General features: G+C 32.3%; 4 protein-coding genes across 4 annotated transcripts in view; 3 read left to right on the top strand and 1 right to left on the bottom strand.

The window, feature by feature from the left end:
• LOC115880978 (neuropeptide F receptor) overlaps nucleotides 1–53,545 on the top strand; it is a 107,353-nt gene extending 53,808 nt beyond the window's left edge. The window contains exons 4-5 of the mRNA XM_030898323.1: nucleotides 4,789–5,028; nucleotides 52,570–53,545. Of these exons, the coding sequence (XP_030754183.1) occupies nucleotides 4,789–5,028; nucleotides 52,570–52,842 (513 nt within the window). The 3' untranslated portion in view covers nucleotides 52,843–53,545. The remainder of the gene's footprint in view (nucleotides 1–4,788; nucleotides 5,029–52,569) is intronic.
• A 16,449-nt stretch (nucleotides 53,546–69,994) lies between these two features.
• On the bottom strand, nucleotides 69,995–70,966 carry LOC115880977. Its single transcript, XM_030898322.1, has one exon. It carries the CDS (start codon nucleotides 70,964–70,966, stop codon nucleotides 69,995–69,997), a length of 972 nt encoding a protein of 323 aa, XP_030754182.1.
• Nucleotides 70,967–89,727: 18,761 nt separating this feature from the next.
• Nucleotides 89,728–168,658, top strand: LOC115880981. The gene is made up of 6 exons (XM_030898326.1): nucleotides 89,728–90,009; nucleotides 118,890–119,333; nucleotides 145,341–145,550; nucleotides 150,622–150,781; nucleotides 164,804–165,115; nucleotides 167,310–168,658. Exons 2-6 carry the CDS (start codon nucleotides 118,937–118,939, stop codon nucleotides 167,518–167,520), a joined length of 1,290 nt encoding a protein of 429 aa, XP_030754186.1. The 5' UTR covers nucleotides 89,728–90,009; nucleotides 118,890–118,936; the 3' UTR covers nucleotides 167,521–168,658.
• A 22,026-nt stretch (nucleotides 168,659–190,684) lies between these two features.
• LOC115880982 lies at nucleotides 190,685–234,424 on the top strand. Its single transcript, XM_030898327.1, has 7 exons — nucleotides 190,685–191,047; nucleotides 198,549–198,697; nucleotides 204,773–204,922; nucleotides 212,507–212,648; nucleotides 221,298–221,441; nucleotides 229,912–230,026; nucleotides 233,753–234,424. Exons 1-7 carry the CDS (start codon nucleotides 190,936–190,938, stop codon nucleotides 233,949–233,951), a joined length of 1,011 nt encoding a protein of 336 aa, XP_030754187.1. The 5' UTR covers nucleotides 190,685–190,935; the 3' UTR covers nucleotides 233,952–234,424.
• Nucleotides 234,425–288,358: the final 53,934 nt, after the last annotated feature.

The following is a 288,358-nucleotide window of genomic DNA, read 5'->3' as shown; positions in this document are numbered from 1 at the left end:
ATTTTCAATTATTTTTTTTCGTAGAAAAAGTGGTTCATCCAACAATTTTTTTCTTTTAAACCATTCCATTAACTATGGGATCCACATTAAAAATTAAAAAAACCACGATTTCGTGGGGACCTGTTCTGCACAAGACCCTTTTAGAAAACAAAATTTGCATAGAAATTCCCGATACAAAAACTTATAAGAGCAGAACATTTATGATAACTAACACAAGTTGGATAGAAATTGTGAAAGAATTTATACAGTTACGAAAAGTTATTGAAAATGAGAGATTTTTTGTTCAATATCGATTAGGAAAAGCTCGAAATCAACCCTTTGGATACAATTCTATATCGAAATTTCCGTACAAAATTGCTAGTTTTTTAAAACTTCCCAATGTGAAAACCTACTCAGGTCGTGCTCTTAGACGAACAGCGGCTACGTTGCTGGTAAATAGCGGAGCTGATATTTTACCGCTGAAGCGTCTAGGGGACTGGAAATCCAGTGCTGTGGCTGAGGGTTATGTGGATGCATCTGTAGCTAACCAAACTAAAACCGCAAATATGATATCTTCAACGACATCATTGCCATCGTCTTCCTGTGGCAATTCAAACTCTTTACCTTCTTTCGTTGACATTAAAAGACCTGGCTCAACTCAGGAGTTAAGCAGTTTGCAGCAGTGAAACCTGAATGAGTGAAACACATCATCAGGGCGGCCCCTTAACAATATCGATTAACGCGTACAATAAGTCAAATTTGACCATTAATTTCAAAAAACAAATGTATTAAAATCTTCAATTATTATTGTTAATCTTCTTGTTTATTTTTGTTGATGTTAGATAAGTCTTTAATAAAGATATTACAAGAATATTTTGCTTAATTAAATGAGGCGAGAAATAAGAAAACCGAGTGAGGGAAATGGAAGAGGGAAGAAATGTAGATCATAACTTTTTATAAGTCAGTAATGTCAGTATTACATATGTGGTTGTAAATAAAAGATCTTTGACAAAGAAATTTGGTAGTATAAAACTGGTTCAGTTGAATTAATATAAGTTTATATCATCTAGGTTACTCTAAACATAAATAGAGTCATAACTCTCTTGGGATGTTAGTAATATAGTGCCATAATTCCCCCTACCTTTTATAGGTACAACCATGATAATACAACAGAGCTTTCGAGAAATAATATATAATGAAAATGGACACCTCGATAGACACACATCTATCTACTCTAATAATTTACCTATGTACCTCATTGATGACACATATATTTAATTTACAAGAGGACAGTTTAATCGACATCCCCTGCTACAAAATTTTTCTGTCCCAGCCACTGATTTTATATTCCTTTTGGTAAAAGGATTGACTTTTATGTGGAAGTACCGCTGGAAACGTATTCAGACGTGTATGTTTCATGGGAATTATTTAGAATTAAGTTTTAGACATCCTGTATAAAATAATAATATTTTTATCATTGCAGCACAATATCTGATCAATGAATAAACTTCAGTAAATATTTAGTATTAAAAACTTTGATACCCTTGGAGAAATGAAATTAGTCTTAAATTTTTAACTGCAATTTCACAAAATTGAAAATATTTCAAAAACAGTAAGGTCTAAGTGTAATAAACCTTAATCAAATTTACGTTTATTTCATTCGTAGAATTTTAAAATAGAATAATATACAGGGTGTTCCATTAAAAAATACAACTATAATATTTTTTACTTATTTGGAACACTCTACAGGGTTGTTCACCACATACGACACGGAGTATTGTAGCTAAACGATTAGATTTTTGCAAATTGTAAGTTTTGGGTTCGTTGGAGGACTATTAGAGCTACAATATAAAATTATTTTTACAAGATACAGAGTGTCCACAATAAATAAAAAATATCAAAGTTGTATTTTTTTAAATGGAACACCCCGTATATTATTGCATTTTTAGTTTCTACGATTAAAATAAAGGTAATTTTGATTAAGGTTTATTACACTTAAACCTTGCCGTTTTTGAAATATTTTCAATTTTGTGAAATTGCAGTATAAATTTTAAGGCTTCATTTCTCCGAGGGTATCAAAGTTTTTAATACTAAATATTTACTGAAGTTTATATATTGATCAGTTATTGTGTTGCAATAATAAAAATTATACTACCGTATACAGAGTGTCTAAAAATTTATTTTAAATTATTACTAGCTTTAAACGGCAATAACTTGTTTAATTTAAATGGAACACCCTGTATATTTTATGAGAATCAGATGCACAATTTAATTGTCTATCAAATTGTATTATACCACTTTTTAGCTATCCCTTTAAGTTTTCGTAGAAAATGCATTTTCTTATAATTTAGACCTCATTTATCAATATACCCATGGAATATTGACATTTTAGATTGTTTTTAAAACAACAAATGTACAAAATGTACATGCTAGTAATATTATCGTTTTTAGTAAAATGATAATATTACTAGCTCATTTGTATGCAAAAAGAAAACTATTTAAATCTTTATAAAAGAGTATACCAATGAAATATACCACCAGTATTTCCGCCCAAATACTAATTAATTCCATACTTAATTGTGTTCGTTAATAAATTATTCTAAGTAAATGTGGATTTGAATCAGAAATCAATATAATAATGAGTTATGAAAATGAAAGTCTCTGTTGTTATAAATAAGCATTTGTCAAAAAATAAAATATAATTTTTTAGGTGTTAGTTTTTTTACCACAATGTCTAATACACATACATAATTCAGTTTTTTAGTATTTGGAGCAATTATTATTAATCAACGCAAACAGTAAATTAATGTAGTTTGAATACTGGAATCATATTAATTGGTCCTCTTTAACAAATATTTAAATAGTTTTTTTTATTTTTTAATGAAATAAGCAAACTATATCGACAATATTAGTATCTGTACTCTTTAAAAATTTGGTACATCTTTAAAAATAATCTAAAATGTCAGCATTCGATGGGTATATTGATAAACGTTTATTTTAATCGTAGAAACTAAAAATGTAATAATATACAGGGTCTTCCATTTAAAAAAATACAACTTTGATATTTTTTATTTATTTGGGACATTGTGTATCTTGTAAAAATATTTTTAAATTGTAGCTCTAATAGTCCTTCAACGAACCCAAAACTTACAATTTGTAAAAATCTAATTGTTTAGCTACAATATTCCGTGTCGTATGTGGTGAACAACCCTGTATATTTTAAAAATATTTTTAAATTGTAGCTCTAATAGTCCTTAAACGAACCCAAAACTTACAATTATTTGTAAAAATCTAATCGTTTAGCTACAATACTCCGTGTCGTATATGGCGAACAACCCTGTAGATATGTTACAGCTAAAATGGATAATTGGCTAGTTTTAAAACTAGCCAGCTATTTTGCAAACTAACTAGAAGCGCTGTTATTTTGAAGGAATCCGCCCATTCTTACAAAATAGCAGGCAGCCAAAACGGCTAGTTTACAAACTAGTTGGTTAGTTTGCAAACTATATATTCGTATTGGATAATGTCATAATTTTATATTTATGATTTCATATTAACCAGTTATTTTAGTTAGTTCGTATAATAATCATTTATAATTTTGGCTAATATGATAACTCCATTAGTTTTAGTCACCCAAACTAGTTTATGAACTAAAATCAAAAAATCTTCAATTTAAGAGTTAGATTGTGCCTATAAATTCATCAAATTGAAGAGCTTACTTTTGTTTCTGTATTTGTACGCCTATTTGTGTGATTCTGTCAATTTAATGTGGTTTAAGTTGCAAAATAAAAAAATTAAAAAAAAAATTAAAAAAAGAAGAAATAATAGTTTTAATATGGATGCTTTCAAACAGCCAAATAAACAATAAATATACATTTGCAAATGAGCAATAAGTTAAAATTGGATAAAAATTTAGTTTTCAGTTTAGTAATTATTTATAATAATTTTAGTATTGCAATGTACTTATTTATACTTATTTATTCAACGGCGAGGTACTTGTCCATTCATATTGTAATTATACAATAAAATAAAGCCAAATCCTAAGTATTTATTAGGTTAAAAGCTCTTATTATTATACACTCTCACTTATTTTCTTTTATCTGTATAAACCCAACTACCATGTTCGATGTAACCAACTTATCTTTTATATTATAGTTGCTACTATTCTCATTTTATCTTATTTTATTTTTTTGATTGTTTGAACCTACCTTTTCAGTAGTTATGTACTATACGGCTTTCCGCTATATTTATATTTAGTTAAGTACTGTACAGTTTGTGTTTAAAATATGTTAAAATTTATTTTTAATAAATACATTTAAAAAAAAATATTATTTTATCATATTATCCTATCCATCCTAACTCCGTACCTTAACAAACAAAAACAATTAAAATAAATTTTGTAAACTATCTGGTAAGTATGTAAACTAGCAGCTATTTTAGTAAACTGAGGTAAAATCCCCATCCAAACCAGATTTTATAAATAATTTACATACTAACCAGTTAAATTATCAACCAGCTGTGGTTGTTTGCTATTTTGCAAGAATAGGCGGATTCTTACAAAATAACAGCGCTTTTAGTTAGTTTGCAAAATAGATGGCCAGTTTTAAAACTAGCCAAGTATCCATTTTAGCCGTAACAGATACATTATTACAAATTATTCGGAGAGTCTATTTTTAAACAGCTTGATATTTTTTTTACATATCTTCATATTTTGTGACATTTTTTAATATAATATTATTTCTGGTACTATCGACTAGTATTTGCACCATTTACATATAGATAACTCATATTTTATCCGTTTTGTTACAGTGTTCGTACTGGAGTATATCCCACAAACTAAAACGAAGATTCCAAGGAGTTCTAGTAAGCACAGATGAAAACTTTCAAAGAAACAGGAGACAGCTTCGAGGAAGAAGATTACAAAGGACGAATATTCTGCTGGGGTCCATAGCAATCATATTCTGCATTAGTTGGTTACCTCTAAATTTGTTCAACCTCATAGCGGATCTATCGACTGATTCGAATAAGTTTACTAGTCAACCCATGATGGTAAGTGGTAAATAATATTAGTTTTGCTATGAGTTAAATTCAGTAAGAAGATAATTGTCAGATTTATTTACACTTCAACCTCTTTAATCGGAATATCTCAATTGCGATGTTACATAATGAACGCTACGATAAAAGACTGATCAATTACTAAGATTGCTAAAAATGTTGTTATTGTTTGTAATAAAAACGGCTTTAAATTTACGCTTTTTTCAGCGAGGTTTCCTGTGGACAACGCGAGCTTCTGATCACTTTATATTGTGCTATTTTGACCAAACATGATGCGCAATAAATGACTTCATTATTTCATCCCTTTATACATATTTTTTTGTGCTCGCTAAGTCGTACATTTAGAGGATGTTTAGTCTCTCCAATATGCGACTCACTGCATTCACAAGGTACCTGGTAGATATATTCTTTCTCTTGTTTCAATGACTCCGTTCTTGTTTTTGTTAGGAAATTGTATATTATGGTAACATAAATCTTCGTCTTCTTTATACAGGGTGGCGCACCTCATTCGTCTCGGTCGCTTATCTATTTTATCAAGAAAAATAAAGCAGTTCTGCTAGAGGAACGAATGTTTCCTACTAGTCATTTTATTTTGTGAGAAAAATTGCGTCTTGGCCTCAAGGGCTTATACCCTTGTATATATATATTTAAAGTAGATCAACCTAAGACGTTTATGGACTAAGACTACTAGATGGCAGGACCGGTTTCCCTACATAAAAATATTTTTTGTTACTCTGAATTTTGAAGCTACCAATAAAAACAGAGAAAATAAAAATCGATAATTTTCGGACTGTGCCAATTAGTTACTAATCGACCAGATACTTTTTGTCTATTAGATATGCTATAAAAGCTGGCAATTATACAATTCGACCATTGTAAATACCCGACAAATTCTTCAAGGCCGACAAGGCTGATGCTTCTCACTGATAAGAAATAAAAATGTTGTTTGTTTAGATAATTTTCGAGGTATTTTTTCTTTCTGAATGCACATTTTAAAGTATTTTATATTTTTTGGCCCCTTGACCTATTATTCTGGTCGCACGTATGGAAGTTCTGTTTCTTCTAGTTTTAGAAAATGTTCATATTTCTTTTTTCTTTGTAGGTGTAGTGTAAAATTAGATTAATTTATTATGTTTAATTATAGTGTTTAGTGTAGCATGTTAGTGTAGTCTACCAAAAATAGTTTAGTAGTGTTTTTATAGTTTATTTTGTAGTTAAGTAGTAGGTGAAGAGATAATTTTGTTATTTTTTCTTTTTGTTTGATAAATTAGTAAGTTTGATAATTTGTTCAGTGTAGAATACAAGAATAAGTAGTTGTGTAGTGTTTTTAAGAGATTATATTCGTTTATTTTGTAGTTGAGTAGTCGGTGAAGGGGTATTTGGGTATTTCTTCTTTTTGTTTTTCTTGTAATAATTGTAGTAGTTCTATTAAATATTGTGATAGATACACTATATCTTCCTTCAACTTCGTTGAAAAGTGCGTTATCATATAATCTTGGTTTTCTGGTAGCAGAATATACGAAAAAAAAGCTGATCAAATTTATTTGAAATTAAATTAATCTAGCCTTATTAATCGAATTAAACTAGTTAAATAATAATAATAGTTAGTTGCAAAATACTATACAGGGTGAGTTTCCCACGATGTTCTCTATGGGCATCTTGGAAACTACTGGAGATAGAGAGTCGGTTAATGGGGAAAGAATTGCAGTTTTGTGGGGTCACAAATATGCGCCTTTCGGATTTTTCGGAGAAGTTCAAGGCTTATTAGATATTCCGAAAAAAACAAATTTTGGCTATTTTAAAACTTGTCTCTAATTCCATTTTAATCTACTGTATGATTGTATGATCGAATAAAAACGGCGTCAACGATGGCTATGAAGTGAAGATCGCTGTCATTTTATATATAAAATTATATGGGAAATATCATTGATCGTCATTTCATAGCAATCGCTGACGCCGTTTTTATTCGATCATACGGTATTTTAGACAAAAAGTTTTCAGATAAAAGTTGTAGATAATCACATACCTAATGAGTTTGTGTTTTGTGTTTTTTTTTCTAAAATCTGTCATTTTTGACATATGACACAAACATATGTTTTTTTAGTAAACCATAGTTGGCCATGACTTCATAAAAAGCGCCATTTTTTAAGCTTTTCAGCGATACGTATAATATGTTTTTTTTCGAAAAATTACAAGTTATAGCCAATTCTTTTCTTTCTTGGCTAATTTCCATACCAATAATACCTTAGAATAATAATACCATGCCAATTAGTTAGCATCAAAAATGTTTGAAAAAAGTTTTGTTTTCAAAAAAAAATATCGTAAAATTCGTAAAGCACTCAATTTAGAATAAAATAATCTAAGAATGAAATGATTCTTTTATAAACCTACATTATTATATATTATAATTAAAATAGGTATGTAATTTTTTTTAAATATTAATTAACAGCCAATTAGCATTATCATAAATTGTAAATAATGTACCAACATATCGAAATAATAATTTCTTTGTTAATACGGTTTAGAATTCTTAAAATAACAGTCAAAAATAATCCACAATTTACAATAAAATAAAAGTTTCGTTTAAATTTCTTAATCAGCTGATCACTATTAAAGTTCGCAGAAACCCGGGCTATATTATTACATTACTCTGAGGAAAATAACGAAAATAATCGATATTTTTGCCTCCGCCCCGAAAGGTTCACGATTTGTCCTCCAGTTAGCAGCACATTTTGTCTAGTCGGTTGAACAACTTTAAGAATATATAAACAAGGCTTATACCTATGCTCACAGATATCCAAATAGGAATCTTCCTGATAAGCGTTCCTTTTAAAAACTACTTGTCCTATATTTCGCAGAGCTGGTAGTGTGGTTTATAAAAAACCTACTAGGCAGAAACCTATCGTTAGAAGTGAAGAAAATGAATTTGCTGTAATTTTTTTTTGCTTTATAGAAAATCCATATATCTACAAGTCATCGTAAAATAAATCAAAGAACTACTTCTTCGTTTTACTTGATAGAATAATAATTACATATTTAATAAATATTATTATTAAACTATTGTAAAATAGTATTTTTATAATTGTAATAATTAAAGTAAGCTGAAATAAATATAAATAAAGTCCATAAACTAATTTCGATTCTGAAAATAGCTACTGTCACTAGAAACTTGCCATGACGCTTATATTATTAGCCCTCTTGATTGTCATTTTATTGAAACTTCTCTCTTTATTCAAAATCTAAGCTAGATCGGTATAGGAGACCCTAATATACTTCGAAAGAGCATTCAATTGAATCTGCTTCGATTTATTTAAAAAAATACAAAGTCTTGTATTTGAAATAATAAAGTTTTTATGTAAAATAAATATATAAAATATACCAGCAATTTTTGATACCCCTGTATACATTAAACGAAGTAATCAAATTTTTCAGTAAAGTTTATTTCTTTGGCTTAAAAGTCAGCACAAGAATTAATTTTGAAAGTCAATGTACAGGGTGTTGACAATATTTTTTATTATGGCATGCAAATTTAAATATCTCTAAATATCTCAAAAACCAAAGCCTATAAACATATTTGACCGTTATAATAAATGCCTTATTTTATGTCGACGGATCCAAATATGAAATAAAATACCGGGCGTTCCATACGAAAAAATATAACTTTGGTGTGGATCTTAGTTCTGACATAACCTGTACATTTCAAAATAATTTTAAATTATGCACATTGCCTTCCCACATATACCCATAAAATATTTTGTTTCTACATCTTTCCGTTTTCGGATAAATTAACCGAGGATAATGATGTGCACCACCCTGTATACCTAACGGTAATTCTACCTAGAATAGATATAAGCTTTCTTTTTTATTATTTATTAACATAGAGTGCTCCAAACACATTATCATTAGAATCCAGAGGTGTTTTATGCCAGAGTATCATTAAATAAAATACATTTATCTAAACCGTTAAAGGCATGTAAACTACTTGGTTGTCGTAAAAAGACATAACAATAGAAAAGCCATTAAAAAATAATGGCGCTTGGCTTAAAACCTCTAAACTGGAAATAAAAATTGTTTAGTCAGGTTTTAATTCCTGATACGGTTCCTTCCGTTTCTCTTTTGTTTTGAAACAGTATACTTTAATTCTTTCGCAAACTACTTCAGTTTCCGATACTGAACTGAGGGTGCTGTAAAATGGAAAGGAATGGAATTTCAATTATTTTATTTTTATTGGAAGCAGTGGCGTATTTTTCAAGGTTTATATTGGCGAAATAAAACACTAATTCACCACAATACACCAAAACACTATTCGATTTGCACTGAACGCACATTTTGCTAACCATTTTAATGTACAGGGTGACCCAATATTTCGTGGACGTATTTTGGGAATCAAAATAAGTTCATTGGACAAAATTTACTTTTATAAAAAAGTGCTTCGTTGTTTTTTTATATACCTATTATACAGAGTGGTCCGAACTGTATTCCGGAAATTCTGCAGTAAAATATAAGTAAAAAAGTTCGTATAAATGTTTGTCTTAAAGTGCTTACTTTCAGAGATACAGGGTGCAGAAGTTTCATTTTTATTTCAATTTTTTCTAAATAATTTCTGAAGTAACGTCAATATTTGGATGAAAATAGGTGTCTGGAAGTTTTTTGACATGAGAAATTTGATTTAGATGTCAATATGACTCCTACTAGTAGGGAGCGCCACCTACATGTGTTTCAACTGTTTTGAAGCGTAATAACTTTTTGTCCGTACCTGTATAATACAGAGCCAAAAAATGTACATCTCTGGGACTTTTCACTTAAAAAATATTTCTTTGTAAAAATCGCTACGAGCAACCGTTCTTAAAATATTTAGAATGGAAATAGACAATACATGTCATTATTGACGAAAAATAAAGACGTTGAGTAGGTAGTTTCACTGAAATAATAAATTTAGAAAATTTTAATTTCTTTAAATTAATCATAAATTTTTCTGCAAAAAATTATGATAAAACAGTTTCTGTTGAACTTTTGGCACAAAATCATTTCAAATTTATGATTTCAGTCTAATAACTATTTAGTCAACATGTTAATTTATCTCAGTGATGACCGGTATTTATAATTTCGATTCCAAATATTATGTCGAAAACCGTTACTCGTAGCGATTTTTACCAAGAGACCTTTTTCACGTAAAAAACGTCGTAAATGTATATTTTTTACTCAGTAGTTTTATACAGGTACGGACGAAAAGTTATTACTCTTCAAACCAGTTAAAAAATATGTAGGTGGCACCCTCTACTAGTAGGAGTCATTTTGACATCAAAATCAAATTTATCATGTCAAAAAACTACCAGATACCAATTTTCATCCAAATATACTCCAGAAATTATTTGGAAAAAATCGAAATAAAAATGAAACTTCCACACCCTCTATCTCCGAAACTAAGCATTTTAGGACATACATTTATGCGAACTTTTTTAATTATATTTATCTGCAGAATATGGTACCTATCGAAGTTTCCGGAATACAGTTCGGACCACCCTGTATATAACGTTTGCCCGGGAGAAGGCATCAAGCTTTAAAAAATAAATAAATTTTTTCAGACATTTTAAAACCCGTTATTCCGACTTGAATGAGACTTTGGGTGTCTTTGTTTTGCGAAGTAATATCTTACTTTCAAAAAAATCAAGAAATAGTACGGGAAGGGTAGAAACTACCCCCACTCCTATATAAATTTCAGTATAAATATTTTCCAACCCCACCAACATCAGAATTTCTTTTCGTAAAATGATCCGTCCAGTATTTACTAAAAGTTTTGTGTCGTGTAAAAAAACGCCGCATAGTTTTTGTGAAAACAATTTTTAAAGAATTTAGTTTTCCAAAGCAGACCTACAAAATATACAAGGTGTTCCAATATTTCGTAGACAACTACGTATTTTTTGGGTCAAAATAAGTTAATTGAAAATCATTTACCTTTACACAAAAGTGTCTCGTTTGCTCGTTAGAGGGCATCAATAAAAGATAAAGCCGAATGTTAATTAATTTAAACATTACTATTTTTAAGCTTTTAATGAAGCTTATCGTCAAATAAAATTTTTGTTACATTATAAAATTCATAATCATCAGCATAATAGATTTTATGCGCCTCCATAACTTGATGCGACAAAAAACATTTTTTGGAAGCAAGCTTTGTAAAAATATTTTTTTCCTCAGGAAGTATGCCTGGTAGCTTTTTTTACAAGGGACAAAAAATGCAGTAAATACTAGAGGGACAATTATTTTACGAAAATAAAATCGTTTGTTGTCCTCTAGCGGACAAACGAAGCACTTTTATATAGAGGTAAATTGTGTCCAATAAACTTACTTTGATTCCAAAAATACGTAGTAGTTCTATGTCCACGGAATATTTGGACACCCTATATAACTGTTTAATCATCAGCGAATGATTAAAACTGAACTAATATCTACAAATTAAGCGTTCAGTTGGCACCGAGTAGGCGCGACAAAAACTAGCTAAGCTAATCAAAACCAACCGAGCGTAACAATTAAGTACCGAAACTAGAGCAATAGGAACAGAGAACTTGAAGGAATTGGACCATTGTCTTTGTTGTATCTTTGTTTTATCTTAACATTTATTAATTTTGGCGATCTCATATGCATATAATTGTGTGTAATTTGAGACTTGTTTAATTAATTTTAAATTATTAATGCTATTAATATTCTGGAATTCATCTGCACGGCTTTTATTTGCTTCAAAGATTTTTAAAATTTTTGTTATTTTTTTAAATATTTTTTGACTATTTTTCAAAATAAATCTGTTAGCTACGCTACTGATCGAAAGCTTCTGTTTCTAATTAAATATTTATTTTATTAATTCGCAAAGTGGTTTCCACTTAAAAGAGTCTGAAGTAATTCCGGTAAGTTTAAAACTCTCGGCACCCATAAAACTGAAAGATTTAATTGAATAACGTCTAATAACGTCTCTCTATTTTAACATGATTTTTTAATGTCCCAGTTGATCCGAGAAAATTAAAAAGATTTGATTTATGTATTAGTCATGATTTTTTTAAAAAAGCAATTTAAATTTATCTATCGTATTTTCTATTTCAACATATTTCTATGACTGAAAATTCCGATACGTGATGTTATCTCTTTTCTGCACCCCGGACATTCAAAAGTCTCATTGCTTTGTTGCCTCTTTAATTTTTGGTTGTCGCTGTTAACTGAGTTCACAATTCTTCTCCATTGCGTTCTATTGTGCGCTACTTCTTTCCACTCATTCTGCACGTTTATCCCCTTTAAGTTTTCGTGAAAAATATCTTTATACCTTTTGAGTTGCCCACCAGGTTTCCTCTTACCGTCTATAATCGCTCACAGTAAAGCAGAGATTTTGGTAGGCGGTTTTCTTGCATTCTGCATACGTGACCAGCCCTTAATATCTTAAATGGAATTTTGTAATCATGACTTCAATCATCTCGCAGCTAGCTTTTCAATGACCGATACGTTTGGGACATGGTGGAACCATTTTATTCTTATAAGAGTTGTCTAAGGTATCTCTGTTGTAACTTATATTGCAAAAAATATTTGTACGAAGCGGCACTTTGTCGGATGTTCAATTTCCAGAGTTGACGTAAGTACGTCCAAAGTTAGCATACTGTGGGCCAAATTAAATTGGAACCTTTTTTAATACCTAATAATAATTTTTTAATTTTTTAATGTTTTTTTTTTTAATTTTTTGGATACTACGATATTAGAAGGTATCTCTGTTGCAACTTGTTTAATGCGTTCATGTGCCGGTGGTACAGCACCCATGTTTCGCTTCCATTTAATATGGTGGGGATTATTATAGCTCGGTACACTGCGAGTTTCGTTTTTGTGCTCAAGTCATGAGTGCAGAAAACCCTCTCTCTTAATTTCCAGAATACTCGATATTGATATTTGGGCTAAAGTTTCAAACACACTGTGGAATGGTTTAACAAAGTTAGGAATTCGATAATCTGATTTCGATTCAATTTTATAGCTTTACTTTTTTTGAGATATTGGCTTTTAAAGATGAGAGTAATTATTTAAAGCAATTATAATATTTGAAGCATGCAATTGCTTTTGGTCTTCATTTTCTTCTTCTTGTAGTGCAGATCTATTAATGGATGTTTGCGATAACATTTTCCATTGCTTCTCTGTTCCGGGCAGTGTATATTAACGACTGTACATCGTGTAGTCCTGTCCACTGTCTAATATTCTTCAGCCAAGACATTTTCTTCCTTCCGATACCCCTCCTGCCTTCCAGTTTGCCTTCGATCAACAGATGTAAGAATTGATATTTGTGGTTTCGCATTATGTGCCCCAGGTATGCGGTTTCTTCTTAATCAATTCAAACAATTTACGGTCTCTGTCAACCCGTCTGAGGACCTCTTCATTTGTCAACCTAGCCGTCCAAGGTATCTTCAGGATTTGCGATATAGCCACATCTCGAAAGCTTCCCATTTGTTGATGGTAGCTGCTTTCAATGTCCAACCTTCCATACCATAAAGGAGTACCGACCAGACATAAAACTTTACGGATCTTAGTCTAAGGTTAAGGTCAAAATCAGAACCGACAAGTACTTTTCGAAACCTCAAGAATGCATGTCGAGCTTGTTTAGGGGTCGTCATTTTCTTGACAACTTTTTGATCTTGTCTTGATTTCACGACAAGATCAAGACAAGAAATGATTTTTGGTTTTCAAGACAAGACAAGAAATTACTTCTCAAGGTCAAGATTTCTTGACAAGAAATCAAGAAAATCTTGAAATTTCTTGAAAATATGAAACAAAAAAGAAATACTCATTTACTTAGGTATTTGTATATTATATGAATATCCATTAATTGATGGATAAAAAAATTATTAAGCAAAAAATATTTGTACGCGACTTTTAAACAAGGGGTTCCCCTTTAATAAATGAATTTTAAACAGGGATTCCCCTTTTGTCGAGATATCAAGAAATTTCAAGATTTCTTGAATCAAGACAAGAAATCAACTCTCAAGAAATGGTCAAGATAAAATTTTTTTTTTAATTCTTGAAAATATTTCACGACAAGACAAGAAATTGCTTGTCAAGACAAGATTTCTTGTCTTGCCGATTCCTAAGCTTGTTCGATGCGACATTTAATTTTCTTGTCTGATGTCCAATCTTCGCAGAGCCAGATGCCCAAATACTTAAATTTATCTACTCTTTCTATGGGCCCTGTGTTAAATGTTAGGATGGAGTTTCTAAAGAAATCTGGATTTCTGGATATTATCATAAATTTGGTTTTCTTGATGTTTAAGTTTAAACCCATTGCTTTGCTCTGTTCTTCTACCTTGTTGACCAGTTGTTGTAGGTCGTGTATATTGTCTGCAATTAAGACCATATCATCGGCGTAGCGGATAATGGTATTAATTCACATTCCACTAACTTTCACTCCCATTTCCACGTCCACCAGAGCCTCTTGGAAAATAGCTTCTGAGTGTAAACTAAATAGGAGTGGAGACAGCACACAACCCTGTTGCACCCTAACTAAGTTGTATGGGATTGGACATGTAGAATGTAGAATATAGAATGAGAAAGAGGGGGGGTTAATCACTGCGACCTTAAAGGTCTATTGTGGCCCCCTTCCTTGAGTCATCACAAAATCTATAATCTATCATACCCCTGTTGTAGAGGGGTAACTTGGTCTCTCCTTAGACCTGATACCGGTGTTATCCCGTAATAGAGAATATGTCCCCCTTTCTCTATTGCCTCCTTGGATTTGAGGTTAATTCCTATCGTGATGAACTGACCATGACCCTTCTTCCTCGACTTGATGAATCGCCAATTCAATGTCCTTACATTGCAGTTCTGACCTTGGATAAGGCTCAGCAGGTAGGTGGTGTTTTTCCCATTGCTCCTCGGCAGAAAGACCGTTATGGCCGCCCCTTTAGGGATGTTTTCTCCCTTCACTGCAACTAGTTCCGGCCCTTGTCAATTTTTAAGCTTAGGTGCGATTTCCACCAACCAATTCTTGAGGTACTCAATCTATGAGGATCATAGCCACCCGAAAGTGTATCCCGCAAAACGCAGCTGACCCACATTTTGTAGATCGTTGTGTTGCGATCCGATCGCCACTATTTCGTCCAGTATAGCCTCTTCTAGAGACGTTTGCTGGTTGGTGGTCATATCAACCTCTGGGGATTGGACAATTTTATTTGTGGGGTTTGGTTCCAGTATTAGTATGTAGTTCCACTATGGTCTTCATCGACAGACTTAAAGATAGTGGCTATGGTTTTTGTAAAGTCAATACCATTGAAATCGCATATGTATTATTATTATTTTTTGTTGTTACTCTAGCAGAGACGGTTTTAAGTACTCTACCTGAAATTCACAATGAAGAAGAGCACGGTAGAGAAAACCATGATCACTATTCTAGAGAATTCAACTATGCTGTTCTAAACTTATTAAAAAATAATAATAATATAAATACTGTCCTCATACCGAAGATTATAGTTTAATACATTCAAAACATGCCACATTAATTACATTCAAAGCTGAATTTAGATTTTTTTTAGTTTTGTATGTTTTCATTTTTTGTTAAAAAGTGCAAAGAAAAAAAAGTACTTTAACTTATTCATAATTTTCTAATAGTTAATTTAGTAACTAATTTATTATAATATACATACAAACAAACAAACAAATACGCTTTATTGTACAAAAAGCCAAAATAGCTTCATCGACAAAGCATTTACAAAACAAACAAAAGCACAAATATACAAATAATAAAAAATATTACAATAAAAATCATACAATTCAAAAAAAATTAAGTCATTTTTACAAATAGAACATACATGGACAATTGCAGAACACAAAAAAGGCGTATCAATAAAATTTTACAATAAGCAGATTGTAAATAGATATAATTTCAAGAGTTATAACATATTAAATACTTGACTTTTGACCAGTGTGTGAGATGATCAAAATTTTAAAATTCAAAATTGTTCATCAACAAAAATATCGTTTACCGCATATAGGGCTCTATCCAGTAAGTATGATTTCAGAGCTCTGCGAAATGCGGGAAAGAATGAAAGCGACTTGATATTCAAAGGATTGTACATTTTTTTGGCATTGTACAGTATTGAACCTTTGACTAGTTCTGAGCTCGGGGTTGGCAGATAAAGATCGTGCTCTGCATTCCTAAGTGGATAGTTATGAGATGGCCTTTCGGGAATAGCAGATATCTGCTTGCAGATTAAGCAAACGGATTCAAAAATAAATAAAGAAAGAAGAGTCAGTATTTTGAAATTTTTAAAGAAATTCTGGCAATGAGTTCTACTGTTCAGTCCCAATAAATATCGGACTGCTCTCTTTTGAAGTTTGAAAATACAATCAAATTTTGTTGCGCAGCAAGTACCCCAGAATGGAAGGGCAAAACAAAGATGTGACTCAAAAAGGGCATAATAGGCTATTCTAGAGGTTGATAAGTTAAGTTCCTTAGAAACTGATCTTAGCGCAAAGCAGGCAGCGCTTAGTTTCTTTGATAGAGCTTCGATGTGAAAGTCCCATTTTAACGAGGTGTCTACAACAAGTCCTAAGAATTTCCACTATTGACGTCCACGACGTCAATAGTGGTGTTATTAAGTACAAAAGGTTGTATAGTACTTTTATATGACAAAACTTTAGTTTTTCATAGGTGGAGGCATAGGAGATTAGAATCGCACCAAGATTTAATGGTAGTTAACGTAAGTCACTGGATATAGTATTATATAGTGCCGTAACATCTGGGCCGCTCCAAGTGAAACTAGTATCGTCCGCAAAGAGGCAGATTTTACCGCTTATATCTAGATTTGCAATGTCGTTGATAAACACCAGAAACAAAATAGGGCAAAGTACTGAACCCTGAGGGACACCACATTCTATAGGCTTACAAGAAGACATAGACTTATCAATCCTCACAAGCTGCCTTCTGTTGCCAAGATATGACTTAAGCCATTCGAGCGACACTCCCCTGAATCCATAGTATTGCAATTTGTTAATTAAGATATTATGATTTACACAGTCGAAAGCCTTAGAGAAATCACACGTACATTATTAAAAAGTCGAACATAGCATCATTTGTGCAACTGTTACTCAGAAATCCAAATTGATGGGTAGTAAGTATTTTATATTTAAGGAGAAAAGATAGAAACCTTTTTTTAACCAATCTTGCAATGATCTTGGATAATGTGGGCAGGACCTAATAGGTCTGCTCATTCAGCCAAAAGTGTTCACCAGGTGTCCACCGCTTTATGACGTCATTGTAGGTTCATGGTTATTAGTCCTTATGCGGCAACCAATAATACACACACGTGCATTATTGGTTGCCGAATGCAAAACGTTCATTATTTAGTTTATTTATTTTAACACCTTATATGTATGCAGTATAGAAAATTGACTGTATAAATCGTATTAAATACTCGGATAATGCATTTTTAAGAACAGCAGTTCCCAGCATCACCTTTTGCAAGCATTCTTTTTAGAGTACTTCCATATTTTGCTTTAAAATAATTAATAACCAAACCAAACCAAACAAAATCGTGGGCACTTAGTAAGCACTTTGTCACAATCCACAATACAAAATGAACGTATTTATACACTCTATAGCTCTAAAAACTTTAAAGACACCTTTTCACATTTAAAATTGACAAAATAATTAACTCAAAATTTCTCAGCTGTTATTTTTATAAGTTTACCATAGGCAACTAATAATACACACTATCATGACAAGGACTACAATGACGTCACAACTGTCAGCTGAAGCGCGGGAAGAGGCGAACGTACGTCTTATGAGCAATCCTATTAGTTTGCCATTCTTGGGCAGGACCTACTGTGCAGTATGTTTCTTCAGTTCTTATTTTGTATATTATACGTTTAAAAATATACATATTTATTAAAAATAATAATGTAGAATTTTGTTTTTGAAAGATATCTAATATATTATTTTGATATTTTTCAACCAAAAAAAATTAAAAAAAAGCAGTACTGTGCACGCAATCGTTTTTTCAATTTCCTTTCATAGAGCAAATTTTGCTGAAATAAACTGATTTTCTAACCAAAACCGATGCCAGTCAATATTTAAACAATTTAGCTTGCGGTGATGAAACGCTATATCAAAAAATATTTGTATACAGTCTGTTAAACATTTTTTTATTTGCTTTTTTATTTGGCTATTTGGTCATGAAACGAATCGATGCAATTCTGCCTAAGTCGTTAAAAAACGATTTGGTTCGAGGCCAATCCCGAGCCTTCCACAATATAAAATGTATTTTCATAGCATCTAGTTGGGAGAGTACCGTAATCCATCAATTATTTTTGCAATATCGCTTTGTTTTGAAAATATTTTTAAAAAAATATATTTTTTTAGTTTTTGTATGCTATTAATTATTATCTACGAAATATTTAATATTTTTTGTAATTATTAATCTTTAGTAAAATTTAATGTATTCTTATTAAAATTTAATGTAGTTTATTTGCAGATGAAGTTATAATAATTACTTATATAATACCGAGTATAATACATAGAAGGGGATGGCGTCTCTCATACGACGCGGAGGCTCGACAGTTTGTAGTGAAATTAAATTTTGTGAGCACATTATGTAGGTTAATTCCGAGCACTTTCTAAAAATATAGAGAGCTCTACAGGGTTTCCCCCAAAGAAATTACATATCAAAGTTGTGTTTTTTTTTTGTAATGGAACTATATATTAGTTGATTTTCGGATTCTAGCAGAAAAATAATGGTGAGTTTCGCTAGAAAAGTATATATCTATAATGTAAGGTTTCTGACATATTTAACGTTTTTTAAAAATGAAGAACAATTATTTTGAAATTTCAATAAAAGCTTCCTAAATTGGAATTTACCCGGTATAGTTACATGTAGTTGTAGAATGTAGAATGAGTAAGAGGAGGGAGGTTAATTACTGCGACCTTGAAGATCTATTGTGCCCCCCCTTGAGTCATCACACAATCTACATAACCCATCATACCCCTGTTGTAGAGGGGATAGGGTATGTCTTATCCTCCTCTGACAACAGTTCTTCCTCCGAGGGTACACACCCTTCCACGGTTGGAGTTTGGCATTCCGTGCCACTCTTCACAGTCGAGGAGCTTGCCTCTCTTGTCTGAAAAACCCGTGAGGTGGAGGCTGGAGGATCTGTCTCCATTTTCTCCACCTCTTTAACCTTGGTCTCTCCTTAGACCTGATACCGGCGTTGTCCCGTATCTATAATAGAGGATATGTCCCTCTTTCGCTATTGCCTCCTTGGATTTGAAGTCAATTCCTATTTTGAGGACCTGACCATGACCCACCTCCCTCGAGTTGATGACTCGCCAACTCGATGTCCTTACATTCAAGTTCTGACCTTGGATAAGGCTCAGCAGGTAGGTGGTGTCTTTCCCCTTGCTCCTCGACAGAAAGACCGTTATGGCCACCCCCTTAGGGCCTTTTTTTCCCTTCACTGCAACCAGTTACGGCTCTTGCAAATTTTTAAGCTTAGGTGCGATTTCTACCAATGAATTCGCCGATTCTTGAGATACACAATCTATGAGGATCATGCCCACCTGAAAGTGTATCCCCGCAAAACGCAGCTGACCCACATTTTGTAGATTGTTGTGTTGCGATTCGATCGCCACTACTTCGTCCAATTAGCCTCTTCTAGAGACCTTTGCTGGTCGGTGGTCAGAGCAACCTGTGGGAAATCCTTTGGCAGCACCGCCATGTTCACTTGTCCAGCAATAGCGGCAAAGCTGGTGATACGTCCCTGCTTACCTCCCGGTGTAGGACGGCTTTCCATCCTGGCTTTTTTCTCTCCCTGCCAGAGAAGAGGTGAGAGGTTCTCGCTCCCTCTCTTGCCCTTTGATGGATATGAGTCAGGTTGTTTCTTGGTTTCTTTACTCTCCCCTTTTCGGAGGAGTGTTTTCGCTTTTGATTCCTCTGGAGCAAGTCCTTCATGGAGCAGTCGGAGGTATCTCCGTGCTTCTGCTCCGCTAAGACCTACTCTCAGAGGATCGTCTAGCCCGCCTAATTGACCCAGGCCAGGTAGACGAAATGGTAGCTTATGTCGCTTATTGGGTCTAGAGGTAGGCTCCCGACGCTTGCTGGAGAATGTGGTAGCTTGTGTGCCACTTGTGGAGGATGATCCCAAGCAAGTGTCAGCCACCCCTCCTGTAGTTTCCTTTGGATTTGATCCCTTGGGTTTTTCATTGGTAATGTTCCCAGTGTCGCTAGTGGGCTTCCCCACAGCTTCACCGGTGGTGTTTTTAATACTAGATCTCAGAGTGTTCATACGAGTCGGATAGTCGGTCCACTTCTACAGAGCCCCGGATGCAGAAGTAAGGGGTAAATACAATGGGGTGCCCCCTGATGCCCCAATGTTGAGGCCAGTAATGGCTAGTTCTCTATCTAGCCACGCATCCCTTTGACCTGGTCCCACCATCGTAGGATTTAGGTTTTTGGTGAGGTTGTCTCCTCTGGGTCCAGGTGGTTAAGCCAATACCCCCCACACCCCCTACCGCGAGACATGACCACAGTCAGTAGAGGGTGCCAGGTATGACGGACAGGGGTAGCCCCGTCCGGCATCGTTATGTGCATTGTATATTGTACATGTAGATATGTGCATGCATTGTTATGTGCATGTGCAATTCCCTAGCCACGACACTACAGCCAGGGACAAGACAATGAGATGCTTCTTAGACTGAACCAAAGTTCTAGAGGAGATTCCTCCAGCACCTGGCATGGAGCTTCCCCACCAACGACATGGTCTTGCATCTCTTAGGGAAAGTAATATGTAGTTAAAATAATTAATAATTGTACTTTAAATGAAATTAAAACTTGTCCCAAAAAGTTATACAGGATGAGACAAAATTAATATTGAACATTGGTCTAAAAACAAGTTACTCTTTTATTTTAAATGGAACACCCAGTATATTATTACGATACTCAATAGGGAATTCATGTCTCTTCAAAATACTATTTAGGTTGGTTAGGTACAGCCTCGCCACAAAAAGAGTCATTTTTACTGCTAATAAAACAATATGCTATTATTGAGTTTAACCAAAAAAAAATAAATTATCAAAAAAAGATAAAAATTGACGAAACTGCTTTTTTAAATTCGTTCCTTTGGTAAACTATTCCATAGGGTTTCCAAACTTTCGCCAAACTTTCGCTGAAACAACATTTAGTTTTTCCTCCTATAAAATGCAGATGTGGGCTTTTTAACTAAAAAAGAGTCTAAAACAAAGAATAAAATAGACAAGGGAATACAATAACCACTAGAACAAAATATATTAAACTTTTTAACGAAAACAGACACCTTAGATAAACGGAACGTTCTACAAAAATAAATTCTCGAGCATTTTATAACAATTGTTGGTATTTAGGTTCTAGTGGACGTAATTCAGAACTAAGATCTGTCCAAAACATATTTACAAACATTTTCTTTTAAGGTTTATTTTGAAAGGGTTCAAAAAAGCCTACAGCAGAATAATTAAAATTAATGCAAACTTACTGGAAAAAGCAAAAGTCAGTATTTTAAAACATCCTTTAAAAATGCATTTACCAATTACTTATTATTTAATTACAATTAAGAAAAAAATTGTGCACGTGACGATGGTAAAAACACTTTATTTTGTTTTTTATGTTTATTAATTTTAATTGTGGCATTGATAAAATCTAGAAAGCATTGAATTAACTAAATATAACAAAACTTTCAGAAAAAAAACTGCTTGTGCACTATGTGTGCTTATTTGAAGTGAAACTTCCTGCTAACAGCTGGAGGATTTGAAGGATATGTGTGAAAAAGTAACATATAATGCTGTTTTAAAATAACTGTTATTCTCAATTTATTTCTGTAATCTGAGCATTTTCTGTTTCCTCAATGGCTTGCAAATTTTGGGGAATACCACCCAAAATACACACTTTTATGCAAATACCTGATAATGTTAACGCTTAAATTTATTTAAGAAGAGAAAACGTTTTGGACCCAATCCAATTCGTATTTATAGTGGTTTACAGTGGTTTTGTTAAATTATAAGAATATTCTCGTTGATTATTGGTTTGAAATAAAAAATATGACGATGCCCTCCAATGAAAATGCGGGTTGTTTAGCTCTAATACTCGTAATTCCAATTGTGAGCTAGCAAATGAGCTAAATGCTTTACCTAGACCGTTATTCAGTAGCTACAAACCTATTGATGAAAATATGCATGAAAATTTACTTCCTACCACACAACCAGAGGATATTGATACCCAGGTAGGGTATCAATTTTATTATAATGATTTTCTTAACTTTAAATCAAATGTTTTTTTGGTTTTTGTGCTATTCTTACCACTTTTTTTCTCGTGCGTCAATAAAGACATGGTCAAGGTCATGTCGTGTCAATTTTTACTCTCGCATCACGCGTAAAAAGTTTTACTTCAAAATTGTCATTTCTTAAACAGATATTATAAGTTGTGTAACATCTTGCAGTGTTTTTAAATTTGTTCTGCGGAGCCACGATTAAAAGGCGATTCTTGAAATCGCAGAATGTTAATTAGAAATGAAATGGCGAATGTGCCGTATTTTTTAATAGAATTTTTTGGAAGCTCCAAATTTTGGTAGTGGGCACACCCATTAGGCGCGATTCTCAATGTAACGTACCGTCACCATCACGTTGAAGGTCCGTCTCGACAGAAAACATGAAGTAAATCGGAGATGGACGTTGCCACGATGCGACTGTGACGTTACGGGTAGTGCGAATATGTTCATTGTTGGGCATTTAAGAATATTTATCGTGGTGGCCACCAGCATGCCTTCAGCTCGATGTGACGATGGCGGTATAGTGAATATTTCAATCATGTACAAAAAATCCCATATTAAGCGGGTAATTTTCGGCGAAAATTGCCCGCTAAAATCGAAAATTACCCGGCGAAAATTTCCCGCAGAATGTCTAAGTGACAATAACACATTTGTCACTTAGACGTAAATTATTTTTAATAGGTATTCTAAAAATGTCTCTATTTGGAAACGATTCTTTAAGTGGAATTGAAGAAATAGTTGCCGAAAGTAAGCCGAAAACACTATAATTATTAATTACCAGTATGAATAGAAATAGTTTATGGACTTTATAAAAGATAGAAACTACATTTTGGATGCGAACATCTCAATCTCGGCACTGGCCAATATTTTGACCGATTGGACCTTTAATATGAAAAGGAAAAACGGCCAAGACTATAAGGATTTTACGGTAAAAACTATTTGGAATGTAACAGCCAAGCTATTAATGAAAAAATACCAAAAAGAACATAATACTAAATTTAATCCTTTTTTTTAACATAACATATTTTTTTAAAAGGAAGGAATTGCAGATGGACACTCTAAATAGATGAAAAAGCGCAGTGAAGCTCTAAGGCACTCAAATACGAAGAATTCAAATTGATGGTACGAAATTGTAATGAATATTATATATATATATATATATATATATATATATATATATATATATATATATATATATATATATATATATATATATATATATATATATATATATATATATATATATATATATATATATATATATATATATATATATATATATATATATATATATATATATTTTTTTTTTTTTTTTTTTTAAAGCGGGGATTAGGAATCTGCTTATCAGACGAATGGGCTGCTTGCGCGCTCTTGTGTGCCCAGACAGTGTCGGATTGGTACTACCTGACCGACTAAACCCTTCCCCTCTGTTCCACAGCAAATCGATATATATATATATATATATATATATATATATATATATATATATATATATATATATATATATATATATATATATATATATATATATATATATATATATATATATATATATATATATATATATATATATATATATATATATATATATATATATAAAATATATATAAGAGTTTCTTGCCTTGAACTGCTAATATAGAAATTAATTCCACGCTGTGTTCGACATAATGTGAATCAACCTGCTCTCACTACCGGTTTCTGGGGCCCTACCCCATCATCAGGTGAGCTTGGGTATTTCCACAATATGTCGAGCACAGCGCAGAGTATATAAACACGACTTGTCGTAAAGTAGCGGTAAGATATTAAGTCCCGCATCGTGAGATAGCGGCCTGCGTGCAATGGTAGTACTTTCGTACCACCGAGGCACAACTATCGATAGTAAATAAAGGCTTTTTTCGGCTAGCCCAAATTATATAATGGAAAATAAATTTCTTGCAGTTTTTAGGTATATAATAAAATTATATAAGAGTTTCTTGCCTTGAACTGCTAATATAGAAATTAATTCCACGCTGTGTTCGACGATGTGGGACTTAATATCTTACCGCTACTTTACGACAAGTCGTGTTTATATACTCTGCGCTGTGCTCGACATATTGTGGAAATACCCAAGCTCACCTGATGATGGGGTAGGGCCCCGAAACCGGTAGTGAGAGCAGGTTGATCCACATTATGTCGAACACAGCGTGGAATTAATTTCTATATTAGCAGTTCAAGGCAAGAAACTCTTATATAATTTTTATTATATACCTAAAAACTGCAAGAAATTTATTTTCCATTATATATATATATATATATATATATATATATATATATATATATATATATATATATATATTCATTATATATATATATATATATATATATATATATATATATATATATATATATATATATATATAGATTTATTAATACTATATATACGAGCCCAAAACTATATATATATTCATTATATATCAGACCCGATTTATATATTTCAGTATATGGGTCGGGTCTGATGTACGATTTATATATTATCGTATAGAACTGGTTCCCCACTTCCTGACCAATATTTATAGCTGGGCCTGAAAAAAATGGTTTTATATATTTTTATATATATATTGGGGGGTATATATATTGTCACGGGCGGCGTATATATTATATATATATATAGTATAAGTGTATGCTAAGCGATTTATATTGAATCGATGTATTCAGACCCAAGAACCGGCAACACGGTAAAGCAAACTATTAAAGGAAACGAAGATATAGCCGTGTTATATTTGGTAGAAAACAAAATGCTCATACTCTTAATTAGAATATTAAGAAATTCAGACGAAAAAATGAAAATAAGTATTCTTTTAAAATTATTCCTTACTAGTTTCATTTAAAAAATATCAATAATATATATATATATATATATATATAATGAATGAATCCATTATAATATATATATATATATATATATATAGATTTATTAAACCGCTTATACGGAGCTCCAAAACTACGTTGCTTTATTGGGCTCAGACCTTTTTCGAATTTCAGTCGTCACCGGATTTGTCTGAGTACGACTAAACTTTTATTGTCGAAACCGGTCGTTCCCCTAATAAATACTAGAAACAAAATTATTTCAGATCGGCGGGTCAAAAAATTGTTTTACGAGTACCTACACTGGTATTTTCACTTCGATGCTAAGTGTATAAGCCGATTTACGTTGTAGAAGTACGATGTTTTCAGACTAAATCGATCAGCAATCACGTTGTAAAGCAAAGAATTGTAGGAGTAACTACGAAAATATATTTCGATGCTGTGATTTCGCTGTAGAAGTACCTCAAACTTTAATTCGTCTAAATCGATCGTCAGTGTCAAAAAAATGTACGAGGCTAATAACTAGAAACAAATTTATTTCGATACTATGGTCATCGTTGTAGAAGTACCCTAAAAATTTATTTCGATTTAAATCGATCGTCGTATACCGGGTGCGTCTCAAAAGTAGCTCACCCCTACAACTTTTTTTATTTTGTCAGATAAAAAAACGAGTTTTGGTATGTTAGTATATAACATAAATTAGGATTGATTAACGTATTCAATTTTTTTTGGTCACTTTCTGTTTCACCGGAAATTACTACAACTTTTGATTTTTAAATGGCACCCCCGGTATATTTTTACATTATTCGATAGAAAATCACACTGAATAGAATGGCATATCATAAATTTGTCAATTTTTGACATTTTCACATATGATTTATTTGTAACATGCGGTTCATAATGACAATTTCTGACTTGAGTACCTAATTGTGGTACCAAATTATTCTCGTAGAAAAACACCTTTGTTCCGTTTGAAAAATTGAGATATGATTAAAAATTCAATTTTGATATCTTATAACGGGCCCGGACAAGACACGAAAATCATTAGACTATCAAATCTATTTTTTTCCAAGGCTCCTTGTAGAAGTAACTAAATTTTTTTCATCTAAATCGATCAGCACGTCGTGTCAAAATTGATAGAAATAACTACAAATTTATTTCGATGCTGTGATTTCTGTAGAAGTACCAAATGATTTTTTATTCTAAATCGATCGTCATTTTCATCGAATAATGTTACCTAGAAATTTATTTCGATACTATCATTTCGTTGTAGAAGTAATTTAAAAAATTATTTTCATTTAAATCGATCGTGAAACTGGGTGCGACCTCAAACAATTGCTTACCCCTACAACTTTTTTATTTTGTCAGATAAAACATACCAGTTTTGGTATGTTTTTGTCCATTAAAATGATAACATAAATTAGCGGTTGATTGACTTATTCAAACGCATTTGGTCACTTCCTGTTTTACTGGAAATGACTGCAACTTTATGATTTTAAATGACACCCCCGGTATGTTTTAGGATATTATTCGATGAAAATCACACTCTGAATAGAATGGCATATCATCATATGTCATTTTTGACATTTTCACATATGGTTGATTTATTTGTAACATGCGGTTCATAATGACAATTTGACTCGAGTACCAAATTGTGGTACCAAATTATTCGTAGAAAATGCTTTTTCCAAATATGCTATCGAGCCACCTTTTGTTCCGTTTTGAAAAAATTGAGATATGATTAAAAATTCGATTTTGATATCTTATAACGAACGGGCCCGGACAAGACACGAAAATCATTAGACTATCAAATCTATTTTTCCAAGGCTCCTTGATTAAAAATTAGTGTTTTTAACACATCCATGGCACTCTATAATAGATAGAAATTTAAAATAGATTTTTAAGCAAAAATGTCAAAAGTTGACATATTATGATATATTATTCGATTCAGAGTATCATTTTCTATCGAATAATGTAAAACATACCGGGGTGTCATTTAATAATCAAAGTTGTAGTCCTTTCCTGTGAAACTGGAAGTGACCAAAACAATCGAATACGTCAATCAATTCCTAATTTATGTCATATACTAACATACCAAATCTCGTTTTTTTATCTAAAAAAATTAAAAGTTATAGCGGTGAGAGCCACTTTGAGACGCACCTCGGTATAAAATGACAGCAATCTTCATTTCATGCCACCGCTGACGCTGTTTTTTTTTCGATTATATGGTAGTTAATCAGTACAATAATTAATTTTTATTTTTATCCAAAAAAAATAAATAAAAAGTTATAGCGGTGGACCACTTTTGAGACGCACCCAGTATAAAAATGACAGCAACCTTCACTTCATAGCCATCGCTGACGCTGATTTTTTTTCGATTATACGGTAGCTAATCAGTACAATAATTAATTTTATTAGATTACTACGTTCACTAAGATCTAAAATAGTAATTTTAGTGTAACAAAATGTTGATTGCTACAAGTAATAACGTTGTATATTCAGTTTACAGTTGGATGCTATCTACCAACACCATATAAATATGACAAACACGTTCTATGGTTGCATCTCTATAATATGACAGTTATTATTACTCTAATTTCCATGTATTCTAAAACTGAATTTTTGTAACAGATGAATTTGACAGATAAAATTTCTGATAGATGAATCGCAATCAGCCAATAGAATTACTGGAAATATATCACAAAGTCGTTACGCCGTTACGCCGATACGCCGTTTGTAGGATAGTGTGGTTACCTAGATCTATACAAATAGGGAATTCTGGTGAAGTTCATGCTTTTAAACCTACACTTTTTTTACTACTTTACTGCTATACGAATTTTATTTAAATGATTACATTACACTTTAAACATTTTGTTTACAGTTTCATCCAAACTCAACTCGCCAGATTAGACTTTAAATTATTTATATTTTGTGACGGGGATCTGTTACAATTATTTTGTTGGGTGTCGAACCATAAACTTTATGATAAAACTCGAAGAATTTCAACAAAACACTTTTATTAAACTTTACGTTTCCGTGATAAACCAAATCATGTTTTTTCTACCTACTGTCCCTCGATCTTTTTATAATGGACTCCGTCCAAGGGTCCGAGAGGGGCCCCATAATAATAATAGTTCTCTCTCGTTACAATTTTTAAATATAACTTGTAGAAACAATCTTAAAGAATACTTACTACCTATTTTGATTTTTTTCTGTCTGAATCTCTTAATATTCTAAAATGAATACACTTTACTTTATTAGATAAGTATACACATGGCATATATATGATTCCAAAAAAACGGCGTCAAATTACCTTTGAAATGACAATCGTCAGAATCGATCGTCGTGTCAAAAAATTGTACGAGTATCTAAAGTTTTTTCATCTACAAAAAATTGTACGAGTAGGTAAATTCTAAAAATTTATTTTCGTGCTATGATTTCTGCAAGTATAGAAGTACCTAAAGATTTTTTTCATCTAAATCGATTGATGGGTCAAAATTACCTAGAAATTTACGTAAAAGTACCTAAAAAACGTTTTCGTCCTCAGAAAAACAGATCGTCGTATCAAAGAATTGTACGTAGAAATACCTAGAAATTTATTTCGGTACTATGGATTTCGTTGTAGTAGTAGTAAAATTTTTTCGTTTCTCTAGTCGTCGTATTTGTGCGAAAATGTTGACATTATTCCACATATTATATGTCATTCTATGAGTGCATCCACATCTATCTTAAAACGGCGTATCGGCGTATACGTACGATTTGAATCGATTTCCAATAATTCTATTGGCTGAAATTTTGACAGCTCAATTTGATAGATAAAATTTGTGACAGATGAATTTTTCAGCCAATAGAATTACTGGAAATCTATACAAGGTCGTTACGTTGTTACGCCGATACGCCGTTTTTAGGATAGTGTGGATGCACCCTCAATAGAATGACATATAATATGTCAATTTTTTGACATTTTCGCATATGGTTATACATATAGAGAAGTACCTAAAGTTTTTTTCATCTAAATCGATCATCGTGTCGAAAAATTGTACGAGTACCTAAAAATTTATTTCGGTACTATGATTTCATTGTAGTAGTACCTAAATTTTTTTTTCGTCTAAATCTATCGTCGTTTCAAAGAATTGTACGAGTACCTAAAAATTTATTTCGTGCTATGATTACGTTATAGAAGTGCCTAAAGATTTTTTTCATCTAAATCGATCGACGGGTCAAAGAATTGTACGAGTACCTAAAGATTTATTTCGGTGGTATGATTTCATTGTCGAAATAATTACATCAAAGTAATTACGATCATCGTATATATGATAGTGACTGTAATGATAAGGCCGTTTTGTATGATATTTCTCCCCACAGGAAAAAGTTTAAACAAAAAGGTACCGTATGATCGAAAAAAAGCGGCGTCCAGTTGGCTTGGAAATGACGATCGATGACATTCCCCATATAATTTTACATATAAAATGACAGCAATTTTCATTTCATTGCCATCGTTGACGCCGTTTTTTTTTCGATCATAAATATGATAGTAATTCAGTTATTTCACAATAATTAATTTTATTGCATTATTTCGTTCAGTGAGATCTAAAATAGTAATTTCAGTGAAACAAAAATTTTGACGGCTACCGTATTCTTTAAACTGTGACTACACACTACAGTAATAGGTACGTTGTATATTCAGTTTACGGCTGGATGCGCATCTACCAACACCACCATGTGGGGAAATATGACAAACACGTTTTATGGTTGCATCTCTATAATATGTTCTATCTTCTTATACTTTGTATTCGAAAATTTAATTAGAGTAATATTTGATAATATAATATTCTTATTATTCATTGATTGCAATATTAATGAAAATAGTGATTTGTTTTAATCACAGTTCTAATAATTTAAACTTGAAAGTATGGGGTTCCCAGAAAAGTAGGTGGTTCCCAGCCTCTACAAATATGGAATTCCCAGAAATTGATGCTTTTAAACCTACACTTTTTCCTTCTACTTTACCAAGCGCTACATGAATTTTATCAGACGCAGAAAAATTTAAATTATTACATTTATATTCTTTTAAACTGTTTACACACTCACTGTAATACGTATATTCAGTTTAGACCTTAACTTTTTTCTTTTTAAAGTATAAAGATAATATAGGGGATTCCATCAATGCTTAGCACCATTATCACTTAATAAAAAATAAGTTAAATAATTTTTTCTAACAAAATAGAAAAAAGTGCAAATGATAAATACACACATACATATCTGATTCCAAATAAAAATTACCTTAGAAATGACAGTCGTCTGAATCGATCGTCGTGTCAAAAAGGTTAATGATACCTACCTAAATATTTATATCGATGCTACGATATCATTGTAGAATAACTAAATTTTTTTTGTCGGAATCGATCGTCGTGTCAAAAAATTGTACGGAGTATCTAAAAAATTTATATTGATGCTATGATTTCGTTGTAGAAGTAGCTAAACTTTTTTTTTTTAAAGTATAAAGATAATAAACGGGGTTCCATCATCACTTAGTAAACACTTACAAAATCTACTAAATGAAATTGATAATGCATTGTAACTTGATTATGCTTATTACAAAGAAATTTCAGATAAAAACACTTTCGTACAGATGCATTTATTAGACAGAATATATCTAATACTAACAATAAGTACAATAATATTCACTATAGCAGAAATGCACCGTTTTTACTTCTGTACTGTGATCAATTACCGCGTCAAAAGGTCCGTTCGTCTAATTCTAATATAAATATTTGAGAATTAAAAGCGGCAACGTCGTGGGTCTGGCGAAAACGAATAAACCTCTATTTTTTATATAAATGGGACAAATTAAACGGTCCAGCATCAGGGCCTGAAGGCATCGCTTGAACATTTTTCGTCCGATATACCCCGGGTCTGACGGCCTATCTTCAACGTACCGGGTCTGACTTCGTCGATTTAATAAATATATATATATATATATATATAATGGAAAATAAATTTCTTGCAGTTTTTAGGTATATAATAAAATTATATAAGAGTTTCTTGCCTTGAACTGCTAATATAGAATGAGTGCAGATATTTTAAGAGGTGGTAGATCTGGTCAAAATAAACATATTTTCTCTTTACCATTTTTAAAATAAATTGAAAAACATGTTCGACATAATGTGGATCAACCTGCTCTCACTACCGGTTTCGGGGCCCTACCCCATCATCAAAAAGCTTGGGTATTTCCAATGAATGTCGATGCACAATAGAACACGACTTGTCGTAAAATTAGCAAATTATATTAAGTCCCACATCGTCGAACACAGCGTGGAATTAATTTCTATATTAGCAGTTCAAGGCCGAAGAAACTCTTATATAATTTTATTATATACCTAAAAACTGCAAGAAATTTATTTTCCATTATATAATTTGGGCTAGCCGAAAAAACACCTTTAGTTTACTATCGATAGTTGTGCCTCGGTTGGTACGAAATTACTACCATTGCACGCAGGCCGCTATCTCACGATGCGGGACTTAATATCTACCGCTACTTTACGACAAGTCGTGGTTATATACTGTGCAGTTGTGCTCGACATATTGTGGAAATACCCAAGCTCACCTGATGATGGGGTAGGGCCCCGAAACCGGTAGTGTGAGAGCAGGTTGATCCACATTATGTCGAACACAGTGGAATTAATTTCTATATTAGCAGTTCAAGGCAAAGAAACTCTTATATAAAACATTATTATATATATATATATATATATATATATATATATATATATATATATATATATATATATATATATATATATATATATATATATATATATATATATATATATATATATATATATATATATATATATATATATATATATATATATATATATATATATATATATATATATATATATATATATATATATATCGATTTGCTGGGAACAGAGGGGGAAGGGTTTTAGTCGGTCGGTAGTACCAATCCGACACTGTCTGGGCACACAAGAGCGCAAGCATGCATTCGTCTGATAAGCAGATTCCTAATCCCCGCTTTAAAAAAAAAAAAAAAATTCTGTGTAGAGATGCATTACATTTTTAAGATTGTGATATTATTACATAAAATAAATTAAAAAGTTAAATGTTTAAAAGTTAAATTAAAACAAACTTACCCAACATTAAAAAGATACTTATGACAGATCGATGTAACTGCGACAGTTCTCTTTTTTCGATAACACTTAACTAAATTACCTTCATTAATGCTGCTTTACTTGTACGTGCTATTATAAAAAAAAATGCTAAAATAACAGTCCCCATTTCAATCAACACATTATTTTCGTATAGGCTTCATCACAATTTAGAATTCAATATGATTTACAAAACACCTTTCTCTGTTTTATTTGATTACACATTACTTTGAATATCTTTCTGAATGAATAAATGTTGAAATTATTGTCTCTTACCGCCACTTTACGAACTACTTTCAATCTAAGAAAATACATGTTTCACTCAACAATTTTAAATACGTATTTTGCTTTTTCGCTATTTTTTCGATGTATTTCGACAACCCGACCGTCAACAGCTCCAACCATCTGTCGGCCAAGACGGCCACGTGTCACTGGTTGGTAAGCCGCTCCGTCTGCTTTGTTGCGTCCGGCGTGTCGAGCTTGCGTCATGCGAGGTTGCCGTAGTTTCAACAATTTCAAATTCAAGAGATCTGAAGCAATCAAATTTGTATTAAATTTTAAAATAAAACAGAGAAACATGAAAGGAAACAAACAAAACGAAAATGAATTGATTATTCGTCGGGCTGTTTTCGATATATTGAATTCTGAATTACGATAAACAATTTAGAAATTTCTTTTTTGTGACCTTATCACGCTTATAAGACACTTGAAGCAATCAAATTCTTATTAAATTTTAAAAATAAAACAGAAAAACATGAAAGGAAACAAACAAAACACAAATGAATTGATTATTGATAAGGTCACAAAAAAGAAATTTCTAAATTGTTTATCGTAATTCAGAATTCAATATATCGAAAACAGCCCGACGAATAATCAATTCATTTTCGTTTTGTTTGTTTCCTTTCATGTTCTCTGTTTTATTTTTAAAATTTAATACAAATTTGATTGCTTCGAATCTCTTGAATTTGAAATTGTTGTAACTACGGCAACGTTGCTTAACATCGTCGTCTGACGCAAGCCTGCCACGACGGCGCGGCTCAAAGGACCAGTTCACACGTGGCACTCTTGGCCAACGCGCGACGGTCGGGCTGTCAAAATACATCGAAAAAATAGCGAAAAAACAAAATACGTATTTAAAATTGTTGAGTGAAACATGTCTTAAATTGAAAGTAGTTCGTAAAGTAGCGATAAGAGAGGTATTCAAAGTAATGTGCGCTTTTCAAGGTGTTTTGTAAATCAGTGGTTCAAATAAAACAGAGAAACATGAAAGAAAACAAATATTGAATTCTAAATTACGATAAACATTTTAGGAATTTCTTTTTTGTGACCTGGTTGTGAATAATATAATGAATCATTTTCGTAAACGTCATAAACGTAATGTTTTAGTTAATTTTCGGTGGTTTTTGTTAAGTTTTCATTGAAAGGGTAAGTACTAAAAATAATTAATGTGTTTTTTTTCTATAATAATTATTAATAATGAGCACTGATGAAAATTTAACATTCTTAATTTTTGAGTAGAAATTTTTCTATGAATTTATAAATGTAGAACTATGTAGAATGTGGATAACATAGGAGGTTACAACACTGCATGGTTTAGATACACCGTAGAGAAATCTCAGGTGAATAAACAAGTGGCACTAAAAAGTTTTTTCAAATTTCCCGGAAAATGTCAAGAAAAATTTTAAATTTTCAACATTTTTTTTTCGCAAAAAATACCTCATAGGCGTGTTTCTGGGGTTGAACTATACTACCAGTTAAAATATCTGCACTTATTTCTGGGACACCCTGTATATATGAAATATGAAAATATTTTTTGTATTATCCTACGAATTGGCATGGCGAGGAGGAGAGGGAGGAAAATGTTTTGTTTCCTATTTTAAAGATGATAATGATAATATAGGACAACCCACCGGTCGCACTGGATACAACCCGATATTCTATAAAACCACTCAAGGAAGAGATAAACCTTGTGCTCCGTCAAAATGGCTGGTCATAAATAGAGGTCAACCGGACATATGTCCAGTAAGGCTATTCAAAAAAAGTATGGAAAAAAGAAGATTAATTAATGTTCCAAGATTGTTTTAAACTGCAAATCTTTCCTGGAAAATGGGTAAATGGTTCAAGAACCTTCCTGTTGGGAAAATACGATTGCTAAATGGGTGTCTATCGAAGTGAAAAAATCAGGTTTGGCTACGGAGAAAGTAAAAATTACTAATCATTCGCTATGTTCAACAGCTGTGTCGACACTAGCAAAAAAGGGGGTTGAGGAAAACACAATGGCCAAAATAACTGGACAGACAAACCCGAAGTCAATTAAACCTTACCTTCAACTCGATGATGAACATGATGTAAATTTGGTAGAAAAAATGAGAGACAATGAAACTGCTACAAGTTCTAATAATAATACTAATGTGTGTTTTTGTACGTACCATAGGTTCATTTAATTTCAATTCAAAAATTCAGCATCTTTAAATTCAGCATCTTCAAGTACCGCAACGGAATCTAAACATAATAATTTTTATAACTGTGTTTTTCACTGCAATTCTTCATGTAATTTTTAATTTCTAATATTATAAGTTCTGTTTCATATTATTGCTTCATTTTTAAATAGCTTTTTTTAATATGTTCAAATAAATGGTTTTAAAAAATCTATGTATTTTCACTTGCATTTTCATGTTTTTTATTCGGGAAATATTATACCGAATTACACTCGTGCATTAAAATTAACGTGATAATTTTTCATTTGAACATGCTGTCAATAAAAAACAGCATTCGTTTATATTCATATTTTGGAAGAACCCTCCTCCTTCTGAGTCGAGCTCTTATGGCAAAATATGAATATAAACTCATGCAGTTTTTAGACAACATGCTTTCATGAAAAATTATCGGTAATTTTTATGCACTTGGGTAATTACTTCCGAGAATCGCGCATTATGATCACAAGCTACTGCAATTTCTGCATGTTTTTATCCCATTTTTTTTAAATAAAAAAATTATATTAAGAAATTAAGTGAAGAAACTCCAGTGGTGCAATAATAGCGTATGATCGAAAAAAAGCGACAAAGAAGGCTGGGAAATGACAATCAATAATAATTTTGGAGTTGTCATTCTCTAGAGGTCATTTACAAAAAACTGACATAAACTTTGTCAAAAATTATAACTAATTATAGAAAGATTAAAAAAGAACAGAACGTTTTCAAACACAAAAATCTATTTCCAAAAAAATATCTTCTCTCGAATTTTAAACTTACCCTATTTAAAAATAATTTGTAGGTACTCAAATAAATTACAGTCCTCTTAAGGCCAACTGGCAGTAAGCGCCATTAAAAAATAAGGAAGAGTACGGGCTAAATAAATGACGTCTAGGGCTTGACCTCGCCAAAATTACTATCCATCGTCATATGTTATTTTTTCTCTAAAAATGCCATCAATTTTGTCCCATATATGAATAAACAAGAAATCCCAATACGACGCGTTAATATATTTAACTGTTTAATAAACAATCAGTATAATTTTCAATTACACGATGTTGTTTATTTTGCGATATTACTAACATAAACACCGGCTGAATTTGCTCCAGTAACTTTAGCACTGTAAATTTAAACTTTAAATTACAATTTACCTTCAAATTTGTGGAGAACAATAAATATTCATTATATCTAACCACATAACTGCGGATATCTTGTTAAACCATAGTGGCTTCGAATTTTCATGCTGGTCTGAAAATAATACAAACAACAGGCGCACCCTTATGCATATTCCCAGTTACATCTGTGGTTACATCCTGGGACCAGACTATTTATATAGATAAACAGAGTCGGCGCGCGATACAATAATTTAAGGGTGCATTGCATAATCTTAGAAAAAAAATATCACGCAACCAAGCCCAAAGAAGACTCTTGAAATAAGTAAAAAAGCTGGTTTAACCTTTCGGCGGTCGATCTTTATTTTTTGCATTAAAGGTTGCGCGCGGACTCTGAGTCCGCAATTTCAAGAGGTTGTAAGCGTTGCTAGTGGTGTAAAGACATACAATACTATGATATACAAAATAAAAAACTATTTATTGACTTGCTTCATTACAAATAGCAAACGTAAACATAAAATACTAACATAAAACACGCAAAACACAAACTAAAATATTATTATTCAAAACCAAAAATAAATAATAGTAATGAAAAAATCAATCCATATAACAGTGATTACAGAACATTTGTGTGCTCAAAATATACGAAATTGTAACACTGTACACAAAAGTAACCAGTTGGCCTCAAATTACAATTCTGAAGTGCAGACCCTCTGGTAATACTATATTCAGTACTTTAGAATCTGAAATGTATTATTCTGTATCAGAATTTATTTCGGGCCCTTGCCTTTCTATAATATCCACTTCTTCTTCCATGTCATCGTCATCGTCATGTAACGATTTACCAAGAGACATTTTTTACGTAAAATGTTACGGAAATGTATATTTTTTTACTCAGCAGTTTTATAAAGTTACGGACGAAAAATTATTACTCTTCAAAACACTTGAAACACATGTAGGTGGCGCCTCCTACAAATAGGAGTCATATTGACATCAAAATTAAATTTCTCATGTCAAAAAAGTCCCAGACACCAATTTTCATACAAATATTGACTTTACTTCAGAAATTATTTGGAAAAAATCGAAATAAAAATTATACTTCTATTATATTTAGGACATACATTTATAAAGTTTTTTACTTGTTTTGGCTTGCAGAATATGCTGCCGAAGTTTCCGGAATACAGTTCGGACCACCCTGTATATGTTGATATGGATGTTAACAATCGAAAGGTCATATGGAAATTCTAATATCACTTTGTAGGGCAGGAAAAGTAAAAAAGGGGACGTAAAGTTTGTATTGTCATATATAATAGAGGCAAAAAATTAAAAACTAAAATTCACAAGTAACAAAAAATCGAGGGGTTCAGCAAAGCATAATTTTTCTCTAACTAAATCATTGTGTTTCTACTAGTTTAAGAAATCCCTGTGGTAGGCTTTCTTATATGGGACACCGTGTATACATATAGCTTTGTAGTTTAAGTTTTCTTGATTATTTTTAGATTCTGTGGAAGCGACTATAATAGCAGTCTAGTAAAATATAAAGCAGTTTTGCAATTTTATGTCCATTACAATAATGTTAGAAAAATTAAAAAGTTTGTTTAAAAAAAACTCAAAACAAGACGTCGCAAAAAGTGATAATATCTCTGAGAATATTGAAGTGGCATCAATTTTAAAATATCTCTTCAAATAAACCGATGAAGAATTAAAAACATTTTTACAATATGTATTTAGTTTTTTTTCATAGCATCTGTTAAAGTTGCCTAATATCTATCAAAAATAGTAGATAAAAGAGTACTTTAACCGCAAGGGTAGGTTAACAGCGAGGATAGTTAGGATAGTTAGGTAACAGCGAGGATAGGTTAAAAACTTTATTTCTTCTCGCACGTTTTTTAATCGCTTCCATTCTTGAAAATGTTTGTATTCCTTTTCATAAGTTATTCGGGATTTAAATGGAAGTAGTTTGGATATGGCGTTTTTTATATTCTTATTTTTTATTAGTTATATTTTTTCTACTCGTAATAAATTTCTTGAAATAATAATTTCTGAATATTTTTTAAAACGTAAGTTGCTATGGAAAAAAAATATTGTTCTATACACGATAAAATTGCATTATCGTCTTCCGAAATTAATTCATGACATGACATGACATTCATTAATCTTTTCGGTCGACGATAAAATACCATTTTATCGTCTTGTGTAAAAAATAACTATTTACGAATATCTTTGAAAGTCTTTGAATATTTTTAATTTGTAAAGCGGCATTTTATTGGCCACAAAAATGCGAAACTTTGCCATAATTTGACCTCTTTCGTATTTTTTATAGTCTTATAGTCTCTGAGATCACAATCGTCGCGCTCGAATTTGGGACACTCTATATATAAAAAATGATAAGTTTGTGTTATTCTTTATTTAAATTTATATTAAATTAGTTTATATTATTATGCAAATTCTATTTTTATTCCAGAAAAACACATGAAATAATTTTGTCCGGGATTTTATACGCAAATTTTATAAAAAAAACTTAAATTTTAATACACAAAGCAGTTTTACTTCAAATATGCGCATATAGTGCACAAACAATTTTTTTGTCAAAAAGACCTAAATATGGGTGTTTACGTGGAGCCACTGTTCTCAGTTACTCTAGGTCTAGACTATTTATATAAATAAAGGACAAAAGCTTTTCTGTTTCCCAAAAACAAACGAAATACTGAAAAAAAAATCGAAATGTTTCTACATAGAAAAGTATATTTATGTATCCAAACAGAAAACTGAATAATAACATTTCCATATAAAGTGCATTATTGTAAAAATCCTTTGTTGGATAGAATCTAAGGCACAAAGAAAATTTCCGATCATTTTCTGTTGTTTGAGGGACATTATTGAAAGTCAATATAGTATAAATATGTTTCATTGCAAATAGGTTCGGGTTTTGAAAACGTTATTTCAATACATTGTTTGAAAAGCGAAGCATATACTGAATATTTTATAAATTATTCTCTGTTTTATATATTAAAATTTCCAATAAGTGTTGAAAAATATTTTACAAAGATCCAGTAAAAATGTAGGTGTACCTTTTTTCGATAGTTTGTTTTTTGATTCATCTTAATAGCTTTTTTGAGATATTCGCTTTTGAAAAAAGACAGTTTTATCGTATTTTTTACATTAAAACAATGCCTTTGCTTTTGGTCCTAGTCAACAGACCTATAAAATAGTTTGTGATTTATGTAACGTTACTGTTTTTGAAAAATCATATTATTATTGCCTGTTGTGACGTTACTCTAGCTAATATGGTTTTAAGTCCAAAAGTTGATATCTACCATGATCAATTAAAGCAGCAATAGCCGATACTTCAGGACTTAAAATTATCTCTACGAGAATAATATGACTCTTCAATGACAGTGACATTACAAAAACAATAATAGTTATTTATGGTACTAGTGTGTTATCTTAAGGCCCCTACAGACGGACGTTTTTGTACGCGTTTATGTACGTGCGTTCAAAAACGTGCATACAAAAACGTCAATGTGTATGCACAGAAACGTCACGTTTTTGAGTGCACGTTCGTTTTGAACGACGCTCATGATTTCGACGACAGAAATTTTGTACGTGCACGCAGGATTTTCTTGCAAGTCTCAACGTGTGGATGTGAACTGTGCGTCGCACAACAGTAGCGTCGATTGGTCCCACAAGCTGCAGCGTTCTGTTGATTTGACTTTGCTAATAATTTCTTAGTAGAAATGTCTGTGAATTCCTGCGGGAATTTATTGAATTGTACAGAGAAATTCCCTGTCTTTGGCAAGTAAAATCCAAACAATGTTTACATAAAACTATAAAAAAAACGAGGCTTACGCAAATCTGGTTAGGAAGCTACAAGTTGTTCAGCCAAACGCGACTAAGGCTTCAGTTATAACTAAATTTAACAGTCTTCGGAGAGGATTTGGGAGGACTTGGAGGAAGGGAACATAAAAAGGTTGTTGACTCCAAGAGATCTGGTTCGGGAGCGGATGAAGTGTATGTTCCTTCAATTTGGTACTAATGACCGAACCTTCGGCGTTGAAGAAGCCACTCTTTACACCACATACGGCGCGGTTAGGAAGTTTATTTATTTTGATTAGGTTAGTTTTTTTTAACTTTCGTTTGAAGCACAGCAGTGCACGCCACTGCTGCCAATGCTAACTCAACCACTTCCCTGGAAATCGCTCTAAAACACTGTGTATTTTCAGATTTTGTATGTGCATCTGTATGCAGTGCTAGTGCACGATTTTGTGTGCAGGTTTTTGAACGCGCGTACATAAACGCGTACAAAAACGTCGGTCTGTAGAGGCCTTTACATATGAGTCACGCTGGGAAATGTTTAGCCTTCGAGGCCGCAGGCCGAGAGGGCTAATTTTCTTTAATCTCTGAATTATATGTTATGACACGCGACATGCGAGCAAAATTGTTTCATGTCCAATCTCTAAAGAATAATTGATTTAAAAGGATCTACCAGTTCTACTTTCATTGTTTACTATCTACTATTACTATCTATTATAACTATAACTGTTTTGTTACTATCTAATATAGATGTGCGTTTTCTGTTATTTTGTAAATAATAAATAGCACTGACATTAAGACGTCATTTAGATAAATCGCGATTTTTTAACAATGAAATAGTGAATTATCAACCAGCAAGTCAGATTTTAAAGAAAAATGGTTCAGGAGGATCTTCCGCAAGAAATTGTTAACCAGTCAGAGGCAGCTACAGCACAAATACTGCCAGAAAAATCTCGTAGGTATATGATAGGGAATTCATAACATACTAGTTTGTGATAACGTAGTGGCTGTTGGATCAACTACTATTTTTTTATTAGTGTGTTTATGTATATGTTTATGTAAGTGTGTTTATCTATGTGTTTTACCCAAAAGTAATGCTAAAATTGCTGTAAATCGTTAATGTCTTATTCAAAAGCGAATATATCCAACAAAATTAAAGCTATTCAAATGAATCAAAAAACCGAGGGGTAAACCGCAGAGGGAAAAGTGTACACCGTAATTCCTTTTGCTCAAATAATTCCTCAGAATTCGTAGACCTTGAAGACCAAGGAATTCCTCGTAATTCCTTCGGAATTCTTTGGAATTCCTTGGTCTTCAAGGTCAAGGTCAATCATTCAAGGTTTTCCTTGGAATTCCTTGGTACGAACCGCAATGAATTTTGTCGTGATTTTTATATGTCCTAGATCTAACAATAAAAAGTACTATTACAAGATTTACGTTTTTTTAGTTAAATTTTAGGACTAATAGGGTATCATGAGGTGAAAATACTAGAAATATGTCGGCACTTACTTATTAAAATTAATTTTTCTCGGGATTTTTTTGAAAATTATAGGTCCTAGTTATATCTATAGGAAAGGAAATTAATAAAACTTCAGTTGAACGTCATAATACGATCACCAGTAAATTCCACAAGATTACGCATGGTGTCATTGATGAAGTGCACCTAAAGTTGTATTAATTTTCCTATTGTATATACCTCGGTATTATTCCGAGGAAATGAAAAACAACTTTACACTTTCTGAGTATTGAATAAAAAATCTTATGAGCGTTTCTTTAAAATGGCGAAATCAAGGAACGTTATAAGTAGATCTCTCGGGGGTGGTTCGGCCGTACTATTGGAATATATTTTAGATATATAATCGAGGGTACAATATTAAATTAAAAGAATATCTAACCTGTAGATATTTGATGTTGGGAAATTTTGGAAGCGATTCGAAAACGAAAAACGGATACTAAAAAAATCGCCTGCAAAACGTTTTTCGTTAAATTCGGTCCTACCTATTATAGTATTCATGGTCTACTTATGTTCGTTAATTTTGTATAAAGTTGCTTGTAATTCCTCTTAATTCCTGTGGAATTCCTCTAAATTCCTAAGGAATTCCTTGGTATTCATCGGAATTCTTCCGGAAATCATTGGAATTCCTAGTAATTCCTTGGAATTCCTCGTAATTCCTTGGAATTCCTGTAGAATTCCTTCATAGTGTACACCATAATTCCTCTGCGGTTTACCCCTCGCAAAAAACAAACTATCGAGAAAACCCATACCTAGAAGATAAGATAAGATTTTTAAATACCTTGCTTTGTTAGCATATTTCACATGGTGTTTCAAACTTTCACCAACATATCAACATTTTGTTCGTATAATTGACAGATGGAAACTTTCATTTTTAATTTAGAAAAAGATACTAAAATGTAAAATAATTTAGCTACAGATTGATTATAAAATCACCAAAATCGGTCTAGGCAAAACCCAGTGAGCAAAGTTTTGTTACATTTAGGGAACAGTTACGTATCTGCGTTTTATTGCTTCATATCAGGCACAAGAAGGGTCTGGTAACGTAACAACGACGTCACCTAGAACCTAGAACACATAAAATGCCCACTGGCAATATATTACTCTTTAAAATCCCCCCCAAGTCAACTTTCAAAAAATAACTTAAATTTAAATGACTTAAGCCATTAAAATGATTTACACATAAAAATACTTAGGTATTAGTATTTTTTTTAATAATGTTTTTGTGCTGTTTCTTGATGTGGAACCTTTGATCACCCTCTATTATACTCAATTTGTCTAAGGTAGACCTTATCTATTGACGTACTAAACTGCTAACCAAAAAATAAAATTTCTTTAACAAATTATTTAGTTTTTTTTTTCTCAAAACATTTTACAAAGAAGCAGTAAAAGCTTGGCTATTATTTCACGTATATTACAAAAGTAAAAAAGAAAAAAGCAATTTAAGCTATGGAATAGAGGAATTATTTTAATGAATAGAAGGAGAAGGAAAATTGAAGACACAAATTTTATTCCTATATAAATGACTAGGTTTAGTTCAATTATTACGGTTTCCACGAGACAATTTGTAATGTCAAATTTAAAGCTGGCGTATTACTTAATATAAATAGACACCATAATGGTCATTTTAGGATATTTCAGATGGCATTATATCACGAAAATGGTAAATTCGACTTGATAGTCGTTCATGTCAGGATTTATATTACGGATCACACAAGCAATTATCATCAATTTTAAGCACAAAGAATATTAAATATAATTAATATTTACTCAAGTAGTCACGGCATAAAAGTAAATTTGACAAATAAGAAATATATAGGCAAGGTAAACAGTAGACTATTTATAACTATAGTTCATACCAAATAAACTTTTAGTCAGGTGATTAAACTTGACCGGCACAGCGGTGCCCACTTTCATATATTTTCTTTTCATCAAAATATTTTAGGAAACCAAAATAAATTAATTATACATATATAAACAGTTATTATTTACATCAGCAAAACTCACCTCCTTAACAGCACGTAAGGGACATAAAGGGCCATTACTACCGCATTCCCGTTCAAAATATTCTAATAAGGTTGCGATGAATTTTTACATTATTACTAAGAAAAATGATTAGCATACAACAATAGTATATTACTTACCGAGGAGGGATGGTTCATTACTGTCCAGAGATTAACTAAATCTCGAGACAGTAATGAAAACTTTCCTCCGGGGTTTGTATACTATTTTATTTACAACCACATCATTAATTAAAAAATAGGGACAATATTTTATTTTGAAAAAAAATAAATATGCGAAAATTTGTCGTTTTCTGTTTTGGCATTTCCATATCTATAGTTACCGGTACCAGTAGTTGTTATGGCGCAAACCTTCAACAGCAAAACGAACTACTAAGTGACAGTTTTGAATTTCTTGTTCGATTTTTCGAATTCATATAACATAGAAAGCCAGAATGTTGTAGGAAAGTTCTGATAATGAAGACTACTATAATATTGGTACTCCACCATTTTACGACGTCAATGGTGGTGTTGTTAAATACAAAAAGCTGCAACGAGTTTTTATACGAAAAAGCTTTAGTTTTAGAAATGTTGAGACTCAGGAGGTTCGAATCGCACCAAGATGTAATGGTGATTAAGTCATTTGATATAATCCTATGAAGTGCGTGATGTCCTTGTTGCTCCAAGTGAAGCTAGTGTCGTCCACAAAAAGACATATTTTGCCACTGATGTTTATGTTAGTAATGTCGTTAATAAAAAGAAGAAATAAAATAGGGCCTAGTACTGAGCCTTGTGGTACTCCACATTCTATTGGCTTGCTAGAAGACAACGTGGTATCCACCCTCACAAGTTGACTTCTGTTGCTCAGATACGACTTAAACCATTCGAGAGATGATCCCCTGAACTCATAGTGCTGCAGTTTATTAATTAGGATCTTATGATTTACACAATCGAACGCCTTAGAAAAATCACAGAAAATTGTTGCTGTAGAATGATGGTTGTTTAGGCTGGAGTAAACTTTATTAAGGAGGGAAAACATAGCGTCATTTGTGGACTTGTTGCTTAGAAATCCAAATTGATATTCACTAAGTATTTTGTACTTAAACAGAAAAGATACCAGCCTTTTTTTAACCAACCTTTCTATGATCTTAGATAGCGTTGGAAGGAGTGCAATTGGGCGATAGTTAGAAGCTTCATCTTTGTCTCCTCCTTTACGCAGAGGAATGATTATGGCCGTCTTAAGACATTTTGGAAAAATACCATTTTGGAACGATATGTTTATTAAAGTTGTTAGGTGATTCAGAGTGCTTTCTGGCAGATTCGAAAACATTTTTAAAGTTAGCCCGTCGGTCCCAGAAGAGGATTTATTTTTGATGGTATTAATTATACTGCGAAGCTCTTCTAAAACTACGGGCGAAAAAAAGAAACTGTGTAAGTTTACATTATCATTAGAGAGATAAGAAAGTGGATCATGAGGAGGACATATGGTATTAGTTAAGTTTTTCGCTACATTTACAAAGTAATCTTTAAGGTTCTCAGGTGAGGTAGAGATATTGCTAGACGAAGAAAAGCTTTGTTTCTCAATTCATTCACAATAGACCATGTTTCTTTAGCAACATTACCATAATTGACTATTCTCCTATTATAATAAAGGTCCTTAGCGGCACTTATAGTCTTATGATAAATTTTTCTGTATAGTTTTACGTATTTGTGGAAGAAGAGACTGTCTGAGAATTTTTTAAGTGAGATAATGAACGCATGTTTTTAGAAGATATGCGTAGACCTTTAGTGATCCAAGGTTTATTATGCTTATTTTTTATAGGCCTAAGAGGAAAGGATTTAAACGCTAGACTGGTTAATGTTTTTACGAAAATAGAAAATTCGGTGTCGGCATCATAAGAGCTAGTATCCCAGTTGGTTATTTTACATAAGTGTCTGAACTTTTGAGTATTCTTTTCAGAAAAAATACGGCATGATTTACGAGGGGCATTTTTGATTTTGGACTTTATCGAAAATTCAGTTAAAACTGCTTCATGATTAGAGAGACCCGAGCTAAAGACGTTGCAGGTGATGGAGTTAGGATCAAAAGATGACACAACATAGTCTATAGTACTAGAACTGGTATTGGATATTCTGGTAGGTGAGCCTACATGCATGGCTATTCCAAAAGAATCAAAAATGGACTGAAGAAACTCCTGAGCAGCACATACACTGAGAAAGTCAATATTAAGATCACCACACAAAATTAATTTGCTTTTTAAGGGCAGGGACTCAAGCAAGCTTAGTAGATTATGACAGAATAATTGCACGTCAGAGTCAGGTGTTCTATAAATACAAATAATGTAAAGGTGATAAGCATTATGGTGGACAATGGAAAATTCGAATACTTTTTCAGATAACAAATCATTGTACCTAGTTACCCCGGAAAAGTCGTTGTTTAAAGACATTATCATAGTACCTCCATGAGAAAAATTTGTTCTATTAAATCTAGCCACTGTGGTATAATTTTTAACAAAATAGCTTTGAAAGTATACGAAAAATGGTATGCCGAAAGAAATGCTAAGAATATTGCTTCGGAGACAGTCTTGATGGCATATTTTAGCGACATGGCAAGGCAGAAAAAGCCATTTTTTTCTCTTTAGGCTACGTACAGCATGATACGGACAATGCTGTAATTAAGGGAACAGACTGACATATCAAAATATCACAAACTCGTCGCTTTTTTAAAATGCCAGAATGTAGGTTTTAAGCCAAAGTCTAGCATTTTTACCAGGCAAAACTTGAAGGATTTTTTCACGAAAAAGCACTTCAAGAATTCCTTCCTATTAAAGTAAGGCTTTTTTTAAATGTTTCCTTTTTCTTTTTTTAAATATTTTTTTCAATTGTTTTAGGTTGCGCTTATAGTTGGTTTGTCTGGGGCATGTCGAAGTGAAAACTACGCATATTGACATTTTAGAAAACAAAATTTGCATAGAAATTACCGATACAAAAACTTATAAGAGCAGATCATTTATGATAACTAACACAAGTTGTATAGAAATTGTAAAAGAATATTTTGCTGAATTAAATGAGGCGAGAAATAAAAAAAACCGAGTGAGGGAAATGGATGAAGAAAATGGGTGAGGGAAATGGAAGAGGGAAGAAATGTAGATAATTTGACACTTTCAAATTTTTTAAAAGTCAGTAATGTCAGTATTACATATATGTGGTTGTAAATAAAATGTTATATTATGTGGCTTTAGCACAGAATAGTACAGGAAAATAAATATGCTTTAGCTAATACTAGTTAAATAACGAGGAAACCTTTACCTTACTTTTAATAACATTCTTTGTCACAATAACCAAAACTTAAATACCAAAACAATGCGTCTCGAAAGGTAGTCTAAAAGTTATTATAGCTATCATCTCTGTTCGTCGTCTGATTTCCGACTCCCTAGTTTGCGAATAATATTTTAAAAATCACTAATTTGATTTATGTATACAGAGTGTCTTAAAGCTGAATGTATTGAATTTAAAGAAATATGTTTATTTTTAAATAGGCGGATCATCTCAAACTAATTGAACTTGTCGGATCAACTACACACAATTAAATCGAACATTCTCGTATAAACTAATTGATATGATGAGCAAAATAGTCGAAATAAATTTTCGAGATTCATTAATTTTAAAAAAATAATTAACAAACAATAACAATTAGAGTGAAAAACTGAAACATGTCGCTTAACAAAAACTCTGTTGTTAGGTCCAAAAGATAAATATAATTCTGCATTGTTTTTTGTGAAAAATGTGCGTCATTCCATTGCTGCAAATTTTAATTGGAACTGTAAATTTGAAGTATTTTCTATATCGGATTCAGATTTAAATTTTATATAAATTTACCGGACTTTCACAGTAATATACAAGGTGTCCCAATATTTCGTGAACATAGAACTACTAATTTTTGGAATTAAAATATGTTCATTGGACACAATATACCTCTGCCACAGCTTAAGTAAAAAACAGCTCGGACAGTGTAGCGTGTCGCTTTGATCTTTTTACGCTCGGATTTGCGATTCGAAAGAGGGAGAACACTAGAGCGGCGAGCTCTCTCGCCACAACCAATAGCCGCGTAAGCGGCAGTCAGCCCAGAGATTAAAGAGTATTAAAAATTTAGAGTATTAAAAAAAATTTTACACGTGACGTAAAAAATTATTCGACTGGTGCTACAACATAATTTAGATACACGTTTTTTAAATTGTTAACTTTACATAAATATGCATTCTCAAAGAAAAACATTTAAAAAACAAATTAATTAATTTATTTCTAGAAATAACAGCAAAATGAAATAGGTACATTGATTACTTATAGTTATTTACGAATGTTTCCAAATTAGGAGCTTTCGGTTTTTGTTTGCTACATTTAAGTTCTTATTAATATTCTTTAAGGTTGCGTTTCTTATTAATATTCTTTAAAAGTTAATAAATTAACTTTTGCGTATAATTTTAACAAAATATACATTATAGGAAAATTTTGACAAGGATGGTTGAATTTAATTGTCTGAAATAATTTAACGAATTTACGTAATATATTTTCATTTAAGAAAAGTTCTTCAAAATTGTTCTAATAAATTTTATAAAAAAACTTTTTTAAAAACAAGTTTTTATTTAAATACACTAAAAATAATAAAATAAACTTTTTCTTTAAAACTTTTATTATGAACTTATAACGTCATTACACAATTTTAATATTAATATATAAAAGCTTGCCGCGAGATTTGAGTGTACAGTTGCACTCATAAAAATCTGGTACGACAACTTTATCTTGTAATTCCTGGTCTAGTGGTCTATCATAACACAAACTTTGAAAATGAGACAGGGTAGACACAGGTTTTAGTTAATTTACTTGTTTATCGGTGTAGAGAAATCTCGCGACAAGCTTTTATATAATATTAAAATTGTGTAATGGCGTTATAAGTTCATAATAAAAGCTTTAAAAAAAAAGTTTATTTTATTCTTTTTAGTGTATTTAAATTTAAATAAAAGTTTGTTTTAAAAAATGTTTTTTTGTAAAATTTATTTTCTACTTTTTAGTTATGCTGGTTTCTCAGTGCCACACATTTAAACTCAATTTTTTTCTTAAATAACTTTCTATGGGCATCCTAATAATATGTATATCGATTTTCATTAAAAAAGGTGAACTTCAAAAAAACGACAGCTGTCAAATTTGACAGTTCAAATGTGAGACAAATAAAATGAAAACCGACTATGGGGTAGGAGGCATCCAATATATCGATTTTTATCAAAATCAGACAAATTTGAATTTTTTTGACAGCTGTCAAGTTTGACAGCTCAAATTTTTTTTCTTTCATTTTAGCCCATGGCTATCATCGATTTTTATCCAAATCGGACAACTTTGAAATTTTTTTGACAGCTGTCAAATTTGACAGCTCAACATTTTTTTCTTTCATTTTCGCCCATGGCCGTCCTATATATCAATTTTTATCAAAATTGGACAACTTTGAAATTTTTTTGACAGCTGTCAAATTTGACAGCTCAAAATTTTCTTCTTTCATTTTAGCCCATGGCCATCCTATATATCAATTTTTATGAAAATCGGTTGACTTTGAAATCTTGACATGTCATTAAACTGTCATTTTTTCAAGATGGCCGTCCATATATTTTTTTCATATGTATATATCCACAATATACCTATATATATATATATATATATATATATATATATATATATATATATATATATATATATATATATATATATATATATATATATATATATATATATATATATATATATATATATATATATATATATATATATATATATATATATATATATATATATATATATAATTTTAGCCCGACCCATTCATAAATAGAATTTTAAAAAATCAAAAACCTCAAAAATGCCGCCATTTTGACAGCTGTCAAAAATTCGGGTCATGCCTTGCAAAAAATGTATTGTCATCGGGTCTGAACCTACATGCCAAATTTCAATCTCCTACAATAAAAGGAAGTGGTTCTAATTTAGCTTACAAGATTTGCTCCGCAAAAACATACATACATACATAGATAGTTACATACAAAGCTTATAAAAATAGCCTCCAATGAGGACACTAAATAAAAAAATGGTCACTTGGCATTAGCAAGCCTCCAAATAAGTGGTCTTTATCGTTTTGAACAGCTCTAAAGTGTGAATACTTTTGAATTGAACATTAATTTTGAATTGAATTGAAAATTAAACAGACTATATTTTGAATTATTTCCATAATTATTTGTGTAACCAGCAGCCGCACATCCCGGAAAACCTTTTCCCATTCCAACAATAAAAATAAAATTGAAATAAAAGCACAAATACCTATGGTTAAATATAAGAAAAAATCGAATTAAAATCTTCCGTAATACGGCCCTACTCGTCATCGGTAGAGGTTATGCATCGACTGAATGAGGCTGACTGTCGCTCGCTTAATTCAGTTAAGCATCGTCGGTGTGGGGCGTTTTAAATTCGAGCGTGGGAAAAATTGGAGTGTCCAAGCTATATTATTCTGTAAGCTGTGCCTCTGCACAAAAGTGCTTCGTTTGTAAGTTTAACTTACAAACGAAGGATTCTACTAAAATTTATGTAAAGGTGGGGGTAGTTATTATCCTTCCCTTTTCATGCTTAAGATATCTTAAAAATTGTGTTTATTTTTTTAAAGTTTGAAGCCCTCTAACGGACAAACGAAGCACTTTTGTATGGAAGTAGATTATGTCTAAAGAACTTATTTTGATTAAAATATTCGCAGTAGTTCTATGTCCACAGAATATTGCGACAACCTGTATACAACAAAATAAAATACTAAATCACCACAATACACCAAAACACTTTTACTTTTACACTGGACGCGCGTTTCGCTAACCATGTTAGCGTCATCAGCAGATGATTAAGACTACATTAGTCTTAATCCCAATATGATTCCCAAACTTCATTAATTGACTGTTTGCGTTGATTAATAATAATTGCTCCAAATACTAAAAAATTGAATTTTGTATGTATATTAGACAGTGTGGTAAAAAGAAACACCTTAAAAATTTTATTTCATTTTTTGATGAATGCTTATTTATAACAACAGAGGTGTTCATTTTCATAACTTATTATTATATTGATTTCTGATTCAAATCCACATTTATTTAGAATAATTTTTTAAGTAACACAATTAAGTATGTAATTAATTAATATTTGGGCGGAAATAATGGTGGTATATTTAATTAATGATATACTCTTTTATAAAGATATAAATAGTTTTCTTTTTGTATACAAATGGGCTAGTAATATTATCGTTTTTCGCACCTGTACATTTTGTACATTTGTTGCTCTAAAAACAATATAAAATGTCAATATTCCATGGGTATATTGATAAATGAGGTCTAAATTATAAGAAAATGCATTTTCTACGAAAACTTGAAGAGATAGGTAAACATGGTATAATGTTTTAGTAGACAATTAAATTGTGCATCTGACTCTTGTAAAATATACAGGGTGTTACATTTAAATTTTACGTAAAAACTTTAGCTTAACATCCCCATCTTTTGGAGAACATTTCAAAAGTGTATTCATAATTTATTAGTGTATGATACGTTGTTCCTTAAAATAAATATTAAAATAATCAATTTTTCATGTAATTTTTAAATCAAAATCTTTTTCATTTAGATTTTAAAACGAATAAGAGGTCTACAAGATATCAACAGTCTACGAGGAAACTAACATACTATATGTATATTTTTGTTTTGTCTTGATTTTTTTCCAGACTCGTACCACTGTTCGCCGGCCACTGTATTATTGACCGTCCGACATTTCGAAATATATTTCGAAAATATTCGGTCCGCAATTCTAGATATAATACAAGACCACGACGATAGACCCGGCTGTGGCCAGCTTAATTACCACAAAAGATTGTCGTGGATTCTGATTTTAATTTTTAGTTTGTCCTTTGAATAGTTTATGGGAATGTTTCACTTTAGACCCCTCAAATTAAGAAACATCTTATAAAACAAAGTTAGATTTTCTGACTTTTTAGACAAAAATAAAAAGTTTGAAGTGAGGAAATGCATTTTTTCACTAAATAAAAGAGAAAGCTTTACTAAGATATAGTTTTTTAAACTCGGATTTCAGTTTCTTTCATAATTTATATATGTCCTATATGTTTTTAATATACGCATACATGTACAGTACAGGGTGTCCCACTAAGAATAGCTCTCGGCTGTATCTCGGAAAGTATTAGTCGAGCTTGCGGAAAAAAATATGTATAACTAAGTTTGTAGGACGGCCACTAGATGGCGGAACTGCTATGGAAAATAACAAAATGGAATTTTTAAGAAATTTTGCCTAGATACGATGTACTATAAATAATAGCTTTAGAATTTTCAATAAATTTTGGATCTTTTTTGATAGAACTATTTTCCCCTATCTGCTAAAATAAAGTGGTCGGGGAAGGTAAGATTTGTTTTTATTTAAATGTTAATAACTACGGACTGGATGATCGTAATCGAACAAATGTGAGCTCGTTTAAAAGAGCGTTTCTTACTCTATATTATACCACATAAACAATAAAAATAACCTTTTGAATGTAGACGCTAGGGGCGATGTCTTACAATTTAACAAACATTACGCGTTTTTTTAAAAAAAAATAAATGCGATAGTACATTATGTAGTTTTAGCTCATACTAAAGAGTTATAAAAGCTTAAGAAGTCAGCAAAAACCGCATCTTGATATCTTTTTTCAAACCAAAGTTATTAGCAAAATTATAATAAATACCAAAATATAAGCCCTTAATTACCTTATTTTTCTAACGCGGTATCACCAGCCCTCTTGATTATGACCTTTATAATAAAAAGTAAGATAAAAAAGTTTATTTTATTCAAAAAATCGGCAATGATCGTTTTTCTAAAAATGCCTTTCTACAGTTCACAGAATGAAGCTTTTATTTATAGTACCGGTTATCTAGGCAAAATTGTATAAAAACACCTTTCCCTTAATTTTTATAGCAGTTGAGTCCTCTAGCGGCCGTTCTACAAACAAGAAAATAATTTCCAGCAATTTCTCATGACCTCTTTAGTTATAAATATTTTTTTTCCGCAGACTCTACGGCTAATACTTTCCGAGATACAGCCGAAAGCTGTTCTTAGTGGGACCCCCTGTACATATCTTGTAATATATCCTACATAATAAAAATTATACAGATCATAATGAAAATAATGAAGGAACTAGAACTCCCACCTATTTGTTCCTTTTTAAAGTTGAACAATATTTACTAAGAACTATTTCTCTTTCAGGTATGCTACGCCATTTGCCACATGATGGGCATGTCCTCCGCCTGCTCCAACCCCATCCTCTACGGCTGCCTCAACGAGAACTTCTGGAAAGAGTTCAAGGACATCCTGTGCATCGAGAAACGTATAGACGAGGTTGCCGGAACTTCACAAAAACTCTCCATCCGCCGGAAGTCTCAAAAAAACCGCTCAAAGCCGGACCTAGTGACCGGCGCTACGGATTATCAACAGTGTAACACGGTGAGCACCGACATGACCATGTTGACTAAGTGTTAGCGATTAATGAACTTCGCGTCGCGCAAGAACGGCAACGCCGCCGTCAAGCGCAACGACGTGATCAACTCGATCTTGTGAAGTGAACGTGTGATGCGGGTATGGGACTGATACGGAACGAAGTGATTTTGTGGTGCTATCCAGTAAGGATGTTGTATAATGAATATTTTTGTAGCGGTAAACAGCTTTAAGACTTATGAAGTAGATATATATTATTGTACGTTATTTCTATTTAAGTATCTAAGTCAGTTATTTTGATGAGTATTATTGTTGATTGAAGTTTTTTCATTAGCATTTAACTAAATGCATAACCAATAAAAAACACTTAATGTTTCGAAGAATACATTCATTTGAAGAGTTAAAAAAATTATAAAACTTAAATATACAGGATGTTTCCTACGAACGCTAAAACATTTACTTACACTCATTCTTTATCTTATTTTGTGTTGGTACATTTCATTACATTCATTCTTTATCTTACTGTGTGTGAATGCTAATTAGTTCGAAGAAGTCCAACAGCAAAGTTAATAAAGATGCATATTTTATTATTTTGTTTTATACAGGAAGACGCAAAAAAAAGGAATAAACTTGTATTTTATTATAACCCTCAATTTTTAGTACCGTAGTAAGGGCAACATGGACAATATATTTGATTATACATGGTATTTTTGGCCGAAAGCACAATATTTAGAATATTACATCCCAATTTCTTAATTAACACACCCTGTATATTAGTTCTCTTTTATGCAAATAATTAAAAAATGAAAATTCTTGTGCAGATAAAAAAATCGTGGGTGTTTGGGAAGGCTTGAAAGGAAGCAATGTTTTTGCGACGTTTCGCGACTTTATTGTCGCTTCTTCAGGCACCAAAACATATATTAATCCACATTATGCCTACAAACATTCATGGCGACTCCAACCGCCAACACAGACACATACAGGCGAATCTCGGTTTGTGACGACACTAACCGAGCATCGGTGTATATCGGGCCAAAGAATATCTGTCAAGTTTCTGTTCGACTCGTCTGTATGTGTCTTAGTGTTGGCGGTTGGAGTCGCCATGAATGTTAGTAGGCATAATGTGGATTAATATATGTTTTGGTGCCTGAAGAAGCGACAATAAAGTCGCGAAACGTCGCAAAAACATTGTTTCCTTTCAAGCCCTCCCAAACACCCACGATTTTTTTATCTGCATATTAACTGCTGGGAACTAACAATAATCATAATGAAAATTCTTGAATTTGTAAGTGTTTTAAATTTTTAACGGTTTTGTAAGTATCAGTGGTATACCTACACATACATATCCTTCAGATGAAAATAAGTAAAATAGTTCTTTTAAATTTATGTCCAAAAATGGCTCCGTTTCGGAAATACAGGGTCTCGAAGTTTTACTATTATTTCAGGTTTTTTCAAGTAATTTCTTAACTAACGGCGATCATTGGATAAAAATTGGGGTCTGGGTGTTTTTTGACATGGGAAAGTTGGATTGCGATGTAACTCCTACTTGTAGGGGGCGGTACCTATATATTTTTTTCACTGGTTTAAAGATTTATAACTTTCCGTCTGGGGGATCTAGCTGGAGGATCTAGCCGAAGACAAGCTCTTCGAGTGTGAAGGGCACGGGGGGCTAAACCCCAATCGTGGAAGGGTGTATAGCCATAGTAGAAGGAAAAGAGTAGTAGCACTCTCCCAAATATTATCTGACAGTTTTTACAATCTATCGAATATCGACAGATTGCAGAGCGTTTCAGTCGAATTCCGTCCGTCGAGCTGCGAGATTCGAGTGTTGCGTCCCAGCACAGAGACGGATTGACAAAAGATGATAACAAAAATACTTTTTGTTACATGCGAAAGTCCACTGATACTTTCTAGCGGTCAAAATCAAACTCTTCTAAATAAGAAGTGATCACTTATTGATCTTGCTTCTGAAGTTCTTTTGAAGTTCCTATAATGTTTATTAGTAATAATTATTACTGAAGTTTAAAAATTATAATTACTGGCCAAACTTGACGTTTAGAAGAAGCTTATTCCAGATCTGGAAATGTTATTCCCTGATCATCTATAGAAACAATTCTGTAGAAATATCTGCTTTCTATAGTAATGTTTTTATGTAAAAATATGAGCTACCGTGTTTAATCGTTTAATTTCTGTGTTTAATATACCAACATTGCAAGATGTATAAAGAAATAAATCGTTCCAGATTTTTATGCACAGCGAAGTAGACATTTTTATCAGGTAATTTAGTATAATGGTACTCAATGTATCAGTTATATTTTATGTTATGTTTTTATAAGTATTTGCATTTTTAATTCAATTTAATTTAATTCATTTCTTTTCTTTATTTGTAATCATGTTTGTGTTCAGGTTAATTTTCTCATGACTGATTACTGCTTAATAATTTGATATTATTTTCATTTAAACCTCAATTTTTTATCGATTTTACTTTTGACAGCCATCCCTTGCTTGCTGTTTAACCAACTGCACCATCATTGAACAAAAATTTGCTGGTACCGAAAGTACCGAAAAAAAACTGGAAATCCCGGTTCCTTAGAGGCACGATACCGAAACTACCGGTTCCGAAAAACAGCTCCGGTTGCGGAAACGCTATAACGTACCATAACCGTGAAACACCTTATACAGGGTGAGTCTTAAATAAGTGCAAATATTTTTAGGTGTAGTATATCTTGGCCCCAGAAATAAGACGATTTTTTTGCGCATTTTTTTTTCTGAAAAAAATCTGCAAATTGTTTTAGTTTTTGGTTAAAAAACATAATTTCTTGATAACATGGTAACTAGGGTTCAGAACCGAAAATTCCCGGTTCTCTCAGACTCGAAATTATTAATTCCCGGTTCTTTCGGTGCCGTCTTCGGTACGACTCAGTAACAATAATTAAAATTATTCTTTTATTATGTGAGCAAGTAGTGATGCTATTTCTCATTGTTCCTTGCTTCTTTTCTGTTTTGAAATTTCTGTAATGCTTATTAGTAATTATTGAAGTTTAAATATGTTATTTTATTATTTAGTACAATGTGTTGTTCAATATATTAGTTATCCAATGAAAATCACCTAACCGATCTATTACTACAAAACAAACACATTAATGTTAAAATTAAACTTGTTATTAATTAAAAAAAAGTTGTAGAAAATCTCTGAAATAGATTATAATATAAAAATATGTCATTATATATTTTTCCACATTTCTTCCCATCAGAAGATTTTCAGATACAGAAGAATTGTTACTTACACGAAAAGTGAAACTATTCTGTTTTCAAGCAAATATTTACTCGATTATCAATTTTTTATTTATTTTTTATTGTGAGCTCATATTTTCCCAAATATATCTCTGTGAAACTATGGCGAGTGCTACGACTATACTTTGCCTAGTTATAGACCACGACTATACAGCTATGTCAGTGGTCACGGGACGCGAAAACAGGGTCATATAAAGTGGCAGAAAAAGAACAAAGGATTTGACAAGGAGTAAAGCTACTAGTTTATATGCTACTAGTCCTTATACTATGGTATAGCCTCATAGGAGGTAGATGTCCACTCCTCGGAAGATGAGCTGAAAATCACTGTTTTAACTTTTCGTCCGCATCTGTATTACACTACTGAGTGAAAAAATATACATCTCCGCGGTATTTTATGTAAAAAAATGAGTTTTTTTGGTAAAAGTCGCTAGAAGTAATATATAATATATAGTTCTTCACATATTTGGAATCGAATTAGTCAATACATGTAATTGACAAAAATTTAACACGTTGACTAGATAGTTATTAGATTGAAATAATAAATTTGAAATGTTTTTAGGCTAAAGGTATAAAAAAACAATTTTACCATAATTTCTTCTAGAAAAATTTATGATTAATTAAAAAAAAAGTTTTCTACCTATTTATTTTTTGTCAATAATAACATGTATTGACTATTTCTATACTAAATATCTTGAGAACGGTTGCTCGTGGCGATTTTTACCAATAGACCTTTTTTACGTCAAAAATGATGGAAATGTGTATTTCTTCACTCGGTAGTTTTATACAGGTACGGACGAAAATTTATTACTCTTCCAAAGAGTTAAAAAATATATAGGTGGCGCCCCTACAAGTAGGAGTAAATACTGACATCGGAATCAAATTTCTCATGTCGAAAAACACCCAACCACTCCCAATGAAACTTCTCAGCAGCACCCTGTGTCTCCTTTATCTCCGAAACGAAGCATTTTAGGAAATACATTTATACGGACTTGTTTACTTATTTTCATCTGCAGAATATATGCTGTGGAAGTTTTCGGAATACAATTCAGGCCACCCTGTATATGGCACTTTCAATAGTATATTACAGAGCAAAAAATCACTAGGTTGCTTTGATAAAAATTTACTGTTGAAAGTGCCTAGTGCCATTAATATAATACAGCGAACACAACTTACCAACAACTGACTTAGATGTTTTAACTAAAATATTATGTCACCCGAATATTCGGATAATTTATTCTGGCTGTGTAACATAATAAAATCATAGATTAAATATCTAGTTTAACATTATTATTATTGTCGAATGGAATTTGGAAATTAGAGAAACAAGTTCTGAATAAGAATAGTTGTATTCTTAGTGCAGATAAAAAAAGTTAAATTATTTATGTCAAATTGTGGTGTAAATCCTGTATATAATGTACGATGTATGTGTATAACGATTGTGTGTATGATACAGTATTATATTATATTAATGTTTAGAGCTTTTTTTTGAAAATGCTAAAAAATATTTAAATTTTCTAATGAACAGAGCTCTAATAAAATTTCATAATTTTCTTTACCTAATCAACGTCCTTTAGCGCAAATTTATGACCAAAAAGGCTTAATGATTGTTTCACAAAGACCGAAAACATTAGCCAAGCTAATTTATTACGCAATAAACTAAACTCTACAAAAGCGAAGAAAAATTAAAGTTTATAATTAGCTACTAAAACACCTTCCTTAGTTAGCTTCAAAATTAATTTAATTTTAATAATTAGTAAAACAATCATTACCAGTTTATTTATAGGTTGAAATAATATGCCTTAAAATAGTCACTAATTAGCAATAACAATTTCTTTGATCTTTTCCATTAAAACATTTATCAGAGTATTGCCAAACAGATCAATATACAGGGTGTTAACATGGTTAAATTGGTGCAAAGTTGCGCTTTCGGATGTTCACGAAGATGGCATCAAAAGAGTTTTAAAAATTTCAAGGATTGCTGAGTTTTTTGGAAAAAAACGTTTTTGAAGATGGAGAGCTCAGAGCTGAGAGCGCTATACAAGAGCAGCAAATACCAACTAAAAATTTCTTAAACATAATAGCCAAAAAGGACTTTCCTAATGACAGATACCGACTATGCAATACCGTTCCGGAAACAATTCAACACATCTGCTCTGGATGTACCTATCGTGCACCGCGGCATTATCTGGACAGGCACAACCGGGTGGCTGGTATTCTACACCAAGAAATCTGCAAAAAAGAAAATATTCTAAATGAAATTACACCGTACTACCAATACTTACCTGAAAAAATAGTAGAAAACGAAAACGTAAAAGTGTACTGGGATACTGACATCATCACAGATCGTACTGTGCAGCATAATAGACCTGATATAGTAGTCTTCTATAAAAAAAAACAAAAACATGCTAACCTGCTGGACATCACAATACCACTAGACGAGAGGCAGTAGTATAATGGCCAGGTAGAGCAGTATAATAGCCAGCGAGGTTCCTGGACCTGTCGCATTACTTGACGTCATTTGGAAAAGTGAAATCAATACATTTCAACGTTAAGAGTACAAAACATTTAACGAGCAATTAAAAAGTACTATATGCATTGGGACATGTAAGACGATTTGTTCAAAGAGCTATAAATAAGATTAAACAAAAAATAAATTTGTGCATTATGAAGGTAATTTTGCAATCCCCCACCAACTTAAGGCACAAAGCAACTCGCCAAGTGAGCCACTTGAGGACCAGTCGTGTTCGATATTTTCAGCCAGGCGTAAAGTAGTTTTGATCTAAAAATGGAAGAAAAATTAATTGCTGCTGTTTTTAAACGAAAAGCTATACGGAACCCAGCAGACGAGTTAAGAAAAAACTCAAAAATATTGAAAACATTGTGGACAGAAGTTGCCAAGGAAGTAAAAAATAATTAATGATTAATTAAGTAGAAAATCAAACGATTTTACACTCATACGTGCATAATTAAATAATTTGTCAAGGTAATTTCGCATTTTCTTGTAAACTGGCAAACATTCTCCAGCATGGTCTCTATGCAAGTTATACTCATGCATCCACATCTTCTTATTTTCCATATTTACAAAGTTCACATAAGAATTGTCACAGAGCAGAAGCCTTCTGGCAAATTTTGAAAGGGGCATGATACTAAAGACACTCACGGGAGCTACAATTTGCAACTGAACTTGATTAGATTGGTTATTGTTTTAATAATTTTCCGTCCACTACTGCGTACAAGATATATTTACCCTCTACCCATTAACCTTCACACTCTATCCGACAAGCTTCCCTCCACCCGTCAATAGCGCGGGCTTGGCTTTAGTGATTCTAAATCTCCTAATTAATTGTAAAGCTACTGGAAAACATAACAACTTTTGTCATTAATTGTTTGACTAAAAAAAAAAATACTAATTACAATACTAATACAATTATTACTAATTCGGTAAACATGAATATTGGAACATCGTCCAAAATTATTAATAAAATTAATATAAAAATTCCGTTAGTATAAAAAATACAGAAAAAAAACAAAACGATTTTCTGAAATATATTTCTTTTTCTATTACGTATTTTTAAATTGTCTGTAAGCATAACATTAAAACTACATTTGCATGTTTTATAATAATATTTCTTTGTAGCTGGAATTCTAAAATACTTTAATTAAATTACTTTAATTAAAAATTAAATACCCAGAAGACCTACGTGCTGTATGGTGTCTATAATCTTTACTAATGTAAAGGCAAATGTTTAACCGTCTGTAACTAAGGGAAAATCAGAATTTTAATTTAAAATTTTATAAAAAAGACTAATATTTACTTTGTGCTTTTAGATTTTGAACTATCAAAGTGATAAAAATAATTATGAAGTCAAAGGCCAACACAAGCCCAGCTAAAATTAAAGTTAATTTAACTCTTTTCTAGAAAATGCATTTTAATTTTTCCTGCTGCGAACAACCAGTTTTTTAAAATGAGTTCAAATGTAATAAAAATATAAAAAATACTTATACAGGGTTGTTCACCACATACGACACGGAGTATTGTAGCTAAACAATGAGATTTTTACAAATTGTAAGTTTTGGGTTTGATGAAGGACTATTAGAGGTACAATTTAAAAATAATTTTACAAGATACAGAGTGTCCCAAATAAGTAAAAAATATCAAAGTTGTATTTTTTTAAATGGAACACCCTGTATATTATTACATTTTTAGTTTCTACGATTAAAATAAATGTAAATTTGATTAAGATTTATTATACTTAAACCTTACCGTTTTTGAAATATTTTCAATTTTGTGAAATTGCAGTAAAAATTTTAAGGCTTCATTTCTCCAAGGGTATCAAAGTTTTCAATACTAAATATTTACTGAAGTTTATTTACTGATCAGTTATTGTGTTGCAATAATAAAAATAATACTACCTTATACAGAGTGTCTAAAAATTTATTTTAAATAATTATTAGCTTCAAACGGCAATAACTTGTTTAATTTAAATGGAACACCCTGTATATTTTACGAGAATCAGATGCACAATTTAATTGTCTATCAAATTACATTATACCATTTTTTACCTATCTCTTTAAGTTTCCGTAGAAAATGCATTTTCTTGTAATTTAGAACTTATTTATCAATATACCCATGGACTATTGACATTTTAGATTATTTTTAAAGATGTCCCAAATTTTTAAAGAGTACAGATACTAATATTGTCGATATAATTCGTTTATTTCATTAAAAAATAAAAAAAAACTGTTTAAATATTTGTTAAAGAGGATCAATTAATATGATTCCAGTATTCAAACTACATTAACTGACTGCGTTGATTAATAATAATTGCTCCAAATACTAAAGAACTGAATTTTGTATGGGCATTAGACAGTGTGATAAAAAGTAACACCTTAAAAATGATATTTCGTTTTTTAATAAATGCTTATTTATAACAACAGAGACTTTAATTTGATAACTTATTATTATATTGATTTCTGACTCAAATCCACATTTATTTATAATTTATTAATGAACACAATTAAGTATGTAATTAATTAGTATATGGGCGGAAATAATGGTGTTATATTTAATTAATGGTATACTCTTTTATAAAGATTTAAATAGTTTCCTTTTTGCATACAAATGGGCTAGTAATATTATCGTTTTGCTAAAAACGATAATATTACTAGTCTGTACATTTTGTACATTTGTTGCTTTAAAAACAATCTAAAATGTCAATATTCCATGGATATGTTGATAAATGAGGTCTAAATTATAAGAAAATGCATTTTCTAGAAAACTTGAAGGGATAGGTAAAACATGGTATAATACAATTTGATAGACAATTTAATTGTGCATCTGATTCTCCTAAAATATACAGGGCATTAAATTAAAGAAGTTATTGCCGTTTGAAGCTAATAATTATTTAAAATAAATTTTTGGACACTCTGTATAAGGTAGTATTATTTTTATTATTGCAACACAATAACTGATCAATACAAATTACACATTACAAATCAAATTTACCTTTATTTTAATCGTAGAAACTAAAAATGTAATAATATACAGGGTGTTTCATTTAAAAAAATACAACTTTGATATTTTTTATTTATTTGGGACACTCTGTATCTTGTAAAAATATTTTTAAATTGTAGATCTAATAGTCCTTCAACGAAAACCAAACTTAGAATTTGTAAAAATCTCATCGTTTAGCTACAATACTCCGTGTCATATGTGGTGAACAACCCTGTATATGTATATAGGGTGACGCTATATTATGACTTTCTGAAAAAGCCATATATCAGTTCTCTCGTTTGAAATTTTCTACGATTTTTACAAAATATGTTTGTAAATCGAATTACCTTGGTAAAAAACGTGTTTTAACCAAATAAGATCAAATTTAAAATTAATATCGTATTATTGTGAACCACATCACAAATGTCTGCTGCATATGTGTTTTTCCACAGTGATCTAACCCAAACAAACCAGTTTAGAGCAATATAATAGTTATTCTTTATACAAGACGATAAAATGGTATTTTATCGTTGACCGAAAAGATTAGTATACAAGCGATGAAATTGCGAGTGAATTAATTTCGGGAGACGATAATGCAATTTTATCGTCGTGTATAAAACAATATTTTTTCCCTAGCGAGTTACGTTTTAAAGAATATTCAAAAATTATTATTTCAAGGAATTTATTACGAGTAGAAAAAATATTGTGCTGGGTTGGCGTTGGTTTCTATGTAATTTGACAAATAAATAAAGCTGTCTCTTTAGTTGTCAGTTTTGAGTCAATATTTTTTAATTCTCTTTCGTGTCGTTTAATTCTCTTTCGTGACGTGCGAGAAGAAATAAAGTTTTTAACCTATCCTCGCTGTTAAAGTATCATTTAATCTACCCTTACGGTTAATGTACTATTTTATCGACTATTTTTGATAATGCAATTTTAACAGTTGCTATGGAAAAAACATATTTTTTAGCATTTTCCTGGAAAATAACATTGAAGAGCCACAATGCTATATTCCACACTTCACAAATATATGAATTTCCTCTGTAAATAAATGTATCTATAGAATACGTAAGATAAAAATGGCATTTATTATTGTTAGTAGAGAGGTACGTAATTTTAATATTTTCCATATGTAAGGTTAGTTAATAATATTATATAATATAAATGTACAGAAAAGGTATATATTATGGTTTATATGTTAGATCAGATAATTTTTGTATAACACTGTTTTCTAACTGTGGACAAACTGACCGTACGAACTTTTAAATAATGTTAAAGAAAAATCTGTAAATAAGTCATATATTATGGTAACTGTAAATATAGGAATTCTTCTAAAAAAGGACTTGTAAGAAGACTAGATTATACGTATTTCTCCGTAAACCATTTAGATATATGTAGGTATTTACACATTAAAAATATGTATTGTGGTAATGTATTCGTATTAAACAATTTTGAATAAAAAAGGTCTAAAAATGCAATAATTGCTGTTTTATTCATCCAAATGTACTAAATTAAAAAAATCCAAACTTTATTTATAAGAAACTAGGTCCTGCTACAGGGCTAAATAATAAGTGTTGCAGTCACTATAACAAAAATGATATTTCTAGAGATTCCACTAGAGTTAATATCCAATCTAAAACAGCTTCTCAATAGGTCTTCCTTTACTAGTAAATAAATCCACTTAACAAAAACATACTTACTTACTTAAAGCGAAATTGGAGAAGCTCCTATAAAGGATAAATTAAGGGAGATAGCTCCTCAAAAGACAGACTTTAAAATATTCATATGTTTGCAATCTTTTATATATAAAGATTATATTAGATTTTTTTTAAGTGGCGTACCACTGAGGCACAGCTTACAGAATAACATAGCTTTGACACTCGCCAATTTTTCCCACGCTCGAATTTAAAACGCCCCACTCCGACGATGCGCTAACTGAATTAAGCGACCGACAGTCAGCCTCATTCAGTCGATGCATAGCCTCCACCGGTGGCGCGTAGGGCCCTATTACGGAAGATTTTAATTCGATTTTTTTTCTTATATTTAACCATAGGTATTTGTGCTTTTATTTCAATTTTATTTTTATTGATGGAATGGGAAAAGGTTTTCCAGGATGTGCGGCTGCTGGTTGTACAAATAATTATGGAAATAATTCAAAATATAGTCTGTTTAATTTTCAATTCAATTCAAAATTAATGTTCAATTCAAAAGTATATTCACACTTTAGAGCTTTTCAAAACTATGAAGACTACTTATTTGGAGGCTTGCTAATGCCAAGTGACCATTTTTTTTATTTAGTTTCCTCATTGGAGGCTATTTTTATAAGCTTTTATTTAACTTGCTTTGTATGTAACTATGTATGTATGTATGTTTGTTCGGGGCAAATCTTGTAAGCTAAATTAAAACCACTTCCTTTTATTGTAGGAGATTGAAATTTGGCATGTAGGTTCAATCCCGATGACAATACATTTTTTTGCAAGGCATGACCCGAATTTTTGACAGCTGTCAAAATGGCGGAATTTTTGAGGTTTTCGATTTTTTAAAATTCTATTTATGAATGGGTCGGCTAAAATTATATATAGCATATATATATATATATGGATGTTGCTGTTATATATATATATATATATATATATATATATATATATATATATATATATATATATAGCAGCAGAAGAGCAGTTATATATATATATATATATATATATATATATATATATATATATATATATATATATATAGCAGGTTATATATATATATATATATATATATATATATATATATATAGTATATTGTGGATATATACATATGAAAAAATATATGGACGGCCATCTTGAAAAAATGACAGTTTAATGACATGTCAAGATTTCAAAGTCAACCGATTTTCGAGAAAAATTATAGGATGGCCATGGGCTAAAATGAAAGAAGAAAATTTTTGAGCTGTCAAATTTGGACAGCTGTCAAAAAAATTTCAAAGTTGTCCAATTTTGATAAAAATTGATATATAGGACGGCCAAGGGCGAAAATGAAAGAAAAATGTTGAGCTGTCAAATTTGACAGCTGTCAAAAAATTTCAAAGTTGTCCGATTTGATAAAAATCGATGATAGCCATGGGCTAAAATGAAAGAAAAAATTTGAGCTGTCAAACTGATGCTGTCAAAAATTCAAATTTGTCTGATTTGATAAAATCGATATATTGATGCCTCCTACCCCATAGTCGGTTTTCATTTTATTTGTCTCACATTTGAACTGTCAAATTTGGACAGCTGTCGTTTTTTTTGAAGTTCACCTTTTTAATGAAAATCATATACATATTATTAGGGATGCCCATAGAAAGTTATGCGTTAAGAAAAATTGAGTTTAAATGTGTGGCACTGAGAAACCAGCATAATTGTAAGTAGAAATAATTTTATTAAAAAACATTTAAACAACTTTTATTTAGCTTTTAAATATTGTGCATAAAATAACTTTTTAAAGTTTTATTATGAATTTATAGCCATTACAATACTCTTAATATTATATAAAAGCTTGTCGCGAGATTTCTACAAGCACCGATAAACAAGTAATTAACTAAAACCTGTGTCTACCCTGTCTCATTTCAAAGTTTGTGTTATGATAGACCACTAGACCAGGAATTATAAGATAGGCTGAATGCCTGATTCTTATGGAGTGCAACCCTGTACACTCAAATTCATGCAAGCTTGTATATATATTAATATTAAAAATTGTGTAATGACGTTATAAGTTCATAATAAAAGTTTTAAAGAAAAAAGTTTATTTTATTATTTTTAGTGTATTTAAATAAAAACTTGTTTTTAAAAGTTTTTTTTATAAAATTTATTCAGAACAATTTTGAAGAACTTTCCTTAAATGAAAATATATTATGTAAATTCGTTAAATTATTTCAGACAATTAAATTCAACCATCAATCAAAATTTTCCTATAATGTATTTTTTGTTAAAATTATACGCAAAAGTTAGAATTTATTATACCTTAAAGAATATTAATAAGAACTTAAATGTAGCGAACAAAAACCGAAAGCTCCTAATTTAGAAACATTCGTAAATAACTATAAGTAATCAATGTACCTATTTCATTTTGCTGTTATTTCTAGAAATAAATTAATTAATTTGTTTTTTAAATGTTTTTCTTTGAGAATGCATATTTATTTAAAGTCAACAATTTAAAAAACCTGTATCTAAATTATGTTGTAGCACCAGTCGAATAATTTTTTACGTCACGTGTAAAATTTTTTTGAATACATCTCTGGGCTGACTGGCGCTTACGCGGCTATTGGTTTTGGCGAGAAAGCTCGCCGCTCTAGTGTTCCTCCTCTTTCGAATCGCAAATCCGAGCGTAAAAAGATCAAAGCGGCACGCTACACTGTCCGAGCTGGTTTTTACTTAAGCTGTGACTGAGGCCTTTTTAAATCTCTTTGGACTTCTTTTAAATTATCCATTCCTATACCTTTCAGAATGAATAATCCTTGAACGTTGAACCTTCCATAGCTCTTTGCAGTGGTTTATTATTGCTATATACAGGGTGAGTTTCCTACGATGTTCTCTATGGGTATCTCGGAAAGTACTGGAGATAGAGAGTCGGTTAAACGGGTTAAAAGTTGTAGATAATCAAATCCCTAACGAGTCTATGTTCTCTGATTTTTTGTAAAGTCTGTCATTTCTGACATATGACACAAACATATATTTTTTTTAAATGGAAACCATACTTTGCCATGACTTTATAAAAGGCATTTTTTAAGCTTTTCAACGATATAAACTATAATGTGTTTTTTTTTTCGAAAAATTAATGAGTTACAGCCAATTCTTATCATTATTAAACAATTTCACTTAGTTAGCCATGGAAACAATTCAATCGTCGCTGCTCTCAGAAATGTGAAACTGTCACATCGAAACTTTTTAAATTAAAATAAACAAAATTTGTAAATATGAACTTATTTTAAAAAATGTTCAAAAATCCGCCATTGTTTTGAGCACATAAATGCATCTTTTTAAAACTGAATTACTAGCTATTCTCACAGAATAACCGGTCGACTTAAACTTCTACCGTATCATTCCGTACTGCGTCCGCATAATTATGATATAAATAATTTTTAACATTTCTTTCATTATAGGGGAGTATGTCATAATGAAGTCATGTTGGAATCACTCTATTGATGCGCGAGTATCTAAATTTAACTTTTCTAACATGTCTTAAAACCGTTATTTATAAAAACATAACTAACGTTCACCGCTCAACATAGCTTCGAATATGTATGGCCAAGAAGAGTTGAACCAAAAATCCTACTAAAAATTCATATTTGCAATTTTTGTTTATTTTAATTTACAAAGTTTAGATGTAACAGTTTCAAATTTCTGAGAGCAACAAAGATTGAACCTGTTTCCATGGCTAACTAAGTGAAATTGTTTAAAAAATGATAATAATTGGCTATAACATAGTAATTTTTCAAAAAAAAAAACATATTATATCTTATATCGCCGAAAAGCTGAAAAATGGCGCTTTTTGAGGTTTCCATTTAATAAAACATTTATGTTTGTGTCATATGTCAAAGATGACAGGCTTAAGAAAAAAAAGGAGGACACAATCTCATTAAGGATGAGATATCTATAACTTTTATCTGAAAACTTTTTGTCTAAAATAATGTATAATGGAATTAGGGACAATTTTTAAAATAGCCGAAATTAGCTTTTTTCGAAATATCCAGTAATCCATGAACTTTTTCAAAAATCTGAAAGGCGCATACTTATGACCCCACAAAACTGCAATTCTTTCCCCATCTCAAACTGACTCTCCATATCCGGTAGTTTCCGAGATACCCATAGAGAACATCGCAGAAAACTCACTTTGTATGTAAACAGAACAGCACATTTGCCAGGCCATCGTATTGACATAACATGTGTTATACTATTTATTCCTTTGATTAATACATGGATTTGTCCGTCAGACCTATCAGCGTTAGATGCCTATTGAGCTTGCGATGATCTATTAGTAGAACTACTTGGTACATTTTTGTCAAACTTCCTATCTTTGCTTGTGGGGGCTGCAAATTTTGGCGAATATTCTTCTATACGCTCTTTTACACAGTGATCTAACTAGAAAAGGAACGAATACTCTACTAACTGGAACAGAACAGTTCTGCTTCTCAAGTGGACTCCATCCGTAACCTGGAATGGGAATCTTCGAACCATCTAGGTCACTCATATAAATTTCTCAGAACTTATAACCGAGAAAAATCAAAGAGTTTCCTGGTAAGAAATTTTTTTGGATTGCCCCGAGGTTTTTAACGGAACATTGACTCCTCAGTTAACACTTCAGATTGAAAAAACAAGGACCAATGCAAATTCTGTGATAAAAATGGAGAAACACCAGAACACCTCATCACTGAGTGCGCGGAGACGACAACCATTCGTGTTATGAACGTTGGTACGACTGATATTGAAGATGAAGAACTAATGTCTGTAAAACCGTCTCCTAACTATTAATAAAACTTTATTTCAAAAGGACAATCACTGGCGACAAGACCTATCTTACTATGTAAGTACTAATAGAGTGTCCGTTATTTACCAAGTTGATCATTTCTCTCACGACGGCCTCTAAATTTTTAGTTTATTGTCTAAAAAAATAACAGACCATTGTAAACCCTTAATATTTACATTAAACCTTGCCCCAAAGACGATCCATTTCCCATTTAAATTACATGGGAATTTGCCACTTTTTGCAAATAATTTTTTTCTCTCGATCATGTTCTCTCACAGCCATTACTGATATATATTCTTAAAGATCTTACAAAAAAGGCCTCTTACAATTTTTTGACAAACCTACTCCTTCAAAAGTTATTCACGGTTAAAGTTAACCACTCGGTAAATTCCTAGTTTTCAACTTTTTTGAAAAAATGATTATTTTTGAAAAATTTAATCTATTATTTGAAAAAAAAGCAATTCTCATGATACCATGATAAACAATTTTGAATCATGGAAAACAATTGAATGCATGACAGGTTGTTAATTCTAACACTTATTATTTTTGAGCTTGTATTCTTTTGCAGTACTTAATTAACTAATTTTAAGTAAGTTCACACAGTAAATCTCTGTTATTTTCCTCACATTTTTTTTTCTATTGACGATTTGAATTTATTTTTACAAACATTCTTGACAATTAAAAAAAAATATATCAAAATCCAACTAATCCAACTTTTAAAAACCTAACTAAGAATGTTTATTAAAATAAATCAGCTATACTTAAATGGTCTAAACTTTATTAGACTTGAAGATTTCTTAGTTCCCAGCCTCAGTACCACCGTAATTGTATATTTTTACAGTAGATTAAATTTTTCAAAAATAATCATAATTTTGTTAAAAAAGTTGAAAACTTTAGGAATTTGCCGAGTGGTTAAATTTAACCGTGAATGACTTTTGAAGGAGTAGGTTCATCGAAAAATTGCAAGAGACTTTTTTTGTAGAGCGTTCAATTCTGTATAAGAATATGTAATGGTCATGGCTAAAGAAATTACTAACTAAAAAAAAATATAAAAAAAAAGCTTCTCTATAAGTTTAAGGATGGCGATTAGCCGTTTACATATAGACAAAAAAAAATGTCTTTTAATACTGGCACTAACGTGAACTGCACAATACCTATATAGTTTTTAAGTTTCAATACTTTGCACTGACTTCGTTCATAAAACATCCACCCACAAATCTCGTCGGCTGCTCACGGAGGCTGAAACGGCGCCTCCACCACATATGTCACGGCCCATTTTGTGGGTTATGACTAGGGGCATAGCAAATAATAAATACTTCAATTTAACTTAATAATCAATTTAATTAATCTACGAATAATAAAATAATTATAAAACTAAATGTGTACTTACATATTATATTTATGGACGAACATCATCACTGGCTCGGGGGTAGTGTCAGGGTAGTGTAACGCCAATGCCGGAATCTCGACCGCGACCTTATCGAACTTACTATCGACTATCGACTATCCACTCAACAGGTGACATTTTTGTATTTATTGGTTCGTTACGTCGAATCATCGAATCAGCATTATTGGTCTATCGGTGCGATGACCGGTGCGATGACCGCGTTAGTGCTGATTTGATGATTTTATAAATTCGTAGTATTGAAAGGAAATATTTTCGCAATTGCCAATTATGCTTATAACTTTGATTTTAAAACTTTACTTTTGTTGCGTAAATGCCAATGAACTTTAATTATTTTATACTTCCTTTCAATCGAATTATTAATTTACGAAATATATTAATATTAAATATGTTATTTTATATATCGAATAATTCCATAATATATACATAAATCTTCCTTATTATTTTAATCAAATCACAGTCAGTTTTTTATCATAGTTTAGTTCTTTATCACAGACAATAATATCATAGTATCACCAATTTTTGGGTTTAATCTCATCGTCTACTTTATGTTTCATAATGGTATGCAGCATTGATATAATGGCTCGGCACTTTCCTTCATCCTCACTAATGGTGATACCAACTGTGTTTTCCTCCGGCTTCCTTTGGCATATTTCTTCTGTTTCTTCCCTTATCGTTTGCCACCTAGGGCAGAGAAATATTGTATGACCCGGGCTGTCCACAGTATTACAGTAAGTGCAAGTGTCGCTGTCCCTTTTACCGATTCTTTTTAGGTAGGTGCCAAAAACCCCGTTTCCGGTAATGGCTTGTGTCACAAAATGGTCTATATTAATTGCCTTGCAGTTTACCCAGAACCTTACATCTAAAATAAACGTTTTAGCCCATCCTTGATATTGCGACCACGCATCCTGCCATTTGTCCAGTATAATATTTCTGGCCTCAAATCTGAATTGGTCTCCATGTTTATACACTAGACTTCTTTGTTCTGTTTGGAGCTTTATCGGTGGGATACCGGCTAGGACCAGGATGGCCTTAGTTGGAGATGTTCTATATGCCGATGTTACTCTCAGCGCTATTTTACGATTTATGGAGTCTAAGATATTTTCGTAGAGTTTGTATTTTAGGGCTCTCTCCCATATGGGAGACGCATACAGAATCGTGGAAGACACCACCGAGGCCAATGTCCTCCTCTTTTCTGCCACCGGTCCCTTCAGATTGGGCATAACTCTGGATAACTGCTTTATGATTGCCTCTGTTTTTTCCTGAAGTTTTCGAATATGGGTGGTCATCCGAGCGTCTTTATCTAGCCAAACTCCCATGTATTTTACCGCCCTTGTGCTTTTAATGTTGGTATTGCACCAGCTAAATTCTACCTCCTCCATCTTCTGTCTTCCCGCCAAAATGACCATTTCAGTCTTATTGGTAGCTAACTCTATGCCCATCTCATCCAGCTTATTTTTAATAGTGTATGCTGCAGCAGTCATTCTTTCTATAAGCATGCTTTTGCACTTGTCACTAGGACTAGATCGTCTGCATATCCAATAAGACTGCACCCCGGTCCGTAGTCCTCTCTAAGCACTTGGTCATAGAAAACGTTCCACAGTGTCGGTCCAAGTATAGATCCTTGCGGGACGCCACATACCATTCTGAAACGTTCTCCATGTTCCGTAACAATGTACCTTTTATGGAGGTATTGTTGGAGCATTCTAATTAGGTACCCACTGATTCCCTTGTTTTCAAGTTGTCTTATTATTTCTTGCCATTGGGCCGAGTTAAATGCATTTTTTATATCTAATGTCAGGAGTGTTGCGACTCCTCTGGATTTGTAACTCTTGGCGTTTATATTGTTCACTATGTTTAGGATTTTATTTAGTGCATCTATTGTGGATTTGCCCTTTCTGAATCCATATTGGTTTTCATGGATGGCACCTTTCTCTGTAAGCTCCTTTTCTAGTCTATTTTTTAAAAGGGTCTCCAACTTTTTTTAAATTTAGCTCCAGAATTTAGCAAACATATCGGTCTGTACGACTTTGATGTACTATCTTGGGTTTTCTTTTCTATTAGTACCAGTTTCGCGGTTTTCCATTCCATTGGAATATGTCCTACCCTGAGACAGAAGTTCATGACATCCATGACCCATTTACAATCGTGTGTGGCGGCAGCTTTGACAACATCAATAGGAATACCATCACAGCCCGGAGCTTTTCCCACTTTTAGACTCTGAGTCGCCTCTATTATCTCCTCTACTGAGAAATATGGAATTTTATCTCTCTCAATGGTAATAGTCTTTACGGTCGGGAATAGTAATCGTATCTGTTCTCTAGTTGTTTCTTCTGATATACTTTTTTTATTTCCAGTACTCCACTTTCTGGTGACTATTTCGTACGCTTTGCCCCATATATCCTTGTTCAGGTCATTTAAGAGATTTTCCCAGGCATGTTTTTTGGCGCTTTTAATAGCAGGTTTCAGATTGATTTTTGCCTCTTTGTAGTTGGATATTGCTGTGTCTACATCCGTTGATTCTCCTGCCCCCTTTCTGCCTCTAGTGATCTTCCGACGCAGACTGTTGCACGTCTGTCCGCTATATGGGAACTCCACCAATAAGTCATTTTTTGCCGTTTTCTATTTCTGGGTAAAAGATAGAGATTGCATAAACTCTTTAGGGATTTACTTAGACTCTGCGGATTAGCCGCCTTCATACGCAAACCCTCACTCTCGCAGTGAAACCTAATTCGTTCCATACCCGATTGTGTGACCCTCCATTTGTACGTAATTGGTTTTGGTTTATCCACAGTTGTATCATTCGTGATCTCAAAGTAGATATTTCTATGGAGGCTCATATTTTCCTCGCTTTCAGCCACTTTCCAGTTCTTAATTTTGAGGCTTATACTTGCTGTGGCCAATGTTATATCAATCATCGACTCACCATTCATATTTTTGAAAGTGGGGATATTGCCCTGGTTTATTACAACCAGGTCATTAGCCTCTATCCACTCTTCCACTATCTTGCCCTTTTCGTTTATTATGGTGGAGCCCCACAATCTAGACTTAGCGTTTAGGTCGCCGCCTATAATGGCTTCTTTTTTTTCCTTTTATGATAGTTTCTATCTCTGCCAGCACGCCCTCTAGCAACTGGCTAGGTTTGCTAGGGGAGAAATAACATGAAAAGAATAACGCATCACGAGTTTCAGCACAAACAAAACTTTCACAACATATATAATCTATCACAGACAACTTATTTCCAGTGTAAATAAACGCATCACAGTTTGTATCACATATTTCTTTGCTTTTAGCAATCACATTTGGTTCTTGTCCTAGTAATATATCGATATTTTTTTCGATTATGTTTTGTAGCGCGAGGTCATACGCTGCTCCTCGTCTGTCGATATTTATTTGGATCGGATCCGGACCTAGAGGAACTAAACCAAACTAAACTAAATAGACTAGTTTACGTACGAACGGATCGGGCCAGCGCGATCCATGCTAGGCAGGAGTGGGGAGTGCCAGCCGTATGCCGTATGTTATCGGGTCCGGACCTAAAGGAACTATTAAAAAACTAGTTCACGGGAATCTATTAAGTCGGCAGATCCGAGATATAATACAAGGCGACGATGATGGATTCGGTCTTGTCTATTGCCACAGCCGGCGCGGCGTAATTACCACAGAAAATTGTCGTGTATACTGTTTTTGATTTTTAGTTTGTTTTTTAAATATTTTATGAGAATGTTTCAATTTAGGTCCCTAAAATTAAGAAATATCTTATAAAACAAAGTAGATATTCTGAATTTGTAGACAAAAACAAAAGCTTGAAGTGAGGAAAAATGCAATTTTTCGTAAAATTTTTGTAATATTTGCTCCAATTAATTTATGATATAGTTTTTTAAATTCTTATTTGAGTTTTTTTATTTGTTTATCTGCAATAATACTTACACGTCTCGTTATATCTCCGTACACTAGAAAAATTATACAGATCATAGTGTGAATAGTTCTGACTGACAACGAAACACATTAGCAAGCAAGGGGGATGTCAATGTTAGTCGGGAACTATTGTGAACTAAAGATCTAGTTCAAGGAACTATTGCTCTTGAGGAACTAGAACTAAGGAACTAGTTCCTCCGAAGGAATTAGAATTCCCACCTCTACTTCTGGCGACCATCATCCACTTAATTTTTTTAAATACGGACCTGATTTTTTTTCAATTTAATTAAATCCTTTCATCGCTCTTAAAACACTATATATAGTCACTTTGATATTTGCCGACGTTTCGTACAGAAAATTCCATCAGCAGAATTGTTTATGCAAAAAAAGGGAAAAAATGCAATACGGCATTTTATTGAGCATTCAATTGCTCAAATTTGCCTCCATTTAACCGATCCTGTATCTCTTACGGTTTCCGAAATCTCAATCGTCGAATTCGAGCCACCCTGTACATTATTAAGTCATTTATTTTCCTTTTATATTGAAGTTAATTTTCTTCTCCATAAAACGTATTTTTATTCAATTTACTCAATTTTTCCATCTTGTTTACGACAATTGAAAAGGATTTTCCAATTTTTATCCTCGTCCACGTACCAACAAAGACGACCTTACAAAGAAATAAAGAGGAAAATTTAATTCTGAAGGGTCGCTGGAAAATGGATATAAAACGTAGTAGGTGCAACATAACCCTAATAAAAAAGGTACCCTTATCCTTCTTGTCAAGCCATTGATTGATGGAGGTGTATACAAATAAAGAAATTCTACGGTTCTCTGTCATATGAAGATATTCGTTGTTTGATATTGAGATGTAAAATTTGGCATATAAGAAATAGGCAAAAATATCCCTTATTTCTTTTTACAAATATTTTTAATATTCATGTTAAAATCGTGTACACTCCACTGGTTAAATTGAGGCAGTTGCGCTTTCGGATGTTCATCAAGATGCCATCAAAAAAGTTTAAAAATGTCAAGGAGTTTTTTTTTGGAAAAAGTTTTTTTTGAAAATCAATTTTATTTTTTCCTGTCGTTACTTTTTAGAAAATCAAAAAAATTATTGCACATTCTCATAGCCTCTTTATTAGGACCATCTGATGGTTGGTTTTCAAATTAGCGGATAATTTGTGAGATAGAGTCCAACTTATTTTTTTTAAATACGGATCTGCATTTACTCTTTCAGGTTTTGAAAGAACTCGGTCTCCTGAGTACAATGATATGCCACACTAAATATTTTTTTTGGACAGTTGAACACGATTTATTTAAACTAATTTCAAGTCCGGCTCTGTTTTTTTTTAAATATTTAATCTATTCATCGTTACAATATTGATTAGCTTTCAAACCTAACAATGATGTGGGGTAAAACATTGAATATGGAAAATCACATGAAATAAAATAGTATAAATATAATATAATATAAACAAACAAATAATTTCACCGGAAGATGAATTGGAAATGGTAGAGGGTAGAGCAGGATAATGGCCAGCGAGGCTCCTGGACTTGTCGCCAACGGGCCGAGGGGGGGGGGAGGCATTACTTGAAGACATTTGTAAAAGTGAAATTAATACATCTCGACATTTACAATAAAGAGTACAAAATGCATTCGAAAGTATAAGAAGAAGATCTGTTCAAAGAGCTATAAATAAAATTGAACGAAAAATAAATTTATACAATAGGGAGGGTGGAAACTCTTTCGAACATGTAGAGCATTAGAAACTAGTTTGTAGAAGTTGATTTATTTATAATAACTACAATTAATATGATGTATATTATTAAATCGTTCACTAATATTTCAAATTCGCAATAAAAAAATAAAAATACCTAATATCTTTAAATTGCTGACCTGGATATTATTTATTTGAACCTTTCAATTGGCTCGATTTTCCTAATTTAATGTTAATTGGCGCTGATCAATGTTGTTGCGATGAATATAATCAGATTAAATAATTTAAAAAACCAGAGTCGAGCTTGAAGTTATTTTAAATAATAATTAAATAGTTATGGTTGTACTCAAACAAAAAAAAAAGTGTGGCACATCATTGCACTCAGGAGACAGATTTCTTTCAATACCTAAAATAAAAAATGCAGGTTCGTATTTAAAAAAAATATGTTGGCCTCTGTATTTCACAAATTATCAGCTAATTTGAAAAACTAAAAATACTATCAAATAGCCCTAATAAAGTGGCTATGAGGATATGCAATTAGTTTTTTGATTTTCTGAAAAGTAAAGACAGGAAAAAATAAAATTCATTTTCAAAAAAAAAACGTTTTTTTTTTCAGAAAACTCAACAATCCTTGAATTTTTTAAAACTTTTTTGATGGCATCTTGGTGAACATCCCAAGGCGGCAACTTTGCCCCGATTTAACCATCTTCGTATATGTTACGGTTTCTGAGATACCAATGCTCGTACCTCGAATTTGTAGCACCCTGTAGATAAATAATTAAATTTTTCTTTAGTCATTTATAAGTATTAAATACATTCATTTTAAATAGGCATCGCAAACGATTTATTGTTATCGAGAAGCTTCCTACTCGATATATCAATGCAGACTAGCGTCCTGTTTATCAGCAAATTTGAGAAGCTCTTCCTTTACTGGGAGGTATGTTTCAACCTCTCTGCTCGAATTCCGTACATCTTATAATGAATTCATGACATTGCGATATTGCCTAGCAGTCAAGTTTGTATAGTGGTTAACTCAAACACACTCAACTATTTTATACAATGGCAGAAAGATAGTTCTAATAGTTTATATAAGATCTGTTACTAGCAGTTATTATAATCAGTTTTGTAGTTAATAAAATTGAATCTCTTTTAATAAATAAAAGTGTCAAAAGTCACAGTGTTAAAGTACACACTTGGTCAAAATTATTGCATATATCGTTTAAAAATATACGGAAACGGATTTAAAGAATCTTTTTATACATAGCTTTGATAATATGTAATAATTTTTTTTTGTTAAAATGGATATGGTAAACAATGTTTATCGTTCAGACCCAGTATTACTACAAATTCTTACACATTTCGATTTGTGGTCTCTTGGGTTTCAGAAGAAATTTGACCATTGTTTTGGCCTTGAAATGCCTAGAAACATTATTTCATAGTTTAATGAGAGTCAGAATAGTAACACTGTCTCAACAGGGCTACCGGCAAGTTGCAATTCAGGGAGACAAACGAGATTACAAACCGGACTGGAAGAGGTAGAAAGAGAGTTACTCCTGGAGCTACTACTGCTGTGCAAGACCGTCAAATATCCCTAATTGCACGACGCAATTCCCTGCTTTCTAGTACTACTGCTATTAAAAATGAGTTAGCTCGCCTTGAAGGAGTAAATGTTTCGAGGCATTATAGCAAGAAGACTCCATGACAGAGGATTACATTTAAGGAGGCCTCTACGTGTTACGAAGCTTAATTTACAGCACAAAATTACGCGACTACACTGGGCTGAGGAGATGAGAGCAAATGGACCTAATTGGAATTACGTCATGTTTAGTGATGAAACTAGAATAGACAAGTGATGAATCAAGATATGACTTAAGCCATTCGAGCGGCACTCCCCTGATTCCATAGTATTGCAATTTGTTAATTAAGATATTATGATTTACACAGCCTTAGAAAAATCACAGAAAATTGTCGCTGTAGAGTGATGGTTATTCAGGCTAGAGTATGATATTCTAGCCTAAATAACCATAATAATAATGTAATTTATGTTATTGAAATGGTGGAACATAGCATCATTTGTGCAACTGTTACTTAGAAATCCAAATTGATGGATAGCACGTATTTTATATTTAAGGAGAAAAGATAGAAACCTTTTTTTAACCAATCTTTTAATGATCTTAGATAATGTGGGCAAGAGTACAATTGGGCGGTAGTTCGAAGCTTCATCTTTATCTCCCCCTTTATGCAGAGGAATAATTATTGCTGTCTTAAAAAAAACAGCGCTTTATTGTACAAAAAGCCAAAACAGTTTCATCGACAAAGCATTCACAAAACAGAAAAAGCACAAAAACAAATATACAAATAATAAAAAAAATAAAAATGTCATACAATACAAATCAATTCAAAAAAAATTACGTCATAAAAAAAAACAAATAAAACATATGGACATTGCAGAACACAGGCGTATCTAAAAAATTTTACAAAAAGAAAACTGTAAATGAATAAAATCATGTTATATATCATAAAATCAAGAGTTATAAAATATTAAATACTAGACCTTTAACCAGTGTGTGAGATGGTCAAAATTTTAAAATTCAAAATTGTTCATGATTAAGCATCAACAAAAAGTCGTTTACCGCATATAGGGCTCTCTCCAGTAAGTATTATTTCAGAGCTTTGCGAAATCCGGGAAAGAATGAAAGTGACTTGATATTCGAAGGAAAATGATTGTACATTTTCTTGGCAGAAACAAAGTCTTAAGTCAGTTTGAGTCCCTCTGAGGCCAAAATAATTTGATGCTGCTGTTGGTGTACCCTTCAAAACACACACGTGAGAGTTGATAATGGAGACAAGCGAGGAATAGCCGAATAGGTTTTAATATGGAAGGGTCCCTCAGCCTAGCTAGCAAATAACGCCCATTTGCCTCATCCGAAATCTACGTCATCCGAACCACAGGCGGAGTCAACGGGTCCATATGTAGCCCACCATCTTCCCTCGCACTCTTTTCCACATCAATTTCCACATTTTTCAGCTCAAGAGACTTACAGGCAGCAATAGCCTCCTTGTCAGAACAAATCTTAGCAGATTTGACCTCCCCCGGTATATTTACGGATGTCGAGTCAGAGCAAGGTGGTAGATTTCGAATGTCAACAGTGTTTGATAAAATGTGTTTAGAACCTGTGGACGAAGTACCTGGTGCTGGCGAGGATAACTTTAAAGGTCTTGTAAAAGAATTGGAGAAACTTCTCGACAGAGGACTGTAAGAATACTTATATATATTTAGTGTCTGTCGACGACGAAAAACGGTCTAAGCCGACTAATATAATAATAATTAGGAAAGTGTAATGAATAATAAGTATCAGACAGATTGATCAAAAAAATTAGAACGAATTGTATTAGTTTGTTTCAAACTATCTCTACCAGAACCGTTAGGAAACTACATCAGCCATATATATTTTACTTCTCAACCGTAATAGCTCCCCGGCACGTTCCAAAAATGGTCGATTCGCCTGATTATATGCCCGAGAACGGCTAAAGGCCGTGTGTAAATGGGAGCTCGCAGACCCCGTTCGAATAAGTGATAGTTGTAGCGGCCACTTTGCGACCGACTGTCCGTTCCGGTTGAGGGGAGCGAGCACGATCGCGACAAAGGACGTTGCTGTTTCGTTTATTGGACATTTGTATTGGGCACGTCCAATAATTGTCATACGTAATACCGTGTTTCTAGAGATACTAGAGAGGCTTTATTCGCTATTGAGTTTATATATTGTAACCTCTACCCGATAAACTAAAAGATAGATCAAAAATTACTCGACAATGTCTGACAGGACAAAATGATTGAGGTTCTGAAAACAATAGGCATTGTCGAGAAAGATTTACGCTTTATACCAAATTTGAGGCGTAAAGTTGTAAAACCCGTCTTAATAGTCTAAGAAAAACCCGTCTTAATAGCTTAAGAGCTGGCTACAAAAAAACCTTATCATTGTTACATGGCTAATTTTTTGTATGAACTATCCTTTTGTGTAGCCATTATGAAATAGTCATGTCTGCCAGCGCGATCCCGGGGCTTAAAGCGGGGGCGGCCAATCGAAAGGGTGAAATTTGGACACTAAAAATATTATAAGGTACACGAGTTATAATTGCGTAAATAGCTTTTATTTATTATTAAGAAACATGGAAAATTGTTGGCAGACATTTTTCTGGTCGCTAAAATGCCGACAGACCACGCGATAGAGGCATGAAATTTTAAAAATTATCTCGAAAATTATTATAAAATGAAATTTAAAGAATGAAAAAAAATATGGCATACATGCATACCGATTGATGGAATGTCATATTTATTTATTTTAAAAGCCGTATGCAAAAGGGCAGATAAACATATCGTGGCTAAATCAGCTGCAGACAGTTATCAAAAGCGCAATATTACTCTAGCGCTTTCAGGGAACGCTCGCCGCCCGCCTCATCCATTTAAGTATAGATAAATAATGTATACGATTATATTACAAATATATTTTTATTATTTCAAAACAGATATCATACATTTACTATTCTGTCTCACTATTTGTATCTGACTCATCGTACTGCAGGAGTTATCTCCGCTCTCACAAACGAGTCTTCCTCTGAATCGATATCTGCACCGTAAAATTTTTATGGACTTACAGGTATTATGTTTCAATTGACAACGCGGCCAGCGTTTTCTGAAAACGCTTATACAGGGTGAGTTTAAATAAGTGAAAATACTTTTAAGGGTGATATTTTCGACCCCAGGAACACGTCTATGAGCTTTTTTTGCAAAAAATATGTAGAAAATCGTGCATTATTTTTAAATTTTCCTGTATATTTTAGAAAACTCTTTCTAAAACCGCCTGTTCACCACAAATTTACCAACGGTATAATTATTTCTTAACCTATCATGCTTACGGCTTTACTCTATGGCTACGACACTAAAATAATGGATGCAAGTACAGAAAAAAACAGGTGTCACAAAATTATTTAAAAATTTATTAAAAATAAATAAATTATTTAAAAATATTTTTTTTTGTTATTTTGGACTTATTTGGAAAAAGGTAAAAAGAAAATATGTTTCTTTTATCGAGATCTACCAGCTCTGAAAATATTTGCACTTATTCAAGATTTACCCTGTAGAGTAATATCGCGTTTTTTATAACTGTCTACCGCTGATAGAGCCACGATTTTTTTGTTTGTCCTTTTGCATACGGCTCTTTAAATAAATAAACATGACATTCCACCAATCGACATGCATGTATGCGATGATTTTTTTTGTCAAATTCCATGCCTCTTTCGTGTTGTCTGCCGGCATTTTAGCCACGAGAAAAATGTCTGTCAACAGTTTTACACGTTTCTTATTAATAAATAAAAGCTATTTTTGCAATTATAACACGTGTACCTTAAAATATTTTTAGTGTCAAAATTTCACCCTTTCGATTGGCCGCCCCCGCTATAAGCCCCGGGATCGCCCTGGTAGACATGACTATTTCATAATGGCTACATAAAAGGATTTATTATATTATAAAGGACTATTTCATAATGGCTACAAAAATCGGACATGAGCTGTTGGAATATTTAGCGGAATTCAATTACCTCAGCAGTTTGATTTCGGAAAAGACCAATATCGACTCTGAAATTCAGCACAGGATTAGCAGCGCCTCAAGAACATTCTGGAAATTAAAAGACAGGGTTTTCTACAGTCATGACTTGAGCACAAAAACGAAACTTGCGGTTTACCGAGCGATAATAATTCCCACCATTTTAAATGGAAGCGAAACCTGGGTGCCGTACTGCCGACACATGAACGAATTAAACAAGTTGCAACATAGACATCTTAGAACAATTCTTAAGAATAAAATGGTTCCATCATGTCTCAAACGTATTGGTCCTTGAAAAAGCTAACTGCAAGAGTATTGAAGTCATGATTGCAAAGTCCCGCTTAAGATGGGCTGGTCACGTATGCAGAATGCAAGAAAACCGCATACCAAAATCTCTGCTTTACGGTGAGCTTGTAGACGGTAAGAGGAGGCCGGGTGGACAACGCAAAAGGTTCAAGGATATTCTCCACGAAAACTGAAAGGGAATTAACAATGGAACAAGCAGAATGACTGGGAAGAGGCAGCTCACAATAGAACGGAATGGAGAAGAATTGTAAAGTCAGTTAAGAGCGACAACCAAAAAGTAAAGAGGCAACAAAGCAATGAGATTTTTGAATGTCTGGAGTGCGGTAGACAGATAACATCACCTATCGGGCTTTTCAGTCACAGAAAAGCTCATGAAAGAAAACGCCTTGCGTGACCATCTTCTGAGATGACCATCAATCAGAGCGCCGCACAGTGGTTCCCCTTAATTAGCTGCGCGGTCATAACTGTTAGATATCTAGATATACCTTGACTGCTCCTTTTTTAATAGAAATTGATAACAAATGCTAAACTTAATGTAATATGTATTAAAAAAATTGGGCCCAGTTCGTGTGATTTGCATTTTAAGTTCTAACTTTTCGGAAAGGTATACAGATTATGTTTGCACATATGTACATATTTTTTCATATTGAAGAGGTCAAATTTATTTTAAATGTTGAAAAAATAAAAGAGACAGTTGTTTCATTTTATAAATACAATTTTATTGTCAATTGATATACAGTGTGTCCACGAAATAAGTTGACAAGAAGAGGAAAAAATAAGTTAATTTTATTTTAAGACAAAAAGTCAATCTTTAACCACCCGGTATAAGATCCGGCGGTAATTCGCAATGCAATATAACTTAAGCAACAAGTATTATCATGCCGTTTAAGAGGATTTGAAAGGAAAAGTAGTTAAAAGTCTTAAAGAGTGACAAGCAAAAATGTAAAATTACTATTTTTGTTGCCTTCAAATAAATTGCCATAAAATAATATTACTTAGGTTTAATTAAGTGCAAAAAAGAAAAAACAGTTCTTTTTACCTTCTTTTCGAACATCCATTATAGAGAAGGCAACAGCTTTTATCAATTTTAATAAAATAAGTAATTAATTGGCGTTATCTGAAAACTGTTTATGTCAGCTTCATACCAGTAGTAAAAATGTGACATTTTTAATAAAAAAGCGCTACACTATGCTTACTTCATTTTGTTATTTATTATGTATCGTTTACAGGGGAATATAAGAAAAGTATTAGCAACAGTTTCATGCAAACATTTTGAAATTACTATTTCTAAGTAATGACCTATCTGGGAACCACTGTGCGCCGGCGTCAGATAGATGACAGATTGTTCAGGCACAGATAGATTTATTATAAAATTGAGTAGTGTCGAGCCACTATCCAATTTTGTTTGACTGAATTTTGTTTGACACTGAATGCAACAAACATTTGCAAAAAATATATCTAAAATACAAAACAAAGATACGTTTAAAAAGGTGTATTTTTTTACCTTTTGTAGAAATATTAAAGATTATTTTAAATGCTTTTTAATAGATACATACCTCTCCTCAATCTTTTACCGTATCTAAAAATTGAAGTCATATGTAATTTAGTCCATCTTTTGAAGCAAACATGACTGTCAATTTTGCTTCTTCACTTCCTCGTAACGGGATATTTAAAATTTCTCATTGAATAAACGGAAAAATTGACACCGTCAGAGCGATCTTAATACCAATATACTTTCTTCGAAGATCGACATTAATCGTGATGGCGGTCAATGTCACTGTCCCACTTACTACAGCAGACGCAAATATGTAAATTAAACAGTCTCTCTCTAACAGTCACTATTTCCGAACAGCGCATTCTCCTAAATATTCGTAATTTTACGTCCTTTTAACAGGCTATTTTGCTAATGCAATTTTCCGTTTCTGTAATAAATGTTCTTGTTACGCGTATACATGTCATCATGGCGTGTTACGCAGTGATAATAATGCAAAAATCAGATATTTGATCGATTTTAATGCGAATACAGGAAATATGTTGAATATTGTCCGTCGTCGGTATTTATTTTGTTTTGTTTTATATTTATTTAAATATTTTCCAATCGAGTTGCACTCCTATTTTATTTTTTTTCAAAATAAATATAATAAATATAGTGTTTCGGAATTATTATATTTTTCATTGTCCGGATTAATTTTGATTGGGCGAATTTATTTGCAAGCACTGAAAATTATTATGTTATATTAATGCACGTGAACGAGTATTTAATAACAAATATGAAATATATTAATTTAGTATGGTATAATAACAGATGGTTATATTTGTTTTAGCAAATAATACTGCCTTGCATTAAAAGTATTAATGATTAGTAATGATATTTTTGAAGCATCAAAATATATATTTCAATATTATTTTAGTCATTTGTAAATATATACAGGGTGGTCCGAACCAGTGGCGGCTCGTGACCCGTGTGACTGGGTAGGCGACAAAATTTTAGTTGCGTCTATCTGCCCCTCCCCCCTAATTTACATAATACCCTAATATAGGTTATCTCTGGGTTAAAAACATTGCTCAAAAATATTTAGGACAAAACTAAGGCAAAAATAACACCATTCAACGTAATGACATAATGATTGACATAATGTATAAGTATAGTTTTTATTAATCTAGTTTATCTACTATTTTTTATCTATTACTATGGAGTCACTATGGAGTACATCATACTACTTAAAAATTGGTAGTATTGAGAGAAAGAATAATTATGTTTTATATATTAAATTCATGAATCGGTCTCTTAATAAAGGAAAATTATTTATTATTATATCAGTAATATCATCAGATTGTTGAAGAGCTGTGAACAGATTTTTTTAGATTGAAAGTACGGCAAGTGGCGTTAAACGTTTATTTTTCATGGAATCTCTACTATAAATTATAATGCATTTCAAACATGAAAAATGTCTCTCAACCCAAGTACTTGTAAATGGTGTAGTAACAAACAAATCAAACAATTTGAAAGCCTCTAGAAATATATTTCCAGGATTATTTTCCTTAAATTATTTTATAATCGAAATTATTATATCTAGGTATTAATAACCTGTAATTCATTCATTAATTTATGTTGGTAAATAACATTTTTTGTTTGTTAAATCACTTAAATGCGTTGGTAGTTGGAAACGTATCAATATAACAACTGCAAACCTTATTTCTAAATGTATAACAATGTTATCTAATATGTCATAAAAATAAAATTCGCAAACATATTTGATTTAGCCGCTTTTATTAACATATCGAATTGAAATAGCACAGAGACTTTTCTGTAATATCTGTTGTATCGTCTTCTTGCACCGAATAAAATAACGCGCTTTTTTTCTTTCGGATTCTTTTATTTCTGTGGCGTGTTCTGAAATACAACGGGTTATATCATTTTTAATAATCTCGGGCGAGCCCGAAAAATGTTTCCAATTTGCTTTAAACGTTTTTTGAATTTTCATAAAAAGTTTCAAATGCTACGTATAATGAATCATATGAAATATCCCCTTAACGAAATGTGAGATATCTCCTTATGAAATATTGGGAATATCCCCTTAACTTCTCAGCCTACCGAGCCTCCACGAATTCATGAGAATGTGGCTGGAGATTTCGCCTAAGCCCCGCCTTAATACGATACAAGTCCGTCTTACGTCGCGTCGCTACGGCACGATGAGTTAGACAGAGACAGAAGACTACCGTACGTCGTGCATCGACTCTGATAGTAGGCGATGTAGAAATCGCCGAGCAAAGGCACTCCAACGGTCAAAATTATTTTGTACACAGCGGCACAGTCAGCGATCAGCGTACGCTAGCGGTAGTGAATATGTTAATATACAAGACCACAAATATTAAAATAATATTGATGACTGACACACTTCCGTGTATTAACAGTATTTTTATGTATTGGTAACATTAATAGTAAATAATGTAATGATGTAATAAATTGTTAAAATTCTGCCAAAATCTTAAGGTAGGCGCCGCCTACCTTGCCTACCCTGACGAGCCGCCACTGGTCCGAACTGTATTCCGGAAACATTGACATTACTTCAGAAATTATTTGGACAAAATCGAAATAAAAATGAAACTTCTACACCCTGTATCTCCGAAACTAATCATTTTAGGACATGCATTTATACAAACTTTTTTACTTATTTTGATCTGCAGAATATACAGCCGAAGTTTCCGGAATACAGTTCGGACCACCCTGTATACGTTTCAAAAAAGATTGGATGGAGAGATTCCTCATGTAATAATAGATTTATTTATTCACAACATAGGTCCTATTCTGCTTTGATTCGTAGCTACAGGGTGTTAAAATCTTAATAATCTTTCGATTTATTATAATTATTTTCTTTCAAATCCTTTTAGCGATTCAAATGAAGTGTTGAGGGTAAAAGTGACCATAAGTGCTGCATATTTTAATGCTAAAAAAAATGTCGATAAATTCATAAGGGTTATGACTAGCGATGGGAACTATCGAATGAATTAGACTATCGAATGGTTACTGAATGAATGATTTCAACTATCAAATGGTTTTATTCGAATAAAATCATTCATTCATTTGTATACTAAAGCATATGTGACAACCTCGCCGTGCGACTAAATGGTTATCGTTGAGCCACAACTATCGAATGCTTTTGATAAATGAAATTTAGTATTTTAGTATTCGTTTGATTTTTGTGTGCGTGAGTGCATTATTAGTTCTTCCAAATTTTTATAACTTCGCCTTATAAATACTGTACTATTTTTGCGTTTATTAAAATATTTAAAATACTAAAATAGTATTTTTTTAATTGACGATTGTATGCGTCTGCAGGTGGTCAAAATTTTTCCGAAAATTTGTGTGATTTTCCGTAGCCCGATCTTTCAATTATTTTATTTTATATGGTATATGGTCTATTTTTTAATGGGAAATTTTGAGAAGTAGCAATTTTTAAGAGAGATGAGATGAACTTATGAAATGATGAAAAATACATATTTGTATTTTAGATGTTTTAATAATATGAATTAGTTGAACTTAATAATCATATTTAAGTAATGTGGTTAAGTAAATGATTATCGAACTCAAACTATGGGATGAGAAAATCAAATTGAAAGTTTTACACGTACCAATTTAAAAAAAAGTTAACGGTGTTTGTATTTTGTTTATGCTAATTCTCTTACATGTAGTTTTTTGCGAAGAAATATTTCATTTATTTTTTAAAGTAAATGACAGTAAAAGTAAATATTATTTTTAAATAGTAATATATACCTAATATGAATAATTTTGATTTCTAATTTTTTATTTATATTTTCCTTCCATTACACTGCATGCTTAGAAAATTAATAAATGTTTGTATTTCATGATTTTAAAGTGTGTTGTTAATATAACAAATTAATTCTGTAATTATTTAATAAACCAACGTTGCCACACACAAAAATTTAAAGACTATATTATTTTTAAATAGGATCTAATATAAATAATTTTGACATCTAATTTGTTGTTTATATTTTGCTACTACGTAAAAAAATGTTTATATTAAATTATTTTAAATTTTGTTGTTAATAGGTATAGCAAGTTATTACTGTTATTATTATTTTTTATTAAACCAGTCTTTGCTTAAAAACATTAAAAATAATTTTCCTACATCCAAAATAACAAGTATTATTGCAGTGCAACAACAGAATATTAATAAAAAAAATGCAAAATATATAGATATACTATCCCTAACTAACTAAAGCCAAACAATAATATTCTTTGCTAATATCAACTAATACCAATATATGTCAACAGCGCCCTTCATAATGTATTTTCTGTGTAAATACTAGCACCTCAATAAAAAAATAACGTGTCCTTATCTCTATATATGACTCCGCAAAAAATCAAAGATGCCGGCTTCTTTCATAGCATTGCCACCGACCGCTGTCGGGTTTCTCGGAAAGAAACCTACGTCGCCGGGCGACAACTAAAATCCAGTTAATATTTTATTATAATCGATTCTGACGAATAAATGAATTTCATAAATGAATGAATTTTATAAATTAATGGTTTTTGCTGCCGAATTACTAGAACACAATATTTCAAAGCAGATGACGCATCTATTCGATAATTTTTATTTGAATAGTTTTCAACGAATGTTTTCTTACTAGCTATCGAATTATTCGAATGAATTGCAACTATCGAATGTTTCGATAGTATTCATTCGATAGTTCCCACTACTAGTTATGACTGGAATCTTTTTCAAAAAAAATGTGCGTCACTGATTCTTTTCTTTTGATATCAAAAATAAGATAAACTCTTTAATGCCAATTAAAAGTTATCTCTTGATATTTTGTAGAATTTGGCTTCCTTGATGAGATAAACGAAATTTTATTAATCATAATTAACAAAATTAAAATAAAAATAAAATTAATAAATTATACATTTTACCTAATTTATTATTAAATGTTATTACTATTAATCTAACCTACAGCAATTTGAAATAAAAAAAAAATAGTGGGAGGTATTTAAGATAAAAAATAAAGGTTTTAACATAACTTTAAAACTATGCATTTCCATACCCATGTTTATAGGAACTTTTTTTCATATTTGTCGATGAAAAATTAATGAGTACTTATTTAAAACTTTCGCAAGTGAATGACATTAAAATTTTTTAAAGGTTGCTATTAAGACTTGGATCAAGGAAAATTATTAACAAAATTGCATCTCTTGTCAATCAATTTCATCAATTAGGCCGAAATAGACAAAATATCAAGAGACAACTTATAATCGGCATTAAACTGCTTACACTATTTCGCTAACAAGAGAAAAAAGTCAGTGGTGTACATGCTTTTAAAAAGTGAAAAACACTTTTTTGACTTTAAAATATGTCGCATTTATTATTAGTAACTTTTACCCTCAAAATTTAATTCAAAACGCTAAAAGTAGTTGGAAGAATATTATAATAAACCAAAAAAATATTTAGACTTCAACACCCTGTAGTTACGAAACAAAGCAGAATCGGACTTATGTTGATATATGAAATAAACCTTACATGAGAAACTTCCCCACGAGAGATGGCACATGTTTTTTGAAACACCCTGTATAATTCTTGGTTATAAAAATAAATATTTAAAATAGACCAGCAATTTTTGATACCCCTGTATACATTTAATGAAGCAATAAATTTTTTTAGTAAAAATTATTTCTCTGGCATCAAAATCAGCACAAGAATTAATTAACTCTGAAAAGTAATCTACAACCGAAGTAATCTACAAGTTGAGAAACTTTTTTATTATAGCATGCTTATTTAAATATCTTTAAATATCTCAGAAACTAAAGCATTTAAGCATATTAAACCCTTATAATAAATGCCTTATTTTATACCCAAGAATCCAAAAATTTAATAAAATACCGACGATCGCCATAAAAAATTGTTTCTACATCTTTCCGTTTTCGTATAATCAACCGAGGCGAATTGGAACCAAAAAGTTGAAATTCGTATACATAGCGTGGGAGTAACCCAAGATTTTGAAATAAAAAGGGGGTAAGGCAAGGGTGTATTCTGTCTCCAGTGTTGTTCAATTTATATGTGGAAAGAGCATTCACTGAGTCAATCTCCGATAGTCCCATTGCATTGGTTTGAAAATAAATAGCATTTCAATTAATAATATCCGATATGAGGATGACAGAGTGATATTGGCAGACAATGCAAATGATCTCCCAATCCTTCTAAATAAGGTTAACAATGAAAGCCAAAGACTGGGTTTAAACATAAATACTACAAAAATTAAATTTATGGCTGGTAGCAGAAACAATATTACGAACACCAGAATTTACTTAAATTGAGAGGTCATCAAGCAGGTCACACAATTTAAATATTTCGGATACATAGTTAATAAAACGTGGGATCCAGATCAGGAGATCAAATGCAGGATCGAACAAGCAAGATCTACTTTTGCGAGACTGCGAATATTTCTCACAGATAGGAACTTGAACTTCGGCCTTAGATACATAATGGTGAAGTGCTATATCTAGTCCGTTTTGTTATATGGTGTGGAAGCATGGACACCGAAGGTAGCAACTATAAACCGAATTGAAGCCTTCGAAATGTGGACCCTACGACAAATGCTAAGAGTGCCCTGGGTCGACCGTGTGAGGAATGAAGACATTCTCAGAAGAGCTAGGGTCTAGAAGAACGTGAACTCTTCGTAATCATCAAGAAGAGGAAAATAGCCTATTTGGGACACATACTACGTGGAGAACGCTATCACTTTCAGCGTCTGATTCTCCAGGGTAGAGGGGGGCAAAAGGGAAATAGGCCGAAGGAAGCTATCCTGGCTGAGAAATATTCGTCATTGGACAGGCATACAGGACTTTCAAGCACTCCAAGTCGCTGCAGTTAATAGAACCATCTGATGAGGAAGAAAAAGATGACCACCTACGTAGGAATCTACACGACACCTTAAGAAGAAGAACCGAGGCGAATAAGGTGCGCCACCCTGTATAGGGGACAAAAATTACAATGTACCTAAATTTCAATCTCATGCTCTTCTGAAATCGTATTATGCTTTAACGTACATCTCTACTTATTTAAAACCGCTATAACTTTTCCTCAAGTGAGAATAATAACTGAAGGCCATCATCATCATCGCCACCTGAACGCGAATTATTTATAATATTTGTCAAACAGCCAACGCGTCGCTTGTATCAACCGTCATCAGGAGGATCGTCGTCTTTCGCCCATCGGCTTCGGCCAAAGTCACGGACGGTTAACCCAATGACCTGGATTGTGCCCGCCGTATACGAACGAACGTACCGAAATTGCAGTACGATCGACTTGTTCAGCGATCAGACGACGCGAAGACAAGCGATTGTGTTTTAAGAAAAACAGTACTATAGTGGTTCAGTCGGTGATTTCGGTGTTTTTGGACTATTTTGTTAACGAAACCGGTGATGTGAGAGATGATTAGGTGATAATGCCGAACAGATAATAGAAGGTATGTTGTTCATTTATCACAGGCTGTATTTGTGGGTCATTGCAGATATAACCGGGTTCCTGAAGATTAGAAATATATCTTAACGAGTTATTATTCTCAATCCTGTAAATTCAGCGTTCTTCACAGCAAGAAAAATAATGGAATTAAAATCTTATTTATTTAACCTGCTTATGTAAATTGAGATTGAAATGTATATTTATATTTTGGTCGGACCTTTTGGGATACCTATTTGGGGGTATAAAAATGGGGTACCCATGGATACCAACTTTTCAGGCTATTTTGTCGAGGCTAGATGTATGAAAATTTTGTGTTTGTGAATAAAACTCAGTCCTTACTAATGACTTTTAATGAAAAGAAATCCATATAGCAAATGGTACCCTCGGAATTTTTTTACTTTATTCGATAGAAAATGACACTTTGAATCGAATAATATATCATATGTCAACTTTTGACATATTCTCTCAAAAACAAATTGTATTTTAAATTTCAATCTAGAGTGCCATCCATGGCTGTGTTAAAAACACTACTTTTTAATCAAGGAGCCTTGGAAAAATAGATTTGATCTTCTAATGTTTTTAGTGGCTAATCCTTGCGGGTTAAAAGATGCCCAAATTGTATTTTTAATCATACCTGATTTTTTTCAAATGGAACGAGGGTGGCTCATTAGCATATTTGGAAAAAGCATTTTTTTACGAATAATTTGATACCACACACTTGGTATTTCGAGTCAAATTGTCGCATGTTACAATTTCAAATAAACCTATGCGAAAATGTCAAAAGTGACATATTATATGTTATATTATTATATACTATTCAGAGTGTCGTTTTCTAGTAAAGTAAAATACTATTTCGAATAAAGTAAAAAAATACCAAGGATGGCATTTAAAAATCGTTATTTTATCTGAAAAAAATAAAAAAGTTATAGGGATGACCCCCTTTTAAGACGCACCCGGTATATTCGGATTTATTTTGCTCTTGGTGGTTAATTTTCGCTTATAACGATGAACATTTCTAAACTGGAACAGAATGTGGAAGTGCGAACATAGAAAAGCCAAACAAAATTTACATACCTAGGTATGTAGAAAGTTTCTCAATTTGTAGTAATAATGTACGAAAAATGGCAAGTAATTTGAATAAGTATAAAATCTAAAAATAGTATATTGTTTTATTAGGGGCAAAAATGATACTTTTGTGGCGAAGCTGTACGTTTGGCAATACAGGTGAGGCACAAAAAGTCATTTATAATCAGAATATAACATGCTATTTTGTTTTCAAACGTGACAAATAATTTTTTAAACAATTTCAAACGTTGCAAATATAAAAAAATAAAAACTAACACCTTGTAAATAAATATATACTATATATCGAGAAACTATGGTTACACACTATGAATTTGATACTTCATGTCAGTTTAATAATATACCGTATGATCGAAAAAAAAAACGGCGACCAGTTGGCTTAGAAATGACGATCTATGACATTTCCCATATAATTTTACATATAAAATGACAGCGATCTTCATTTCATAGCCATCGCTGACGCCGTTTTTATTCGATAAAACTGCATTTACGTAATTTTGGGCTTAGGCTTAAAAGTGCTTTTCTTTTATGTTTAGGCGGTAAAATGGCTTTTTTATATTGTTGATCACCTCGCAAAAATTAACAACAAAAATTAATAATTGTAACGTTTAAAAAAAACCTAACCTAACAACTAAACGAAAAAAACCATAAAAGTTCTATAACATCATAACATTTTATCAAAATAAAACAGTTTAACCTATAAGAAATCGTTAAAAAATATTTCAGGTTTTAATGGATATTGAGATGTCCTCTTTGCAGTAATTTTTTGGCATTTAGGTATTTATGTGCACGTATAACACTTAGTTAACATTACTTTTACCGGTGAAAGCCATAAACTTTGGCAATTAGACTGCACTTTTTATCTTCACACAATCTAAATCCTGCTACAATGAGGCAGAAAGTAAGAAAATATCAATAAAAAGAAGTTTTGCGAGTTTGCGAACGTTTACGACCGAATTGAACTTTCTACGCTGTTTTTACATAGTATAATTGTTAAACGGTGAGTCAACCATAGTACGTAATGATAAAAATAGTTACTTTAGTTCTACTAATTATTAAAATCACTATTTCTAAGAATTAAGACAAATTTTTAATTCAACTTGAGGAAATAAAACTGCTGCATTCAGATATAATTATTCATATCAAATAAATTTTTAGTCGCGTGACTAAGCTTGACCGGCACAGCGTTGCCCACTTTTACATGTTTTCTTTAATCAAAATATTCTAGGAAACAAAAATAAATTAATTATAAACATATAAACAGTAGTTATTATTTACATCAACAAAACTCGCCTCCTTAACAGCACTTAAAGAACATGAAGGACCATTACTACAACTTTCCCGTTCAAAATATTCTAATAAGGTTGCGATGAGTTTTTTATAGCTTTTAAGCTAAAAAAATAATGTTCGATTTCAAAGTCTGCTAGTAAACATTTTGAAGCTTAAATTATCATGATACCATTCATTTAATCCCAAAAACTAGAGTGTCAAAATAAATGATAATGCCACGAAATAGATAAATAAATGTGGTAACCTGACATTTTTTGCAGCAGAGCTACCGCCTGAATTCCGAGCGGAAAATTGAAATTCCAGTTAGTCAGCCCGGCGCCGAATATGTCCATGGTAGGCAACAATGAATATAAAATCGCGCCCTCGATTACGTAACTAAAAGTTTATTTGGTATCGCTTATACAGGGTGAGTTTTCTACGATATTCTCTATGGGTATCTCGGAAACTACTGGAGATAGAGAGTCGGTTATATGGGGAAAGAATTGCAGCTTTGTGGGGTCATAAATATGCGTCTTTCAAATTTTTGAAAAAGTTCATAGCTTACTAGATATTAAAAAAAAAACGAATTTCGGCTATTTTAAAAATTGTCCCTAATCCAATTATAAGCTATTTTAGACAAAAAAAGTTTTCAGACAAAAGTTGCAGATAATCACATCCTTAATGCGAGCTTGTGTCCTCCGTTTTTTTCTAAAGCCTGTCATTTTGGACATATGATACAAACATATATTTTTTATATAGAAACCATAGCTGGCCATGACTTCATAAAAAACGCCATTTTTTAAGGTTTTTAGCAATATAAGCTATAATATGTTTTTTTCGAAAAATTACTGAGTTATATATATAACCAATTCTTGTTATAACCAATTCTTATTATTTTTAAATATATCCTATTATTTTTAAACATAGATGGTGAACGCTTATTAACAACATGCGCAGAGTATAATCTTTGCATCACCAATACGCGGTTCATGTTGAAGGACAAGTTTAAAGGTACCTGGAAACATCCTAGATCAGGCCACTGGCATCAATTGGACCACATAATCCGATTCGAAGGACGCATCTAAAAGATGTTAGGCTCACAAAAGCCAGAATAGATGCCGAATGCGGCACTGACCACCGACTTTTAATTTCAAAAATGAAAATCCAGTTAAAACCCAAACACCCACACTGTAAAAAGCAAAACAACATGACTAGATTGAACGTACGGGGTCTAGAGAACAACAATACCGCCGACGCCTTCCGGGAAGCCATCAAAGAATCACTTCCACCGATAACTTCAATCTCAATATTGGAAGCTGAACAAGGCTGGACACAATTAAGGGATGCGATTCATAAAACCAGCGAAGCAGTACTGGGAAAGTCGAAGAAAAAGAAACAACCAGACTGGTTTAACGAAAATCAGCCGCATATACAGGCTTTGTTGGAACAAAAGCATAGAGCACATCAAGTAGTCACTGCAAATCCACATAATCCAAGACTGGTAGACAACTTTAAAGCAGCCAACAACACGCTTCGAAGAGAACTAAGAAGGTGAGCTGCCCAATCCTGGCACAAAATTGCAAACTTCTAAAAGAGGAATAACAAATCAGAAATCGCAGGAACATTACAGCCATATCCTTAACCAAGAAAACAACCACAATATGGAAGCACTAAATACAATACCTCAGTATAACAGCCTCGATGAATTAGACATCCCAATAACAGAACAGGAAATAAAGACCTCTATAAAACAGCTTAACCATAACAAATGAGCTGGCTGTGACGCGATTCCGGCGGAAATCTATAAATGTGCAAGTAAAGAACTTATTGGTCATCTTAAGGCTCTCTTCGATGTCGTATGGGAAAGAGGAGAGGTACCTCAGGATTTCCGCAACGCGAATATAGTGAATATATTTAAGAACAAAGGATGTGCATCAGATTGCGGAAATTACCGGGGAATTTCGCTATTGGCTATCGGCGGAAAAATTCTTGCAAAAATAATGTCAAACCGCTGCACCCATATATAGAAAAAATCCTTCCAGAATCGCAAACGGGTTTTCGTAACAACCGCGGCACCGTCGATTCCATATTTTCCATCCGTCAACTACAGGAAAAAGTAAAAGAGCAGCAGTCTAAACTTTATGTTGCATTCATCGACCTAACAAAAGTCTTCGATTCTGTGAACAGAGATGCGCTTTTGGCAATTATGAAAAAGTTCGGAGTACCCAACAAATTTCTTAGTGTGTAAATGCCCCCATAACAACAACAAGTCAAGAGAGTCACATCATGAATCGCTGAGCGACCCATTCCTAACAAATACAGGAGTTAGGCAGGGATGTGTCTTAGCGCCTCTCCTATTCAACATATTCATGGCAGCGCTCTCCATTATAGTGGACAGCAAACTGCAGGAGAGAGGATTGGGCATTAGATACCGATATGACGGCGGTCTGTTCAACATAAAAAGACTCAGGGCAAAAACACGTACAAAATTTATCACAGAACTTCAATACGCTGACGACTGCGCTCTAGTTGCAAACACGGTACAGCAATTACAAGAAATGTTGAACACATACAATGCATACAAGGATTTGGGCCTTAAGCTAAACATCGACAAAACTAAAATCATGTGCACTCCCCCGGAAGATCACAACAATGCTATAAAAATCGGAGAAGAACTATTGGAATATGTGGCTGAATTCAATTACCTTGGCAGTTTGATTTCGGAAAAGGCCAATATTGACTCTGAAATTCAGCACAGGATTAGTAGCGCCTCAAGAGCATTCTGGAAATTAAGACAGAGTTTTCTACAATCACGACTTGAGTACAAAAACAAAACTTGCAGTGTACCGAGCAATTATAATCCCCACCATGTTATATGGGAGCGAAACCTGGGTGCCGTACCGCCGACACATAAACGCATTAAACAAGTTGCAACAGAGACACCTTAGACAACTCTTAAGAGTCCGGTGGTTCCATCATGTCTCAAACATATCGGTCCTTGAAAAAGCTAACTGCGAGAGTATTAGTTTTTATTATTATTTAAACCCGCTTAAGATGGGCTGGTCACGTATGCAGAATGCAAGAAAACCGGATACCAAAATCTCTGCTTTACGGTGAGCTTGTAGACGGTAAGAGGAGGCCGTGCGGACAACAAAAAGGTACAAGGACATTTTCCTCGAAAACTTAAAGGGAATTAACATGCAGAATGAGTGGGAAAAAGCAGCTCATAATAGAACTCAATGGAGAAGAGTTGTAAACTCAGTTAACAGCGGCAACCAAAAAGTAAAGAGGCAACAAAGCAATGAGATTTTTGAATGTCCGGAGTGCGGTAGGCAGATAACATCACGTATCCGGCTTTTCAGTCATAGAAAAGCTCATGAAAGAAAACGCCTTGCGTGACCATTTTCTTTATGTGTGTTGAATACTCGTCAGCGAGTAACGGCTGTATGTATGTATGTATTTTTAAACAACTTCACTTAGTTAGCCATGGAAACAAGTTCAATCACCGTTGCTCTTAGAAATGTGAAGCTGTCAAATCCAAACTTTGTAAATTAAAATAAACAAAAATTGCAAATATGAATTTTTCAAATGAAGAAAAACGTGTTAACATACGCGCATCTATAGAGTGGTTCCTACATGACTTTCATTATAACCCCCCCCCCCCATGCAAACTCAGGGATAGGAAGAAGTGGACCAATTGCATGGGCCTCCTCGATTACCTGACATATCCATTTTAGATTTTTTTTATGCGGTATGGTTAACAATAAGGTTTACAAAAAAAACTTATGATCTAAGAGAGGCACTCGAAGTGGCGGTACGAGAGAAGTTTAATTAAGTCGACCTGTGAAAGTAGGTAGTAATTAAGTTTTAAAAAGATGCAACTCAAAACAATACGAATAATTTGAACATTTTCTAAAAAATTGTATGTAGTGGTATTAGTTTTAGTTTGTGTAATGTAAATTGTAAAGAACCGTTTAATAATATATTCTGACTTTCTATAATTATTTATAAATCATGTGAATTTAGTCAAGAAAGATAAAAATTGATGGCTATAACTAAATTTAACTTTTCTAACATGTCTTGAAACCCGTTCTCTCAAAAACGTAACATTCACCGGTCAACGTATCCTCGAAAATGTATGGTTAAGAAAAGTTGAACCAATAATACTGCACGCTTTTCTTCATTTGAAAAATTCATATTTACAATTTTTGTTTATTTTAACTTACAAAGTTTGGATGTGACAGCTTTACATTTCTGAGAGTAAAGACAATTAAACTTGTTTTCATCGCTAACTACTGAAATTGTTTAAAAATAAGAATTGGCTATAACTCTATAACTTTTCGAAGAAAGCATATTATAGCTTATATCGCTGAAAAGCTTAAAAAATGGCGCATTTTATGAAATCATGGCTAACTATGGTTTCCATTAAAAAAAACATATGTTTGTGTCATATGTCAAAAATGACAGGCTTTAGAAAGAAGCGGAGGACACAATCTCATTAAGGATGTGATTATCTACAACTTTTATTTGAAAACTTTTTGTCTAAAATAGCTTATAATTGAATTAGGGACAATTTTTAAAATAGCCGAAATTTTTTTTTTCGAGATATCTAGTAAGCCATGAACTTTTTCAAAAATCTGAAAGGCGCATATTTATGACCCCACGAAACTGTTCTTTTCCCATTTAACCGACTTTCTATCTCCAGCGTTTACGGGATACCCATAGAGAACATCGTAGGACACTCCCTGTATATATATAGCTACATAATCATGGTATTATGTTTTTAACTTAAAATTAAAAAAATAAAATTTTCATTTTTTCAAGATAACCTCCATAAACCTGCTCCTGCAATCGAAATATACCACCCCTAAATTCACTAGACATAGAAGTTCATTGCATAGAGTGATTTTTAAATAAATGCACGTGTTTTCTTATTTAAGACTAACATTGTATGATTTCTATATCTAGAGAATTTTTTTTAGAATTTAGAATGAGTGGGAGGGGGTCAATCACTGCGACCTTACAGATCTATTGTGTCCCCCTTTCTTGAGTTATAACTGATCATACAGTCCCAGGACTTTGACAAAACCCAGTATCTTGGAGGGTTTTATAGAGAGTAGTTCTCAGTCTCCAATATCAGTCGTACCAAAGTTCATGGCACGAATGTTTGTCGTCTCGGCGCACTCAGTCATGAGGTGTACTGGTGTTTCCCCATTTTCCCAACAGAATCTGCATTCGCCGTTTCTTCTTAGCTTCAATCTACTGAGGTGTTCATTGAGGAGACAGTGTCCTGTTAAAAAGTCCGTGACGATCCGAAGATTGTTCTTACTTAAATCCAGGAAGATATTTGATTTTCCTTGGTCGTTCCCTACTCAGAAACTTCTTCGAGTGTCTTAGATATGTGTCTTCTATATCTAGTTAAAACTTAAAAAAAGTCGTATGAAAATTATATTATAATAAAATTTTAATATAAAACGCTTATAACAAGCACTTGCTGTTTCTTGATTAAAACTATTCCCGCTAAACTATTGTTGGAGTATCTAAAATGCTAGAAATTTTGTTCAATATGTGAAAACTTTGAACCACTTTAAACTTTTATAGCGAGAAAGCAAAGATGTTATGCAAATATTATTCAGCTGGAATAAGAAAGTTAAATGCAACAGCTAGAACAATATGCAACGGCAATTTTTGGTGAGAAGTTATGTATGCTAATACATAAATGGAAATAAGTATATATTTTTATGTTTCTAATTGGCCAGATGTAATTTGAGAGATGTAATATGGTTTTTATTGCTGAAGAATGTTGGTATATTAAATTTTAATGATGTTTGCTTATGATGATATTTAAAGCAAAAGCACTTTTTGATAGGTTAGATTTTTGTCGAAAACCGATGATAGATTTTTTTTGGAAATTCAGATTTTTACATAAAGGTACCTGTCTAAATTATTTTCAGCGTTACAGTGTTGCCGCTTCATACTAAAAGTGGTACAGTTTTTGCTACTTTAAATGGAATACCCGGTATATACGGTACTCATTACGGTCTCAATTACACTTTCTACTTTTTAGTTTAGAATCATTCATAATTTTAAAAAAACACAATTAAAATTAATAGAATATCCACTACTTTATTCCACTAATTGCGAGGTTCCGAATGAGGCTTTTACGTGCTAAATTTAAAAAATTGTCATTGTAAAGAAATTCTTGAAATAAGGCTATAATAATAGAATTATTAATTTATAATTAGATCTAGGTAAGAAACCGGAATATAATATATTATTCAAGACCAATTTTATTAGTCTTTTGATTTTCTGCATGATATACATGAGTTGAATTTAAAATAAAAAGGTTCGAGCAATTTTATAACAAACGGAAATAACTATTTTTTTTGCTCTTCCTGTATAATATTCAATTTAGACAGATTGAATATATCGACTTTTGTTAACTTATAACCCAAATTTTAACTTTTAAAATGATAAATTTAAGATTTTACCAATACTTTTTTAAGATCATCTTTATAAGAACTCTATTTTTCTATGCTACGTTTTCTTTATCTGACGTAAACAAAAACAAGCCCAAAATTCATGGTACCTGCACTTTACAAAAAGGTTGCAAATAACACGCAATACATTATCATCGTCTAAAACAGTATTAGACAGCATCAGAGAAGGACGTGGTACGCGCTTATTAAATTAAAATCATTAAAGTTTCTCAGATTTAGTGAAGGTTTTGTGGTGGTTCTGAGTTCCATTGCCGTGCCGAATAAGAAGTTTAATTAAGGTGAGTTTATTTTTATCTCACTGAGCAACTGGTTGGTTACTGTTTATTGTTTTTATTGTGATATATTATATTTCTGAATCTCAGATAAATTTTAAGATATTTGATTGAATATAAAGAAAAGGTGATTTGCAGATGAAGATATTGAAGTATTTCATTATACTGATTTATTTATATTTGTCTATGTGACTTTATTTAAACTTATGTGTAACTTATGTGTCTTTAACAGAAGACAAGAATATATTTGTGTATCGATATTATCAAATTGATCTTGATTGAATTGTGTTTAGCTTTATTACTTTCTGCAGTTAGCCTTTGTGGCGCATATGCCTGTTTGGCGCATTTAGAATATGTGGCGCAGTTACCCTGTGTAGCGTGTATTAGTCTTGAGAAGTAGTTTGGTTATGTTAGGTTCCGTAGTCCTGTAGCGTAGTTTGCCTTGAAGAGTAGTTATCTCCGTAGCGTAGTTTGTCCTATTACCTTGAGCATTATATTTAGCCTGTGTGGCGTAGTTTGCCTGTGTGGCACTTTCTCTGTGCGAGAACAGTCTTTGTGACTACCCTGTGAAGCGTATAGTTAGCCTTGAAGAGTAGTTATCTCCGTAGCGTAGTTTGGCCTATTAACTTGTGCATTATATTCTCTGTGTGAGAACAGTCTGTGTGACTACATGCCTTTGTGGCATATTATTATAGTTTTTCAACATGTATATTTTGTGTTGGAATATTAAGAAAGGTGCCCGGTGGCGTAGAGGTACAGGCTCTCGTCTACCAATCTCAAGGTGTGGGTTTGATTCCGACACCCGGCATTTCATCAGCCGACTATTTTTGTTAAAATAAAAATAGTTTGGGTACCTAGGTCGACTCAGCCTTAAAATGAGTACTTGGGATTCACAATCCTGAGGTAATAATAGGCGGTTGAAGCGTAGTGCTAGCCACATTACCTTCCTTGTATACCGAACGGCTCTAGTATAGCAAGCTGTACCTTGCTACTCCCAAGGCGTTAAACGCTATATACGGGAGCTATTATTATTATTATATTAAGAAATTATTCAAGAACCTGTTTAATTTTAAATTCACCTCATTTTACTAATAACTGGTAACATTGTTGCTCACACTATTTTTCTCTTTAATTGCAGGTAGGTCATCTCGGTAGCCAGGTCATACAAGACTTTTGTTGCTATACAATATTTGTCCATTTGAAGAGCCCAGATCAAAGTTCGCTATTACCATTAGTAACGTACCATCTATTAGTATTGTTTTTATTTTATATTATTAGTTGTATTTTATTATACAACAGTTACGCCCTTTAAATTTGTTTTATGGTTTTTATTTTTAAGTTTGAGTTGACCGCTTGAAAAAAAAAAATTTGGCCCTTACATCTTTTTGTCAATTTTACACTTGTTTTATTTTTATCCCCAAAACTATGAGAGGATAGTGAAAATGGAAGTTGGTTTAGTAAAATCGCAAGTCTCAAAAATATCCTATTTTCGGTTATCTATAAAGGTCTAATATACCATGGCCGTGAATCGCTTTGTATAAATTTAAGAGTCTATTACCCTGTACTTTCGGGTCTCTCTCAGGGGTCGGGTAAAGCGGGTGTGTGGCGGAAGGATATATATATTATATTTCAGAAATCTGCCTAAGGCTTAGCCCGATCTTGTTGTGTTAAGCCACACCCAAAATTCCAAAGTGCTTTGATTAAGATTTGATTAAGGTTTGCAGAGCTTCAGCATTTGCCATAAAATAGAGAGCAATTTGTTACAAAACCATATAAATTATATATCACTGTAATCACAAAACTTCAATCTATTTCCGTATTGTAACGGAATTTTAAATTATGTCATTATTTTCGACAAAATTTAATCTAAACAAGAAATATTTTGTTGATGTTTGACCAACAAAATCTTAAAAATAATGAAGTTGTCTAAAAATGTGCTACAATACGGATATAGTATAATCCTTTATCTCTAATTTCCTTCTTCATTTGTGTAAAAATACCTAGCAAGTTTTACATAAAACGTTAAATGCCGAAGGCTTATTTTGCTACTTTTTCGGACTAGTGAAATGGACTCTTAAGAACTTATTAAAGGTGTTATTTTTTTACGGACCACACATACCACTTCTTTAATTTATTAAATTTTTTACATTATTTCTATAGATTTTGAGTCCGGGATTCAACAAATATTGGTAAGTATCAAATATTAAATATCTTTTGTCCGTTAGTTCAGGACTTAAGACCTAGATATTTAGCCAATATAAAGACAAAAAATACAGAATTTCTTTTTCCCATGACACATCGGAAACTATTATGCAAATGAGATCGATCCGAAAAAGGAAGTCAAACAACAGACCACACATCTAATTTTGTTTACGCTTTTTCCTCCTTTTATCTATTCTTCCTCCGCACATACACACACACACATTCGCAGCCACGACGTCTACTTAAAATTCTAGTGATAAACGTATTTAATTTCTCTGTTCCTACTAACACCAATAACTACTCCGATCGTCATAACTGGAATAAGTTCGGTCTCATTTCGTCAGAGAAGGAATATATTCACCGAATTTGAATAAAACGGTTATCTGGTATTTCATTTGAACTGTTTGGTTTTTGGTATATTGGTCTGTAAGGTAATTATAACTTCAGTTTCGAGTTTTTGTGATATGTACTCGATAATTTGTGTGTTTTTTGCCATATTTGATAAGCTCTGTGACAAATAATATTAAGACTTTAAACATTACAGCTTTAATATTTGGTGTAGAACTTTCTACCCTAGTATACAGGGTGAGTCTTATACGTATGTATATATGTATGTCCTTCCATTCTGGGGTAATTGCTGCGCAACAAAATTTAATAAGAGTGGGACTGAACAGTAGAACTCACTGCCAGAATTTCTTTAAAAATTTCAAAATACTGACTCTTCCTTCTTTATTCATTTTTGAATCCGTTTGCTTAATCCGCAAGCACATATCTGCTATTCCCGAAAGGCCATCTCACAACTATCCACTTATGAATGCGGAACACGATCTTTATCTGCCAACCCCGAATTCAGAACTAGTTAAAGGCTCAATACTGTACAATGCCAAAAAATGTCCAATCATCTGCCTTTGAATATCAAGTCGTTTTCATTCTTTCCCGCATTTCGCAAAGCTCTGAAATCATACTTCTGGAGAGAGTTTTGGAGAGTGGAGAGACTTTGTTGATGTTTAATCATGAACAATTTTAAATTTTAAAATTTTGATCATCTCACACACTGGTTAAAAGTCTAGTATTTAATATTTTATAACTCTTAAAATTATATCCATTTACAATTTTCCTATTATAAATTTTATTTTTACGCCTTTTTTGTGTTCTGAAATGTCCATGTATGGTCTATTTGTAATTTTAATGAGGTAATTTTTTTTGAATTGTATGATTTCTATTGTATGATATTTTTTATTATTTGTATATTTTTTGTGCTTTTGTTTGTTTTGTAAATGCTTTGCCGATGAATCTATTTTGGCTTTTTGTACAATAAGGCGTTATATATTTATTTATTTATTATGTATTATCATGGATAGTATATTTCGACTCTAAAAACACGTCTATGAGGGTTTTTTTTTGCGAAAAAAAAATTATGTATTTTTTGAAAAAATCTGGGAACTTAATCACAGCGACTTTATAGATCCATTGTGTTCCCCTTTCTTGAGTTATAACTGATCATACAATCTCAGAGCTTTGACAAAAGCCAGTATCTGAGACGGTTTTACACAGTTTAGTTCTCCATCTTCGATATCAGTCGTCCAATGAGGTGTTCTGGTATGCTGGTGGGAAAATGAACCTCACACAGAATCTGCATTCGCTGTTGTTTCTTATGCCGCAACCGCACATGCGGTATTCGGCGATCTCCGATCGGGGCTTCGCCGATTTCCTATGTGTGTGGATGAGGAAGTCGGAGTTCGGCGACGAGAACGAGCGCTCGTCTCTATGTTGTTGCTATCAGAGCCCGCATGTGTGGATGGAAAGGCGAAGTCCGATCACGATCATTCGGTAGTTGACGAGCGCTCGGAGTTTGCTAAATGCCGCATGTAAGGTTGCGGCATTGATTCAATCTACTAAGTTGTTCAATGAGAATAGAGTGTCTTGTTAAAAACCCCGTAACAATTCCAAGATTCATAAAATTCAATTATTTTAATTGTTAGATATTAGAGATAATAAAAGGTACAACTTGGAACAATGTGATTTTTATTTAACCGAAATAATTAATTAATACATGGAGAAAAATAAAATCTGTACGTTTTGTACGTGATACTCTTTCAGACTAACACAAAAATTCCACTGCGATAATATAATATTAAAAGCAACTGCTAGGTATGCATTCTTGTAGTAATTCTCCAAACCGAGAGCTGATGAAATATAAATCAAATAAACGTTTATTTTTAGACGCCGCACAAAAACTGTTTATTATTAACTTAAATTATTATTGTTAAATATAAGATTTCCAACATTAATGTTTCAATTCTTTGCTCTAGTCAATTCTTTGCTCTAGTCATCAACCTTCAATGAACTGGTTTTATTTATTTTTTTTTGAGTACTCATTGTTGATTCACATTAACATTGTTCTACATAGACATATATAATTCAAGACTAAACCAGTTGGATTTTTCGTTGACTTTTCTTAAAGAATATATAAAAATTGCAAGAAAAATCAGTGGCGTTCTCAATAATTTTCAATTAGGTATCAAGGTGCTGTGTGCCGTACTGCCGACACTGGCATTAAACAAGTTGCAACAGAGACACCTTAGACAACTCTTAAGAATCCGGTTGTTCCATCATGTCTCAAACGTATCGGTCCTTGAAAAAGCTAACTGCGAGAGTATTGAAGTCATGGTTACAAAATCCCGCTTAAGATGGGCTGGTCACATATGCAGAATGCAAGAAAACCGCATACCAAAATCTCTGCTTTACGGTGAGCTTGTAGACAGTAAGAGGAGGCAGGGTGGAAAACTCAAAAGGTACAAGGACATTTATTTCCACGAAAACTTAAAGGGGATTAACATTCAGAATCATTGGGAAGAAGCAGTTCACAATAGAACTCAATGGAGAAGAATTGTAAACTCAGTTAACAGCGACAACCAAAAAATAAAGAGGCAACAAAGCAATGAGATTTTTGAATGTGCGGAGTGCGGTAGGCAAATAACATCACGTATCGGGCTTTTCAGTCACAGAAAAGCTCATGAAAGAAAACGCCTTGCGTGACAATCTTTTGATGCGTGTCGAATACTCGTCAGCGAGTAATGGCAGTATGTATGTATGCAATTAGGTATCCCCTTGGACGCCATAGAAGTGAATAATTTTAATTGAATTAGATCTAACTTAGGACATTATTACTAGAAGTAACAATAACAAATTTCAAGAAAGCCGACCTCCTATTTAAAGTTTATACGAACTTTTCTCCTATTCTTTGATACCCTTTGAAATATGGTAGTTATGGCTAGATAATTCACTCTCTCGTGAAATGCTTGTTGAAAAAACGTTCATCAAATGTAATAATTTTTTTAAACTTACGATTGATATTTCCGCTAATTAGACATTGCGGATTTTTAAGATTGGAATATTGTCTAAAATAAATAAAAATTATAAACAATATAATTTCCAAGAAGGTCTAAATACGACTTCTTGGAAGTAAAAATCCTACTAAATTTTATATCAATGTGAAACTTCTTTGGGTTGTAAAAGAAGTCTACAAGTTTAAGTAAGTTTCTACAGTGATATAGATGACTAAAATATTTTCAACGTAGTTTTTCGAAACTGTGTAACTTTAAAACACTCATTTTATTGCGAAGAGGTATTTTGCAGTAAAACTATTTTTCCTACGAATACTTATATAGTTTATGTTGATTTTTGTTTTTAAGTTATCGTACGTTTTCTTTCATCTGTTTTTTATTTAATCTTTTCAACATTTGAAAGAAAGATTTATTTATCTAAATCTTATTTCCAGTTCTTGAAATAAGATTTAGATAAATAAATCCTTCTTTCAAATGTTCTTTCAACTTTAAAACCCTCATTTTATTGTGGAGGGGTATTTTGCAGTAAAACTATTTTTCTCGACGAAGTTTATAACTTACTATATAGTTTATAAAAAAATGTCTATACCTATGTGGCGGATTCATCTCTCCAAAAAAATCCTATGTGGATATTTCGCCACGGCACTGCAAGAATATCTACAAAATAAAATAGTTATTTTTTGTAAACACTTCTGGCGTTAAACGCAAACGGACACTACTTGTCAGAAGTTATGCTTACAGTTATACAAATTTGCCTAACAAAGAAAAACATGCTTAACGTTTCGGAAAGTTTATCTCTTTCCGTTGTCGGAAGCAAAAAAAAAACAAAGAATAAAGACACAAAACTATTTAAAATATTTAAATTCAACTATTCGAGAACACTTTACTTTTTTAAAACAGATACGTCTACAAGAAACCAATACTTAATAAGGTAAAACCAAAAAGCCCCAAACTTTCTGTATGACTATTTTTAAATTTTACGTATGTTATGTTTGCTTATGTTATGTTCTTTAAAATCAAAGAAGCGATTGCTGTACATTACTAACATCTACAGATGCATGAGCAATACATTTATTTTTATTAGATTGAATTAAAAAGCCACTTTTATTCTTCTTTTAGAGGCTATCGCTTCTTTCATTATAATTTCAACGTTATTAACATTAATTCTGTGCCCTGTATCCAATGAATGCTGACAAATCTTAGATTTGTGAAAACCTCCCTTTCTTAAATAATCTTTATGGTCTTTAAATCTAACATTTAAGGGTCTAGATGTTTCATCAATGTAAAATTTATCGCATTCACGTGTTATTTGGTATATTACATTTTTTGTTTGTTGTTCTGTATTCATTGGTTTGGTATGTGATAAAATGGATCTAAGTGTATTTTGTGTTTGAAAGATATTCGTATGTTATATTGTTTTCCTATCCTTTTCATTTTTTTCCAAAACGCCTCGTATGCATGGAATTGTAAGTTGTATATATTGTGTATTGTTATCATGGTGTCTATGATTTGGGCTTTGTATTTTGTTTAATGTTTTGTCAATAAAATATGGTGGATATTCGTTTTTTATTAATGTATTTTTTATGTGGTTTATATCTCTGTTTAGTGAAATGTCGTCTGTACATATTATTTTTGCCCTATCGTATAAACTTTTTATAACACCTTTTTTACACTTATACTGTGATTAGATGTGAAATTTAAGTATCTATCTGTGTTTGCGGGTTTTCTGTAAACATCTAAAATTACCAACGATTACCTCTCTCTATTTTTAAAGTAAATTTTATGGTAGGTTCGCGAGAATTTATATAATCCAAAAAAATGTCTATTTCAGAAACGTTATGTTGCCATGTTGCAAAAATATCATCAACATAACGCAGCCATATTACAGGCTTTTTTGAAAAACTATTTGTTGTATTATTTTCAAAATCTTCCATAAAAATATTACTTAACAAAGGAGAGAGAGGTGATCCAATTGTCATACCGAATTTTTGTTTTTAAGTTATCTTACTTTTCTTTCATCTGTTTTTTTATTTAATCTTTTCAACATTTGAAATAAGGATTCATTTACCTAAATTTTATTTTGGTTTGTATTTTGCAAATTTAAAATACAACTTCTAACCTACCAAGAATTACCGATGAAATTGAAAAACTTTGTTGTGACGATACTGTTACGAAAATAAACTCACCACCTTCCCAAGCTATTACGTCAAAGATCAATCCCAAATTATCCTCGGAACTCGTATCCCTTACTCCACATACATCCACTCGTTTGATATGCAAACCCTCGCCAGATTAAGTTTCTTTATAATGCCCTTGTGCCCAGCCTAATTAGCTAATCCCTTAAGTAGAATGATGTGGGAGGGTTAATGTCGTCTTCGACAATGGCTAATTCGGTTCAGAACTAACTCTTACCGGTTATATTGCGGCTTTGTTTGATTACGTGGCGGAGATAGGGCGAGATAGGAACGAATGTGCTTTTCTTCCTACAGGATGGGTATTTAGTGTTGAGTTTCCTAAACAAGTTCCTTTATACATACCGTATGTTTTTCAAAAGTGTCTCAAATTTATAACTTTTTTATTTTTTTTCAAAGAGAAAAACGAAAGTTGGTATGTCAGTATGTGACATATAGTCTGTCCAACGACAAGATCCTTGACAGTGATAGATGTGTCTGCCATTTTAATTTCAATGTAGTTTGTTTAATTTTACAAAGAAATAAGTTGGTACCATGATACAAAGAATACAAGGTATGATATTACGCGGGTTAGTCACTATGTCACAGGTGATAAACGGCACCATTGGTCGGCAAGCTCCGCGCGCCAATTTCAAATTGTCAAACAGATGACACAATAAACGTGAAAATAATTTTTCAAATGTCAAGCTCGATGATTTGACATAACTTTTGGGGTTATGTCCTAATTCTTCCCTATTTTAGGTCTTTTTTTATTAGTGGCAATTGAACAATATGGATATTTTTTGTATGGCATATGACGTCATAGGTGGTATGTGCAAACTTAACGAAATTGGAGCCGCTATCGAACATACCTTGTTTTCTTTGTACCAAGAGTTGGTACAACTGGAAACCATAGCAGGAAATTAATATATTTAAAATTTGACTGATAAGTGATTACCTCAAAATATTGTGAAAAAAAACTGAATAAAACTGAAAAAAATTAATGTGTTAATACAAAACAAACAAGAACAAAACATCACATATCAAAAAAATGTAAAAAAGAACTATTTCGCATTTATTAATATATTTATCAATATAACTTATGTACAAATACAAATTTGTAATATTCCACAGGAAAAAATAAAACAACATAAATAAAACAAACTATTTTATTAATAATAACACTTAGCAAATTTTATACCTTAAAGGTTGATTAATTAACTTTAATCTTAATTTTTTAAACCAGTACTTTTCCATTATTTACCTATCGTGTGATGTCGATATTTTACAGCTGCTCCAGTTTTTAGTATATGTTTAGTACGATTCTTGTACTATACGAGTTGCATTTATTTACGACGAAATGGTATACAAACGTTTATTGATGGTAACTTTATTGATATATAAGACTTTCTGCATGGGCAGCGAGTATTAACTATAAACTGTGTTCTGGGTCTACAGTTAATTTTCATTCGATTTTTCCTCCACTTTCAAAAGACACAATAATAAAAACACATGTAATAACACGAATCAAAATGCATCATCTTTCAAAACGCAGATATTTGACATAAGTTGACACAAAATTATATTATATAATTTGGCAAAACTTTGACAAGCCCAAAAATCTAAAGACGGGTTCATACGCATTGGCGTCCGTTTGTCGTTCATCGTTCCGTCAAACCAATAAAATTGAAATATGATCTGTCATTTTTGAAATAAACCAATAAAACTGGTTAAAAATAACAAGAGACGACGCATGACGAATTTATATTTAAACCCATTCATAGTTTGGCCAAGAAAAGTTGAACCAATAATCCTACACGCGTTTCTTCATTTGAAAAATGCATATTTACAATTTTTGTTTATTTTAATTGACAAAGTTTGGATGTGATAGTTTCACATTACCGAGAGGAACGACGATTGAACTTGTTCCCATGGCGAAGTCGTCTAAAAATGATAAGAATTTGCTATAACTCAGTAATTTTTCGAAAGAAACATATTATAGCTTATATTGCTGAAAAGCTTAAAAATGGCGCTTTTTATGAAGTCATGGCCAACTATCTTTTCCATTTGAAAAAAAAACATATGTTTGTGACTTATGTCAAAAATTACAGGCTTTAGAAAAAAACGGAGGACACAATCTCATTATTATGATTATTTACAACTTTTATCTGAAAACTTTTTGTCTAAAATAGATTATGATGGAATTAGGAACAATTTTTGAAATAGTCGTAATTTTTTTTTTGAAATATCTAGTAAGCCATGAACTTTTTAAAATATCCGAAAGGTGCATGTTTATGATCCCACAAAACTGCAATTCTTTCCCCATTTAAACCACTCTCTATCTCCAGTAGTTTCCGAGATACCCATAGAGAACATCGTAGGAAACTCACCCTGTATACGACATTGTTTCAGAAAAAAATATTTGCTCCATAAATGAATTTGGCCCAGTAGCATTTTCAATATTCGATAATACTGAACAATCAAGTTCCTGAAAAAAATAATGGATTTAAATAAATTTTCATCCAAACAAGCAATATTCCTCGTTACAAAATAAATGTCATACGACAGATACCGACAGATAATGAAATATAAAATATATAGTTTATTTGTTTTTTATTTGTATTTTATACATCTCGCTCACTATGGTTTTGATTTGTGTATATACAAAATATTTTCTACCAATAAACATTGAAATATTTTATACAATATGCAATCTGTTTCTATACATCGTCCGACGTATAAATAATATACATACATAGCCAAAATTATTGCATATAACGGTATTTTTATTTTATTTTGGACCTAATATGATTCTTTTTATATTTTTGGACATATTAGCTACACGATTAACTAATATAAAATTAAAAATCTAAGTGCAACTAGGCTGTTATTATAATTATATTTCATAATGAGTGAAAATCAACAAAAACAAATTTCATTTTAAACAGAAAATATTGGAAACAATTTTAATTATTTCTCACAACTAATAGTCTGTATTGCCTCCGCGAGCCCCAATGCAAGCTGTGAGACGACGTGGCATGCTCTCAATTAAGTTGTCCAGAAGATGTTCAGGAATGGCTCCCCATGTTTCGCGCGCAGCAATTTTCAATTCATTTAAGGTACGGAGAGGGGATCATTCCTTTTGGCAATATGGCGTTTTAGTAAAAGCATAAACCAAGCATGCTCGATCACATTCATATCTGGAGACATCGGTGGCCACCACAGTTTTCTTATACTCCTCACAAAATTCGCGAACCGCTGAAGTGCGATGGGAAGGAGTATTATCGTCCATGTATACAAATTCATCCCCCACTGCCCCTCGAAATGGACGTACAATAGGCTCTAAAACGTCTCTAAGATATGAGGCACCTGTCATTGGGTCATCAGTAAAAACAAGAGGAGTTCGAGCTCCGTGCATGATACCTGCCCATACTATAATGCCCTTGATACGGGACACTTAATAGATGCTCTCCAGACCAAAGTTCGTCCCGAGTCTGATACTAGGCCTATTCTTGTTTCATCACTAAACATGATGAAATTCCAGTTAGGTCCATTTGCTCTCATCTCCTGAGCCCATTGTAGTCGCGTAAGTTTGTGAGGTAAATTAAGCTTCGGGACACGTAGAGACCTCATTAAATGTAATCCTCTGTCATGGAGTCTTCTTGCTATGGTCTTCTTTGAAACATTTACTCCTTCAAGGAGAGCTAACTCATTTTTAATAGCAGTACTAGAAAGCGTAGGGGATTGCGTCGTGCAATTGGGATATTTGACGGTCTTGCACAGCAGTAGTAACTCTCTTTCTACCTCTTCCAGGCTGGTCTGTAACCTCGTTTGTCTTCCTGATTTTTTTTTAATATTCGCGAAACATCGCTTTGGTTAACTCCTACAATTTCAACTATTGCAACTTGCCGGTAGCCCTGTTGAGACAGTGTTACTATTCTGACTCTATTAAACTGTAAAATAATGTTTCTAGGCATTTTAAGACCAAAACAATGGTCAAATTTCTTCTGAAACCTAAGAGCCCACAAATCGAAATGTGCAAGAATTTGTAATAATATTGGGTCTGAACGATAAACATTGTTTATCATATCCATTTTAACAAAAAAAAATGTTTATTACAGATTATCAAAGATATATGTATAAAAAAAGATTCTTTAAATTCCTTTCCGTATATTTTTAAACGATATATACAATAATTTTGGCCATGGGTGTATGTTTTCAATACAAATTTATTAATTGAACTAAAAATTATATACCGAATGCGTCTTAAATGTGGCTTACCTATATAACTTTTTTATTTTTTCAGATAAAAAAACGAAATTTGTTATGTTAGTATATGACATAAATTAGGGTTGATTGACGTATTCAATTGTTTTTGGTCACTTCCTGTTCCTGTCCCGGAAATGACTACAACTTTTGATTTTTAATTATCACCTTCAGTATATTTTTACTTCATACGATTGAAAATGACACTCGGATCTAAATACATATAATATGTTAACTCTTTACATTTTGGCACATGGTTTATTTGAAATTGTTGATGATGTTCATAACGACAATTTGACTCGAAATACCAAGTGTGTGGTATCAAATTATTCGTAAAAAATGCCTTTTCCAAATATGCTAATGAGCCACACTTGTGCCATTTAAAAAAATTGAGATATGATTAAAAATATGATTTGGGCATCTCTTATGATTATGATTTTATAATTATCTTTTACGATTATGAATTTGGCATCTTTTAACCGACCAGGAAAAGACACGAAGAATATTAGACGATCAAAGCCATTTTTCCAAGGCTCCTTAATTAAAGATTAGTGTTTAAAACAAACTTTTTAAAAGGTGACATATAATATGTCATTCTTTCTAGAGACTGTCATTTTCTGTCGAATGAAATAAAAATATACCGAGGGTGCCATTTAAAAGTCAAAAGTTGTAGTCATTTCCGGTGAAACGGGAAGTGACCAAAAACACAATGTCAATCAGTCCAAATTTATGTCATATACTAACATAACAAATCCCGTTTTTTAATCTTAAAAAAATAAAAAAGTTATAGGTGTGAGCCACTTTTGAGACGCACCCGGTATATTACACAACTAATAATAAGATTTTAAAACACATTTTCAGACGGATTCAAAAATATAATAGTTTTGAAGCAAAATAAATAAGCAAAAATAAATTGCAAACTATACAAATCCCCCCTGCTTTTTTAAAAAAATAAATTTTTGAAATTATCAGATATACGGGGTGTTTCAAAACAAATGCGAAAAACTTTAGAGGGTGATTCCTTGTTCAAAATAAAGGGTAGTTTGCTTCATAAACGTTGGGTCAAAAGTCAACCATTAGGGAGATATTGCGGTACAAAGATGGCGGAAAAATAATGTTTTTATTTTTTATCTTGAAAACGAAAAGAGAGAGACTAATGAAATTTTATGGAAGCATTACTGTTATGAAAACACACTTTCAGGTAATTTTTTTTACTTTTTTAAAATGAGTGGAAGGGGTTGAAATAAACTACCCCTATCATTCTTGTTAACGAAATTTAAAGAAAAATCTTATCAAACACATGTAAATGCTTTAATTTGGATAGTTTAGTTTGTTTAGAAACTTTTTTACTTCTTGTGTTTTTTTGATAAAACTCACCGATTGGAAATTAAAAAATAAAATGTAAGGCATTACATGTCAGGACAAAAAACATTTTTAGATTAAGAATCTAGTGATAATAACGATAATAATAATCATCTAGATAATAACGTATTGCAGTAAAGTAATGTCAAATAAAATAATATTAGGAACATCCTAAAAGTAACAGCGGCCGACTAGATTTTTTCCTAAAAAATTACAGCAGCCCACTAGATTCTTTATCAGAAAATGTGTTTTGTCCTGACATGTAATGCTTTACATTTTATTTTTTAATTTCAAATCGGTGAGTTTTATCAAAAAAATACAAGAGATAAAAAAGTTTCTAAACAAACTAAACTATCCAAATTAATTTTTGCATGTGTTTGATAAGATTTTTCTTTAAATTTCGTTAACAAGAATGATAGGGGTAGTTTATTTCAACCCCTTCCGCTCATTTTAAAAAAGTGAAAAAATTACCAGAAAGTGTGTTTTCATAACAGTAATGCTTCCATAAAGTTTTATTAGTCTATCTCTTTTCGTTTTCAAGATAAAAAATAAAAACATTATTTTTCCGCCATCTTTGTACCGCAATATCTCCCTAATGGTTGACTTTTGACCCAACGTCTATGAAGCAAACTACCCTTTATTTTGAACAAGGAATCACCCCCTGAAGTTTTTCGCATTTGTTTTGAAACACCCTATATATGATTTCGACATTATTTGGCCATTCTCCGAAACAAAGCCTCCCGTACTGACTTACAGTTTGCTATTTTAAGGACTTTATGGAACTAATTAGTGATAGTTTGAAAACTATCAAAACAATACACCGTCTTCCTTCGAAATTGAGATACACGTGTCTATTTATATATGCGGGTTTTGACAGAACGCAAGAATCAGAATAGGAAAATATTTCCCAGGCACTACTCGTATATGATTAAACAAAGAACGGCGTCATAACGACATCAACAACCAAACGACTTGTTTCGATCAGACGAATTATGCAGTACTTATAAAAGAATTTTTATTTTTGTCGTTTATTCTATGTTTAACACGAATAAATTTTCAATACATAAACGCGGATTTTTTATCCAAAGATATTTTCGTCAAACGCATTGCAGATATTACTTATTTTAATATGGCAACACTGTCGCCTTCAGTTGCACACCGCCTTCGATATGCCTTCGCAAAGCCGAATTAGAGAAAATGGGTGTTTTATGCGTTGGTCGCAGAACGAGTAGAGGCCCCACCGTACATCACTTGAGATGTAAGAGCTCGAACACACTGACGATAAGGTCGCGCTGGCCATGCCGCTGCTACCTCTAAAACTAGGGGTCGTCATTTTCTTGACAACTCCTTGATCTTGTCTTGATTTCAAGACAAGATCAAGACAAGAAATGATTTTTGGGTTTCAAGACAAGACAAGAAATTACTTCTCAAGATCAAGATTTCTTGACAAGAAATCAAGAAAATCTTGAAATTTCTTGAAAATATATAAAAAAAGAAATACTCATTTGCTTAGGTATTTGTATATTATATGAATATCCATTAAATGATGGATAAAAAAATTATTAAGCAAAAAATATTTGTACGAAGCGGCACTTTGTCGGATGTCCAATGTCCAAAGTTGACATAAGTAGGTACGTCCAAAATTGGATGTCAAAAGTTGGCATACTGTGGGTCAAATTAAATTGGAACCTTTTTTAATACCTAAGATTTTTTTTAATTGTTAAATGTTTTTTTATAATTTTTTGGATATTTTATGGCCTTCGATATTAGAATAAATAAAAACTTTGCAAAGCGAGTCTACTTCAGTGGCATACAGACTTTTTGAATTAACGTAAAACTTTTAAAAGAAAAAAAAATAATATATTTTAATGTACGCCACTGAAGTAGAGTAGCTTTTATCATTGCTGTTTTGACTGTTTTTATCTGTAGTAATATTATCACCGTCACTACTGTCAAAGTCACTAATTAAACTTCTACGTCCAGGTGTCTAAGGTGGTAGGTATTCTGAACCAGATTCAATTACGAATTTGCTGCTCAACGAACCATCACAATCACTCATTTTAATGTCAGATAATAATAATAATAATTAACAAAATTATGTAAATCCGATGATTTTGGCTACAGTAGTATAATATGAGCCCAAAGTTTTTGAATTTTTTCAAAATTAGATGCCTGACCCTCGATTTTAGGCATAAAACACAAACATCACATTAACCAATCTCACCGCGACTTTTAAACAGGGGGTTCCCATTTAATAAACGAATTTTAAACGGGGGTTCCCCTTTTGTCCAGATATCAAGAAATTTCAAGATTTCTTGAATCAAGACAAGAAATCAACTCTCAAGAAATGGTCAAAACAAGATTTTTTTAATTCTTGAAAATATTTCAAGACAAGACAAGAAATTGCTTGTCAAGACAAGATTTCTTGTCTTGCCGATCCGTATCTAAAACCATTAAATCAAATGATACAGCGCACACTAACATCCTGGCCGTCCGTTGGTCGTTGCGACAAGTAGACTGCACTAAAATATTATTTTCTGCCGCTTGTTGCCGGTTTTCTTCAAAATTAATAATTTTTCAGATGAAATCCCACAAATTCAACGCACAATTTTTTATTTTCTATAACATATAGTGTTTTAGTGTAGTTTTTGCACACGTGCAGAAAATCCAAAGAAATAGTATACAGACTGGATCAAAGGGAAACTTTTTTCATCAAGGGTCGATTCTAGTAAAAATTCAAAACATTTTTATATGACATACTCTATTTATGGTTGGTATGGTACCTGTTTTATACCTTCGAGTTTTGATATTAAAAAATAAAAAAAAATCATATTTAAAGTTTTTCTACAACCACTTGTTTTTTTATTAAATTAGTTTTTTTAGTTGTATTGTAGTCATGTAGGTACAAGGAGGACAACTGTATTTTAAATATTATATTTAATTTAACGTTTTTCAAACAGGGTCGATTAGACTATATTTCTACTAGGTACATTATTTTTTAAAAAAATTAAGAGTAAAAGTAACTTAAACATTCATAAAAATAGAAGCATTTATTGTTGTAGATTCTCAGTAACAATAAAAAGAGGAATTTAAATTGTAAACATTGATATAACTGGAAGCTAAACTTTCTACCTGCTTCTATTTAGAGCCAGTGTCTGACGACCTTTTTTTACGATGGCCCTAATATGTTTACTTCTAAAGTCGATAAGAGCCATAAGTAGAAGTACATATCAGTAGAAAAAAGAAACAGAATATCTCCCTTTTTGTCGGTCGCGCGTACACAATGCTTTTCATTCGGCCTATTTATTCTACTTATTCGTGCGCGCTCGGTTCGTTCGGGCTAAAATGCTCAAGTCTGGACGAACCTTTAGGAACAATACTGTTTCTGTCCTTTATTGATATAATGCTGAAAATCTCACGTGTTACATGTCTCACTCTACACATATTAAGTTATAAGACGTAGGATGTAGAATATTCTGATATGAAACGATTGATGGAATACCAGGCATCGCGGATTTGAAAAACATAGAAATAACGACGTTATCGTGTAGTCGGGGTTGGAGATTTTATTTACTCCATTTACCACACCAGTATTTATTAACGAAAAATCCAAGAATATTTTAAATAAATTATTTAATATTAGAACATTTAATAAGCTCATGAATAGCAACTTCGCTTTTTAGTTAACTCGGATATTTTAACATTTCAGAAACTTAATTCTTTCTGAAACAATATTTTCTCATCGGTAAAACGTAAAAAATCGTTAGATCTGACAACTCTGTTGACACTGGCCGTTCATCTGGCCGCAGCTATAAACGCAATACATCCGGCCAGCCGACGCGCCACGGCCATGTTGTTGCGACCTGGTCGTCAGTGAGTTCGAGCTCTAAGAATAAATCAAACTAGCCTTGTCACGAATTTACCCATTAGGTTACGTATCTTCCCAATTCTTTCAATAAACGATTTCAGTCTGAAAAGAAGAATGCCGACTTTACTACTAGGTTAAAAATACACCTACAATTCCAAGTAAATTAGGTAAACTAAATATAAAAGCAAACTAAAACGGTTATGCATTATTCGCTGAGCTAATTAACTTTGCTGTTCAAGCTATGCCATTTTCTCGGCATTTAATGAGATATTTCCAGCGAAATACGGAAAATTAATTTCTAGGCCAATCTCATGCTACTCAAGTTATCTTAAAGAGAAGAATTTGTTATTACACTCTCGGTGACTTTCTTTTTCATACAATAAGATTATAATGAAATGTCTAGCATTAAAAGGCAAGTCTTGGTATTAAAATCGTTAAGAATTTAATCTTATTTTTATAACTTTCCATATTTTTATTACTTAAAATATTTTAAAAATGTCTATACCTATGTGGCGGATTCATCTCTCCAAAAAAATCCTTTAAGGGTATTTCGCCACTGCACTCCAAGAAAATCTACAAAATAAAATAGTTATTTTTTGTAAACACTTCTGCGTTAAACCTAACCGGACACTGCTTGTCAGAAGTTATGTTTACAGTTATACAAATTTGCGTAACAAAGAAAAAAATGCTTAACGTTTCGGAAAAACATGCATAATTGTAAGTCGGTAGGCTGGTTACGAGCCCTAACGTTATATGTTAGGACAAGGTCTTTTTTTGCAATAAAATAGTAATTTATTAAAACGACTCAATTTATTTTGTCTATTATTCTAAATTCAAACATTACAATATGATCTAGACAATTTTACTATATTTTTATAACTTTGCAAACAAATTACTTTTGACAATAGCTTATTTTGCCAAAATCGAGCCAAATTTGCTGACAACTATACCTATATATTGGCACAGCACAACAAGAAATTTGTTTAATACGGAGTTACATCACCTTTCGCCTTAACTATACTGCCTGAACTCTTAATGGCATTGTATTTACCAAAGAGTGGCACATTTGAGGAGAAAAATTATCCCAAATTCCCTGCTGTTTTGTCCGCAAATCAAAAATTGTTCGTTGAGGGTCGTTTCTTAAATATTGCTTCATTTTATGCCACACAGTTTCTATAACATTGAGGTCCGGACTACTTGCAGGATGGGATAGAACTTTTATATTATTATTACCGAACCAATTTTTAGTTGATTTTGCTGAATGATAGGATGCTCCATCTTGTTGGAAAATATAGTCTTCGTTTAGAAACAATTCTTGAGCACTAGGCAAAAGTGAGGCTCAAGTATATGTTGATATTTTTGGGCGTTAACAGTGCCATCTATAAAATTTAATTTGCCCAAACCTCTTGCTGACATGCAGCCCCAAACCAGAATCCCCTTAAGAAATTTAACAACCCTCTTTAAGCAATCTTTATGAAAGGCTTCTGCTTTATTTCGTATTATTCGTTTTCGATGATCTCCAACGCAAAACATCAAATTTAGACTCATCGCTAAATATGACCTTATTCCAATCATTTGGTGTCCACGATAATTTAGATTTTGTCCAATTGTAGCGATTTTTCTTTAGCCTAAATAAGAATTTGTATCAATAATCTTCAGGTAACTAATTGATTATCCACACAAAACAAAGTTTACCTTGTAAAACCCCAGACCGCATTTATGGATATATTTTCGGCAACATTCTCTTGATATATTTAAACCTGTTACAGTATTCCATTTAACTGCTACTTCGCGAAGAGTACTTCTTCTCGCAAATTTTTACTAAATTTTGTAAATCCCTCTGAGATGCAACTTTTGACCTTTCAGAACTTTTACCCCTAACGTCTACATTGGCAGATTCGCCGTATTTTTTTTTATTATATTAAAGACCGTGGTTTTTGGAATACTTAAATCATCAGAAATTTTTCGAATTGTTTTTCCCGTACTGTATTGACGAATGATAATTTCGCGTAGTTTTTGATTTGTAGCTTTTCACGGACCATTACTTGAATTAAATTAAAAAAAATGAAAATTAAAAAAATTAAAATTACTTACAGTAAATCTCACTACTCAAAGTATCGAGTCACTTGCAAGCTGTCAATGCTGAAGTAAACAGTTTGCGACATTTGTGACGTCAGAGCAAAGCCGCCTATGATGATATTAATTATTTAAAAATACTTGTCCCAACATTTAATTGTCAGCAAATTTGTCCTTTTATGAGCAAAATCCGCTACTGTAAATATGGATTGATTTACAAATTCATAAAAATATTGTCAAGTTGTTTAGGGTATATTTAAAAACTTAAACATAATATATTTTTCAGTCATTTTGAAAAACCAGGGCAATAATTCCAAAATATATCCTTGTCCCAACATATAGTTGTTTTAGGGCTCGTATTAATTATTTCTCATAATACCTTCCCCGTGTACAAATTTACAGATGTAAAACAACATCGTATGTATCCCATACATACATTTTTATTTATATATTTTTTATTTATTTCAGATTTGACATCGGAATGACCCGCACCAATCACCAACCAAACCGGAAAAATGGAAAAGTTGGATAAAAATCACATTAGAATTAACTTTATTTTAAAGTTAATATTCTTATATTTGGCTTATACATCGTCAGTTGAGGCTTGCGCTGATCCAAACACAAACTCCAGTGACATAGATGCGGAACTAAAAACTTACGTAGATAGTGTTTTAAAAACTGAAAATTTTAACATAATACCCGGTGTGTACTTAGAAAGTTTAAAAAATGTGACTTTAAATAACAGCAGTTGTGATACTGGGAGAAGTTCAGATTCTCTGGAAAGTTTTTTTAGTAGAAGACTGGGAGATTTTTTCGAAAATCATGTGGTGGCTGTAAATTTAGAACAAACTGCGAGGTTTCTCAGCTCGAATCCTTCTGATCCATCAGCGGCAGCATCCACTGCGGCAACAGGTGAGACAAAAATATATTTGTTTTATAACTTAGGCTAGTCAAATAAGATCTATTATAGTGGTCACTTGGAAAAAAGTGTTGGAAAGCTAATTATGGATTTAATTTGTTCAGTTGACATGAAAGATAAGTATCCTAGTTTTGCACGGTTCCTCGACCGCCGCTCGACCCAGGAGGACCAAAAGATGGTAAAATTCTTGCACTTTTTTCAGATTTTTTCCTACAATTCCGAAATTTCACTATTAATCCACTATTAAATTCTGCATATAATGAGTATCAATTCGTTCAATTTGGTCCAGTAGTATGGCAGAAATCGTAAGATGAAGAATGGTGATATTTACCTATTTCGCTGATAAACGCATTAAACTGACATTCAAACGTTCGTCACACGGAAATGATCATTCTAAATATTAAACCATACAATGAAAGTTGCAAAGCATCAAATTACAATTTTACATCAACTGATACATGCTGAGGTAATTGAAAATTTTCGCGTTCCGTCTAACTCTCCACGAAATTACTTAAAAAGAGGTATTCTGAACTAAAATAATACACATGTTCATTTAGTTAACATTAAAATTATTGTATACTAAAATTTGCAAGCCGTATTTTGTTGTTTTCCATCCCCACTGGGATAGGGGGAAGGGTTGCTATCTTCATGTTTGTCTTGACTACTACTTTGGCGAACATATCGTACATAACGGCTAATAAGGTATGTTTCAAGGATCACCATAAATGGCTACAAGGTATTTTATAGCATTTGTCTCATCAGCACAAGCCTTATTATTTTTGAAGATGAACGCAGCATCTTGTAAGTCTATGTTCATTTCGAAAGTTTTGACAAACTTAATTTTCCCCTGCTGATACAATAATGACATGGAATGCCATCCACTGAAACCATGCAGGAACAGAAATTTTGATTTTAAATTCTCCGAGTATTTGAGGTGTCTGGGAGAGTACAAATTATTTTCCTTCGCACACTTCCCAGGCTTCAATTAGTGGAATCTTTGAGGTGGTAGGTGCTAATTTTAAGTAGGATCAACAGATCTGTGTTCTCTCCAACAATTATTACTGATGGATAACAATGGATAAGTCAATTGCAGTCGTAACAATGAGTCTATCAGCATCTTCCTCTGCTACTTTCACAATAAATCCTTCATCACCTACCTTTTTATGGAGTTTGCTAATTAGACGTTTCTTATTACGGTCGTTGGATAAGAAATGCTCTTTTGAAGTGGCAAAACTGGTAAATATAACTATTTTTAAGCATCTATTATGTTACTTCGTTCAATTCGGTTCAGTAGTATAGTTTATAGTAGTCTATAAGTTATATTACTGAACCGAATTAAACGAATTGATAACTCATTCTACGCAGAATTGTTGGACGACGGAATGCCAAAATTTTTATTTTCTCGGCATGTATTACTTGATGTAAAATGCTAATTTGATTCTCTGTGTCTTTTATTGTGTGGTTTATTATTTAGAATGATCGTTTCCGTGTGACGAACGTTTGAATGTCACTTTAACGCGTTTAGCAGCGAAATATGTAAATATCAGCACTTCAAAAATAATAAGGCTTCATCTTTTGATTTCTATTGGACTATTGGACAGATACAGGACAGATACAGGACTATTGATACTATTGGACAGAATTGAACGAATTGATACTCGTTATATGCAGAATTTAATGGTCTTCAATTTTTATAATAGTGAAATATTGACTAGAACGCAACGTTTCGGAATTATAGGCAAAAATCTGAAAAAGCCCAAGTATTTTGACATCTTTTGGTCCTCCTGGGTCGAGCGGCGAACGAGCAACTGTGCAAAACTAGGATACTTATCCTTCATATCAACTGAACAAATCAAGACCATAATTAGCTTTCCAACACGTTTTTCCAAGTAAACCCTCTAATTTGATTGGCCTAACCCTCGAATATTTAATATTGATTTTACAAAATTTTACTTTACACTTAGGGTTTCACTAGTTGACTTGACTTGACTTGAAATCAAGTCAAGTTCAAGTCAAGTAGTTACAATTTCAAGTACTTGAAAAGTCAAGCTATTGCTCACAACTAGGTACTTGATTTTTGTCAAGATACTTGATTACTTTACTTTGTATTAAGTTTCATTTGATATTTTTAATCAACCACAAAATTCTGCAATAATAAAGTTAATTGAAAAAACTAAATTCTAATGTTAACAAGAATCGCGGATTAAAACAACAATAAAAAACAAATAAAGTAATAATTTATTTATTAAAGTAAATATAGATTATCCTTAAAGATTTAATAAAACATATTTTTCTATGTATATGTACGAGTATATTCCCTAATCATGTTGGAAACTAGAAACTAAGTTGAAGCCTAACGTTGAATTTTGGCATGTTTTTGTTGTCTTTTGCCGGTGGCGTTCCACAGTATGAAATCGCAGAAAATTAAGGTATTTATATAGTTTAACCAACACAAATTTGGGAGCACGTGGTTTTTTAAAAGTGAAGTTTGACAAACGCCCGTCAGTTTTAAATTTGCTACCAACACAAATAGTGGCGCCAAATTCAAATTTTCGTGCATTAAGCAAACAGCGTATGATTAGTGTAGCGAGCCAGTGTAAGCAAAAGCCTCGTCCTGTAGTCACTTGTTCCCAAAGTTGTATTGATTCAACTATAAAGGCAAAATTAAACCATTTTTGTATGGAACTAGTTTTGAGATTTCATATTAGTATCACTAAATTTACAAATATCACTTTGAATTTGCTGATGCGTCGTTTTTTAAAAAACAAGGAAACCATATCTAAAGGTGGATTATGATTCGGTCAATTGCTTTATCTAGATATAGTTAGGCCATATAATAGGGATTTTGAACACACTTCACATACATACATACTATACTTCACACCTGTAACTTCTAAGCCGTTAAATGGACAAGTATTTTATTTTTATTAGTGTCAAGACTAACCATTGATGTTTTAAAAGATCGATATTTTTCAACCGATGTTTTATCAGCATTCATAATATTAAGTGATATTATCATCTATGTTACATGACCGATGTCCAATCATTATTATAGGATGCGCAGTGCGACAAGATGCAATACCAAGTAGCTTGAAACTGCTTGATATCAAGTCTAGTAGTAACAATTGAAAATCAAGTCAAGTCAAATAGTTTTTAAAAACATCAGCTACTTGACTTGATGAATCCCTATTTACATTCACCGGCACGAAAAACGGGCACCTTAAAATTTTTAAGTTCTATTGGACCGATTTTCATGAGTTTTAAGCTAAGTTTTTTTGTTAATTTGGTGAAAGTTTGAAACACTCTGTGGAGTATGTTAACACACCATGGAATTTAAAAATCATTTTGTCATCTAGATGTATCTTTTCTCGATAGTCTGTTTTTTGGTTCATCTCAATAGCTTTATACTTTTTGGAGATATTCGCTTTTGAAGAAGACACTAACATTTTGTCGTATTTTTTACATTAAAACCATATCTTTGCTTGTGGTTCTAATGTCCTAGTCAACAGACGAATAAATAGTGTTTTTGATTTAGGTTATGTCTGTCTTTGAAAAATCATATTATTATTATTTCAAAAGTTGATCTCTGCCATGATCGATAGAGTATTAGTCGATACTTTAGAACTTAAAACTATCTCTACTAGAGTAAACGTCAATAAACAATAATAATATGATTTTTCAATAATAGTGGCATTAGAAAAACAATAAACACCATCTTATAAACGCGTGTTGATGAGGACCCAAAGGCAAATGCATGCTTTCAATACTAAAATTGCTGTAAATCGTTACTGTCTTTTTCAACATATTGTTTTCCCTCGTATAATTGACAGACGGAACCTTTCATTTTTAATTTAGAAACAGATACTAAAAAGTTAAATAATTTAGCTACAAGTTGCTTAAAAAATCATCAAAATCAGCCCATTAGAACAAAATATATTAAACTTTAAAATACATGAAATTTTTATGCTGCCCGTTTTTTGTGGCGGTGAGTGTATTTTATAATTTGAATATTATTACCCCGGATACATTTAGGTAGGCATATGCTATAAAATTTAAATGGGTATTAAATATATGTTTAGAGTTTAATATCAATAATATATTATAAAATTTAATACCTACATTATTTCATTTCAGTAAATTGAAATATTGACGCGTATATCAATAAAAAGAGTAATGTTAAATTCATTCGAATTTAACATTAACTATAATATATTAATAGATCGAAAAAGACATTATTGGTATTAAAGTTTAGTTCTAAATTATTACGTCAATAGCCTCGGAATATTTTTGTTACAAAGCATCGGTTATCGAAACTCCAGTTCTCGATAGATTACCAAAGTTAAGCGACGTTTGACGATGCGAATGTATGGACGGGTGACCATCTGGAAACTCTGTCATGCTGTTGTACCATCGCAAGAATGTAAACTCTATTGAAACACGCTGCTTGTGAGTTGACTGGACAAACTGGGCGGCCATTGACGAAGGATGTCTCACTTTTTTTTTTGTTAGTTAAAAACTTTCAGTTCGATTAGACATTCTTTTTTGTTGTTGCCAACCGAACAGAGAAACTAGCTAACGAGGCAACGTGGCCTCAATATTCTTACAGAATATTGAAGGAACTCCATCCGTTGTCGATTTCAGAAATTTCCACAAAAAAGTGTTCTTCAGTATACTTCAAAATGAATGGGACTCGGAATGGGACATCTAATAAACTTAGATCACATAATATGCCGCTTCTTCATCTGTATCAAAATATATATTCTCTTGAACGGGGATCTTTCTGTAAAGTTGTTAGACCCCTCACAGGACACTCACATCTTACCAAATCATATATTATCAGAAATGAACCCCCTCCGAAATGCAGCTTATGCAGTAACTTAATGTCAATGAGACACATTCTTTCATTTTTGAGAAGTGTATTTACAATTAGCCTACAAGTACGAATTATTCGGATATGTCAAAAATGACAAAAATGTCGTAGATCATTTTAGCTTATTCAACCATTTCAAATTATGGTGTAGCTTCCTTCACATATTGTAGTTGGGCCCGTCTTATAATACCATCTGGTTGGCAACAATCGCGACGAAACACTGTCTGTTCTGTGCATCTCGAAACAGTTCGTGTGAGTTCAGTCCAGTCCAGTGTGACAAAACCTTTCCTTTTATTGAAAATTTAAGTCAAAATATTGCGAACGGCTACACTTATATCGGAGGCAGTGGGAACAAGCTTTTGCTTCTGCACTTGACTAAAAATATGATACCCACCTATATCTTACACTGCATACCAAAGGGCGCCACTTATTTCAAAAAGATGCTAATACTTACAAAGGATAGTACAAACTGAAATAAGGAAATTTGTACAAGTGTATTAATTGATTAGAAACTAAAATTAGTATAGCTATTAAATATTTTGAGAAACTGGATCAACCAATGAAACAATTCAAATACCCAAAAAATAAGATTTATTACTGGTTAGAAATATTCGGTACCTATTCGGCACAGCAGTTATATACATTAATATACAAGAATTATATTTAAGAAACTCTATCTTAAAACTTGTTTGAAATCAAATTATGTCTTTTCAGATATTATTCCAACAATTATAATATAAAAGGAATACTTTTAGAGACGGTGTTGGTTATATTCGAATAATAAATATTTAACTTTGACTTGAACCTTTTTGTTTATATATAGTTAAGGGGAAAAAAACTAAAATCTGTACCCAAGATTGCCCTTACTGGTCAAAGATCGTAATGATATAAAAGGTTAACATAAATAGATGTTAAATATGAATAATCAATCAATATAACATGATTATTTTAATAATCAAATACAAGTAAAATTTAAGCAATGCTGAAGGCAAATACTTAAAGTGTTAAAAAAAATAACAAAATGTAACAGAACGTTAAATTTTATAAATTAATGGTTAAAGTAATGCTGAAGGCAAGTACTTAACCAGTTAAATGTAAAATGTTAAGAATAGTTAATTTCTTAACACACTAATGATTATTTAAAATCAAATTAATAACATTTTAGTTTACTATAAAAAAATATACTGGCCTTGTATACCAAATTATACCAAAAAAAGGATCTTCTTAATGATAAAAAACATCACAGCATCCAACTTCTCCTCAGAGGGGTGCAGGGCTGAAATCTAACCGAACAGGCTGTTACTGATTACTTCGGTGACTGAACACGTAAGAAAAACTTGGCGAAAAACTTCTAGACACAAGTGTAGAAAAACTGTAGAAAAACGTCTAGAAAAATGTCTAGAAATACTTGCAGAAAAATCCAAAGAAAAACGTTGAGAAAAATACGCAGAAAAAATACGTAGAAAAACCTAAAAAGAAATGCACGGTATAAGTTAACCTTACATTTTAAAAAACTCGAAAAATTTACGAAGGTATTAATTTACCTCATTGTGAAGGCACACAATCAATAATTATTTAACATTTCTTCTCAAATAAGGGCTGGACACTTCTCATCAAAAAACGGGAATCTAAAAGAAAGGCATGTGAAGGTTTTTTCTACCGAATGGAATGTCAAAGAAAATCTTACCAAAACTATAGATCCATTAACATCTCAACAATCAAAAACTATATGGGACCTTCTTCAACCATCTATAGGATAACAAAATCACAATATTTTTCCCATATTGTGAAAAATATCAGCCAAATAAATTTAATTCTCAAAATGGCACGGTGACCTCAGCAACGGCCAAATCCGAGGTGACGATTTTGACGTTTCCCGTCTTGTCGATACACCAGGGTACGATCCAATACTTTCGATAGAAAGCGTTCCGAAATTTATGTGTTGTAGAAATGTAAAAAGAATATCGATACAATAATAAAAATCGGTCTATAATAAAAAAAAGTAGCATTTGTAAAATGAAAATGCTACACCAGTCTCTTAAGTTTTTCAACCAAGAGTGCTTGCGTCTCCCAAGTCCTCTTCTGCCTTCTACCTTTCCTTCTATAATCAACTTCAGAAGCTTTGCTCTGCTACTGCGCATGACATACACATGTAGTTGGGTCCACTGTTGTCTATTGTTGGCTATGCGGGCCAAGTTATCCCTGCTAATTTCCTAATATTATGGTCCCATCTCAGGGTCCGTCTTCTTCTAGGTCTCTTAATTCCTTGTGGGTACCATGCTATAATTTTTTTGGTCCATCTGTTGTCCGTTTTTCTGCCAGGTGTTCTGACCAGTACCGTGCCACTCATGGGATTTGATTCTGCGAATGACATTATTACCTGGATCTATTGTCGAATCCACTCTATTCTTTTACGGTCTCTGGAGTTATTCCCAACATTTCGTTTCATTGGACGTTGTGCGACTTGCAGTTTCCTTATGATGCACACATTCTCCTATCCCTGTGCCCTGCACTAGCTTATGCAGGTCCTTGATAGGATGGGAGCATAGTTCCTCCGGTTCTAGCCTAGCTTTGCCAAATAAAAAGTGTCGCTTGCGATCCAGAGCCTCGCAATGACATATTATGTGCTCCGATGTTTCAGGCTCTTTATCGCAGAGTCTACAGCAAAGACTTCCTTGATACAGGTTGAGTTTGTTCAGGTAACACTTGACACCCATGTGTCCTGTCAAGAGGCCTGTTGTAATTCACACTTTATTCCTGCTAAACATTAGCAGTTCTTTTGCGGGTTTAGGGCTAGGTCCTTGGATAAAAGCCTTGCTGTGCCTGTGCCCTTGTCTGTTTCTCCAATGGACATTCTGCTTTTCCCTGATCCAGAGTTTTAGTGCACCACGGGCCATACATTTGGGTATTCCCAGTAATGGCTCTGGACCAAGATAGGATGCCGATGATCCTTGCCTAGCTAGCTCATCGGCTTTTTCGTTGCCTTAGATGCCGCTGTGGCCCGGCACCCATGTCTTTCCTTAGAGAGGCAGTGAAACGCAGACGTAAATTAGATGTTAGTAAAATTACATTGAAAGAATTATATTTTGAAGTCAACTCATTTAATATTTTCTCAAAACTTGCGCGAGATTAAAATGTGACAATCCCCCTTCAGCTATATTAATATATTTCGATAAAATATCCTGCAAAAATATTATGTCTAGTTTAATTTTCAATAGATTTTTGAAAATACAAATTGTGATAAATATTCTGCAAATTTTGGTAGATACACTGGTATTTTGCATTACTTAAAAAGCTTCTAGATCTAATTAATCTATTAGTTTTAAATATTTAGTTTCCTGTGCTCAATATTGGCAATTTTTTGGTATAATAACGTATGACCAAAAAAAAAATTGTCCGGTTGACTTAGAAATAACGATCGCTGACATTCTCCATATAATTTTACATATAAAATGACAACTTTCTTCGCTTCCTAACCATCGCTGTCGCCGTTTTTTTTTCTACCTATTATACAGTATTGTACCTAAACGATTAGATTTTTACAAATTATAAGTTTTGGGTGCGTTGAAGAACTAATAGAGCTACAATTTAAAAATAATTTAAGAATAAGATACAGAGTGTCCCAAATAATTAAAAAGTATTATAATTATTGTATTTTTTTAAATGGAACACCCTGTATATTATTCTATTTTTAGATTCTACGTTAAATAAAAGAAAATTTGATTAAGGTCTATCACATTTAAACCTTACCGTTTTTGAAATATTTTCAATTTTGTGAAATTGCAGTAAAAATTTAAGGCTTTATTCTTCCAAGGGTATTAAAGTTTTTAATACTAAATATTTACTGAAGATTATTTATTGATCAGATATTGTGTTGCAATAATAAAAATTATATTACCTTATACAGAGTGTCAAAAAATTTATTTTATATAATTACTATATAGCTTTAAACGGCAATAACTTGTTTAATTTAAATGGAACACCCTGTATATTTTACGAGAGTCAGATGTACAATTTAATTGCCCATCAAATTGTATTATATCATTTTTTACCTATCTCTTCAACTTTTCGTAGAAAATGCATTTTCTTATAATTTAGACTTCATTCATCACTATACTCAGGAATATTGACATTTTAGATTTTTTTAAAGCAACATATGTAGAAGTAAAAATAATAATATTGCAAGGCCATTTGTTTACAAAAATAAAACTATTTAAATCTTTGTAAAAAAGTATACCAATATACTAATTATTAATATACAACAATTATTTCCGCCCAAAAATTAGTTAATTGCACTTAATTGTTTTAATTAATAAATTATTCTATATAATTGTGGATTTGACTCAGAAATCAATACCATAATAAGTTACGACAATGAAAGTCTCTGTTGTTATAAATAAGCATTCGTCAAGGTGTTACTTTTTACCATAGTGTCTAATACACATACAAAATTCAGTTTTTTAGTATTTAAAGCAATTATTATTAATCAACGTAAACAGTCAAATAATGTAGTTAGAATACTGGGATCATATTCATTAGTCCTCTTTAACAAAAAATATTTAAACTGCTTTTTATCTTTTAATCAAATAAGCGAACTATATCGACAATATTCGTATCTCTTTGAAAATTTGTTGCGTCATTAAAAAAATAAATAAAATGGCTAAAATGTCAATATTCCATGGGTATAGTGATAAATGAGGTCTAATTTATAAGAAAATTCATTTTCTATGAAAACATGAAGAGATAGGTAAAAAATGGTATAATACAATTTGATAGTCAATTAAATTGTGCATCTGATTTTCGAAAAACATACAAGGTATTCCATTTAAAATAAACAAGTTATTGCCGTTTAAATCTAGTAATTATTTAAAATAAATTTTTAGACACTCTGTATAAGATAGTATTTTCTTTATTATTGCAACACAATATCTAATCAATATATAAATTTCAGTAAATATTTTGTATTAAAAACTTCGATACCGTTGGAGAAATGAATAAGCCTTAAAATTTTTACTGCAAATTCATAAAATTGAAAATATTTCAAAAACGGTAAGGTTTAAGTATCATAAACCTTAATAAAATTTACCTTTATTTCAATTGTAGAATCTAAAAATAGAATAATATAAGGGTGTTCCATTTAAAAAAATACATCTATAATATTTATTACTTATTTGGAACTTCAACCAACCTAAAATTTACAATTTGTAAAAATCTAATCGTTTAGCTACAATACTCCGTGTCGTATGTGGTGGACAACTCTGTATATCATATTCAATTTTTTTTTTGTTAGATATTATATTAAATATTTATTACCAATATTATTACTGTTTAAGCCACTAAATGTGACCTAAAAATTCGTTTTATATTTCGAGAACGGTAAAATCGGTGTCGTCTCCAGCTAGTTAAACATAAATAATGCATGTATTTAGAGAATTTCTGTGGACCATAAACGATGATAGTATATAATATGCTAATTAATTCTGAAATATTTAATGCTCGACTAATTCAACAAACGTTTTAGTAACGTAGACGGAGTTTTGGGTTAAAAAACGATATTGACTTCCTGAGCCTAAGCTCTAATAAACATATTTTAATATTGCGTGTATTCAAACTGTACGAAAGAAAAATGTAGCAATTTGTCAAGACAATTTAAAACACGAAATAACTTATTAATGCGTTAATATAAAAGGATGGGAGTGACAATGGGAGTCACAATCCTACTATTATAGATATTTACATTATAACTCCGATAAAACAACTTCTATAGTATAAGTAAATATAAATAAATGAATAACTTTATTGTCAAAAAATTTTACAATTTGTGGACAAAGGTAAAGTTAAACAAACAAACAGTCAAACAAAAGGGAATACAAAACAAGTATACAAATTACATTGTCAGTCATATTGTTTAAAATAAACATTTATAAATGTTTACAATGTCAAAGAATAAAAAATAAAAATGAGATTCAAAAATATTATGAAAGTTTATAGTAAATATAGCAAATATAGTAATAGCAAATATTAGACCACTGACCATTTACGGCGTAGAAAGCCTTGTCTAGTAAATAAGATTTCAATGCTTTGCGAAATGAAGAAAATGATGTTATGGATTTGATTTCAAATGGTAGGTAACTGTGCATTTTTTTCGAGTTGTATAATATTGAACTTTCAACTAACTCTGAACGTGGGGTAGGTAGATAAAGATCTTGCTCCGCGTTGGATAAGTGTGAGGCCTTTCTCGAGAAGCTGATACATGCTTACGTATTAGGCAAACGATTCAAATATAAATAAGGAAGGAAGAGTTAATATTTTTAATTTTGTAAAAAAGTCCTGGCAATGAGTTCTGCTATTTAGTCCCAGTGAATATCGAACAGCCCTCTTCTGGAGCTTAAAAATGCGCTAAATTGAGTCGCTTAAAAAACACTGATATTAAAGGAATTTACTTATTTTGAAAATATGATTCCAAAATAAGTTGTGGAGAAATTTTGTTGTGCTTTATTTAACAAATATGGAAACAGGATAATAACCTTATTATCCTGTTTCCACATTTGTTCTAAGTTTCTCCGACTTCCTCGTTTATTGAGGGTACCTACCCTCCATAAACGAGGACGTTCTGATGATTCACCTATATGAACTTGTAAAAAATAAGTTAGTTTAGTTATACCCTCGGAGGAAGAACTGTTGTCAGAGGAGGATGGGAAATACCCTGTCCCCTCTACAACACGAGTACGATGGGTTAGAAATAGAAGGGGGGTGATTAACCCCCCCCCTCTTACTCATTCTACATTCTACAAATCAGGATGGTGTGAAAAAAAATACTTTATTTAACAAATATAGAAACAGGATAAAAACCGTATTATCCTGTTTCCACATTTGTTGTAAGTTTCTCCGACTTCCTCGTTTATGGAGGGTACCAACCCTCCATAAACGAGGAAGTTCTGATGATTCACCTATATAAACTTGTAAAAAATAAGTTATTTCAACTTTGACTTTTTCGTTCGCCCTTGGAATATGTGTAAAAAAGAATACAGAGTTTATATATTTTTATCCATTGATATACCAGGTGCGTCTCAAAAGTGGCTCACCCAACTTTTTTATTTTTTCAGATAATAAAATGAGATTTGTTATATTAATATACCTATGACATAAATTAGGATTCATTGACGTATTCAATCTCGTATTCAATTGTTTGCTACAACTTAGTTGACTACAACTTTTGATTTTTAAATGGCACACTCGCACACACCCTTTATTGGAGAGAAATGATACTCTGAATAGAATGATAGACTTCTGACATTCTGGCTAAAAAGAACTGTATTTTAAATTTCAATCTAGAGTGCCATGAATGGTTTAGAAACACTAATTTTTAATCAAGGAGCCTTGGAAAAATAGATTTGATGGTTTAATGCTTTTCGTGTTCTGTCCTGGCCGGTTAAAAGATGCCCAAATCGTATTTTTAATCACATCTCAATTTTTCCAAACGGGACCAAGATGGCTTCAAAAAGCATTTTTTTACGAATAATTTGATACCACACACTTGGTATTTCGAGTCAAAATATCGTTATGAACCGCATGTTATAGTTTCAAATAAACCATATGTGAAAATGTCAAAAGTTGACATGTACGTCATTCTATTCGGAGTGTCATTTCCTATCGAATAAAGTAAAAAAATGCCGAGGGTGCCATTTAAAAATCAAACGTTGTAGTAATTTCCGGTGAAACAGGAAGTGATCGAAAACAATTGAATACGTCAATCAATCCTAATTTATGTCATATACTAATATACGAAATATCGCTATTTGATCTGAAAAAATTAAAAAGTTATAGAGGTGAGCCACGTTTGAGACGCACCCAGTATAAGGTTTATTAGCTTTTGTACATAACTTATGTTTGCAAAGTCATATACGTTACTGTTCGGCTTTTTAAATTTAATAACTTTTTTAGATAAAAAAACGACATTTGGTATATTAGTGTAAGTATGACTTAAATTAAGATTGACGTATTCAATTGTTTTTCGTCAATTCCTGTTTCACCGGAAATGACTACAACTTTTGATTTTTAAATGACACTATCGGTATATTACTACTTTATTCGATAGAAAATGACCTCTGAGTAGAATGGCATATATTATATTTCAACTTTTGACATTTTCGCTCAAAAAAAATCGTATTTTAAATTTTAGTCTAGAGTGCCATGGCTGTATCAAAAACACTAATTTTTAAACAAAGAACCTTGGAAAAATAGATTTGAGCGTGTAATGTTTTTCGTGTCATGTCCGGGCCGGCTAAAAAATCCGGGTAAATCCGGTTAAAAGATGCCCAAATCATATTTTTAATCATATCTCACGCACATGGTATTTCGAGTCAAATTGTCGTTATGAACCGCATGTTACAATTTCAAATAAACCATATACGAAAATTTAAAAAGCTGACATATAATATGTCATTCGATTATTCAGTGTCATTCTCTATCGAATAAAGTAGAAATATACCGAGGGTTCCACTTCTAAAATCAAAAGTTGTAGTCATTTCCAGTGAAACAGGAAGTGACCAAAAACACTTGTCTATGTCAATTAGTCATAATTTATGTCATATACTAACATACCAAATCTCGGTTTTTCAACTGAAAAAATAAAAAAAAATATAGGGGTGCTACTTTTGAGACGCACCCGGTATGCAAGTAAAGCTTTGGAGTTTTGATATGAACCGTATTTTTATAAATCTGTAATAAACAAAAAAAACATATAACCAGCTACAGACGATTAAGAAATTTAATCAGATTTTATTGATATTCAAAGTCAAAGACCGACTGAAACAATTTTGGTAATAATTAATCGACTTATTAATATTTATATCAAATTCCTCACTAAATTCGGTCATCGAAAGGTGCAAGTTAAAGTGTCGAACCCAAAAATGCGGATATTACTCAGATGTTTGTGTTTTAACCTACTTTCAAATCGACCGCACCGAAATGATAAAAGTCGTTTTCAGGCCGGTTCTTCATTTCTTCAACCTTCAAGTTCGGTGTTTTACTCTCAAATATAACGAGTCGATTCACTTTTTGTCGCATGGAAACTTCTACACTGTGCGTTTATTCAGTTTCAAAGACATGTCTCATTCAGCATCATTGACACATGGCCAAAATTATTGGGTATATCGTTTAAAAATATACGGAAAGGAATTTAAAGGATCTTTTTTTATACATAGCTTTGATAATCTGTAATAAACATTTTTTTTGTTAAAATGGATATGGTAAACAATGTTTATCGTTTAGACCCAATATTATTTCAAATTCTTGCACATTTCGATTTGTGGTCTCTTGGGTTTCAGAAGAAATGTGACCATTGTTTTGGCCTTAAAATGCCTAGAAACATTATTTCACAGTTTAGTAGAGTCAGAATAGTAACACTGTCTCAACAGGGCTACCGGCAAGTTGCAATAGCTGAAATTGTAGGAGTTAACCAAAGGGATGTTTGGTTTGGTTTGGCCCAGAAAGAGAGTTAATACTACTGTGCAAGACCGTTAAATATCCATAATTGCACGACGCAATCCCCTGCTTTCTAGTACTGCTATTAAAAATGAGTTGAAAAAAGTTGAAAAAAAATGAGAAAAGACAGACCATAGAACGAAGACTCAATGACAGAGGATTACATTTAAGGAGGCCTCTATGTGTTCCGAAGCTTAATTGCTTGAAAATTGCTGCGCGCGAAACATGGGAGGCCATTCCTCAACATCTTCTGGACAACTTAATTGAGAGCATGCCACGTCGTCTCACAGCTTGCATTGAGGCTCGAGGAGGCAATTCAGACTATTAGTTGTGAGAAATAATCAAAATTGTTTTCAATATTTTCTGTTTAAAATGAAATTTGTTTTTATTGATTTTCACTCATTATGAAATAAAATTATAATAACAGCCTAGTTGCACATAGATTTTTAATTTTATATTAGTTAGTCATGTAGTAAGCCAGTATGTCCATAAATATAAAAAGAATCATACTAGGTCCAAAATAAATTAAAAATATCGTTATATGCAATAATGTTGGCCATGTGGTAAATAGGTATTCAATTGCAGAAGCTCTAACGAGGGGTAGGGGACTCAAAACCTCACAATCTTTTCAAAATGTTTATATCAAAAAATAATTCTGTTTAAAAATGGGGCTCCAATTTTAAAATTGTCCCATTTTTAAACAATTTTTTTTTAAATAAACATTTTGAAAAGATTTTGTAGTTTTGAGTATTCTACCCCTCGTTAGAAGTTTTGCAATTGAGATGTACTCACACTGGTTTGGAGAACGTTTAGTTAAATAGGTATTCATTAGATTCATGTTTTTACATTGGTACTAGTGTGCACCAAATAAAAATAGATTTTTTTCTTTTTAGTTACCATAAAAATATCCTTCAGGATGATGAAAAAAAAATCCTGGTAAAGTTTGAGCCTTTAATATTAATATTAAATCTCATCGTGATTATATATTTCCCATTTAAATAACACGGAGAAACATTTCTTTTATGGAATTTTATTGCGTTCTAACAAATCAGCATTTCCTAAAAGTCAATACATATTCTTGTAGGAAATTGAACGTTCTTCAAAAAAGCTCTGATATGAATTTTCATTTAAACGACTCATTTGAAAGTTCTTCTTTTTATAGTACCATCTTCTAATGAAGGTTGGCAAAAATTGCGGCGAAACACTGTCTGTCCTGTGCAGCCTGAAACAGTAAGTGTGAGTTCAGTCCCGTCCAGTCTCGTAAGTTTTTCAACCAAGGGTGCTTGCGTCTCACAAGTTCTCTTCTGCCTTCTACCTTTCCTTCTATAATCAACTTCACAAGATTTCCTCTACTACTGCGCATGACATGGCCCAGGTATGCTGTCTTTCGTTTTTTTATATTTGCATGTATTTTCCTTTCCTTGTTAAGCCTCTCAAGAACCTCTTCATTTGTCTGTCAGAGTTCATCTGTCCAGGGTATTTTCATGAGTCTTCTGTAGATCCACTCCAACCGTCTCATGGTGTTCATTTTAATCGGCCATGTCTCACAGCCTTATAAGAGGACTGAGTATACATAACAGTGGACAAAACGCAGACGTATGTTAATGTTGAGTGATCGGTTACATAATAGGTTTCTCATTTTGTTAAACATTGATCTAGCCTGTAACTTTGTTGATACACGATGTAACTTCTAAGTCGGGGTCAAGGTTCCAGATATTTGAACTTATTTACCGTGTCTACGCATTGTCCGTATACTCGTATGTTGGGTGGTGGAATATTTCTCCTACTAACGACCGTTATCTTTGACATTGTAAACATTTATAGATATTTATTTTAAACAATAAGACTGACAATGTAATTTGTATAGTGTTTTGTATTCTTTTTTGTTTGTTTGTTTGTCTACATTTGTCTACAAATTGTAAAATTTTTTGACAATAAAAGCATTTATTTATCTTGGTTTTCGCCGTGTTTATTTTAAGGCCCAATGGATTGGAAAGTTATTGAAGGTTAAAGTTCAACTTGTATGATAATAAGCAACAAATCGTATGATAACCTTCCACAATTTAAAATTCAAAATTTCCGAAATCTTTTCGGTCGACGATAAAATACCATTTTATCGTCTTGTATAAAAAATAACTATTTATCTGTATGATTTCTTTCGGGTTTGGTGATCACAGTTATTGAAATATCATGGTAAATTTGGTTGACAAAATTGATTTTTAAAAAATTCCATTCGGACGAATCACAGTCGTCGATTTCCATGACTACAGATGAAAGAAGGAGAAAAGAGACCAAACCGTTTTCGAAAACTTTCGCAGAGGGAAAAATGAAACTCATCATAATTAAGCAACGCAGAGAGTTTACAACACAAAATTATTTCATTATCTCCGCTCATATGTGTGTGATAGACCCCAGACTCTATAATTTCTGAACTCACAACTTTAATAAAGTAATTGCTGAATAAAAGCTGATGTAAATAACTTTGATTTACTTCTAATTCAGAATTTCAGTTCCAATTTTGCTCAAAGCAATTCTCCGTTTCAGTCATTGTACTTTAAATTCGTTAAGTTAAATTATTCAACTTGCTAAATCTTCACGAAACTTTGCTGAAAGGATTAATTGTGGCTAATTGTTTTCATTTGTAAAATTGAGAATTACATATCTATCTATCTAAAAACTGCTTATTGTTATTTCCATTGTGTGAAAATAGACACCTTAAAAGGTCTTATACTAAATAAATTTATACAAGGTGAGTCTAAAAAATAAGTGCAAATATTTTTAGGGATAAGTATATTTCGACCCCAAAAACACGATTCTGAGGGGTTTTTTCACAAAAAAAAAATTGAAAATTTGGAATGTTTTGAAAAATGTTGTGGAATTTTTTTTAGCTTTTAGTTAAAAATATAATTTGTTCATAATATGGCAACATAGTTAGTAGATTAAATTTACAAGAAAGAAAATCCAGAAAAGATCCAGTGGTTCCCAAAATTTAAGCAAAAAATATATTTTTTTTTGGAAATTTTCTATTTTTGGATATGCCGCATTTTTGTTTTTTTTTCGATTTTTCTCGTAAACAGTAAGTTTTTTCAAAAAAATAGCTCAGACCAAAATTGTAGATTATAAAATTTTCTACAATAAAAACTTACCTTACGAGAAAAATCAAAAACCAAAAATTTTGACATTTGGCCATCAATAACTTTTTAGCAGACGTGAGATCAATGGAAACTTTTTTCTTCTTTATTATAGTGGGTAACCAAGGTATGTACCGAAATTCAGCTTTATTTTGACCGGACTATAGATGTTATTATATTGAAAACCTGAATAACAAACTGAAAACTCGGCGTTCCTATTTTTTAAATATACAGGGTCCGGTAATAGTGCGTTGGGCATCTGTAGCTCCTCAAATAAAAAAACTTGAGAAGTTTGTTAAGTTCAAACCTAAAGCATTACTAGAATGTATTTCAGGAAAATATTTTAACTTCTATAGGTTGGCCCAAAAAAGTGTGAGTGGATCGGGATGATTTTTTTAACGGAATAGTCTGTATATTATTGCATTTTTGACGTCCTTCCAGATCAATTTAGATAATCCTAAGATATGAGTAAATATATTTCGATAGTTTCAGATATATTATTAAATAAATAAAAATATACATATATACCTATTTATCGGCCTTTTTTTCATTATCTGCACCATAGACAAATCAATAGGTAAATCCTTTTTATATTTTTAAAATCTAACCCAGCAAATTATTTCCTCGGTAAATTATTAAAATGTTTGCTCTCGAAGATATGCATTTTATTATTTTAAGTATGTTTTTCAAAAAAAACACTAATATTATAGTATACGTTATAATGGTAAATTAGTTTCAGCATCAGGCACTTATACGACCTATTCTATGCATACTTAATTTATTAAACCACCAATTTTAGTATTCTAATGCACGTTACTAAGCTATTAAGAGACAATCGGGTTCATTTTGATTTTACGGCAAATTCCTGAGCTGCATATTAGCCAGCTTTATTACTTAGGGAATTTGGTCCTTATCTCTGGCGTTCACTCTTTAGTGTAATGCACCGTAGAGGAGTGTCAGTAAATCTAATATTACCACACGAAATCCGCCTTAACAACCCTTCCACGTATGATTTTAGGTCCCAGAAAGCACTTCGATTAAATAAGTCAATAATCCGTTAATAATAGTACATCTATAACGCAAAGTTATTGGTATATTGTAGACTAGAAACTTTGTTAAAATAAAGAATATTGTTTGTGTTAAAATGCAATTTAAATTCTATATCATATACACATGGCCCAAATTATTGCCTATAACGATATTTTTATTTTATTTTGGACTTAATATGATTCTTTTTATATTTTGTGACATATTGGCTTACTACACGACTAATATAAATTTAAAAATCTAAGTGCAAGTAGGCTGTTATTATAATTTTATTTCATAATGAGTGAAAATCAACAAAAAAAAAATAATATTTAACAGAAAATATTGAAAACAATTTTAATTATTTCTCACAACTAATAGTCTGTATTGCCTCCTCGATCCTCAATGCAAGCTGTGAGACGACGTGGCATGCTTTCAATTCAGTAGTCCAGAAGATTTTGAGGAATGGCTTCCCATGTTTCGCGGGCAGCAATTTTCAATTCATTTAAGGTACGGGGGGGGGTTATCATTCCTTTTGGCAATATGACATTTTAGCATGTCCCAAGCATGCTCGATCACATTCATATCTGGAGATATCGGTGGCCACCACAGTTTTCTTAGACCCTCTTCCTCACAAAATTTGCGAACCGCTAAAGTGCGATGGGGACGAGCATTATCGTCCATGTAAACAAATTCATCCCCCACTGCCCCTCGAAATGAGGCACCTGTGCCATCAATAAAACAAGAGGAGTTCGAGCTTCGTGCATTAGACCTACCCATACCATAATGCTTCCCCCTTGAAAGGGGACACGAGCCTGAGCTGCAATCAAGCTGGCTCGTCTTCCAGATGCTCTCCAGACCAAAGTTTGTCGCGAGTCTGACACTAAGCCTATTCCTGTTTCATCACTAAACATGACGAAATTCCAATTAGGTCCATTTGCTCTCATCTCCACAGCCCATTGTAGTCGCGTAATTTTGAAAATTAACTTCGGAACACGTAAAGGCCTAAACAACTGCGAATGCAGATTCTGTGGAAAAAATGGGGAAACACCATCAAAAGAAATATTACGAAGACAATGGACAGATTTCCAAAGGGACTCACGTATCATATCGACGAACCGCATCGACGAACCATATGTAAAATTAACATTTTACTATACAACTGCCGATTGCTAATCGACTCCCGATTGTAAATGCTAATAGAGACACATAACTTCTTCATTGCAGGGCGGTTTAGGGTGCCACGTAGGAAATGTAAGGGTTGTTTCAGCGAATATCCGAGCGTATTACGGAATTTGCTCGCACGCCTCCCCGGTGCATTCGATTCAAGGGCGAACATTAAAGATAAGGGCCAAATTTCGAAAGGAACACAGCTCGTCAATATGCAGCTCGGGAAATGTCTCGTATTATTAAAATGAGGTCGATTGTCTCTAACTCGAAACTATTGATGGCTAGGGAACGTGGAATGGAATATTTCGAGTTTTCCGAGAAGAAATTAGGCTAAAACTTTACCATTATGTTCTAAAATAAAAATGTCGTTATGATAGGATTCAAAATCACTTATTCTTTTTCCTGTTAAGTCCCCTTAACGGTTGACAATGACATTTTAGTGTTGAAAATACTTCTAGCCGCGTTTATATGGGACCCATCTTTGAAAAAACGACATGCTAGAGGCGACATGGAGTTCAATAACCTGCCTAATCAACTTGTGAACACGTCGTGAATAGAGCAAGGCCGTCCGAGGGCCGAAATGAGGTCTTATTAGTGTGGGCCAACTATTTTATGGATGTTTAGTCTCTGAAAGCCGATATTATTATAAAAAAGAATATGCGTCAAGGCATGGGTTGTTAAGTACAGTTGGGCTATTTGATCTAACTCTTTCCGTATGAGAAGCAGGGGGCAAATTATACGTGAAAGAGCGGAGTAACATAAATAATAAATTTAGACTAATGGAACTTTTTTCTTGGCGCGTAGGAAAATGCGCACAATCGATGCATTAAAGGGAATAATTAATTAAATCATTAAGTTCCAAAATATATAATAATTCGGGTCTCATCGGATCTGCTGATATATTTCGATAAAAATTAGGCTATTAAGACCTATATTTTTTTATATGTTAATAATTTTTTTTTAACAGCTTGCATGGTTTCCACCGCCAACGTAAAACAAATGAATTCAAGGCGGTGTCAAATATTTATTGGGATAAGTTTTTATCGTTTAAATATTGTTGTAAATAATAATTGTCATTTAATTAGTGCTAACTTATTAAATTTCACAACACGGCGAAATTTCAACACAATCGGCTAACGGATCTTTGAGATATTAATAAAAAAGGTCTATTAGAAAACACCTTGACACCCCTGTATCTTTAAAATTATACATTTCCGGACACATGTTTATATGAAGTTTTTACCTTAGAAACACTCAAAGAATCACCTCCTGAAGTTTGGCCAGATACTTAATTAATATCCTGTATTTAAAAATGGCTAGCTAGTGATTTAGTAAGCTATGTTTATTTTAATAGGAAAAAAAATCATTTCATAAAAAATAAACAAACCCATGATACAAATACTATACACCAATTAATTAATTTTAATTGTATCTAAAGGCACTTTAATAATTAAAAAATAGACAGGAGCACTTAAAAATAACTTCATAGAGTATACCAAATATGCTAAAAATAATAATTCCAATAAAAAAACACAAATGGCACATTAAAATCTGCATTATCTGAAATCAAACTATAGCTAAACGGCTAATAAAATAATAGAGACAAGACGCCGACATCTATAAAAATGATGAGCAGTTTTTAATAATTATTCCGAGTTATTATTACATACTTGTTTTACAATTATTGTAATACAGTAGCATTCCTTCAAATAAATTTTGATTTAAGTATTGTTAATAAAGTCATATTAATGATTATAGCCCGTATGATTTCTAAAATAAATAATCAAGCGTGTTTTTATCAGAATTATTAAATGATTAAGTAGCAACAGTTAATATTTAGTAACTTCGTAAGTGTTATATTTTAATATAATTATGGATTTAATAATTAATTTAATAATTTAATTGTGGTAAACTTGTATGAGTTTCAATCATTTATATTTAAAATCTTAGAGAAGGCAATATAGATTTTAGGCAGGAGAACTCGAGAGAACGACTGTGTAATTAGTAATTAAGACTTTACAATTTTTTTTACTTGCTATTTTTTGTCGTTCACGTTGCACATTGAGTCTTCGTTGTGTCACACTCAATCTGAATTTCGGATGTGATGCAGAACTGATAAATTGGACCAAATATATTAATTGCAGGTAATCAAAGACATATTTTGTTAACTTTGCAAACATTTAAGGCATGCAATAATTTTAAAAATTTTTGACGAGATTACTTTATAATTCTTGGAAGTCTTGGATGATAAAGATTTGAATTATTATGGGTCTGTTTTGTTTAAGAAGCTAACAAATAATTTCAAAAACTCAACTATCAAAATATAATGGTAGCAAATTTTTAAAATCACACATAGCTATAATGTTCTATATTAATTGAACATACTGAATGTAAACTAGGTATAGTTGCTGCAATAAATAATATATTTTGTTGCTTTTTCATATCACACAACATTTTCATCATAACAAAAACCGTCAATACCGCTACTCATATTATGGGCACATATGACTCAAATCTCATAATGATGTTTAAAAATACATAGGTATACATACTATGAGTAGTGGTTGTGACGGGTTTTTACTAGGTATGATGAAAAGAAGCTCCAAACTAAATTATCATGGAACTATATTTTAATTTATTTTATCTGCAGTAACTATTACTTATTTTTGTACGGCGAATTTAAATTTATGGACGGTCCATAAATTTACACCGTAAGTTCGAATATTGGTTAAACCTAGAAATACCCAGGTAATAGCTCGAAATATGCAAAAAAGAGTGTGAGTTTAGGTTAGATTAGAATTAGGTTTTAGTTGGTTTTGCATTAATAAAAATATAGGCCTAATCTAAACTTAACCTAAAGTGACCTTTTTTGCATATTTCGAGCTCAACCAATATTCGGGCTTTTACGGTAACATAATACTCATTCTGATTGGTTTAATCTGGCTCCATAATGGAACTGTGGGGTCGAGGTGCTATTGCAAATTAATGCCATTAATTCTATGTATACATACATACCTCACATTTCTATAGTGTCGTGACCATGATCGTGACCATTCATGAATCCGTACACGTTCATCTCCATCATTAATATTTTTCTTACTAAATTCTTCACTTTTATAAAAAGCCATTACGATAAAAAATCAAATATCAAAATACTAATTCAATATCACTATACGTATCTGGAATATATTTGCGAATGGCAATTAGCGATACGTTAGACTGCCGGAGTGCTGACGTCACGAATGTCAAATTGCTTTCCAAACAAGCTTTAGTGCTTTTATATTTCTATTGAGCTTTTCCAAATGACGTCACAAGTTAATATAAAATGTAAAAAACAGGGATTGCTGACCACCGCCGACTTTTGTGTCTGGTATTTTCAATACGCCTATGATGGTTGCGCATGTTGCAAAATCTGTGAATTTTTTAAGGAATCCGACTAACTTTTGACAGTAATCATGTGTCCTAAAATGAGAATCTTTATTGAGAGTCACGTGACATGTCAAATTTTTATCCTTTTGCTGGCCGATGCAATTACCGAACTGGCCTAAACTAGAACACTAACTAACTAGAAAACTAAATTAATTTTCTTTGCTTATTATTTTTAAAAGTTTTGAGTTTTGGGATTGTGAGTGTTATTACAGAGGACTTTTGTTTTATTGTACATAATGGACACGTTTAAGATTGTGGCAGTAATAAAAAAGAAACGCATTGAATATTCTTTCGTTCCCCACCAGTGGGAACAAGGTAATGTGCTATGACGTAACAATCCCTGGAAAACTTTTAAACGGAAATCACCCCGAGGAAATTAAAAAGGTAATTTATACCTGTCGTATGTCTGACCTTCTTCCAAGTCAAAAAACTAAGTCACTTTTACCTTCGAAGCATAATAGCGACTTATGAGGCCGAAATAAATTAAATTTTCAACCTAATTTGAACTCCTCCAAATAAGGTCTCATTTAAAGTTATTAACAACTAAATTTTAACCTAACTTGAAAACCAAACAATGCCTTCGACCACAGAATATCTAGCTATGCAACAGAAGCCTCCTCGTTATACGTATAAAATCGTAGGTATCAAAAGGAGACAGGCTTTTTAAAGCCTGTCTCCAAATCAGATATTTTGATGCGGTAGTTTAGCTATTACATAATAGAGGGCAATAAATTTAAAAGAAAACAGTTTTCTACAAACGAAATTTAAAATAATTTTATGTAGTGTTGCCATTGTATAATTCATATTGTAATACTTCCTTATAAAGCCTACCTTCAAATTTGCTACATCATTTAAATATATTAAAATAGATCAGAGCTCTTTTTTCAAACTTTTAGGTATTTAACTTGCCATGTTGGTTGGAGTTAAATCTTACGAGCTGAATTACAATCACTTTGTGACGTTTGATTGTAATTGAATTTCCTGGCGTTCGATTGGACTTATACTTTGGTATAGTAAGTATTTTCGGTGACATTGTAATATGATGGTACTATGATGCATATAAACTGGTACCTTAATATAGTGCCATATTACGATACCACTTCCTGACGTTCGATTGGGCTCATATTTGAATATACTTGCGTATTTTTGATGACATTGCAATATTATGGTACCATGAAGTACATCAAGAGGTACCATAATGTAGTACCATATTACGATACCATTTCCTGGCGTTCGATTGATCCTAAACTTTGTATACTACGTGTGTTCGGCGACATTGTAATATGATGCTACTATAATGCATATAAAGTGGTACCTTCCATAGTACCATATTATGATACCACTTTCTGACGTTCGATTGATCTTAAACTTTGTATACTACGTGTGTTCGGTGACATTGTAATATGATGGTACTATAATGCATATAAAGTGGTACCTTCTATAGTACCATATTATGATACCACTTTCTGACGTTCGATTGGGCTCATATTTGATTGTACTTGCGTATTTTTTCTGACATTGCAATATTATGGTACCATGAAGAAATATTATGATATCATTTCCTGGAGTTCGATTGGGCCAAAATTTGGTATACTTGCGTTTCTTTATAAAGATTTGTTTAATTAATAATTTTAATTTATTTTACGAATTTTAATTTATTGTACGTTGCGTGACAGCAACTTTTATGCCGAACTAATATATTATTAATTGTACCTGTGTCACTTTTTAAAATCTACCTAGGTCTATATAAATAACGTAGCAAACAGAAGAAATTTGTTATTATAATATTTTTTTAGTCAATTAACATTTTTTATACTGGATTGGAAATCTTTTAATGGAAATAATTTATTAATTATTTCCATTATTATTAAACGTATATTTCATTACTAACGTTTCAGCATTAATAAATATCACTATCAATCGCCCTGTATATTATTAATTTTAAAGGTAATTAAAGTTATTTTCTTAGTTAACATAATAAAGTAGTGTACATATATTAAAAATGTATTTTGTGAGCATATGTTTTCTAATAATATACTTAAACCTAAAACTATTTTAAAAGCCAAACGAATAATTAATATAAGTGTATCTGATAAGAAACGAAGAATAGGAAGAAATTTTTATACACCAGAAAAAGAATGGGATGCCAATTAAAGTCTTTTTGAATCTGGCAACTGTGCATATTTAGCCGAGCTTCAAGGCCGTCGATGTGTCGTCGATCCAAAACCGAAAATTGAAAATTTCCAATTATATTCTGATTATGATATTGTCGCGCCATCTAGTATTTCATTTGTGCAATTTTAGCTCTTTCATTTCGAGTATTTTTCTGTTGCGTAGCTAGATATTCTGTGCTTCGACCCCCGAGACAAATTTGAGGTTATAATAAAGTAACATTTGACCTACTTTAAGTCCCTGTAGTCTGAATGCCCTCAATAGGTTATCAGTAACTAGATTTTAACAATGCCAGCTAACTCCAACTTTGCTACTTTTCAAAGGCATAATTTTAGGTTATTATTAACTAGTTTACGACCTTATTTTTAGATTTCTCGCACTTTATTCCCTACAAGAAATTTATTAAGTTAAGTATAAGTAAAATTCCAAATAGAGGTTAATTTTCCGTGGTCAATAGTTTTTTCTCCTTCCTATGCTACTTGGGTTATAGGGGTGAGCAACTTTTGAAACGCACCCGGTATTATAAAAAATATGAAGTTTAATACTTTAATAAAATTCATATGCATTTTATTAAATTTGTATACCTAATAATATAATTTAACAACATAATATTTTTTTTAACATTTTTTTATTATCAGAACCTAATTTAACAAGATTCATCAATTTGAATAAGCCTTAGTTGGAGTAATATTAATAGATTTTATTATTTATTTCAGACGCATCAGGAAAAAGCTCATTTCTAGCTGGCTTTGGAATGGGAATGCTGGCTTTCTTCCTAAAGAAAATGCTGTTGCCAGTATTTATAGGCGCCCAATTTATAAAATCCATATTGATAGCCATGTTTTTGCCAACTATTTTGGGTGGAGTTGGTAAACTTGTTGGAAAAGGACTATCAACGTTCTCAGGGCTTTCTAGTGCATCAGCAGGTATAAATTAATATTGAAACATACATAATTCTCTAACTAATTTAACATTTTTTTTTTAATTTCTTTGTATAAAAACAACTTATTTGGGTATTAACTGTGATATCTGGAGTTACTTACGTGATACTCTCTCAGTTATTTTTAAAAATATTTATAAAAAAATCCTGCAACATTTATACAGGGTGTTTCAAAAAACATGTGCCATCCCTCGTGGGGAGATTCCTCACGTAAAAATAGGATTTATTTTTCATATCAATATAGGTCCGATTCTGTTTTGCTTCGTAGCTACAGGGTGCTTCGTAGCTACAGCCTTGATCCAAGTCAATAGCAACCTTTAAATATTTTAATCATTGACTTGCGAAAGTTTTAAATAAGTACTCATTGATTGCTCATCAAAAAATACGAAAAAAATGTCCTATAAACATGGGTGGAAATGCATAGTTTTAGAGTTACAGGATGTTAAATGTTTTAAAAATTAGGTTTTTTGTAATTATCTTAAATATCATTATTTTTTTATTTGAAACTGCTGTATGTTGAGTAATAGTAATAATAACTAATAGTAATAATATTTAATAATAAATTAGGTGAAATATATAATTTATTAATTTTATTTTTATTTTAATATATTATTAAATTTATTATTAGATTGTGATTAATAAAATTGCGTTTATCTCATCAAGGAGGCCGAACTGGACAAAATATCAAGAGATAACTTTTAATTGGCATTAAATGGCCTACACAATTTTGATATACAGTACGTTTGTCCGTTCTGTAGCTCCGGGGTATCCGTGAGAGAGGAAACGATATTTTCTCGATGTTTTTCGTAAAAAATTAGACGACGCGTCCCATCAATAAAAATTCGACAAATTTGCAAGTAGCCAATAAAGTGAGTGGGCGGAGCAATTTGCGGTGACGCACTCGTAAAATCGACGTATAAAATATATTGCTGTTTATTTAAATGTTTTTTGCCCGCATTCCTTTCATAGACACAGATCCAGCAGATGTACTGTAATAATAATGCTCCCATATATAACGTTTAACGCCTTGGGAGTAGCAAGGTACAGTGGTACAGCTTGCAATGCTAAAGCCGTTCGGTATACAAGGAAGGTAATGTGGTTAGCACTGCGCTTCATCCGCCTATAAGATTGTGAATCCCAAGTGCTCATTTAAGGCTGAGCCGTCCTAGGTACCCAAACTATTTTTATTTTAATGAAACTAGTCGGCAGATGAAATACCGGGTGTAGGATTCGAACCCACTACCTTTAGATTGATAGATGAGAGCCTGTACCTTTACGCCACCGGGAACCTCTACAATTTGGATGTCAAAAGAAAAAAAGTCAGTGGCGCACATGTTTTTTTTTTGAAAAATATTCCAGTGATAACCCATATGCATGTCCCTCATAAATTTATTGACACTTTTTTAGCATTAATATATGTAATGGTGCATTTAAACTTTAGGAAGCGCGCACGGCATTCGTTCGTCTCTCGGCTCTGTTCAAATTAAAAACTTATTTTTCGACGAATGAAGTGCACAGCTTAATTTTTAGAAATCGGTATAATTTATTGCAACAACTTAGTGTCTGAGGAAGGCTATGATCAGTTCAAAAACTTTACAAGAATGACCAGGCCCGACTTTGAATATTTACAAAATTTAATAACACCAAAAATTACGAACAAAAGAACCACTAAAAGTACTTGGAAGAAAATTATAATAAATCGAAAGATTATTAAGACTTTAACACCCTGTAGTTACGAAACAAAGCAGAATCGGACCTATGTTGATATGAAAAATAAGTCTTATTTTTACGTGAGGAATCTCCCTACGATAGGTGGCACATGTTTGTTGAAATACACTGTATACCCTATACTTGTATATGTTTTCTATCTAATCTGCACTCACCTGCACGAAACTTAATGTGCGGGGAACTTAATCTGCGGGGAACTTAATGTTTGGATATATTTTAAAGTTTAATAAGTATATTTTGTTCCGCTAAGTCGATTTTTATGATATTTAAAGCAATATCTAGCTAAATTATTTGTCTTACTAGTATATCTTTCTAAATTAAAAGTGTTGTCATCTGTCAATTATACGAGGAAAAACAAAATGTTGAATTTTTTGTAAAAGTTTGAAACACCCTGTGGAGTATGTTAAAAAGCAAAAAATTTAAAAATATTTTTATCATCTAGGTGTATATTTTTTCGATATTTTGTGTTGTTATTCATTTCAATAGAACTATAATTTATGAAAATATTCGCTTTTGAAAAAGACACCAACATTTTTCGTATTTTTCACATTAAAACTATGCCTTTGCTTTTGGTCCTAGTCAACAGACAAAATAGTGTTTATGATTTCTGTAATACCACTGTCTTTGAAAAATCATATTATTAATATTTGTTGGGTAATTATTTTACCAGATATGGTTTTAAGTCCAAAATTTGATCTCTTCTATGATCAATTAAAGCAGCAATAGCCGATACATCAGAACTTAAAACCTCGCTTAAAACCATCTCTATTGGGGTAAAAGTCAATAAAAAATAATATGACTTCTCAATGACAGAGACATTACAAAAACAATAAACACTATTTTATAAGTGTGTTGATGAGGACCCAAAATCAGTGTTAAAAATGGTGTAAATCGTTACTGTCTTATTCAAAAGCGAATATCTCCATTAAAAACAAAACTATTGAGAAGAATCAAAAACAAACTATCGAGAAAAGGTGTACCTAGATGACACAATGATCTTTTAAATTTCATGCTTTGTTAACATATTCCACAGTGTGTTTCAAACTATCACCCAAATATCAATATTTTGTTTTCCTTCGTATAATTGATAGATTTCATTCTTAATTTAGAAAGAAATACTATAAAATCAAATAACATCCCTGAGACTTCCTTTACATCCTTTTTACTTCCTTCTATCCCTTTTAATACTTCCTTTACATCCTCAATACTTCCTCATACTTCCTCATATTTCCCCATACATCCTCAATATATCCCCGTACATCCTTAATACTTCCCCGTACTTCCTTACTACTTCCCCGTTAAACCAAGGTATGTAATTTAAAATATATCTCTATTAATCCACTTTAGAATCAGCTACCAAAAACAGCCAGCGTTATAAAAAAACCCTAAATGATAGCGAAAATTTCATTGTTTACAGGCGTTCAAATAATATAACGAATAATATACAAGGTGGTCCGAATTGTATTCCGGAAACTTTGAAGCATATTTTGCAGATAAAAATAAGTAAAAAAGTTCGTATGCCCTAAAATGCTTAGTTAGTTTTTAATAATCATAAAACGAATACATTGAATCAAATTCTGTTCAAAAATATATTCTTTAATTACAAAATATTACTTACATAAATACAAAAATAAACTCGAATAAAAATATGTAATCAAATCAATTTTTTTTGACGTTTTATAAATATTTTTTATTTTGACTTTGTCGTATCTACTAATTACTAATTTTAAATAAATCGTTTTTAAGAGTCGTTGCTAAGGAAATTTATAGGACCATAAAAAAATATTTTTCGTCGACATCTAAAGGCGCATTCTCACGTGTACTTGGCAAGTATTTTTTATTGGCATACAGGGTCTGGCGGGAGTGCGGCGTAGCTCCTTTAATAAATAACTTAAAAATTCCGTATAGATGCCCGACGCACCTGTATACCCTGTATACCAATTACAAATGTTTGTCAAGTACACGAGTCGTGAGAACGCGCCTTAATGGTGGAAGTATACACTCGCCGAGGCGACCCGAGGCGCGACTAAAAATTAACGATATCTACATTGTTATTGGCTAGGACTGTCTTTTATGTCGGGTCGCCTCAGCGAGTATGTACTTCCAGCATTAGATTTTTGGCCATTTAAATGCCCCTTACTTAACTGTAATTCGTATTTTGTATTCACTAGATTATCAGTTATCCTGCCTATACAGGGTCCGGCAATAGTGCGTCGAGCATTTATAGCTCCTATAATAAAAAAGTTATGAATTTTGTTTAAGGGCAAACCTAAACTATGTATTAGGATGTATTACAGGAAAATATTTTAACTTCTGCAGGGTGGCTCAAAAAAGTAGGTCAAGATGATTTTTTTAAATGGAACACCCTGTATATTATTGCATTTTTGGCTTCCTTTTTAATCACTTTATATGCAGTCTAGTAAAGTGATCAAAAAGGAAGCCAAAATACAATAAAATACAGGGTGTTGCATTAAAAAAACATCCCAATCCCGATTAATCTTTAAAATTTGATCCACCCACATTAGCTCCAAATTTATTATAGAAGTCCTTTCGACATCATTTTCGTCAACTGACTCGTCGAAAATAAAGTTACAAAAGTCACGTATTGCCATCTGAAGAGAAACCTAATATTTTTATTCCATACCAATTAGCTTCCTGCTCTAAATATTTCCATCTTTGTAAAACATCTCTGTATGTAAAAGTATTATCCATACAATATACTGACAAACAATAAGCTGGCGCTTTGTGAAATTCCTAAAATATTCACTTTTAAAACAAAACTCGAAGACAAACGCGAGAGAATTGCTGCCTATTATAGTCGAAACCACAATGTTGCAAATTGTAAAAAATATTCGAAAACCATAGACAAAAAAAATTAAATACCAACTTAAAAAGCTTCTAAGCTCAACTAGCTCAAGTAGGGATCAGATTCTATGATCAACTATATTCTATATAAGGAAATCCTTCTGTTTTTTTTTTAATTTCTAACAATTCTCTTGAACTCTACCGGACTTCCTTCATACTTCCTTAATAATTCCCCGATATTTCGTCATACTTCCCCGTACTTCCTCGCACTTCCTCAATACTTCCTAAACTTCCTCTATACTTCCCCTACTTCTTCCATACTTCCCGTACTTCCTCGCATACTTCCCCCTTTTTGTACACCAACTTCCCCAGCGGTTTCCCACTCGTATTAAACTTTAAAATACATAAAAAATTTAAATTGACCGTTTTTCGTGCCGGTGAATGTATATAGTTCGACAAAATTTAGACAATACTCTAAATTGTCTAACTTATAGTTTTTTACTAAATACTTATACATATTTTAGGAATAAATAGGGGTCCTCAACAACAAGAAATAGAAGACTTTGAATTTAAGGATGTCGATCCTTACAATAACGACCAAGCGCTAGATGCCAGTTTTAATGATGGTGACAGTTTGGCGTTAAACACTGTTGACTCTAGTAGTACCACATCACCAAATAGCAGGTTAGAAAAGTTACATGGTAGTAAAAAAACCTCTATATTAGGAAGATTTTAATTTATTGTTCTATTGAGTAAAAATGAATTTCATGTGGTGTAGTTTAAAATTCCAGAAAATATATTTAAAGCGTCTATATTTTTAGATATTACTCAATTTCTAGATACTAGTTTAGTTTTAATCCATGCTAACGTGGTCAGCGAAACGCGCGTCCAGTGCAAAAGTAAAAAAAATGATGTGGTGAATTATTGCTTAATTTTGCAGATAATATTTTCTTATAAAGATTCATTCCTCCTCTTAATATGCTAGTTTTATGAGTAGAATGAATATTTTAAAAGATTCCATTATATTTTTTAAAGAAACAATGTTTTTGCGACGTTTCGCTACTTTATTGTCGCTTTTTCAGGCACCAAAACACATATTAATCCATATGCCTACAAACATTCATGGCGATTTCAACCGCCAACACGAAGACACATACAGAAGAACGAACAGAAACTTAACGGGGTATTTTTTTGCCCGATGTACACCGATGCTCAGTTTTACTCAAAGTACTGTCGGTACTTTGAGTACACTAAATGGGTGAGGCTCACCCATTTAGATACTCTCTTTGTAGTTGGGCCCATTATTGTCTATTGCTGTCTATGCGGGCCCAAGCCATCTCCGTCAATTTCCTAATATCATGGTCCCATCTCAATTTTGGTCTTCCTCTAGGTCTTGATTTCTCGTAGGCAGTTTGATTTCGGAAAAGGCCAATATTGACTCTGAAATTCAGCACAGGATTAGCAACGCCTCAAGAACATTCTGGAAATTAAAAGACAGGGTTTTCTACAATCATGGCTTGAGCACAAAAACGAAACTTGCAGTCTACCCAGCAATTATAATCCCCACCATGTTATATGGGAGCGAAATCTGGGTACCGTACCGCCGACACATGAACGCATTAAACATGTTGCAATAGAGACACCTTAGACAACTCTTAAGAATCCGGTTCGGATCCGGTTGAATCCGAAGTTGAATCCGGTTGTTCCATCATGTCTCAAACGTATCGGTCCTTGAAAAAGCTAACTGCGAGGATATTGAAGTCATGGTTACAAAATCCCGCCTAAGATGGGCTGGCCACGTATGAAGAATGCAAGAAAACCGCATACCAAAATCTCTGCTTTACGGTGAGCTTGTTGACGGTAAGAGGAGGCCGGGTAGACAACTGAAAATGTACTAGAACATTTTCCACAAAAACTTAAAGGGGATCAAAATGCAGAATGTGTGGGAAGAAGCAGCTCATAATAGAACTTAATGTCCAGAGTACGGTAGGCAGATAACATCACGTATCGGGCTTTTCAGTCACAGAAAAGCTCATCAAAGAAAACGCCTTGCGTGACCATCTTTTGATGTGTGTCGAATACTCGTCAGCGAGTAATGGCAGTAGTAGTAGATTTCTAGTAGGTACCATGCTGTAATTTTTGTTGTCCATCTGTTGTCTGTCCTTCTTTCCAGGTGTCCTGTCAATTGCCACTTGAGGAATTTGACTTTGTGGATGGCATCTATTACCTGGGTCTTTTGTCGTATTCACTCTATTCTTTTACGGTCTGTCTTTTAACATAAATTCTTAAAGTTCTTTTCAAAACTTAATTATATTTAACCAACGCATATCAGCATCTAATTTGTCATAATTAAATTAGAACACAGAAAATCAAGAAGGCTTGTTGAAATACCTACTTGGTACATTACAAAAAGTTTTTGCTCGTTTATACTATCTGAATTAATATCTGCTTAGTTTAGTATTTTATATTAAATGTATTACTCATTATGTAAACTCATTATATAAAATGAGGCTATTAATTGCACGCTGTTATACGGCATATAACAAAAAATATACGCTTCCTGCTGGGCGACGCAGTCATGTTTTTTATTAACTATATAAAGCACATTTGCATATAATGGCTTTCCTAATAGAATTTTATTTTACAACCGGATCCTTCGTAAAATTTTATATGGTGCAGTAGTAAGTATGCCTTATAAAATGACATTTGTCCATCAGCTTTCATGTTTTATCGTTTACATTAAAATCTCTAGGTACTCTAGTTTTATAGACTGACTAAAAAAAAGGACTATAAATACATATACAGGGTAATCCGAATTGCATTCCGAAAACTTCACTAGCATATTCTGCAGATAAAAATATGCAAAAAAGTTCGTATAAATGTATGTCCTAAAATGCTTAGTTTCGGAGATACAGGGTGTAGAAGTTTCATTTTATTTCAATTTTATTAAGAGTAATAACTTTTCATCCGTACCTGTATAAAACTACAGGGTGAAAAAATATACATTTACTTTAAAAGGTGTATCTTTGTTAAAATCGCTACGAGTAATGGTTCTCGAGATATTTGGAATCTAAATTATCAATAATTCTTGTAATTGACATAAATTAAACATGATTAAAGTGCCTCTGCTGGATCTGTGTCTATGAAAGGAATGCGGACAAAAAACATTTAAATAAACAGCAATATATTTTATACGTCGACTTGACGAGTACGTCACCGCAAATCGCTCCGCCCACTCATTTTATTGGCTACTTGCAAATTTGTCGAATTTTTATTGATGGGACGCGTCCTCTAATTTTTTACGAAAAACATCGAGAGAATATCGTTTCCCCTCTCGCGGATACCCCGTAGCTACAGGACGGACAGACGCAGTGTACTTAAATAGTTATTAATCTGAAATCATAAATTTGAAATGATTTTGTGTCAAAAAGTTCAACAAAAACTGTTTTATCATCATTTTTTCCAAAAAAAAAATATGATTAATTTAAAAAAAACTAAAAAGTTTCCAAGTTTATCATTTCAGGCAAATAATTATCTACTCAACATGTATTTTTGTCAATAATGACATGTATTGACTATTTCCATTCTAAATATCTTGAGAACGGTTGCTCCTAGCGATTTTTACCAAGAGACATTTTTTACGTAAAAAATCACAGTAATGTATATTTTTTCAACCAGTAGTTTTATACAGGCACGGACGAAAAGTTATTACTCTTCATAACAATTAAAAAAACATGTAGCCAACCAAACCAAATCAAATTTCTCATGTGAAAAGACACTAATATTCATTAAAATATTGACGTTACTTCAGAAATTATTTGAAAAAAATCAAAATAAAAATGAAACTTCTACACTTTGCATCTTAAAACCTAAGCATTTTAGGATATACTTTTATATGAACTTTTTTACTTATTTTTATCACTAGAATATATTGCCGAAGTTTCCGGAATACAGTTCGGACCACCTTGTATACAGGCTGAGTCTTAAATAAGTGCAAATATTTTCAGGGCTCGTAGATCTCGATAAAAGAAACATAGTTTCTCTTTACTGTTTTTCAAAAAGTCAAAAATAACCGAGTTATTATACTTAAAAGTTTTTTGCTAAAATTTTAAGAACTACTGGATCGTTTCCACTGGTGTTTTCTTTCTTGCAAATTTAATTTATTACCTCTGTTGCCATATTATCAAGAAATAATGTTTTTTAACTAACTAAATCCAATTTAAAGTTTTCAAATTGTTTTTTCACGCACAAGGAATCATAAACGTGTTTCTGGGGTCGAAATATATTACTAGTTAAACTATCTGTACTTATTCCTGGGACACACTGTATATATACAAGATGCTTCAAAAAACATCTCTCTTGGGGAGATTCCTCACGTCCAAAATAAGATATATTTTGTATATCAACAACGGTTCGATTCTGCTTTGTTTCGTAGCTACAAGGAGTTAAAGTCTTCATTGTTTTCGATTTATTATAATTTTCTTCAAGTGTTCACCTCCGAGAAGGGGTGTAATAATTAAATAAAATTAGTTTTTGAAATTTCGGAGAAACGGTAAGAACTAGAACAAAAAGTTCAAATAAAAGTTGTGGAGCGTCAAATTATACAAAGAAATGGTCTCTATGCTTTTTTTGCACAGATCAAAACTAACCGAGATAGGGTGGCTAGAATCTAGAGGATGATAGTAGAAGTTAAAAAATATAAGTTGCTGAAAAAATTATATATTCATCATTTTTATTGAATTTGTTTGGAAAATTATAAATTTCAATTAAGACTTTTTTTAAATTCACCCCGAGAAGGGGTGAAAAATATAATAGTCCAGTCAGTGGGGCGTTTTGCCATACAAAAATGGTGTAGTAGTATGTGGTGTAGTAGTAATTTTTTTATATGTCGTTAAGATTTGGGTCTTGACAAAAAATCCAAGTTTTCAACTTTGGGGTGGGACCGCTCGAGCCGCCATCTTGGATAGAAGGTTACAGTGACGAAAAGTTGCACATATTTTCCAAAAAAAAAATAGAAAAACTCCCCAATTTTGTAATTTTTCCGAAATTCTCGCTATTTTTTATATAGGTATAAACAGCAGCGGCTGGTGATGTAGTGCCACGGTGCCACGGAGCGAAAAAAATATGTTATAACCTTCATATATGTCTCATTGAAATATAACGCACAACATAGAAAAAACTGAAAAATATGGTAGTGCAATTGCGATTTATTAGCGTTTTCTTTTCTTTGATGGTCCGGGTTGGTTATTAATAACGTTTTGAGTATTGTCTTCGGTGTCATCGTAATCGGAGCTTATAGGAATATATTGCTCTTCCATTGTTAAGTCTTGGTCATCTTCGTCCTCAATGTCGATGTAAACCTCCGGGACATTTTCGCATGACTGACCACTGCAGAAGCCACATACAACGGAACACCAACCCAGTTTTCCTGCAGCCACATGCTGCGCCTCATCCTTTTCTAGAAGTGCATGAAATGAATTGCAATAAGTCGTCGGGTGCTGTTTGTTTTGTCATGGTGAGTGGAACAAGCCCATTGCTGCCCAGTTTTCAGCCCCAATTTTCAGATTTTTTTCTCGATTCCATACCATTTCTAGACTTAATGATATGGTGGCAATGTTCTGGCTTCGTTGGTGGCAATGAAGCAAGATTGGATTTATTTTTTGTGGTTGATCTAGCAAAACGTTGGTAGCGGATTTCTTCTAAGGTGTCTTCTTCTAAGTTGCCACCATACAAAGCAAGAGAAAGCGTGCTCCAGCATCTGCGATGTCCTCTGGTGTTGCATCCTGATGTTTAAAAATGCCAATGGTATCACTGAGTTCTGCTGTTTTCTGGAGAAGCGAACAAAACTTCATTTTTCCTTGGTTGAAGATTGACGATGTCGTGTCACAGCCACTAAAACCATGGAGAAACAGAATGTTTTCAGCTACTTTTTCATGTTTTAAACTATTAGCTGAATATATTCTTTCAGCAATTTTGCCTTTTCCTGGTTTGCGGAGATAGATGTTTCCTCGGATGTTTCCTTGAGACAGTGCCAATACTGTCAGCAAAACGAGAAGGTCAACGTCTTCGCCAACTACGAAAACAGCATCAAATTTTGGGCACAAGGAAATCGCTGTTCTGACAATCAACACATCAGAATCTTTTTCCGACTGGTTGACAGTAATAGCAGCCTGCTTCATTTTTTTGGTGAGCATCGAAATTAAACGGCCTTTATTGTTTTCGTTGGCTAAAAATAATTCCTGGGAAACTTGAACGGGCATAGTTTCATCGAAGAGAGCATCCGCAGACATGCTTCATCGATCGGTGCAGTCTTTCTGCGGTCTTAGTATTCCTTTTGGCTCCATCACTCGGATATCCATCAAAAACAACGACTGCATATAAACCGTAGTGATTTCGTACATATTGAACGTACTTTTCGGAAATGTGCGCAACTGAATCATTACGGTGCCATTCAACTTTGTGCAAAAGGTATCCTCCATCCAAAATATTGATTTGGTTATCTCCGAATTCCACACTTTCTGGAAGTTGTATAAAAATAAAAAATAATAAATTAATAATAAATTTTGATCGTAAGATAACCGCTGCGGATATATTTTGTAAAATACAGTTTTGTGTATCTTTAATTCAAGATGGCAGCTCGAGCGGTCGCACCGCAAGGTTGAAAACTTGGATTTTTCATCAAGACCTAAACCTTAACAACATATTAAAAATTACTACTACACCACCTTTTGTATGGCAGAGGCCTATAATGGCCCCCACTGATTGGACTATAAATAAAGTGTTTATTTCCAAATTTCAGAGAAACGGTAAAGGACTTGGAAAAAAATGTTTGAATAAAAGTTGTCCCCTAGCTTCTAGCCACTTTATTTCGGTTAATTTTGATTTGAACAAAAAAAGTACCTACCATTTTTGTGTATAATTGAAAGCTCTACTTTTATAAATTACTAATGAACTTTTTTTTCTAGTCCTTACCGTTTCTCCAAAATTTCGAAAAAAATATAATTATTTATTTATTTCACCCCTTCTCCGGGGGTGAATTAAAAAAAAATCTTTCACAAATCGTTTTTAGACCTTAAATGACGAAAGTAACTTAAATAAAATAAGAAAGTAAAAATTGAAGTTTTTACGAAAACTTCGTATTTGAAGGCCTATTTCTTGGGCTAAATAGGCTCCTTTGATTTATTTCTTTGAACGGCTACTTAATATTTCTTCTATTTATGTCAGTATCAAAACTTTAATTCCACTACAATTTGCAAATGTAACGGCATTTACAAATTAAACCATGCATAAAAGAACAGGACATAGCTTTTGAGAAATTATTACATATTTTCCAGTTGACTTCAATTTTGAAGGAATAATATTAGGTTGAAACGGGTGCAATTTGTTTCACGTTTTAGTAATGTCAAAGTTGGAAAAGAAAATAACACTTTGACCTTATTAACTGAACTGTATATGCATATGCATTCTCAGGGAAAAAAATATTAAGTAGACTACAATAACTCTGCCATATAACATTTTTGGATTTGACGTTTTCATACTAAATTAACAATAATTATCTAGTGTAAAAAGGTTGATTTAGAAAATGTTTGGTCTTTGCACATTTTTTTTCACACTTATTAACTTATTTTTTTACATTTAATGAAAAAAAAAAAATAAAAGAATTAATTATTTGTACTCTTATTAGAAATGCACAGGGTGGTCGAAATTGGTCTGTTTTAACAGAGAAAACTTATTTCCTGACTAGATAGAGCAAAACCAACGTAGATGTCATGGGCTCGATTTCTGAGACACGTTTATTGACATAAACCGCCTGTTGATATTTTCACACCCAGCTGAGATACGGGATCTTAAAATTAACTTAAATTTTTTACCATTTTGAAAATTGCCCGTAACTTTTTTATTGCGCGGAATAATAAAATTCTGTAAAGACGTTTTTAAGGCACTTTTTTAAGCACAATCCAGTACTACGCCACTGGTATGTCAGTTTCTATACCTGCTCTTTTTGTCAGTAATAATAGAAAAATTAATTATTTAAAGGGAAATCATAGTTGGCTATGAACTTAAAAAAAATGCTGACGTTTAACCATTTCCAAAGATATAAAGTTATGGGTTAATAAGAATTATGGGTTAAGGGAATTATCGCAAAATTATTCCGCAAAATAAGAAAGGTATAGGCAATATTCAAAATGGTAAAAAAAATTCAAAAAGACTCCGTATTTCAGTTGGCAGTGAAAATATCAACAGGCGGTTTATACCATTAAACGTGTCTCAGAAATCGAGCCCATCACATCTATGTCAGTTAAGCTCTATCTAGTCAAGAAATAGGTTTTCTCTGTTAAAACAGACCAATTTCGACCACCCTGTACAGTAAAATATTAACGCCTCTTAGGCACCGTTTCCAAATAAAACCTTAGTCACCGTTTCCAACTACAATTGAGTTAGGTTAGGTTAGTATATTCTCTACTTCGTCATATTTTTCCGCAAATTGTGATTGAGCCGAATATTACCAATATAACCAATATTCCGAATATATACCAATATACCGAATATAACCAATATACCGAATATATAACCAATATTGAACTGATAATATTTTTATTATGAGTTTTTCCGGAAATCGACTATAATAAAATATACACATGTATAAAATCATATCTCCATATATTTTGAAAAATTAATTAATTCAGTTTAGTAGAGCGTATAGTCAAAACTAATAAGAAGTTCAATTAGTTCCATAACGATACCATAATATTAAAAAAACAAACAGGACAACATCGAAAAACATAAAATAATTAGCTGACTTAAGTGAACGCTTGTATTTTTAACATGCATTTTTATTAAAGAATTGGCATTAATACGTCAGTGCAAGTCAATGTATAATGATGTTTTAGAAATAATTTTAATTAAAAAATGCCGACAAGCTGTAAACCGCAAATTTCAGATTTTTATAAATACATTTTGAACTGATTTATTTAATAAAACTATATAAATAATAAATAACCTGTCCAGATGGCTAATAGATATTAATAGATACGTAAAAACTATATATTTCCATTCAACAAGCTCACGTAAGCTGAGCAGCAGATTTATTTTCTCTCCAGTTCCGTTACAATCAATATGTATCCAGTTGACATTACAGTTTCCAAAAGAATATAAATCACTTGACAAGCATTTTCTCTAGACAAATTGTGTCGATACACGTTCCTGACATTTTTCACGTTCAAATTTAACGGAACAGGTAAAACGTTTTGAAATTGTATTGATTGCAGCATCTATGTATGGAGACAAAATTCATATAGGGCACGCGAGTCTAAAAACAATATAAATTCAGGTCTCCAATGTTCTAGCAACCCAGAAAGCGTGTATTATCATATTTTTATAAATCAATTATAATTTAATTATAATACACAAAAACCCATTTTTGCAATAAATTATTAAAATTGTATGTATGTATATCGCCAGAAGTCCATTTCGTTCGAAAAACTTCAATAATAAGTAATAAGAACTTGAGTAAGTTGAGAATAACGCAACGAGCTATGTCTATGTTAGGAATATCTTTCGGGCAATAAAACCAAAAATTGTATTATACAGACTACTAAAGTGACAGACGTAATAGGTGCCACGCCCTTTCTAATTCGAAGTTCAATAAAACACAAGTTTCCTTAATGCAGAATGAGTTACATAGAGGCCACTAGCTTTTTAATTTTAACAGCCTGGTGGTCGGGGTTCAAAGATATTAATAAAAGGGCGCCACGAGATTCTACTCTATGAACTCGGCATAAAAGATGTTACTATTAAGTAGACTTCAACACTAACCTCGAACTGTTGAGTGCAACTATCATGAACTTCAAATATTCTATAACTATTTGTACTTAAGTGACTCTAACTTAACTATGAGACTAGACTGTAAATAATACTACTAAAAAAAATGTTTAAGCAATTTATTAAAATATTAAAAGTTAATATTTAAAGAAATGGAAATGAATAAACGTTGAAAAGTAGAATACAATTTAAATCAAGAAAACTAACTAAAAGTTTGACGTCATAATCCCCCTTACTTAAACTAAGTACAATATCCTCTACTTTTAAGTCTACTTTACGGAACGTGCCCGGCTCGGGTACGGCCCGGTGTACCATGAATCAGGGTATCCCATTTTTGTGTGTTTTATGGGATTTATCGTTTTTAAGAGTATACAATGATTCGATTTTCACATTATTTTGCTACTTCTTTATGAAACCAAATATTCTACACACAAGTAGCATAGGAAAGAGAAAAAAACCATTAACCACGGAAAATTAACCCTTATTTAGTTGAATTTTACTTATACTTAACTTAATTAATTTGGCCAGAAAAATGACTTCAACGTTTGAGCGGGCATTATTGGTTGCCAAATATCAATCAGTAGTAATATCTATTATAAATTAAATGACCAGACGTGGTTACAGTATTTAGAAAGCGCTTATATCAGATCCGGCAATTTTATTCTTCGATCCTCTTTTTAGAAACATTTATGTAGAAATATCTGCTTTCTGTAGGTATATTTTTTTATGTAATATGAGCAACTTAAAATAATAATTAACATGTTCAAACATTTTGTTTGAGTTCTGTGTTTGGTATAATGAATTTATTCCACTTTAAAGACCCACACTGCATACCAACATTGCAAAATTTATAAAGACACTACCCATACAGCACATCAAATCACATTTACGATGTGTTTACATTATTAGATGTAGACACAGGGTGACACAATTCCCCCGATGTAAATATGCTACGTTTACACATTGTAGTTCAACACGTATGCACAAAGGTTAAACGTCCGCTTCACAATGTAGCCACAGTATAGCATTTACGTATACACAAAGTAAAGGCTGATTCATGGTACACCGTGACGGGCCGGGGCCGTGCGACGGTGAAGGCACGGCCAAACATTGTCAAATGGTATTTATACCTATGCATTCATGCTAAGCCGAGCACGGGCCGAGCTTCTACTAACGTGTCTACTTTACGGAACGTGCCCGGCTCGGGTACGGCCCGGTGTACCATGAATCAGGGTATCCCATTTTTGTGTGTTTTATGGGATTTATCGTTTTTAAGAGTATACAATGATTCGATTTTCACATTATTTTGCTACTTCTTTATGAAACCAAATATTCTACACACAAGTAGCATAGGAAAGAGAAAAAAAACCATTAACCACGGAAAATTAACCCTTATTTAGTTGAATTTTACTTATACTTAACTTAATTAATTTGGCCAGAAAAATGACTTCAACGTTTGAGCGGGCATTATTGGTTGCCAAATATCAATCAGTAGTAATATCTATTATAAATTAAATGACCAGACGTGGTTACAGTATTTAGAAAGCGCTTATATCAGATCCGGCAATTTTATTCTTCGATCCTCTTTTTAGAAACATTTATGTAGAGCTTCTACTAACGTGTCTACTTTACGGAACGTGCCCGGCTCGGGTACGGCCCGGTGTACCATGAATCAGCCTTAAGGGATACACAGTGTGTCGTCGGATACACAGTGCTTGTGTATAACGTCTAAACTATGTTTACACATTGCAGTTGTGACTACCGTGTGTATACGTATGTATTTTGCTTCGTATATACATCTTGTGGTAGATAAAACTACTTCTTGTTTTGTATTAAATGTGCCATTTTTCTTCCATAAAATGGATTAAGTGGTTAAAAAATAAAATTATTATATTTCTTTTTAGAAGTGTCTAGCCCGAGGTCTAGCCCTAGCAGTCAACTTTTAAGCTTGACCAATCAGGTTGGTTAGCGTGGTTATTTGAAGGGTGTAAATTTATTTGTGTTTGTCAAAAACTCTAACGTGATTTGTCGGGCTTAATAGTTGCCTGCTAGGGCTAGACACAAATTTTCTTTATATCATGGAACGCAATAGCACAAATAACACAATAATAATAATTATTTACACTGCAGAAACCAGAAGCAAGAAAACACTGTAAAAGAACAGAATTTGTATCAAAATGTATTAAAAATATAAGTACCTACTATAACAACATACTAGAATGGTAAACACTGGTATATCGCCACGATTTGGTGGACCTCGTTTAGTCATTTTTTTCTCCTCCTTTCCCTCCAAGCAGTTGGTTTGTTAGGATACTCATTCATCGAGCACTCTGTTGGACTTTGTTATATTTTATTTCCAGATTAACAATCTCACCCTTAAATTTTATATGAAACTGATTATTGAATATTAAACATATCTGTATATTGATCCATCAATAACTTACCGAATATCAGTGTAAAAAGTTCTGTGAAGTGTTTAAATCTTTCTATCTCTGGTTCATTTAGATTTTTATAATTTCCAAATTAAAAAAAAGTTATATTGCAGAGCTAACCTCTTTATCATTATACGAGAATATGTGGAGTTTTCATTCGTTGGAATCAAAATTTGGTAAATTGGGTATCGAGTAAGGGAAGAATCGCTGCTATAATATTAATAATACACTTAGGAAGGTGTAACAAAGTAATTAAAAACTTGCTTACCTTAAAATCTCTTTTAAATTACACACAAACAGCACATTTATATAGAGCTTCCGAATGATAAAACAATAATGGCTGCTAACACATACCACTCCTAGAAAGGAGAAAGGAGAGAGGACACCATGAGGGCTAATAAGATACACTTGGTCGGTGTATCTACGCTGAGGCTATCCGCGCGTGCGCACACCTTCATTTCATGCTAGAATGTAGACACAACAGTACACTATTACAAAGTGTCTATATACATATTTATATTATGTGTATATGTCACATTTTTACAAGGTGTATACTATAGGCACAACTATGATATGAAGTATCACACATACATATAACTTATACATTGTATATCTCATATACCGACGTCAGATTTCAACATTTTAATAATTATTTGTTACGTTACAAAAAACTCTTTAGAATCTTGAGTGCATACGGTATACAACTAGTAAACACTGTAACACACAATTCTATCAATATAAACCTGCGTGTATCTCATATGTATATGTTAGAACTAGATGAACACTTAGGTTCACTTTAACATATTTTGTTTCTCATGTGTCTTCCTTGTAGAAACGTAATTTCATTTGGCCGTGCTGTATGGGTATAGCGTGTACCCGCGACTTCGATCGCGTCGAATTAATCATTTGTGATGGTGATGATAAAGCAAAGCAAGAATTTCCATTAACATACAAACTGAATAAAATGTTCTCACATTTATGTCAGCATGAGAAAAAACAATATGGCGATATTATTATATAACTTGGTAATATTTGAAGGGTACTTTCATCTCGTTGGAATTTGACTTTCGAAAAATCCGTTTGCCAAAAATAAGCTTTTTACGTCAAGCAGGTTAAGCAGAATCGTGGTTAATAAATTACCCAACTTTTTGGAACACCCTATATGATTAAAAAAAAAATAAAATATGTAAAAAACAAAATAAATTATGCGTGTCGAAGCGCTTTCCCGAAAGACTAACCGTTTTTTAAATAACAAATATTGTAATATTTTAGGGGCGTTTTCATCCTCTTGGAACTTGAGATTCGAGAAACCCATCCTTATCGAACCTCTACACCCCACAGTCAATCCGTTTGCCAAAAATCAGCTTTAAACGTCAAGCAGTTTAAGCAGAATCGTGATTACTCAATGGTCATATTTTATGAAACACCCTGTATAAATTTATAAAAAATCTTAAAATATGTAAAACAACAAAATAAAATGTATTGTGTGTTTAAAAGTGTTTAAGAGTTTTTCCGAAAAACTCACCGGTTTTTAAATAAAAAATATTTTAATATTTGAGGGATAGTTTCACCCCCTTAGTATCCGAATTTCGAAAAATACTTTCTTATCGAACCTCTACACCCTAAAGTCAATCTGTTTTCCAAAAATCAGCTTTTTACGTCAAGCGCTTTAAGCAGGATCGTGATTAATCAATGACCAGATTTTTCGAAACACCCTGTATACATTTTTAAAAAATCTTATAATATATAAAAAACAAAATAAAATATACGTGTTTGAGCGTTTTTTCGGAAACTTGACCGTTTTTTAAATAAAAAATATTGTAATATTTGAGGGGTGGTTTCACCCTCTTGGAACTGGAATTTCGAAAAATCCCTTCTTATCGAACCTCTACACCCTAGAATCAACCTGTATGCCAAAATTGAGCTTCTTACGTTGAGTGGTTTGAGCAAGACCGTGATTAATTAGTGAGTCAGTCACTTAAGGATTTAATATATTAGTAGGTATAGAAAATCTAGGAACTAGTGGCGTTGCAGTCGAAAGGGTTTGGACTATAATTCCAAACCCTTCCGACTGCAACCCCACTAGTTCCTAGATTCAGTCAGTCGATACTACTGTCTGCTTATTAGTATAGATATATTGTTAAAAAAATTTACGCTCGGCGAAGGGGGCTCGTATCAGCTAGTAGGGTTACAAAGAATTAGAAGAAATAGAAACAAAATCGGGAAAATTCGGATTTCCCAAATATCTTTACAAATAGTCAGGAAGTTGTAGGGTTTTGCAAGTAAAAGTAACTCTTTTGGTTTACGTTATTCTCGTAATTATTTTATTGAAATGAGTTTTTATTCTGACTCAACGATTTATAATCCTTGTTTTCAAATATAATATTATTTATGTAGTACCTAACTAAAATCTGCAAAAATAGAGAATAATAGTTTTCCTTTAAATTTTTAGGTTCGATTTCGCCAACAAGAGAATCTACACCGCCCCCACCATTAACGACAACTACTACCTGCAGCGACCCAAACACAAAACCGACTACAAAGTTTTCCATAAAATTCCCTCCTCCTCCCTGCTCCTCACAAGTTACGACCCCTTTTACAGCCCGATCCTGTCCAGGCTGGACTCCATTTTCCAACAGCTGGGCCTGGGGAACGAGAAGAGCCCAGGGACGGAGCAGTGTCGAGAGAGACTGATCTGTATGATGTACGCCAATCCGGCCAAATACGCACCGTACAGTAATTTGGTGTCGGCTCAGCTGAGCAGGTGAGTTATTGTAATTAGAGTTGTATCTCAGATAAATTATTCATAAAATATTTAACTGTTTTAGCATAAAATGTCAATTTATTTAAAAATGATAATACAGTATTTCCTTGGGTCGTGTCTCTATAAGAACAAAAAGTATTTTTTGTGAAAGCGTTTCGAAATTGACTGTTTTTGATATTTGTTTGAGATTCGAAATGACATTCTTTTAGGCACTAGTATCTAAAAGTGACGCTTGTTTAGGCACTAGCTCCTAAATGTAAAAAATGAAACGTTAGAAACAATGAAAATATTTATTTATTATAAATCTTAAAGGTAAAATAAAATTATTTAAATTATTAAAGTGAATACAAGAAGAGAAACTTTTCGTTTCTAGGAGAAATCCAAGTTGTAGGAGTCGGGATAAGTAAATTTCTTTTACTGGCAATGCTGGTAGCTTCTGCTTCTACGTGTACTGCTTTTAATTTCTTATTTGGCATATCTTTCTGTCCCATGATTCTTTTTGCTATTTCGGTTTACTGTTTAATTGAATTTTCAATGTAACCTTCAGCAACCGAGCTTGATCGCCAACCTCCATGTCGCTTTAAAACTGTTATGTCCGCTCCTGAATCTGCCAGCATTGTTGCAGAACTGCGCCGGAAACAATGACCAGTGTATTCAATGGCGTTGGAGAGTCCAAGAAATTCCGCTATCTTCTTTGGCATACCTCCAATTGTATTGATTCCAACTGGCAGGGTACAGCATTGATTTTTTCGATACGTCAAGAAAAATCCCTAATGTGTCACATTGAGTGGTCGAAGTTTTGTGTAGTTACGAAATACATGTAAGAAATTGATACCATCTATTGGTCCCTCACTAATCGTTAACATTCCTGGAAAATGTGTTTTTGTATTCGGAATCTTCACACTAATAAATGACTGTTGATAGTTACAATCTTTAATGGCATCTACGGTTAAAAACGTGATTTCTTCCCTCCTACATGCTCCAAATACTCCAACGATTAAGACAACTTTAGCTAACAGGAATTCTTTGTCATCGGCTTCTTTCATAAAGCGTTCTATTTCCAGTTTTGTAAATACTTTTGATTTCTTTGCTTGATATCCGGAAGCTTTTCTTTTTTAAAATGCAATAAGGTTTGTGAAGCTGCTAATATCTACGTTTCTGTTCAGGTAAATCATGGTGAGGAGCATCGAATATTTACTCCACAGAGTTGACGGCTTTATGGTAGTGGATAACTTTAGGAAATAGGCTAGCAATACCTTTTCTGTGAACTTCTCAACATGTTATTCTTTGACCCAGGTGTTAAAGTTGTTGTAGGTGGTCTCGTATAAGTCTTTTCGACTTCTCGGTCACTAACGTGGATAGCGCAGTTTCAGCAGCTTGTTGAATATCCAAAGACTCATCATTCACTCATTTTTTCACAAAACTTTGTAGGAAATACGGCGAGGTTTCAACGTGAGAGAACTTTGTCATTAAACAATGCAGAAACAATGCCTTAGAAACCGATTACCAGATCATTTTAAAAAATGTTTAAAAATAAATAATAATAATAGCATGAAAATCTCAAATTATCCGCTTTCACAAAAAATCTTGTATGAACTTAGTTGCGAAAAGAGTCTTTTAAGCACTCGACGCATTGCCCAACTCGGTTTTCGCCCCGTTGGACAATTTTGCGTCCAGTGTTTAAAACGCATTCATTTCGCAACTTGTTACATAAATAGCTATTATATGTCTTCAAAAAAGTCCTATGGGTATTTCGCCACTGTAAGAAAATCTACAAAATAAAACAGTTATTTTTTTCATCATTCTTTTTTTCCCCTTATGAAAAAAGAGGTAGATAGACCCTCTAAAACATTAAGCGTTTTTTGTTGGTTACCAAAAATTTGTTTACGAGTATATAAAGCTACCGACACTCTGGTTTCCGTTTGGATTAAAAGTCATTTTACAAAAATTCACTTTTTTATTTTTTAGTTTGTGACGAAATATCCAGGTATTTTTCATAGAACAATTTTTAATAGCACTCTGTCTATATTATAAATAAAACTTTTTATAAGACACACAATTCTGTTCTGTTGGAAAGAAAAAAAACTGATTGAGGTTTATTTCTAACTTAATATTTAAATTTTCGCAGTAAAGCATCTATTATAAGCACTTACGGAATTCTTGTACACTAACAATGAATAAATTATTTTTCTAGGGAATTAAATGAATTAAGAAAACCATCCTCAGACAATCCAGACATCCTTCGATTCTTCAGGTACATGAAAGCTGCTAAAGATGGACAGGATGGCGAAGAATGTCTTGCTCATGGCGGTTGTCCCTCACTAACTTCTAACCAGCAGAGTCCAGCTCTCCTTACAACTTACAACGAGATCAATAAACTAGTTCAAGCCAGAAAACTTCAATAACAAGTCTTACATGTTATTAATTAAAAAAATGATATTTTCTTTGCTACCTTGTTAGGTGAAGTACGTAAAGCAAGCAAAAGTTTTACAATTTTTAAAATATAGCCATGCAAAGTACATGCTCAAGAATATTGGTAACCTACAAAAATTTAAATAAATTTGTATTTTTTTCTGGATGTGTATAATTAAGAACCACCAAAGAATTGTGTGAAAGTGTTTATCTCAAAATTAATATATACCATTAATAGAAGGATACTTTATTAATTCACAATAAACAATTTTATGTAAGCAGCTTTGGACTAAAACAGCAAATCAGTTTTTTTAAGTTATCAAATTATGATTACTTGGTTTGATACGACTTATATGTAATAACAATAATGTGTAAGGATTCAAATAGGTGTTTAATAGCAATTATAATATGTGTCCGATATCTAAAAGAGTATCAAATACAAAAAGATTGTGTAATGAAGGACAACTTTTATTTTATTTTCAATGTCAATTAAAGATCAATTATTTGGTGTTATTTAACAAATTTTATTTGAGGTATTTTACAATACTAGATTATTCCAACAAACTTCGTTTTATTTTGTTATTAATATCAATTGTGAATATATTTCGAACAAGTTGGAATTTATTTTCTTACTTTGAAATTTGAATAAAAAAAATAAATACAGCCTTAAAGAATATACAGTGAAGAGGAATTGGTATTTGTATATGTATAAGTTATCCTTGGTTTGATAATGTTTTACAAGTAAATTTTTCAATGTAAGTTCGCTTATATTCAAAATTAATTTCAATATTTTTTTATAAATTACTTTAGAACACAACTATGCATTCTAGAACTTAGTGAACTAAGTATACCTACTAAATATTAAGTTTGCAACATGTGAATAATCGTCTGGGTGGATGCAAACTTCTCTTAAAATTAAACTTTTAAACCCACTTAAGCAACATAATTTAAATGTTAGAGTACAATATTAAGGAACTTTATTTTAGTTAATCCAGATACCACATCCACACTTCCACTCCTTCATTAAATAGAAAATATCGTTAAATTAATAACATTTTATTTTTTATAGGAAGAAGTGAGAATCCAATATAAACTATTAAAATAAAAAAGTATCCTAAATAAAATTTAAGATCTTTATCAATGCTTTGATTTATACAGGGTGGCGCCTCTCATACGCCGCGGAGGCTCCAAGGAGAACGACAGTTTGTATTGAAATGAAATTTTGTGAGCACATGTAGGTTAATTCGGAGCACTTTTTAAAAATATAGAGAGTTCTACAGGGTGTCCCAAAAAAAAGTTACATATCAAAGTTGTGTTTTTTGTAATGGAACGCCCTATATATGAATTGATTTTCGGATTCTGGGAGAAAAATAAAGGTGAGTTTTATAAGAGAAGTATATGATTAAAATGTAAGGTTTTTGACATATTTAACATTTTCTAGAAATAAAGAACAATTTTTAAATTACAATAAAAGCTACTTAAATTGAAATTTATCCGGCATAGCCTAATATGTAGTTAAATTAACTATTGTACTTTAAATCAAATTAAAACTTAATCCAAAAAGTTATACAGGGTGAGACAAAATTAATATTGAACATTGGTCATCTTTAAAAGCATGTTACTCTCTTATTTTAAATGAAACACCCAGTATATTATTCCGATATTCAATGGAGAATTCATGTCTCTTCAAAATACTATTAAGGTTGCCTACCCTACAAACAAAGATTTTCCTAGATATTTTAATTTACATGATTTGATCTGAGTAGATCTTTATTATTTGATAAAATCTAGGTGGCTGTGATATGGTCTGACGTTACTTCAACATAGCTGTCTAATTAGTCCAACTTTAATAACTAGTTATCAGTTTGTTTCAGTTAAAACAAAAAAATTTCTCAGAAATTTGCCGAAAATGCAAACATATCCTACATCAGAGAATTGATATGATTCTATTAGTTGGTGAATGCAGTGTGCATTCACGAATTAATAGAATACTTAAACGCTCCTGATTTTATCTAGTCTGGGTTCCTTTAATTGGGATATGTTAAAGATAGTGTTTACTAAACTGGACCAACTAGTGTCGACAACATGAGAGAAATTATTGTAGCTGTTTTTCGAGGTAGAACTCCACGTATGCCTTTTAAAATGAAAAGATTCTTTTGAAAAGACAATCATTTTATGCAGTTAACAGGATAGGAAGCATTTTGAGCATTTGATTTCATCTAGCTAATGTTGGTCGTATAGGTTTATATCTAATTTTAATTCTGTAATAATTAAAATATGTTTTAACGTGTATCTTTTTATTACCCTTGAGAATTTTACTCTACAATCTTTATTTTTTTGTTAAATTAACAAAAGGTATATCACACAGCCACCTAGATTTTTACAAATAATAAAGATTTACTGACGCAAAATCATAAAAATTAAAATATCTGGGAAAATCTTTGTCTGAGGGGTAGGCAACCTTAATAATATTTTGAAGATATATAAATTCCCCATTGAACACCAGAAAAATATACTGGATGTTCCATTTAAAATAAAGGAGTAACTTGCTTTTAAAAGTGACTAATGTTCCATAATAATTTTGTCTCACCCTGTATAGCTTTTCAGGTAAAATTTCAATTTGGTTTAACATACAATGGTTACTTTAGTTCAATATCAGGCTATACAAGGTCAACTAAAATTTAGATAGCTGTTATCGAAATTTAAAATTTACTCTTTATTTTCACAATATGTGAAATACGTCAAAATCCTTAGATTTTAGGTATATGCTTCTTTAATAAAATTCACCTTTATTTTTTTCCTAGAATCCGAAAATCAATTAATATATAGGGTGTTCCATTAGAAAAAACACAACTTTGATGTGTAACTTTTTTTGGGGACACCCTGTATAATTCTATATATTTTTATAAAATGCTTTCAGTTAACCTACATATGCTGCCAAAATTTCATTTCCATATAAACTACCGTTCTCCTTGGAGCTTCCGCGGGGTGTGAGAGGCGCCACCCTGTACATATCAAAATATATTTGTCTAATTATTGTATATCTTGGGCTTATTGTAATCTTACCATTTTTTTGGTGCATTATTTAAAAACATAATATTCCAGAGCTAATACATTCCTATTAACTCTTGTAGCATAATTATTAATGAAATTAAACATTACATCTTGGATATGTCATATGTGATGATTCTTTAGTCTTAAAATTAATAGATGATTTACAGAACCAACATCAAACAATTACATTTAATATCATGTAGTTACTTACATCTCGAAAGCGTTAAACATATTAGAATAACAATATACAGGGTGTTTCAAAACAAATGCGAAAAACTTTAGGGGGTGATTCCTTGTTCAAAATAAAGGGTAGTTTGCTTTATAAACGTTGGGTCAAAAGTCAACCATTAGGGAGATATCGCGGTACAAAGATGGCGGAAAAATAATGTTTTTATTTTTTATCTTGAAAACGAATAGAGATAGACTAATGAAATTTTATGGAAGCATTACTGTTATGAAAACACCCTTTCATGTAATTTTTTTACTTTTTTAAAATGAGTGGAAGGGGTTGAAATAAACTACCCCTATCATTCTTGTTAACGAAGTTTAAAGAAAATTCTTATCAAACACATGCAAATACTTTAATTTGGATAGTTTAGTTTGTTTAGAAACTTTTTTACCTCTTGTGTTTTTTTGATAAAACTCACCGATTGGAAATTAAAAAATAAAATGTAAAGCATTACATGTCTGGACAAAAAATATTTTTAGATTAAGAATCTAGTGATAATAATGATAATAATAATCATCTAGATAATAACGTATTGCAGTAGAGTAATGTCAAATAAAATAATATTAGGAAAATCCTAAAAAGTAACAGCGACCGATTTTTTCCTAAAAAAATTACAGCAGCCCACTAGATTCTTTATCAGAAAATGTTTTTTGTCCTGACATGTAATGCTTTACATTTTATTTTTTAATTTCAAATCGGTGAGTTTTATCAAAAAAATACAAGAGATAAAAAAGTTTCTAAACAAACTAAACTATCCAAATTAATTTTTTTGCATGTATTTCATAAGATTTTTATTTAAATTTCGTTAACAAGAATGATAGGGGTACATTTTCTGATAAAGAATCTAATAGGCTGCTGTAATTTTTTTAGTAAAAAATCTAGTCGGCCGCTGTTACTTTTTAGGATGTTCCTAATATTTTTTCATTCGACATTACTCTACTGCAATACGTTATTATCTAGATGATTATTATTATCGTTATTATCACTAGATTCTTAAACTAAAAATGTTTTTTGTCCTGACATGTAATGCTTTACATTTTATTTTTTAATTTCCAATCGGGAGTTTTATCAAAAAATCACAAGAGGTAAAATAGTTTCTAAACAAACTAAGCTATCCAAATTAAAGCATTTGCATGTGTTTGATAAGATTTTTCTTTAAATTTCGTTAACAAGAATGATAGGGGTAGTTTATTTCAACCCCTTCCACTCATTTTAAAAAAGTAAAAAAATAACCTGAAAGTGTGTTTTCATAACAGTAATGCTTCCATAAAATTTCATTAGTCTATCTCCTTTCGTTTTCAAGATAAAAAATAAAAACATTATTTTTCCGCCATCTTTGTACCGCGATATCTCCCTAATGGTTGACTTTTGACCCAACGTTTATAAAGCAAACTACCCTTTATTTTGAACAGGGAATCACCCCCTAAAGTTTTTCGCATTTGTTTTGAAACACCCTGTATATTTTCAAAATATTCTCTATTAAATTTAACAACATACTTAAACGTAACTAGTCAGTCGAGACTACTTTCTGCTTAAAAATTAATGTAGATATTAAAAACACTGTAAAATTTGAGACTATGAATTAATCAGGATCGATTTAACAGAAGATTCGTGTCAAATCAAGTAATCAAAATTTCACTCTAAAGCTTAGATCAGCTTCTCCACTTGAATAGGATCTTAAAATTTTCCTCATTTTCAATGATAAATAATTTTGTTGATTCATTTTGACTGGAGATCAATTATTATTTTACTTTATTTATTTATTTTTTATTTATTGTAATAGGTTAAGATTATTTTTAAGTAAAGTTGATAATAAGTGTATTTGTGTAAATAAATAAAATACATATAGATATTCAATTTATTTTTATTATAAGCAAATATTCTCAATACTTACCGTAAACCGGGGTAACTTTGGTACGATTTTTAGGGGTTTTTGTTGATATAATCCTAAATAATTTAAACCTAAGCTGTGTCGTTTAATCTTTTTATTATAACACAAAAATTCGCCAAAATATGAAATCAACATTAAAGTTCTATTTAACTTTAGTTATTGCACTATAAAATTATCCTAAAGTAACCCCGTCTGTTTGTGTAACTTTGGGACAGATCAATTTTACACGTAAATAAAAAAGTAAGAGACACAGCTATACAGGGTGAGTTTCATACGATGTTCTCTATGGGTATCTCGGAAACTACTAAAGATAGAGAATCGGTTAAGTGGAGAAAGAATTGCAGTTTTGTGGGGTCATAAATATGCGCCTTTCGGATTTTTTGAAAAAGTTCATGGCTTAGTAGATATTTTGAAAAAAAAAACAAATTTCGGCTATTTTAAAATTGTCCCTAATTCCATTATAATCTATTTTAGGCAAAAAAATTTCAGATAAAAGTTGTAGGTAATCCTTAATGAAATTGTGTCATTTTTGACATATGATACAAACATATGTTTTTTTAAATGGAAACTAGTTGGCTATGACTTCATAACAAAACTACTTTAGTTGGCTATAACTTCATAACAAAACCACTTTAGTTGGCCATGACTTCATAAAAAGCGTCATTTTTTAAGCTTTTTAGCGATATAAGCTATAATAGGTTTTTTTTTCGAAAAATTACTGAGTTATAGCCAATTCTTATCATTTTTAAACAATTTCACTTAGTTCGCCATGGAAACAAGTTCAATTGCCATTGCTCTCAGAAATGTGAACCCTTCACTTTGTAATTTAAAATAAACAAAAATTGTAAGTATGAATTTTTCAAGTGAAGAAAAGCATTTAGATACTCGCGCATCAATAGAGTGGTCCCAACATGACTTTCATTATGCTCCCCCCATAATGAAAGTAATGTTAAAAATTATTTATATTATAATTATATAAACTCAGGGATAGGAAGAGGTGAATTAATTGCATGGGCCTCCTCGATCACCTGACCTATTCCATTTTAGAATTTTTATGCAGTATGGTTAACCATAAGGTTTACAAAAAACTTATGAATTAAGGGAGGTACTCGAAGTGGCGGTAAGAGAAATGTTTAATTAAGTCGACCGGTCCTTCTCTGAGAATAGGTAGTAATTCAGTTTTAAAAAAATGCAACTCAAAACAATGGCGGATTTTTTGAATTCTGAAAATAACTTAAAGTGTATGTAACGATATTTTTTTTCAGTTTTAGTTTGTGTAATATACATTGTAAAGAACTGCTTAACAACATATTCTGACTTTTTATAAGTTATAAATCCAATAAGAAAGAATACCATGCAATCTAAGTGAAATTAGTCAAGAAAGATAAGAATTGGCTACTAAAGAAGATAACGGCTACTAAATTTATAACTTTTCTAATATGTCTTGGAAACCCTTCTCTAAAAACCGTAACATTCACCGGTCAACGTATCCTCGAAAAAGTATGGCAGAAAAAGTATCTCAGAAAAAGTACCTCGAAAAAGTATCTCAGAAAAGTTGAACCAATAATCCTACACGCTTTTCTTCACGTATTTACAGTTTTTGTTTATTTTAATTTACAAAATTTGGATGTGACAGCTTCACATTTCTGAGATCAAAGACGATTAATCTTGTTTCCATGGCTAAATGAAATTGTTTAAAAATTATAAGAATTTGCTATAACTCAGTAATTTTTTCATGAAAACATATTATAGCTTATACCGCTGAAAAGCTTAAAAAATGGTACTTTTTATGAAGTCATGGCCAACTATGGTTTCCATTAAAAAAAAACATATATTTGTGTCATATGCCAAAAATGACAGGCTTTAATTAAAAACAGAGGACACAATCTCATTAAGGATCTCATTATCTACTACTAACTTTTATCTGAAAACTTTTTGTCTAAAATAGCTTATAATAGAATTGAGACAATTTTTAAAATAGCCAAAATTTATGTTTTTGGAATATTTTTTTCTCATATTTATGACCCCACAAAACTGCAATTTTTTCCCCATTTAACCGACTCTCTATCTACAGTAGTTTCCGAGATACTCATAGCGACATCGTAGGAAACTCACCCTTTATATAAATTAAGCTAAAAGAGTTTGAGACAATATATTTTCGTAATATTAGACCAGTAGATGTATGTTTCTTTTAAAAAACTGAATAAGAAGACAATATTTTTTTACTAAAGAAATAACAATTTGCTATCTGTAATTGTCAGTTCTTTAGTAAAAAAATATTGTCTTTACCCTGTACTTTCGGGTTCCTCTCAGGGGTCGGGTAAAGCGGGTGTGTGGCTGAAGAAAATATATATTATACTAGCGTGTACCAGCGACTTCGTTCGCGTCGAATTAATCATTTGTAATGGTGATGATAAAGGAAAGCAAAAATTTCCACTAACATACAAACTGGATAAAATTTTCTTACATTTATATCAGCATGAGAAAAAACAATATGGCGATATTATTATATAACTTGGTAATATTTGAGGGGGTAGTTTCATCTCGTTGGAATTTGAGTTTCGAAAAATCCGTTTGCCAAAAATAAGTTTTTTACGTCAAGCTGTTTAAGCAGATTCATGGTTAAGAAATTACCCAACTTTTTGGAACACCCTGTATGATTTTTTAAAAAAATTCAAAATATATAAAAGAACCAAATAAATTATGCTTGTCCAAGCGTTTTCCCGAAAGACTAACCGTTTTTTAAATAACAAATATTGTAATATTTGAGGGGCGTTATCACCCTCTTGGAATTTGAGATTCGGGAAACCCCTCATTATCGAACCTCTACACCCCACAGTCAATCCGTTTGCCAAAAATCAGCTTGAAACATCAAGCAGTTTAAGCAGAATCGTGATTACTCAATGGTCACATTTTATGAAACACCCTGTTTCATAAAAATGAACAGATTTGTTTCACAAATTCATCCATCATAAAAACATTATTTTTCTTATATTTTCGTATAACGATGACCTCCTCAACGAACTGTCCACACTGTGTTTTTATTGCCTAGGATATTCAGACGACATCGTAATTGTGGTCAGGGGCAAGTTTTCTGATATGATATCAGAAAGAATGCAGACAGCCCTAAACAAAGTTGACAAGTGGTGCAAACAAGAGACTGACAGTCAATGCTCAGAGACTGGCAGTCAATGCTCACAAATTGTCAATTTTGCAAAAAAGATAGTACCAAAAGGCCTACAACCACCAGTGCTAGGAAAAACGGAGATTTCATTTGCCAAAAAAACAAAGTATCTTGGGATATTTTTTGATCAAAGGCTTACATGGAATACTCACATAGCGAAGGCAACACAGATGGCTGCCATCTCTTTAGGTAGGTGAAGAAGGATGTGTGGAAAAAACTGGACTTAACCCTAAAATGACTCTACGGCTATACACAAGGGTAGTAAGACCCATGATAACCTACGGGTCGGTGGCGTGGTGGACAAAGACATCGCAAGTGTGTGCGGTAAGGCTGTTAAGTTCCACACAATGGCTTGCGTGCCTGTGTGTAACTGGGGCCATAAAAAACCACTCCTACAAATGCGATGGAAGTCTTGTTGAACTTACCACCACTACATATTTTCATACAAGGCGAAGCCAGATCTGTCATGCACAGGTTAATTCACGGTCAGCAGAACATAAGCCAAACGCATAGTGCTGCTAACCCGAAGCTAATCGAAGAGCTAAAAGCAGACAAAGTATTGGGATTACCAATTAATGCAGCAGCTACAAGGTATAGCTTCAACAACAAATTTAATATAACCATACCAGGAAGGGAAGACTGAAGTAAAGTTGTACCCATTCAAGCTGAGGCAACCTGGTATACAGACGGCTCAAAAATGTCAGAAGGCGTAGGAGCTAGGATAGTAGGGCCGAAACAAGGGAAATACTTCCACGTAGGCCTATCTAAGAATGTCACAATTTTCCAGGCAGAAATAACGGCAATCCACTATTGTGTAGAAGAAATAATAAGGCAACAAAGCACAAATCGTTCTGTGGCCACCTTCACAGACAGCCAAGCGACGCTAAAGGCACTCGGCTCCGCGGGGGTCAATTCTAGACTAATGTGGGACTGTGTGCGTGCTCTGAATACTTTGGGCGAACGTAGCACTGTTACGTTGGCCTGGGTATCAGGGGACGAGGGTCACAAGGGTAACGAAAAGGCAGATGAAAGGGCCTAGCAAGCCTCATCTATGCCATTCATAGGCCCAGAACCCTTCTGCGGCGTTCCAAAGGCGGTCACGAGAATGGCCACGGAACGATGGGTGGCCAACAAATCTCTAGAATGGTGGAGAAACTCACCAAGGCAGAGACTAGGGCAGGACTATCTAACAGAACTGCCTCTAACAGAACATTCGCCAAAATTCACGGTAGATTTGATAAGCAAGGACAGAAAGACAGTCAAAGCTGTAGTAGGTCTACTAACAGGGCATTGTAAGCTAAATAGGCATTTAAAGCTGATGGGACTGACAGACGAAGACGAAGCTATGTGTTGGTTTATGTGAAGAAGAAACGTCAGAACACATTTTATATCGGTGTGACAGCCTGGCAAATGCGCGGTTCCCGGTAATAGGCAATCATGATGAATACATAGAGGGTTCAGTCTACAAGTTGCTAAACTTTGTGAGAAGGATAGGACTAGAGAATGTAATCTAAGGATCAGAAGAGGGCAACAATAAATCTGAGAAGGTCGCAGTGGATCAGGCCGAAAGCCACCTCTAAGAATCTAATCTAATCTGAGTATAACGATTATTTAGGTACTACGAAAATTTACGACTTATTGTCTAAAATATTGTAGAAAAAAAATGTATTATACTTATACTACTAAATAAGGTCAATATATGTGCACCCTAATTTTGGGGATCGGGGAAATTGTTTCCTCTTTTAATCTTTTGTAATTCCGTGATCTGGGTAAACGACGATATCTACAAGACATTTTGTTTTCTTATTATACATATTTAATTTCTTTTTACCGACATTAGGTGTACTTTTACTTATCACTAGCCTTAATAATAATTAAAATTCACACATGCAATAAACTAAATAACTGCTTTAAAAAGAATACTTCCAACTTTAGTACAAAATGATATTCAGGCTAGAACACATACTGAACAATTCGTAGGGCAATAATAAATAATGCAACAATAAGCAAATATGAGTGAAGTTAACATCTAGAAAAGCAAAGACCGGACTTTCAATTTAAATGTTTTGTTGACTCTTGAGTGAAAATAAGTCATGAGGACACGACAGTAAACATAAAAATCATTTCTATTTTTGTAAAGCTATTTTCCGGAAAAACTTCAGACAACTGTTGTCGATTATAAAAAGGTTCAAATAAATAGTAAAATGCGATACAAAATTCTCTTGGATTTATCGAAGAAGCACTTCAAGTGCAAAGAAAGGTATCGATATACATGATTTTCAACTTTGAAAGCATGTTTAACGTTAAACTTACTCGAGAATATATTCTTAAAATAGGAACAAGATATGAAATATTAAAAAAAATATATATATAAATATATATATTTAATATTATTTTTCCATAGCAACTGTTAAAATTGCCTTATATCTATCAAAAATAGTAGATAAAATAGTACTTTAACAGCAAGGGTAGATTAAATGATACTTTATAAGCGAGGATAGGTTAAAAACTTTATTTTTTCTCGCACGTTTTTTAATTGCTTCTATTTTTGAAAAATCTTGTATTCCTTTTCATAAGTTATTCAGGATTTAAATGGAAGTATAGTTTGGATATGGCGTTTGTCGCCTCAGCCTGAATATCTATTTGTAATTTACTCATTTCGTTTTGATCCATTTCTGGCTCCAATTCAATCAGCAATCGACACGAAAGAGAATTAAAAAATATTGACTCAAAACTGACAAATAAAGAGACAGCTATATTTATTTGTCAAATTACATAGAAACCAACGCCAACCCAGCACAATATTTTTTCTACTCGTAATAAATTCCTTGAAATAATACTTTCTGAATGTTTTTTAAAACGTAACTCGCTATAGAAAAAAATATTGTTTTATACACGACGATAAAATTGCATTATCGTCTCCCGAAATTAATTCACTCGCGATTTCATCGCTCGTGAATAATTAATCTTTTCGATCGACGATAAGAAGACGACCATTTTATCGTCCTATAAAAAACTAAAATTTTGTTGTATTATGATATGTAAAACTTAAAAAAGCATCCAGTGTGTCGATGTAGTTGGAAAATTAGACAAAAATTACAATTGAAGGGGCAAATATATGCAATTAAAAATATTTGTATTTTACCCACTAGTAGATTTTACAATTGACACCTTTCACTGTAGAATCAATTAATTGCTTGTAGCTGGTTTAGCTAGAAAAATTAACTAGAGCATTCTCATAACTTAACTAATATCAAAAATGTCAAACATGAAAAATTAATGCCTTAAAATAAAAATTAAAAGTAAGTGCTAAATAATATACCTCTCATACGCCGCGGAATCTCCAAGGATTTATATCGAAATGAAATTTTGGCAGCATATGTAGTAAGGTGGAGTGAAATTTTTTTTTTACTAAACTAATTGGCACTATCTACCAAAAGTTGCCTTTGCTATAGTAGATAACCTCTAATTTTTTTCAAAATTTTAAACAAATGTTTTTTCCCCGCCGCTGGACCAAAAAAAATCTTTTGTTACTAAATTAATTAGCACTATCGACCAAAAGTTGCCTTTCCTATAGTAGATATCCTGTAATTTTTTTCAAAATTAATAAAAAATGTTTTCATTTCCCGCTGCTGAAAAAACGAAAATATATCGAAGATCCATAGGATTGATAGGATCCAATATTCTAGCAATAGGTTGCGATGGAACAGTTGTGAACACAGGCAACATTGGTGGTGTCATCTGTTCTTTAGAAAAGCAATTGGGGGACATTGGATTATCTGTCAGCTACACTCAAACGAACTTCCTTTAAGGCATTTCATTGAAAAATTAGATGGAACTACGTCTGGTCATAGAGGGTTCGCGGGAGCTATCGAAAAAAAAAATAAAAAGCTGTGACTAGTTACCTGTCGTAAATTATAAACCCATTAAATGTGAACTTCCTGAAGTAGATAGAGGACAACTTAGTACAGACCAAAAATATCTCTCTCCACCGCTGTGAGAACAGGTGAATTTCCTGCCAGTTTTGCCTCTAAGAACCATGGTAAATTATCACATGCAGGATGGCTTACCACCGCGAATAGAATTTTGAGACTCTATGTAAGTACCCCTGCCCCATCAGAAAACATGGTCGAAATTGCTACGTTCATTAATAAAGTATATGCTCCTATGTGGTTTAACATTAAAACCAAGCCCAAAATATGCTCCGTTAAATTTATGGCGCACTATACGTTTGAGTCGATATCTGAGAGAAGATTTCAGAAAAATTATTGATAAAACCATACAAAGGAATGCATTCTTTGTCCATTCTGAAAGTTTACTAGTTGCAATGCTTGCTGATGAGAGGCGACACATTCGAGAGCTAGCTATGCGCCGAATATTATCCATTAGGACGAAGGAGTCGGCGGCACAAGGTAAAATCAGGAAGTTTGAAATTCCTACAATAAACTTTTTGGCAAATGACTATATTGAACTCATCTTTTGGCAAGAGCAAGCTGTTAGTGAGCCAACTCTAACGCGATATTTAACTCATGAAGAATTAAAAAAAGAAATTAGTGAAAATTCGCCTATGCTTTCATTGCTTTTCAACCTACCTTGTCACACCCAAGCTGTAGAAAGGTGTGTTAAAGTTGTTTCTGAAGCTTCTTTAAGCGTTTGTGATGCTAGTGCCCGTGATGGTTTTATAATATCATGACTTCGAGATCGCAATATAATGCCAGTTTTTGAAATCAAGCGGGAGTATAAGGCAGAATAATGAGGTAGGTATATATTACTTAATAGATATGTCTAAAATTAACAATATTATGATTAAACTATTGGGTGGTTGGCGGGCGGAGAAGGGTGGTGGAACACGAAATGCAGCCACCTCCCCTTGGTGTGTTCTGGGTAGTTGGGGAAACCAGCGAAGAGCTGCATTTTTCGAGATTCAGGAAATTTTCTATAAATTTAAAACTGAACATATTTTAAGGTCATTGCGGGCCATGAGGGGAGTATAAGAAAATTTTGAAAAAAATCATGGATGATCTACTACTATTTGAACAACTTTTAGCGCATAGTGCTATCTTCTAAAAAAAAATTTAAAAAAAATATTTCAAGGTCATTGCGGGGTATGATATCGGGGTCAAAAAAATTGAAAAAAATTACTCATAATTTGCTACTATAAAGACAACTTTTAGCATATAGTGCTAAGTGCTGAAGCGAATCTTCGAAAATTCTTGGTTTTTCGCTCCACCCTAATATGTAGGTTAACTGAAAGCATTTTATAAAAATATATAGAATTATACCCAGAGTGTTCTCAAAAAAAGTTACACATCAAAGTTCTGTTTTTTCTAATGGAGCACCCTATATATTAATTGATTTTTGGATTCTAGGAAAAAAATAAAGGTGAGTATTGGAAGTTATAATTGGTTATATAAATAATATTAATTAAAGTTGGACTCATTAGACAGCTATGATGAAGTAACGGCAGACATATCACAGCCACCTAGATTTTATCAAATCATAAAAATCTACCCAGACCAAATCATGGAAATGAAAATATAGAGGAACATCTTTGTTTGAGGGTTAGGTAACCTTAATAGTATTTTAAAGAGACCATGCATTCTCCATTAAACATCGGAATAACATTCTGGGTGTTCCATTTAAAATAAGAGAGTAACATGCTTTTAAAGGTGACCAATGTTCAATATTAATTTTGTCTCACCCTGTATAACTTTTTGGATCAAGTTTTAATTTAATTTAAAGTAAAATAGTTAATTTAACTACATATTAGGCTATACCGGGTAAATTCTAATTTAAGTAACTTTTATTGTAATTTAAAAATTGTTCTTTATTTCTAGAAAATGTTATTTTAGTCATATACTTCTCTCATAAAAATCACCTTTATTTTTCTCCCAGAATCCAAAAATCAATTAATATATAGGGTGTTCCATTACAAAAAACAAAACTTTGATATGTAACTTTTTATGGAGACACCCTGTAGAACTCTCTATATTTTTAAAAAGTGCTCTAAATTAACACACATATGTTTATAAAATTTCATTTCAATACAAAATGTCGTTCTCCTTGGAGCCTCCGCGCCGTATGTGGGGCGTACATGACAGACATGTTTTGCTCGGTATTTGAGCAAAATACATTGCGATTAAGAATTATACAAAATATTATACAGGAAATTCTAAAATTTGTAATTGCCTTGTCAAAATCTAAATTACCTCAAGGACTATAATTTTTTGTGCTCTATTTTTCACTTTTAAAAATGTGATTTTGAGTTATTTTTATTTTTTTTTATTTAAATTTTATTTTTTTCCAGAACTTCTCATGGTTTATTTGCTCTTCTTATCCTATTTAAATAGAAAAATTTAGCTTTGATCAATATTTATTTCTAATTTGTTTTTCAAATAACTTTGAAAAGCCACAAAAGCAGACAATATTAACAGACCTCTTCGCGTCTAAATGAAGTTAAACACCTAACCCCTTTTTGACATACATTTACATAAATTCGACTGTATAATTTTAAACTGTTTATAACGACAAGAAGCCGATACCCTTAGATCTACAAATAAGCTTCCTTACTACTGAGTTTAGACTCATTTCACTGAAATAAAATTTGAGCCCTTTTGCCAACAATATTGTAATTAAAAATAAATAGGTATAAACACTATTTATTTTTCTTGTGATTTGATTTGTTGTAGACAGGAAAGGCATTTTAATAAAGAATACAACACTGAAAATAGCAGAAGAATATATATAATACACCTGTCTCAGTGAAGTTGGCCCAACTACCAAAACTATGTTTTTTAAAGAGAATTGTCAAAGCAGCAATAAAAAATATAAAAAACTATAATATATTTCTTATAACATAAAATATTTTTAATCATTTGTAACCTAAAATACTAAATTTTTTGTAACAGAGAAAAAATATCTCTTACAAATTAAAAAGAGTGTCAATTCAACGAAACCAAATAGCATCAAATTACCACTACGTTACAATCGTCTTTTCGAGTGATTACTGCTTCGATACGTCTTGACATAGTGTCAACTAATGTTTTACAGTCAACTGACGTAAATCTATTCTAAATTTCTTAAAGACGCGTTCGCAATTCTGAAACCTTTCTTGCCGGATTTCATCGAGGCTTATTCTTCATGATATGCCACAAAATTTCAATAAGCGACATATCTAGGCTACTGGACGTCCATTTTAAGAGTAAGATATTGTTTTCTATCCAACCTTCTTTCTAATATTCGATCACCATTCTTGGAACCATCTACTAACTGTAATTTTCCGACTCCACTAGCTGACATAAATCTCCACATCGTAACAGAATCTGGAAACTTAACTTTCATTTTAAGCCAGTCATTATGAAACACTGTGGCGACTTTTTCTGTCATTACCTAAACAGAAAGAAAAAAGTATCCGTTGCTCAGGGTTAGAGGAAAGCTGGGTTCGTAGATAAGGATTCTGGCTTGTTTTAACTTTCTAATGTTGTTAAATATTAACATACAAAATGATAATATTTAGGCTGCATAGATTTTAATATTGATGTTAAGTATTTGTATAGATATGGCCAAAGACAGTAAAAAGGGCGCCACATACTTTGTTTATGAAAAAGGTAAAGTAAAAAACTAAAATGAAGAATATTTTATCACAAAATAGCTGGAATAAAGTAATCAACAGCAAAAAGCGTCTATTATGTTCATCAAGAATAAAAGTCAGAAATTACTATCCTACATTAAACATTTATTTAAAAAACGAACACAAGTATCAGTTAGTTTCAATGATCCCAATAAAACTATAAAGTTATTTTAAATAAATTCAAATTTAGTAACAGTATTCTTCGAACTATGCTACTTTATATAAAAATAGGTGAAATTTATGTATAATATCAATACGATGATGTTTCGAAACATGTCGTGTACAAAAACCTTCAAGAATGAACACTGTTAATAATTTTCATATAAAATATCATAACAAAGTAAAAGAGAGAGAGAGAGTATACTGTTTGAATCAAATTATAACTTATAACGTTAACTGAAAGGTGAACGAGATAAATAGTAATAATTTACAGATATAAAACTGTTGTCTCAAAAATTATAAAATAAAAGAGTACCTTGTGTATCGAACTTAGGATTTATCTGTATAGTTTCTTATGATGTTGTAAGTCAGAAGTCTTCGATATCAGTAGAAGAACAAACGTAAGGTCATGAATGCTGTCTTAAGGTCTACATAGGTCCATACAAAATGAAAGTGGGTGAAATTTAAGCGACATACAATTACTGTGTCCCATATAATTACTATGTATGATAGAATTAATTAGATCCATATAATTAGTTAGGTCCATATAATTACTTAGGTCCATATAATTACTCTATAAATAAAAGAGATAGTTCTCAGAACAGATGCTTAATACAACAAAATAAATTACGGACTAAAGTTCAGCTTTACATAAACCAAAATATATTCAAACCATATGCTGATCCAAACCAGTATATTAAATATTAATCAAAACCTTATCAAAACAAATCAAAAAACGGGAATAACTGAAATAAAATCAGTTATGGCGATGCAAAATGGCGGACACACTTACGGTGATATATTCCAAGAAATCCCCAACAGACACGACGAACTATACTATGAACTGCATACTTTAAAAAGGTCTTCAAATCTTCGGATACCCATGCAATTACAGTTAAAAAGCGGACTCAGAGTGTGTTTTATTGAAAAAAAAAATCGAAACCCCATCCAGTGGACCATGATATGAGGATATTAGCAGAGATAACTTGGGCCTGCATAGCCAATAATAGACAACAATGGACCGAACTACACAGAGAGTATCTAAATATGTGAAGTAGGGTAAATCATAATTGGAAATGTTTGAATAAGCTGAAAATGACGATAATGATATCATTGTGCATTTTTTGAGTAGAATACTATAGTAATATTGAATAATTTCTGTTTTTTACAAAAGAGAGAAATTGAATTATATTACTTTATACTAAAACACGCTAGACGAGTAAAAAATACGGTCTATATGTATAAAAATATATTGAGTCATTTCGTACAATGGGCTAATTTTCCACTATTAATTAATTCTAAAGTGTCAAATTTCACTGACAAAAAAACTATTAAAAAAGTGCACTTTGTTTACAACTTGCAAATTTTGCACATCATACATCCGATACTTTCCAAACCGGATCTAAATTTAACTCTTAGTTAAACTTTCTCCGCCACTAGGGGAAGAAAGTGCAATAAATAAATAATTCTACGATAGTAATAAACCAGGAGACAAATACATCTGAAAGTATGTTATCACTTATTAAATCTTATAGCTGCAGAATTGTTATATTATTTATTTCAAACATATTTTTCATTTTTTTTACGTTTCCTATTATATTTTGGACGACAGAATATTAAAGACATAGAGAAATTAAATGAAAAAATTCGGCCAATAAGCCGGCCAATTACAATACGGCCAATTACAATACAATGATATAATTTCGATATCAAATAAATAGCAGCTTATTTGTATTATTCGGTGGTAAGTCGACTAGATTCCTAATGATTAGGCTGTGATACTACACTTCTACCATATTACTTCAAGGGAATATTTAATTTTATGTATTCTCTTAAAGTCTGGGCAGTCAGCACGGTAAAAAGACTTGCTTGTCTGAGCATATCAGGGGCAATAAAATCAATGCCCATTGCATTAATGGAGGTACTTCTGGATCTTCCAGCTCTTCACATAGTGATTCAGCGGAGGCAAAAATGGGACACTATCTTCAACAAACTGCGTTGTTTTGGGGAAATATGACGTCTCTGAAATATTATGGGGGATCTCTACTCCAAATATAATCGGACCAAATCACCCGTGTTTATCACTAAAACAAACCATTCGAAGTGCATAAAGTGAATCAAGGAATGTAATGGAGAGATACAAAATTTTTTCAAGCCGCACTAACATGATATAGAGACGGCTCATAGACCGCTGATGAACTGCTGATAGAAAAAGGAGTATTTTGGGGAAAAACCAAAAGCAAGCAATCCTTTTTCTTGGGTAAAAACTCAATCATATTCTAGGCAGGAATTCTCGCCTTTCTACAATGCGCGAGAAAAAACAACAGAAGAGCTTACCCCAGGTAGGACATCAATGTATGCTCAGACAGTCAAGCGACACTTTAGGCGCTTATGAGTCCAAAGTTATTGTCGAGACTCGTCTAGGAATGCCAGGTCAAGGCGCCATAACAAACAATTAAAAAGCCGATGAACTAGCAAGGCAAGGATCATTGGAATCCTCTACGCTGTACTCTAGCTGTATCTTTAACCAAAACAATTTTTATAAAATCTGTTGATGATCTAAAATAGCAATTAATTAATAAACTAACAAAGATTAAATTTAATCTGCATTACCGCTATGTAATGCTATAACAATCTCCATTCCCCTGGTTTTCAACCATGCAGCGTTGCTTTCTAAATTAGTAAACACAAAACCATCAAAAGGTTAGTCATCTCGATTGTAAAATAACAAAATCAGATTATATAACTACAGGATGTAATAATTGACATCATAACATTGACTATTTAATATGCGATAACCGAACTGAAGTGCGAAATTTAGTCCTTGGACTGCTAAAATGAAATGTTTAAATTCAATTTAATGTCATATGTGTAATAACATATTACTTGATAGGCACATAAAGAGAGCAGATTTTTATACGTTTCTTCTTCTTACAGTGCCATACTCTATATAGAGCGTCGGCTACCTCTCGCATGTACTTGTGATGTGTGTCATCAGTGTTTCACAAGTACACGGGACCTACAGTTTATTGCCGAATCCGAACGGCACTATTTGAGAGGCTGTACAAGGCAAATATACTCAAGGTGGTTTGCCATTGCCTTCCTTGAGGTGGCGGCTCATTGGTCGCTCTATTTAGATAAATAAATATTTTTATTTAAATAAATAAAGCGACCGTACTGGCTGGGGATCGAACCCAGTCTGCTCCGCAGATCGACACACTAACGCTGGAGCTACGGCCGACCACGAAGTTTCTAATATAACATAATATAGTAAGAAAAAATTAAGCTTGGGTTAGAGCAAAATTTTTGATGGAAAAAAAAACTAAAAATATTTGTTAAGAGCATACATAGTGCATGTTTACTGAATGTAGTCTTTAATTCCACATCGAATATACATTTTTCAATATTGCGTATGTATGTGTAAGCTAAAGAAGGCTACCCCAGGCTACAAAATATCGATATATTTTGAAGCATTTTCAATTTTCACCGTCTTCAATACACTCTATATCCCTATAGCTATGGCACGGCATATAAATCACACGGCAGGCTAACTCTCTTTGGCGGGAACGCTACGCGCATATCGTCGCGCACGCCGCCATTAGGGTTTCCATCAACAGAAAGTAACCAGTGTCGTAGTTTCTTTCATCGACTGCGCACACTTTCGGCTGATTCGAGTCAGTAGCGTACGGATTAATTTATTTTGTTTATTTCTTGAGTTATATTTTATAGTTGTTGTTTTATTTTTGTTTATTGTGTTATATATTTGGTTTTTCTAGTTTATTTTCGTTTCTTGTGTTATATAATTTATTTTTGTTTTTCTGAACATTTTTAAATCGCTAATTTTTACGTGTTTTTAAAATGCCTGGGCTGTTGACTGGGCGAGATTAAACTGCAATAAAAGTTTCTTTCTGTTTCCTAGAGATCCGATTAGGTATGTATATACATATGTGATTCTTGTGATTAATTATTTTAACATATTTTAGTTAAAAAAAACAGTAGTATACATATTAGGACATATAGCTAAATAGAAAGATCTAATTAAAAATATACAAGTTCAGCATCTATATTAAATGTTAACAAACTTATATACAGGGTGAGTCTTAAATAAGTGCAAATATTTTCAGGGCTGGCAGATCTCGATAAAAGAAACATATTTTCTCCTTACTTTTTCAGATAAATCCAAAATAACCGAGTTATTTAAGTTTAAAAAAAAATGTTTTTTTTTAAATGTTGAGTTGAGAGCCACCGGATTTTTTCTGTATTTGCATCCCTTTTAGTGCCGCAACCATAGAGTAAAGCCGTAACTATGGTAATATCAGAGATTAAGAAATTATACCGTGGGAAAATTTCCGGTGAACAGGCAGTTCTAAAAAGTTTTCGAAAAATATACAGGGAAGTTAAAAGAAAATGCATGATTTTCAATATCTTTTTTTAGCGAAAAAAACTCATAAACGTGTTCCTGGGGTCGAAATATACCACCCCTGAAAATATTTGCACTTATTCAAGACTCACCCTATATGTATATAAAATATTAGCAAGATTAAAATGTTAAATATTTAGTAAAATTTAGTGTTGTATCTAGACATTCAACATTAAATTTAAAAATAATTATATTATTAATTTAAATAAAATTATAAAAATAAATAAAATGAGTATATCGAAAATAACAATAGATTAGTAACAAGTTAACAATACATTTTTAGGGCAAGAACATGGGCAATTGCATCTAATAGAGAAGACTTGGTTGAAGATATAAATAAGGCCCAGAAAAGGTACAGGTTGTGTTCTGATCATTTTGAATTTAGTATGTTTACCAATTCACTTTGTAACGGTATAAAATACGTGGCGGTACCTACTTTGTTTCCTGCCATGAAAAAAATAGAAGTTTCTCAAAAAAAATTGTGGATTTATTAATTTGTGAAATTTGAATATTAATAAAATTTGCTACGCCCATTGATGGGCATAATTTGTACGTAGCCTCTTTATATTGTTCAATAAATATTTTATTGGTATTTTTTTAATTCTTGTTTGTAACTCCTGGCATGTTTTTGTTAGTTGCATGTTTTTTAATTTTAATTGTCTATTCTCTACAGTGAAATATTTAATTGATTTTTTCATTTTTACTTTTCGAGAAGTATGCGCGGTTAACGATTCATTTGTTTGGACAAAATATTGTAAATAAAATTCAGTTTCAGTCAATTACAGTATTTTTTTAATACGATCCTGTCGTATTTTCTGAGAAATTTTTTAATACGTTTTAATCCGGCCCTGACTAGGAAACCATAATGGCGCCGACAAGGTCAAATTTTATAGAAATTTTAAACAATGGAATCTGAGTAGAGTTGGCGTGCTGATTGTTTTATGTGCCGTGGCTATGGTATACTTCCTGCATGATTCAAAATCCGGTATACTATTTTATTATCTTAACTTCGATTGTTCTAGAAAAGAGAGAAGGGCATCCTATTGTTGAGAACGCAATATACAAACACGATCTCTAAGTGTGGTATAGTTTTAGTAATTAAAAATAATAAAATACCGAAGATTGTATAAATATAGGGAAATCGGAACAATTTCCGTTGCACGTCATCAATGACGTTTGCTCGTCTTATGGAGTTTGCTGGTGGTCGTATTATGATGTGCAACGGAAGTTATTTTAATTTCCCTATATATACTCACTGGCACGAAAAACGGACACTTTAAAATTTTTATGTATTTTTAATGTTAATATACCGTGTTGTCCGAAATGTATTCCGGATAGTATAAAGAGTATACTTCGGTGGCATATTCTGCAGATAAAAGTAAGAAAAAAAGTTCGCATATGTATGTCCTAAAATGCTTAGTTTCGGAAATACAGGGTGTAGAAATTTCATTTTTATTTCGGGAGATTTTTTCTCCATAATTTCTGAAGTAACGTCAATATTTGGATAAAAATTGATTGGTGTCTGGGAGTTTTTTGACATGAAAAATTTGATTTTGGTATCAATATGACTCCTACTTGTAGAGGGCACCACCTACATATTTTTAACTGGTTTAAAGTCTAATAACTTTTCATTCGTACCTGTATAAAACTGTTGAGTAAACATTTTCGACATTTTCTACGTAAAAATGGTTTCTTGGTAAAAATTGTTACGAGTAAAAGTTATATATATATTTGGAATCGAAATTATCAATACCTGTCATCATTGACATAAATTAAACATGTTGACTAAATAGTTATTAGACTAAAATCATAAATTTGAAATGATTTTGTGCCAAAAGTTCAACAGAAGCTGTTTTATCATCATTTTTCGCAGAAAAAATTATAATTAATTTGAAAAAATAAAAAGTTCCCAAATTTATAATACAGTACAAAAATATGTGAAAATATTACTTTTTTATTTTTACCACGCAATTTTTAAACAACGTGTGATTGCCGATTCATAATTTATTTCTGTTATGTCGATATATTTTTAACTGACTTTTGTAACTTGATAAAAGTATACAGAAATAAAAAGACATTTTTTTTCTATTACGCAATTAAATAGAGGTCTACTAGACCACTCTGTAGCGACTAAAGGAAAATTATTCAGTATAGTCGTTGAGGGTTAAATTAATATTTCAAAACAAGTAGTGTTTAGTTCAATGAATCATGCACAGGATAACTCACGCGACATTTTTGAAATAGAAAATTCCCAACTAAAACTACAAACCTCCCAAATTCCACGTTAAATATATTACTACATTGTATTATACAGAATTATTATTATTACCTAACCGAAACAATTTAAAAATACCCAGAAAATCCTTTTGACCTGAAAATGTCTTGCATTTAAACGGAATTCCCCGAAGAACAATAACAGAACCGCCCGCCTTCAACAGTCAATTTCTCCCAAAAAGGTACTACCGCTCCAAGGTTACTATAATAGTTCCGTAATACACTCCGTAGGTACTTTCTCCTGGGTAAATCCCAACCCACGCTTCTGCACCGAAAAGTTTACATAATAACCCCCCGACACTTAAGTTAGTTACTTCATGCATTAACCCCCAGAAATGCTTCGTATAAAACCGGAGTACTGATCTTTTACCTAACTATTACGTCTAACATCTTTCATTCTTTAATTTTCTGGTACTGTTTCAAATTAAATATACATTTTTTGGCGTGGTACTTCGTGCCAATTCTCGCTGTGCCTGCTGCGTACAGTTATCTGACCTACAATACGCTGAACATCGATAATCACGATATCAAAAGCGACAGTGCTTGAAACAAAAGAAACTCTTGACAATGTTGTGGCTGTCAAAGTGGCTGTTCCTGCTGTCATCGGTGACACTGGTCGCTCTGCAAGGTCAGAATCCGCCGACATTCGGGAACGGTCAGGAGCAAGACGCGAGACAAGGTGAGTCGAGGTCAATAGACTTAAGAATATACCGTTAAGACGGTACTGAATAGGTTAGAATAAGACTGGTGAAGCAGTTGAGTTTGAATGATTTACGTATAAGGTTTTAAAGTGTTGTGTTGTGAGCTAAATAAGGGATATGACGAGGTAGTAGAACTGCTAGATTATTTTTCTTCTTAGTTCGTTTTGTAAGAAGATTTGCGTCATTATAGGTGGATATAGAATCACTTTTTCTCGTCGAATTTTAATATTATAAAATATAACGCAATTTCGTGATATACAGGGTGTTGATGAAAAAAACATGTACCATCTCTGGTGGGAAGATTCACATAAAAATAAGATTTATTTTTCATATCAACATAGGTCCAATTCTGTTTTGTTCCGTTTAATGCCAATTAAAAGTTAAATACAGAAATAAGCCAATAAGAGATAAACGCAATTTTATTAATTTGTCTTGGTCCAAGTCTAATAATTGTACCTCTAACTGACTACCACTTACTTTTAAAAAGTTTTAATATCATTAACTTGTAAAAGTGTTAAATAAGTACTCATTGATTCCTCAACTAAAAATATGAAAAAAGTTCCTATAAACATGCGCCTGGAGATGCATAGTTTTAGAGTTACAGGACGTTAAAACTTTCTAAAATTAGATTTTTTGTAATGTTAGGTCTTAAATACCATTTTTTTATATGAAATTGCTGTAGGTTGGACTAATCCATATATACCGGGTGCGTCTCAAAAGTGAATCATCCATATAACTTTTTTATTTTTTCAGATAAAAAAAAAACGAGATTTAGTACGTTAGTATATGACATAAATTGGGATTGATTGACGTATTTAGTTGTTTTTAGTCACTTCCTGTTTCACCGGAAATGACTGCAACTTTTGATTTTTAATTGGCACCCTCGGTATATTTCTGCTTTATTCGATAGAAAATGACATGAATAAAATGAACATGAAACCGAGACTCTGAATAAAATGACATATTATACGTCAACTTTTGATATTTTCGCATATGGTTTATATGAAATTGTAACATGCAGTTCATAATGACAACTTGACTCGAAATACCAAGTATGTGGTATCAAATTATTGGTAAAAAAAATGCTTTTTCCAAGTATGCTAATGAGCCACCCTCGTTTCATTTGGAAAAGTTGAGATATGATTAAAAATACGATTTGTGCATCTTTTAACCGGCCAGAACAAGACACGAAAAACATTAGACGATCAAATCTATTTTTCCAAGGCTCCTTGAATAAAAATTAGTGTTTTTAACACAGCCATGGCACTATAAATTGAAATTTAAAATATGATTTTTTTTAAAGCGAAAATGTCAAAAGTTGACATATGATATGTCATTCTATTCAGAGTGTAATTTTCTATCGAATAAAGTAAAAAAAAATACCAAGGATGCCATTTAAAAATCAAAAGTTTTGCAGTTGTTTCCGGCTTTGAATAAGAAGACTAAGGAAGGAGTATATCAAAAATCTTAGGTACACCGCGATGGACCTCAAGTATGGCCGATTTAAATTCCGGTTTATCAGTGTCGTTCTAATTTTATTTAAAAAATGTAAAACTATGATGTAGGGTAGACCCAATAATTTGTTGTTTTATTTTACGTTGTGAATAAATATTGGTAGTTATTAAAATTGTTATAAAAATATATAATTCTAATAAAAATAGATAAGTTATAAGTATTTATTAACACAAACATCCCATACGCTACTGAAGCAGGTAAGTCAAATTAACGTATCTAAATTCTTTGATATCTAATCTTTGACAAGTAATAAATAAAAGTTAAAATGCAAGAAAAATATATAATTTAGTTAATTTAAGTGAATTTCATAAATGATCGGTTTACTACACGTATGTATATTATATAGTCACTTACTAGCGAAAAGTTGTTCCATTATTTCACTCAATTTTTGCCGAGATCTACCGCACGCTTACACAACCAACTATTTTAGAGTCTTTTTCGATAAATCGCGATAGTGTCACTGTTAATTTAAGTTCTGCCACAATTTCCATCTAGATTTACTACCTTTATACAACTATCAGTAGTAGAATAAATAATAAATAACATAAAATAAGCTCCGTAAAGACTGACAAATCCACAAAATTTCAGATCAAATTCAAATATGTCAAATGAATCGTCAAACAGAACTGTCAAGGATCCCCACCCTAGAGTGCTTTTATGGTGCTTTTTCCACCCACCATGCATGAATACATGGATAGCATTATGCTCCTTCCTTAGTCTTCTTATTCAAAGCTTTCCGATAAAACAGGAAGTGACTAAAAAAAATTGAATACATCAATCAATCCCAATTTACGTCATATACTAACATACCAAATCTCGTTTTTTTATCTGAAAAAATAAAAAAGTTATAGGGTTGAGCCACTTTTGAGACGCACCCGGTATACATCTACAGGGTGTCCCACAATTAGTGCGAAAAACTCAAAGTGGTTGTAGAGGGCATCAAAACAAGTCATTTGAGTATAGGAATACATGTCCGGAAATGTGCCGTTTTGGTAGGAGGTGGAGGGAAACGTAAATTTCAAGTTGCATTATTTATTCAAAATATTTAGAAAAACTGCTCAAAGTGTCGTCCATTCTGTTGAAGACACAAATGCAAACGCCTGTTTGCTGTTGATCGTAGGGCGTGCAGTCCGTGTTGGTACCTTAGTGCACGTCCAGTCAAGTTCCTTCCGCTCATTTTTATAATACCGGACATGGGTTCCTATACCCAAATGACTGGTTTTGATGCCCTCTACAACCCCTTTCAGTTTGTCGCACTAAATGTGAGACAGCCCGTATAGAAGCTCTTTTTTACAAAATTACTCTAAATCTTTCTAGCTAGATTGTTTGCTTTTTCATTGCCTTCTATCCCTTGGTGGGCTGGCATCTAGAGCAGGAGTACTTTATTATCTTTGAATATATACTAATAAAAAATTATAAAAACACAATAAAAACACATTCTAGAAATGCTTTTAACTATATATTATCAGGAGCTTTAGTTATTTTATGTACACTCCAACGTATATCTAGCTTCATTTTGTGTGCAAAGAGCAATACTACTTCCGTATTTTATATCGTGAATTTCTAGTTATAGCTCTGAAAATTCTCACAAAGAGTTATAAAGACACCATTTTTATCCTGGACGAGATTTTGTCTCTCCTCTTTCAATCCCCACGCTATCCTTTTAGATTCTGAATGTTCTATAAGGCTATAAATTTTACGCTTGCATTTTTATGACCTATATCGAGTTAAAATATGGGTGATACTGGAAACGCTGTTCGTAAACAAGCCAGAAAGAAATCTGGAAAGATTAATATCCACATTTTTTTAGATCTAAAAATGTATACATGACGACCTGATGGTGAAATTTATACTAGTCATATTTAAAATATTATTGACTTAAGTAAGACTTTTTACCTCATACGATTTTATATAACATATCATTTACAACAAACGATCGAAAAAAAAACTGCGTCAAAAACGGCTGGAGAATGACAATCGATGATAATTTTGGCGGGGTCAAGCCCTAGACATGATTTACTTGGCCTGTACTCTTCTTTACTAAACTTCTTCTTACTTGTACTCTTAAAGAAGAGTACAAGCTGTGAGAGGATTGTAATTTTGTTAATTTTTGAAGATTTATGTCAATTTTTAGTAAATGACATTTAGAGATTGACCTCGCAAAAATTATCATATATTGTCTCCCAGCTATCTAAGATGCCCTTTTTTCAATCATGCGTATTATACAGGGTAGTTCGAACTGTATTCCGGAAACTTCGGCAGCATATCCTGCAGATAAAAATAAGTAAAAAAGTTCATATAAATGTATGTCCGTAAATGCTTAGTTTCGGAGATACAGGGTGTAGAAGTTTCATTTTTATTTCAATTTTTTCCAAATAATTTCTGAAGTAATGTCAATATTTGGATGAAAATTGGTGTCTAGGAATTTTTTGACTTGAGGAATTTGATTTTGATGTCAATATGACTCCTATTCGTAGGGGGTGCCACCAATGTAGGTGTACAGGGTGGGTCAAATTCGACGCTTTTAAATGGAAACACCCTTTTCTATAGGAGATAGACGAAAACTAATATCGGTGTCTGGAGCTCAATTTTCATCAAAAACATTATGGTGAAAACCGCACATCAATATCTGTTACCGTTTCGGAGTTACGGGGTGTTTTTCAAAAATGTGCATTTTGAACAAATCGCTGTAACTTTTTTGCTATGGAAAATTTTGTATTTCTTTGAAAACATTTCCAAAGCACCTTTTTCGTAGAATTTAATCGTTTAAGTATAATTTTTTTAAAATTAATAATTTAAGAGTTATCATCAGAAAAATTGATTTTTTATTTGGGGCAACCTCTATATTTTTAATTAACTGAAAAGAATTTAAAATTACCTTTCCAAAAATATAGCACACTTGATATTTTGTTATATTCCCCTTCGAAATATAAATTTTTTAAAAGTTCGCCACTTTTAACTAGTAGGCTTTGGACCCCTTATTGATGATATGCTCTTAATGCAACTCGAAAACATATTTTTCCAGCAAGCCGGCGCACCGCCTTTGAACGCTGAAGTTATCAGCAAATTTTTGCAGCCAATTTCAAGAATAATTGAATAGCTAACCAAGATCCCAGCCATTGGCCGTCGAGGCCGCCTGACTAGTGCCAATGGATCTAAACCTATGGATATATTTGCGGAAGAATAAAGGTTCCTTATTCTTCCGTATAATCTAGACAAGAATTAGAAATACTTAGCAGTTATGAGAGGGTATCTTTCACCCCCACTGAGTAATGAATTCCGCGAGAAATGTTCAAAAACTGCCCCGTCTGTCCATAACAGAAGACGGTCGATATGTCGAACACCTGTAGCAAAATCTCATGTCTTGGTTTGCTGTTTATTTTTATTGTTATTAGATATAGTTTAAATGTGTTGATGTTGGTTTAATATATTTTAAATTGTTATAAAACTCTGCATCTCTCATAGCAAATATTATTTTCGTTTTCATTGATGCTCACAGCTAGATTTTTTTGCATTACAGCCGGTGCGGTTCAAAGCCTACTTATTTAAAGCGGGCGAATTTTTATATACTCTATATCTCGAAGAGGAATCGAGCAAAATATCAAGTGTGTTATATTTTTGGAAAGGTAATTTTAATTTCTTTTCAATAAGTTAAAAATATACAGGGTGTTCCATATAAAAAATTAAATTTTCTGTTGATAATTCTTAAATTATTAATTTTAAAAAAAATACACTTAAACCATTAAATTCTACGTAAAAAGGTGCTTTGAAAGTGTTTTCATAAAAATACAAAATTTTCCATAGCAAAAAAGTTACAGCGATTTGTTAAAAATGCATATTTTTGAAAAACACCCCGTAACTCCAAAACGGTAACAGATATCGATATGCGGTTTTCCCCATCATGTTTTTGACAAAAATTGAGCTCCACACACTGATACTAGTTTTTATCTATCTCCTATAGAAAAGGGTGTTTCCATTTAAAAGCGTCGAATTGGACCCACCCTGTACATGTGTATTTTCACTATTTTGAAAAGTAAAAAAATTTTGTCCGTACCTGTGTAAAACTATTGAGTGAGAAAATGTATATTTCCGTAATTTTTTACGTAAAAAAAATGTCTCTTGGTAAAAATCGCTACGAGCAACCTTCCTCAAGATATTATGAATGGAAGTAGTCAATACATATAATTATTGAGAAAAAATACGTTGAGTAGATAGGTACCTATCTCGGTACCTATTTAACTGAAATTATAAATTTGGGAACTTTTTATTTTTTTAAATTAATCATAAATATAATTTTTATTGTTGTCGATCCAATAATATATAATGTGTTCTTTTTTTATAAATTGGATTAGGATCGAAAGAAATCAACAGAAGTCCTTTGTTTTAAATTTGTCGACGTTTCGCAAAATTTATTTGCATCTTCAGGACACTACAAAGTTAAGAGAGCAAAAAATACAATCAAATAAAAGTTTTTTTCAAAAATTTAACAAACAACCCAAAATACATATCAGTGGAATTCCACACATATACAATTGGTAAAACTACCCTAATGTTAACAATTAAATAAAATATATGTATATGTTACTCAGACGTAGAAAACCTGAGTACAGCATATTTTAATATTCTTTCAAAAATTAAATAATATAACTTCAGAATAATGGTTTAAATCCAAATAATATTTTTATATGTTTCTTTTTTCAACTGTTCTTTATCTCCAGGTAAAAATTATATTAGTATTTTATCAACTAGAATTAGTTGCTCTCTGTATACGGTCCACGTAGGTACATCTGCACTGCTTGTCTGTGAAAGAAAAAGATTTTCGTGATATTTTTCTATACATAATTGTGTTATATGTTTTTTTTTATGTAAGTGTGTTATGTGTTTTAAAAGGAAAAAAGGAATATATACCACTCACCTCTATACCATCCGTGTATTAATGGATATGACTAAGAAAGTCCAGATTTAAATGTGAGTAACATATACATATATTTTATTTAATTGTTAACATTAGGGTAGTTTTACCAATTGTATATGTGTGGAATTCCACTGATATGTATTTTGGGTTGTTTGTTAAATTTTTGAAAAAAACTTTTATTTGATTGTATTTTTTGCTCTCTTAACTTTGTAGTGTCCTGAAGATGCAAATAAATTTTGCGAAACGTCGACAAATTTAAAACAAAGGACTTCTGTTGATTTCTTTCGATCCTAATCCAATTTATAAAAAAAGAACACATTATTAATCATAAATTTTTCTGCAAAAAATAATGATAAAAAACAGTTTCTGTTGAACTTTTGTCAGAAAAACTTTTCAAATTTATGATTTCAGTCTAATAACTATTTAGTCAACATGTTTAATATATGTCAATGATGACAGGTATTGATAAATTCAATTCGAAATATCTCGAAAACCATTACTCGTAGCGATTTCTTCTACGATACCCTTTTTACGTAAAGAACGTCCTAAATGTATATTTTTTTACTCAGTAGTATTATACAGGTACGGACGAAAATTGATTACTCTTCAAACGAGTTAAAAATTTGTAGGTGGGGCCCTCTACAAGTAAGAGTCATATTAACTTCAAAATCAAATTTCTCATGTCAAAGAACTTCCAGACACCAATTTTCATCCAAATATCGACGTTAGCTCAGAAATTATTTGGAAAAAAATCGAAATAAAAATGCAATTTCTACACCTTGTATCTCCGAAACTAAGAATTTTATAGCATAATGATACGAACTTTTTTACTTATTTTTATCTGCAGAATATGCTGCCGAAGTTTCCGGAATACAGTTCGGACCACCCTGTATAATGTAAATAGATATCATAACACATAATTCACGCAACTAGTCTGGAAATCTACTAAAAGAATAAATTTAATATATTGTAATATACTAAGAAAGATAAAACTTTTCTGTGCGTATCCCAAGAAGTTATTCTAACAAATTTATTTTAATCTATTTTAGGGCGAAATTTATTGGATTGGATTGGCCTGGGCACTGGTCCAGATCAAGATCCCTATTTGGCAAAAACAAACGCCCAATGCTTGAACGGAGATCTTGCGTCGTGTTTCCAGAGCAGAGCCTTGGCATCTTTGGATGACTTTTTCAATCAGGTTAGTCATAAAATCGTCTGAGGATAACGGATTTTATTTTTAAAAAAATTTAAAAAGATCTTCAGTTAAAAAAGAGACTAAACACTATGAGTTTTCGTATTTTTATATTTTTACGTAAACTTTTCATATATTGATATCTTAATGTAAACATAACTTGATAGTTGGTAAGAAAAAAAATTATTATAGAAATATCGATGGACTTTTGATAAGTCAAATTATATTAAACTTTTTTCTACTTGGTTCCTAACCATATAAAAATAAAAAATATACTCTCAGATGCAAAAAAACGCAACGGAGAAATTTTTTTTTTGGTCAACTTTAAAGTGTTATGCTGGAAGTACACACTCGCCGAGGCGACCCGAGACAAAAAAGGACTGTCCTAACCAATAACAATGTACAGATCGTTAACTTTTTGTGGAGTATCGGGTCGCCTCGCCGAGTGTATACTTGCACCATTATATTTTTGTTACTTTTAGCCCTATTTTTATGAATTTTTTAGCACGCTGTATATAATTATATCAACTTTAATTACTAAACTCAGTTTTTTATAAACTTTAGTATTTGGCATATTATACAGGGTTAATCGACGGGTTGTTTTTTTACCCTAACTTTAAAACACCCTGTGCAATAATTTCGTGTGTAAATTTTCTTAAATTATAATTTTACGGTCAGAACCATGTCTCATGAGCATTTTGTTTCTTCATTTATGTCAATACATGTTTTGGTTAATTTTTAAGAGCGAAATGAACTCGCCACCAACAATTTACAATTTTTTTCAATAATTATAATTTCTCTTTGAAGTTATTTTTTAATATGACAAGGCGGCTTTGGTGATTATTGTGAACTATACATTACTATGAACTGCCCATTATGTTCAGCGTTTGGGAAATGCTTGGCAAGAGGGTTAGAGGTCGCGAAGCGTTACCAGCTTCATTAAATGATCTTCGTTTGGGCCTTAAAGAAGAACATGCTAGCGATTCTCTAAACATATTTCCTGTCTAGTGACTCATCAATCGTATACAAATAGCATAGGCTGGACAGGAAATTTCTTGCTACGGGGCTTACAGAATCCCACTGCAGGAAAACATAACGCAATATGATATACTAAGGGCTGGCAGAGGTTAGTCTTAGGTCGAGATTTCCGTATGTAAGAAGAGTACAATGCGTTTATAATATACTGAACAAAGAGAGGACAGTAAACACGTTGCGAAACGTACGAAATAAACCGAGAAACTGTGCACGTCGCTAAGGGCACAAACATAGTGAGGCATCTCAATGCGACGCTCGCCAAGGTGCTTGCCGCGCTGCTCGCCAGGATGCTAGCCGCGATGCATCCTACGCGTACTGTTTTAAAACGGCGAGTAAGTGCGCGTAGGATGCATCGCGACTATCGTACAAACATAGTGCGGAGCATTTCATCTCGATGCGACGCGCCATTCACCTCGCCATCCGGCGATGCTGAATCAAACATGTACAAATTTGTGCGTCAAAACATACTGTAGCCTCGCACCTCGCCACGCATCTAGATGTTCAGCGCGATGCTTCCTAAAAAACAAAATTTTTGTTTTTTGCGAGAAGCAGAGGCGGATGCCTGAAACTTTACATTTGATTGGTCGGTTTAGGATCACAATTCGTTGAGCATATGTCGAACTAGAGTCGGGTGGAATAAAATGTTCACAATACTAATATTTAATTTATCAATGACTAAAGGTAATAACTTTGATTCTACAGGGTCCGGCAATAATGCGTCAGGAATCTGTAGTTCTAATAATAAAAAACTTATGAATTTTGTAGTCCAGACATAAAGTATGTATTAGGATGTATTTGAGGAAAATATTTGAACTTCTAAAGGGTGGCTCAAAAAAGTGTGAGTGTATCGTGAATATTTTTTTTAAATGGAACACCTATATACGGGATGGCGCAATTCATTCGCGTCGGTTGATTATACGAAAACGGAAATATGTAAAAACAAAATATTTTATGGGCATATGTGGGAAGACCATGTGCATAATTTGAAATTATTTTGAAATGTACAGGGTATGTCAGAACTAAGATTTACACCAAAATTATATTTTTTCTTATGGAACACCCGATATTTTATTTCTTATTTGGATCCTTGGACACAAAATAAGGCATGTATTATAAGGGTTATTATATATTAATATGTTTACAAGCTTTGGTTTTTGAGATATTTAAAGATATATAAATATACATGCTACAATGGAATAGATTATCAACACCCTGTACATTACTTTTTAGAATTAATTCTTGTGCGGAGTTTAAAGTTAGAGAAATAAACTTTACTGAAAAATTGTATTGCTGCCTTAAATTTATACAGGAGTACCAAAAATTGATGATTTATTTTAAATATTTATTTTACATAAAAATTTTATTTCAAATACGACAACCTAATTTTTAAAATAAATCGAAACAAATTCAAATGCTCTTTCAAACTACATATATTAGGGTGTCCTATACCTATCTAGCTCAGACTTTGAATAAAGAGCAATTTTTCAATAAAATGGCAGCAAAGAGGGCTGATGTCGTCATGGCAAGTTTCTAGTGACAGTAGCTATTTTCAAAATCGAAATTAGTTTATGGACGTTATTTATTTATAGCAAGTACTTTAATCACTAGTTGATTAAAAAAAGTATACCATTAATATTGCAAATTATATTTTATCCTCTCATAGTATGTCTTTTTAATTATTTGATTATGTAACGAGCACTTTGCTTACTTACTTGTTTCGTCGAACTGCTTGAAACCATTTTTGCTTTTGATCAAATTGGTGTGAGAAACTATGAAGCTATAAAATTTTGTTTCAGGAGAGTTGAATATCCGGGAAAGTTCAGTTATTGAATGTAATTGCACCCAACAACGCCCTAATTGCGCTCTCCTTTATGCGTTAACATTTTTTTCGGCAATTTTATTAACATTTGACATTGTCACAACACAGCATGATGCCGACGCCTAGTTCGAATTCTTTTTCATTTATTTTTTACTACCCGAAACAGCATTACCTCACACAAATCTGGTACCTGAGTGTTTTATCTCTGTTTGTCTCAATAACTGCACTAACAAAAAACTAAAATACTTGTATATTATAACAAAACCACGATTTCAATATTATTCTATGCGATCAACATGAAAGCGACGTGAAATAGATAGGGATAATTTCTGATTTTTGCCATTGACTCGGTGCGGTAGGAATTTGTTGAAATCAACTGAAATGCACCAAGCCTATACTAATTAATAACTACTATTACATAAACTGGTGCTTAATAAAACGGCGATGGTAAATGTTTCAGTATGCCTGCGCGCACCTATTCGCCGTTTTAAAACAGTGCGCGTAGGATGCATCGCGGCTACCATCCTGGCGAGCAGCGCGGCCAGAATCTTGGCGAGCATCGCATCGAGATGCCTCACTATGTTTGTGCCCTAAGAGACGTGGAAGGGGATATAGCAGATTTGTCGCAGTTGACCGGTCGACCCAATCAATACCTCTGTCCTCTGTCAGTACTTAAACTTCTAGGGAAACGTGTACGTCATGAATTCAGCTTCACGATTTAATTACGTCTCGTGATACTTAATTTGTTTACTTGTTAACGAGTCGTTGTAATTTTCCCTATAGCTTGAATTTTTTTTAAGTGCAAGCTAGAAATACTTGCATTTTTGGTAAAAATAAGTGGAATTGAGTGGGCGTTCGATAGTGGTCGCGCTATTAGAACTCTGAATTCAAAAATCGATATCTCGAAATATCTTAGAAATAATAGATTGTAGTTTTTTCAAGAACATTGTTAATATTTCTGCTGTACTTTCTTTGTAGACAGTATATGAAAATTTTTATCAATAAAAAAATTACGCGATTGTTAAAAATTGCTTGTAAACATATTGTAAAATATCCGATCTTGAAAATAAAAAAAGTTTCAATATCTAAAGTGGTTCTTTAGTTATGGCCTGTTATGTGATAAAAAGTTGAGTTTTTAAATTATCGCGATTACTGACCTTTTCTCGTTATAAAAAAATGACACCCTAACGATATCCTTATAATTCCATTTCAGATGCTCAGAAACATGTCTAATGATTTTATCTAGTTATCTCTTGATAAAAAAGTCTTTTAAAAATAAGCGGTTTGCGATCGTGATTTTACTTGATAGGGAAAGGCGTACCGGCAACGCCGCAACAACATACCGTCGCATTTCTCTCACTCCGACTTAATAAGATCCCTATGCGATTTACTTCCACACATGTAAATGCTGACCCAAAACTAACAGTTGCCAGCACGATATGCGGCCTCAATGACAGTATGAACGGATGTATACAGGCAGTTATAGCAACCAAGAGAGGCAATACAAAGTATTAGGGTATTTTTTACAATTTTTTGTTTTGTATTTTTTTATTGGGGTATTACAGATTTTTTCTTTAATATCGTTAGTTCTGTTATCGTTATTAATGCTTATTAAAACCCGGACTGTATCGTTAGTTTTTAACGTTTTTTTTTTATTTAATATACAGGGTGGTCCGAACTGTATTCCGGAAACTTCGGCAGCATATTCTGCAGATAAAAATAAGTAAAAAAGTTCATATAAATGTATGTCCGAAAATGCTTAGTTTCGGAGATACAGGGTGTAGAAGTTTCATTTTTATTTCAATTTTTTCCAAATCATTTCTGAAGTAATGTCAATATTTGGATGAAAATTGGTGTCTGGGAGTTTTTTGACATTAGAAATTTGATTTTTATGTCAATAATATGACTCCTACTAGTAGAGGGCGCCACCGACATATTTTTTAACTGGTTTGAAGAGTAATAACTTTTCTTCTGTACCTGTATAAAACTACTGAATAAAAAAATGTACATTTACGATGTTTTTTACGTGAAGAAGGTCTCTTAGTAAAAATCGCTACGAGTAATGGTTTTCGAGATATTTCGAATTGAAATTATCAATACCTGTCATTATTGACATAAACATGTGGACTAAATAGTTATTAGACTGAAATCATAAATTTGAAAAGTTTTTCTGGGAAAAGTTCAACAGAAACTGTTTTATCATCATTTTTTGCTGAAAAATTTATGATTAATTTAAAAAATAAAAATTTCCCAAATTTATTATTTCAGTGAAATAACTATCTACTCAACGTGTTTATTTTTCGTCAATAAAAACTATTCTAAATATCTTAAGAACGGTTGCTCGTAGCAATTTTTACAAAGAGATATATTTTACGTAGAAAGTCACAGAGATGTATATTTTTTCGCTCGGTAGTGTTATACAGGTACGAACAAAAAGTTATTAGGCTTCAAAACAGTTAAAACACATGTAGGTGGTGCCCTCTACTAGTACGAGTCATAGTGACACCAAAATCAAATTTCTCATGTCAAAAAACTTCCAGACACCGATTTTCATCCAAATATTGACGTTACTTCAGAAATTATTTGGAAAAAATTGAAATAAAAATGAAACTTCTACACCCTGTATCTCCGAAACTAAGCATTTTAGGACATCCATTTATTCCAACTTTTTTACTTATTTTTCTCTGCAGAATATGCTGCCGAAGTTTCCGGAATACAGTTCGGACCATCCTGTATAGTATCCAATGCAGCGTAATATGACGTTACGACAATCATCCCGTCATATTAAAAATTACACCAAAATGTAATGATAATTGAAAAATTGCAAATTGATCGTGATCAGTTCATTTCGGTGTTAAAAATTAACCAAAGCATGTATTGACATGAATGTCTCGGAAAATGCTCAGGAGTCATGGTTCTGGTCGTAAAATTATATTTTAGGAAAATTTACACTCATAGATATATTTATATATTTTTTCTTAAAATGTGACAATGCATTACAAATGTATACTGGGGAACTATAATAGGTACTTCTCAAACATGTATCAACAAAGCTTCTTACACACAGTTGACAACATCATCATGCCAAGGACTCTGTAACGACAATACAACCATACAGCAAAAATATGTCGTCAGGGTCTTTGAAAACTTACGTTTGCGATTGCTTCATAATTAACTTTTCTCTTGTCATTTTTTGTAATTCTGCTGATATATTTTTTTTCTCTTAGCCTGCTTATGTCTTAACTGAGAAAGCTAGAGTTCTGAGATTACCCGAAACCCACTTAAGATCACTTGGACAAGAATCTTATGAATATTCATCCGCTCCTAGATCAGAAGATTCAGAATGGGATTCCTTAGTTAAATTTGGTATGAGAAAAGTAAGTACATATATTTTTTATCCAAACTTTTAAATATGTTTAACCAGACCTAAGTATCTCGAAAACGCGATTGAAATATAATTCTATTTTCTATATCCAAGCTAATATACAGTATGTTGTGTTTGCAAGAGGAAAAGCTTTTTTATTTTTGGCATTTTAACGAACATTCATAAAAATTTATGCTTGTTCTAAAATGGTTAATCCCGTTTATGCTTTTCTCAATTTCTATTCCATTTTAGAGAAAATTAAGAAAAGACATGAAAATATGCTTGAATTTCTAAAAATTAAAAGGCAATATAATTTCGTTTTCATTATTTGATTCTTCTTCTTCTTATCACGCCCTCTTCTACCGATGGTTGGCGATCAAAGTGGCAATTGTGGGTCTGGAAACTGCAGCCCGGAAGATTTCCACAGACGAGCGTTCAAACCATCTCCTCATATATTTTAGCCATGAGTTCTGGCGTCTTCCTACTGATCTTTTCCCTTGCACTTTGCCCTCTATTATTTTGCGCATTATTTCGTATTTACCACCTCTCATCACATGACTCAGGTATTGTATTTTTCTTTCCTTGATGGTGTTCAGTATCTCTTTTTGTTTCTGCATGCGCTGGAGTATATCGTTGGTGATCCTTTGTACCCATGAGATTTTCAGCATCCGTCTGTATACATACATTTCGAAGGCTTCTGTTCTCTTTTCGGTCTGTGAATCCAGTGTCCAGCTCTCACATCCGTAGAGTAACACAGAGAAGACGTAGCATCTGGCTATTCGAGTTCTGAGTTCCGCACTGAGGTCTCGTCTTGTAAAAAATGATTTCATTCTCACGAAGATTTTTCTCGCTTGCTCAATTCTTGAAAATATTTCTCTTTTCGGGTCGCACTGACTATTGATGTTAGCTCCTAAATACTTTATTAAGGTCACTTGTTCGATTGTTTGTTCCTTGACACGAAGGTGTGCATTTATTGGAGTCTTAGAAAAGACCAATAGTTTGGTCTTGGAGACATTGAGATGCAGTCCATATATCTCACTATAGTGGACTACGGAATCTATAATGCTTTGCAGTTCTTGTATATCGCTGGCTATTATAACCGTATCATCGGCCATATCTGATATTGTTTATTGGGATTCCATTAAACTTGATTCCGCCCTGGATTCGATCCAGTGCTTCTCTAAATATAGTCTCCGAGTACGGGTTAAACAGGAGCGGAGACAAGATTATTTGATGGATAGATGGTTATTATTAATTTTGATTAACGTAAATTTGTTGCTGTTGTTAAAGTATCACAATTTTGGATTACAACTATTACCACCCTTTTTGTAGCATTGAACTAAATAAATTTTAGGCTTCTTTAACAAAAGGCAAAAAATATATAAATATAGGTATAAATATTTGGCAGTGCCCCTGCCAAATGCAGCACAGCGGTACCATCCTATTCTCGAAGAAACTCACAAAATTTTTTAAGCCCCCTGTAACTTCCTTGTGGATAAATAAAGAATCATAATATTGAGTGATCAAGAGGACATACTATAGCTGGTAATATTGTCAGTATATCTAATTATTATATCTTATTGTTTATGAATCATCGCTAGTCAAATTTCTTCAACTTCAAAAGTGAACTGACCATCAAAATTCTAAGGTTCTTCTAGAAGACACACAAACTTCAAATCTTGAAATTCAGTTAATATTGATCCAACAGAGGAAAGTAAAAAATTAAAATAAACATGTCATCAAGAATGTAACATCGAACTAACTGACTATCCAGTCGACACGAAGTTGCAAAAATATATATAATTGATTGGATTATTATTAGTCAAAGTTCTTTGAACCGTTTTTCTGAAATACAATCAACGAAATTTAAAAGACTATAATACTAGAACTATTGTATTGCAGTGAAACAGTAATTTACTTAGGCCATTTAATGGCATATTAGTTTCCAAAACAGTTGAAGATAAGTACAAGACATTGTCCATAAAATACGAAATTAGGTATTGACAATTATGATTACATGGCATATCCTGTATATATACTTATTGTTGGAAAAATTGGTAAATAAAAATTAAAAAAATGTCAAAAAGTCGAGTGTTGAGAGAAAATGTTCATGGCTTGATTGGTTATCTTTCTCCATTTGTTTCTGTCTTTCGCCTTTTTTCTCCACCCATCCACTCATATCCTTCTCAATTCTCGGTCTATCCCTCCTTATATTTCCATCTATTTCACGTTTCGTTATCATACTATTATCGAACTATTTTGCTAATCCCATTATACTCGGTGCCCGACATAGATGTTTTAGTTCATCTACATCTTCATACATCATATGTTGCCTATTTCTTTTCCTTCAAAAATTTTCCTCATTATTTTTCTTTCCCAAATATTTAGCCTCGAACTTTCCGTTGCATTGAACGTCTACGTTTGATATGCATAGAGGACTATTGGTCATATCATGTTTGGTATATTTTGATTCTTAAACTTAGATGAGATAAATGATGATGATAAACTTAACTAGAGATGCTCTTACTACTTACTTAATATTTTTCTGTAGTGCGCTAACACATCTATTTCCTGCCATTATTCCTGCAACAATTTCCTGTGTATTTACTTCCTCAGACTAGTATCATTTCCCTCTCTCAGAATCTATTTGTAGACATCTTCCCTTCTCAAAGTCCCAGCTGACAACTCCATAAACTTAGTTTTCTTCTCATTAAACACTAAGCCTACTTTTTGTGCTTGATCTTCTAGTCTTTTGGTCACCAATATCAGCTCTTTCTGATCTTTTGCTAAGATAACTAAATCGTCTGCAAAGGCTAAGCATTGGTGTCTTTTTGTATACAGAAGGCCCTCTCTGTTCAACAGAGAGAGAAAATGTATAAATTCAATAATAATAATTTGCTTGTTCTGCCTTTATTTGTATAAAACCATGTTAATCCACCTCTATATTCACAAAGTGCGATATTCAGTTCCATATTTTAACGTAGTTTTACAAAACAATATATTGCACTTGCAGAACTGTAAAGCTACGGAAATTGTCCGAACAATATTGTTAAACTCTACACATACAGCTTACATGTTTGAATAAATGTTGTTATAGTTACTTTGTAACTTTGAGCGTACAAAAGCAATTTAACAGACACATAATTATTTAGAATGATAAAATTTACAATATTTGAATAATAGTTGTTAAATCTGGAAAATTACGAGCAAAACATTTATTCTCGGCTAAAAATGCTATTAAACCCTACAGCGAAAAAAATGTAGTACCTACATTATACACATATTTTTTACTTTAGTACAGGATCAAAGTCTTTTACTTGTCGGCTTTTAATATTTTCAGCGCGAAAAACTTTATAAATAAGTTTATAAACTTCAGGGAAGCTTATTTTTTATCACTAAACTTTCTCAAATACGTTATCCAGTTATGAGTTAAAAATAATGCCGGTTAAACTTAATCCCCCTCCCCTTTTATAAAGGAGTCAAAAAATATCTAAAAATAGATAACATATATGGTTTTCTTTATTTAACATAATATAAGTAAAATTTAAATTAATATTCTGGGTAGAGATATAGGCTCTCGTCTACCAATCTCAAGGTAGTGGGTTCGAATTCCACACCCGGCATTTCATTAGCCGACTATTTTTATTAAAATAAAAATAGTTTGGGTACCTAGGTCGACTCAGCCTTAAATGAGTACTTGGGATTCGCAATCCTGAGGTAATAATAGGCGATTGAAGCGTAGTGCTAGCCACATTACCTTCCTTGTATACCGAACGGCTTTAGTATGGCAAGCTCTACCTTGCTACTCCCAAGGCATTAAATGCTACATACGGGAGCTATTATTATTATTAATATTCTGTGATTTTCCATTTATATTTGTAGATTATTGACTCGACCTTAACACTTTTGTAAAAGAAATACTGGGTGCGTCTCAAATGTCGCTCATTCCTATAACTTTATTTTTTCCGAAAATCGAATTTTTTTAGAAAATCGTATGTTGGCATATAACAGAAATTAGAACTGATTGGCAAAATCAAAAGTTGTAGTCATCTCCGGTGAAATATGAAGTGACTAAAAACAATTCAATACGTCAATTAATCCTAATTTATGCCATATACTAACATACCAAATCTCTTTTTTTTTTTATCTGAAAAAACAAAAAAGATGTAGGTAGGGGCTCACCCCTTTTGAGATGCACCCCGATATACAGGGTGATCCGAACTGTATTCTATTAACTGCAGATTAAAATAAGTAAAAAAGTTCCTATACATTATATGTCCTAAAATGCTTAGTTTCAGAGATACAGGGGTGCAGAAGTTTCATTTTTATTTCGAATTTTTTCAAATAATTTCTGAAGTAACATCAATATTTGGATGAAAGTTGGTTTGTGGGAGTTTTTTGACATGAGAAATTTGATTTTGATATCAATATGACTAATACTTGTAGGGGACGCTACCTACTTGTGTTTTAACTGGTTTGAAGAGTAATAACTTTTCGTCCCTACCTGTTTAAAACTACTGAGTAAAAAAATATACATTACAATTTTTTATGTAAAACAGGTATATAGGTAAAAATCGCTACGAGTAATGTTTCTCGAGATATTTGGAATCTAAACAATCAATACCTGTCATCATTGACATACATTAAACATCTTGACTAAATAGTTATTACACTGAAATGATAATGTTTTTGTGCCAAAATTTCAACATAAACTGTTTTATCATCATTTTTTCGAAGGAAAATTTATGATTTATTTAAAAAAAAAATAAACGTTTTCAAATTTATCATTTCAGTCAAATAAGTATCTACTAAACATGTTTATTTTTTGTCAATAATGACATGTATTGACTATTTCCATTCCAAATATCTTAAGAACGGTTGCTCGTAGCACTAAGATATTTTACCAAGACATTTTTTAGGTAAAAAATCACTAAATTGTATATTTTTTCACTCAGTAGTTTTATACGGGTACGTACGAAAAACTATTACTTTTCAAAACAGTTAAAACACATATAGATGATGCCCCCTACAAGTAGGGGTCATATTGATATCAAAATCAAATTTCTCATTTCAGCAAACTCCCAGACACCAATTTTCATCCAAATATTGATGGTACTTCAGAAATTATTTGGAAAAATCGAAATAAAAATGAAACTTCTACACCCTGTATATCCAGGCATTTTACAACATACATTCATACGAACTTTTTTACTTAATTTTATCTGCAGAATATGCTGCCGGAGTTTCCGGAGTACAGTTGGGACCACCCTGTATAATAACTTCATAACTTTTTTAATTTTTATGGCACATATAGAAATACCAATATAATTTTTACAGCCCGGCATATTTGTTTTGTATAAAATATATTTTATATCTCAATTTACGCTTGATGAGAAAAACTGGACTGTAGTATAAAGTATTCTTCGTTCAGCTTTGCGATAAGTGTATGTAATACAATGTGACGTTTCCATTAATTTCTTAATCTCTATATATAGGTTACCTTCAAATACGAATCCAGGTAACGATGTCCATGGCCTGTATAAATACGTCACCTCCTATATGAATTATCCTGCTGCTTTATATTACGTTTATTTTATGGCTTAATTACAAGAAGCAAATATAGTTACAGTAAACTCTCAATTTAGATCTGTCCTTTTTTGTCTTTGTAAATTTTTTTATATATATTTTTGAGTACATTGAAATAAAGTGGTCCAATAACAGAAGATGCCGAGTCAGCTGTCAAAAAAATAGTATTGACTTATATGTAAATAAGTACAAAATATTGTAGAAAATAATTATTTAACTACTTCATATGTCACCACCATGTCAATTTCTACGCAGTAAATTTAGGGTGTATTCCGTTGCTTACCTTGGTTATGGTTTTATGTTCCGTTTCTATCGGTTTTCTGAAAGTTTTCTTATTACGGAACACGGTTTCTAAAAAAATCGGTTATAACTGTCACCAAACTAACCAGCGCGAGAAGGCTGGTTTTTCTGATTTTGTTCGTCAATCAATGACTTGTGTCTAGCCCTAGCAGACAACTATTAAGACCGACCAATCACGTTAGAGTTTTTCACAAACACAAATGAATTAACACCCTTCAAATAACCACGCTAACCAACCTGATTGGTCAAGCTTAAAAGTTGACTGCTAGGGCTAGACACTTCTAATCAATGTCATTTATGTGAAAGAAATCAAACAAATATTGGAAGTTTGAGTGAAATTCTCATTTAATTTCTAAAATTTGTAATAATATTTTGTATTTACTACTGTATTTACTACTTTTTATTATTTTTATCCAAAAGCAATGGAGGTAGGCAGTAAAGGTAAATAAATTTCATTAATTAAATAGAATGACTTTTTAGGAACATTTAAACTTATCATGCAGCCATTCTTTCAAGTCAAGAACATTTAAAGGAAACATGAAAAACAAGACAACAAGTAATCGTGAATGTTTTGTAAACTATAAAAATATAAATATTGATTAGATTTGTTTATTTATTATTGATCTGTTTTAATACTGGTTCTGCAAATCTTCACTTGAGCTGTCTAACGAGTTTAACAGATTATTAATAAAGTATTTTTCAATATTAAACTCCATTGAAAAGAAGAAGCAAAAATGCATAAAATTTTATAATAGAGGTATTGAAATTTAGGAACAACATTTGACGTTTCCAATTTTACCAAACTGTTCCGTATCAAACCGATGTTTTTCAGGAACAGCTCTTTACCGTAGTTTACCGGCCTGGTTCGCCTGGTTTTGCAACGGAATACAGCCTTATATTTTAATTTGTATTGCATTATTGAAGTGAAACTTCTTTACGCGCGATGGGAGTAAAAATTCAAGGCCGTGACACACCAAGGCCTTGACACGACATGATTTTGATAATGCTTTGAGGCACGAGCTAGCTGGGAAAAAAGTATTAAAGATCGCGCAAACACAAAAAACATTTGATTTAAAATTAAGAAAAGCTATAATAAACTTGATACTGTCCTCTGGTTGTGTGCTAGGAAAAAATTGCATTTTCATTGGAGGACATCGTCATTTATTATTTATTTCAAACCAATAATCAACGGGAATATTCGTATAATTTGACAAAATTACTGTAAACCACTATAAACACGAAGCTTAGTAGTAGTATATTGGTTTAATGGCCACAGCTGCCAGGACTATCCGGCCAACAAAGCTTCTAAATTTTTTCTCTTCTAAACAAATTTAAGCGTTAACATTAATAGGCATATGTATAAAAGTGTGTAATTTGGGTGGTGTTCAACAAAATTTGCAGGCTATTGAGGAAACAGAAAATGTACAGATTGCAGAAATAAATTGAAAATAATATTTATATTAAAACACCATTATATGTCATTTTTTCAAACATGCCCTTTAAATCCTCCAGTTTAATAGCTGTTAGTAAGAAGTATCACTTCAAATAAATATGCGCACATAGTGCACACAATTTTTTTTTATATTAGGTCCCAGTCTATCCTGACAAACAGTGTAAATGTAAAAAAAGTCAAGTGCAAATGGCAATTTTCCATGATCGAAAACAGTTCGACAAAGTTGGTATTTTGCTCACTCGTCTTCGTTCTTTTTAGGTGGAAAAGTTCCTAAAATCGACAGCCATAGAAGTCGATTTCGATAATGAAGTTACGGAGAGCGGCAAATACGCACCGCGGTTCCTCGACGAAATTGCCGGCGAGATCGACATTATCGAGGACAAAAAAGACACCCTCTTTAGTAAGTAAAAATAAAGAAATTAGTAATAAGTCTTTAGAAAAAAATAGTACTTGGCTTTCTTTTAATCTGAGCATCCGAGGTAAAGAAACACCGAAAAGAAATCGAGAAGCTTATACAGGGTTGTTCACCACATACGACACGGAGTATTGTAGCTAAACGATTACATTTTTACAAATTGAAAGTTTTGGGTTCGTTGAAGGACTATTAGAGCTACAATTTAAAAATATTTTTACAAGCTACAGAGTGTCCCGATTAAATAAAAAATATCAAAGTTTTATTTTTTTAAATAGAACACCCTGTATATTATTACTTTTTAGTTTCTACGATTAAAATAAAGGTAAATTTGATAACGGTTTATTACACTTAAACCTTACCGTTTTTGAAATATTTTCAATTTTGTGAAATTGCAGTCAAAATTTTAAGGCTTCATTTCTCCAAGGGTATCAAAATTTTTAATACTAAATATTTACTGAAGTTTATTTATTGATAACTTATTGTGTTGCAATAATAAAAATTATACTACCTTATACAGAGTGTCTATAGTTTTATTTTAAATAATTACTAGTTTTAAACGGCAATAACTTGTTTAATTTAAATGGAACATCCTGTATATTTTATGAGAATCAGATGCACAGTTTAATTGTCTATCAAATTGTATTATACCACTTTTTACCTATCTCTTCAAGTTTCCGTAGAAAATGCATTTTCTTTTAATTTAGAACTCATTTATCAATATACCCATGGAATACTGACATTTTAGATTATTTTTAAAGATGTATCAAATTTTTAAAGAGTACAGGTATTAATATTGTCGATATAGTTTGTTTATTTCATTAAAAAATAAAAAAAAACTGTTTAAATATTTGTTAAAGAGGACCAAATAATATGATTCCAGTATTCAAACTACATTAAATTGACTGTTTGCGTTGATTAATAATAAATTGCTCCAAATACTAAGAAACTGAATTTTGTATGTGTATTAGACAGTGGAATAAAAACACCTTAAAAATGATATTTCATTATTTGACAAATGCTTATTTATAACAACAGAGACATTCATTTTCATAACTTATTATTATATTGACTTCTGATTCAAATCCACATTTATTCAGAATTATTTATTAACGAACATAATTAAGTATGTAATTAATTAGTTGGGGCGGAAATAATGGTGGTATATTTAATTAATGGTATACTCTTTTATAAAGATTTAAATAATTTTCTTTGGGCTAGTAATATTATCATTTTGCTAAAAACGATAATATTACTAGCCTGTATATTTTGTAGATTTGTTGCTTTAAAAACAATCTAAAATGTCAATATTCCATGGGTATATTGATATATATAAATGAGGTCTAAATTATAAGAAAATGAATTTTCTAATAATTTCCGAAAAATTTTTGGAAAACTCTGTCTCTAATAGTTTCTGAAAAATAAAATTAATTTTTTTAAAAATGTCCGATTAAATGAATATCTCCGAAACTAAAGTTCCAAAAAAAAGTAATATATCTAGAAATTCATTTACCCACTAGTAGATATAAAAATCATTTTTGGAAAACTCTGTCTCTAATAGTTTCTGAAAAATAAAATAATTTTTTTTTAAAAAGGTCCGATTAAATTTATATCTCCGAAACTAAAGTTCCAAAAAAAATCGTAATATATCTAGAAATTCGTTTACCCACTAGTAGATATAAAAAGCATTTTTGGTAAACTCTGTCCCTAATAGTTTCTGAAAAATAAAATTAATTTTTTTAAAAAGGTCCGATTAAATTTATATCTCCGAAACTAAAGTTCCAAAAAAATTCGTAATATATCTAGAAATTCATTTACCCACTAGTAGATATAAAAAGCATTTTTGGTAAACTCTGTCTCAAATAGTTTCTGAAAAATAAAATTAATTTTCTTAAAAAGGTCCGATTAAATTAATATCTCCGAAACCAAAGTTCAAAAAAATTCGTAATATATCTAGAAATTCTTTTACTCGCTAGTAGATATAAAAAGCATTTTTGGTAAACTCTGTCTCTAATAGTTTCTGAAAAATAAAATTAATTTTTTTAAAAATGTCCGATTAAATGAATATCTCCGAAACTAAAGTTCCAAAACAATTCGTAATATATTTAGAAATTCATTTACCGACTATTAGATATAAAAAGCATTTTTGGTAAACTCTGTCCCTAATAGTTTCTGGAAAATAAAATTAATATTTTTAAAAAGGTCTGATTAAATTTATCCGAAACTAAAGTTCCAAAAAAAAATTCCGAAAACTTGAAGGGATAGATAAAAAGTGGTAGGTATAATACAATTTGATAGACAATTGTGCATCTGATTCTCCTAAAATATACAGGATGTTCCATTTAAATTAAACAAGTTATTGCCGTTTAAAGCTAGAAATAATTTAAAATAAATTTTTAGAGACTCTGTATGAGGTAGTATTATTTTTATTATTGCAACAAAATATCTAATCAATAAATAGACTTCAGTAAATATTTAATATTAAAAACTTTGATACCCTTGGAGGAATGAAGCCTTAAAATTTTGACTGCAATTTCACAAAATTGAAGATATTTCAAAAACGGTAAGGTTTAAGTGTAATAAACCTTAATCAAATGTACCTTTATTTTAATCGCAGAAACTAAAAATTTAATAATATACAGGGTGTTCCGTTTAAAAAAATACAACTTTGATATTTTTTATTTATTTGGGACACTCTGTATCTTGTAAAAATATTTTTAAATTGTAGCTCTAATAGTCCTTCAACGAACCCAAAACTTACAATTTGTAAAAATCTAATCATTTAGCTACAATACTCCGTGTCGTATGTGGTGAACAACCCTGTATATTCCAGATGAAAAACCACAAGGTTTAGAATCAAAGGAGACCCATTCAATGAGACATTTTTCAGTGAATTTTGCTTGCAACAAAATTTCTGTAACCATGAAAAACAAATTATATCTTAACACATACATTTCCCTTTATAGTTTGCAGGGGCGTGCGGTGAAATTTTAAGTTAGGGAAGCAATTTTTAGAAACTTACCTATTTGTAATGTAATTCGAGTCTTCGATCAATTTTTGCAAATTCGTCGATTACGTCATCATAAAAACGTGGATGCTCCGACATGTTTTGGGGAAGTTTATTTTCGATGAACAACAGCGATATACTCGCGAAAGTTTCTCCTGACGAAATTTTTTATACGTTTTCTTTAAAAATTTCAAAATACTGACTCCTCCTTCTTTATTCATTTTTGAATCCGTTTGCTTAATCCCCAAGCACATATATCTGCTATTCCCGAAAGGTCATCTCATAACTATCCATTTAGGAATGCGGAGCACTATCTTTATCTGCCAACCCCGAGCTTAGAACTAGTTAAAGGTTCAATACTGTACAATGCCAAAAAATGTATCAAGTCGCTTTCGTTCTTTCCCGCATTTCGCAAAGCTCTGAAATCATACTTACTGGAGAGAGCCCTATATGCGGTAAACGACTTTTTTGTTGATGTTTAATCATGAACAATTTTGAATTTTGAACTTTTGATCATCTCACACACTGGTCAAAGGTCAAGTATTTAATAAAATCTCTTAAAATCATATCTATTTACTGCTTACTGTTCTGAAATTGTCCATATATGTTCGGTTTGTAATTTTAATGACTTAAATTTTTTTGAACTGTATGATTTTTATTGTGTATTTTTTGTTGTTAGTATATTTTTTGTGCTTTTGTTTGTTTTGTGAGTGCTTTGTCGATGAAGCTGTTTTATCTTTTTGCACACTAAAGCGTGGTTTGTTGTTGCTGTTGTAAAGGTTGAAAAATTGCGTTCCACTGATGAACTTGTGGCAGGTGTTGTCAATACATATTTATACAATTTTGACACTTCGGTGTAGGGATCTTCTAGCTCCTTGTCTTTTAAAAATTGCATTAGTTCTCTAGCGTTATTTTTTACAATAATGTCATCAGTTTCGTAAATCACGTTTAGTTCAAATCGCAGAAACACACGGTCGAAGTAGTGGCCATAATGACGAAGAAGATATTTTATGCATCAAAATTGCAGAGCTCGAGGAATTTAAAATCATTTAAACCGATAAATTTACAGTTTATTTGTTACTACTAAACAAAAAAAAGTACTATTAAACTTGCTTCTCTACAGTGTAATAAGGTTATGATTATTTTGTTTCAATAAAAGAAGTATAAATTAAATCGTTCAATCTAATTCAAAGTAAATTAGATTTTGTATTGAAAATACTGATATGTAGGTAGTTGCACATGTAGCTTTAACGTGTAGTGTCACGTGATGACTTGTAAACAACATCAAATTTTTAATCTCTTGACAAAAAGAAGTTTTCTATGAAGATATTTAATAACGCAAATAAAAAAGAAATCTTTTAAATGACTGAATATAAAATATACAGGGTGGTCCGAACTGTATTCCAGAAACTTCGGCAGCATATTCTGCAAATAAAAATAAGTAAAAAAGTTCGTATAAATGTATGTCTTAAAATGCTTAGTTTCTGAGATACAGGATGTAGAAATTTTATTTCGACTTTTTCCAAATAATTTCTGAAGTAACGTCAATATTTATATGAAAATTGGTATCTAGGAGTTTTTTGACTAGAGAAATTGGATTTTGATGTCAATATGACTCCTACTTGTAGAGGGCGCCACCTACATGTGTTTTAACTGTTTTGAAGAGTAATAACTTTTCGTTCGTACCTGTATAAAACTACTGAGAGGAAAAATATACACTTCCGTGATTTTTTACGTAAAAAATGTCTCTTGGTAAAAATCGCTACGACCAACCGTTCTCAAGATATTTTAAATCGAAATAGGCAATACATGTCATTATTGACAAAAAATAAACATGTTGAGTAGATAGTTATTTGACTGAAATGATAAATTTGGAAATTTTCTATTTTTTTTATTAATCATAAATTTTTCTTCGAAAAAATGATGATAAAACAGTTTCTGTTGACTTTTCACACAAAATCATTTCAAATTTAATATTTCAGTCTAATAATTATTTAGTCGACATGTTTAATTTATGTCAATGTTGACATGTATTGATAATTAAGACTCCAAATTTTTCGAGAACCTTCATAAATGTGTATTTTTTTACTCAGTAGTTTTACACAGGTACGGACGAAAAGTTATTATTTTTCAAACCAGTTAAAAAATATGTAGGTGGCGCCCTCTACATGTAGGAGTCATATTGACATCAAAATTAAATTTTTCATGTCAAAAAACTCCCAGATACCAATTTTCATCCAAATATTGACGTTACTTCAGAAATTATTTGGAAAAAATCGAAATAAAAATGAAACTTCTACACCCTGTATATCCAAAACTGAGCATTTTAGGACATACATTTATATGAACTTTTTTACTTATTTTTATCTGCAGAATATGCTGCCGAAGTTTCCGGACTACAGTTCGGACCACCCTGTATATCTGAAAATATAATTCCGAACAAATAGATTTTTTTTCTAAAAAAATATATGAAACTTATATATTTTGTATTATTTGCTCAGAAAAAAGGCTAATATTTAAAATTACTTGCTTTGGTTAATCCAAATATCCTAAAAGCTTTTATTAACTCAAATTTCAAAAATAAAGCTTTATCAAATATTCTTTATTTTTAGGATTTGTTTACACATCTCCGTTCTGTCTTGTTTAAGCTATGATTAAAATGAAATAAATACTGTACATACAGATAAAGTAACTGAAAACTCGAAAATATCACTGAGATGCTTCCATTAAAATTAAATGACTTAAAAATATATATAAAAGCGTTATTACTAGTTTTTTTATTAATTATTTATTTTATTAGCTTTGTCTAGGTTCAATATGTAGTTTTTGCTTTGTTTAGATTTTTAATGTGTGATCCTACGTGTTTCTTGCCTGTCAATAATATGTGAATGGACGCTATGAAAGTTTTATCAGGAATCTTTTTATCACAGCAAGACAAAAATACGACATTTATATCATGTTTCGTTATTTATTCTTTTCTTATTTTCACTATTTACTTTTTTATCTTATTTGTCAGCCTTCGCCAATTATCTTCCTTATTTTTCTTTATACGAGACCACCCAAATAAAGAAAAGTAAACAAAATAATGACGCTAAATAATCAAAAAATACTAGCTCACTTTATCTCAGAAAAGACTTCCATAAAATAACTTCAAGTACTCCTCCTAGACGTTCCGAATGAACAGAAAAAAGAAAATTCATTCGATTTTTCGGAAAAACGGTCTGGAAAACTAGACAATCGTCGACACGCGACAATACGCCGAAGAATAACCCAGTTCTCGTCTGGTTTTCACAACACAGGAATGCGTTTAGCATGCTTTTGTCGTTTAAATGACAGCATTTTTCTATGAAAGAGATATCGAACAAAGTGGCTGCTGATAAATGAGTGTTTGAAAGGATTTGCCGAACCGAATGCGTAATTTATTTCGGATTGGTTGAAACGAAGTTGAAATAATTGTTTTTCATTATGTATTGTTTTTAGTTCCTTTCTCTGTATTGATTAGTTCTTTTGTATAGCTATTTTTTCATGGGTTTCAGGAATGATTTGTGAAAATAATAAAAAGGCTGTATGCTAAAAAAATAAACGAATGTTTAAAGCTGAAGTAGCTAATTATTTACTATCTTATTATCTATCGGGTGTTCCTCGAAAGTGGCTCAACCCTATAACTTAATATATGACATAAATCAGAATTGATTCACGTATTCAATTGTTTTCAGTTACTTCCTGTTTCACAGAAAATTATAAAACTTTTGATTTTTAAGTGGCACCCTGGGTATTTTTTTTACTTTATTCGATAGAAAGTGACATTGTGAATAGAATGACACATAGTATGTCAACTTTTGGCATTCTCAGTTAAAAAAATATAGTATTTTAATTTTCAATCTAGCGTACTATGATGGATGTGTTAAAAATACTAATTTTTAAATAAGGAGCTCAGGAAAAATAGATCTAATCGTTTAATGTTTTTCGTGTCTTGTCCTGGCCGGTTCAAAGATATCCAAATCGTATTTTTAATCATACCTCAATGTTTTCAAGTAGAACGAGGGACTCATTAGCATATTTGGAAAAAATATTTTTTCGGAATAATTTGATACCACCACTTGGGAAAATCTATTTACTGACCAGCATAATTTACTGACCAGCTTACATGCGTTACTACTATCTAAATACGTACAACTACCACCTTAATTTTGCTACTACCACCCAAAAATAAACTACTACCACTTTAATTTTGCTACTACCACCCAAAAATAAACTATTACCACCTTAATTTTGCCACTACCACCCAAAAATAAACTACTACCACTTTAATTTTGCTACTACCACCCAAAAATAAACTATTACCACCTTAATTTTGCTACCACCATCCAAAAATAAACAACTACCAAAATTAAGGTAGTAATTTGGGTGGTAGTAGCAAAGTTAAAGTGGTAGTAGTCTATTTTTGGGTGGTAGTAGCAAAATTAAGGTGGTAGTAATTTATTTTTGGGTACGTCAATCAATCCTGAATTATGTCATATAATAACATACCAAATCTTGTTTTTTTTATCTGAAAAAAATAAAAAAGTTATAGGGGTGAGCCACTTTTGAGACGCACCCGGTGTATTCTTTCTCTAATTACTCATCGTAAGTATATACATTAAAAATAGGGTTGTCATTTTAGTAAGTTAATTAATCAATTTTTTATAATACTTTCCTTTTCATTTGGCAAAAGACCGTATAAGGACAAGCTATAAACAAACAATTTATCAAGTAGGCTACGAAAAATACATTTTGACATTTAGTGCTGTGCAAATAAGTTTCCAAATAGTCTAAACTTAAATTTCATGATGTCATCTCGATAAAATGGGAAGTTATTCTTACTATGCATCATAAGTCAATTTTTTGCAAATAAAGGGTAGGTAATTTATCATTGAAAACTATTATTGAATCAATAAATTTTACTAAATATATGTTGATTAGACAAATACTTGTCTGCCTTTAGTAATTATTTTTGTTTTTACATTGAGAAAGAGCAAATATTGCTTAGATTACAGTTGGAGGTTGGAACATATGTTGTTACAACACTGATTGACGACAATACACCAAAAAAACTTTACTGTTGCACTAGACGCGCCTTTTGTTAACCATGTTAACAACATCAGCAGATGATTAAGACTCAAAATCAGTTTTAATCATTTGCTGAAGATGATAACATGGCTAACGCGCGTCCAGTGCAAAAGTAAATTGTTTTGATGTATTGGGGTGAATTAGTTTCATCTTGCTATTGCTTAGATGCCTAAAAATGGGTTTACTTATGAAAACTAAAAACACAGTTTCAAATTGTTTCTTTCAAAATTCGACCAATAATCACAGTTTTTAATTATTTAATAATTTACACTTCTAATTTGACAGATACTCGAGAGAAATAGGTTGAATTTGACTGTGAAATATAACAGCAAAAACTGACGCAAAATTCAAACTTTAACTAAATCAATAAATAAAAGGGATATCTCAAATAATACATCCTTTACCTGTAACACCGTGATACTCTATTTTGAAACGTCAAAAGTAGTCTACCAAAACCTATCAATTTTGCTTCAAACCCTGTATAATACACTTAATTAATGGAAATACCCGTTACCTTTCAGAGAGAAAACAACTGAAAAAACTTTTCATCCCCATGCTCTTAATCCTGAAGCTTTTCAAACTGAAGCTGTTGCTGTTCCTGCCTCTAATTTTAGGATTGGCCTCCTTTAAGAAAGTCCTAAGTTTCTTGGCCATTCTTATTCCAGGTAAGCGAATTAAAATATTTCTATAGCGTTGACAGGCTAAGGCTCTCAACGATAAAGGTTTTGAAAGAAAAAATTTAAAGCTCATTGAAAAAGTTATTATTAAAAAAAATATATTTTTAATGAGTTTCTTTTTAAGAAGGTCAGGATTTTAATGAGACGATTAGAAAAGTTCAAATTAATTTTCTTTGTTACTAAAGTTACTATAAGAATGTTAGAATAGCATGTCATTTCCATCAACCAAAGTTACATGCAAATTGAAATACACTCAGATGCAAAAAATGCAACGCAAAATTTTTTCTTCAGTTTTAAAGTGTTATTTTTTTTAGTTTTAGCCTTATTTTCATAAAATTTTTAGCAAACTGTATACAGGGTGTTTCAAAAAACATGTGCAATCTGTCGTGGGGAGATTCCTCACGTAAAAATAAAATTTATTTTTCATATCAACATGGGTCTACAGGGTGTTAAAGTCTTAATTATCTTTAGATTTATGATAATTTTCTTCCAAGTACTTTTAGTGATTCGAATAAAATTTTCAGTGTAAACGTTACTATATGTAATACATATTTTAATGCCAAAAAAGTGTCGATAAATTCATCAGGGACGCGCATATTAGACACTGGAACATTTTTCAAAAAATAAACATGTGCGCCACTGATTTTTTTCTTTTGATATCAAACTTGTGTAGGCCGTTTAATGGCAATTAAAAGTTATCTCTTGATATTTTGTCGAATTTGGCCTCCTTGATGAGATAAACGCAATTTTATTAATCACAATTAAGAAAATTAAAATAAAATTAATAAATTATATATTTTACCCCCAATTTATTATTAAATATTATTACCATTAGTTATTATTACTATTAGTCAAACCTACAGCAATTCCAAATAAAAAAATAATGGTATTTAAGATAATTACATAAAACCTAAGTTTTATTTCCGTACCCATATTTATAGAAACTTTTTTTCATATTTTTTGATGAGGAATCAATGAGTACTTATTTAAAACTTTCGCAAGTTAATGATATTATTTTTTCTTACAAGTTGCTATTAGACTTGGATCAAGGCAAATTAAAAAAATTGCGTTTATCTCATCAAGGAGGCCGAAATCGATAAAATATCAAGAGACAACTTTTAATCGGCATTAAACTACTTACACTATTTCGCTAACAAAAAAAATAAGTGGCGTACATGCTTTCTTTAGAAAAATACGATTATTTCAATGATAACCCATATGCACGTCCCTGGTGAATATGTTTACACATTTTTAGCTTTAAAATATGTCGCATTTATAGTAACTTTTACCCTCAAAATTTAATTCGAAACGCTAAAAGTACTTAAAATAAAAATAAATTGAAAAAATATTAAGACTTAAACACCCTGTAGCTACGAAATAAAGCAGAATCGGACCTATGTTGATATGAAAAATAAATTCTATTTTTACATGGGGAATCTCTTCATGAGAGATGGCACATGTTTTTTGAAACACCCTGTATAAATCTATCAACTTTCATTCATAAACTCAGTTTTTATAAACTTTAGTATTTGGCTTATTATACATGATTAATAGATTGCTTTTTACACTAAATTTAAAACACCCTGTGCAATAATTTCAAGAGTAACTTTTCCTAAAATATTATTTTTCAATCAAAACCATGTCTCCTGAGCATTTTGTTCTTTGATTCATGTCAACACATGCCTTGGTTAATTTTTAAGAGCGAAATGAACTTGCCACCAACAATTTGCAATTTTTTCAATCATTACTTTTATGATGTTATTTTTTAATATCACTAGGTGGCGTTGGTGACTGCTGCCGTAATATCATATCGACACTGATTAGAACTAGTGATGGGAATACCGGTTTCACATGATTCGCGTTACAATAGCGACCGCGACAAAATACCGCGATTTTGTAACCGAGGTTCCGATTTTCAAAGTGTTGCGGTCCTCGCTAAAAATATATCTAACTTATCTATATTTGTAGATTAATGTAACTTTTATGCGCCACTCATTTTCCAAATATCGATTTTATAATTATTGTGTATAGCCAATCTATCTCATTTTTAGAAAAACGATAACATTCATTGTTATTTTCTTTTCTTTATCAATTTTCGTTTAAATAAAATAAATGAACGGCTCACATTTATGTGTATTGCAATATAATATATTTAATGTTAAAATCAAGAACAAAGTCCAAACCACTGTCAAAATTGTTTATTGGTCTAACCTAACCATAAAAATAGATATAAACAATAAAACTTACATAAATGTATAAAAGCAAGTAAAATATTTTTATTTTATTTTATTTGCTTTTGCGTTTCATCTTTCAAACAACACTATTTTATACCATGCCTAGTACATACCAAAAATCGCTATTTCGAAAGTAACGTAGCGACGGGAGCACCAACGCCAATAGTACCCGACTTGACCCAACCAAATCGCGACAGGCAAAGCGTCGATAATCAGTTACAGCAGTTACTTCTGTTCGCGACAGGGCACGAAAACTCTAGGAGCGCGACGGCTGGAGCGAAGTAGGTCGCCGCCGAGGTCGAGCGTCGATGCCCAGTAACAGGAGTTACCTCTGTTCGCGACAGGGAACTACAACTCTAGGAGCGCGACGGCTGGAGCGAACACGTCCTGTGCCCGTATTCTGTAACTTTGACATAAAAACGTTACGCTTTCAAAGCGATGAGCCCAAGTATTCGATCAGCGAAACGTAAGGCAGTCGATTTTGGTATTCTCGTTGCTATGCGAATCGTGTTCTGGATACGCGTTGAGTACATATTGGCAACATCACAATTTCTAATGTAGCTAACAGTCAAAAGTTGATCACTGACGGATGTAACAATGAAAAATGTCAATGTTACGTGAATTTCATAACCTATTGGTGAGTTATGTCAAGGTATTTTTCTATGGATATGTCATTATTCTTATTATACGAGGGAAGTGTTGAAGCTTGATGGAAGTGTTGATCCTTTAAGGCAACCGTTTTCAAAGCGCTTAGCGTAATTAGTAAAGACGCCAAGCGCGTCAAATGAGAATACCCAAATCGGTAGTTAAGTGCGCGCTCAGCGAAAATTAACGTTATATACGCTGAGCGTCTAAAAGCGCTTAGCATTTTCAAAGTTACAGAATACGGGCCCTGATCGAGCGCGGCGCTACGGACATACCAGTTCCAGATACTACTGTTGGCGACCGACGAAATCGCGACGGCTGGAGCTAAACACGTCGCTGTTCGGTCACTTCTGTTCGAGCTAACTTCAAGTGCGATTATAAATAATTTATAATTTTGTCGTCATTATTTTAGTTCGTCGTTCTTCAGTAACAGGTTCCTGATTCGTTGTGGAGCGCGACACGACGTTACAAAGAAATACAGCTCCAAAATCGCGTTACTCAAATACCAACACACTAATAAATCACTAATTAGAACTCTATATTAAAATTTAAAAAACGTTAAAAAGTATATAACGACACAGGCTTGATTTTTATAAATATTATTAACACCAACAGAACTAAGGATATTAAAAAAAATAACTGTAATAACTAAGTATACAAACAAACAAAAAACTTGCAAAATAGTCTAATACTTTGTATTGCCTCCCTCGTCTGCTATAACTATCTGTAGACGTCGGTTCATATTGTTAATGGGGCTGCAAATATATTGTGTTGTGTTTTCCTATTTTCTTCAAGGACCAAGTGAATATTCATAATTTTTGGCCATTTTCAATAACATCAATGACTTTTGCACAATCTTCGACACTAAAAATCATATTCAACCGTACACAACAATTACCACCAAAGCCACCTTGCCATTATGAAGAATAACATAAAAAAATAACAAAAATTGAAAAAGTTGCAAAATGTTTGCGGCAAGTTCATTTTGCTCTTAAAAATTAACAAAGGCACCAATTCGAAAAAATAATGCTTTAGGAAAATTTGCTCACGAAATTGCACAGGGTGTTTTAAAGATAGGGTAAAAAACAACTCTTTGATTAACCCTGTATAATAAGTCAAATACTAAAGTTTATAATAAACTGAACTTACGAATTAATGTTGATACATTTATAAAATGTAGCTAAAAAAGTCAAGGAAATAGGGCTAAAAATTAAAAAAAAATATCATTAAAAAAAACTTAACCAAAAATTCTTCCGTTGCGTTTTTTACATCTTAGGGTATATTGTGATAATTTTTGTGTGTTTTAAATTATGTGAGATAAGAATCATAATAGAAATAATAGAGTCAAGAAAAAAAATAAAAAAACTAAAATAATTAAATAACAATATTAAGAAACAAAAATAATAATATAATTTTATCGTACGAAAATTAAGATAAAGAAGTCTATATTATTACAAGTCTATATTATTAGAAGTCTATACTATTAGTAATAGGTGGTTTTTATTTCATTTGGAGAGCAGCTGTATCATACTTTTTATTTTAAGATATACAGGGTGGTCCGAAACGTGTTCCGGAAACTTCAGCATATTTTACTGATAAAAATAAGTAAAAAAATTCATATAAATGTATGCCCTAAAATGATTAGTTTCGGAGATACAGGGTGTAAAAATTTCATTTTTATTTCGATTTTTTTCAAAAAATTTCTGAAGTAACGTCAATATTTGGATGAAAATTGGTGTCTGGGAGTTTTTTGACATGATAAATTTGATTTTGATGTCAATATGACTCCTATTCGTAGGGGGCGCCCCCTACATGCGTTTTAACTGTTTTGAAGAGTAATAACTTTTTGTCCGTACCTGTATAAAATTACTGAGTGAAAAAATATACATTTCCGTGATTTTCTACGTAAAAAATGTCTCTTGGTAAAAATCGCTACGAGCGACCGTTCTCAAGACATTTACAATGGAAATAGTCAATACATGTCATTATTGACTAAAAATAAACATGTTGAGTAGATAGTTATTTGACTGAAATGCGAAATTTTGGAACTTTTTATTTTTTTAAACTAATCATAAATTTTTCTTCGAAAGAATGATGATAAAACAGTTTCTGTTGAACTTTTGGCACAAAAACATTTCTAATTTATGATTTTAGTCTAATAACTAATTAGTCAACATGTTTAATTTATGTCAATGTTGACAGGTATTGGTAATATTCCAAATATCTCGAGAACCATTACTCGCTATTTAACTAGCTAGTTTTATACAGGTACGGACAAAAAGTTATTACTCTTCAAACCAGTTAAAAATACGTAGGTGGCGCCCTCTATAAGTAGGAGTCATATTGACATCGAAATCAAATTGTCATGTCAAAAACCTCCCAGACACCAATTTTTATCTAAATATTGACGTTGCTTCAGAAATAATTTGGAAAATATCGAAATAAAAATGAAACTTCTACACCCTGTATCTCCGAAACTAAGCATTGTAGAACATACATTTATATGAACTTTTTTACTTATTTTTATCTGCAGAACATGCTGCCGAAGTTTCCGGAATACAGTTCGGACCACCCTGTATTAAGAGAGGAGATATGATTAATTATTTAGTTTGGAATAACAGTGACAGTATTTCTATAAAATATATTTGTTAAACAACATAGAAAAATTAACTAAACTAACTCTAAATTATCATACGTTTTTTTGCAACGTTGTTTAATCGAGTTAACATGCTTTTTACTTTTAAAAATATCCAAAGGCTTTAAAAAGCCATTAATATCGCCTCGCGCGGGCTCTGATACTCCAGACAATTTAAATCAATTTTCGTTTTAATAAGCCTTTAGCTGCTCGATTTTATACCAATTATCACCTATCAATAGGCCTAAAAGGTTCCATTGACATGAAATTACTTTCTTTTTTCTGCCTTCCTGTGTTCGTTTCCAAATTAGTCATTCGTATGCGAAAAAAAAAAGGTTGAAAGTCACTGTACTGAATATATGAAGTAAATTGCGCTCTTCATCATGGTACAAAAATGTAAAATGTTAAATTATGGAAATGCCTTTTATTTACCTTGATTGCGATGCTACTAATAAAGTTCATTTTTACCGTTGAAAATATAAAATTACCAAGAACGGTATTACCAGAATATACTAAATAATATACCTTTATGGCGGGTTTACTTTTTTGAAAAAATCCTGGATATTTCGCTACTGAAAGAGGAATCTGAAAAAAAGTTATTTTTTTTCTAAACACCACTGGGTAGAATCCAGATGGATACTAATAAATAAATATACAGAGTTGTTAAAGGACTAGATTTTTACAAATTGTAAGTTTTGGGTTCGTTGAAGGACTATTAGAGCTACAATATAAAAATATTTTTACAGGATACAGAGTGTTCCAAATAAATAAAAAATATCAAAGTTAAATTTTTTTAAATTGAATACTCTGTATATTATTACATTTCTAGTTTCTACTATTAAAATAAAAGTAAATTTGATTAAGGTTTATCACACTTAAACCTTACCGTTTTTGAAATATTTTGAATTTTGTAAAATTGCATTAAAAATTTTATGGCTCCGTTTCTCCAAGTGTATCAAAGTTTTTAATACTAAATATTTACTGAAGTTTATTTTTATTAATCAGTTATTTTGTCGCAATAATAAAAATAATACTACCTCATAGAGAGTACCTAAAATATATTTTAAATAATTTCTCGTTTTAAACGGCAATAACTTGTTTAATTTAAATGGAACACCCTGCATATTTTAGGAGAATCGGATGCACGATTTAATTTTCTATAAAATTGCATTATATCACTTTTTATCTATCCATTCAAGTTTTTGTAGAAAATGCATTTTCTTATAATTTAGACCTCATTTATCAATATACCCACGGAATATTGATATTTTTGATTGTTTTTAAAGCAACAAATGTACAAAATATACAGGCGCTAAAAACTATAATATTACTAGCCCATTTGTGTAAAAAAAAATATTTAAATCTTTATAAAAGAGTATACCATTAATTAAATGTACCAATATTATTTCCGCCTAAATCTTAATTAATTAACAAAATATTCTAAATAAATGTGGATCTAAATCAGAAATCAATATAATAATAAGTTATGAAAATGATACTGTTATAAATAAGCATTCATCAAAAAATGAAGTAACGTTTTTAAAAGGTGTTACTTTCTACCACACTGTCTAATATACTTACAAAATACAGTTTTTTTAGTAGGTATTTGAAGCAATTATTATTAATCAACGCAAACAGTCAATTAATGTAGTTTGAATACTGGAATCATATTAATTGGTCTTCTTAAAAAAAATTAAACAGTTTTTTTTTATTTTTAACGAAATAAACGAACTATATCGACAATGTCAGTATCTGTACTCTTTAAAAATTTGTTACGTCCTTAAAAATAAGCTAAAATGTCAATATTCCATGGGTATATTGATCAATGAGGACTAAATTATAAGAAAATGCTTTTTCTACGAAAACTTGAAGAGATAGCTAAAAAATGGTATAAAACAATTTGATAGACAATTAAATTATGCATCTAATTCTCATAAAATATAGAGGGTATTCCATTTAAATTTAACAAGTTATTGCCGTTGTTATTGTTGATGTTATAGTAATTATTTAAAATACATTTTTAGACACTCTGTATAAGGTAGTATAATTTTTACTATTGCTACACAAAATTTAGTTAATAGAAATATTTCAGTACAATATTTGGTTTTAAAAACTTAAATGCGCTTAGAGAAATGAAGCATTAAAATTATTGGTGTATTTTGACACAAACCTAAATATTTCAAAAACGGTGAGATTAAAATGCGGTAAACCTTAATCAAACTTACCGTTATTTTAATCGTAGAAACTAAAAATATAATAATATAAAACATTGATATTTTTTATTTATTTGGGACACTTTGTATCTTGTAAAAATATTTTTAAATTATAGCTCTAATTCAACGAACCCAAAACTTTGCAAAAATCTAATCGTTTAGCTACAATAATACTCCTGTCGTATGTGGTTAACAACTCTGTATACTAAATAATAATACAATATATTAATCAATTATTTTAATGTATTTCTAAAATTTTATGAATATTTTAGATTTTAATTCAAAATTGAGAACTAAAAATTATCAAACAATGTGCATTTTTTATGTGCAAACGAAGGAAAACAACCGAACCCCTGGAAAGCATTTTTGAAACCGTATTTTCCATGTAGGAGTAAAGGAGAAAATGAAAAATCAATGATTAGAAATCAAAAGAATTGTATTTCCAGATTTTTCAATTTTCTCTAATCAATCGCAAAAACTTTAGTATGAATATAAATTATTTTTTCTCGCAAATAGTTTAAAAAAAACTAAAAATAGATATATTCGTAAAGCAGGTTAATGCCAATAAATGTTAAACAAATCTTTCTCCACAAATCTTATTTCCTTACTATCAACACGTAAATAACTTGGAGCGTAAGATTTATATCTCGATTTAAAATCAGTTTCTCCCGCTTTATTGGTATCCTGTTCCGTCGGCACATTGACTAATGCTGGGCGGGTTTCTATTTCAGGACTTATTGCCTACTTTAAATTCTGCAAGCCGAACCTCCAGTCCACCTTTGGCCCCGGCCAGTTTGCCGGACCCCATTACAGTCCAACGGGAGTAGCCTATCCGACGCATTTTAGGTAAGATCATTTTTCAATTTCATCCTCTCGACGTCGATGAACATTAACATGCTTTTTGTCAATAAATATTCGTCTGAACCATACAGATTTTAATAATACGAAATTATGATTTACATTAAATAAGAACCAAGCAAATTTTATCCAATAACTTAATGTATGATTGCAACAAAAATATTCCTAAAACTAAAAGAGTTTCGGACTTCTGGCTTCGATATTTTAATGAGACTTTTATAATCTTGAACGGAACCGAAGACAGTTGGATTCCTTTTTTATCATTTTAATTCACAAAATGACTCAATCAGATTCACGATTGAGAAAGAGAAAAACTTCTGTCTACCGTCTCTGGATGTTAAAAATAAGCAATTCAAAACAAAATAAAGCACTAATTTACCAAAATGTTTTACTTTTGCACTGGACTATGTTGAATGTAGAATGTTTAGGGGGGAGTTAATCACCGCAATCTTATATATCTATTGTGTGTTCCCCTTTCTTGAGTTATAACCAGTTATAACTCCTCATACAGTCTCAAGGCTTTAGCAAAAGCCAGTATCTGAGACGGCTCCACGGAGGCCAGCTCTCCATGCTCGACATCAGCCGTACCAAAATTCATGGCACGAATGGTCGTCGTCTCGGCGCACTCAGTGATAAGATGTTCTGGTGTTTCCCCATTTTCCCCACAGAATCTGCATTCGCCGTTGTTTCTCAGCTTCAGCCTACTGAGGTTTTCGTTGAGGAGACAGTGTCCTGTTAGAAACCCCGTGACAATCCGAAGATTGTTTTTACTTAAATCAAGGAAAACCTTTGATTTATCTCGGCCTTAAGTTTCGAGGAACTTTTTCGAGTGTCTTAGACCGTTGGAGGACACCCAATCCAAGTTACGGATGGAGTCTCCCAGATTCATCAGTTTCGCTCTCAGTTGGTTCCCGTTTGGAAAACAGAACGGTTCTGGTCCAGTTAGTGGAGTATTCGCTTCTTTCCTAGCTAGATCATTTGCTTTTTCATTGCCTTCTATCCCTTGGTGAGCAGGCACCCAGAGTAGGAGGACTTTATTTTCTTTGTCTTATTTGTTGAGCTTCTCTAGGCATTCTTTGATCAACTTCGAATTGATGGTTACTGAGTTGATCGCGTTAAGTGCTGCTTGACTATCGGATAGGATAGCAATTTCCTGTTTTTGATAGGTCCTATCTGATTGTACGCATCTTTCGATAGCGTAAATTTCTAGCTGAAGGATACTGGGGTAGGTGCCCATTGGTTCGGAGTATTTAGTTTTCGGTCCAAATACTCCTATCCCTGTCCCTGCTATGGTTTTGGAAGCGTCAGTATACCACGTTATGGTATGGTCTTTTATATGCTGAGTAAGCGTTTCTTTCTTCCAATCCTTTTTATTACTCAATACCACAGTGATGTGTTTCTCAAAGTTGTAAATTCTTAGTATGTCATCCATTGGGAGTTGGAGAAGTGGAATTTTCTTTTTGAGGGCGTCCCAAGCCTGACCTGAAAATTCTCCCAGTACTGTTTCCGTCAATGACCATTCTAATCATTGTCGCATTGGCATAACTACCGACGACAATGTGCAATGGTGTTAGGTCTAGAATGACCTCAATTGCTGCTGTTAGACATGATCTCAAGGCACCTGTGACCTGTGATGCAAATACATGCCAGTCTCTGTACTTTGCACAGGTTTTGCCGTGCGTTGCTGTAATTTTGGATTCCAAGCAACTGCTCCATAAGTAATCATGTGTCTTACTATCATGGTATACATCCAGCGCAAAATGTTAGGACAGCAGCCCCACCTATTTCCCGCCAGTCTTCTGCTTATCATGAGAGCCTTTGTGGCTCTAATGTTCTTAATATGTCTGTTCCAGAGAAGTTTAATATCCAGGGTTATTCCCAGATATTTAATTTCCCTGTGATGGAAGTATTTCCTTTCCATATAGATGAATTCTTTTCAAGTTTTTCAAACTTCGCTTTCTGGTGAATGGCACTACCGCGGTTTTATCTGAGTTAATACTCAGCCCGACAGTCCTGCACCATCTCTCAGCGATGCGGAGTCCTCTTTGGATAATATCAAACAGGGTGCCTTCATGTTTCCCCCGTGCAATGATGACTATGTCATCTGCATAGCCTATGCAGTGTATTCCCGCTAAAGTTAATTCTTCCAGTAGTTCATCCACTACCAAGCTCCACAGTAGTGGGGAGGTCACTCCACCTTGTGGAGTTCCTTGTGTTGTTTTAACAACTACAGTTTTGGTACCTATCTCAGCCTCTGCTGTTCATGTTGAGAGCATTTCCCAAAACCAGCAAATTATCGTACTGTTCACCCCTCTTGTTTCAAGAGATCGCTTGACCACCTTGTGAGATATATTGTCAAACAAGATGCAATGTCCAAGAAGGCACACAGTGCTGTTTCATTGCTATCCAGGCTTGCCTGTATTAGCTCAGTTAACTGATGCAGAGCAGTTTCTGTGGATCTGCCCCCTCTATATGCATACTGACTATCGTGCAGTGGTTTAACCTGTAGATGATTACTCTAATATGGTTGTCCACTACTTTCTCAATGGTTTTTAATACAAACGATGTAAGACTAATAGGCCAAAATGATTTGGGGTTAGCCCAGTCAGTTTTGCCTATTTTGGGTATGAAGATGACTTTCGCTCTTCTCCAGATGGTTGGTATATATCCCACCGCTAAGCTGCTTCTGTTGTGGACTATGTTAGCATCATCGGCAGATGATTCAAGCTTGAACTTTAATAATTATTTGCTGATGATGCTAACATGGTTAGCGAAACGCGCATCCAATGCAAAAGTAAAGTGTTTTGGTATATTGTAGTGAATTATTGTTTTATTTTGCTGTTGTAATATCATAGGTTCCTAATCCAACGATAATAAAACATATTGTAAAACAATCAGAATCGATTATTCATTTTTTTTTTGAAGATTTGTCAAACAAATTTTATCAAATATCAAGTCTCAGGTTGCAACTAAAATATTCTTGCCGATATTTAATTTGACATGGAATCCATTAACAAAAGTAGTTTTGTGATCACCTCTAAGAGATCTTGACTAACTTGAGAAAATTTACAAAATTAATAGGTATTTTTCATTTCCCACAACATTTAACAACGGATATCTCCGGAACAAAAAGTAAAAATCTCAAAAACCACAATATATCTTCTTTTTTTCTTCAAACTAAAAAATAAAGTGAGTGATTAAATTTTCAACTAATGTATGCAATTGACTGATAATACCTTTACTCGCTAGAAGTTGTAAATATCTTTGAACTAGACTCCCAAAATACACATTTATTTTTATGGATGTTATACTTTTTAAAAATCTAAATATTACAATAACTGTTTTTATAGTATATACTGAATATGAGAATTCTATTTCAAATGATTATAAAAAATACCCCAAGACACTTACCTAAAATTGTTCCTTGAGCTTGACGTTATTGAGATTCGGAAGAGTATCTGAATAGCAGACAAAACACAAGAAGAAAATCTTCTTAAAATTAACTGTTGGGAGATTATTGATTAATAATTATAATATATTTATAACACTTAGGAGTACTTATCTTATACCTTTTAAAAATCCTCAATATCACAATGTCCCCTATATGTTATCTGATGAGATAATACTCTCTTTTCACAATTATTGCTTATTTAACAGAACCCTAAGAACGCTGTAGCTACAAGCAAAGAATTAATCGTATTTCTTCATTTTTAGAGAGCAACCATCCTTCATAGAACCCCATTCGTACCAAGGACAGTACTCTCCCGCCCATGGACATAATAACTTCCACTTCAGGGATGACGATGCCGCCCAACAACTAGCCTACCAGGGTTGGAACTACAATAGAAACACAGGATCCAACATCCAAGCTGAACCTGCAGAACCAAAGAAATCCATCCTGCCTGACTCATAAATATTTGTGGGTTGGGATAGTTTGAGTTTGAAGATAGAGAATAGATAGAATATTTATTTTATATTTATTTTGTGATATTTCATCTAAATGCTTGTAAATATAAGTTAATTGGTATGCCATCAAGATTGTAATACCGGTAAATATTAAATGTAGGTAGTATATAAAAGTATTTAAGATAAACGTATTTGTATAATCTTAAGTTATACTCGTAATATGAAAAACTTTTTTTTACTGAAACATTTGAGTTCACTAGTTGTTTAAATTGAAGAAAACAGTAATAAACTGTAAGGCAATTGAATAGAGTTAATAGCCCTATGTTAGTATTTATATTCTAGTAATTTGTATCATTTATTGTACAATATTTGAATCTGTACATAAAATATAACTATATTTATACTAATTTGTTTAAATAAATCTAAAACAACTGTGTATTGCGAGAAGGAAATATACTGAACTCTGTAACCAAAAATTTGATTGCAATCTTAAATAGAAATAAAATCATGTTACAAAGTATTTATATCTCATATTAAACCTAATAAATATAGGTATTGTTAAAAATAACAGTAAACATTCGAGTATATTTAAAAAAAGATGAACGAAATTATTGCAAAATCTACAGTAAGATTAGCCATGAAAACATCATCAATACGGGAGGAATCAGCAACGATGAACTAGTGATCCTAAAAAAAGAAAAAGGGAAGCAAACGAGGCACGAGACACCATTTGCAACTTGGTTAAGCCGTAGGTCGCTAAGAAACGCCCTCTCGTCGGCCCTGCGTATGCCATTAGTAATGTATCGAGGGCAGAATAGGTTTGGGAAGAAAAAAATATCTTGACTACGGAACATAAGACAGTTTACGGACATGCGTGATCTACAAAAAGAGGGCCGGGCTAAATGGTTTTGGATACTTTGCAAAATCATAATATTGACATTAAAGATTGGCGTGGGCAAGGTTATGATAATGGCAGCAACATGAGCGGGCAATATAAGGGTGTACAGGCAAGAATTCTGGCCATGAATCCCTTTGCCTTGTCTCCTCATAGCCTGAACTTATGTGGTGCCAATGCAGCAGAATGTTGTTCTCAGGCTGTAACTTTTTTTGGAACAATTCAAAAGCTCTTTAATATTTTTAGTGCTAGCCCTTCAAGGTGGGAGAATTAGAATAAAATTGACGCCTCTCTTCATTCCCTTTCTACGACTCGCTGGTCAGTTAGGGTAAAAAGTGTAAAACCAGTAAGCGAAAATCTACCTGGAATAAAAGAGCTATTGGAGCTAAATTTATCAGCAGAAGTACGGGTTGAACTAAATGGAATTTTAACTTATTTGGACTCCTTTGAATGTCTTTTAATGGCTTCATCGTGGCTAAAAGAACTTACCGCTATTAATTATAGAAGTGTTATTCTCCAGGCAGTGTCAGCTACTTTGGACATTGAGACTAAAAATCTAAGTTCATTGCTTCAAGATCTTAATCTTATAAGAAATAGTTGGGCAAATATTTTAAATGAATGTAAACTAGTAGCCAATAATTTAGGAATATCGACCAACCTAACTACATCCGAGAAAAGAAAACGCAAAAGAAAGATTTTTTTTGATGAAACAGTATCAACTGATTCATTAGAAGGGCTTGATGGGGAAGAATATTTTAAAATAAAAGTGTTTTATTCAATTTTAGATGCTGTGATTTCAAATATTTCGACCAGATTTGAAGCAGCTAAAAATATTGTTGACATTTTAGTGTGTTATGGAGATTTTTAAGTTTAGATGATAAAGAAATTGAAGAACAGGCCAATTGTCTTCAAAATCATTACGTCGCTGATATCAATTCACAATTCAAGGAAGAAATAAAACATCTTAAAAAATCTGCAAATTTTCTAGACACTGAAGTCGCCCCATTAAGCCTTTTAAATAAAATTCACAAATTAAAATTGGATTCTTTGTTTCCAAATATAGTAATAGCACTAAGATTACAGTTGAGGGTTGGAACCTTTGGTGTTACACAGCAAAATAAAACACTAAATCACCACAATACACCAAAACACTTTTACTTTTACACTGGACGCGCGTTTCGCTAACCATGTTAGCATCATCAGCAGATGATTATAAACTAAAATACAATCTACAATTGGAGCGTTTATATACTCGCTCAGTGAGCACAGAGTGGTAGAAGGAAAATAAGGTTGTTATATTAGATAAAAAAGACTATTACGATAAGGTTAACAACTTAATCGATAATGGTCCTTACCTAAAATTAAAAAAGAATCCTTTGTCTAAGATGGTAACAGATGTTAAAAAAAACTTTAAAAGAATGTAACAACCTTATTGATTTTTCTTTAAAGAGAAAATTGCAAGTATCCAATCCCTCATTACCAAAATTGTATGCGTTGCCAAATATTCATAAACCGGACAAGTCTATGCGCCAAATTGTTTCGGCTGTAGGTTCTCCGACTTATAATTTGGCAAAATGGTTATCAAGGGAGTTCGAAAATTTACCTAATCATGAACCTTCTTTCTCAGTTAAAAATAATATTGAATTCATAAACAAAATTAAAAATATAACATTGCATGAAGGTGAAATTTTCGTCTCCTTTGATGTATCTTCGTTGTTCCCAAGTTTTCCAATTCCACATACTTTAGGCTACTTGAAGGAATTACTGAACGCAAATGGTCTCGACAACAAAACTGTGATTGAATATATTGAGCTTACATCATTATGTATGAAACAAAATTGTTTTCAATTTAATAACAACTTTTCTGAACAGCGGGAAGGTACAGCAATGGGTAATCCATTGTCTCCATTTTTGGCTAATGTATTCATGAGCAGGTTTGAAGTGGAGATTAAGAATCAGTTTGAGTATTTTCCAAGAGTATGGTTTAGGTATGTGGATGATATTTTTGCTGTTTTTGACACACATTCAGACACCATAGATAATTTTATTTCTAAGTTAAATAATCGTTTTCCTTCCATTAAATTTACACATGAAATTGAGAACAACGACAGATTACCATTTCTAGATGTATTAGTTATTAGAAATACTAATAATTGCCTGGAATTTTATATCTACAGGAAAAATACCACTACACGCAGATATATTCCTAATGAATCATATCATAGTATTGAACATAAAATGGCTAGTTTAAATTTCTTAGTTCATAGATTACTTAGTTTTCCACTTTCCAACGAAAGATATGAAATAGAAAGAGATTACATTAGGAATGTAGCTGAGTGTAATGGATATTCTCCTTCAGTAGTTGATAAAATAATTAGAAAACGTAGGTATAGGTTAATGATTTCTGAAAATTCGACTTTTCAAGTGGAGAAAGATACGTCTAAATATTTTTCAATACCGTTTGAGAGACAGTTATCCCGTAGTATAAAAGGAATTTTTAAGAATGTCAATTATAAACTTGTGTATAGTGCTAATAATAAATTACAACAATTATTAGGTAATCCAAAGGATAAAACACCTCTACTGGAAACGTCGGGTATTTATGAAATTTCTTGCAAAGATTGTAATCAGAAATATGTTGGGCAAACTAGAAGATCAATATTAACTAGATTTAAAGAATATTTAGCTCAGGTAAGATATGGTAGACCTGATAAATCTTGCGTTGCCGAACATATTGTTAATAAAGAACATTGTATAGATCTTAATAACTTAAAATTACTTAAACAAGTCTCAAATTACAGGCAATTAGATGCATATGAAAGCATCAGAATCAATAAATGTAAAGATAGTATGAACACAGACAACGGTCCAATTCCTTCAAGTTCTTTGTTCCAACTACTCTAGTGGCGGAAATCTAACTGTTACGCTCGGTGGGTTCTGACTCGGTTGGCTAGATCTTGCCACGCCCACTCTGTGCCCACTGAGCGAGTATATAAACGCTCCAATTGTAGATTGTATTTTAGTTTATAAGCATCTGCTGATGATGCTAACATGGTTAGCAAAACGCGCGTCCAGTGTAAAATTAAAAGTGTTTTGGTGTATTGTGGTGATTTAGTGTTTTATTTTGAATAGCACTAAGACTGTTTTGTACTCTTCCTGTAACCGTAGTTCAAGCGGAACAATCTTTTAGTTACCTTTGTAGGATAAAACATGTTTTAACATCAACCATGGGTCAGGAACGGTAGAGTGCTCTTGGCATATTAGCTATGGAGTCGAGATTGGCTAGAAACTGCGATTTTTCCAAAATTATTGAAAATTTTGCTTCTGCAAAGTGTCGCAAGGCTCCTTTAAGCCTCACGGCGGCCCTGGGCATACGATACATTACTACATACCATCGGCATTACTAAAAGTTTGAAAAAACTTAGATGACTACACTGCTTTACTCCTAACCTGTTTTCATTGTTCAGTTACTCCTCAGTTTGAAAAATGCCAGTTAGGCCTCTTTGTGAGAAAAACGGTGATATGATTTTCCATTGACATAACAGCCCAGGATGGAAAAGCAAAGCGTACCATTACTAAATGCGGTATAAAATATTCTATAAATGTACTAGAGATTCTAATACCTAGATTATATGACGTTCGAGTTCATTATTGAATTATGGTTTTATTTGACGGATATTCCGAATCAGCACTAACGCATCCGTCAGATGCACTAAATGTCCGTTAGCAAAATTTTACTGTTGGATGCGCTAATGTCGTACGTTCAGACTGCAGGTGTTAAAGCCTTAATTAATAGAATTAATTTTATTGTTGCGGGAATATCCTAGGCGATTTTGTGGCTTTCTGAAGTTGTAATGGTTATATTCTGTAATAGGGGACTCTGGCGCTCGAGAATCAAGGAGTAGAAAGTGATGTAAAAACTCTCACCAAAATAACATTTTGTTTTATTTCGTATAATAGGCAGATGGTTTTTTATTTAACAAGACTGTTCATACTATCTTTACATTTATTAATTCTGATTTGAGACTTGTTTATTTAATTTTAAATTATTAAGATCTATACAATGTTCTTTATCAACAATATGTTTAGCAACGCAAGATTTATCCGGTCTACCATATCTTATCTGAGCTAAATGTTCTTTAAATCTAGTTAATATTGATCTTCTAGTTTACCCAACATATTTCTGATTACAATCTTTACAAGAATATTCATAAATATCCGATCTTTCCAGTGGAGGTGTTTTATCCTTTGGATTTTCTAATAATTGTTGTAATTTATTATTAGCACTATACACAAGTTTATAATTGACATTCTTAAAAATTTCTTTTAGACCACGGGATAACTCTGTATCAAACGGTATTGAAAAATATTTTGACATATCTTTCTCCCCTTGAAAAGTCGAATTTTCAGAAATCATTAACCTATACCTACGTTTTCTAATTATTTTATCAACTAATGAAGGAGAATATCCATTACACTCCGCTACATTCCTAATGAAATATCTTTCTATTTCATATTTTTTGTTGGTCATTTTAGAAGAAGCAAAATATTTTATGAAGAACGCATTTTTCTCAAAATGTCAATGGTAAAAATATTTTTTCTCTTGCAAAGACAATCCGGAGACATAGTGTATTATAAGATCATTTTTAATTTGTTTTGTTAAAATTATAATACTATTATATACTATGTTGGGTTCTTGTTAAAGATTAATCCATTCATCGTTGCTGTTATTATTAATAATTCCATTTCTAAATTATTAACATTCTAGGCCTACGCAAAATTAAAAGCATAATATCCATTAATAATTTTCATTCGTAACGGAATACGACGGGGTCAGTTTTAATCAAGCTTTGTAGGGAAACGAACATCAAAGGATATTAAAAATGCCAATCATTGCAACGTTTCATAAAGATGAAATTAATTGTTTGTGGAAAAAAATAATTTTGAACTGGGAATATGATAAATTGCGATAAAATATCCAAAGATGGTGGTTATTAAAAGATATTTAGAGAAAAATAAATTTGAATTTCAAAGAATATGCATGAATACTCATCTCTGGTGAGGAATATCATCATCCAGAGAAGAGGAACCAGATAAACAAAAAGCAAAGAGAGGATTTTATTCCGAGATTAAACCAAACAGGGGAAAAAAGCAAGTATGAAAATATGATCAACTAAGTAAAATCTTAGATGAAAAGACAATAGAAGGAAAGTGGAGCTCTGTCACGTTGGAACCCGCTTTATAGTAAACTTTTCGACTTTTGGCTTATTATCAACTACAAACGATGCAATTGATTGTAGTAAATTCAATTTTTTTGTAGTACAAATAATTAGCCAGAAAAAGTGAACAATTGTGCGCAATGTAATAAAGAATAAAAATATTGTTATAACAAATGTCTAAAAATCTTCAAAATCGTTTGTAGTTTTATGTAGCAGCAAAAAAAATCAACGAAAGTTTCTTGAAATTAGAGAATTATAGTAAAATTTGGAAATTAACATAGTTTGACATAATGTTTTTAGTTGTATACAAACTACAAACGATGGAATTGATTGTAGTAAATTCAATTTTTTTGTAGTACTAATAATTAGCCAGAAAAAGTAAACAATTGTGCGCAATGTAATAAAGAATAAAAATATTGTTTTAACAAATGTCTAAAAATCTTCAAAATCGTTTGTAGTTTTATGTAGTAGCAAAAAAACTCAACAAAAGTTTCTTGAAATTAGAGAATTAAAGTAAAATTTGGAAATTAACATAGTTTGACATAATGTTTTTAGTTGTACACAAACTACAAACAATGCAATTGATTGTAGTAAATTCAATTTTTTTGTAGTACTAATAATTAGCCAGAAAAAGTAAACATTTGTGCGCAATGTAATAAAGAATAAAAATATTGTTTTAACAAATGTCTAAAAATCTTCAAAATCGTTTGTAGTTTTATGTAGTAGCAAAAAAACTCAACGAAAGTTTCTTGAAATTAGAGAATTATAGTAAAATTTGGAAATTAACATAGTTTGACATAATGTTTTTAGTTGTATACAAACTACAAACAATGCAATTGATTGTAGTAAATTCAGTTTTTTTGTAGTACTAATAAATTAGCCAGAAAAAGTAAACAATTGTGCGCAATGTAATAAAGAATAAAAATATTCTTTTAACAAATATCTAAAAATCTTCAAAATCGTTTGTAGTTTTATGTGGTAGCAAAAAAACTCAACGAAAGTTTCTTGAAATTAGAGAATTATAGTAAAATTTGGAAATTAACATGGTTTGACATAATGTTTTTAGTTGTATACAAACTACAAACGATTTTGAAGATTTTTAGACATTTGTTAAAACAATATTGTTGCGATTTACAAATATTTGAAAACAAAAAAAGGCATTTCTATTTTTATTTTTACTAATATAATTTATTTGCACGCCCGGTAAAGGTCGGCAGAATGCATTGTCGGCAATTCGGCATTTTCACAAACAGCGGGAGTTCGAAGAAAGCCGTGTGATGATACCGCATAGCGACGAGCCGTCGGCGTCGTGCAGTATCAGTGTTGCCAGATGTAACATAATTATCGAATTGTAACATAATTTTGGAACAAAATTTTCCCAAAAAAAATCTGTACCATAATCGATAATTGTAACATAATTTGGTAACCTGCCATAATTAATGTTTTATCAATCATGAACTATATTTTTATGATAAATAAATTAACTTTAAGGTAGTTAATGCAAAATGACTCAAATGGTTTTAAGGTTTAAAAGAATGGCAGGGTCTAGAGCACTAAATATTCGCGACGTATCAAGTAATTCCGATTTAAAAATACGGGCAGAAGAGAAACCAGACCCCGATATCATAAAACTGACTGAGAAAATACGTATGAAACCTATTAAAAATAAGTTAAACCAACAAAAAATAGGATCCAAATTTATTGCTATCATTATATTTTTTAGATAATTCCCTCAGAACGAAATATATGGCTTGTAACATAATTTTGTGATAAATTCGATAATTTCATCTACATTGATCCATAATTTCATTTCCGACACCTGGCAACGCTGTGCAGTATTATTTCATTTTTATAAATCAGTAGCCCTTTATTCTTGCTGGAAGCAGCATTATTTCATAGCGCCAATTCGCATTTTTATTTTAACAAATTTTCAAGTTCTGTTCCAAAATTTATTGGAATTACTCCTCCCACATTAACATTTTTAATCAATTTTAATATTTGTTATTGTGAAGAGTTATTTATAATTTAATAAATAAAGTAGTGATTTCAATTTGTGGGTTTATTCTCGAAAGAGTGGTCCTTCGACGTTGGTTTTTCTTTGGGAATCGAAGCAGTCCATTGTTAGTCCATCGGATAAATTATTACCACGGGCTAACAAATATTTTTATTCTTTATTACATTGCGCAAAATTGCTTATATTTTCTGGCTAATTATTAGAACTACAAAAAAATTGAATTTACTACAATCAATTGCATCGTTTGTAGTTTGTATACAACTAAAGACATTATGTCAAACTATGTTAATTTCCAAATTTTACTATAATTCTCTAATTTCAAGAAACTTTCGTTGAGTTTTTTTGCTACTACATAAAACTACAAACGATTTTGAAGATTTTTAGATATTTGTTAAAACAATATTTTTATTCTTTATTACATTGCGCACAATTGTTTACTTTTTCTGGCTAATTATTAGTACTACAAAAAAATTGAATTTACTACAATCAATTGCATCGTTTGTAGTTGATAATCAGCCAAAAATCGAAAAGTTTACTATAAAGCGGGTTCCAACGTGACAGAGCTGGAAAGTGGGCAGTTATGAAGACAAAGATAAAAAATAGTGCGAAGAAATGTGGGAAACGAAGTGAACATAGAGAATTAAAACAATTTACAAACGATTTATCGACTTTCAGCAGGCCTATGACAAAGTGAAAGGACTGAGGTGTTTAGAGCACTAAAAGAATTAAGGGTTAGCAAGAAACTGGCCAAGATGATAAAATTGACACTCCAAGAGACAGTAAATGAAGTCACAGTAAACAAGAAAACAACAGAAAATTTTAAAATCAGGTACGAATTAAGACAGGCGGATCCACTAACTGCAGTGCTGTTGACTTTAGTATTAGAAAAAGTTATAAAAGATGCCGGAATCAACAGAGAGGGTCTTCTGTATACAAAAAGACACCAATGCTTAGCCTTTGCAGATGATTTAGTTATCTTAGCAAGAGATCAGAAAGGGCTGATATCGGTGACTAAAAGACGATCAAAAAGAAGATCAAGCGCAAAAAAGTAGTTTATGGAGCGGTCAGATAGGGATTTTGAGAAGGGAAGATGTCTACAAATAGATTCTGAGAGAGGGAAACGATACAAGTTTTTGAGGATGTAGATACATTCACATATGTGGGAACCGTATTTCTAAAGAAACCAAATGTAACTCAGGAAATTGTGGCAAGAATAATGACAGGAAATAGATGTGTTAGCGAACTATACAAAATTATTAAATGTAAGAACATCTCTAGAAGTTTAAAAATCAGAATATGCATGGATAAAAAAACGTGGACGTTGAATGCAACGGAAAGATCGAGGCTAGAGATTTGGGAAAGAAAAACACTGAGGAAGATTTTTGGAGGAAAAAAGATAGACAACATATGGACCAGAAGAACAAATGAAGAATTAAAGCAACTATATCGGGCACCGAGTATAACGGGAATAGCACAAAGACTGAGATGGCTGGGACACATTGAAAGAATGGCTGAAACAAGAATTCCTAGTATTATAATGAAACGTAAAATAGGTGGAAAGAGAAAGAGGGGTAGACCGAGAACCAGATGGAAAAAGGACGTTGAAGAGGACTTGAGAAGGATAATAATGGATAGGTGGAGAATAAAGACAGAAACAAATGGAGAAAGATAACCAATCAAGCCATGAGCCTTTTAAATTTTTAGAGCTATTATTTATAGACCGTATGATCGAATAAAAATGGCGCCAGCGATGGCTATAAAATAAACATCGATGACATTTTCCATATAAATTTACATATAAAATGACAACGGTCTGCATTTCATAGCCATCGCTGACGCCGTTTTTATTCGATCATACGGTATATGTATATGTATGGATCCAACAATATCTGTATTTATTTTTATTTCTTTTTATCTTGTTGATTTCTGTTATTCTTGTTGTTTAGCGGTATCTACTCATTTCTCTCAAATATCTGGGGCACGAAATAACAATTGGTCGCGATAACCAGACACACGAGATACAAAGAAGAATAGGACTAACATGGGCAGCATTTGGCAAACTAAGATATGTGTTAAGATCTACCAATGTGCTTAAAGAGGAAGGTGTTCCATCAGTGCGTTATGCCAGTACTTACATATGGCGCAGAGACACTTACACTGACGAAAAAGTCCATAGAAAAAATCCGTGTAGCCCAACGAGCTATGGAAAGGGCAATGCTTGGTGTATCCTATGAAACAAGATACCTAATACAGTCATAAAACTGCGTACACAAATAACAGATTCTATATATCTGCTTAAAAAACTCAAATGGAACTGGGCTGGGCATATTGCCAGAAGAACGGACGATAGATGGACCAAGCTAATACTAGAATGGCGGCCAAGACAGGACGCTCTCAGAAACAGAGGCAGACCTCCGACAAGATGGTCAGATGACTTAAAGAGATTTAGGGGAAACTGGATCCAAGTGGCACAGGACCGAGAAGAGTGGAAATATTTGAGGGAGGCCTACGTCCAGCAGTGGACACTTCAGGCTGGTTGATCATGATGATGATGACTCATTTCTCTAATATTTTATTGTCTACTTCTTCCTCTTCTGTCCCTCTTGATGAATAGACCTCTTTATTTTCATACTATTCTGGATAATAAATAGGATAATTCAAATCGCCAAAATATAATTTTGTTTTCCCTCGTATAATAGAGAGAAAAATGGAGATTTTAACGCCGATGCACTACTCTGTATAACATTTTATAGATTTGTTCTAACGTCTATAATTAACTAAAGAAATTTATAGCCTTATTGTAAATCACAATTTTTTTCTTTTACTTAAAAACTCTGTGGATTTATATGCGCTGATACATTTATATTAATCTATAGGCATACGTAGTGAAAACTTTGACAGACGTCGGACGTAAAAAACCACAGAAGAATAATGGGGAAAACTTCGGAAACGGAGTCGAAATGTGTTTCGACCATTTGTTCTCATTGACAGTGATAGTTATTCCGTAGCCGAAAAACGATGGTTCTTTGTTTAGGAACAATGGGAGAAAAATGGAACAAGCTAAAACAATTTCTGATTTTCAACAGCTACAAAAATTAGAAAACGGTAAATTTTAGCTATTATTTTCATATATCAAAAAAAACACCAAAAAATAATTTGATACATTTTTTAAGAATTCAGGATTAGAAAACATAATATAAAAGTAAATAAGTATATACAGGGTGCTACAAATTCGAGGTACGAGCATTGGTATCTCAGTAACCGTAATATATATGAACATGGTTAAATTGGGGCAAAGTTGCGCTTTAGGATGTTAACCAAGATGTCATCAAAAAAGTTTAAAAAATTTCTAGGATTTTTTGGAAAAAAAGGATTTTTTTGAAAAGCAATTTTATTTTTTCTTGTCGTTACATTTTTGAAAATCAAAAAACTAATTGCACATTCTCATAGCCACTTTATTAGAGCTATTTGAAGGTATTTTTAGATTTTCAAATTAGCTAATAACTCGTGAGATACAGAGGACAACTTAATTTTTTTAAATACGGACCTGCATTTTTTCTTTCAGGTTTTGAAAGAACTCGGTCTCCTGAGTACAATGATATGCCACACTTGATTTTTTTTGGGTACCTTAACAATAACAATCTGGCCCTATTTTTTTTAATTTATTTAATCTGATTATATTCATCACGATAGTATTGATCAGCGCTAATTAACATTGAATAAAGAAAATCAATAAAACTTGTTTTGGACATTTGAAATCAATACATTTCAACATTAAGAGTACAAAAACAATTAACGAGTAATAAAAAACAATAAAAGAGTACAAAATGCATTCGGAAGTATAAGAAGGACTGTTCAAAGAGCTATAAATAAGATTGAACGAAAAACAAATGTGTGCATTATGGAGGGTGGTGACGTGACTCTTTCGAACATGCAGAGCATTAGAAACTAGTTTGTAGAAGTTAATTTATTTATAATAACTACGATTAATATTATGCATATTTTTAGATCGTACACTGAGGTTTCAAATTCACAATAAAAAAAGCTAAAAATAATAGATATCTTTAAATTGCTGACCTGGATATAATTATTTGAATCTTTCAATTGGCGTGATTTTCCTTATTCAATGTTAATTAGCGCTGTAATATTGTTGTGATGAATATAATCAGATTAAATAAATTAAAAAACCAGAGTCGGACTTCAAATTATTTTAAATAACAGTTAAATAGTTTTGTTACTCAGGACAACGGGTTCTTTCAAAACCTGAAATAAAAATTGCAGGTTCGTATTTAAAAAAATTAAATTGGCCTCTGTATCTTACAAATTATCAGCTAATTTGAAAATCTAAAAATACCATCAGATAAACCTAATAAAGTGGCTATGAGAATGTGCAATTCGTTTTTTGATTTTCTAAAAACTAACGACAGGAAAATATAAAATTGATTTTTAAAACGTTTTTATTTGCATCTTGGTGAACATGTCAAGGAGCAACTTTGCCCCAATTTAACCATCTTCGTATCTATTACGGTTTCCGAGATACCAATGCTTGTACCTCGAATTTGTAGCACCCTGTATAGTAATTTCGTAAAAAAATATATCAATTTACAACTCCTACATTTTAAACTCTTTTATACTTAATGCCTCCAATAGGTAAGCTTCTGCTTATCGCGGAAAATATCTGTGAAACTCAAACCCCTGTACATTTGGAGGAAGATATAAATATATTTATCTATGTTTTTTTTTATTCTTTTCTTTGACCTCTCAATATATATTTTATTTAATTTTTTTCTTTCTTAAACCTGACCTAAAGCCAAGAAAAAAATTAAATAAAATATATTTATCTAGATTTAGATATTTGATCGAAATTAGAATTAATCCAAAAGTTAAAAATGATTAAACCTAACTCGGTATATAAGCGATACCAATTAATCTTTTAGTTATGTAATCGAGGGAGCAATTTTTAAATTCATTGTTGCCAGTCATGGACCTATTCGGCGCCGAGTTGACTAACTGGAATTTAAATTTCCTGCTGGGAATTCAGGTAGTAGTTCTGTTGTAAAAACTGTCAAGTTGCCACATTTATTTATTTAATCGTCAGTTTTGACATTTTAATTCTGATTAACGTTTTTGGTTTAAATTAATTGTGTCGTGATTAGAATTTAGAATATGTGGGAGGGGGGTTAATCTCTGCGACCTTAGAGGTCTATTGTGTCCCCCTTTCTTGAGTTATAACTCATCATACAGTCCCAGGACTTCCTACGGAGACCCGTGTCCTTCACAGTTGAGGAGCTACAACCCAGGCCGGGTAGACGAAACGGTAGCTTGTGTCGCCTGTTGGGTTTAGAGGTAGGAGGTAGGCTCCCGACCCTTGGAGGAGGTGGTAACTTGTATGCCACTTGCGGAGGATGGTCTCACGCAAGTGTCAGCCACCTCTCCTATAGTTCTCTTTGGGTTTGGTCCATTGGAACTTTCATTGTTACTGTTCCCAGTGTTGCTAGGGGGTTTCCCCACACCTTCACCGGTGATGTTTTTATTACTATTATTACCAGATCTCATAGTATTACCATGAGTCGCTAGGGACAGTCGGTCCACTTCTACAGAGCCCCGCATGTAGAAGTAAGGGGTAAAATACAATGAGGTGCCCCGCGATGCCCCAAGGTGAGGCTGTCCGTAGCCCCGCCCGGTATCGTTATATGTCTTGGTGCAATTCCCTGGCCACGACACTACAGTCAGGGACAAGACGATGAGTGAGATCCCCCCTAGCACTTGGCTTGGTCTAAGAAGCATCTTGGTCTAAGAAGCATTCTTGCATCTCCTGGGGGAAAATTGTGTTGTGATACTTTAAGCTTATAGATTTCTACTAGCAGACCTTGCAGGCGAACATTGTTCTTTTTAAATCCTCTTTTAGTGCGAAGTGTACAAGATAGCTTAATAGACTTTACAAAAACTCATCGCCACCTTATTAGAATATGTTGAACGGGAAAGCGGTAGTATACGCTTAAGTGCTGTCTCACTCCTCTAACAGTTATTATTTATAACTAATTCATTTTTGTTTCCTAAAACATTTTGATTAAAATAAAATATGTAAAAGTGGGTACCGCTGCGCTGTGCCGCTCAAGTTTAATCACGTGACTAAAAGTTTATTTCGTATGAACTGTAGTTTGTCATTATGGTATTTTTGAAGTGGAAATTTTTTGGCAAATCTACTGAGCAGGAGATATACAACATTCAATTTAATAAAAAAAGGATACCGGGTGCGTCTCATAGGTGGCTCACCCCTATAACTTATTTTATTTTAGATAAAACAACGAGATTTGATATGTTAGTATAACACATAACTTAGGATTGATTGGCACATTCAATTGCTTTTGGTCTCTTCCTGTTTTACCGGAAATGACTACGACTTTTTCTTTTGACACCCCCGGTATTTTTTTCTTTATTCGATAGAAAATGACACTCTGAATAGAATAACATATTATATGTCAACTTTTAAGATTTTCGCATATGGTTTATTTGAAATTGTCGTCATGCGGTTCATAACGAAAATTTGACTCGAAATACCAAGTGTGTGGTACCAAATTATACGTAAAAAATGCTTTTTCCAAATATGCTTATGAGCTACCCTTGTTCCATTTCATAAAATTAATATATTATTAAAAATACGATTTGAGTATCTATTAAACGGCCAGGACAAGACACGAAAAATATTTAGAGGATCTAATCTCTTTTTCCCAGGCTCCTTTATTAAAAATTAGTATTTTTAACACTGCCATGGCATGGATTTTTTAAAGCGAATGTCAAAAATGGACATATGATATGTCATTCTATTCAGAGAATGAAACTCTATCGAATAAAGTAGAAATATTTCGACGGTGCCATTTAAAAATCAAAAGTTGTAGTAATTTCCGTTGAAACACGAATTGGCCAAAAACAATTGAATGAGTCAATGAATCCTAGTTTATGTTATACTAAGGGCTGGCAAAGGTTAGTTTTGGTTCGAGATTTCCGTATGTAAGAAGAGTACAATGCCTTTATAATGTACTGAACAAAGTGAGAACAGTAAACACGTTGCAAAACGTACGAAATAAACCGAGCAACTTTGCACATTGCTAAGAGACGTGGAAGGGGATACAGCAGATTTGTCGGAGTCGACCGGTCGACCCAATCAGTACCTCTGTCAGTAATTAAAGTTCTAGAGAAAGGTGTACATCATGCGTTCAACTTCATGATTGCTTTTCGCGATACTTTATTTGTTTATTTATTAACGAGTCGTTGTAAGTTTCCCTATAGCTTGTAAAATTTGTTAGTGCAAGTTAGAAACACTTGCATTTTTGGTAAAAATAAGAATTGAGTTGTTGTTCGACAGTGGTCGCGCTATTAGAAATCTGAATTCAAAAATCGATATCTCGAAATATATTAAAAATGATTTATTGTAGTGTTTTCAAAAAATTTCTTTACATTTCTGCTATGGTATACTCTTCGCAGACAGAATGTGAAAATCTTTATAAATAAAAAGTTACACTGTTGCTGAAAATTGCTATGCACTAAAAGTTAATGGATAAAATTTTTGAATGGAAAAAACAACCTTATCGAATTTTTCTTATTTGAACATATTATAAAAGATCCGATTTTCAAAATAAAAAAAAGTTTCAATGCCTAAAGTGGTTCTTAAGTTATAGCGTGTTATGTGCTAAAAAGTTGAGTTTTTAAATTATCGCGATTACTGACGTTTTATCGTTGTAAAAAATGGACCTCGTAACGATATCCTTATAATTTCATTTCAGATGCCCAGAAACATATCTAATGATTTTATCTAGTTATCTTTTCAAAAAAAAATCGTTTAAAAATAAGCGGTTCGTGATTTTACTTTATTTGATAGCGAAAGGCGTACCGGCAACGTCGCAACAGCACCCAGTCGCATTTCTCTCACTCCGACTTAATGAGATCCCTATGCGATTTACTTCCACACATGTAAATACCGACCCGAAATTAACAGTTGCTAGCACGGTATAATAAGACACCAAATCTATTTTTTTTCTGAAAAAATAAAATAGTTATAGGGGTGAGCCAATTTCGAAACGCACCACGTATTAACACAGAAGTAGTAGTGGGAACTATCGAATGAATACTATCGAAACATTCAATAGTTGCAATTCATTCGAATAATTCGATAGTTAGTAAGAAAACATTCGTTGAAAACTATTCGAATAAAAATTATCGAATAGATCCGTCATCTGCCTTGAAATATTGTATTCTAGTAATTCGGCAGCAAAAACCATTCATTTATAAAATTCATTCATTTATGAAATTCATTTATTCGTCAGGATCGATTATAATAAAATATTAACTGAATTTTAGTTGTCGCCCGGCGACGTAGGTTTCTTTCGAGAAACCCGACAGCGGTCGGTGGCAATGCTATGAAAGAGCCGGCATCTTTGATTTTTTGCGGAGTCAGATATAGATAAGGACACATTATTTTTTTATTGAGGTGCTAGTATTTACACAGAAAATACATTATGAAAGGCGCTGTTGCCATATTTTGGTATTAGTTGATATTAGCAAAGAATATTATTGTTTGGCTTTAGTTAATTAGGGAATATAAAGACATACTATCTATTCTGCATTTTTTTTATTAATATTCTGTTGTTACACTGCAATAATACTTGTTATTTTGGATGTAGGAAAATTATTTTTAATGTTTTTTAGCAAAGACTGGTTTAATAAATAATAATAACAATAATAATTTGTTATACCTATTAACAACAAAATTTAAAATCATTTAATATAAATATTTTCTTTTAAGTAGTAGCAAAATATAAACAACAAATTAGATGTCAAAATTATTTATATTAGATCCTATTTAAAAATAATATAGTCTCTAAATTTTTTGGCAACGGTGGTTTATTAAATAATAATAATTACAGAACTAATTTGTTATATTAACAACAAATTTTAAAATCATGAAATATAAACATTTATTAATTTTCTAAGCATGCAGTGTAATGTAAGGAAAATATAAATAAAAAATTAGAAATCAAAATTATTTATATTAGGTGCTTTATATTACTATTTAAAAATTATATTTACTTTTACTGGCATTTACTTTAAAAAATAAATGAAATATTTTTTCTTCGCAAAAAACTACATGTAAAAGAATTAGCATAAACAAAATATAAACATTGTTAACTTTTTTTTTTAAATTGGCACGTGTAAAACTTTCATTTTAATTTTCTCACCCCATAGTTTGAGTTCGATAACCATTTACTTAAATATGATTATACAACCGCATTACTTAAATATGATTATTAAGTTCAACTAATTCATATTATTAAAACATCTAAAATACAAATATGTATTTTTAAAATTAATTGTAAGTTCATCTCATCTCTCTTAAAAATTGCTACTTCTCAAAATTTCCCATTAAAAAATAGACCATATACCATATAAAATTAAATAATTGAAAAATCGGACTACGGAAAACCACACAAATTTTCGGAAAAATTTTGACCACCTGCACATGCACACAATCGTCAATAAATAAAATTAAAAAATAACTACTATTTTAATATTTTAACTATTTTAATAAACGCAAAAATAGCACAGTATTTATACAGCGAAGTTATAAAAATTTGGAAGAACTAATAATGCACCGACGCATACAAAAATCAAACGAATACTAAATTTCATTTATCAAAAGCATTCGATAGTCGTGGCTCAACGATAACCATTTAGTCGCACGGCATTTAGTCACATATGCTTTAGTATACAAATGAATGAATGATTTTATTCGAATAAAACCATTCGATAGTTGAAATCATTCATTCATTAACCATTCGATAGTCTAATTCATTCGATAGTTCCCATCGCTACACAGAAGCTCCATAAACTTCAAAAGGTATTTACAATAATATATGATTTTGTACATTATCTGTAGTAAGTACCCATTCACCTTCAAGAACGATTTACAATACGATATGCATGTTTCTATTCTTGCATGAAACCATGTGCTCGGCAAAAGCAGAAATCGAAAATATCGTTCTTCTGTCGGCCTACCTCATTCCCCATTAGACTTCGCTAGTGAGATTTTAACCTTTAGCATACATGGCTTGTTATTTTCCGAAGAAACAAGGTCAAGAATTTCTGTATGTTGTTGTTTGAATATGTCTCGAAGTAGACTTTTAGTCCGGGAGCAAAATAATACAAAAAAAAAAAAAAAAATCAACAATTTCAGTTATGAATTTGTTACATAACTTAATTAACTGTGTTATAACAGTGTCACAGATAAAGTCCATATCAGATGGATTTTTTTATTTATTGGATTTTTTTTCTGAACCATTTTAATAATGGAAAATTCAGAAAAACAATACCATAAGTAGGCTATGAAAAATACATTTTGACATTTATTATCGTGCAAATAAGTTTCTAGCATGTACAAATATTCATTATAATAATAATAGTAATTTCATAATGCATGTCGATAAATGAGGAAGTTATTCATATTTTGCATCGTCGTAGTTTAGTTTTATTGAACTAAATTTAATTTTCTTCAAAAACTATTAACGGATTCAATAAATTTAATTGAATATAAGACAACTCAACTGGTGCAAAAACGAGACACGCCTTATTTAGCTAAAGAATGAGACATTCAAATAAAAACACTGAAAACTTTTATTCGGTCTATTTTCTCGTAAGGAATATTTAACAATAATTGTTAACATATCATCCCCATAATTTATTTAATCATTGTATGATGAATCATAAAAAAACTGAAATTACAAATCCATTGTCTCGTTTTGTGGTTTAAAGCTTTTGAAACTAACTACCAAACTTTTGTAGAGTGACATCAGTATGAAGAACTAAGCATTCGACTCCTATGGTCCAGAAAGGCTTGGTTCGTTTAAATTAAGTCCCGTTGGCATGAATAACTATTTTTTGAAGGGGTAAATTTAAGACACGGAAAGGTAATAATGATATAATATAGGAGTAAATATTAGACAACTTAATAGGATGTATATTTTTAAATATTAGTCACTCAAAACTAACAAAAAAATATAAAGAAACCAAACAAGTATAGTGAAAAAGATCTTAAAAAGGCTCCAGAATTAGTCATCAGCGGAAATGTAACGCAGTCAAAGCTTTTCATATTGATCAAAATTGTAGGTACTGAGATAGATAGGGGAGCGGGGGACCGTTGTTACAATTTTTAGATAATTGTCAATATGACAAAAGCTATTAAATAATTTATACATTTGGTTGCTTTTATCGTTAGTATGTCTATTCAGCTATTAAAATATGAGTGAAAAGTTATTAAATTTTATTTAATTTTTTTACAATGAACAGTTTAACAAAAAACGTCGATTGTAACAACTTACCCCCGATTTGGGGCTATAGTTGTTACATCTTTGGGGCACGATGTTACGGTAGATAAATAAACAAAATCACCAATAATGAATCATTTTTTTATTATTTCAAAGCGTTATAAACAAAAGAGTTCACTTTTAACAGTCTTTTAACATTTATGAGTAATTATAATATCTACAGCATGGAGAAAAAGATCCATATATCATTCTGGACGAACATCTTTGGAACTGAATTCCCAGCAGCATTTATGGCACATACAAGTGTCATAAGTGTTCCCCTTTCGGCAGAGTGATCGCACTGACCTGTTTTTGACCACGGACAGCTATTTTTTAGGCTTCTATACCGTTGTGACACCTGTTTCGTCAGCCTTTCATATGCGCGAAGCAGTGAATTTATATTTTTGGAGAAAGCCTTGCAGTTTGCCAAAAAAAAAATCGTTGGTTCAATAGAACGACGTTCCTCTACTCAAAGATGTACCTTCTGGTGTTCATAGAGATAGTTAAGGATTTCTATCCATAAAACTTTTAAACCAGTCTGGCCCAGCTATATTATGTATAAGCCAGCTGGGGGGAATATTTGTTAATTCGAGTATTACAGTACATTGGTAAGCTAGTTTCCGGACTTCTCTTGGTAGTAAACCAAAATATATTTCTTTTGCGTAGATAAGAAGCTAATTATTTTTGTTTCTTGTAAAAATTAATTTATTTTTTTTTAAATATGAAGACGAAGACAGTTCAATACAAGACATGGTAATTTTTTGGGGTAAGTTGTTACATGTAACAACTTACCCCAAAAAATTGTAACTACCTGCCCCAGGGTACGTTTTTAAATATAAATTGAAGTCAGCATTAGTGGATTCGATAGTAGAAAAAAAACAACATCGCAAATTAAAGGTAGATATATTATGAACGTTAAAGGTTAAAATTTTTGAGAAAATAAAAAATATAGACATCAGGAATCAAAAATTTCGTAAAATATTTGTTTACTTACTTGGTTTAAATCGAGACACATGCACACAACTTAGCAGCTTGGCGCTTGACGGGTCACTGATCATATTTATGGAATGCACGATGTTATAAGAGAACAAATTAGTCCACTTATATCCACCAAAGAGTTTAAAATCTCGGTAAAAAAGGCGTGTAACTTCTTACCCGTGTAACAACATGCCCCCCGCTCCCCTAATGTTTTAAAGAAAGACATTGTTTTAAAATTACCAGCATCCGATTTTCAAGGCGAGACTTCTGGAATGCTGAGATGTTTGCTCTTTCCATAGATTTTGCGAAATATTTTGTTCGTTGGTTAGGTATATCTGCATTTTTCCACTCTTTAAGTGACATTATTATTATTTTAATGTCATTTATCATTTATGAACTACATATTTTTCTTAATTTATATTATAAAACGTTTATAAACTGAAAGTGTAAAACAATTATTTGTTTTACACTTTCAGTTTATAAACGTTTTGCGTTTTGCGACGCGGCAGCGGCGCGGCGGTGTAATTTTACTGTATTTTGATTTGAATTACATTTAGGGTTTCTTCAGTTTAGTTTTTTCTATTAGTGTTTTAGCAATAAAAAGGATAAATTTTATGTCTGATTTCTATTCTTCTACTCTCATCTTTACTTCAGAATTTAATGTAAACGATAGCAGGGCCTTTAAACGTGCGTTTTGTGACTCTTTCTATACTATGTCTCACTTTTAAACCTTTTATAGGTTTAATATGAGGCACACTTTTCTGCATACTAACTTTTTAGAGGTACTTTTGGTATATTCAATCTATTGAGATAGTTTTGTTATCACCAAATGCTTTTTTTAGAAGAAATACTAATGTATTTAAATGGTTGTAACTAAGAAAAAAAAACTAAAATTTTGAAAAATATCTAATTTTTGCACCACTTGACCCTACTTTTTGACTTTTACTATTAATTGTTATCTCCCAGGCCTGTAAGTGTAAACATGATGGCCACCATAGCATCTCCCTACATATATGCGGTAAAACATCGAAAATTTAACTAAAACAGTAAAAATCACAGCTTCTGACCTCAGAGTAACACATTTCCATCAATAAATCTCTCGCATGAAACGGAAACTGAGAGATGCGCTCTCCGCAACAACGAACGAGAGAGGCCAGAAAAAATGTCGTCGTACCGACTAAAAAAAGAAAAAGCTAACCGATTCGTACACACATATGTGCGTTTTCACCGGCTTGGAATATTACCTTAATGGTTAATCGAACCGGATCCGATTTCATTTCGCTCATTCGCTACATTTGCCCGGGCAATAAAGTAAAGCTCTACAAGAATTGGAGTAAATACGTTAGCTACGTCCAGGTGTGGTTATCGAATAATAAATATTTCAATTAAAATGTAAAAGTAATATAAACTTCCCGTCATAATTTTTGTATGAATAGAATAACTACAACTAATTAGTATAATAAACAGTTAAGTTAATATATAATACCGGGTGCGTCTCAAAAAGTGGCGCACCCCTATAACTTTTTTATTTTTTCAAATAAAAAAAATAAATTTGGTATCTGACATCAATGAGGACTCAATGATGTATTCAACTGTTTTTGGTTACTTCCTGTTTCACCGGAAATAAAGACAACTAATGATTTTTAAATGGCACCTTCTGTATATTATTACACTATTCGATAGAAAATGACACTCTGAATAGAATGACATATCACACCTATGTCAACTTTTGATATTTTCGCTTAAAAAATCGTATTTTAAATTTCAATCAAGAGTGCCAATGCTGTCTTAAAAATCCTAATTTTTAATCAAGGAGCCTTGGAAAAATAATAGATTTGATATTCTAATGTTTTACGTGTATTGTCCTGGTCTGTTAAAAGAGGTATAAATCGTATTTTTAGTACTATCTCAATTTTTTCAAATAGAACAAGGTGGGTCAAAAATTTTTTACGAATAATTTGGTAGCACACACTTGGTATTTCAAGTCAAATTGTCGTTATGAACCGCATGTTACAATTTCAAATAAAGCATATGCAAAAATGTCAAAAGTTGAATAGACATATCACATGTCATTCTATTCAGAGTGTGATTTTCTATCAAATAAAGTAAAAAATACCGAGGATGCCATTTAAAAATCAAAATTTGTCGTCATTTCCGGTGAAACATACATACATACATACATACAGACATTACTCGCTGACGAGTATTCGACACATATCAGAAGATGGTCACGCAAGGCGTTTTCTTTCATAAGCCTTTTTTTCTGTGACTGAAAGGCCGTTACGTGATGTTATCTGCCTACCGCACTTCAAAGATTCAAAAATCTCATTGCTTTGTTGCCTCTTTACTTTTTGGTTGTCGCTGTTAACTGAGTTTACAATTCTTCTCCATTGAGATCTATTGTGAGCTGCTACTTCCTACTCATTCTGCACATTAATTCCCTTTAAGTTTGGAAAATGTCCTTGTAACTTTTCAGTTGTCCACCCGGCCTCCTCTTACCGTCTACAAGCTTACCATAAGGCAGAGATTTTGGTATGCGGTTTTCTTGCATTCTGCATACGTGACCAGCTCATCGTAAGCGGGATTTTGTAACCGTGACTTCAATACTCTCACAGTTAGCTTTTTCAAGGACCGATACTTTTGAGACATGATGGAACCACAGGATTCTTAAGAGTTGTCTAAGGTGTCTCTGTTGCAACTTGTTTAATGCGTTCATGTGTCGGCGGTACGGCACCTAGGTTTCGCTCCCATATAACATGATGGGGATTATAATTGCTCGGTACACTGCTTGTGCTGCTATGTACATTGCTCGGCACACAGCAAGTTTCGTTTTTGTACTCAAGTCATGATTATACAAAAACCCTGTCTTTCAATTTCCAGAATGCTCTTGAGGCGCTGCTAATCCTGTGCTGAATTTCAGAGTCAATATTGGCCAAATAAAAACAATTCCGAAATCAAACTGCCGAGGTAATTGAATTCCGCAACATTTTCCAATAGTTCTTCTCCGATTTTTGTAGCATTGTTGTAATCTTCCAGGGGAGTGAACATGATTTTGGTTTTGTCGAAGTTTAGCTTAAGGCCCAAAGCCTCGTATGCCCCGGTATATGTTTTCAACATTTCTTGTAATTGTTGTAACGTGTTTGCAACTAGAGAGCAGTCATCAGCGTATTGAAGTTCTGTGATGAATTTTGTACGTGTTTTTGCCTTGAGTCTTTTTATGTTGAACAGACCGCTGTCGTATCTGTATTATATACATCCGGTGAAACCGGAAGTGACCAAAAACAGTTAAATACGTCAATTAATCCTAATTTATGTCATATACTAACATATCAAATTTCGTTTTTTTATCCGCAAAAATAGAAAAGTTATAGGGTTGCGTCTTTTTGAAACGCACCCGGTGTATCGGTTTTTGTTGCCTATACCTATATTTAGAAAATCATAAAGTTAAAATTGTGTTTATTGTGGGGGAGAATGTTAAATGTAAACAAATCTATCAGACATTATCTAAAAAAAACTAAAGTCCTATGGGTATTATGCCACTGTAAGGTAATCTACAAAATAAAATAGTTATTTTTTGTAAACACTGCTGCATTAATCCAAGGAAGACTAATTGTCAGAAGTGGTCTACTAATAAACAAATTTGCCTAAGGGACAAATCCACCATCTTTTATTGACAAAACATTAAACGAAATCCAAACCCCAAATCATACACAGAATGCACACTATGATATCAATACACAACAATTCACATACACTTACAATTCTATACATAAAGGCCTTGCAAAAAAAATAAGGATAGGAAAACAATATAATATACGAACATCTTTCAAAACACACAATACACTTAGATCCGTTTTAAAACACACTAAACCACTGAACACTAAACAACAAACAAAAAATGTAATATACAAAATACCATGTCAATTTGATAAATTTAATATTGGTGAAACATCTGTAGATGTTAGTAATGCACGGCAATCGCTTCTTTGAATTTAAAAAACAAAACAAAAATAAACATAACTGTCTGTCTGTCTCTGTCTGTCTGTCTGTCTGTCTATCCTTCCTCCCCCCACCATCGATAATATCGAATTTTTACGTCTCTCTCTCTCTCTCTCTCTCTCTCTCTCTCTCTCTCTCTCTCTCTCTCTCTCTCTCTCTCTCTCTCTCTCTGTCTCTCTCTCTCTCTCTCTCTCTCTCTCTCTCTCTCTCTCTCTCTCTCTCTCTCTCTCTCTCTCTGTCTCCTTCCTCCCCCTACCATCGATAATATCGAATTTTTACGTCCATATTGAGTGAACACTCCCTTACGCTATTGGGTCCTTTTAGTGCTTAATAGGGACATACTTCTTATTAAACTGTACATATTCTCATTTCAAATGAGGAGTATGTCCCTATTATTCACTACTTTTATTAGTAGACCACTGCTGACAATCAGTCTCTGTTGGATTGGACGCAGCAGTGTTTACAAAAATAACTATTTTATTTTGTAGATTTTCTTACAGTGGAAGCAGAAATATCTATAGGACTTTTGGGAGAGATGAATCCGCCACATAGGCGTAGATATTTTTATGATGATCTTGTTTAAAAAAGAAGTATAACATTACACTCATTACAGTCAAGAAGTAGGTTAATATGTTCGAGTAATGTGCACCAAGCCACATTATTGTGTGAAATAAACGAATTTTCACTAATAAAGAAAAATCAGAATGACTTCATTATGGACTTTCTTATCAAATTCTGTGATAAGGTTTTTAGCAATTTCATTAACATCGTTACTTCCGAATCCTCCCATTAACACAATAACTTTTCAGTAAATTTATCGTTATTGTGTAGAAAAGGGGCCTGTAAGCCCACTTCGCGAGTTAAAGCCTAATTTCGGCCATTGTTTTAGACTCCATTTAAATATAAATGATTGTGTTCGATACAAAAGAAAATCGTGAGAACCGCACTTGTTTTCCTCGCTATCGCTTTCCTTTTAGAGATACACAGCGTCTTGTCCTTAATTTCTCCGACGTGCAAGATTATATTGTTTGTAATGGAGACGGAGAGGCATATTTTCGATGTTTTACATCGAGAAAAAGTTTTAATTTCATGAATGGTTATCGTGCATTAATGTCTTATTATCGGGCATTAATGTCATATTAATGAAAAGTGTTCGAACATTATGACCTAATTGTTACGATCTGAAAGATATGCTTTAAGTTTTGGAGTCAAATTTGTAAATGCTAAAACAATATTGTATCCAGATTTGAGAGTTTTATCCAGAATCTCGCCAAACTATCCTATTTCGTCCATCTAAACTTTTCGTAACCCCATCAATCGGGTTTTATTATTTGCTTGCTAATAAAGGGTGGCCCAGGCTGAGCATGCATTAGGAGCTTCTAGAGAACTACAATATCTAGATCGAAGATTTTTTGCACATCATTGTTTCACAACGAGATATATCGATTAAAAATATTTTCAATATGGCGGTACTTCCAGAAATACCGGAAGTTGACAGCAACTTCCTTATTTTAAATGGGTCACCCATTTTTTATGACATACTTAAATTCTCTGTAAAATTTTGATATAAACACTCCATACCTAATATTTTTTAACCGTTTTTGAGAAAAAAAATAATTAAATTTTTGGACAAATAAAACTGCTTGTCAAAAATATGTGTATAGCCTAAACGTCAAATCTAGTGAGTACCACAGCCACTGTGCCATAAAGAGAAAACCTGTGGCTATCTATTTCAACAATTAAATTGTTCGAATGTCATATAATAATGACCGCAGCTGTCATGGAATCGAGCGATTAAAAAATGATCGTAAATAATGTTTTTCAAATGGAAACCCACTTTTTTATTTCACTAGTAAAAAGGCTTTCCAATTCGTTACTTTTTCACTAGATATACATGTTCCTATACCTAAATAAATAAATAAATAAATGCCTTTATTGTCAAAAAAATTTTCAATTTGTAGACAAAGGTAAACTAACATACAAAGTAGAAAAAAAAACAAGGTACACAAACAAACAAACAAAAGATAATACAAAACATTATATAAATAATATTGTCAGTCTTATTGTTAAAATAAACATTTATAAATGTTTACAATGTCAAAGAACAAAAAATTTAAAATAATATTCAAAAATATTTAGCCAGTTTATAGCAAAATATCAATGACCTCTAAATAAATTAATTTCGATGTCATTAGTAAATATAGCAATAGCAAACATTAGACCAGTGGTTTCAAGATCAAATTCGATTTTCAATTCAAATATAATTCATTTACGGCGTAGAAAGCCTTGTATAGTAAATAAGAGTTCAATGCTTTGCGAAATGAAAAAAATGATGTTATGGATTTGATTTCAAATGGCAGGTGATTGTGCATTTTTTTCGAGTTGTATAATATTGAACTTTTAACTAACTCTCAGCGTGGGGTAGGTAGATAAAGATCTTGCTCCGCGTTCCTGAGTGGATAAGTGTGAGCTGGCCTTTCTTGAGAAGCTGATACATGTTTACTTATTAGGCAAACGGATTCAAATATAAATAAGGAAGGAAGAGTCAATATTTTTAATTCTCTAAAAAAGCTCCGGCAATGAATTCTGCTGTTTAGTCCCAGTGAATATCGAACAGCTCTCTTCTGGAGCTTGAAAATGCGGTCAAATTGAGCCGCACAACACGTACCCCAGAATGGAAGGGCATACCTGAGGTGCGACTCAAAAAGTGCATAATAAACAGTTCTAGCCACTGACAAGTTAAGCTCCTTAGAAACAGACCTTAATGCAAAACAGGCAGAGCTCAATTTTTTCGAGAAAGCTTCGATATGTATGTCCCATTTCAGAGAATTGTCCACAACAAGTCCTAAAAATTTTACAGATTTTACGACGTCAATGGTGGTGTTTTTAAGTACAAAAGGCTGCAGCGAGTTTTTATACGACAAAGCTTTAGTTTTAGAAATGTTGAGACTCAGGAGGTTCGAATCGCACCAAGATTTAATGGTGATTAAGTCATTTGATATAATCCTATGAAGTGCCGTGATGCCCTTGTTGCTCCAAGTGAAGCTAGTGTCGTCCGCAAAAAGACATATTTTGCCACTGATATTTATGTTAGCAATGTCGTTAATAAAAAGAAGAAACAAAATAGGGCCTAGTACTGAGCCTTGTGGTACTCCACATTCTATTGGCTTTCTAGAAGACAACGTGGTATCCACCCTCACAAGTTGACTTCTGTTGCTCAGATACGACTTAAACTATCCGAGAGATGATCCCCTGAACCCATAGTGCTGCAGTTTATTAATTAAGATCTTATGATTAACAATCGAACGCCTTAGAAAAATCACAGAAAATTGTTGCTGTAGAATGATGGTTGTTTAGGCTGGAGTAAACTTTATTAAGGAGGGAAAACATAGCGTCATTTGTGGACTTGTTGCTTAGAAATCCAAATTGATATTCAGTAAGTATTTCGTACTTAAACAGAAAAGATACCAGCCTTCTTTTAACCAACCTTTCTATGATCTTAGATAGCGTTGGAAGGAGTGCAATTGGGCGATAGTTAGAAGCTTCATCTTTGTCTCCTCCTTTGTGCAGAGGAATGATTATTGCCGTCTTAAGACATTTTGGAAAAACACCATTTTGGAACGACATGTTTATTAAAGTTGTTAGGTGATTCAGAGTGCTTTCTGGCAGATTCGAAAACATTTTTAAAGTTAGCCCGTCGGTCCCAGAAGAGGATTTATTTTTGATGGTATTAATTGTACTCCGAAGCTCTTCAAGAACTACGGGCGAAAAAAAGAAACTGTGTAAGTTTACATTATCATTAGAGAGATAAGAAAGTGGATCATGAGGAGGACATATGGTATTAGTTAAGTTTTTCGCTACATTTACAAAGTAATCGTTAAGGTTCTCAGGCGAGGTAGAGATATTGCTAGACGAAGAAGCTTTGTTTCTCAACTCATTCACAATAGACCATGTTTCCTTAGCAACATTACCAGAATTGACTATTCTCCTATTATAATAAAGGTCCTTAGCGGCTCTTATAGTCTTATGATAAATTTTTCTGTATAGTTTTACGTAATTGTGGAAGAAGAGACTGTCTGCGAATTAAAATATTTTTTTTAAGTTATTTAAGATTTAGGTTTAAAGCGTATATTTTACTTGATAAGTTTTAACCAGTAGCCTATGACTTTAAACGCCAAGTGATGTAAGACAATAGATCTGGCCATGTCACATTGTGACATTGTTCAGAAAGAAGTATGTTATCGATCATCATTTCCAAGCCAACTCTGCGCTGTTTTTTCTTCGATCATACGGTATATTATTAATAATATCAACTATTAGATATCACTAGAAAGCTAAAATACGAGATATATTTTTATAAATACACATTTTAAACTCTTAAGCAGGCAGTATTTATAATATAGAAAATTCAAATAATTCGTTTTCTGACAGATGGAAATAAATTGTCTGACTGTTTGACACATAATGTCAAAGAAAGCTAGATAAACTCAAGAAAAATATACGTTTGCCAACTAAATCTTGAATAACTTAAAAATGATTTATTTTAGGTTATAGGGACATGTATAGTTAAAAAGTAACGATCTGAAAAACATATTCACTAGTGAAATAAAAAAGTGGGTTTCCATTTGAAAAAGAAATATTTATGATAATCTTTTAATCGCTCAGTTCCATGACAGCTACCGCCATTATTATATGACAAAACCTCCGATCTAGATATTGTGGTTCTCTAGAAACTTCTAATGCACGCTCAGCCTGGGACACCCTGTATACATAAACTATTTTTTAAGTATCAGTTTTATGAGAAACACACATGTATAAAACATCACCTAATATATCCATAAGGTTCTTTAGAAATCCTTAATAAAAGTTCTGAAAAGGGACACTATGCATACAATACGAGAGGTAAATACTAAATTCACTTGTATCGTAATCTATTTTATAAATCAAAAGGAGGATAATAACAAAGAATATAATAATGAAAATATTAAAACATGTTCTTCTAAAAAACATATATGGCGGATAAAAAGACAGACAATCACAAATAACGAACATTATGTCTTAGCTACCATATTCCAGGATTAGTGTTTCTAAAATACCAGATTCTGACATATCCAGAAGAATATTAATCTGGCATATTTGTCAAGATAAAGTTACATGTATCCTTAGTAGAATTTTTTTTATACAGGGTGGGCCACTGAAAACTTACATTGGCTATAATTTTTAAACCAAAAAAGATATCAAAAAAATTAAAAAATACCGTTTCTATGATATCGAAGGGGAATACATATGACGTATTTTTTGAACCACCCCGACCTACCCCTTAGGCGGCACCCCTACTCACTTGAAAATCTTAAATGGCAATACCCCACTTGTGGCGCCTTTTTGGAAAGCCCATGAAAAATGCTACGACGATCATAATGTTTTTAGGGTGAAATTGAAAATCTACCCCTTACACAAAAAATTAGGTGGACATTAATAAAAGAAGTATTTTTTTCAGCATAAGTTACAATTTGGGACCCAGCTAAATGAGGCAAATGAGGCATTTTTTAAATCACCCCGACCCACCCCTAGGGTTCATCCCCTCACTTCTAATCTCATCAATGCCATTTTTAAATGTAGATAATAAAAAAGGCAACACAAATATGTTTTTACAGCCTAATTTTGCGATAACGCAAATTTTTCCTTATCATCTATTTTTTTACTTTCAACAAACAGGAATGTTAAACCGGCATATCTTTGCGTTTTACACTGTCTTCTATCGATTTTCAATCGTTTGCAAATTTGGTGGTATTTTAAACGTTTATTTGATTCGCTTATTTGAAAGAAAAATGGTTTATACTGTGAAAGAAAGAATTCAAATAGTTTTTCTTTATGGTGTTTTAGTGATGAGTGCTCATTTTTTTAAACGGAATTGTGAATAAGCAGAACTGCAGATACTGAAGCGATGAGAATCCGCATATTGTTGTTGAAGGACACACCCGACATCCCCAAAAGCTCAATGTTTGGTGCGGAATACTAGTAGGGTTCCCAACTTGAGCATCGGCGATTCCGGGACAATTATTTTTAAGCTTTTAAATAATTGAAGCAAGACATTAAATGATAGAAAATAAAATATAGTATGTGTGTAGTACACATTTTTTTAGTTTCCAGGTTCCGGCCAAAGCAAAACTTTCGCCGGGACAAACTTTCTGATTCCTGGTTAATCCCGGCCAAACCGGGACGGTTGGGAACCCTAAATACTAGGCGATAAAACTATAGGTCCATTTTTCATCGACGGAAATTTGACTGCTGATGCTTATGTGGAAATGCTGAACAATTTGATAGAGCCATTGTAAATGAGGTTGAAAATCAAAGAGATTTGGAAAAAAAATTAACTCTTAATGAAGACCTCATACACTTTCAGCAAGATGGAGCCCCTCCGCATTATTCTATTGTCACAAGGCGGTGGTTGGATAGATATTATCCAAGGCAATGGATTGGCAAAAGGGGTCCAATCGAGTGGCCGCCAATGTCACCTGATCTCATTCCTTTAGACTTTTTCTTGTGGGGTTACACTAAATCCATAGTCTACAAGACAAAACCAGGTTCGTTGCAAGAATTGCGGCAGAGGATAACTGAAGCATGTCGAAATATTCCGAGAGAGACTTTCCAAAAAGTGAGAGAAGAATTTGAAAATCGTTTGTATTTTTGTATGGAACAAAACGGCTGTCATTTTGAGCAATTGTTAAAATAAATTATCATTTTAAATTTCTTTCAAATTGTCAAACCTACATTTCTTATCACTACTTACCAGTAATTGTTGAAAGAAGACAGAAGTTCAAATCTGTATGACCATCGTTTAGCAATTTCAATTAGCTTTCCAAAGAAGTGTCACAAGTGGGGTATCGCTATCTTGAGATCAGAAGTGAGTGGGTGGCACCTAGGGGTGGGTCGGGGTGGTTTGAAAAATACCTCATTTGCCTCATTAAGCTGAGTCCCAATTTGTAACTTATGCTGAAAAAATCACTTTTTTCATTAATGTACCACCTAATTTTTCGTCGGCTTTCTTTACGATCTTACTAGTTTGGGCTAACTTTATGATCATCGTTTAGCATTTTTCATGGGCTTTCCAAAAAGGCGCCACAAGTGGGGTGTTGCCATTTAAGATTTTCAAGTGAGTAGGGGTGCCGCCTGAGGGGTAGGTCGGGGTGGTTCAAAAAATACGTCATACGTATTCCCCCTCGAAATTATAGAAACGGTATTTTTTATTTTTTTGATATCTTTTTTGTTTAAGAATTATAGCCATTGTAAGTTTTCAGTGGCCCACCCTGTATACGTATACACTATTAATGTAACATGCAGAATAGAATAATAATATTTTCGAACTTTTGACCAATGCCAATATGTATCATAAATTATGCTTAGAATTAATCATAGCTAAGTTGTATTCATGCTTAAATTTCAGTCGAAAAATCAAAGGAAATTGTCTAATAGTTGTATTGCTGTTTATTTAAATGTTTTTTGTCCCCATTCCTTTCGTCGACACAGATCCAGTAGACGTACTTTAGATCATATTGCTACATCTAACTTTTATTCAGTATCTATTTAGTTTATATTTTTTACTTTTTGTGCTCAATATTAGAGTAATTTAAATTTATCTGAGTAAATATATACCATTCTAATTTTATCACATGCGATTATATACAGGGTGTTTCAAAACAAATGCGAAAAACTTCAGGGGGTGATTCCTTGTTCAAAATAAAGGGTAGTTTGTTTCATAAACGTTCGGTCAAAAGTCAACCATTAGGGAGATATCGCGGTACAAAGATGGCGGAAAAATAATGTTTTTATTTTTTATCTTGAAAACGAAAAGCGATAGACTAATGAAATTTTATGGAAGCTTTACTGTTATGAAAACACACTTTCTGGTAATTTTTTCACTTTTTTAAAATGAAGGGGTTGAAATAAACTACCCCTATCATTCTTGTTAACGAAATTTAAAGAAAACTAGATTCTTTATCTAAAAATGTTTTTTGTCCTGACATGTTTTACATTTTATTTTTTAATTTCAAATTGGCGAGTTCTATCAAAAAATCACAAGACATAAAAAAGTTTCTAAACAAAGTAAACTATCCAAATTAGTTTTTTTTTGTATGTGTTTGATAAGATTTCTTTTTTAATTTCGTTAACAAGAATGATAGGGTAGTTTATTTCAACCCCTTCCACTCGTTTTAAAAAAGTGAGAAAATTACCAAAAAGTGTGTTTTCATAACAGTAATGCTTCCATAAAATTTCATTAGTCTATCGCTTTTCGTTTTCTAGATAAAAATAACAACATTATTTTTCCGCCATCTTTGTACCGCGATATCTCCCTAATGGTTGTCTTTTAACCCAACATTTATAAAGCAAACTACCTTTTATTTTGAACAAGGAATCACCCCCTGAAATTTTTCGCATTTGTTTTGAAACACCCTGTATACAGGCTAGTTATATTTTTTTAAATTTCTTATTGTAGATTAGAATCGAATATTTATGGTGAGAGACCTATGAATTAATTCATTAGGTGTCCCAGTTATTTAGAAAATCTTAGATTCGTCTTCTTACATGTACGGATTTACAACTAAAAATTATTCACTAAATTTAAGAACCGTTAGACGATCATTGAGAATTTACATAATGGCCTCAGAGGAAATCATGACCGAAAATAACTGGGATATGCCTTAACCTGTTCGAATGTTCGATTAATATTTAATTGACAGCCCGCGCTCATTGTTAAACATTAATTGTATTTGATTTTGTGTCAAAGAGTTATTATTTATTATTATATGAGAACAAATTATTAGAACATTACCTATACACTACAGACATGTATTAAAAATACACTAAATTTCAGATAAATAATATGAAAAGACTTAAGAACTTTACTGTCCACATCCATAGTTCTAAAGATATACAAAGTTGATATAATCAGAAAAATAGTTGGTTTTTATATGTAGAATGTAGAATGGTATGGGGAGGGGGGTTAAACAACGCGATCTTACAGTTCTATTGTGTCTCCCTTTGTTTAGTTATAACTTATTATTCAGTGTCAGGACTTTGACAAAAACTATTATCTGAGACGGTTTTACAGAGGGTAGTTCTCCATCTCCGATATCAGTCGTACCAAAGTTAGTTGCACAAATGGTTGTCGTCTGGGGGCACTCAGTGATGAGGTGTTCTAGTGTTTCCCCATTTTCCTCCACAGAATCTACATCCGCCATTGTTTCTTAGCTTCAATCTACTGATGTGTTCATTGAGGAGACAGTGTCCTGTTAAAAACCCCGTTACAATCCGAAGATTTTTCTTACTTAAATCAAGGAAAATCGTAGATTTTTTTCTGTTGTTAGTCCTGAGAAAGTTGTACGAGTGTCTTAGCCCTTTGGAGGACCCCCATTCCAGGTTATGGATGCAGTCATACAGGTTCTTGAGTTCCGATTTAAGTTAATAGATTAAACCCAAGTGAAGTTAATTAAGATTCAAATTGGAAAGCAGATATTTTCTGGTCCAATTCGTGGAGTGTTCGCTCCTTTTCTAGCTAGATCGTTTGCTTATTCATTATTCTCTATCCTAACCAACTTAACTTTGAACAACCTTTTACTCAACAATAAAACTAATTCAAATATCAAAAGTCTCTGCAATATCCCAGCACAACAAATTAAAGTTAATAAATTCACTGATTTTCCAATCGCTACTTACGGAATCCTGGACCCTGAAAATTGCGAACATGAAAAAAATAGATGCCTTACAGAAGAATTTTACAAATTCCATATACAGAAATTGAAAGCCAGCCACCACAAAACTTTCTACCAAAATAAACCAGTAATACCTATTACTGGTATACAAACAAAATAAACTAGTAATACCTATACTTTGGACACATTTGGAAAAGTACAGATGGGTTGGAAAAACTCATTATCAAAGAAAATATTAATGGCAAACGACCTAGAGGTAAGTCTCTGATGCGCTGGGTGATCTAAAGTAAAGAAATTATTGGTCACGGTCTACAAGAAGCTTCTCTAACCGCTCAAAATAGAGAGGGTGGGAGAATAACGATCAGAGCAATTGAGACATGCCACCATATACTTTCGAGAGTTAACGGACGGAGAAGAAGTACCGTATGATCGAGAAAAAACAGCGTCAGCGATGGCTATGAAATGAAAATCTCTCAAAAAAATTGCTCTCAATTAATCTGTAAATTTATATGGAAAATTTCATCGATTCCCAGCCAACCGGACACCGATCTTTTTTTCATCATACGGTATATATCGACGGATTGTGCCGTTAATTATAAACTATCATGTACCCGCGACTTCGTTCGCGTCGAATTAATCATTTGTAATGGTGATGATAAAGCAAAGCAAAAATTTCCATTAAAATACAAACTGGATAAAATTTTCTCACATTTATGTTGCAGGTATTTTATTATATAACTTGGTAATATTTGAGGGGTAGTTTCATCTCGTTGGAATCTGACTTTCGAAAAATCCGTTTGCCAAAAATAAGCTTTTTACGTCAAGCAGTTTAAACAGAAACGTGGTTAATCAATTACCCAACTTTTTGGAACACCCTGTATGATGTTTAAAAAAAATTTCAAAATATGTAAAAAAAACAAAATAAATTATGCGTGACAAGCGTTTTCCCGAAAGACTAACCGTTTTTTAAATAACAAATATTGTAATATTTGAGGGGCATTTTTACCCTCTTGGAATTTGAGATTCGCGAAACTCCTCCTTATCGAACCTCTACACCCCACTGCCAAAAATCAGCTTTAAACGTCAAGTTGTTTAAGCAGAATCGTGATTACTCAATGGTCATATTTTATGAAACACCCTGTATAAATTTTTAAAAAACCTTAAAATATGTAAAACAACAAAATGAAATATACGTATTTAAGAGTTTTTCCGAAAAACGCACCGGTGTTTAAATAAAAAATATTCTAATATTTGAGGGGTGGTTTCACCCCCTTAGAATTCGAGTTTCGAAGAATCCCTTCCTTATCGAACCTCTACACCCTATAAAGTCAATCCGTTATCGAAAAATCAGCTGTTTACGTCAAGCGCTTTAAGCAGGATCGTGATTAATCAATGACCAGATTTTTCGAAACACCGTACAAAACACGTATACATTTTTCAAATATCTTAAAATATGTAAAAAACAAAATAAAATACGATAAAATATACGTGTTTAAACGTTTTTTTCGGAAACTTGACCGTTTTTTAAATAAAAAATATTGTAATATTTGAGGGGTGCTTTCACTCCCTTGGAACTGGAATTTCGAAAAATCCCTTCTTATCGAACCACTACACCCTAGAATCAACCTGTATGCCAAAATTGAGCTTCTTACGTTGAGTGGTTTGAGCAAGATCGTGATTAATCAGTGAGTCAGTCACTTAAGGATTTTATATATTAGTATAGATTAAAAGTGTCCACCTGCTACAACAAATTTCACAGATATATGTAAATTATTTTTGCATTAATTTCTTTTTATACTTATTTATTCTGGTAATGTTATTATCGTATCCCACAATTAACTTTTACGTCGTACCGTTGGCACTTTCTTAGGTCCTTTATGATGTTTCTAAACGCCCGCGGACTTATCTTTGACCTATTGGCCGTGTTACGGTACTGGTAAAGTCACTTCTATACAAACAAAATTTACTTTCATCGTCGAGTAGAATTTCAGGCAGGGGTCAAACAATATCGCTTCCGTGCTACGGCTACACATTAAAATGTAGGAAATTGATGAATACAATCTGTATACTTTCTGTTGCTCTTGTAAACAATAGAGCTACGTAAGCCGTGGAATTAATTTTTATAAATAAAGAATTTAAACATGTAGCTGATGTGAATAAGTACGGAAATTTAAAGAAAGTTAAAATATTTTTAGCAAAGTTATATCCTTGAAATATAAGTTGATTTCGTTCAGGGTCCCAAAAAGTTCTATAGAGGGTGTCCTAGAAAATAAGCAAGTGCTTAAGGAGAGGTAGATCTGGCAAAAAAGAAACATATTTTCTTTTTACCATCTTTTAAATAAATTGTTAATAATCGAGTTATTTAATTTGGGAATATTTTGAGAGCCACCGGCAGCAATCGATAATCAACCGCAAATACCAAGCAATTACCAGAATCTCAGCTTGTTCGAGGCCCAGTGTTGACACATCTGCTAGAATGATTTAAAAACGAATTCGAAAATTCAAGTTAAAAGTTAAAAACTTACCTAATATTAGAAAATGGAACTCCGATAGATAGCAGATCGATGTAATCAGGTTAGAGTGTCGTTTTGTCACTTTATCTAAAACCGCAAATCTACACTGAACAACACTTAATTTAACTGCGATTTTTAACAGCACTATGCCTACGTGTATTTGGTACAAAACACATGTCATTTGAATTATTTTTATTTTTTGAGCATTTAAACTACTCTATTTTTCTACCTCGCACTCTTGTTTTTGTGAATAAAGACCAAAATAATTGATCTTTCTATTTGAATAATTAAAGTATTTCTACAGGCTAAATTGGCCTATTTTTTAGTTTAATTTTTTTAGGTTTATTGTTTTGAGTAAAATCTCAAATAAATTAACTAACCTAAAAATGTCATCAGTCGATCTGTTTACACGTAGGTCAAACGCTGACTACTTACATTATTTATTTAATTAATAATAGAAGGCGCTGCCGTTGATTCTGAAATATTGAAAAGCTGTTATAATTGTTCAATATTTAGTTACATTAATTCAGTTTGCTATACTGTAAATAAGGTATTTAAAATATACATATTTAGACATTGCACTACACTTAATAGTAATCTACAATGACGTATTCGGAAAACATGGAATCATCATCATCATCATCAACCAGCCTGAAGTGTCCACTGCTGGACGTAGGCCTCCCTCAAATCCTTCCACTCTTCTCAGTCCTGTGCCACTTGGATCCAGTTTCCCCTAAATCTCTTCAAGTCATCTGACCATCTTGTCGGAGGTCTGCCTCTGTTTCTGAGAGCATCTTGTCTTGGCCGCCATTCTAGTATTAGCTTGGTCCATCTATCATCCGTTCTTCTGGCAATATGCCCAGCCCAGTTCCATTTGAGTTTTTTAAGCAGATATATAGCATCTGTTATTCGTGTACGCTGTTTTATAACTGTACTGGGTATCTTGTCTCTTAGAGATACACCAAGCATTGCTCTTTCCATAGCTCGTTGGGCTACACGGATTTTTTCTATGGACTTTTTCGTCAGTGTAAGTGTCTCTGCGCCATATGTAAGTACTGGCATAACGCACTGATGGAACACCTTCCTCTTTAAGCACATTGGTAGATCTGATTTTAACACATATCTTAGTTTGCCGAATGCTGCCCATGTTAGTCCTACTCTTCTTTGTATCTCGTGCGTCTGGTTATCGCGGCCAATTGTTATTTCGTGCCCCAGATATTTATATGAATATACTTGTTCTATATTTGCTCCGTCTACCGAGACATTTCCACTAATAACAAGATTAGTCATTAGTTTGGTTTTTGAATAATTTATGCGTAGTCCAATTTATCTGACGCCCGTTTAAGTGTTTTTAGCATATTTTGAGCTTCGTGTATTTTGTCTGTAATCAGCACCAAGTCATCAGCAAAACGCAGGTTATTGAGCATTTCCCCGTTAACATTAATGCCCATTTCCTCCCAGTTTAGTCTTTTGAACATATATTCTAATAGTGCTATGAACAATTTGGGGGAAATTGTATCGCCTTGCCGTACTCCTCTTTTAATACGGAATTTATTTGTGTTTTCGTGTAGCGATACAGATGCTGTTGCATGGTCGTATATATATTTTAAAAGGTTAGTATAACGGGTGTCTATACGACATTCGGCTAGGGCCTTGAATAATTTGTGTTGATCGATAGAGTCGAATGCCTTTTCGTAGTCGACAAATATTAAAATGAGGGGTTTATTATACTCAACACATTTTTCTATTAGGGACTTCACCACCAACAGATGGTCATTTGTACCGAAGTTCGATCTAAATCCAGCCTGTTCTCTTGGTTGATATTGTTCTAGTTTTAGGGAGAGACGATTTGTGAGGATTTTTGTGAATAATTTGTATGTGTGGCTCAGTAAACTAATAGGCCGATAGTTGGTAAGGTTTGTTTTGTCCCCTTTTTTATGTAATAGGATTATATTGGCATTATCCCATTCTGATGGCGTACTTCCTTCGACAAGACATTTGTTGAATAATATTTGCAAAGCCTTGAGAACCTTTTCTCCTCCTTCTTTAATGGCTTCAATAGCTATATTGTCGTCACCGGGAGACCTATTATTTTACATAAAGTTTAATGCCGCCGATATTTCATCTAAAGTAATATCTGGGATTTCTTCTGAGCCTTGATTCACCACAGTTGGAATGGTACTATACGGGTTTCTAGGGTTTGGGTTGTCATATAACTGCTGGTAGAAATTTTCCGTAACACGCAGAATATCTGCTCTATTTGATGTTATCTGTCCTTCTGCATTTTGCAATTTATGAATTAGTGCTCTCCCTATGCTTGCCTCTTTTTTGAAAACTTTTAATCCTTGATTTCTCTCAATGAGTTGCGTTATTTTGTTGGTATTGTGGGTTCTGATGTCTTTCCTTATCTCTTTTGATATCTTCTTGTTAAGTTTCCTATAATCATCTTATTATGTTTGTTTATCATAACTCTACGTTCCTTTATCAGGTCTTTATTGTTTTGGGTTAGTTTTGTGTTTCCCTGATTATCCTTTTTAGGACAATTTTCTTTAATAGCTTGCGTTAAAATAGTTACAATGTGATTATTTATATCTTCAATTTCCATATTTTTCATTCTTTCCAGATTTCCAGATTCCAGATTCAGCTGCCATTGCTCTATATTCTTCTGGCTTTTCTGGTGTTACCCATTTTCTCATGGTCCTCTTCCTTATCATTTTTTGTCGTTCAGATTTAAGGTTGAATTCAATTCTAGTTCGAACTATTCGGTGGTCACTTCCTATGGAGAATTCGCCCAATACTTGTACATCTCTAATTATCCATTTTTTATCAGTCATGATGAAATCTATCTCGTTTTGGTAATTCCGTCCGGACTGCCCAGGTCCATTTTCGATTTGCGCTGATTCTGAAATATTGAAAAGCTGTTATAATTGTTCAATATTTAGTTACATTAATTCAGTTTGCTATACTGTAAATAAGGTATTTAAAATATACATATTTAGACATTGCACTACACTTAATAGTAATCTACAATGACGTATTCGGAAAACATGGAATAGGAAACGTAAATAGCAATGGTGAACGCTTATTAACAACATGCACAGAGTATAATCTATGCATCACCAATACGTGGTTCATGTTGAAGGACAAGTTTAAAGATACCTGGAAACATCCCAGATCAGGTCACTGGCATCAATTGGACCACGTAATCGTCCGAAGGACGCATCTAAAAGATGTCAGACTCACAAAAGCCAGAATAGATGCCGAATGCGGCACTGACCATCGACTTTTAATTTCAAAAATGAAAATCCAGTTAAAACCCAAACATCCGCACTGTAAAAAGCAAAATAATATGACCAGATTGAACGTACAAGGTCTAGAGACAAAAAATACCGCCGACACCCTCCGGGAAGCCATCAAAGAATCACTTCCACCGATAACTCCATTCTCAACCTTGGAAGCTGAACAAGGCTGGACACAATTAAGGGATGCGATTCATAAAACTAGCGAAGCAGTACTGGGAAAGTATAACAAAAGGAAACAACCAGACTGGTTTAAGGAAAATCAGCCTCATATACAGACCTTCTTGGAACAAAAGCACAGAGCACATCAAGCAGTCACTGCAAATCCATCCAATCCAAGGCTAGTAGACAACTTTAAAGCAGCCAACAACACGCTTTGAAAAAATCTGCGCTAATTAAAGGATGATTGGTGGTCACAAAAGGCTAATCAGATTCAAGAGTACGCCACGCATCACGATTATGGTAAATTCTTTGAGGCTGTAAAAGAAGTATACGGCCCAACCAAGAAGTTAAGCTGCCCAATCATGGCACAAAATGGCGAACTTCTAAAAGAGGAAGAGCAAATTAGAAACCGCTTGAAAGAGCATTACAGCCATATCCTTAACCAAGAAAACAACCCCAATATAGAAGCACTAAACACAATACCTCAGTATCGATGCATTAGATACCCCAATAACAGAACAGGAAATAATGGCATCCATAAAACAGCTTAAAAACAACAAATCAGCTGGATGTGACGCGATCCCGGCGGAAATCTATAAGTGTGCAAGAAAAGAGCTTATTGGTCATCTTAAAGCTCTCTTCGATGTCATATGGCAAAGCGGAGAGGTACCTCAGGACTTTTGCAACGCGAATATAGTGAATATATTTAAGAACAAAGGAAGTACTTCAGACTGCGGAAATTACCGGGGAATTTCACTATTGGCTATCGGAGGAAAAATTCTTGCAACAATTATGTCAAATCGCCTTCACCCACATATAGAAAAAAATCCTTCCAGAATCGCAAACGGGTTTTCGCACCAACCGTGGCACCGTCGATTCCATATTTTCCATCCGCCAACTACAGGAAAAAGTAAAAGAGCAGCAGTCTAAACTTTATGTTGCATTCATCGATCTAACAAAAGACTCTGTGAACAGACTTGCACTTTGGGCAATTATGAAAAAGTTCGTAGTACCCAACAAATTTCTTACAGTGTGTAAAAGCCTCCATAACAACAACCAGTTGCGGGATTTGATGTGATACAACCTGTGACACAACCTATGACAACCAGTTGCTGGTAATTTCTAGACTTGATTTAAACACCGGGATGAAAATAACCGTGATTATGTAGGTATTCCTTTCCTATATTGAATACTATGGATGTAGAAGAAAGTAATTTTTTATATTGAAAAATATGTCGATATTAGAAATAATATGAAAGTCAAAACTTGTTAATTTTCAAGAGGATGCAGAAATACCAAAAAAATTAACGTCATTAACATAATTTACTAACAATCTTGCTAATAATTGCTAATTATAACTAAGACACTTCCTCGAATACAATAGATTTATTTAAATTATTTTTGGTACCAATTTCCTATTATTTTATTATAATATAAATTGGTTTGCAGAAAAAAAAAGTATATGATTCTATTTTGTTTCTCTGTAAATAAATTATCAACAAAAAATCTAATTACGAATGGCGAGTTCCTGATAATTATAATCGATAAACTTTTTGAATAATAATTATATGCACGTATAGAAGCCATGCTTTTGTAGGAAATGTAGTCTGTTTCCCGATTTCCGGTTTAAATATTTCACTATAAATCAGACTGTACGAATTCATCAATTCAGGAATTGGAAGTTGTAACTGGATACGATGAAATAACTACTGTAATATCCAATATGACTCTTCAGTACAGGTAATCTAAAACAGTAATTAAAATTCATTATAATGAATAGGTGATTTTGTTTTGTATCCAGTTGAAATTGAAAACTAAAATATTAAAGCTATCACGGTTAGAAAAATTCTCTTTAATTTAAAAGAACCCAAACATTTTTAACTTGGGACAAAAATCTCTATACTTCATTTAATAGAATGTCTTTAAAGCGGCCCATACATTAAAAAACAACGAGATGCCAATGTATGCCCTGTTTTATGCGTTGCATAATTGTTTGATCAGTTTCAAGAATGTTTGAATTCTTTTATGCAACGGGACTGTTTGCGCAACGCTTACATATACTGCACAAGTGTATGTGTGTGTTGTGCTTCGTTATGCAAAATTTTAGTTGTTTAGGGACGTCGCTTTATTATCGAACAATGCACAACTTTTAATAAAAAGTTTGATCAAAATATTGCCAAGTGTATGGGTGATTTAAAAGTTGTACAACGCAACGTTGACATCGCTTTGTTGCGGAATTTGTTTGATAATGTATGGGCCGCTTAAATTATAAAGTAAGTGTTGGCTCTGTTAGATAATTTAGTTTCTTGAACTAAATTATCAAAATATACATAGGTATATGACAGTCCATATGGTTTCTAGTCAAGAATATACAGGGCGGTCCGAACTGTATTCCGGAAACTTCGGCAGCGTATTCTGCAGATAAAAATAAATAACAAAGTTCGTATAAATGTATGTCCAAAAATGCTTAGTTTCGGAGATACAGGGTGTAGAAGTTTCATTTTTATTTCGATTTTTTCAAATAATTTATTAAATACGTCAATATTTGGATGAAAATTGGTGTCGGGGTGTCTTTTTGACATGATAAATTTGATTTTGATGTCAATATGACTGCTAGTTGAAGAGGGCTCCACCTACATATTTTTTAACTAATTTGAAGAGTAATAACTTTTCGTCCGTACCTGTATAAAACTACTTAATAAGGAATTTATACATTTACGACGTTTTTAATAAGAAAATATACATTTACGACAAATATTTATATTAAATTTTATGTAGGGGTGGAGGTAGTTTTCATCGAAAAATTACTGAGTTATAGCCAATTCGTATCATTTTCAAACAATTTCACTTAGTTAGCCATGGGAACAAGTTCAATCGCCGTTGCTCTCAGTAATCTGAAACTGTCACATCCAAACTTTGTAAATTAATATAAACAAATATTTTAAATATGAATTTTTCATATGAAGAAAAGCGATAGGATTATTGGTTCAACTTTTCTTCGCCACACATTTTCGAAGATACGTTGAGCGGTGAACGTTACTTACGTTTTTTAGAAAAGTTAACTTTGGATACCTTGCGCATCAATAGAGTGGTTCTAACATGACTTTCAATATGACACTCCTCATAATGAAAGAAATGTTAAAAATTATTTATATCATAATTATGCAAACTCAAGGATAGGAAGAGGTGGACTAATTGCATGGTCCTCCTGACCCATTCCATTTTAGATTTTGTTTATGCGGTATGGTTAACAACAAGGTTTACAAAAGAACTTATGAATTAAGAGAGGCACTCAAAGAAGCAGTACGGGAAAAGTTTATTAAAGTCAACCGGCCGTTCTGTGGGAAAAGCTTGTAGTTCAGTTTTAAAAGATGCATTTTATGTACTCGAAACAATGACGGTTTTTTGAACATTTACTAAAATAGCTTAAAGTGTATGAAAAGTAGTAAAAAGTAAATCCTGTATAATATTATTTTTTTTTAAATTTTAGTCACTGTAATGTAAATTGTAAAGTTTAATTCTGTCCGTTTAATTCGGACCAAATATTCCGTCGTTTTATAATTTATAAATCATAACAGAATAAGAATACCATACCCACTAAGTGAAATTAGTCAAGAAAGATAAGAATTGGCTATAACTCAGCAATTTTTCAAAAAAAAACATATTATAGCTTATATCGCTGAAAAGCTTAAAAATGGCGCTTTTTATGAAGTCATGACCAATTATGGTTTCCATTTAAAAAAAACATATGTTTCTGTCATATGCCAAAAATGACAGGCTCTAGAAAAAATCGGAGAACACAAACTCTTTAGGGATGTGATTATCTACATCTTTTATCTGAAAACATTTTGTCTAAAATAGATTATAATGGAATAAGGAACAATTTTTGAAATAGCCAAAATTTGTTTTTTTCGAAATATCTAGTAAGTCATGAACTTTTTCAAAAATTTGAAAGGCGCATTTTTATGACCCCATAAAACTGCAATTCTTTCCCCATTTAACCGACTCTCATCTCCAGTAGTTTCTGAGATACCCATAGAGAACATTGTAGGAAACTCACCCTGTATAGGCTAGAACAGCAGGTATTATGCTCCCATTTTATCAAGGACCTGCACAAATTGGTGCAGGGTAAAGATATAGGATGGTGTGTGCAGATATAGAAAGAGGACTCTTATTACTGAAAAGAAAACAATGAATATGTTTCACCATTTAATATAATTTTGTCAGAGACACAGAGTAATAATTCTCAAGCCAATCATTTTCCCAATCTAGTCTTCTAGTTGTATAATTTTAAACACCATAGTATCTTACAAAAAAAAAAATATTGATGTTCACCATTTCTGTCACAATTTACACAGTTTGATTGATTTCTGGTTAATACTTTAATAAAAATTTTAAAACTGTCACATTAAACAAACATTTGTCGAAATCGATTTAATATTAGGCCATTAAATAAAATTCGTTTTCAGCTTATTTCTATTCTTTATTCGTACATATTTATTTAGCGTTTTAAAGTCGGAAAGCACATGTAATACCGTAAAGAATTTACCATAACTCGGCGTATTGTTACAATGTACATAAAATAGTCAAACAATGGTTTAGAGTACAAATTAGGAACTATTCGGTAGAAGGTTAATGTCAATAACTTCACGTTTTATTTAGTACTTTCACCGATACATTTTTTACGCGCGCAAATATTTGTACTTGTTGCAGCGTCTTGTTAAACGAAGTGCGGGTTATATCAGCGTCGCGTCGGTTTGCTTTAAACGAAAGTAAACTGTCTATTTTGGAGCACAATTACTTAACAGCAAAGTAAAAAGGATCCATAGAGTAGTATGCAGTTGCATTTTTATGTGTTTGAAGTATATTGTGTAAATATTTAGCGTAACGAGAATTTTTGTTTTAAGCTTGATTTTCATGCATCCGTTATCCGACGATCCGATGATACTATATGAATTTTATTAGTTGAATATAAATACTTCGATTGGTTAGAAAATTACGCAGTTTTTAAATTTATTGCATTTTCATGCCTCCGTTCATCGGATGTACGATTTGCTTGTGATTTTAGGGAAGCTGGTTCTTTAATATAGCTTTAGATATGCTCTCCTGAACAGAGTGCGGACCGTCTGGCTGCCGGTAGATGTTTCGTTCACTAGTGCGCATCATATCCATATTCAACATCTGTTCACTACTGCGCATCACAAATTCGCCCTGCATTACAGGAACGAATTCATAAAAAATAGCAAAGTAATGTGAAAATCGCATCATTGTATCTGACTCAGAACTTATGATCGAGAAAACTCAAAGATTTTCCTTCCGATATCAGAGATGGTGGACTAAATGGCCAATTTGCAGGCTATTGCAGGTCCAGGTAAATTTGCAGATCAATTTGGGCTTATTAAGGAAACAGAAAATGTACAGATTACAGAAATAAATTGAACATAATATTTATATTAAAACAGCATTATATGTCACTTTTTCAAACGTGTCCTTCAAATCATCCAATTAAATAGCTGTTAGTAAGAAAAGTTTCAGTTCAAATATGCGCACATAGTGGACACACAATTTTTTTTTGGGGTATGTGAACTTACTATTTTGTGCTTCACATTTCATCGTATGTCACCTTCCTTCTCGCAATGAAAAAGCATATGATCTAGCTAGGAAAGGAGCGAACACTCCACTAACTGGACCAGAACCGTTCTGCTTTCCAAGTGGTAACCAACTCAAGGCGGAACTCAAGAACTTGGAAGACCTTATCCGCAACCTGGAATGGGAATCTTGCAACGGTCTAAGACACTCGAAGAAGTTTCTGAGGGCTTACGATGAAGAAAGATCAAAGATCTTCCTGGATTTAAGTAAGAACAATCTTCGGATTGCCACGGGGTTTTTAACAGGACACTGTCTCCTCAATGAACACCTCAGTAGATTGAAACTAAGAAGAAACGGCGAATGCAGATTCTGTGGGGAAAATGGGGAAACACCAGTACACCTCATCACTGAGTGCGCCGAGACGACAACCATTCGTGCCATGAATTTTGGTACGACTTATATTGGAGATGGAGAACTACCCTCTATAAAACCGTTCCAGATACTGGCTTTTGTCAAAGCCCTGGGACTGTATGATGAGTTATAACTCAAGAAAGGGGGACACAATAGATATGTAAGGTCGTAGTGATTAACCCCCCTCCCACTCATTCTAATTCTCTAAATCTAATGTCACCTTTCTAAAAATAAAACAGGGAATAATATCTAAGAAAGAAAAACCTTTGAGTAAATCAGATTTAGAACAAGTAAAATACTTTTTTACGTGTGCTTTCCAAATTATCATAACCTTGTTACACGCATGATATATTCGTAGGTCGTACGAAAAAAAAATATATAAAATCGTACACGAAATCTAATTTCAATATACGACAGGAACTCCAGACGAATTTTTTCTTTCCCCAGCTACGAACATGTCGATATACGTTTTACATGCAAACGAGAAAATTGTTAAAACTCCATTTTGGTCTTCGGAAAATAAACATTATTTCAGTTCGGCTGTTTTTATTCGGGAAATTGAATTTTTGCTCCATATATTTTTTTGTCATTTAATTAAGTAGTTTAAATAAATGTTGATTTATGTTGTTTGAAAAATGCACATATTTAATTTTTCAATTGCCGTTTTTCAGTTGTATGGTTTTACGTTTTTATAAAAGTACGAATAAAAATTTTAATGATGCGGATTATTATTAATGATGTAGCTGCTATTATATTATGTTCGTTTTTTCATTCTGTATCTAAAGCTTCATTCAGAACCTCGCAATTAGTGGAATAAATTAGTGGTTTCAATTACACTCTATACTTTTTACTTCACGATCATTCACAATGTCTAAAAAACACAATTAAAATTAATACAATATACTAACAACAGCTTCCAGTAGTCTGTTGTATCCATAGAGAAACCCTAATATTTAGCTTATAAAACAATAAACTTTTGATGTCGAACCAAATTTTGTCTTGACGGATGATAATTCATCAAAAGCCAAAATGACAAAATTTTGAAGTAAAATTAGTGGAAAAGTTAAAAGTTTGTTAACTTTTTTTACTAATTGAAAATGACTGCCACTAATTTTGATGTTGTAAATGCTTACGCTGATATTAGAGGAACAAACTTCTACGCTAATTGACACCAATAATTTATTCCACTAATTGCGAGGTTCTGAATGAAGCTTGCTTAAATGAATAACAATATATATACAGGGTGAGTGTTAATAAAGGGCAAATATTTTAAAGGGTAGTATATATTTCGACCCCAGAAACGCGATTATGAGGTTTGTTTCGGGAAAAAAATTGACAATTTGGAATTTTTTGAAAAATTATTTTGATTTTTTTAGATTTTAGTTAAAATCTATAATTTCTTAATAATATGACAACATAGAAAGTATATTAAATTTACAAGAAGGAAAACTTTCAAAATTTAAACAAAATTTTTTTGGGGAATTTTCAAAGTATAATAACTTGGTATCTTGGACTTATTTGAAAAACGGTAAAGAGAAAATATGTTTCTTTTATCGAGATCTACCAGCCTAATAATATATATATATATATATATATATATATATATATATATATATATATATATATATATATATATATATATATATATATATATATATATATATATATATATATATATAACCCTAAAAATATTTACGACTAGCCCTGTAGTGTTGTATTTACAAAAATTGAAACCGTGTGGTGCCACGGACATCCCAGGATATCCCATGTAAATTTTGAAAAGGTCAAATATTATCTCCCGATAATTTTATGCAAATTATCTATTAGATTTCTTTGAAAATGCATTCAAGTTGTCCTGTCGTTTAGAATTTCGTTTTATTTGGAATTGGCATTTAAAATTTATTTGCTAAAATCTACCTTCAAATTACTAGAAATGTATAATGCGGCCCAGAGAAAGCTACAATTGAATAACAATTTAGCAGTCGTACGATAAGGTTGTGTTACCGTTCGTGCGTTTTGTCTGCCGATTATTGAACGTTTGTTTTGATTTGACTTGTTTTTATTTGTTTTTGTTCCTGACCCGAAATCAACTCTAAGTTCACTGTTCGTTTAAACTTGACTTTGTTTACTTGTGTTAGTTTTTTGCAACCTTAATTGATAATTTTTCGGCGTACTTGTTTCCGCTGTGCGTGAGTATTAGCTTGTTTATACTTCCGAATTTTATTCAGCTGTCATCGACTTTTATTAATATTATTAATCATTTACATTATTATGGCTGAATTTAAGTGCGATTCTTGTCAAAAAATCCAAATGGACAGTTATAAGGTTCGCTGTAGTGGAGAGTGTCGAAGAAGTTTTTGTATGACCTGTACAGGACTGGATAAGGCAACAAAAAAGGTGCTATGTCAACAAAAGTACCACAATGTTAGATTTTTCTGCACTGTCTCCGATTCCCCTACATTAAAATATGTTCATGACAGAATTACACAGCTTCAAGAATGCCAGGTCCAACCAGAAATCATCGAAGCACTAGGATTCTGTTTAAAAAAAAAGATGGACATTTTTCCAGTCATAACTGAAATGTATGACATGCTGAGTGACAACGATTCCACGAAGTGGAAAATTTTACTCAAGAAAATTGATGACATATCCAGGATATCAGATACCACACAAGAATCTTTATTTAAGTCAATAAATGAGATAAAGCAAGACACCTTCAATTTATCATCAATTTTAATGGACAACCATGATGGGTCTGTTAAAGTCCAAGTTCATGACCCATCTAAGGAAGAAATGGCGAAGGAAATGGCTGACCTTAGGCAGTGCGTTAAACAAATGTCGCTCACATTGGAAAAGCTTGTTACAAGGGATAAGACCTGTACCAATCATAATATGCAGCGGAAAAAATCCATTTCAACGCAGACGGGCCCTATAGATCACCAAAATAGTACAGCTTTTATAGATTTGCCAAAAAAAATACCCTTTTTCACCCGAAATAGTGTCATCGCAACCTCCTAAGGCCGCCATAAAAGAAGACTGGAATTATGTGGTGGTGTCCAGAATTCCACCTCCTTACACAGCGAATCAACTTGCGCATTATGTTAAAGAAAAACTAGAAACCACCGATTTCATCAGATGCTTTCCAATGCTGAAAAATAAGGACAGTTCCCATTCCGATTTCAAAATTGGAGTGCAAAAGAGGTGTCACTGTGGATTTCTAAGCAACAAGTCCACTAATGACGCTATGTTTTCCCTCCTTAGTAAAGTTTACTCCAGCCTAAACAACCATCATTCTACAGCAACAATTTTCTGTGATTTTTCTAAGGCGTTCGATTGTGTAAATCATAAGATCTTAATTAATAAACTGCAGCACTATGGGTTCAGGGGATCATCTCTCGAATGGTTTAAGTCGTATCTGAGCAACAGAAGTCAACTTGTGAGGGTCGATACCACGTTGTCTTCTAGCAAGCCAATAGAACGTGGAGTACCACAAGGCTCAGTACTAGGCCCTATTTTGTTTCTTCTTTTTATTAACGACATTGCTAACATAAACATCAGTGGCAAAATATGTCTTTTTGCGGACGACACTAGCTTCACTTGGAGCAACAAGGACATCACGGCACTTCATAGGATTATATCAAATGACTTAATCACCATTAAATCTTGGTGCGATTCGAACCTCCTGAGTCTCAACATTTCTAAAACTAAAGCTTTGTCGTATAAAAACTCGTTGCAGCCTTTTGTACTTAACAACACCACCATTGACGTCGTCAAATCTGTAAAGTTCTTGAGGCTTGTTGTGGACAATTCTCTGAAATGGGACATACATATCGAAGCTTTGTCGAAAAAATTGAGCTCTGCCTGATTTGCATTAAGGTCTGTTTCTAAGCAGCTTAACTTGTCAGTGGCTAGAACTGTTTATTATGCACTTTTTGAGTCGCACCTCAGGTATACCCTTCCATTCTGGGGTACGTGTTGTGCGACTCAATTTGACCGCATTTTCAGGCTCCAGAAGAGAGCTGTTCGATATTCACTGGGACTAAACAGCGGAACTCATTGCCGGGACTTTTTTAAAAAATTAAAAATATTGACTCTTCCTTCCTTATTTATATTTGAATCCGTTTGCCTAATACGTAAACATGTATCAGCTTCTCAAGAAAGGCCATCTCACACTTATCCACTCAGGAACGCGGTGCAAGATCTTTATCTACCTACTTCACGCTCAGAGTTAGTTAAAAGTTCAATATTATACAACTCGAAAAATATGCACAATCACCTGCCATTTGAAATCAAATCCATAACATCATTTTTTTCATTTCGCAAAGCATTGAACTCTTATTTACTAGACAAGGCTTTCTACACCGTAAATGAATTATATTTTGAAAATCAAATTTGATCTTGTAAACACTGGTCTAATGTTTGCTATTGCTATATTTACTAATGACATCGAAATGAATTTATTTAGAGGTCATTGATATTTTACTATAAACTAGCTAAATATTTTTGAATATTATTTTTATTTTTTTGTCCTTTGACATTATAAACATTTATAAATGTTTATTTTAACAATAAGACTGACAATATTATTTGTATAATGTTTTGTATTATCTTTTGTTTGTTTGTTTGTGTACCTTGTTTTTTTACTTTGTTTGTTAGTTTACCTTTGTCTACAAATTGAAAAATTTTTTGACAATAAAGGCATTTATTTAATTTATTTTATTTAATTAAAATACCAGCAAAAATCTGATTTTGTCATTGTCAAATTCGATGTCACATTTTTTTTACAAGAATTTATGTGGTTTGAAAAGGGTGGGTCATTTTTTTCTGAATTGGAATGATCATCTACAAAAGAATTAGTTGAACTGTGAATAGTACTCGCGGTTTATGACTTGTTTACTGTTGGTTACTCGATCACTCGTAGGTCTAGCTCATACCACATACATCCACAATAATTTAACAAATAAAAGAAATATTTTTAACAAAAGGAACTTTACTCAACTATTTTAATTAATAAAATGTTTACATAATTCCCCATTCACAGCTAAATAATACCTCAAATGATTGTGAAATTCACGTCTCACAATACAAATCTGTTAAGGGGAGAATCTTTAGCATTCCACAGAGATATCGTTTTCAATCCATCTAAATTTCTGTATTAATATGCAAAGATAGGGGTTGCAATTTAAAAAAAACTGACAACTTCATCACTATTTTTTGGGATACCCTGTAACAACCCCTTGCAACAGAGCTGCAAACAGAGCTGCAAACTTACAGAAAAAATAAGTTTTTTTATTTAAATGATTTTAATGACTTAAGTCATTCGATTTTAAGTCATTTTTCGATAGCTGACTTAAGAATTAAGATTTAAGTCTTTTTCAAATTGATTTGTGGTTTAAATTTTTATTTCGAAATAGAAAAAGATTTAAGTCTTTTTAGAAAAGACTAAAGCCATAAAAAATATTGAAGAAAAAGTTTGAAAAATTGATTTTGCTTATTTCGTAATATGTTGTAGCACTGAATGTGTACTTTACAAAAACGGTATCGTTTTTGAGATTCACACCTTTTGTTCCGGAGATATTTGGTGTTAAATGTTTCGAAAAACAGAAAATAATATTTCTTTTGTAGATTTTCTCAAATAACTCGAAATCTGTTAGATTGTTATATACTTTTATGATATATTTTTAACAGCAGCATTTCTTTTTCATACACTAGTCTTCTTAGTTCCTGTAATACAAGACGAATTTTAAAATGTTGCATTTTTCGACCCTCTTTGTATCTTGGTTTTAGTTGCATCACTGAACTTTACTTGGAAATCTCTATGGAGCTCGATATTCCCTTTTCAAGTTATAATGTCCGAGATATGAGGAGAGTCGAAAAATGCCACAATCCAATCTCGATATCAGCCGTCCAAAGTTCATGGCACGAATGGTCGTCGTCTCGGCGCACTCAGTGATAAGGTGTTCTGGTGTTTCCCCATTTTCCCCACAGAATCTGCATTCGCCGTTGTTTCTCAGTTTCTCTCTCTACTGAGGTATTCGTTGAGCAGACAGTCTTCTGTTAGAAACCCCGTGACAATCCGAAGATTGTTTTTACTTAAATCAAGAAAAACCTTTGATTTTTCTCGGTAGTAAGTTCTGAGGAACATTTTCGAGTCTCTTATACCGTTAGAGGACACCCATTCCAAATTACGGATGGAGGATTCTTCAGTTCCGCTTTCAGTTGGTTCCCGTTTGTAAAACAGAACGGTTCTGATCCAGTTAGTGGAGTGTTCGCTCCTTTCCTAGCTAGATCATTTGCTTTTTCATTGCCTTCTATCCCTTGGTGAGCAGGTACCCAGAGTAGGAAGAATTTATTTTGTTGAGCTTCTCTAGGCATTCTTTAACTTCGAATTGATTGTTACTGAGTTGATTGCCTTTAGTGCTGCTTGGCTATCGGATAGGATGGCAATTTCCTGTTTTCGATAGTTCCTATCTAAGATAAATTGTACGCATCTTTCAGTAGGGTAAATTTCTGCTTGAAGGATATTGGGATAGGTGCCCATTGGTTCGGAGTATGTAGTTTTCGGCCCAAATACTCCTATCCCTGTCCCTGCTTTGGTTTTTGAAGCATCAGTATACCACGTTATTGTATGGTCTTTTACATGCTTAGTAAGCCTTTCTTCCTTCTAATCTTTTTTATTACTCAATACTACAGTGACGTGTTTCTCAAAGTTGTAAACTCTTGGTATGTCATCCACTGGGAGTTGGAAAAGTGGAATTTTCTTTTTGAGAGTGTTCCAAGCCCCCGACCTGAAAATTCTCCTTGAAATTTTCTTCACTTGACTTGAAATAAAAATGGTTTCAGTAAAAGACTTAAATCGTTTGAACTTTGTGTTGAATTTGACTTAAGATTTAAATCATTTTGATTTTAGAAATGACTTAAAACTTAAGTCTTTTAAAACTGACTTGTTGCAGCTCTGGGGTACAACAGAATATTTTCAGGATATGCATATTTTAAACCACGCAACATTTATATTAAACTTGTTTTCGTGTTATTGTCAACAACGCAACGACGATATCGGTCTTCTTCGCGCTAATGCCAGTGCCACCCGGTATCTGAATTGCAGAAAAATCGTTGATAATTTTCAATTAGGGTTAAGTTTTCAATTATGTACTATGTACTTACATTACCTGCACCAATTTGAACGTTTCACGTTTCTCTTGTACATTTTTCTACGTCGTTATTGTTATTACCTACGCCGAACGAATGGTAAAGACAATATCTCTTGTAATTACACACAACGGTTGTAGCATTCCGTTTTCGGCCGGTCCAGTTTACATATTCATTACTTAATTATTTAAATATCTCTCGTTGCTGTTTTAATTTCGCGTTAGTTCCACGTCCGAGTTTTGGGAACTAAAAAATAAGGTGGCTGGTATGGTCGAATTAGAGCGGTCGTATGTTGTACTATTTCTCGCTGCTTCCGGAAAGTTTTTGGCTTGGAACGTTATAGAGAGGCGCAGTGTTCAAGGATATTTTTGATGAAAATGGAGAAATTTACTGTAATTTCGTATAAAATGTAAAACAGAGCTGAAAATAGTAAGAACCGGTTTGTTTACAGTAATGAACACATAGTTAATAGGCCCTTTCAAAATTTCCTGAATATATAGTATTACTGATATACAGGGTTGTTCACCACATGCGACACGGAATATTGTAGCTAAACGATTAGATTTTTATAAATTGTAAGTTTTGGATTCGTTGAAGGACTATTAGAGCTACAATCTAAAAATATTTTTACAAGATACAGAGTGTCCCAAATAAGTTAAAAGTATTATAGTTTTATTTTTTTAAATGAAACACCCTGTATATTTTTTTATTTTTGGTTTCTACGATTGAAATAAAAGGTAAATTTGATCATTGATGACATTTAAACCTTACCGTTTTTGAAATATTTTCAATTTTATGAAATTGCAGTAAACATTTTAAGGCTTCATTTCTCCAAGGGTATCAAAGTTTTTGATATTAAATATTTACTGAAGATTATTTATTGATCAGATATTGTGTTGCAATAATAAAAATTTTACTACCTTATACAGAGTGTTTAAAAGTTTATATTAAATAATTTCTAGCTTTAAACGGCAATAACTTGTTTAATTTAAATGGAACACCCTGTATATTTTACGTGAATCAGATGCACAATGTAATTGTCTATTATACCATTTTTCACCCATCTCTTCAGGTTTTCGTAAAAAATGCATTTTCTTATAATTTAGACCTCGTTTATCA

This window comes from Sitophilus oryzae, unplaced genomic scaffold (genome assembly GCF_002938485.1).
Source record: "Sitophilus oryzae breed Bouriz unplaced genomic scaffold, Soryzae_2.0 scaffold_168_pilon_pilon, whole genome shotgun sequence".
Lineage (NCBI taxonomy): Eukaryota > Metazoa > Arthropoda > Insecta > Coleoptera > Curculionidae > Sitophilus > Sitophilus oryzae.
The sequence above is the reverse complement of the archived record's forward strand: the minus strand, read 5'-3'. Positions and strand labels throughout refer to the sequence as shown.

Excerpts from the sequence above, each read along its gene's own strand:
- LOC115880981 (XM_030898326.1), top strand. The coding sequence starts at position 118,937 with ATGGAAAAGTTGGATAAAAATCACATTAGAATTAACTTTATTTTAAAG. Across the intron at positions 145,551-150,621 it reads GCTTTCTAGTGCATCAGCAG|GAATAAATAGGGGTCCTCAA; the intron begins GTATAAATTAAT and ends TACATATTTTAG. Across the intron at positions 150,782-164,803 it reads ACCACATCACCAAATAGCAG|GTTCGATTTCGCCAACAAGA; the intron begins GTTAGAAAAGTT and ends TTAAATTTTTAG.
- LOC115880982 (XM_030898327.1), top strand. The coding sequence starts at position 190,936 with ATGTTGTGGCTGTCAAAGTGGCTGTTCCTGCTGTCATCGGTGACACTG. Across the intron at positions 204,923-212,506 it reads TTAAATTTGGTATGAGAAAA|GTGGAAAAGTTCCTAAAATC; the intron begins GTAAGTACATAT and ends CGTTCTTTTTAG. Across the intron at positions 221,442-229,911 it reads CTTGGCCATTCTTATTCCAG|GACTTATTGCCTACTTTAAA; the intron begins GTAAGCGAATTA and ends TTTCTATTTCAG.
- LOC115880977 (XM_030898322.1), bottom strand. The coding sequence starts at position 70,966 with ATGACTGCTGCAGCATACACTATTAAAAATAAGCTGGATGAGATGGGC.